The 288358-nt window shown below is 43.4% G+C and overlaps 2 protein-coding genes and 1 long non-coding RNA gene across 11 annotated transcripts; all 3 read left to right on the plus strand.

Annotated features, from left to right (window-relative positions):
- Positions 1-4573: 4573 nt before the first annotated feature.
- Positions 4574-8234, plus strand: LOC135522579 (uncharacterized). 2 transcript variants are annotated; one of them, XR_010452706.1, is made up of 3 exons: positions 4574-4783; positions 6548-6827; positions 6978-8234. It is a non-coding gene; the product is annotated as an uncharacterized LOC135522579 (long non-coding RNA). The 2 variants fall into 2 exon arrangements; XR_010452705.1 differs by having other exon boundaries at positions 4574-4779.
- A 3-nt stretch (positions 8235-8237) lies between these two features.
- LOC135522578 (zinc transporter ZIP12-like) lies at positions 8238-22552 on the plus strand. 2 transcript variants are annotated; one of them, XM_064948975.1, is made up of 7 exons: positions 8238-9011; positions 9194-9245; positions 18609-18704; positions 19605-19680; positions 19863-20022; positions 20224-20399; positions 20634-22552. In XM_064948975.1, exons 5-7 carry the CDS (start codon positions 19974-19976, stop codon positions 20646-20648), a joined length of 240 nt encoding a protein of 79 aa, XP_064805047.1. In that variant the 5' UTR covers positions 8238-9011; positions 9194-9245; positions 18609-18704; positions 19605-19680; positions 19863-19973; the 3' UTR covers positions 20649-22552. The 2 variants fall into 2 exon arrangements, 1 of the variants encoding a protein (XP_064805047.1); XR_010452704.1 differs by lacking the exon at positions 9194-9245.
- Positions 22553-44552: 22000 nt separating this feature from the next.
- On the plus strand, positions 44553-183779 carry LOC135522580 (voltage-dependent L-type calcium channel subunit beta-2-like). Of its 7 annotated transcripts, XM_064948978.1 has the most exons (14): positions 44553-45033; positions 47288-47380; positions 148940-149059; positions 158429-158551; positions 158806-158942; positions 161723-161799; positions 162349-162488; positions 167353-167433; positions 168671-168729; positions 169335-169444; positions 177031-177185; positions 178163-178258; positions 180011-180193; positions 181377-183779. In XM_064948978.1, exons 1-14 carry the CDS (start codon positions 44956-44958, stop codon positions 182133-182135), a joined length of 2211 nt encoding a protein of 736 aa, XP_064805050.1. In that variant the 5' UTR covers positions 44553-44955; the 3' UTR covers positions 182136-183779. The 7 variants fall into 7 exon arrangements, with proteins under 7 accessions (XP_064805050.1, XP_064805049.1, XP_064805052.1 ...); XM_064948977.1 differs by lacking the exon at positions 44553-45033 and having other exon boundaries at positions 45519-47380; positions 177034-177185; XM_064948980.1 differs by lacking the exons at positions 44553-45033; positions 162349-162488 and adding an exon at positions 162752-162771 and having other exon boundaries at positions 45519-47380; positions 177034-177185.
- The last annotated feature ends 104579 nt before the right edge of the window (positions 183780-288358 follow it).

Here is a 288358-nt window from a genome sequence, read left to right on the forward strand (position 1 = left end):
AACGGGAGAGTGTATGTTCCGCAACACCTTGTACTTCAACAACCCCACCCACCAAACAACCACAGTGGGCACAAAGGGCCTGGTGGCGAACGTCGAGCAGAACGAAACAGCCATGATAGAAGACCAAGAACCACCAACAGGTGAAAACATTGTTGAGACGAGCTTTGGTATGAAACAAACTGTGGAGCACAACAAGAACAACAAGCATAGGCCTACCAACTCTGACCAACTCTAACATAAAACTGAGAGACTGCAACTAAATCTGAAAGCATGCATGTCTTTGTTCAATTTCTTGTTCTGTAAATAATGGGTGAACACTCGTGCATATCAGCATCATTTGTCAAGCATACAGTCCAGATTTACAGCTAAAATTGCTCTGATGCAACCTCTGCACAAACTGTAGAATCGACGACATTACAATATAAAACAAACCCTTTCTGTAATTCAGTTTAGTTTAATTGAGTCCTGTACAGATCGGTTTGGTGTGTAAAACGGAAGATCAAAATACAATCAATGTAATTTGCTTTGTTTTTGCAAAATTATAGTGTTAATAGATGTCCAAAAAGAGAGAGAAATAAAGTTTTGAATCATACTCTTACTCATACTTCTGACTTACAGTGCATGCTAAATCAATACATACTGAATCAACAGGTTTTTAATGGGTTAATGGAAATAAAATGGTCAGGTAGGGTTTAATATGACACACAGTATTAAGAAGTATATAATTGGACCTCAACTATAATGAAACACAGTGTCACGCCCTGGTCTATATTTATTATGTTATCTTCATTTATTGAGTCAGGCCAGGGTGTGACAGGGGTTTATTTGTAGTGTGTTTCGTCTTGGGGTTGTGTGGGGTGTACAGATTGGTCTATGGCTGCCTGAGGCGGTTCTCAATCAGTCAGGTGATTATCGTTGTCTCTGATTGGGAACCATATTTAGGTAGCCTGGGTTTCACTGTGTGTTTGTGGGTGATTGTTCCTGTCTCTGTGTTTGTTGCACCAGTCAGGGCTGTTTCAGTTTTCAATGTTTGTTGTTTTGTATTGTTCGTGTTTTTTTCATCATTAAAGACGGATCGAACGAACCACGCTGCATTTTGGTCCGATCCTTGTTCCACCTCTTCGTCAGAGGAGGAGTTGGAAGAAACCCGTTACAGAATCACCCACCACAAACGGACCAAGCAACGTGTCAACAGGCAGGAGCCACAGGAGAAGCAACAAAGGCAGCAACAGCGATCACAGGACTTCTGGACTTGGGAGGAGATATTGGACGGAAAAGGACCCTGGGCACAGCCTGGAGAATATCGCCGTCCCAAGGAAGAACTGGAGGCGTGGAAAGCGGAGAGGCGCTGGTATGAAGAGGCAGCGCGGCGACGGGTTGGAAGCCCGAGAGTCAGCCCCAAACATTTCTTGGGGGGAGGCTAACAGGGAGAATGGCTACGTCAGGTAGGAGACCTGCGCAAACTCCCTGTGCTTACCGGGGAGCTAGAGAGACCGGGCAGGCACCGTGTTATGCTGTGGTGCGCACGTTGTCTCCAGTGCGGGTGGATAGCCCGGTGCATTCTATTCCAGCTCCGCGTATCGGCCGGGCAAGATTGAGCGTCGAGCCAAATGCCATGAAGCCGGCTCTACGCATCTGGTCCCCAGTGCGTCTCCTTGGGCCAGCTTACATGGCACCAGCCTTACGCTCGGTATCCCCGTTTCGCCTGCATAACCCAGTGCGGGCTATTCCACCATGCCGCACTGGCAGAGCGACCGGGAGTATTCAACCAGGTAAGGTTGGGCAGGCTCGGTGCTCAAGAGCTCCAGTGCGCCTGCACGGTCCGGTCTACCCAGTACCACCTCCACACCCCAGCCCTCCGGTGGCAGCTCCCCGCACCAGGCTTCCTGTGCGTGTCCTCGGCCCAGTACCACCAGGTCCAGCACCACGATTCAGACCTACTGTGCGCCTCGCCTCTCCAGCGCTGTCGGAGCCTTCCTCCTGTCCTGTGCTGCTGGAGCCTCCCGCCTGTTTAGCGCTGCCAGAGCCTTCCGCCTCTACAGCGTTGCCGGAGACTCCTGCCCGTTTAGCGCAGCCAGAGCTGCCAGTCTGCATGGAGCAGCCAGAGCTGTCAGTCTGCATAGAGCAGCCAGAGCTGTCAGTCTGCATGGAGCAGCCAGAGATGTCAGGCTGCTTGGAGCAGCCAGAGCTGTCAGTCTGCATGGAGCTGCCAGTCTGCATGGAGCTGCCAGTCTGCAAGGAGCTGCCAGTCTGCAAGGAGCTGTCAGTCTGCATGGAGCATCCAGAGCTGTCAGTCTGCTTGGAGCAGCCAGAGCTGTCAGTCTGCATGAAGCTGCCAGTCTGCAAGGAGCTGCCAGTCTGCAAGGAGCTGCCAGTCTGCAAGGAGCTGTCAGTCTGCAAGGAGCTACCAGAGCTGTTAGTCTGCATGGAGCAGCCAGAGCTGTCAGTCTGCAAGAAGCCGCCAGAGCTGTCAATCTGCATGGAGCAGCCAGAGCCGCCAGTCAGCATGGAGCAGCCAAAGCCGCCAGTCAGCATGAAGCAGCCAGAGCTGCCAGTCAGCGTGGAGCAGCCAGAGCCGTCAGTCTGCCAGGATCCGCCAGTCAGCCAGACTCTTCCAGATCTGCCGGTCAGCCAGACTCTTCCAGATCTGCCGGTCAGCCAGACTCTTCCAGATCTGCCAGTCAGCCAGACTCTTCCAGATCTGCCGGTCAGCCAGACTCTTCCAGATCTGCCAGTCAACCAGACTCTTCCAGATCTGCCAGTCAACCAGACTCTTCCAGATCTGCCGGTCAGCCAGACTCTTCCAGATCTGCCAGTCAACCAGACTCTTCCAGATCTGCCAGTCAACCAGACTCTTCCAGATCTGCTAGTCAACCAGACTCTTCCAGATCTGCTAGTCAACCAGACTCTTCCAGATCCGCCAGTCAGCCAGGATCTGCCAGAACTGCCAGCCAGCCAGGATCTGCTGAATTCAACAACCTGGCTGGGCTTCCTCTCAGTGCTGGACTTCCTCTCAGTGCTGGGCTTCCTCTGTCCCGAGCTGCCTCTCTGTCCCGAGCTGCCCCTCTGTCCCGAGCTGCCCCTCTGTCCCGAGCTGCCCCTCTGTCCCGAGCTGCCCCTCAGTCCAGTGGGGTTCTGGGTGAGGACTACTAGGCCATGGTCGGCGGCGAGGGTGGACAATTCTAGGTCGTGAGGAGGGGGGAATAAGACATTCATAGAGTGGGGTCCACGTCCCGAACCGGAGCCGCCACCATGGACAGACGCCCACCCGGACCCTCCCTATTGTTTTGATGTGCGTCCGGGAGTCCGCACCTTAGGGGTGGGGGGGGTTCTGTCACGCCCTGGTCTACATTTATTATGTTATCTTCATTTATTGAGTCAGGCCAGGGTGTGACATGGGTTTATTTGTAGTGTGTTTCGTCTTGGGGTTGTGTGGGGTGTACAGATTGGTCTATGGCTGCCTGAGGCGGTTCTCAATCAGTCAGGTGATTATCGTTGTCTCTGATTGGGAACCATATTTAGGTAGCCTGGGTTTCACTGTGTGTTTGTGGGTGATTGTTCCTGTCTCAGTGTTTGTTGCACCAGTCAGGGCTGTTTCAGTTTTCGATGTTTGTTGTTTTGTATTGTTCGTGTTTTTTTCATCATTAAAGATGTATCGAACGAACCACGCTGCATTTTGGTCCGATCCTTGTTCCACCTCTTCGTCAGAGGAGGAGTTGGAAGAAACCCGTTACACACAGCTCCATCACTCCACAAAAAAGGGTTCTACCTTGAACAAAAAAGGGTTCTCCTATGGGGACAGACCCTTTTTTCTAAGCGTGTATGAGGCAGATTAAAGAAGCTTCTACACATACTGTATTTACTAGAACAGGAAGAGATGGAGAATGGTCAAATGAATGTTACCATGTCCAGCACAAAGAGTCTCAGAAAGGAGAGCAGTGTGAAATTGAATGTGTGCCCTTTCGGCTGTCTAAGGAGTGCAGTGTGGAGCGCAAGCTGTCCACGCCTGTCAACCCTGTCCAACAACATAAAAGAAACATGGTGCCTCAAAACCCACTCAGTCATTACTGTCAGCAGGTCCTAAACTACACACACCAGTTATGGTAACATCCTCTGAAAATATGAACAAACTTTATATCAAACACAGTCAGTCAGTCTGTCATTCAATCAATCAGTCACTGGCTCACTTACTCAGTCAGTCTATCTGTCTGTCAGTCAATCAGTCAGTCGCTTAGTCAGTCACTCACTCAGTTACATTCAGTTACATACAAAGCAAGTTCATCTGCAAATAAAATGTTGTACTGCATTACATAACAGCAGACTGCGGTGTATTCAGAGTGTGCCTACTGATTGCTCTGTGGCTCATAGGGGGGCTCCGGCTTGCAGGAATGAGCAGTTCTCGGAACAGTGCTCTCTCAGGTGTCAATCATTCAACCAGATCACCTCCAACCCTCCACTCTCCTCTGTCTACCCCTCCTTCAACCCTCTCCCTCTCTCTCGCCCAACCCCAGCTTGTGGTGTGCTGCTCTCAGTGCCCTCATATTTGAAAGGAAGCAAGTATCTCCATGGCAACCGGAGCCATTTAAGGCAGTGGCACTGGCAGCTAATCCTCAAGATATTACACAATTCTTACTTCTTCTCAATAAGAGGATTTTATCAATGCCCAAGAATTCTCTCCCAAACAACATAAACCCTTCCTCTCTATCCACCGGAGGAGGAAAAACAAACAAACAGCAGGTCTAGATACTACAGCTGCTGAAAGTTGGAGAGGGAACAACGGTAGGTAGGTCTCTTCATGTTCCATTTATTTCCAATTGTAGTTTTGGACGGGTATACAGTTTTTATATCATTTGAGTTTTACAGAAGTGTGTATTTGTCTGACATGCATGGTACATGGTGTGTGGGAGGATGTTGGAAAGACATTGGAGTCTTGTGCAAGTGTTCAGAGGTAGCGTTGGCGTACATGCACTTGTGCGTTTCATCTGTGGTGACTCAGGGATCATACAGCATAAATACTTTGTATGTTGATGTCTGGGGAGCTGCTACAGGCCTCTGGGACTGTTACACAGCATGTGGCTTCCTGTATTAGAAATCCTCCTATGCTCATGTTGTGGAGCTGCGGACTGAGGCACTGCATCTCAGTGCTAGAGGCATCACTACAGACACCCTGGTTCAATTCCAGGCTGTATCACAACCAGCTGTTATTGGGAGTCCCATAGGCTGTAATTGTAAATAAGGATTTGTTCTTAACTGACTTTCCTAGTTAAATAATAATAAAAAAAGAGGTATAGCCTCTGTGTTCCTATTATATGGCTTAACTCTCGAATCTGCAACATTCTCTGTAGCCCTCTGAGGAATGTTGTTGCTCAGATGTGAAGCCAGAAGTTTCGAAAAATCTGTCTGTCTGATCCTTAGTTAATAGCTCACACAGAGGGACGCTTTCACCAAAATATTACACAAGTTACTGCTTTGGGTATTCACTCAGGCAAGTTTCTCCGGCCATTTTGCACTTGTAACATTACCAACATACTCAAGCAGGCTCTGTCTATATGGACCAATTACTATATTCAAGCTCAAAGCCCTTCCCTCCATTCTCTCCCCCTATCCCCCTCTTTTTCTCCCCCTCTCACCCCCTATCCCTGTCCCCAGTTCTCTCTAACTTGCTTGCATTAATTCCTTTGTTGTGGAGGACTGGGGGGCCAGAGCTCTAGGCTGACTGGTCACCCCTCTGTGGTGGTGGCTAATTTGGATGAAGGGTGTCCTACCAGCCCTCTTGCCGGCCATCCTGAACTAGCCATCCTCTTGCCGGCTATCCTCCCTCAGCTTGGACACATTCTCTCTCCTTGCTTCTGGCCTCGCTAGGAGCACTCATTTTTTTTGCTCTCTCTTTCTCTGTCTGTCTTTCTGGCTCCTATCACTGCCTGATAAAACATCTCTCTTCCTCTCTGTCTTTCTTGAACTCTTCGCTGCACTCTCTCCTTCACACTGCTTTCCTCTCCTCAGCTGGGGGGGCTCAGCTGGGGCCATACATTTCTGGGGCCATCACGTTGCTCCTTCTACACCTGTGTAATTGACAATTAACCTGTAAGTCTATGTAGTTGGTTTTTGTTTGAATTGTTTACGTGTTCGCTATGCGGGTGAAATGATAAGACAAGCGGAACTACGTGGCTAATAACTGTTGTAACGGGGCTCATTATCGTAGCAACACACCTTTGGAGTGAAGGCAATCCCGCGCTGTGTTAGCTAAGTTTTTATGTCATCGGGTGTAGTCCGTAAAGGCTGAAGTGTGTATGTTAGGATGGTAACTTTATAATAATTAAGGAAGAAGTGTGAATTCATGCCAGGAATAATAATTGTGAATATTGATGTCTTCCCTTCTGTAATAAGCAGCCAATGAGGTATTTTTCCTTTATTCACGTGTTTAATCTGATACTGTTATAGCTCCGGCTAAACTGTTCATGAATGTAAGCACTTCAGAGTTATATCAAGCTAAGAAGTCACTTGTAAGACAAGAAGGTTGTAAGAGTGTGCTTAACTGTATTTTCAGGAGGTGATAATTCTGACTAGAACTACAGAATAAATCTGGCAGTTAAAATAAAGGAACGGTTGTGCTCGTGGTTACTGGAGGGAGCTTCAACTTGTGTCTGCTGGGGAGGATTGTGGAGGGCCAGGCCCAGGAACAGAGCCAGGAGGGGGGCTACCTGCAGACGGACAAAATGAACCTATCCCAGCTCCAGAGGAACCAGACAAGGGTTCAACTCTCCACTATCCTCCATGCTGTGCACTGTGAAGAGTGGACTGGGGGATCGCAGGAGCTCTATGACAGGGTAAGGCCTGGACATTTTTTTGACCTCAAACTGTTACTCTCTATCTGTTAAGGGTTTATATGCATAACCTACTAATTAGTGAAACTATGTAATAAGTAACATCATAACTTCTCTAAATCTTTAAAATAACGGATTGATTTGCACTTTCAGGTGCAAAGCTTGGAAAAGAGACCCGTAAACCGAGAATTGGAACCACACACCCATTCCACTGAATAGTAGGCTAGTGATTGCTTTGCGATGCTTGCAGTTAGCCACTGATTCCTTCTAAACCACTCATTGTTGAATTTGAGAATTCCAACTTGTTGTGTAATGTTTATGTCCAATGGCTGATGAGCACCGATACGTATTATCTATTATTTCTCTTCATTATTTCTCTTCATATCACAAGGATTAAAAAGGATTTGCCAGTAGATTGTCAACTTGATTCTTGATGATGACTGTAGCTAAGATTTTGAAAATATGACGTTGACATGATCAATAACTCTATGGCAGCACCCAAGGGACTTAAGTTTTTGAGCTCTACCCTTAGATTTGGCAGTGATGTAGTGTTCCTATGAATGACGGAACACTGAGACAATCACGGCACAACTAAAGAACATTACCAACCCCTACACTCTGTATTTTCCGCTGGCTACCCCAGTACCACAGAAAGTACTGAGCTAGGCTGAAACACCTGCATTTAGGAGCTGCCTTACTCAAGAAAGCAAAAAAGAGATCATGTTTTTATGGAGGCTTTATTAACTCAATGATTTTTAATATATATTTTTTTACATTGTTTGCAAACTGATATGTGACACGTATTAATGACAAAATAACATGCAAAACAGGCAAAACAATTTATTTTATTTTGGGCGGGGGGATTGATAAAAAAAATTGGGGCTCAAAACAGGCTCTGCCCCACCTGCCCTGAATGATGGGTCGCCACTGGATTATTTATATGCCCATTTTTGCCAATGATGACTAGCTGTGATGACATTTGTTATCAAGTCTGCATATGGGTGCAGAGCACGCACATTTCACTCTGCAAATTGGAGTGAAAATAGGCTTCCATAAAGTTGTTGAGCAATCTTGAACAGATTGCCAGGATATGGATTTCATCTGACTAATTTCTACTTGGGCTGTGAACCGTCAAACCTGAAGCTGGTGTGTTGTTGTAAGTAGCTACATTTTGTTTGCTGCTAGCTAGCTAGCTACATGTCATTATTTGAAAGGCTACGTTGCTATGATACAAGGCTATGGAACGCCTTTTGGGTCTTTTACATGCCAAAACGATACACTTCAAATAACACTCTGATGCGTCAAATAACACAATTCTATTATAGAATGTTATGTGTGATGAATTTGCACGTGCAAGCCAAGTTCCACCACTACTATCAGTAGCACTGTCAAAGCTGTACAAAAAGTCTGGCCACGAACGATGTGTTTACAATACCGAGTTGGTAATAAGGCATTATTTGTTCGACCACAATTTCTGGGGTACCTAGCTAGCAACAATACAACCAGCCTGAAAACAATAACCAGTAGAAACTGCAGACTGAATTGAGCCACATTTATTGTCAATCTATGTGTATTGGGGTGACAGGTAGCCTAGTGGTTCGAGCGTTGGGCCAGTAATCGAAAGGTTGCTGGATCAAATCCCCTGAGCTGCCAATTGTAAGATCCCTGCTAAATAATCAAGCAAACTAGCTAACCCCAAAAAAGACATCAACAATATTATTGTGTACAGTATTTTCTGTGCCAATAAAAAGAAGACATATCACCAAATAAGGAGGCAGTGGTCAGACACCAGTCCTGTTTCAGAGTAATGGAGCACATAACCACCATTGGAAGTGTAATCCGTGCTGTCTTGTATGTTGTAAGGAGATTCCCCCCGTCTATGGACTACTTCTGGGCCAGGGTGAGTCATGCTATGCTGGAACATGTCCCGTGTGAATTAGCTGTGATTCATAATCTCTGATTGGCTATGTTGAATCATGTATTTTTGTTGGCCTACATGACTGTATGGTGACAGTCTCTCTCTCTCTCTCCCTCTCTTTTTCTGTGATTGGAGCTGGGTTGGAGCCGTATGTCAGGCTCCTTCATGACCAGTGTCTGTGAGGAGGGGGGCCTGGAGCTGATCTACCAGCGCTGGCGAACACCTGAGAAGGGACAAAAGGTGACAACTAATAAGACAGGACATCACAGGTGATATCAGAATATCGGAATCAAAATCCAATTTTTTTTGCATGTACAGGAATTTGACTTGTTGAAATAGTGCTGCCACAATAAACAGATTTTACAGACAGACAATAAACTGCGTATATGGACACGATAACATCATTCTTTCAATATGTGTCACTCATTAACTTGATCAAATTTTTCTACAGATGGAGGACAGGAGAGAGGCTTTGGTCATAGAGTCCTCTGACTGAAAGACAGGTTGATACTGATGTCTGAATTTGGAAAGACCTTGTACTGAGCATTATACAAGACACATAACTTTTTGTCTTTTGTTATTGTTGAATAGAATGGTACTATCAATGGGGGGGAGGAGTGTGTATGGGACACCATACAGGAAGGTATGACATTGGCAAGGTAGCCCCAGCACCACCAGAAAGAAAATGTTGATAGGTTGTGAATGAAAAGAAAATATTAAAGAGAGGTGAAATATTTGCATATTGTTATATTAGCAGAACACTGAGACAGTACTTTGTGAAATATGGTTTATTCTACATGGAACTGTTACACTTGAAAGTTATCAAAACACTTTCTTTAAAATATCTACATACGTTAAGCAATTACATTCTTCTCATATTACTCTATAGGTCAGGGGTCTCCAACAGGTAGATCAAATCAAATGTTACTTGTCACATACACATGGATAGCAGATGGTTAGCAGATGTTAATGCGAGTGTAGCGAAATGCTTGTGTTTCTAGTTCCAACCATGCGGTAATATCTCACAAGCAATCTAACCTAACAATTTTACAACAACTACCTTATACACACAAGTGTAAAGGAATGAATACGAATATGTATATAAAAATATATGAATGGCCGAACGGCATAGGCATGGCGAAAGGCATAGGCAAGATGCAGTAGATGGTATAGAGTACACTATATACATATGAGATGAGTAATGTAGGGTATATAAACATTATATAAAGTGGCATTGTTTAAAGTGGCTGGTGATACATATAATTACATCAAGATGGCAAGATGCAGTAGATGGTATAGAGTACAGTATGTGCATATGAGATGAGCAATGTAGGGTATGTAAACATTATATAAAGTGCATTGTTCAAAGTGGCTAGTGATAAATTTATTACATACATTTTTCCATTATTAAAGTGGCTGGAGTTGAGTCAGTATGTTGGCAGCAGCCACTTACAATGGCTGTTTAACAGTCTGATGGCCTTGAGATAGGAGCTGTCTTTGAGTCTCTCGGTCCCCGCTTTGATGCACCTGTACTGACCTCGCCTTCTGGATGATAGCGGGGTGAACAGGCAGTGGCTCGGGTGGTTGTTGTCCTTGATGATCTTTTTGGCCTTCCTGTCACATCGGGTGGTGTAGGTGTCCTGGAGGGCAGGTAGTTTGCAACCGGTGATGCGTTTTGCAGACCTCACTACCCTCTGGAGAGCATTACGGTTATGGGCGGAGCAGCTGCCGTACACAAATAACAAGCAGCTCTCAGCCCACCTATGAGTAGTTCTCAGCCCACCTATGAGTTGCTCGCCAAACTATTCTGAAAGAGCATACACTTTCCATGTGTTACATCGCAAACTGCCATAAACACATCTCACAAATATCAGCCACTGCAAGCTCCCTGCTGCTATCCAATCAAAGCCACATTGACTCAAACCTACCCCTGGTTAAAAAGCCAAACGCAACAATATATCTGTCAATAAATACATTTACAGCAATATCGCCCCTGACTGTCAGTGTTGTGTTAATGGCAACTGTCTTGTGGGTAGACAGAAAAGCTTTCCCTAGAATTTTCTACAGAGTAGGCCTACCTGACAGAATGATAGTATGCTTATTTGTATCAATCCAGTCCACATTTGTTTTGCAAACTCTGCCATGATGATGTGTAGTAGAGAAATATTGCAAAGGGCAGATTGAGTGCAGGCAGAGGTTCGTAATCCAAGGTAGAGTCAATCAGGGACAGAACGGCAGGCAGACTCAGGGTCAGGACAGGCAGAAAGGTCAGATCCAGGAATCTCGAAAACAAGAACTAGAGAACTGGGAAACACGCTGTTAAGACCTGACAAAACAAGACAAACAGAAAACGCAGGTATAAATACACAGGGGATAATGGGGGAAAATGGGAGACACCATGTGGGGGGAGGAGACAAGCACAAGACAGGTGAAACTGATCAGGTTGTGACAAATATAGTCATCTTTGACTAGGTCCGCAATTAATGGGGAATTACAGTCAAAAAGCTAGAAATATATATATATTTTTAAGCTAGAAATGTTTTGCCATATTAGTATACTGTAGACATGACATCAGTCAAAACAACGCAAAACAAGACTGTGTTTGAATATTCAAACTAACCACACTAACTGTACAATTTGTGACTAAATTGAATATGTAGTATGGTTATTGGTGATAGTATGGATATAGTTGGTATGCCAAAAGTTCCTGGATGTCATACTACATTTACCAAATTCCAAAGTATACAAGCAGTGGACATGATTTCCCTGCTTTTAGGGCCCATAATGCAATTCTTCATAAAATGGGCGTGGCTTCACAAGAAAATGGTGGAAAATATGCCGCAGTAGTCTGACGAGAGCAGATAAAAATTCATTGCTTTAACAAATTATGACAAATGTAAAGAAAATGTTGAGCAATGTAATATATTAATTACATTTCAAATAATTTACGTCACACGTTATGTTGGCTGATGGATTTGTTAACTATGCTAGCCTTACGAACCGTGTAGCATATCATTACAGCAGTTGCTTGTATGTACCATTAGTTGGCTACTAATACATCGAACTTGCCAGTATGTTAATTTCTTACGGCTGAAATCCCGTTAACCTCTCTGGGATATTCGGGACGGTAGCATCCCACCCCGCCAACAGCCAGTGAAAGTGCAGGGTGCCAAATTCAAAACAACAAAAATCTCATAATTAAAATTCTTCAAGCATACAAGTATTTTACACCATTTTAAAGATCCAATTCTCGTTAATCCAACCACAGTGTCTGATTTCAAAAAGGCTTTACAGCGAAAGCACCACAAACGATTATGTTAGGTCACCACCAAGTCACAGAAAAACAGCCATTTTTTTCAGCCAAAGAGAGGAGTCACAAAAAGCAGAAATATAGATAAAATGAATTACTAACCTTTGATGATTAAATGAAGGTAAAATAAAAAAAGATGACACTCATAGGACTTCATGTTACACAATACATGTATGTTTTGTTCGATAAAGTGCATATTTATATCCAAAAATCTCATTTTACATTGGCGTGTTATGTTCAGTAGTTCCAAAACATGCAGTGATTTTGCAGAGAGCCAAGTCAATTTACAGAAATGCTCATAATAAACATCGATAAAAGATACAACTATTATAGATGGAACTTTAAACTTCTCCTTAATGCAACTGCTGTGTGAGATTTCAAAAAAACTTTACGGAAAAAGCATATCATTCAATAATCTGAGTACTGCGCTCAGAGACCAAACAAGCCAAAAAGATATCCGCCATATTGTGCAGTCAACAAAAGTCAGAAATAACATTATAAATATTCACTTACCTTTGATGATCTTCATCCGAATGCACTCCCAGGAATCCCAGTTCCACAATAAATGTTTGTTTTGTTCGATAAAGTCCATAATTTATGTCCAAATATCTCCTTTTTGTTTGCGCGTTTAGTTCACAAATCCAAATTCACAAGGCACAGGCACGTAGTTCAGACGACAGTTCCATTACAGTTCGTAGAAACATGTCAAACGATGTATAGAATCCATCTTTAGGATGTTTTATCATAAATCTTCAATAATATTCCAACCGGACAATTCCTTTGTCTTTAGAAAGGAAAAGGAACAGAGCTTGTGCTCACGGCCGCGCGCAAGACTGAGCTCAAGGAATTCTGCCAGACACCTGACTCAAACAGCTCTTATTCGTTCCCCCTTCACAGTAAAAGCCTGCAACAAGGTTCTAGAGACTATTGGCATCTAGTGGAAGCCTTAGGAAGTGCAATCAGACCAAATTTGACACTTTATATTGGATAGGCAAAGACTTGAAAAACCTACAAACCTCAGATTTCCCACTTCCTGGCAGGTTTTTGGCAGGTTTTTACCTGCCATATGAGTTCTGTTATACTCACAGACATCATTCAAACAGTTTTAGAAACGTCAGAGTGTTTTCTGTCCTAAACTAATAATATGCATATCTTAGCTTCTGGGCCTGAGTAGCAGGCAGTTTACTCTGGGCACCTTATTCATCCAAGCTACTCAATACTGCCCCCCAGCCATAAGAAGTTAACTATATGCTATCTAACTAACTACCCAACGTTTATTGACTTGGTTACGCTTAGCTAAGTGGTACAGTCATTGTGCGTTCTCAATGGACATTGTTAATAAAGTCGTACGATGTCTAGCTAGTAATTTGTTAGCTATGCTAGCAAGAAGTTGCATAGCAACAGCATCAACTTCCAGTAGATGCGCTAGTACACTATAGTATTAGTGTATACTCATTAAGTATGTAGTATACAGTATGTTCGTATGGGTATTTCGAACACAGCTCTGGTGCCAAGCACAAGATCAAAACAAGGCGAGTCAGTCAGGAGGGGAGAAGTCCTCAGCTTCAAAACATGTTTCTCTCCTTAGCAAAGCTAGCTTAGCTTATCTCGCTGTACTCAATACTGCACTTGTTTGTTATGATTAAATGGCAAAGACACAGACATAAAACCACATCCCCAAGATAACTCTTTTTTTGCCATCAATCATTCAGCATTTTTTAATGAGAATTGATGAAAAACTAGGCCTAATCAGGAAGTGCAGTCACCCTTTAATTAAGGGCTTGATCCCTGTGCAGCACTCATGCTGAGTGGCTTTAGAGGTCAGTCACACTGTGTGTTTTTGTGTGTGTGTGTGTGTGTGTGTGTGGGAAGCACAGAATGGCGTTCTCAGCTGAACAGGGGATTTAGAAATTAGGAAAGCAACTAATTAATTGAAAACAGACTCTTGTGACCCTGAAACATTTAGGTTTTATTCACCATTGAATTGCATTGAAAATATTTGCAAGGGTTAGTGCTTCGCCCACTCTCGCCCCTGTGGACTTATGTATGTTTTTTGCATGTGTCTGGCCAGGGCTGTATTCACACTAACACAAAGCCCCTAAATGGGTAAAAGAGGCCTATTATCAGATGATGAAGGGACGGAAAGAGAAAAAAATATATGTGAATTTAATTGCATTTCACAGGGGGACAGCACATTAGAGTACCTCTTAATTGACATCACCTCACAACAGAACAAATAATGTGACAAAGAACATGCCTTGGATATTTAGAACAAACTATTTTTAGTCCTTTAAAAAATGTCACTAAATGTAAATGTACATAATCCCCAAAAGGGGGGGTTCTAAACTGACACATGGAATTGTTTTACAAATTTGAAGATGAAGATGGATCTGTCAGAAGATGAGTGTAGCTGGTGCAGGTAGTCAGACGCAGGAGAGCAAAATGAGTGAGCAACATACTTTACTCAAAAAAATGAAAGCACAATGTAAAACAAATACTCTTGACCAATAACCAACGGTAAATATTACGCACGGATGAACACAGCACCCGTCTCAAAACCAGCCATCATGAACCAAACTGAACATGTAATTGGATAATGAAAACCAGGTGTGTAGAAAATAAAGACAAAACCAATGGAAAATGAAAGATGGATCAGCGATGTCTAGAAGACCGGTGACGTCGAACGCCGCTCGAACAAGGAGAGGGACCGACCTCGGCGGAAGTCGTGACAGGATCATTTAGCTATCTGATTTTGCTTCAGATCTGCCACCTGCGAACATTGGTGGATGCAGTGTATTGAGACGCATCCAACGCAAAACCCCCCAGATATCTCATTTGATTTATTTGATGATATTACTTAGATTGATGCACCGGTGCATCAATCAACTAAATCTTTTATATTTTTATCTGACCTTTCTAGTTAAAATTGTTATAAATTGCTGAGGTGTAGTCACTTTTGAGGACACAAGCTCAAGTACACGGTAAGTATGATACAAATGAATATATTAAATATTTCCTATTCAACAAAACAAAACAGGGTTCCCCAACTGGTGGGTGATTTTATTGGCAAATAAATGTTTTATTGATTTATTCTTGGACATAAAAGACAAATCATCTCCAAGGGATTTGAATTTGGGAAATTTGATCCAAAGTATTCCTACACATAATAGTGATATACAGTGTGGAGAACAAGTATTTGATACACTGCCGATTTTCCTACTTACAAAGCATGTAGAGGTCTGTAATTTTTATCATAAGTACACTTCAACTGTGAGAGACGGAATCTAAAACAAAAATCCAGAAAAATCACATTGTATGATTTTTAAGTAATTAATTTGCATTTTATTGCATGACATAAGTATTTGATACATCATAAAAGCAAAACTTAATATTTGGTACAGAAACCTTTGTTTGCAATTACAGACATCATACGTTTCCTGTAGTTCTTGACCAGGTTTGCACACAGGTTTGCACACACTGCAGCAGGGATTTTGGCCCACTCCTCCATACAGACCTTCTCCAGAACCTTCAGGTTTCGGGGCTGTCGCTGGGCAATACGGACATTCAGCTACCTCCAAAGATATTATATTGGGTTCAGGTCTGGAGACTGGCTAAGCAACTCCAGGACCTTGAGATGCTTCTTACGGAGCCACTCCTTAGTTGCCCTGGCTGTGTGTTTTGGGTCGTTGTCATGCTGGAAGACCCAGCCACAACCCATCTTCAATGCTCTTACTGAGGGAAGGAGGTTGTTGGCCAACATCTCGCGATACATGGCCCCATCCATCCTCCCCTCAATACGGTGCAGTCGTCCTGTCCCCTTTGCAGAAAAGCATCCCCAAAGATTGATGTTTCCACCTCCATGCTTCACGGCTGGGATGGTGTTCTTGGGGTTGTACTCATCCTTCTTCTTCCTCCAAACACGGCGAGTGGAGTTTAGACCAAAAAGCCATCAGACCACATGACCTTCTCCCATTCCTCCTCTGGATCATCCAGATGGTCATTGGCAAACTTCAGACGGGCCTGGACATGCGCTGGCTTGAGCAGGGGGACCTTGCGTTCGCTGCAGGATTTTAATCCATGACGGCGTAGTGTGTTACTAATGGTTTTCTTTAAGACTGTGGTCCCAGCTTTCTTCAGGTCATTGACCAGGTCCGGCCGTGTAGTTGTGGGCTGATCCCTCACCTTCCTCATGATCATTGATGCCCCACAAGGTGAGATCTTGTATGGAGCCTCAGACCGAGGGTGATTGACCGTCATCTTAAACTTCTTCCATTTTCTAATAATTGCGCCAACAGTTGTTGCCTTCTCACCAAGCTGCTTACCTATTGTTCTGTAGCCCATGCCAGCCTTGTGCAGGTCTACAATTTTATCCCTGATGTCCTTACACAGCTCTCTGGTCTTGGCCATTGTGGAAAGGTTGGAGTCTGTTTGATTGAGTGTGTGGACAGGTGTCTTTTATACAGCTAACGAGTTCAAACAGGTGCGGTTAATACAGGTAATGAGTGGAGAACAGGGGGGCTTCTTAAAGAAAAACTAACAGGTCTGTGAGAGCCGGAATACTTACTGGTTGGTAGGTGATCAAATACTTATGTTATGCAATAAAATGCTAATTAATTACTTAAAAATCATACAATGTGATTTTCTGGATTTTAGATACATTTTAGATTTTTAGATTCTGTCTCTCACAGTTGAAGTGTACCTATGATAAAAATTACAGACCTCTACATTCTTTGTAAGTAGGAAAACCTGCAAAATCGGCAGTGTATCAAATACTTGTTCTCCCCACTGTATGTGATCGTATACAAGGTTAAAAATTATTATTAGGTTTTAGTCAAATATATCTGTTCGGGCTTGTTGCAGTCAATTTGCAATCTACAAATTATTTTAAATTATGTTCTGGCCCCCTGATGTTCCGCTCCAGAAAAAATTGGCCCGCTGCTGAATTCAGTTGATGATCCCTGACACATATGCTTCCGAATATAGCATAATCAAATTATAAAATGGCTAATTATAAGGTTTCACCTTCCTTATAACAGTAAAATACATATTTGTATGTTTCGTGTTCGAGAAAATGTGCATATGTTCTGTGAACATCCCACAGAGCTTCCTGAATTCGTTAGGAACTCGCCTTTCATCTCATATTAATATTGTCTGTCTATGACAGAGTTTTTTTCTTTAAAATCTATTAATTATTTTAGATTAATTGCTAGAAATTGATCTCTGAATGTGCTACCGCGATGATAGCACTCTCTCCTGCTGCACTATGATGTAATGATCGGGTATGTGCTTTGTCAGTGGCTGTGATGTAGGTTTCAGCCAGGAGTTGATGGACAGTCAGAAGAACTGGTAGGAGGGACATCCCTGCTTCAAGTGGTGTCAGATTCCACATCCTATGTCACACAGGCTCAGAAAAAATACTCCTGTGTACTTGGGCATCAGGGCTATTGCTCAATGCAAGCCATTTCAATCGACGGTATCCACAAATAGATTTATAATCGTAGATGTCTGTCTGAACCAGTACCAAAATGAAGTCACATTTACTGATTTCTTATTAATCACTCTATCCATTTTAACGTACGACTGATCAGTTTAATCTGAATTAAAATGAGTAAACAGTAAATCCACTTGAGAAAGTCAATTGTACTGTAGTCATATCTGCCTGACTCATTTCGCAAGTTTCCAGGTAGGTTTTACAGTGACAAGAAAAAGTATGTGAACCCTTTGGAATTACCTGGATTTCGGTATGAATTAGCCATAACATTTGATCTGATCTTCATCTTAGTCACAACAATGGACACACACAGTGTGCTTAAACTAATAACGCATAAATTCATGTATTTATCTTGTCTATATTGAATACATCATTTAAACATTCACAGTGTAGGTTGGGAAAAAGTATGCGAACCTCTAGGCTAATGACTTTTCCAAAAGCTAATAATAATCCAATCAATGAGACGAGATTGGAGATGTTGGTTAGAGCTGCCCTGCCTTATAAAAAACACTCACAAAATTTGAGTTTGCTATTCACAAGAAGCATTGCCTGATGTGAACCATTCCTCGAACAAAAGAGATCTCAGAAACCTACGATTAAGAATTGTTGACTTGCGTAAAGCTAGAAAGGGTTACAAAAGTCTCTAAATGCCTTGATGTTCATCAGTCCACGGTAAGACAAATTCCACATCCTGTGGTAACTCAACAAAACACAAGAGGTAATAACTCCTTATAACAATAACTGTTTCACTCTTCAGCATGTCTATGTATGAACGTTTGCTTTGGAAATCCATCTAAGTCATTCATTACAGTTTGTCATGATGGTGCTTATCTGTGGGTTCCCATTGGCTCTGGCTGAGCACGGACTAAAGATGCATCACAAATGGCACCCTATTCCGTACTTAGTGCACTACTTTTGAGCCGATCCCAATGGGCCCCGATCAAACGTAGTGCACTATATAGGGAATAGGTTACCATTTGGGACACAGGCTGAGCTGACTGTGCAGGTGGCTGATGGCTCATTGCCACAGAGTGACTGGAGACTGAGTCTCTTTTTCTCCGGCAGGGTCACGGGGGCCTGGGCCATTCCCATGACCTTCCCCTGGAGCACAACTGCAATGGCCACTCACAAAGGGGCAAGTCCATCTCCACCATGCAGCTGGTGAGTCTGTTTGTCTCTATCTGGCACCCATACTCTACTCCAAATGTGCAATTGGCAGCTCTTAAAAGAAATGATGTTCAGTGACTGCATCAATGGAGGGCAGAATTATATGGTATTAACCCTATTTCACTTCCTCAAATGAAAGCAGAAATAGATAACTCAATTAAAGGTGCATCCTCACGCAAATGACTCTTTTTGGATTTGTTTGGAATTGTGAAAGGGAGGGTTTTTTAAAAAGCTTTTGAGGTTTGTGCTTTGAAGATGGCAGACTGCAGTGGTATGACTGTGTTCCTCTTCACATGATCACAATTAGAGATTATAAAAAAAATAACTATATATATATATATATATACTTACCTGGTTAAACACAATTGTTGTTACGACATGTGTCATATATACCAGCCCTCATTGTCACAGACAAGACAATCCTGGAGGAGGTTTGGAGTGGGAGTAGCAGTCTTGATCTGACAATGTGCTGTCCTCACTCTGCGGGGGTGCAAGGCTAATATAAAAGCACAGGAATTCAAAAGAGGTAGGCCTACAGGAGTCACAATTATTTTGGCAATACCTTTGAACAGTTTGAGCTTTGATGTAGACATCTACAGAGTGTTGCATTGCAGGGAAAGTGAAGAGTGGTGTGGGTGGGAGTAAATGTGAAACAGACTATTGTGCAGGAGACCTTGATGCTGCTGCTGAATCATTCAGGCCTTATGCAGATCGTGTAGGAGGAGATAGAGAAACTGAACAGTTTTGGTGAACTTCCCCTCGACTGTTTTTAATATAGGCAGGGGGAACTGTGGTCACTGATTTGCTGATTTTGGTATGGATGGGAGTAATTACGTGTAATTGTAATGATGTGTATTGAAAGGAAACACCCTATTAGTTGTCGCTCCCCCACAGGGAACGGTGGAGGACTTAGAATGCACAGAAATCCCATTAGAGGAGCCTGAACCAAGAACCCTTACACATCAGACAAGTAAGTTAGATAGATCCTCATCCTCCTTTTTCATTCATCTTCACTCATTGTCCCACAGTTCTCTCCCTGTTTAATTTGATCCTGTTCTGTTTAGTTCTGTCCATTGTGCTGTGTGTAATTACTGGACTAGGAAGCGTAGAGGATGAGCCGCCACACAAACAGGCTTTTTTTTGTGTTCCCAGGACAGGGTTTTCCTTTCCTGGCTGTGATGGTTATCGTGGGAGACAGCCTCCATAACTTTGCTGATGGCCTAGTGGTGGGGGGCGGCCTTCTCCTCATCCGCCGAGACGGGCATGGCGACCACCATAGCCATCCTCTACCATGAAATCCCTCATGAAATTGGTGAGGTCACAAGTAACAGAGCAACGGCTCAAAGGTCAAAGGTTGTTGGTATGGGGTGGCAGTGTTGTTGTTCTTATCTGGGTCCCTTTGTCAAACCAAACCAGACATGACATGAGTAATTTGTGTCCCAGTTGCGAAGAACTGAAAATGCTGGTCCCAAATGACCTTAAATAGCATATTCTTCTTCTTTCTCTATCCCAGGTGACTTTGCTGTGTTGCTCAGCTCAGGTCTCTCTGTGAGGAATGCAGTGATGATGAACTTACTTCGTGCTCTGACGGCCTTCGTCGGCCTCTTCGTCTCCTCAGAACCAGAGATCCAGCAGTGGATCTTTACGGTTACCACAGGGATCTTCCTCTATCTGCCACTGGTAGAGATGGTGAGACTGGGCCACTGCTGTTCTTAGTAAAAACACAGTGATAGGTAGGGACTGGAGTTTGACCAGACCGTGTGTCCCCCTGATCAGTCAGCTCACAGTCAAGAACATTTTCTGGCCCTATTGATAGGTAATATATTGTTACAATTCACAGGTTACTTGGGATAGAGAGATGTGCCCACTACTCGAACTCCCAAACACTAATTTCTCTCTCTTCCTCCCCTTTCTCTCTTTCAGCACTCTTTCGTGTGAAGACCAACAGGCCCTGTCTCATGTTCCTTCTGCAGAACCTTGGCCTATGGTATCTGCCATACAATATGTGTAATTGATGGCAATGTTGACGGTACTTTCTGGTCTTGCTTTTTATCATTATCTTGTTGATTACTATATTGTTTACTGCTACTTGTCATAATTGTGTAAGTATTACACTAGATGAAGGCATTGCACTGCCTATATGAAACGCCACAAGGCATTTTATGCAAGCGATAGCGATATTAAAGTAAGGTGAATAATAGCAGTGACAATCAAATGTAATTTTTGATCCAGTGGTTCGGCACGTGTGTTAGAGCTGGATGAATCCACGTTTGTTTAAATCAGATGCCTGCATGTGAGCTTCTGGACATGCACACATTTTCTATGTGATGATTTATTTTGTTTGACATACTGTGTATCATAGGGCACATAGCTAGCTTACAGTATGTCTGGCACACCTACAGTCAGGTCCATAAGTATCATCCTTGATTTTTCTTTTTAAATGAGCAGAAAATACTGTATAATATAAATTATAAAAAATACTGAGATATATTGTATTAAAAAATAAAGGAAATTATGTTATTTTAAACTAATACAATTGCTCCGAGAAAGGGAGTTTGTTTAACAAGTAATTTAAAAAAAAAACGTTAAAGAAAAGAAAAACATTTCAGTCACCAGATCTCAACTCAATTGAACATTTATGGGAGATTCTGGAGTGGCACCTGAGACAGCGTTTACCAACACCATCAACAAAACACCAAATGATGGAATCCCTCCAATAGAGTTCGAGGCACTCTCACGGTGCATTGAATCTGTTCTGGCTTGTGGTGGCCCAAGGCCCTATTAATATGCTTTATGTTGGTGTTTCCTTTATTTTAGCAGGTAGTGCAATCGGAAAGAATTCAGACCCCTTGACTTTTTCGTTTTTTCCCCCCCTAATCAATTTACACACAATACCCCATAAAGACAAAGCAAAAACCGAATTTTAGAAATGTTTGCTAATTGTTTTTGGGAAATATCACATTTACGTAAGCACTTCGTTAAAGCACCTTCGGCAGCGATTCCAGTCCTGAGTCTTCTTGGGTATGACGCTACAAGCTTGGCACACCTGTATTTGGGGAGTTTCTCCCATTCTTCATTGCAGATCCTCTCAAGCTCTGCCAGGTGGGATGGGGAGCGTTGCTGCACAGCTATTTTAAGGTCTCTCCAGAGATGTTAGATCGGGTTCAAGTCCGGGATCTGGCTGGGCCACTCAAGGACATTCAGAGACTTGTCCCGAAGCCACTCCTGCATTGTCTTGGCTATGTGCTTAGGGTCGTTGTCCTGTTGGAAGGTGAACCTTCGCCCCATTCTGAGATCCTGAGCAATCTGGAGCAGGTTTTCATCAAGGACCTCTCTGTTTTGCTCTGTTCATATTTGGTCTGGGCTGATAAATCCACACTCAACAAGTTGGAGACTCCATAGGGATCCTGGCCACATACTGCTGTACTGCACTCCCTCTTTCTAAGGCCAGAGTGGGTCTAGAGAAAGAGGTGGAGGAAGAGGTATAAGAGGGGCATATGAGGGACAAAGAAAGAATAAGATAAACCTACTGTATACAAAATAGTAACTTATACTATATTAATGAGACAATTGATGCATTTGTGATCCTGAATCTACTGTACTGTATGATGCCACAACTATGATTCAATTTTATACAAGATCAAGTTTATATACAATTCTGATGAGATGGTCTCTGGAATTCTTAGTTCTACATCATCCATTTTTGGATTTATAAATTATTCATATATACCCATTGATTCTTGAAGAATAATGTCTTACAAATGCCTCATGAGCTTAGTTAAACTCCATCAGAACCCAAAATAAAAACTTGTTTTACTCCAATGTCTGTAAACGCTATTAATGTAAACAACCACCGTATAGCTTCACAGCATGGTTAAACTATAATCATGGATGGTCAGTCCTTGCATCCATGTCCTTACATCCAAGGACATTTCTAAGTGACCCCAAACGTTTGAACGGTAGTGTATGTCTATGAATTTGAGAGTGGTTACATTTCTTAAGGCGCATCCCTTGGCTTTTTACCAAAACACAGGCTGGGTGACGGCTTTGTTGTTGTTTCAATTAAGGATTCTAGCTTTAAAGAGCGACTACTTTAAAAAGCAACAAATCCCTTTGAAAATGGCCTATGTGTCATCGATATGAGTCAGTAACAGATATTCTAGTGCCAAAATTGACTACAAAGTGTAAATAGGATAATTATAGTCATAAAGTTGAACTGTAACTTGAACTGCTTATCGTTAAACCGTCTTTGGTGTGCTTATCAATGCACAAGGACTTTTTTCCCACTCGTATCAATATTATTTTGATTATTAAGTCACACAGAAGTGTTATATTGAGTGAAGTTTAAAATGCATTATGTCATTACTAAATGTGTAATGTGAAATATTCCCAGCTAGCACAGTGGATCTGGGCCGATTCCGGCTGAGAGTTTGGGCACTCGGCTGTGCCAAACTCGGCTGACGTCATGTGGCTCGAGTCTAGGACGCCTTCGGCAGTGTTACCTATGGCTAGGATGCGGGGGATTGAGCTCAGGCCGATTCCGGTGTGAGTTATCTGGGCCAAATGTATTTCTTGTGGATTGGGACGATTCTGGTGAGAGTTATCTGTCCCAAATGTATTACTATGGGCTCAGGCTGATTGGGGCTACTCTCTGGCAGATGATTACACGGGCTGCTTTATATAATTAACATTTCATTATTTATTTTTACATATTTTCTCATTGTTTCTGTGACCAAAAAATACAATTAACATTTAAATTAAATTCTGCGTAGTATTTTTAGTATTTTCATACTTTGTGCAATGTAATTGATAAGCATTAAAAACTTTGTGGCTGGAGCCTCCTGAGTGGCACAGCAGTCTAACATGCTGACCAGATTGGACACGTCACGTGCGCGAGCACCCACACTGCTCGCTTGCGCCAACGAGCGTCTGTGATGCGAAGGGCTAAAATAGAAGTCATTCCTATTTCTGACGCAGATCGCGCTGCAAGTCCTGCCTCTCCCATCGGTTTATAGAAGCAGGTACCCACATGCCATCTCCTCAATGGTTATACCCACGTGGGTGATTGAAAGATGAAATGTTTTGCCGGTTGTCGTGGTAATAGTATAAAAGTGTAGATGCCAATCACCATATAAGTTCAAAGATGAAAAAGCCTGGAAGGAGGAGAGATGACTAGAAACGATTCGGTTGGCCGTTTTATGTGTGGATTAATTGTCGGAGTAGAAGACCTTGTGCATTTCAGGTAAAATAACAACTCAACGCTTATATTCCAGGACAAATTATCTAGCAACAGCAAGCTAGATAAATAGGACAAATTAGCTAGTAAGTGCAAGCTAACTAGCTAAATTGCCATACATGTTTAATGCGTAGCGACTTGTCCCGAAATTAATGTAATTGGTTCAGAGTTTGTTTTGATAACTTAACCTGCGTATCATGATTACGTTTGGTGTAGTGGGACAAAATACATTTATGCACAATGTCGTACAATGGCACACGCGCGCAGCCGGTTTGGCTTCCGAGTAAGACACTGCGTCGCAGTGCAAACTGTGCTGCTACAGATGCTGGTTCGAGACCCGTGCCAGCCGTGACCGTGAGACCCATGAGGTGATGCACAATTGGCCCAGCGTCGTCCGAATTAGGGGAGGGTTTGGCCGGCCGGGATGTCCCATCGCACTGTAGCAACTCCTGTGGCAGGCCAAGTGCATGCACACTGACAAGGTCACCAGGTGTATGGCGTTTCCTCCGACACAAAATGTTTTTTTTTTTTTTTTTTTTGTGGATGGGTACAATTTGTATGTATAAAATAGTAATATTTGAAATGACTAAATCAGGTAATTTTGTATACATATATTTAAATTTGCATCGGGCCACTTCTGGGGGGATTCTGGTAAGATGCCGGCAAAGCTAAATTCCAGGTAGAAGGAAACGGCCTGATGTACTTGGGCCGATTCTGGGCAGTCATTCATTTTGATTCCGGGCCGAATCCGACACCCGATTCCGGGCTGATTCAATCAGTTCTGGCCCCCCGGAAGAGGAGCGCTTCTGGGCCGATTCCTCATTGCTAGCTGGGTTAACATTTAAAAAATGTACACAAAAAACAGTTTTGATTAATACATTATTTAATCAATCTTTGCAAGAGGGAGGGAATCTGACATAATTGGTCCTCAACTTGCGGCTCAGTAATTTCATTCAGGGTAAGTGGAGTTAGCCGTGAGTTAGCCTGCCACGGAGCAGGTTAGTTCTGAAGGATTCTTTGCCATAGAAATGTACCTGGCTAAAGGGTGAGACACTTTCGTATGGCCGTTTATCCCGAGTTCAACTCAACTGACCAAAGTTACCTCGCTATCTCCTCAAACCTGCTTCGTAGGATACCCCTCTGGTTTATGTTGAGTACTCGAAACAGTACAGTAACATCATTTCACAAAAGCCTGGTCCACAAGCTGGAGATCATCTGCCAGTCACTTTACAAGTCTGAAAATATGTTTATTCATAATAACCACAGCATAACCTCAGATCTGCAAATAGAGAGTGCTGAGATGGCTTGGCTTAGGGTTGGTGTCAAAGCTGTGAATATTCTGTCAGGATTTGACCAGGGTTGTTCCGGGTTTTGGTCAGTAGATGTCCCCATTGTGCTTTTTGTCCCTATGTTTTTCCCTTGATCCCCATTATTATTTGCACCTGTGTCTCGTTTCCCCTGATTGTATTTAAACCCTTTGTTTCCCTCAGTTCTGTGCTCTGTGTTTGTATGTTAGCACCCTGCCCTAGTGTTCTGTGTACTCTTGTCGATTCCGGGTGAAGTTCTTGTGGTATTCTGTTTTTTGTTTTTGTTTATTTTTTGGTGAGTTTCTTTTGAGGTCTTTTTGTGTTTTTCCTACCACCTTTTGGATTTGCCATTTTTTGCATTTTAGGATTTTTTCTTTATTAAATACACCGTCTTAAGTACTGCTGTGTCTGCCTCATCTTCTGGGTTCTGCTGTCTATTCGTGGCTCAGTTGGTTAAGTGACTGTTTCTCACTCCGGAGACCCAGGTTCGAAACCGGGTCCTGACAGAAACACAGAGCCAAAAATGAACCCAGAGGCAGCCAGTTCCCAGGACCTTTTTGCCACGCTGTCCCACCACCAGGAGACTGTCCAACGCCACGAAGCCGCCCTGGTTCAGCAAGAGGCCTTAATGGCTAGACATTCTCATCTTCTGTCGGAGATGCTGACTTCCATTAAGCAAATATCTGATCGACTTACCCCGGCAACAGTTTCCGTCCCAGTACCTCAGGTTCACGTACCCATGGCAGTTAACCCCTGGCTGAACCTCGTCTTCCACCTCCCCAACGGTTCTCAGGTGATCCAAGTGCTTGTAAAGGCTTTCTCACTCAATGTTCTCTCTCCTTTGAGCTGCAACCCTCGTCGTTTCCCACCGACCGGTCTAAGATCGCATATATCATCACCCTGCTGTCGGAAAAAGCCCTGGCCTGGGCTACTGCTGTGTGGGATGCCCATAGTTCCTGCGGTGCCAGCTACTCTGCCTTTGCTGAGGAATTCAAACGAGTGTTTCAAGGCCCAAGCAGTGGTTCTGACTCAGCCAAACAGCTCCTGACTCTCCATCAAGGTTGGCGCAGCGTGACGGACTATGCCATCCAGTTCCGCACGGTGGCAGCAGCGAGTGGCTGGAACAACGAGGCGCTCACGGTGTGCTTTCTGAAAGGCCTTTCCGACACTATCCAAGATGAACTGGCCACTCGGGAACCACCGGACAATCTCGAGTCCCTGATCAAGTTGGCCTCACGCATTGACCAGCGTCTGAGAGAGAGAGAACTCAACCGTAGACCTCTAGCCCCTATCAGTCCCAGCTCCGAGTCCCCACCTTTATCATCGCTGGCTCCACCGGAACCCATGCAGATTGGACGCATCTCCCAGGCTGAGAGAGACCGCCGGATGAGGGAGCGACGCTGTCTATATTGCGGCAAACCGGGCCATTTCCGTTCCACGTGTCCCGGGCTCCAGGGAAACGCTCTGTCCCGTACAGACCGGGGGAACTGTAACGGGAAACATAACCTCCTCCCATCCGTCCAACTCCCGTCTGCTCATTCCAGTCACCCTCTCCTGGGACAACCACAAGCTTCACCTTCAAGCCTTGGTAGACTCTGGAGCCGCAGGTAACTTCATGGATGGTGTCTGGGCGAAGGAGAATGGTGTTCCCTCTGAACCTCTAAGTGACCCCATGAGGGTTACTACATTGGATGGAAGCCCTTTGGGATCTGGACTTGTCACTCATGTCACTACCTCCTTGAGACTTTCAGTTTCACAACACCAGGAATTGATGAACTTTCATTTGATCTCCTGTTCCGAGTTCCCTCTCGTCCTTGGATACCCCTGGCTTCACAGCCATAACCCTCACATCGACTGGTCTGTGGGCACTATCAAGCAGTGGGGTCCTACGTGCCAAGCTACTTGTATTTTCCAGAATTCCCCGAGTTCTACTCCCGAGTCTTTAGAATCCATCGACCTGACCCGAGTTCCCGAGTGTTACCATGACCTCAAACTGGTGTTTAGCAAACAGAGGGCCACCATGCTACCACCCCATAGATCTTACGATTGCCCCATCGACCTGTTTCCGGGCACTTGCCCCCCCAGGGGTCGGATCTTTTCCCTATCTCCACCCGAACGAGCTGCTATGGATACCTACATCAAGGACTCTCTGGAAGCAGGCCTCATGTGTCCATCAACCTCCCCGGCGGGAGCAGGGTTTTTCTTTGTGGCCAAGAAAGATGGTGGATTACGTCCTTGCATCGACTACCGGGGACTCAATGACATAACCGTCCGTAACCGTTACCCGCTACCCCTTATGGCCACAGCCTTCGAGCTGCTCCAGGAAGCAGTTGTTTTCACTAAGCTTGACCTGCGGAACGCATACCATCTTGTGCGGATCAGACCTGGTGACGAGTGGAAGACCGCTTTCAACACGCCTACTGGTCACTATGAATACTTGGTGATGCCCTTCGGCCTGACCAACGCCCCAGCGGTGTTCCAAGCGCTCATAAACGATGTGCTTAGGGATATGCTTAACATATTTGTGTTCGTTTACTTGGATGACATCCTCATCTTTTCGAGCTCCCTTCAAGAACACACTAAGCATGTCAGACAAGTACTCAAACGCCTCCTGGACAGCCATCTGTACGTTAAGCCGGAAAAATGTGAATTCCATTCATCCCGAGTACAATTCCTGGGATTTGTAGTGGAACCCGGTCGAGTTCAAATGGACCCTAGGAAGGTAGGGGCGGTAGCGGATTGGCCCACCCCCAAATCCGTTAAGGATGTTCAGCGTTTCCTGGGCTTCACAAACTTTTACCGCAAGTTCATCAAGAACTTCAGTTTGGTGGCAGCTCCTCTCTCAGCTTTAACCAAAGGTGGCAATGCAAGGTTTTTGTGGGGAAGAGAAGCTGAGACGGCCTTCCAAGGACTCAAGCAGCGCGTCCTCTCTGCTCCCATCCTGATACTACCGACTACGGATGAACCATTTGTGGTGGAGGTAGACGCATCAGAGGTTGGTGTTGGAGCTGTCCTGTCTCAGAGGGGTGAAGACAAGAAGCTTCATCCGTGCGCTTTCTTCTCACACCGGCTTACCCCGACTGAGAGGAACTACGATGTGGGGGATCGTGAACTCCTAGCGGTTAAGATGGCATTGAAGGAATGGAGACACTGGCTCGAGGGGGCTTCTCACCCGTTTCAAGTGCTTACGGACCACAAAAATCTGGAGTATATCCAGCAGGCGAAGCGATTGAACTCTAGACAAGCTAGATGGTCTCTTTTCTTCAATCGATTCCAGTTTATCCTCACCTATCGGCCCGGGTCGAAGAATCTCAAACCGGATGCCCTGTCCCGAGTCTACGCTCCTGCCATTCGAGATGACACGGACATGCCTGTCCTTCCTGCTGCTAAGATTGTGGCTCCGATCTCGTGGCAAGTTGAGGATACCGTGAGACGTGCTCAAGCTAGCGAACCGGACCCTAAAGGAGGCCCTGCCAATCGGTTGTTTGTCCCCAAGGCAGTGAGGACTCAGGTCCTTCTGTGGGGGCACTCCTCTCGCCTCACGTGTCATCCGGGCGTAGGTCGCACCTTGGAGTTCATCCAGCGTAAGTTCTGGTGGCCTACCATAAGAGAAGACGTTGCCACTTTCGTCAATGCCTGCCCCGTGTGCTGCCAGGGCAAATCTTCTCACCTCCGCCCTCAAGGACTCCTTCACCCTTTACCTGTTCCCCACAGACCCTGGTCCCATATCTCATTGGACTTTATTACTGGACTTCCTCCATCCCATGGCAATACTACTATCCTAGTCATAATCGACAGGTTTTCAAAGGCGGCCAGGTTCGTCCCTCTGACTAAGTTACCTTCTGCAAAGGAAACGGCTGAGTTGGTAATTAATCATGTGTTCCGAGTCTTCGGCATTCCTCAAGATGTGGTTTCTGACAGAGGTCCCCAGTTCGCCTCAAGGTTTTGGAAGGCCTTCTGCCAACTCATGGGGGCTTCTGCCAGTCTATCTTCAGGGTACCATCCGGAGTCCAACGGCCAAACAGAGAGGATGAATCAAGAGCTGGAAACCACCCTCCGATGTATGACTCGTGACAACCCGTCCACATGGTCATCCTTTATTGTTTGGGCCGAATACGCGCACAACACCTTGCGCTCCTCCTCCACTGGTATGTCCCCGCACGAGTGTCAGTTTGGCTATGCTCCTCCATTGTTCCCGGACCAGGAGGCAGAAGTCAGAGTGCCTTCAGCCTTGAGGTTCGTCAGACGCTGTCGGCTTATGTGGAGGAAGACCCGTCTTAATCTGATGCGTTCCTCACAGAGGTATCAACAACAAGCCAACAGACGTCGCCGTCCCGGGCCTACCCTGCGCCCCGGCCAGAGAGTCTGGCTTTCCACAAGAGACTTACCTCTACGGGTGGAGTCTCGCAAGCTGTCCCAAAAATACATCGGTCCCTTCAAGGTTGCCAGGAGAGTTAACCCAGTTTCTTATCGCCTACACTTACCCAGATCCCTTAAGATTAATCCCACATTTCATGTGTCATTGTTAAAACCTGTTGTTTTTTCTCCCCTTGACCCGGCAGACAGACCTCCCCCTCCGCCTCGTGTCATTGGAGGCCAGCCGGCTTATACCGTCCACCGGATACTGGATTCCCGCCGGGTGCAGCGGTCCTGGCAGTATCTGGTGGACTGGGAAGGCTACGGTCCTGAGGAGCGCTCCTGGGTTCCTGCCAAAGACATCCTGGACCCTGACCTCATTCGTCAGTTCAGGGCCCTCCACCCTGAGAGAGCTGGTAGGAACGTCAGGAGCCGTTCCTAGGGGGGATTCTGTCAGGATTTGACCAGGGTTGTTCCGGGTTTTGGTCAGTAGATGTCCCCATTGTGCTTTTTGTCCCTATGTTTTTCCCTTGATCCCCATTATTATTTGCACCTGTGTCTCGTTTCCCCTGATTGTATTTAAACCCTTTGTTTCCCTCAGTTCTGTGCTCTGTGTTTGTATGTTAGCACCCTGCCCTAGTGTTCTGTGTACTCTTGTCGATTCCGGGTGAAGTTCTTGTGGTATTCTGTTTTTTGTTTTTGTTTATTTTTTGGTGAGTTTCTTTTGAGGTCTTTTTGTGTTTTTCCTACCACCTTTTGGATTTGCCATTTTTTGCATTTTAGGATTTTTTCTTTATTAAATACACCGTCTTAAGTACTGCTGTGTCTGCCTCATCTTCTGGGTTCTGCTGTCTATTCGTGGCTCAGTTGGTTAAGTGACTGTTTCTCACTCCGGAGACCCAGGTTCGAAACCGGGTCCTGACATATTCTATTCATTCTACAACAGTTCTGTGCACATGCGAGTATGTCTGTGTGTCTATGTGCGCATGTCTTTTTCTTAAAGATACTCGTTGACATGCTTGTGTGTGTGTTTTGAAAGGCATCTGCTGCCAGGATAGAGAAAGGAAGGGCTTTTTATCTGGGCTGTAAATGTGAGTGCACTTCTGTATCTGCAGCCATCCTCACTCGCTCGGCAAAGAGTCCCCAAAGCAGAGCATAGGTCAGGGGTCAGGAGGACACAGTGAGCATAGACATGAGGGGAAAAGCTAAGACAGACATAAAATGGGATATGCAAGCGATGTACTCAGATGTTTTCCTGTTGGATTTTAAACCGGGTTGCTGCTCTGACGCAATACATGTACAGTAAATGTGCCAACCGTACATGCCAACTGCCTTGTAGATGTTGACGTTAGCGTCTTGTGTGTGAGGTTAGAGTCAGGTTTTGATGTGTCAAGAGTTATAGTACTGAATCAAGAGAGAGGCTGGACTGAGGGCTTGTAGGCCTGTTGTAAAGCAGGTCCTCACCAGACATCACCGACAACAACGTCCCCTGTGGGCACAAACCCATACGCAACGTTGTTGCCGGTGAAGTCTGGACCTGACGGGACTGGCAAAAAGTGCTCTTGATGGTCGGATTCGCGTTCATCGTCGAAGAAATGAATGTTACACCGAGGCCTGGACTCTGGAGCAGGATCGATTTGGAGGTGGAGGGTCGGTCATGGTCTTATCATTGCAGGCAATCTCAATGCTGTGCATTACAGGGAAGACATCCTCCTCCTTTATGTGGTACCCTTCCTGCAGGCTCATCCTGACATGACCCTCCAGCATGACAATTCCACCAGCCAAACTGCTCTTTCTGTGCGTGATTTCCTGCAAGACAGCAATGTCAGTGTTTTGCCATGGCCAGCGAAGAGCCCGGATCTCAATCCCATTGAGCACTTCTGAGACCTGTTGGATCGGAGGGTGAGGGCTAGGGCCATTCCCCTCAGAAATGTCTGGGAACTTGCAGGTGCCTTGGTGGAGGAGTGGTTTAACATCTCACAGCAAAAACGGGCAAATCTGGTGCAGTCCATGAGGAGATGCACTGCAGTACTTAATGCAGCTGATGGACACACCAGATACTGGTGTGTCCCTTTGTTCAGGGACACAATATTCCATTTCTGTTGGCCACATGTCTGTGGAACTTGTTCAGTTTATGTCTCAGTTGTTGAATCTTGATATGTCCATACAAGTATTTACACATGTTAAGTTTGCTGAAAAAAACGCAGTTGACAGTGAGAGGACGTTTCTTTTCTTGTTGAATTTAGCTTCTTACCAAAAAGCAATTTCTCATGCAAAGAATTTTGCTCAGAATGTCTGGGAGTTGTCTGAGTGGGGAGGGCAAAACAGAAAACTTGCTCTTATTGACAGAGGTTTGGAACTCTTTCTTATTGGTCAATTAAAGGCCCAGTACTGTCAAAATTCAGTTTGTCCTGTGTTTTATACTGAACGAAAATTTAAACACAACATGCAACAATTTCAAGGATTTGACTGAGTTACAATTCATATGAGTAAATCAGTCAATTTAAATCAATTCATTAAGCCCTAATATATGGATTTCACGACTGGGCAGGGGCGCAACGATATGTGGACCTGGGAGGGCGTAGGCCCACCCATTTGGGAGCCAGGCCCACCGACTGGAGAGCCAGGCCCAGCCAATCAGAATCAGTTTTTCCCCACAAAAGGGCTTTAATACAGACATAAGTACTCCTCAGTTTCATCAGCTGTCCAGTTGGTTGTTCTCAGACAATCCGGAAGGGGAAGAAGCTGGATATGGAGGTCCTGGGCTAGCGTGGTTACTGGTTACTGGCTGGATGGATGTACTGTCAGATTCTATAAAACAACATTACATTGTCTGGCAACATCTCTGGTGGGCATTCCTGCAGTCAGGATGCAAATTGCACACTCCCTGAAAACTTGAGTTATCTGTCGCATGGTGTTGTGTGACAAAACTTCACATTTTAGAGTGGCCTTTAATGATCACCAGCACATGGTGCACCTGTGTAATGATCATGCTGTTCAATCAGCTCCTTGATATGCCACACCTGTCAGTTGAATGGATTATCTTGGCAAAGGAGAGATGAAGTAAACAAATTTATGCCCCAAAGATTTTAGAAATAAGCTTTTTGTGTGTATGGAACATTTCTGGGATCTTTTATTTCAGCTCATTAAACATGGGACCAACACTTTACATGTTTTTCATGTAACCTTTCTTTAACTAGTCAAGTCAATGACGGCCTACCAAAACGCAAAAAGCCTCCTACGGGGACGGGGGCTGGGATTAAAAATCATAATAAATAAAATACAAATATAGGACAAAACACACATCACAACAAGACAGACAACTCAACTCTACATAAAGAGAGTCCTAAGACAACAACATAGCATGGCAGCAACACATGACAACACAGCATGGTAGCAACACAACATGACAACAACTTGGTAGCAACACAACATGACAGCAGCACAACATGGCAGCAGCACAAAACAGGGCACAAACATTGTTGGGCACAGACAACAGCACAAAGGGCAAGAAGGTAGAGATAACAATACATCACGCAAATCAGCCTCAACTGATTATTTGTGAGGATAATATCGAGGAGAGTAGCCTTTTCTGTGTGTTTGGGAGTCATACCTTGTGGAATTGGTAATAATTTGAGAAAGATTTGGGGAGTCCCATTGCTTTAGGACTTGGTCAGGTGGTTTAAGCATGTCCCAGTTTAGGTCACCTAGCATGGCAAATTCAGACTTAGTGTAAGGGGCCATGAGAGAGTTTATTGCAGGTAGGATACAGGCCGGTGTTGATGGAGGACAATAAGACCCAGCAACAGTCAACGAAGAGCAATTTGAAAGTGTAATGCTGAAAACCAGCAAATCAAATTGTTTGGGGATAGACTTGATGGAGACAACCGAGCACTGAAGGTGATCCTTGGTAAAGATTGCCACTCCCTCACCTTTGGAAGATCTGTCTTGCTGAAAAGGGTTATAACAATAAAGGTTAACATCAGTTTTCAGAACACTCTTTCTTAACCACGTCTTAGTAATGATCAACACATTTGTATTGGAGCTGTTTGATCCATTTTAGGTAATACGTTTCTAGTGTTAACGTGCAGAAAACCCATGCTTTTACGAGAGCAGAAATCAGTGAAACAGATATCAGAGTACAAGTTAGAATTGGGGCTAGCAACTGTAGATGGGCCAGGGTGTACACGCACATTTCCAGTAATCATGAACAGTAATACAATCAAGGCACGGCAGAGGACAGGGGGAGCTCTGCAGTGTTGTATATTTTTGTTCAGTATATAATTCCTCTTTTCTATTGTTTTTTCAGTGTCCATGTATCTCATTGGCATCGGCTAATTCGATCTTTACTTCATAGAGAAGAACAGTTACTTAGGGACAATAGAGTCTACATTGTATTGTGGGGGAAGGAGTATTGTCTAAATTTACAATAAGCTGGACTTGAGCATCTGCCTCTCCTCGGGGCACTGGGCTCTGTTTCAACTGGAAATGTCTGCTGCTACTCTTTTTTTAAATATTTGTATTTATAAAAAAATATATATTTTATACCCCTTTGTCTCCCCAATTTTGTGGTATCCTATTGATAGTTACAGTCTTGTCCCATCACTGCAACTCCCGTACGGATTCGGGAGAGGAGAAGGTCGTGAGCCGCGCATCCTCCAAAATACAACCCAGCCAAGCCACACTGCTTCTTGACACAATGCCCTCTTAACACGGAAGCCAACAGCAATAATGTGTCGGAGGAAACACCGTACACCTGGCGACCGTGTCAGGGTGCACTGCGATCAGCGGTCAAACCCTCCCCTAACCCGGCCAATTGTGCGCCGCCCCAAGGGTCTCCCGGTTGCGGGAGATTGTAACATTTTGTTTGTTGTGGTGAGCATTGAGAGAATTTTAGCTATGTATTCCTGGATGTCCTTTGACTGTTTGTTGCTCTCATTTACATCTGGAAGTTTTTTTTGTCTTTTCCTATTAGGGAAGCCATGGAGTGTTGGGTTCTAGTCTCAGCATTGCTTTACTCACAGATTCGTTTGCTGTTGTGTATAACCGACCGCTCACTCTCTCCTGGTTACTTGTGGATATAATGATCTATCGATTTTTAAAGACTTAATTTAAACTATGTTGTCTGGCTGGTACATATTATCAGTTTTGACAGTAAAAAACAGAGCTACTATCTCGCTATGTTTCCCATCGGTATGCGCTTGCGCCTGTCATAGCTTTCTCATGTTGCTTTTAGATGTTTTAGATGTATCACATTAACTTCAAATAAGATCACATGAGAGCATTTGAAATTCATATGTTTTTCTATAAGGGTTAAACGTTTTTATGGATGGATATTTACCCATGTTCATTTGATCTGTTTCGAAGCCGTTGTTTATATACACTATATGACCAAAAGTATTTAGACACCTGCTTGTCGAGCATCTCATTCCAAAATCATGGGCATTAGTATGGACTTGGTCCCCCCATTGCTGCTATAACAGCCTCCACTCTTCTACGAAGGCTTTCCACTACATGTTGTAACATTGCTGCGGGGACTTGCTTCCATTCAGCCACAAGAACATTAGTGTGGTTGTGCACTAATGTTGGACAATTAGGCCTGGCTCGCTGTCGGCGTTCCAATTAATCCCAAAGGTGTTCGATGGAGTTGAGGTCTTGGCTCTGTGCAGGCCAGTCAAGTTCGTCCACACCGATCTCGACAAACCATTTCTGTATGGACCTCGCATTGTGCAAGGGGACATTGCCAAGCTGAAACGGGAAAGGGCCTTCCGCAAACAGTTGCCACTAATTAGGAATAACAGAATTGTCTAGAATGTCATTGTATGCTGTCGCGTTAAGATTTCCTTCAGTACGGCCCATTCTACTGCCGATGTTTTTCTATAGAGATTGCATTGCCGTGTGCTCTATTTTATACACCTGTCAGCAACTGGTTTGGCTGAAATAGCAAATCCACTCATTTGAAGGGGTGTCCACATTAGAGGTCGACCGATTAATCGGAATGGCCGATTAATTAGGGCCGATTTCACGTTTTCATAACAATCGGAAATCTGTATTTTTGGACACCGATTTGGCAGATTTGTTTAAAGAAAAATTATACACCTTTATTTAACTAGGCAAGTCAGTTAAGAACACATTCTTATGTTCAATGATGGCCTAGGAACAGTGGGTTAACTGCCTGTTCAGGGGCAGAACTACAGATTTTTACCTTGTCAGCTCCGGGATTCAATCTTGCAACCTTACAGTTAACGAGTCCAACGCTCTAACCACCTGCCTCTCATTGCACTCCACGATGAGCCTGCCTGTTACGCGAATGCAGTAAGAAACCAAGGTAAGTTGCTAGCTAGCATTAAACTTATCTTATAAAAAACAATCAATCATAATCATTAGTTAACTACACATGGTTGATGACATTACTAGTTTATCTAGCGTGTCCTGCGTTGCATATAATCAATGCAACGCAGGGGGATGATTTAACAAAAGCGCATTTGCGTAAAAAGCACAATCGTTGCAGGACTGTACCTAATCATAAACACCTATGCCTTTCTTAAAATCAATACACAGAAGTATATATTTTTAAACCTGCATATTTAGCTAAAAGAAATCCAGGTTAGCAGGCAATATTAGCCAGGTGAAATTGTGTCACTTCTCTTGCGTTCATTGCACGCAGAGTCAGGGTATATGCAACAGTTTGGGCAGCCTGGCTCATTGCGAACTAATTTGCCAGAATTTTACATAATTATGACTTAACATTGAAGGTTGTGCAATGCAACAGGAATATTTATACTTATGGATGCCACCCGTTAGAAAGAATACCGGACAGTTCCGTATTTCACTGAAATAATAAATGTTTTGTCTTCGAAATGATAGTTTCCGTATTTGACCATATTAATGACCAAAGTCTCGTATTTCTGTGTGTTATTATGTTATAATTAAGTCAATGATTTGATATTTGATAGAGCAGTCTGACTGAGCGGTGGTAGGCAGCAGCAGGCGTTCATTCAAACAACACTTTTGTGCGTTTTGCCAGCAGCTCTTCGCAATGCTTCAAGCATTGCACTGTTTATGACTTCAAGCCTATCAACTCTCAAGATTAGGCTGGTGTAACCAATGTGAAATGGCTAGCTAGTTAATGGCTAGCTAGTTAACGCGCTAATAGCGTTTTAAACGTCACTCGCTCTGAGACTTGGAGTGGTTGTTCCCCTTGCTCTGCAAGGGACGCAGCTTTTGTGGAGCGATGGGTAACGCTGCTTCGAGGGTGGCTGTTGTCGATGTGTTCCTGTATTGAGCCCAGGAGCGGCGAGGAGAGGGATGGAAGCTATACTGTTACACTGGCAATACTAAAGTGCCTATAAGAACATCCAATAGTCAAAGGTTAATGACATACAAATGGTAAAGAGAGAAATGGTTCTATAATTCCTATAATAACTACAACCTAAAACGTCTTACCTGGGAATATTTAAGAGTCATGTTAAAAGGAACCACCAGCTTTCATATGTTCTCATGTTCTTAACAAGGAACTTAAACGTTAGCTTTCTGACATGGCACATATTGCACTTTTACTTTCTTCTCCAACACTTTGTTTTTGCATTATTTAAACCAAATTGAACATGATGCATTATTTATTTGAGGCTAAAATGATTTTATTGATGTATTATATTAATGTAGCGACCCGCACAGACAGCTGTGTGTTATGTGTTAGGCTAGGAGGTGGTTGTGTTGTACTGACCAGTACCCGGTGTTCGCGGGGTCCGACATGTCAATCAACCTGCTATCTGCCAATCACGGGAATGCCTGGAATGTTCTGATGCCGGGCATCCTGGTGGTTGGCGGAGTGGCGTGGAGGGGGGTTGGGCAGGGGGGTGGAGCATTGGAAGTTAAGACCAGGTTCAGCCTTTGTTCTCTCTCTCTTACCTCTGGGCTTCCCAAGAGAAGGTCACGATTGGCTTGTGGGTTATCTGTCATCTTTTTGGCGTGTGCTACGGCCCAAACAGTAGCCTGTGTAACGTTGGTTTAATAAACCGTCAATTCGCAAACTCAAGCCTCTGTCTGGACAATTGTTCATTTATGATCTAGTCAGGTCATTACATTGGTGTCAGAAGTAAAAACGTTGATACAAGTTAGCCAGCTAGCTAGCTGACTTATGTGGCTAGCTACCGTAGGTGAGAACGGGGATTGAAAATGCGTCGAGGGAATCCGAAAGTGAAGGTGGAGGTAGGGGACGATTATGGCCAAGGAGGTGCGTGTGAATGGACGTCGGGGTTCTGTCTGAGGAGATCGCCAGGGCGTCGGAGCGCAGAGGCCGCTTGAGGGAGGACGTTAGAGCGATGGCGGCTGAAGCGGGCATGAGTGCTTCGTCGACTGTATTTCGCGCGGATTCTGGTGGGCGGACCGAAGTGGCGACGTCGACGCGGCGTGACGAGGAATCTGGGGCTCAGGATGTAAACAAACATGGCGGCGCCCAGTTCCCGGCTGCGTCCGTATCTGTTAAGACCCCGAAGTATTCCGGTAAGGCGGATTGGGAAGCTTTTCATGCTCAGTTTGAACTGTTAGCTCATTTTAGGGGTGGTCGGATGAAGAAAGGGCACTGCAGTTGGCTTTATGCCTCACGGATGAAGCTCTGGCCTGTTTGATATTGATTAGCCCCGAGGACAGGCATGATTATGGTGCTTTAGTGGGAGCACTGAGGAGGCGCTATGGACAGTGTGTACAGCCCGGGCTACTGCGCTCCGAACTGAGTAATAGACGCAGGCAGCCTGGAGAGCCTCTACGGGTGCTAGCTAATGACATTGAGAGCCTCTCTCGGCGGGCATATGCTCACATGCCCCCCTCCGTGCAGAGCGAGCTAGCACGGGACCAGTTCATACAGGCGCTCTCTCCTACGGAGCTGCGCATACAGACCCAGCTGGCTCATCCTGAGTCATTGCAGACAGCCTTGGAGATGGCTTTGGAGAGGGAGCTGGTGTGGGCTGGGGCTTCAGCTGGGGCTTTGGTGGGGGTGCAGGGAGACACACCCTCTGTGCGAGCTGGGGGGCAGAGCAGCCCGGAGCCGGAAAAGCCTGCTTGGGTGGCCGAAATGACAAAACTCATTCGGGCTGTGTCGCTACAGGCGGCACGAAACACAAGCCCTGGTCCCAGGGTCTGCTGGGGTTGTGGCCAGCCAGGCCATCTGCGCCGAGATTGCCCCATGTCCCCCAGATCTCAGGGAAACGGCTCGGGGTCCGCATAGACCGGGTAGTGCGGACCCCTGGCTTTCTATCCCAACCACCATCATCTTCAGGAGGAGCCCACCGGCACAGACGGGGAAGCAAGGCTCCACTTCCCCCAGAAGCAGACGAGGGCAAGCGGATGGAGCCTGTTGTTGTGGTGGGCCGGACCTGTGTTGGGGACTTTTGTCATGTCCCTGTCACTGTGGAGGGGGTGCCCTGCTCCGCCCTGGTGGACACTGGGTCCACAGTAACCCTGGTGAGGCCAGATATTGTGCCAGGTTGGACTCAGTGTGAGCCTACAACTGTGCAGCTCCGCACAGTCACAGGTGAGCTGGCACCCATGAAAGGGAAGGGAATAATGACTCTGACAGTAGGGGGCAGGACTGTGCGTCATCCTGTGTGGGTGGCGGCTGTGCAGGACCCTTGTATCCTGGGGTTGGACTTTCTTAGGAGCACAGGCTGCCAGTTAGACCTAAATAGGGGCACACTGAGCTTCCAGGGAGGGACGGAAGTCACCATGGCCCCCTCTAATGTCACATTCACTCAACCCAACAAACCCTTTACTCCAACAGTTAAAGCAGCAGAGACTCATGGCTGCGCCCCCTCCCCCACAGCTGTGTGTGACTTTTCCCCAGGCCTCCTGTCACCTACGGCGGTGTGTTACATTCCCCCAGCTACCTCCATGACACAGCCCTCTGTGAGCCCGGGCAGCAACCCCCCAGCCCAGCTACCCCAGATGGGAGAGGAGAGGACACTGTCTGCAGTGAGGGAGATATGGGGGAGGAACTGTGTTGGTCTTGACCCCGAGCAGCAGGAACAGTTGTGGCAGTTGCTGTTTGAATTCAGAGACAGCTTTGCGTTGAGTGAGGAAGAGGTGGGTCAGACTCATCTGGTGCAGCATGAGATCGACACAGGTGATGCTCAAGATGCGTCCCCGCCGTATCCCGCTGGCACGCCAGGAGGCGGCAGACAAGGCTGTGTTGGAGATGCAGCGGGCAGACTTCATTGAGCCCTCAGACAGCCCCTGGGCGGCGCCAGTCGTCATGGTTCCGAAGAAGGGGGGCAAGCTGAGGTTCTGTGCGGACTACAGGCGGCTGAATGAGGTAACCAGGAAGGACTCATACCCCATACCACGTATCGATGAGTCGCTGGACCTGGTTAGGGGGTCCTCCTGGTTCTCCTCACTAGACCTCCGCAGTGGCTACTGGCAGGTGCCCCTCTCCCCAGAGGCCAGAGCCAAAACTGCGTTCTCCACTAACAGAGGACACTGGCAGTTCAAGGTCCTGTGCTTTGGCCTGTGCAACGCTCCAGCTACTTTTGAGCGTTTGATGGACAGGGTGCTGGATGGCATCCCCCGACAGCAGTGTCTGGTATACCTCGATGACATCCTGGCCCATGGCAGCTCCTTCCAGTCAGCCCTGGGGGCGCTACGGCGTGTGCTGGAGAGGGTGGCTGCCGCAGGTCTGAAGCTCCACCCCGAGAAGTGCCACTTCATGAGGAGAGAGGTGTCCTTCTTGGGCCACCGAGTGGGGAAGGAGGGGATCAGCACCATGGAGGACAAGGTAGGGGCTGTCAGAGACTGGCCCACCCCCACCGACCAGCGTCAGCTGAAGAGCTTCCTGGGCCTGGCCTCGTACTACAGGAGGTTTGTACGGGGCTTCTCAAGCGTTGCTGCTCCACTGAACCGCCTGCTGCCGAAGGACAAGGCTTTCACTTGGACAGTGGAGTGTGAGGAGGCGTTCAACACCCTCAAACGTGCACTGATCGAGGCCCCGTGCTCGCCCCCTGACCTCACCTTGCCCTTTATCCTGGACACAAACGCGAGCAATGTGGGCATGGGTGGGGTGCTGGCCCAGGTGGGGCCAGAGGGGAGAGAGTGGTGGCGTACTTCAGCAAAACATTTGACAAACATGAGCGCCGCTACTGTGTCACCCGGCGGGAGCTCTTGGCTGTTGTGGCTTCCGTCAAACACTTCAAGTACTACCTGGGTGGTCTTCCCTTTACTGTAAGGACTGACCACTCTGCTCTCCAGTGGCTCATGTCTTTCAGAGAGCCAGAGGGGCAGGTGGCACGCTGGTTGGAGGAGCTTCAGCCGTATGACTTCACGGTGGTGCACAGGGCAGGGGCACGCCACTCCAACGCCGACGCCATGTCCCGTCGGCCCTGTACTGCAGACGGCTGCCGCCACTGTGAACGGAGAGAGGGACGGGAGAGAGAGCTGCGGGCAGAGGAGGGTGTCTGTGCCACAGTGTGTCGGGCGAGCGGGCCTGTCTGCTGCGAGCTGCAGACTGTCGACGTGGCTGAATGGCGGCAGCAGCAGGGACGGGACACAGACCTACAGCCAGTGCTACAGTGGGTAGAGGCGCAGGTGAGGCCACCATGGGAAGAGGTGACAGCGCTCTCACTTGCGACCAAAGGTTTGTGGTCGAAGTTTGAGAGACTGCGGCTGGCTGATGGCGTGCTACAGCGGGCATGGAAGGAGTCAGCTACGGGAGAGGAGAGGTGGCAGGTGGTGGTCCCAAAAGCATTGCGGGAGGCTGTGCTCCAGAGTACTCATGGGGGTGGGGACTGGACACTTTGGGGTCACAAAAACACTGCGACGTCTCCGTCAGGGCTTCTACTGGGGGCAGCACAAGAGGGATGTGGAGGACTTTTGTCGCCGCTGTGACAACTGCACAGCGAGAAAGGGCCCCCCAGGCCGCTCTCATGCTCAGCTCCAACAGTTCCCAGTGGGGGCTCCCATGGAGAGGGTGGGAGTGGATGTAGTTGGGCCGTTCCCCACCACAGACGGTGGAAACCGCTGGGTGCTCACGGCCATGGACTATTTCACAAAATGGCCCGAGGCCTATGCTCTGCCTGACCAGGAGGCAGAGACCATCGTCGACGCCCTGACAGCGGGGATGTTCAGCAGGTTTGGAGCTGCAGAGTCCATCCACAGTGACCAAGGCAGAAACTTTGAGTCCCGTGTGTTCGCCACCATGTGTGAGAGGCTGGGTATGCACAAGACCCGCACTACTCCTCTCCATCCTCAAAGTGATGGCCTTGTGGAGCGCTTCAACAAAACGCTTGGACAGCAGCTGGCCATCGTCTCTTCCAAACACCAGCGTGACTGGGACAAGCACCTGCCAATGGTCCTCATGGCATGCCGCTCCGCTGTCCAAGACTCCACCTCCTGCACGCCTGCCCTCCTCATGCTGGGGAGAGAGATCTGCACCCCTGCGGAGATGGCGTTTGGTCGGCCCCTGGATAGCCCTCATGTTCCTCCGGGGCCGGAGTATGCCCGGAGACTCCAGGACCGCCTGGAGACAGCCCACACCTTCGCCAGAGAGCAGCTGGTGAATGCAGGTGTGAGGCAGAAAAGGAACTATGACGTGCACACCCGGGGATGGCACTTTGTGGCTGGGGAGCTGGTCTGGGTCTACAGCCCCCTAAGGAAAAAAGGCAGATGCCCCAAGTTGGACAGTCACTGGGTGGGACCCTGCAGTGTCCTGGAGAGGGTAGGGGAGGTTGTGTACCGGGTGCAGCTTCCTCCCAGGGGGAGAAAGGTGGCACTGCACCGGGACAGGTTAGCCCCATACAGAGGGGCCTCTTTTCCCCAAACCCCAGGAACCCCCACAATTCCCCTCTCTGGCAATGACATTCTCCAGGCACCCACCCTCAGGTGCCGCAGACAAGGCTCCAGACAGCCCACTCCCCCTGTCTCCCCCCCTGTGTCACCGCGTGGTTCCCCAGAGCCACGGACTGTATTACCCGTTCCCGCTTCCTTGTCCCCCATATCCCTGCCTTCATCCCCTGGTTCCCAGAGGGGCACTCTGTGACCATCACGGCCACGCAGGCAAAGGAGACCTCCGGGTCGCTTCAGAGACTTTGTTTGTTCCCTCGGGGACGAGGGACTTTGTGGTAGGGGCTGTGTAGCGACCCGCACAGACAGCTGTGTGTTATGTGTTAGGCTAGGAGGTGGTTGTGTTGTACTGACCAGTACCCGGTGTTCGCGGGATCCGACATGTCAATCAACCTGCTATCTGCCAATCACGGGAATGCCTGGAATGTTCTGATGCCGGGCATCCTGGTGGTTGGCGGAGTGGCGTGGAGGGGGGTTGGGCAGGGGGGTGGAGCATTGGAAGTTAAGACCAGGTTCAGCCTTTGTTCTCTCTCTCTTACGTCTGGGCTTCCCAAGAGAAGGTCACGATTGGCTTGTGGGTTATCTGTCATCTTTTTGGCGTGTGCTACGGCCCAAACAGTAGCCTGTGTAACGTTGGTTTAATAAACCGTCAATTCGCAAACTCAAGCCTCTGTCTGGACAATTGTTCATTTATGATCTAGTCAGGTCATTACATTAAGTTAAAATAAGTGTTCATTCAGTATTGTTGTAATTGCCATTATTACAAATAACGGAAAGAAAATGGACGATTAATCAGTATCGGCCATTTTTTGGTCCTTCAATAATTGGTATCGGTATTGAAAAATCATAATCGGTCGACCTCTAGTCCACATACCTATGTATATATAGTGTAGATATAAAACACCAAGTATTCAGTAATATGCTGTAATATGCAAATGCCTACAACCACCCTGGTTGCTCTAATCCCTTGTAATTACAATAAAATACTGTAGAAAAAAAGAATATTATAGTTTAATAGTAACAGACTGGGATAGGGATTGATTGAATATCTCCGTAAACACACCAGCCAGCTGGTCTGCGCATGCTCTGAGGGCGCGGCTGGGGATGCCGTCTGGGCCTGCAGCCTTGCGAGGGTTAACACGTTTAAATGTCTTCCTCACGTCGGCTGCAGTGAAGAAGAGTCTGCATGTTTTGGTTGCGGGCCGTGTCAGTGGCACTGTATTGTCCTCAAAGCGGGCAAAAAAGTTATTTAGTCTGCCTGGGAGCAAGACATCCTGGTCCGTGACGGGGCTGGTTTTCTTTTTGGAATCTGTGATTGACTGTAGACCCTGCCACATACCTCTTGTGTCTGAGCCGTTGAATTGAGATTCTACTTTGTCTCTATACTGACGCTTAGCTTGTTTGATTGCCTTGCGGAGGGAATAGCTACACTGTTAGTATTCGGTCATTTTTCCGGGCACATTGCCCTGATTAAAAGCAGTGGTTCGCGCTTTCAGTCTCACGCGAATGCTGCCATCAATCTCCCTCAAAACTTGAGACATCTGTGACATTGTGTTGTGTGACAAAAACTGCACATATTTGAGTGGCCTTTCATTGTCCCCAGCACAAGGTGCATCTGTGTAATGATCATGCTGTTTAATCAACTTCTTGATATGCCACACCTGTTAGGAGGATGGATTATCTTGGCAATGAGAAATGCTCACTAACATGAAAACACATTTGTGCACAATATTTGAAAGAAATAAGCTTTTTGTGCATATGGAACATTTCTGGTATATTTTATTTCAGCTCATGAAACATGGGATCAATCCTTTACATGTTTCATTTACATTTTTGGTCAGTGTAATTGTCCATTGGCGGAAGTGTCTGGTCAACGAGATGAATTAGGCTACAAACACACCTATCAACCCCTTTTGGTTTCAACCCCATCATAAAACTCCACCTTTGGTTTCAACCCCATCATAAAACGAACTATTGTTATACTAAAAAGTCCAGCAGCTATGATTAGTCATACTTACCGTAGCCCGAGACAACGCATAGGCTGTGCCTTTGCTGGATATGCGCGAGTGTGTGTACCTGCTTCCAGCAGCTATTATCAGTTGGTGGGAAAAACTGCCTGTGAGATAACGTGGGAGTGAGGGGCAGATACTCGGCAAATGAACTGCGCGTTTGAATGACATGCAGTCATATTTTATTTGTGCACCAAAGCGGAGGAAACACATCCTTTAGGAAAAAGATTTTTGCGCAAACTGCTCCTCCTTCCCAAGCCTTCCCGATGGTGGTCCGACTCAAACTTAAGACTGCAAAGCAGAGGCTGAGAAAAATAGGAGCGAATCACTTCACTTCTGCGCCATCAAAGTCTCTTTCACACAACTATTTATATTAATTTGAACGTTACTTCGTGTCAAACAAAAAAATCGGCTCTACATTTTGAAGAGATCCCGGAGTCACGCATGACAACCGACCCTTGAAAAAGTGTATTTTCTATCTCAACGATAGACCGACGGTTGGATGTCAAATGGTCCATAATAACTTGCAAAATACGCACTCACTTTTGGACAGACACATGGATTCGCTCGAAAACCCTGGACTACAAGTATTCACAGTTGTTGTATTTTGTGATTTTTTTATGCCTATATCGCATGTGTATGGTAATAAATAGCAGCAAATGCCAAATTTCCATTTCGCTCGTTTTGGCGACAAATGTAACGCCATAAAGTAAACTCCAACCGGAAGTTGGTGGAGTCTGCGTTATGTCAGGTGGTATAACTTGCTAATAAGGACGAATGTTTTTCTGTGATGTGAAACAGCTAGGTTACAGTTGTTTCAGGCGTGTTACACAGTTATAACTGTAATTTGGACAAGTCGTATTTCGTTTTTTGCTGAAACCCATACTTTTTCAAGAAATATTATTCATAGACAACCACCGACTGTTTGCTTACTGCTGTTGCACTAAGGTGGCATCTCATTGAATCTCAACAAGGAAACCGTCAGTGGTGGTATTGAATTGATGTTTATTGAAAATGTATGTCTTTCGGCAAACAAAGAAAGGCACTGCGTCTACAGAGGACAAATATAGTTACAAGGTGGCTGTTTTCATAATTGACATTTTAATGGGGGCTATCGATGTAGTCGGAGCTTGATTCCACAAAGCCTGGTTTCGGCTCCATGTCGTTGGTGGAGTTCATCAGAAACTTCCTTCACTATTGAGTGCCATTTAGTCCGCTATAGTAGCCTAGGGGTTGGTGTTGATCCACAGCTAAGCTGAGGTTTGTCTCCCAGCCATGCTTTGATTAAGTAAATATATGGTCTTGACGTGTTATTGTATTACATTGCAGTACACGGTATAATAGCCTTGGTTTTGATCTACTGAAAGAGCAAATTGCTGGAAGTAGCCTACAGGAAGCTGCACTATTTCCACTTGCCTGTCTCTTTATGAATGTAGTGAATTCAATTCAGAATTTTCAAATGACTACTACTCTTATAAAAAAGGTAGCAAATATATGCACTATAAAATGGCATTCAGCATTGCCTAACTTCGCTGCATATTGAGTGCCTACGCCAAAATGGGTATTTTCGAGTAAATAGACATACATACCCGGTTTCTAAGTAACCAACAGAATAGCTTTATTTTTATATTCATCCTTTACATGGCCTGTGGGAATTTAAAAAAAGCATATTTGGGATGGTTGGGTGTTTTTCAGTTGCTACTAGCAACATGAGCACCTCATCCCTGTAATACAGCACTGTATATTCCCGATAAGTCAAATCAAATTGTATTTGTGAGATGTGCCGAATACAACAGTGAAATGCTTACTTACAAGCCCTTAACCAACAATGCAGTTTTAAGAAAGATAAATGTTATGTAAAAAATAGTAAAAATAAGCATAACAAATAATTAAAGAGCAACGGTAAAATAACAGTAGCGAGGCTATATACAGGGGGTACCGGTACAGAGTCATTGTGCAGGGGCACAGGTTAGTCGAGGTAAATGAGGTAATATGTAAACTACTGTTCAAACATTTGGGGTCACTTAGAAATGTCCTTGTTTTTGTAAGAAAAGCAATTTTTTTGTCCATTAAAATAACATCAAATTGATCAGAAATACAGTGTAGACATTGTTAATGTTGTAAATGACTATTGTAGCTGGAAACGACAGATTTTTTTAAATGGAATATAGGCGTACAGAGGCCCATTTTCAGTAACCATCACTCCTGTGTTCCAATGGCACGTTGTGTTAGCTAATCCAAGTTTATAATTTTAAAAGGCTAATTGACCATTAGAAAAACCCTTTGCAATTATGTTAGCACAGCTGAAAACTGTTGTTCTGATTAAAGAAGCAGTAAAACTGGCCTTCTTTAGACTAGTTGAGTATCTGGAGCATCAGCATTTGTGGGTTCGATTACAGGCACAAAATGGCCAGAAACAAAGAACATTCTTCTGAAACTTGTCAGTCTATTCTTGTTCTGAGAAATGAAGGCTATTCCATGCGAGAAATTGCCAAGAAACTGAAGATCTCTTACAATGCTGTGTACTACTCCCTTCACAGAACAGCGCAAACTGGCTCTAACCAGAATAGAAAGAGGAGTGGGAGGCCCCGGTGCACAACTGGGCAATAGGACAAGTCCATTAGAGTGTCTAGTTTGAGAAACAGACGCCTCACAAGTCCTCAACTGGCTGCTTCATTAAATAGTACCCGCAAAACACCAGTCTCAACGTCACCAGAATCTTTGCTCATAGCACTCTATTAACAATGAATTCCCAATATGTCTTGTTTTTCAGGTTCTACTGTGTTACCTGCTGATAATGGTCCTTTCATGTTATTCTTCTGTTTTCTCCTTCTGCTAAAGTCACATGGAAAAGGAGCACGGAGAAAAGGCAGATTCAAAGGATCAGACGGCAGCACCTCTTCAGATACAACAACCAACAGCTTTGTGCGACAGGTAAGGGAAGCAGTAGCACATTGTGTTCAGTTTATCTAAAGGGAAGACACATGCCATTTACAAGGCGTTTACCACCTGGGTATCTTGGAGGTCTCTACTGTTCTGTAAAGGCAGTGATTTCAATTGTTAGCAGTGTGAATCTGAGCTGAAGTGAGAGTGTGTGGTGTGAGAGTGATCTGACTGTGAATATGTTAGAGATGGGCCATGAGTGTAACCTTAATGGAATGAATGTGATGATATCTCAAGGCATATATGATTCAATAACCGTTCATCGGACACTTATGACATTGTGTCTGCACTGGATGTTTACAGCATATACTGTAATTAGAACATTCTATTTCTATGGTTTACAGTACATAGCCGGTATGTTCAGACTGGCTTAAGAGCAAAAAATTCAAAGTCATTGATATAAATCAATGCATGTTGCAATGAAAGCCCCCGTTATAAACATAGCTTGGGTTCAGGATGTTAACTGTCTCTGTGAACTGCAGGCGGCTCTTTAGCTTTGCAGTCAAAGTGCTTGAGAGTGGCTGCAGACACTGTGGCCTGTTATAAAGCAGACTCTCTGTGTTACACAGTGTGTATTTGAAGCACTCACGGTGTCTGGTCTTTGTTGAGCAGCAGACCTGCAGGGACAGAGTGGGAGAGACCGGGTTAAGGATAGGCGCCTCTGCCGAAATATTTCTGCCTTTTTTGGAGGAGATAAAGATCGCCTCCTCTTTGTTGCCAATCAAAGTGTATCGGACCAATATGGCACGCTGTGGAATTGCCACCTCCTTTCTCTCAGACAGAAAAGATGTATGAATTGAGGCTATGAGATGTTCGCATTTGCTTTGTCCATGTGTTTATATTGCACTGACAGCTGATCAGCGAGGACCTGCTGGGTAGATTAGGGAGTGGTGATGAAGGTCTTCTCGGCAGTGATATGTCGTGCCCTTCCCCCTCGACCCCCGAGGGAAGACTGGTCCTGTGAAGCTGTCACGTCCATTCCCACAATCCCCCTGGGTATTCCAACAGGCTCATTAGGCCCACCCCCTTTAATGTCTCTGGGTCATTGTGGCTAAACTCAATTAAACTGAGAGTAACTTACATCTGAGACACAACACTGCAGGAGATACCTGGATTTAAGTGGAAATTAGGATAGGGATGAGGATAGAAAAGTAGGAGAGAGAAGAAAAAAAAGAGAGAGGCAGGAATGTTGTTCAGTACGAGGGTCAGACAAGCAACTACAGTACATTTGAGACACAACCCTACTGAGAGAGATACCCAGACATGATGTAGGAAGTAGGATGGGGAGTGAGAGAAAAGTAGAGAGAGATATAAAAAAACAGAGAGGGGGGAAAGGTTCTAACAAGATCAGACGGGCAAAGCGAAGAGCAGACATAGTATCCCCTTTTAGATGTTTGCTGGAAGAGGACCCCAGGAATAGCAGCCATTCCAGGAACTCTGTTAGGAACTAACATAAATACACAGTTGTGAATTGTTTTATCATAACAGTGGTTAAGCTGACCTTCTTTACCTCCTCCTCACTCTCTCCATCTTGTTGGACATGATTATTTTCACTTCTCACACAAGTATGAGGCTGCAGTGTTTAAAACTTTAAACTAACACCATACTGCGAACTGGGTTTCAAATATGAGGAGGAAAATGTGTTGTTTCACTAGCCTATTCATCAAGCTGTCAAGTTCTTTTTAATCTTCTCTGACATTTTTTTTTATTGTCTAAACATCTTCCCTCTTTGTTATCAGGACTCTCACCATGTTCAGCCCCAAATGTGTACATATTGAAATTAGATATCTTTTTTAAAACTATAATAATAGTTTGAGGTACATTTTGTGATTTATGCCATATAAATATGATATCTGAGTGAGAATGACTCTCAAAATCATGGGGGGCCACCTGGAGGTCAAGGCGCCAGGGCACGTGCCCTGCGTGCCCGGTCGGTATTCGGCCATGATTACTACAAGTTTAGAAAGCTGGCTAGACTAACTACCAATCGAAAAATTGTTAGCTGACATGGCTAATTGAGGGACTGTCAGTGACGGACATAACAAGAGAAAAACTGCTGAAAACTGCTGATTCTCAACCAAACTTCTATTTAAGGAAATCAGTCAATTGAAATAAATTCATTAGGCTCTAATCTATGGATTTCACATGACTGGGCAGGGGCGCAGCCTTTGGTGGGCCTGGGAGGGAATAGGCCCACCCACTTGGGAGCCAGGCCCAGCCAATCAGAATGAGTTTTTCCCCACAAAAGGTCTCTATTACAGACAGAAATACTCCTCAGTTTCATCAGCTGTCCGAGTGGCTGGTCCCACAGATGAATAAGCTGGATGTGGTGGTCCTGGGCAGGCGTGGTTACACGTGGTCTGCGGTTGTGAGGCCGCTTGGACATACTGCCAAATTCTCTAAAACGATGTTGGAGGCAGCTTATGGTAGATAAATTATCATTCAGTTTGCTGGCAACAGCTCTGTTGGACATTCTTGCAGTCAGCATGCCAATTGCATGCTCCCTCAAAACTTGATACATCTGTGGCATAGTGTTGTGTGACAAAACTGCACATTTTAGAGTGGCCATTTATTATCCACAGCACAAGGTGCACCTGTTTAATTAGCTTCTTGATATGCCACACCTTTCAGGTGGATGTATTATCTTGGCAAAGGAGAAATGCTCACTATCAGAGATCTAAATACATTTGTGCATAACATTTTTGAGAAATAAACATTTTGTGCGTATGGAAAATTTCATTGTAGCTTATTTCCCATCTCAGTTGTAATTACTTGGCACTAAAGAAAATATGTGTCTATAGCCAAAAACATTGGTCAATTTATTGAGATATCGCCCAGCTCATTGGTCAATGTTATCCATATCGCCCAGCTCTAAAACAACGTTGATTCAACCATTGTGTGCCAAGTGTTGGAGTCTCTCCTATTCCTTCCAAATGCTCATATTATTTTGGGTTGCGACTTGTCTGACGTTGGTTGAGTGCCTTCTACTCTTCTCCCGTCTCCCTCAACACCTCACCTGTTGCAATGGTGACTCAATCCCAGCATTCATGTGGGCGAGTGTTCAGAGTGTTCAGTACATCGGAGGCTCTTCAGAATAAATGGAATTCTACAGTATTTCAATTAAACGTTTCAAGAACAAAATTACACGTATTACAGTTTTTTGTTGTTGTAGTGGGGACAGTAACATTAGTACTCTTAAAAAATATACCTTAAGGATTTTTACATGAACAAATGTTATGTTTAGCTCACATATAATTTGAACATATGCATTAAGGTGTCTGTAATAGAATATACCTGGCAAAAACGAATGTAGACATGAATAAATGCATTTCTATAGCTTCAAAAATATATTTTACAAAGGAGGAGGAGTACCAACATGGAGGCGTGTTGGCTTCAAAACAGTGCCCCTCTCAGTCATCTAGTGTATATATCATTGGTAAACATATGTTTGTCATGCCAATAAAGCCCCTTTTGAATTTAATTAATTGACAGTGTGAGAGAGAAGAGCGAGAGGGCAAAGAAAGAAAGAAAGAGGTGCCCTGTGACTCTTCCTGCCCATGGGGTTAACAGTATAGGATGGAGGAAGTTGAGAGCAGTGGCGGTCTGGATCACTCAGTCAGCAGTGGGAGTAGTGGTGGTGTGGTCACTATCTGCTTTAACTCACATCCCATTTCTGGGGGAAGAAGGAGTAGTTTCTATAGGACTAAACTGCGTGATGGATTCCATAAATAAAGTGGAACCAAGCTGAAGGTCATTGAGGGGATGGTAACTGATACTGTATAATCGCAGGGATAAAAGATTGAAGGGCATCGCAGTCTGATTTGTTTGAGATTTTAGGCCCTTTGTGCGTACAAAATAGAATGATTCTCAAGATGCGTCCCAAATGTAATCCTATAACCTACAAAGTGCCCTATATAGTGCACTATGATGCACCCTATGGGCCCTGGTAATACTTTGTGCACTATGTAAGTAGGGAATAGGATGCCATTTGGGATGCTGATCCTCTATCCATACGGATAGGAGTGGAGCTAGTGGTGGTGGGGTGTCTAAAAGGCAGGGTGTGGTGTGGTTGCAGGAAACCCCTTTTTCGTTATCTTGATTACAGACTTTTTTTATTTTCTTTTCATCCGCCAGATTATGTTTTCTCCCATTAATGGGGGGAAGGGGTTACGTAAGCATCCTATTGGCTATTTTCCTTATCAGATCTGGCAACCCCAGGGGGTTTTATGTAATGGATACAAGGGACACAGACAGGGCATGGAGTAACCTAGTCGCCTCTGTTCAGACCGCTGACAACCTTATAGATCTGAGCCCTGCTGACAATGTTTAGAGATACACCAAATGTGGAGAGAATGTACCAAAGTCTCCAACTGTACTTCTTTTTTGTGATCTATGAGCCAAAGACAACTGACTCGAGCATGATGCTTCTTGTTGGTTACATATGCAGTGCTTATGTTTTATCATAATAACAGAATAACCATTTATTTTAAATGCACATGAATACTAAATAAATGGCTTAGGAGAAGGACGGATGGCCTGGCTGCTATAAGCCGGTTTATGGTAGCACATCATTTCACAGTTTAAGCTACCGGCACAGAACAGCAAGACTGCCATCAGGTGGTAAGAAATAAAGAGAGTGATATATCCATCATGACTATGAGATAATGACTGTCAGTCAGGGTTTGCATGCATGTTTGACCTATCCTTAGAGTTGAAGTTATATGAATAGGCAGTGGCCATTTCAGCATTTATGTCTTGGTGAGGCAAACAAGCAAAACCCTAAACAATACATTAATTGCACTATAATGATGACAAAAGGTGCCCACAAACTGTTAAGGTCTACATAAAGCTGTCCCAACAGCAGAGTCCCAACAGCAGTCCCAACACCTTACCACTGCTACATCAGCGGAGGCATGTCTGCGAACAGTTCATTCAGCCTAATTTACTGCCTTTAAAAAAAACATAGCTGATATGGCTGACTTGCTTAATCATATGTGGTTTCTACTGACAATTGAGATGTACAAACTATGGCATAAGGAGACGACAAGCGGATAAGAGGCAATCCGTAATTTTGATTAAGACATTAGTGAGCGAGCGACGACGGACGTAGTCAATATAACGTTTTGTTCAGCACTTTTGAAATGTACAGCGACAGAATTCAGAACATGGGCCATTCTTACAGTATACTCGCTGTACACCAAGTCAAAACTGTAGGATAAATAAAGGGTGCATATAATCAGACAATGAAAGATCTTACAATATTCAATGATTACATTTCTCTAAAAAAGGTTATAGGCTACATGTGCACCACCAAGTTATAACAGGAGGCGAAATTAAGAGGTAAAAATAGACCAAATTATTAGGGTGAGGCACATTGAAGGCCATTTGGGTCGTTGCGTGTCAAAAAAGATACGTGAAAGAAAACACTATTTGACCCATTAAATACGCTTTTAATTTGACACGTTTAATAACACAATTCTATTATAGAATCTTATGTATGCTGAATTTGCATGTGCAAGCCAAGCGCCACCACTACTTTCAGTAGCACTGTCAAAGCTGTGCAAAAAAGTCTGCAAAAAGCACACCCTGGCAACGAACAATGTGTTTACAATACCGAGTTGGTTAAAATAGACCAAATTATTAGGGTGAGGCACATGGGCTTCTAACAGCTTACTACACAACATGAACTCGCTCACCGAATCAGCGTATTCCTCAATGTTGTTGTTTGACGCAATGAGGAACATATCCCAATCCACGTGATCGAAGCAATTTTGAAGAGTGGAATCAGATTGGTCGGACCAGCGCTGAACAGACCTGAGAGCGGGAGCTTCCTGTTTTAGTTTCTGTCTATAGGCTGAAAGCAAGAAAATGGAATCGTGGTCAGCTTTTCCGAAAGGTGGGCGGGGGAGGGCCTTATATGCGTCGCGGAAGTTACAATAACAATAACAATGATCCAGGGTTTTACCAGCCCTGGTAGCACAATCTGCTGATTGAATTTAGGGAGTCTTGTTTTCACATTAGCCTTGTTAAAATTCACAGCTACAATGGTTTCCAGTTTACATCGAGTTAAATAAAGTTTGTTCAGGGCCATCGATGTGTCTGCTTGGGGGGAATATATGCATCTGTGATTATAATCGAAGAGAATTCTCTTGGTAGATAATGCGGTCAACATTTGATTGTGAGGAATTCTAAGTCAGGTGAACAGAAGGACTTGAGTTCCTGTATGTTGTTATGATCACACCACGTTTCGTTAATCATAAGGCACACCCCCCCGCCACCCTTTTCATACCAGAAGGATGTTTGTTACTGTCGGCGCGATGCCTGAAGAGACCAGCTGGCTGTACCCACTCCGATAGCGTGTCTTGAGTGAGCCATGTTTCCGTGAAGCAAAGAACATTACAGTCTCTGATGTCTCTCTGGAATGCTACCCTTGCACGGATTTCATCAACCTTGTTTTCAAGAGACTGGACATTGGCGAGTAGTATGCTCGGGAGCGGTGCGCGGTGTGCCCGTCTCCGGGGGCCTGACCCTTTTACAGCATCGTTGTATTGGTTCGCCGGCTGGGATCCGATCCATTGTCCCGGGTAGTGGGCAAAACACAGGATCCGCTTCGGGAAAGTCGTATTCCTTGTCGTAATGATGATGAGTTGACGTTGCTCTTATATCCAGTAGTTCCTCCCGACTGTATGTAATAAAACATAAGATTACCTGGGGTACCAATGTAATAAATAACACGGAAAAAAACTAAATACTGCGTAGTTTCCTAGGAATGCGAAGCGAGGCGGCCATCTCTGTCGGCACCAGAGCAAACTGGCTCTAACCAGAAGAGGAGTGGGAGGCCCCGGTGCACAACTGTGCAAGAGGACAAGTACATTAGAGTGTCTAGTTTGAGAAACAGATACCTCACAAGTCCTCAACTGGCAGTTTCATTAAATAGTACCCTCAAAACACCAGTCTCAACGTCAACAGTGAAGAGGCGACTCCGGGATGCTGGCCTTTTAGGCAGTGTTGCAAAGAAAAAGCCATATCTCAGACTGGACAATAAAAATAAAAGATAAAGATGGGCAAAAGAACACAGACACAGTACAGAGGAACTCTGCCTAGAAGGCCAGCATTCCGGAGTCGCCCCTTGAGACTGGTGTTTTGCGGTTACTATTTAATGAAGCTGCCAGTTGAGGACTTGTGAGGTGTCTGTTTCTCAAACTAGACAGCTTCCTTTGTGGGCAAATTTTGTTATTTGTCATCAAAGTCTGGCATTCTCTGGATTTATAGTGGGAACTCAGAAACAAAACACACATAGACACTCCAATGAATAGCAGGCAAGTGGTTGCATTGCAATGCTTGCAGTTAGACACTGATTCCTTCCAAACCACTCATTGTTGAATTTGCTATTTCCAACTTGTTTATGCCCAATGGCCGATGAGCACCGATTTGTTGTATCTATCATTTATCTTCATTATTTCTCTTCATATGAAAATAATTAAAAAGGATTTGCCAGGAGATTGTTGACTTGATTCATGATGATGACTGCTAGCTAAGATTTTGAAAGTAAGATGTTGACATGATCAGTCATTTTATCTGTGGCCAATGACCTTGAGCCTTCTTGGAAGGGCTCTTCTAATGTAACTCTATGGCAGGACTCAAAGGGCTTAAATGTTCAACGTCTACTCTTACTAAGGACTTAGACTTGGCCTGTGATGTAGTGTCCCCATGAGTGGCCGAACACTGAGCCAATCACGGCGCAATGCTCCTATTTTCTGCTGGCTCGCCCCACCACCACAGAAAGCATTGAGCTAGGCTGAAACACCTGCATTTTGGAGCTGCCTTTCTCTAGAAAACAAAAAAGAGACCATGTTTGTATGCAGTTTTATTAACTCAATGATATATATAATTTTTTACGTTGTTTGCAAACTGATATGTGATAACAGGCAAAACAGGCAAGCCCCCCCAAAAAAATATATATTTTAATAATTTTATTTTACATTTTTTTGCTAAAAATGAAAAAATGTGGGTCTCAAAACAGGCTCTGCCCCACCTGCCCTGAATGATGGGTCGCCACTGTGAATAGGTACTAAACTATCTAGGAGACAAAATTAAAATTGAAAATGTTTTGTTTCTGTTGCAATATTAGAGTAGATTGTTTCTATGTTAATTGTATGGTCATTCAGGCCCATGAATGGCATAGAATCAGTGTAATATATCCAGGAGTAACCTTGTTTTGTTTATCTGAGTGCAAGATGTAAGATGGATGCCTGCATATTCTCCTTCCTTCCTCTTTCCTGTCAGGAGAGGAAGCATTAGAGAACAGTGCCCTCTGTTACAACAGGGCAGTTTTTATCTTCAGGCACCTGCTGTTTCAGGATGGGTGCGTCCCAAATGTCACCCTATTCCCGATATAGTGCAACAATTTTGACCAGAGCCCTATGGGATCATGTCAAAAGTAGTGTACTGTACATGGAAGAGGGTGCCATCTGGGATGCATTATCAGTGATTGATTGAGAATTTCTGCAGGACAGACATTGACTGAGACCTGCCAAGTCGCGTCGTACTTTCCTCAGAATAATAGACAATGACATCCTTGTATCTGAATCCTCTGTGTCCTTGTATTTTTTTATCACTGTGAATCATTACTTTGTATTTCTAATAAATAGTGGTGTGCTGGTATTTTCATGAAACCTGTGGCAGCTTGTAGTATTGATACATACAGCTCATGTCGGAAGTTTACGTTCACTTAGGTTGGAGTCATTAAAACTTGTTTTTCAACCAGTCCACAAATGTCTTGTCAAAACGTCTTGGTGACAGCGGGCAGTATTTTCACGTCCGGATGAAATGCATGCCCAAATTCAACTGCCTGCTACTCATCCCCAGAAGATAAGATATGCATGTTTGTAGATTTGGATAGGAAACACTCTGAAGTTTCTAAAACTATTTGAATCATGTCTGTGAGTATAACAGAACTTATTTAGCAAGCAAAACCCGAGGACAAACCATTCAGATTTTTCTTTTTTTGAGGTCACTCTCTTGTCAACGGGTTTCATTGGGAATCCAGGGACCTTCTTGCAGTTCCTATCACTTCCACTGGATGTCAACAGTATTTAGAAATTGGTTGAGGTTATTTCTTTGTGCAATGAAGAAGTACGGCCATCTTGAACAGGCTGGGCTAAATGGGCTAAAATTCACCCAACTTTATTGTGGGAGGCTTGTGGTAGGCTTCCCGAAACGTTTGACCCAAGCTAAACAATTTAAAGGCATTGCTACCAAATGCTAATTGACTGTATGTATACTTCTGACCCACTGAGAATGTGATGAAAGAAATAAAAGTTTAAATAAATCATTCTCTCTACTATTACTCTGACATTTCACATTCTTAAAATAAAGTTGTGATCCTAACTGACCTAAGACAGGGAATTTTTACTAGGATTACGTTTCAGGAAATGTGAAAAACTGAGTTTAAATGTATTTGGCTAAGGTGTATGTAAACTTCCAACTTCAACTGTAACTGGTGGCCTCGAGTGGTATAGTATAGTACCTGTTAGGTCCATGTCCCTGAAAGATACTCTGCAACTCTACTCATTTCCATGTGTTCTTATTCAGATAGCACATATTGTGTTGCAGAGCGGTGTATCACGACCCTCAGCTATTTGTCATGGTCACTGTGTCACCAGAGAGTGAGTGATGATCACTTCTCTGATAGATTGTGAAAGTACCCCCCTCTTCCTCCCCCCTCCTCTACCCTCCTCCCATTGCCTCTGAAAGGTGGAGAGGTCTCTGCCTGCATTGATGCTCCTTCATCAAAACAGTGACACCTGCTATACCTGCCACAGAATGAAGCATTGACGTGATTTATCAACGCATCGAGGAAAGAATGTGCCGTGTTTAATTCTGACGAGTGAGCTCTAAAAAGGTTTACCCAGTCCAGATAGGGAATTAATATATATTGATTGATTACAGTAGGTGTGAAAGCATCACTGGAGGTTATCCATATGTACTATTACAGTGCATTCAGAAAGTATTCAGACCCCTTTCCTTTCGCACATTTTTTTACGTTACAGCCGTATTCTAAAATCGATTAAATAAAAAAATACAGCATATTGACAAAGTGAAAACAGGTTTTTAGAAATTGTAGCACATTTATTACAAATAAAAAATTGAAATACATTACTTATATAACTATTCAGACCCTTTGCTATGAGACTGAGCTCAGGTGCATCCTGTTTCCATGGATAATCCTTGAGATGTTTCTACAACTTGATTTGGAGTCCACCTGTGGTAAATTCAATTGATTGGACATGATTTGGAAAGGCACACACCTGTCTATATAAGGTCCCACAGTTGACCGTACATGTCAGAGCAAAAACCAAGCCATGTGGTATTGTCCGTAGAGCTCTGAGACAGGATTGTGTTGAGGCACAGATCTGGGGAAGGGTACCAAAACATTCCTGCAGCGTTGAAGTTCCCCAAGAACACAGTGGCCTCCATTATCCTTACATGGAAGAAGTTTGGAACCACCAAGACTCTTCCTAGAGCTGGCCGTCCAGCCAAACTAAGCAATTGGGGGAGAAGGGCCTTGGTCAGGGAGGTGACCAAGAACCCGACGGTCACTCTAACAGAGCTCCAGTGTTCCTCTGTGGAGATGGGAGAACCTTCCAGAAGGGCAACCATCTCTGCAGCACTATACCAATCAGGCCTATATGGTAGAGTGGTCAGAGGGAAGCCACTCCTCAGTAAAAGACACATGACAGCCCCCTTGGAGTTCGCCAAAAGGCACCTAAAGGACTCTCAGACCGTGGGAAACAAGATTATCTGGTTTGATGAAACCAAGATTGAACTCTTTGGCCTGAATGCCAAGGTTCACTTCTAGAGGAAACCAGGCACCGCTCATCACATGGCCAATACCATCCCTACGGGGAAGCATGGTGGTGGCAGCATCATGCTGTCAGGATCAAGGGAAAGATGAACGGAGCAAAGTACAGAGAGATCCTTGATGAAAACCTGCTCCAAAGCCATCAGTAACTCAGACTGGGGCAAAGATTCACCTTCCAACAGGACAACGACCCTAAGCACACTGCCAAGACAATGCAGGAGTGGCTTCGGGACAAGTCTTTGAATGTCCTTGAGTGGCCCAGCCAGAGCTCAGACTTGAACTCGATCGAACATCTCTGGAGAGACCTGAAAATATCTGGACAGCGATGCTCCCCATCCAACCTGACAGAGCTTGAGAGGGTATGCAATTAAGAATGGGAGAAACTCCCCAAATACAGGTGTTTCAAGCTTGTAGCGTCATACCGAAGAAGACTCTGTAATCGCTGCCAAAGGTGCTTCAGCAAAGTGCTAAGTAAAGTGGCTGAATACTTATGTAAATGTGAAATTTCAGTTTTATATTTTTAATACTTAATATTAATCTACAAAAATAATTCTAAAAATCTGTTTTTACTTTGTCATTATGGGGTACTGTGTGTAGATTGATGAGTGAAAAAAACCAATGTAATCCATTTTAGAATAAGGAATTGTAACAAAATGTGGGAAAAGTCAAGGGGTCTGAATACTTTCCGAATGCACTGTATTGGGAATACGGTACCATTTGGGACGCAGACCGTTCTTTTGTCAAACTGGCATGGCCTATAGAGAACTGTGTTTGCCCCTTGTCCCAGAGCAGCTCTCTAGCCTTCGATTTGACAGTAGAAGTCACATTGCGATTGTCCTCGTGACAAATGTCTCTTTGGAACCTGTGGAGCGTACTGGATCAGAGAGAGTAGCAGCATGAACAAAGAGAGGGGCGCGTCACAGAGAGATTATGGCTGCGTCTCAACTGGCACCATATATCCTATAGTGCTCTGGTCAAATGTAGTGCTCTATAGCGTCCTGATTGGTGCAGTGGTCTAAGGTACTGCATCGCAGTGCTAGCTGTGCCACTAGTGATCCTGATTCGAGTCCGGGGCTGTCGTAGCTGGCCCAGCATCATCCGGGATCGGGCAGGGTTTTCCGGCAGGGATGTCCTTGTTCCATTGTGCTCTAGCAACTCCTGTGGCGGGACAGGTGCATGCATGCTGATACGGTTGACCAGGTGTATGGTGTTTCCTTCCGACACATTGGTGAGGTTGGCTTCTGGGTTAAGCGGGCATTGTGTCAAGAAGCAATGTGGCTTGGTTGGTTGTGTTTCAGGTGGATGGACGGCTCTCGACCTTCGCCTCTCCTGAGTCCGTATGGGAGTACAGGCGATGAGACAAGACTGTAACTACCAATTGGATACCATTAAATTGGGGAGAAAAAGGGTAAACAAAAAATAAAAATAAATAAAAATAAAATAGTAGTGCACTATATTGAGAATAGGGTCCCATTGGATAATGGCGCCAGAGGGGATAGCTGTTGTTTTGTGAGCCCCTAACCAACTGTGCTATTTTGTTTGTTTTACTCACCTCGAACTGGACAAAGATTTTTTCTTTAATGAGCCTGACGCAAAGGATATACTGCTTCCTCAAGACCAGGCCTAAATCCCTGTCATTCACGCGAAGTAAAGATGGAAATATAGGGGGCGAAGATCGAGGTGCCTTGTGAGAATTTGTCAGTGAGTGGGTAACCCACCTCCACTATCCATTCTATTGGCCAACGTGCAATCACTGGAAAATAAACTGGATGATCTCTCTTTCTCGATTATCCTACCAATGGGACATTAAAAACAGTAATACTTTATGTTTCACCGAGTCGTGGCTGAATCGACAGCACGGATAATATAGAACTGTCTGGGTATTCCATGCATCAGCAGGACAGAACAGCTACGTCTAATAAGATGAGGGGTGGGGGTGTGAGTCTATTAGTCAATAACAGCTGGTGCGCGATGTCTAATAGTAAAGTCTTGAGGTATTGCTCGCCGGAGGTAGAGTAACTCATGATAAACGGTAGACAACACTATCTACCAAGAGTGTTTTCATCTATATTATTTGTAGCCGTCTATTTACCACCACAAACCGATACTGGCAGTAAGACCGCACTCAACGAGCTGTGTAAGGCCATAACCAAACAAGAAAATTCTCATCCAGAAGTTGTGCTCCTAGTGGCCGGGAACTTTAATGCAGGCAAACTTAGCTCATTTCTACCAGCATGTCACTTCCAGACAGAGGGAGAAAAACTATAGACCACCTTTACTCCACACACAGAGATGCATACAAAGCTCTCCCTCGCCATCCATTTGGCAAATATAACCATAATTCTATCCTTCTGATTCCTGGTTACAAGAAGAAACCAAAGCAGGAAGTACCAGTGACTCGCTCTATACGGAAGTGGTAATGACGCAGATGCTATGCTATGCTACAGGACTGTTTTGTAGCACAGACTGGAATATGTTCCCGGATTCATCCAATGGTATTGAGGAGTATAGCACCTCAGTCACCGGCTAAATCAATAAGTGCATCAACGACGTTGTCCCCACAGTGACCGTGTGTACATATCCCAACCAGAAGCCATGGAATACAGGCAACATCCACACCGAGCTAAAGGCTAGAGCTGCCGCTTTCAAGGAGCGGGACACTGATCCAGATGCTTATAAGAAATCCCGCTATGCCCTCAGATGAACCATCAAACAGGCAAAGCAACAATATAGGACTAAGATTGAATCCAAGTACACCGGCTCTGACACTGGTCAGATAAGGCAGGGCTTGAAAAATATTACGGACAAAGGGAAAGCCAGCCGCGAGCTTCCCAGTGACACAAGTTTACCAGATGAGCTAAATGCCTTTAATGCTAGCATCAAGGCAAGCAACACTGAAGTGTGCATGAGAGCACCAACTGTTCCGGACAACTGTGTTGCTCTCCGTAGCCTATGTGAGCAAGACCTTTAAACAGGTCAACATTCACAAGGCCGCTGGGCCAAACGGATTACCAGGACGTGTACTCAGAGCATGCGCTGGCCAACTGGCAAGTGTCTTCACTGACAATTTTAACCTCTCCCTGACCGAGTTTGTAATGCCCAAGAAAGTGACGTTAACCTGCCTAAATAACTACTGCCCCATAGCACTCACGTTGGAGGCCCCAACAAATCCAGAGATGATGCAATCTCAATCGCACGCTACACTGCCCTTTCCCACCTGGACAAAAGGAACACCTATGTGAGAATGCTGTTCATTGACTGCAGCTCAGCGTTCGACACCATAGTGCCCATAAAGCTCATCACTAAGCTAAGGACCCTGGGACTAAACAACTCCCTCTTCAACTGGATGCTGGACTTCCTGATGGGCCGCCCCCAGATGGTAAGGGTAGGCATTGTCCCCTCCTGGACTCCCTATTCACCCACGACTGCATAGCCAAGCATGACTCCAACGCCATCATTAGGTTTGCTGACGACACTCTATAGGGAGGAGGTCAGAGACCTGGCCGTGTGGTGCCAGGATAACAGCCTCTCCCTCAATGTAGGCACGACAAAGGAGCTGATTGTGAACAGGAAAAGGAGGGCCGAACAGACCACCATTAACATCAATGGGGCTGTAGTGGAGTGGGTCGAGAGTTTCAAGTTCCTTGGTGTCCACATCACCAACAAACTATCATGGTCCAAACACACCAAGACAGTCGTGAAGAAAAGATTTGTTGTGGGTCCCCAGATCCTCAAGAAGTTCTACAGCTGCACCATCTAGAGCATCCTGACCAGTTACATCCCCACTTGGTATGGTAACTTCTCGGCATCTGACAATAAGCCACTACATAGGGTAGTGTGTACAGCCCAGTACATAACTGGGGCCAAGCTTCCTGCCATCCAGGACATATATACTATCTGGTGTCAAAGAAAATTGTCAAAGACTGCTGTCACCCAAGTCATAGACTGTTCTCTATGCTAGCTGTACCGGAGCGCCAAGTCTAGGTGCAAAAGGCTCCTTAACAGCTTCTTCGCCCAAGCAAAAATACTGCTGAACAATTTATCAAATGGTCACCCGGACTATTTACATTGACTCCAAGCAGGCTGTCATGTGCCTTTTATTGAGGAGTGGCTTCCGTCATAGTACTCTACCATAAAGGCCTGATTGGTGGAGTGCTTCAGAGATGGTTGTCCTCCAGGAAGATTCTTTAGGAACTCTTTAGGAACACTCTGTCAGTGACCATTGGGTTCTTGGTCACCTCCTTGACCAAGTCCCTTCTCCCCCGATTGCTCAGTTTCACCAGATAGCCAGCTCTTGGAAGCGTCTTGGTGGTTCCAAACTTCTTTCTTAGGGAAACTTAGGGACCTTTAATGCTGCAGAAATGTTTTGGTACCCTTTGCCAGATCTGTGCTCGACACAGTCTTGTCTCGGAGCTCTGCGGACAATTCCTTCGAACTCATGGCTTTTGCTCTGACATGCACTGTCAACTGTGAAACCTTATGTAGACAGGTGTGTGCCTTTCCAAATCATGTCCAATCAATTGAGTTTATCACAGGTGGACTCCAATCAAGTTATAGAAACATCTCAAGGATGACCAATGAAAACAGATGCACTTATGTAATTAATGTATTTCTGTTTTTTGTATTATTATACTTTTTCAAAACTGTTTTTCTTCGCCATTTTGGGGTGTTTTGTGTAGATTGCTTAGGAATGTATTTTATTTCATCCCTTTTTAGAATGATGTGGTAACTTAACAAAATGTGGAAAAAGTAAAGGGGTCTGAATACTTTCCGAAGTCACTGTATATTAGCAGCAGCAGTGGAGGAGAGGAGAAAGAGACACCATCAGTGGCTGCCCTTGCCCCGTGGAGCGGTGTAGGGGACACCCGTGTTTACCACTGTCTGTTGTAGTCACAGCACAGCAGATGCCACTTTATCAGTGTCATCTCTGCATAATATTAATACATTAGCCCATGTTAGCCAGAATCAAACAAAGAGCAACATTATCCTATAAGGACGGCAGACACTGAAGACACTTGTTGACATTTTGCTGCATTGTTCGGCGCTAGTGACATAAGCATGTTGCTGCACCCGCTATAACATCTGCTAAACTGTGTACACAGCCAGTAAACTTTGATTTGATTTGGATTTGAAGTGACTCCCTGGCAGGAGGAATAAAAACACTGCGGTTCCTGTAGAATGAAGAGAGTCTGAAGAAATGCTGCTGCTTACTGAAAGTGTATGATGCTAACAGCACAGCTCTCCCCTGGAGAGGAAAAGGCAGAGTGAATGTACTCATAAGCACTGGCCTTTGAGACACTGAAAGGGAGAGCATTCCCATCAATGGGAGAGAGAGAGGGAGAGAAAGTAGAAGAGATGGTGAGCGGTAGAGAGAGAGAGGGAACAAGAATGAGGGAGAGACGGATAGTAGAGGGAGTGAGAAATAAAGAAATAAAGTTGGGGTGTGTCGTCAGGGTTGATGGAGGCAGAGGGAGAGAACGTGAGGGTAAAGCTAATGTTATAAGCTGGTAGTGCCGGTGGCCAATTGAAATTCATTCTGTGTGTGTCTTCAATGCAGGGAGGCGACAATGGTAAAGATAGGGGAAACGCACAGCAACAGTCTCTCTCTCTCTCCTTCCCTATCCCTCTGTTATGCCCCTTTCCACTCTAAGCTTTTCTCTCCATCTCCTTCGCTATCATACTGTTATGCCCCTCTCCTCTTCGGGGAAGGGTAGGTTGAGCGAGTGTGTGTGTGTGTGTGGGGGGGGGGGGTAAGGAGATGGAAGGCTTGATCACAGCAGAGACACAGCAGTGAGTATATAAGGTCTGGACTTAATCATCTGTTAGGCGGAGTGCACTGGGCAGGGTAAGGAAAGAGGAGAGGGGGGGGGCGGCGATGAAGCCAGCGTTCCACTCAGTGCTCAGACATGACTGAGCCAGAGAATCTGTGACTGCTCTCTGCACCAGAGGGAGAGAGAGAGAGAGTCCTGCTACTGCTGCTGCTCTCTGCACCAGACAAACAGACACAACAAGACACACAGTCTCTGTTCTCCCCAGCCAGCCCAGCAGCCAGCTCTCTGTCTGAGCCTCTGCCCTGACCACTGCCCTGTAGAAGTCTCCCTGCCAGCAAAACACGTTCTACAGAAGAGAGAGAAAGAGGAAGAAGAAAGAAAAGCCCTGTTGACTCTTTCCTGTCCACCCATCTGACTGAACCCAAGGTGGCAGAGAGGGAGAAGTGGCGAAGGCGGCGCCCCCCATCAGGAAGAACAGCGGTCAATAAAGGACACCGGTAGCTCCACCTCCGCGTCTGAGTAAGAACCCATGTCTGCACCGCGTGTCCCCCAGGAGCCTCTACAGGACATTGTCACAGCACACACACCAGAACCAAGGGAGCCAGCCAGCCACAGCAGGGAGCTGAAAAGCAGCAGCACTGCAGAGGATTTGGTTAAAGCTAGATAGAGGAGCAACCCTGGGGTGCTGAAGAGAATAAGGATTTAAGGTGGGGTAACTGACAGTGCTGCAACAGACCTGTGCCTCACTCAGAGGCACTCTAGTCTCTTTGCCTCTCTGCTGTGCTGTGGGACATGTGGGCGGGCTGGAGGGCTAAGGAGGCACAGGGTCGAATTCACCGTGGAAACTGCCCTGCCGAGAGTTAGATAGTGATTGGGTCTCCCTGTGAGGATCTAAGTGCACGTGTGGAAGGGGAGGAGGGGGGCTCGGCGTGGATACGACAGTCTCCTCTGCTCTCTATTGCTACTCTGTCCCTCTGTCTCCTTCCTTCATCCCCTCCCTTTCTCTCTCTCTCTCTCTCTCTCTCTCTCTCTCTCTCTCTCTCTTTCTTTCTCTCCACCTCTGCCCCCACTCTCCTCTCCTGCTCCCTCCTGCGGGCAGAGTGTAAAGCCATGGACCGAGGCTGAGTGGATGCTGCTGCCTGACACAGTGTTTGTGAGGCGGCTGCCGTCCATTCCTGAACCCCCCTGGTTCCCTTCATGCCGTGCTGTGGGCTGGGCCATCGCCGGAGAGCACAGCTTCCATACGTGAGTCTGCTGCCTAATTCTCTCAATTTAGGACAGAGACAGAGAGGGAACACCGGAGGCATACTGCGTACTGCATGAGTCTTAGTCATGCTCTGCTGTTGTCAACAACAAATACACTGAGGAAACGGTTCATGTAATGACGCTTTCTAGGAATACCTGTAGCTCGTTCAAAAGACATGTGTATGTGCGCATGCGTATGTGTACATGCAGGCACATGCACATGTTTTCGGAGTGTATGTATGTACATGTTTGCCTGAAAGAGTAAACACACACACGCACACATACACACACACACACACACACACACACACACACACACACACACACACACACACACACACACACACACACACACACACACACACACACACACACACACACACACACACACACACACACACACACACCTGTTTATCTGCAACCTTGCAGATTTCTCTGCACCCTGTCTAACTGAGACTACACACGGTCTTACTGAGACCATTTGTTTTCTCTATCGACTCTCAGCAGACCGGCAGCTCTCTCTACAGAACTCCGCCGTTTGGCATCATGTGCACCCAACCACCCACCACACTTAAGAGGCAGTCGATTGATCTTTTATCCCATGTTTATATGGGGACGGACGGACGGACGGACGGAGATTAGGATGCAGTCAGTGGGTGGCAGAGAGCGATGTCCACATGGCTCATGCTTGGCTGACGGCAGAGTTTTTAATGGGCTTTACTCCGTGTATTTCATCTCTCTTCTTTGTGTGTGAGCATCTGGGCTGTAATGCTGTCTAACAGATAGAATGAGTTTAAGGGGGGACAGGCTTTTCATTTGTACATCAGCCTAATGGAGCACAGTGGGAGAAAAATTCAAGGGTTCCTCCTCCCTGGCATTTAAGGGGGGGAATGGCAGGGCAGCGGCAGACTTGGTCAACATGAGACGAGGTGCTTCCGAAAATTTGAAATATCTGCCATTTGTGTTGCTTTTTCCCCAAAATTTGTCTTTGTGCTGGTTCAGGTCTCTAACAGTGTCTGATTGTCTTGGTATGAGTGTTTGGGTGGACTCATGCCCAGTTATAGACCGAATAAATAGAAGGATCTTGGCTCTGCACAGTATACTCTGACACAGTAGCAACTGTTTTTGCCACACACACACACACACACACACACACACACACACACACACACACACACACACACACACACACACACACACACACACACACACACACACACACACACACACACACACACACAATTTATAACAAAAGGACTGCATAGACAGGAAATAATTGTTTTATTGCATGACTACTGTCACCACTAGATGCCCCTATAGCACCTTTCAGATTAGATGATTTATACACACACACACACACACCCACACAAATTTTACACATGCACCTAGTACCGTGGCTTTTATGTTACTATAATCAACTCATGATGCAATAGTGCAGTAGTGACGTTTCATTGGGTTCACCTTTGTATGAATTATGATGTCACTCCAGATCTCAGACAGAGCTTGGTTGTTAATGTGAATAGAATGCTCTTAGAATTGGTCTATAGTATGTCATTCCATTATGATGATTTCACTTGTCCAAATCAGAGCCAACCAGTGCTTACAGTAGGCTACATACATACAGTGTTTGTCCCAAATTACACCCTATTCCCTATTTAGTATAGTTTAGTCACTTTATGGGGAATAGGGTATAATTTAGGACAAAGCCATAGAGGTTCTACATTAATTTATATGGACAAATTACTCCAGTCCAATCAGCATACAACACATGCAATGTGCTCCCAGTACAGCTGTTATATCAGACAATTGAAGTATTTTTGCTGACATAATGGTTGTATATTATCCACTGCAACGACAACAACAAAATCCTCATTACCGCTCTTCCTCAGAGGTCTCTGTCTAAGTCAATTTAACCATGTCTGAGCGGCATGCACACTCATGCTGCTGTGGTCTGGATTAACATTTACAAAAGAGTGGATTTTAATCTGAGTGATGAGTGGATTAGTGCAGGGCTGCAGGCAGGATTTAGGCTTACTGCTCCTGTACAGCTGGAGAGATGGCTGTTGTCCTACTCCGTACTTTGCAGGATGCTCTGAGCAGAGGCCAAGAACTCTCTCTGTGTGTGGGATGCTTTTAAAAATGCAAAAGGCATTCCTTGTGGAAGGGTGAAACTAATAAAGAATGTAACGATTTCATGTGTGTATACACCGAGTGTACAAAACATTAAATCAAATGAAATCAAATCAGTGAAGGAGAATCTGCAGGTTTTGGTAGCGGGCCGTGTCAGTGGCACTGTATTGTCCTCAAAGCAAGCAAAGAAGTTGTTTAGTTTGTCTGGGAGCAAGACATCGTGGTCCGCGACGGGGCTGGTTTTTCTTTTGTAGTCCGTGATTGACTGTAGACCCTGCCACATAGAGCCGTTGAATTGTGACTCTACTTTGTCTCTATACTGATGCTTAGCTTGTTTGCCTTCTGGAGGGAATAGCTACACTATTTGTATTCGGTCATGTTTCCGGTCACCTTGCCCCGATTAAAAGCAGTGGTTCGCGCTTTCAGCTTTGCATGAATGCTGCCATCAATCCATCAAAGTTTCTGGTTGCAGAAAGTTTTAATAGACGCTGTGGGTACAACATCGCCGAAGCACTTGCTAATAAACTCACTCACCGAATCAGCGTATTCATCAATGTTGTTGTTCGACGCTATGCGGAACATATCCCAGTCCACGTGATCGAAGCAATCTTGAAGCGTGGAATCCAATTGTTTGGACCAGCGTTGAACAGACCTGAGCACGGGTGTTTCCTGTTTTAGTGGTCAGCTTTTCCGAAAGGAGGGCGGGGGAGGGCCTTATATGCGTCGCTGAAGTTAGAATAACAATGATCCAGGGTATTGCCAGCCCGGGTCACGCAATTGATATGCTGATAAAATTTAGAGAACCTTGTTTTCAGATTAGCCTTGTTAAAATCCCCAGCTACAATGAAAGCAGCCTCAGGATATGTGGTTTCCAGTTTACATAGAGTCCAATGAAGTTCGTTCAGGGCCGCCGATGTGTCTGCTTGGGGCGGAATATACACAACTGGGATTATGATCGAATAGAATAATCACAGTCGTGTATATTCTCCCCCAAGAAGACCAGGAGCCATACCCCATTCAAAGGCACTTACATCTTTTGTCTTGCCAGTTCCCCCTCTGAATGGCACACAAACACAATCCATGTCTCAATTGTCTCAAGGCTTAAACATCCACTGATTTGAAGTGGATTTAACAAGTAACATCAATAAGGGATCATAGCGTTCACCTGGATTTACCAGATCAGTCTATGTCATGGAAAGAGCTGGTGTTGCTAATGTTTTGTACATTCTGTGTACACTATGGCCAAAAGTATGAAGTATATGGTGCATATGGTGTGGTGATTCTATCTGCTTTTGAACTCCGAGACTGCTTCCTTACGTGACACACCACTCTTTCTATGACACTCCTCTCACATGTTTCCAGTATGGAGGCCCAAACCGCTGTTTTACGTCGGAAATGGGGCGGAACACAATTCCGCTCGCGATGGAATTTAGAGCACGGAGGGAGACCTTGCTGAATGGGACTCGTTCTGACTCTGACACGCAGCAGACTAAAGGGCCATGGCAGTCTCAGACACTGCACGGAAACTGGGCTAATTGAAGACAGCAGGCCCAGCCTAACTGTTTTGTTCGCTCTTACTGGTTCCCATCGTGCAACGGGACTGGAGAGTAGTACATTTGTAGCCTGTATAAGAGCAGCACATTCAGTGTAGCAGTAGTCTTGGTTCCGGTCTTTTTTTAGCTAGAATTAAACTCCTTGCCACTCCTGTCGTTTGCCAAAGACATTGGCCTTTTGTCAATCTCCACGTTCAATATGCAGGCAGATTCACGGACGCAGTTGCACCGTAAATCAACGTCATGGAACGTAAATGGAACATGAGGTGTGTGCAAATCTGTCGCAATCTAGAATGATCATTTTAAGAACAACAATAAGCAATACCGTTACGACCTGCTGCGGCCATTCCCTTGTGAGAAGGCAGTGTCAATGTAAGATCATGTTGATCAAAGTGGCAAGAGAGGACTGTAGATGAGAGAAAGACAAATAATGACACGGAAGGTATTAGGCTACGAGATTCAATAGAGATAGGTTTGCTTCACTTACATACCGTTAATGAGTTGCTTACATTTCTGAAATGTTGTTATGCTCATTTCAGTTATATTATTTGTCCATCGTCCATCATAATCATTATTTTTCAATCCATAGTTGACGCCTCTCCTAATGAAAAGGCCATCATGCTGTGAGCTGCTGGACAGTTGACGCCCCTCCTAATGAAAAGGCCACCCTGCTGTGAGCTGCTGGACAGCACACTTGCATTTTATATGTGTTTATGGATGAGAACGTGAAGTAGCTGTTTCCAAAAAGGAGCTCAGAGGGGAATCGTTGATTGCCTGCTTTGCAATCTGTTCCCTATGTCAATAGCCAGGGTTTCATTAAATAGGCCAAGACAGTAGTCACTATACTTTTTTGTATTTAATTTATTTTATTAAATTGACACATTTAGCCATGTTCAACTTCAATTCATTGGCACAAAACATTCATTTAGACATGTTGTTTTATTTCTGGCTTGCATAGCAAAGGTAGAGTCGGTCACCTAAATTCACTGTAGTAGGCTGGGCCTAATATATTGGCTAGCATATACAAATTGTGAATTAATAGCCCAACCGAATGAATGAATTAACTTCTAACTTACACATATGTCTTCTCTGTTTCCTTCTTGTGCAATTCATCCATCTCCCCTGGCACCTCCACTGGCCTCTCTCTCTTCCATCCACTGTGTATTCCCTTTTATAGCTCTTGAACCAGTAGCCTAACCCAATGCGTGTCCCAGAAGAAGCAATAAGCTATCATTTGGTCACTTATTTTGAACAATCCAAAATATATATATTTGTGATCAAATTGGCTGGTGGTAAAAATGCAATAAACGGGAATCCTATTTTCTCCTTGCGTCTAATGTTTATGTTTACAATGGCATGTATTATGTCAGAATGCCCAGTGTTTCCTGACAGTCTAATTTGCATAAACATTGTCATTGGACTATAGCGCTGAGGGATATTGAATCAGGAATCAAATCTCCTCGAGCTCATTCATGATAGAATGTTCATATTTGAAAATTGCCGATAGGCCAGCCTCTTTGGCAAATGACAGGAGTGGCAAGGAGTGGAATGTAATAGCTGAACAGAGACGGCAACCAAGCCAGCGTAGCAGCAACAGAGTAGAAACTGTTTCCTGGACACAGGTTAAGCCTAGTCCTGGACTAAGGGAGCATTTCAAATCAAATCAAATTTTATTGGTCACATACATATGGTTAGCAGATGTTTTTACGAGTGCAGTGAAATGCTTGTGCTTCTAGTTCCGACAGTGCTGCAGTATCTGACATGTAATAGAACAATTCCACAACAACTACCTAATACACACAAATCTAAGTAAAGGAATGGAATGAGAATATATACATATAAATAAATGGATGAGCATTGACAGAGCAGCGTAGGCAAGATGCAATGGATGGTATAAAATACAGTATATAGATATGAGATGAGTAATGCAAATAATATAAATATAAAGTAACTAGTGATCCATTTATTAAAGTGGCCAATGATTTCAATTCTGTATGTAGGTAGCAGACTCTCTGTGTTAGTGATGGCTGTTTAACAGTCTGATGGCCTTGACATAGAAGCTGTTTTTCAGTCTCTCGGTCCCAGATTTGATGCACCTATACTGACCTCACCTTCTGGATGATAGCGGGGTGAACAGGCAGTGCCTCGGGTGGTTGTTGTCCTTGATGATCTTTTTGGCCTTCCTGTGCCATCGGGTGCTGTAGGTGTCCTGGAGGGCAGGTAGTTTGCCCCCGGTAATGCGTTGTGCAGACCGCACTACCCTCTGGAGAGCCTTGCGTTTGTGGGCGGTGCAGTTACCGTACCAGGTGGTGATACAGCCCGACAGGATTCTCTCAATTGTGCATCTGTAAAAGTTTGGGAGGGTTTTAGGGGACATTCCATTGAAAGTGTTTATTTCAGGGGCTTAATCTGTGTCTAGGAAACCTCCCCTTACTTTCTAATGGGAAGTGTGGGATTTTGATACTGTAGGTTGTTAGATGTGTGTGCTTGTGCTTTTAAAGGGTGGCTGAACGTCCTGATTTGCCTCGTTTTTGGATTTGGTTCATTAAGAAATGCTGGCGGCCATGACTGAATTTTAACGTGAGTTGGTTGTGTGTGTTTGTTTCTTAAGAGTTAGCCAAATTCTTTCGCCAATTAGCCTCAACTGGCTGATGTGCTACCATAGCAAAATTGGTCTGACTTTGGATAGCCTTTTTCCGGGGCTAGTTAGGGACCGTCAATAAATTACACAGTGTAAATGAGACAGAGCATTTAAAAAAATAATTTATTTTTACCTGAAACTGTAGTTAAATTCATGAATGCTAGCGGTGAGCTAATCTCCCCTGGTGAGTGTGTGGCAAGGAATTCCCATTTTTTTCAGGCTATGGGATCAGAACCGGAATGTTGGGCACTTTGTCTGGAGCTGTGGACACTTTGTCTGGAGCTGGGCTTCCTTGGCAGTGGATGTGCGTTCCTCTACTTTTCCAGAGTGTAGTAGGGAAACATCCAGTAAAACAGGACTCTAACGGAATGTCTTAGATTATGTAAAAAACCTGTAAAAACTGTGAAACTATCATCTCACCCTCGGACTAGTGGAAACTGTGATAGTAGTGGAAACTGTGATATATATGTCTGTGGAGGCCTTGTGTGTGTAACATACCTCACAGAGTGGGTGTGAGTGTGATGTGTACAAATCCTGGATCAGTGGATCTGTCTCTCCATTTTGGCTTGCTTCTGTTTGGTTCCTAATTAATACAACCCTGGAAACAGTGAAGTAATGATGATGGCTTTTACGAGACTGATGCTGAACAGGGAAACCGTAATAGCATACTGGTGGTGTCTGGTTAGGCTCTTCTCAAAATACAGCTTCCCTCTCTTTCCTATATCTGTCACGCCCTGATCTGTTTCACCTGTCCTTGTGATTGTTTCCACCCCCTCCAGGTGTCGCTTATTTTCCCCAGTGTAATTACCCCCGTGTTTCCTGTCTCTCTGTGCCAGTTTGTTTCGTATGTTTCTCTTTTCTCTAGTCCTCCCGGTTTTGACCCTTCCCTGTTTCTGGTCTTTGTACCTGCCTGCCTGACCGTTCTGCCTGCCTTGACCACGAGCCTATCTGCCACTCTGTACCTCCTGGACTCTGATCTGGTTTTGACCTTTTCCACGACCATTCTCTTGCGTACCATTGGAAGACATCAGGAGTTGCTACAGGGTACTGTGGAGGGGCAGGAGATTTTATAGCTATTTTATAGCTACCTGCCCTATTAGGAAGCACTTGTCTCTAGTGGGTACAAGTACTATGGTGAGTCAGACTAGGAGTTCCTTAATTCCCATCCCCTGCACAACAATCTTAGTCTCTCCGAGTGCTCATTGTCTCTGGGGCTGATGAATGTCTTATGGATGCCACGATAGCTTCGGAGTTTGGTGTTCCCGCTCAGCCTCTCTCTGTGCCCGTTGATGCTAGGGCACTGGACAGCTGCTCCTATAGTACGGTGCCTGTTCAATTACTGGTTTCTGGTAACCAGTGAGACCAGTTACTCCTCATTGCGTCTCCCCATGTTGTGTTGGGATTTTCCTGGCTCCAAAAACACAACCCTGTTATTGACTGGACCACAAGCGCCATCCTAGGTTGGAGTCCTTTTTGCCATTCAAACTTCCTTTAAGCATCACAGCCTTCCCCAAGTCGTCGTCCTCAGGATGTTAGCAAGACTGCTGATGTCTCTGCTATTCCTACTGAATACTATGAACTCCTGGCAGTGTTCAGTAAGGCACGTGCTACTTCCCTTCCCCCGCACCCTTATGATTGTGTCATTGACCTTCTCCCAGACACTACACCACCTCGGGGTTGGTTGTATTATCTGTCTGGACCAGAGACCAAAGCTATGGAGGAGTCTCTGGCCACTGGGGCCGTCAATCCTTCTGCATCTCTTGCCGGTGCAGGGTCCTTTCATAGTGAAGGACAATACCCTGTGCATTGACTACCAGGGACTTAACAATATCACTGTCAAAAATAGTTACCCTCCCTACCTCTCCTCTGCATTTGAACCTCTCCAAGTTGGACCTTCGGAATGCCTACCACCTGGTTCGGGATATGCGAGGGATGAGTGGAAGACAGCCAACACAACTAGTGGACATTGTGTACCAGGTCATGCCATTTGAACTCAGGCTTTGGTCAATGATGGGCTTCAGGACATGCTAAACCGGTTTGTGTTCGTCTACCTGGACGACATCCTGTTTTTTCCCGATCTGCCCAAGAACATATACTCCATGTCAGACAGGTCCTTCAGCACCTCCTGGAGAACCAATTGTTTGTGAAAGCCGAGAAGTGAGGTCCACCGCTCTTCTATCACCTTTCTGGGATATGTCATTGCTGAGGGCAATGTTTAGATGGATCCTGGAAAGGCCAATCTACCACTGATGTCACATCAACCAACGTGCAGTTGCAACGGTTTCTTGGCTTTGCACCCTGGGGGCCCCCCTCTCGTTCTAAAAATGTGAAGCCTGATGCTCTCTCCCGCCTATACAGTTCCTCTGCCACACCCTCGACTTCCGAAACCATTCACCCTAACTCATGCCTTGCTGCCACTTTGGATTGGGGTATTGAGAACCTGGCACAATGCTCCCAACCTGGACCTGAAGGGGGCCCGGCTAACTGGCTGTTTGTCCCTAACCCAGTCCGGTCCTGGAACAGGACACACTAGCCTTCCTTGTTTCTGGTGGCCCACAACGGTGCCTTACGTCTCTGCCTTCATCACCGCATGCACTGTGTGTGCTCAACAAGACTCCACGGCATGCTCCTTCTGGACTTCTGCAGCCACTACCGGTTCCTCATCGTCCCTGGTCTCATAGGTCTCTGGATTTTGTCACTGGGCTCCCTCCGTCTGATTGCAACACTGTCATTCTAATGGTAGTCAACCAGTTCTCCAAGGCCGCCCATTTCATCCCTCTCCCAAACTACCTCCTGCCCAGGAGATGGCCCAGCTTATGGTGCAGCATGTCTTCCGGATCCATGGACTCCCGGTAGACATGGTCTCCATTCAACGTTCTCATCTAAGTTCTGGAAGGCATTCTGCACCCTTATTGGGTCATCCGGATTCCATCCACAAACTAACGGTCAGTCGGAGTGAGCCAACCAAGACCTGGAGACCGCCTTAAGGTGCCTGGTCTCAACTAACCCCACTACCTGGAGCCGTCAACTGGTCTGGGTGGAGTATGCCCTGAACACTCCTTCCTGTTCTGCCACGAGTGCTCCATGGGGTATCAGCCTCCACTCTTCCCTGAACAAGAGGTCAATGTACCCTTGGCCCAGATGTTTGTCCACCGCTGTCGACATACCTGGGCGTCCAGGTATCGTCGACAGGCTGACCGTCGCAAGACCCCAGCTCCCCATTGGGCAGAGGGTATGGCTTTCCACTCGATCTGCCTCTTCGGTCCCACATTTGACGCAAGCTGTCTCCCCGGTTCATTGGCCCTTTTCCCATCTCAAGAGACCTGAGTTCCACTGCTGTCCATCTTGTGTTTCCCCATACCCTCCGTTTTCACCCTACTTTCCATGTGTCTAGGATTAAGCCTGTCTCACTGTCCTTGTCTCCAGTCCTTGTCTTCCCCTGTGTATTTATCTGTTTCCTGTCTCTCTGTGCCAGTTCGTCTTGTATGTTTCCAAGTCAAACAGCATTTTTTTCCCCCGTTCTCCGGCTTTTTGCGTTCTCCTTTTTCTAGTCCTCCCAGTTTTGACCCTTGCCTGTTCGGGACTTTGTACCCACCTGCCTGACAACGGGCCTGTCAGCCGCTCTATCTCCTGGACTCTGATCTGGTTTTGACCTTTTTGCCTGTCCACGATCATTCTCTTGCCTACTCCTTTGGATTAATAAACATTGTAAGACTCCAACCATCTGCCTCCTGTGTCTGCATTTGGGTCTCATCTTGTGCCTTGGTAATATCATCAACTTATCCTTAAGTTGCTTTTTCTTAGAATTTACTCACTAGTGATTGAGTGCTCGTGTCATTTATTAATAAATGATGTTGTCATTTCTACGTTTTGCAGTAGGGTTGTAAAACTCCAGTTATTCCTAAAATGCCCAGGTATTTCAGAAATCCCGAATGGAAGATTCCTGGAATCAGGAGGGAATAAACATGGGAATTCTGAGAAATGTTGCAACTTTGCATGCATCATTGGAGTGGGCATGAGCGGTCGGCAAACACTTATTTTCGATTAAAGAACTCAGTTCCAGATTAAATTTACTCTTGAAAGTTGTAATAGTCGAATTTGTGTAGTGCATCATCAGTTCTACTTGTCATGTTAGTCATTGCCTACCTTAGAGCTATTTATAGATGTTCCCCAATGCTGGAAGGGGGGCCCTGATTGCAAAAGTTTGGGAACCCCTGACACGCATGACATGTTTGGTTAACCTATTTTTACCCCCCCCCCCCCAGAGATTGGCTCACTGCTGTCAGTAGAAAGCATCTGTTTGGAAAAAGAATGCAGCCACTTTTTTGTTGTATAGTTTGCACTTTCTGACATTTGATTGATCGTAGGCTATTTACCAGAATCGTAATCAGTGTTGGTAGTAACTAATTTAACTACATTTTTCAGTAGCTTGGTGGTAGTTTAACTAAATTCAAATCTTGGAACTGCACACTGCTTTATTTGCACACACAAATAAATATGGGTGAATCAAGCACACCTTATTTTTCCGGCTCCGACCTGCCTGATTCTCACTGGAAACCATTGTTTTTGTGTTTAGGCAAAATTGCATATGACCCAAAAGTGATCTGTCTTGCAATTTGTAGTCTATGGCATTTCAGATTTACATATGATCATTTTCCCTATTAGTAGTTTGGATGTAGTAAACTACTTTTTCAAGTTAACTTTAGTTAAGTAAATTATAATTTTTCTTGATGCTATGCTTAACTTCTTCCAGTGTGAAGTCATTGGTAGCTTTGTATGCTATATTTTCAGAGTAGCTTCCCCAACACTGATCATAATGACATCCAATGTGGGCTGATAAGCTGTAGAAGTAAGTCATTGCCAGCTTGGGTTGTGCTACTACCAGCGTTTCATAAATGAATACAGTAGGCTAGGTGGGATGAAAGTGCAGACAATATACACGGTGTACAAAACATTAGGAACACCTTCCTAATGCGTTGCGCACCCTTTTGCCCTCCGAACAGCCTTAATTCATCAGGGCATGGACTCTACAAGATGTCGAAAGCATTCCACACAGATGCTGGCCCATGTTGACTCCAATGCTTCCCACAGTGGTGTCAAGTTGGCTGGATATCCTTTGGTTGGTGGACCATTCTTGATGCACCTGTGAAAAACACAGCAGCCTTGCAGTTCTTGGGCACGGCTCATGCTCATTTAATAAGGGACACCTCAGACCGATTGAGCATCCACAGTAAGTCAAGCGTCACATAAAAAGGGAACAGATGTTTCTTAGCATCCAATTAAAGGTGGGGATGTGGAGGACTCCCTCTCCTCTCCTCCATGCACTGGGAGAGGGTCATTAACCCATATGGATACTTGAGCACAATTAATTAGTGACAGACGTTAGAAATGTATTAGGGCAACATAAAACGTTACATAAAGGCTACCATTAAACCTGAACTCATACGTTTATGGGATGGGGTTTTAAGTGTTTGCTCATGATTATGTACAGTAGGTCTAGGTTCTTTAGAAGGCATTATGGATGGTGTGTGCGTGTGAGAGCGTGCACCTCCACGCGTGCCACTATAGTGGGTAACTTAAGACCCTACACTATCCAATCTAAATGACCTAATGCAAATCAGCAGTGATAGCTGCAAAACTCTGCGACAATCTCCTCAGTTAATCTGGATTGACATGTTGTATAAACAAATAGACAGACTGCAAAGGGAAAGGGGAAAGAGAGAGGCGGGAGGTTGAGTGAGAGAAATTGTGAGCGTGAAAGAGAAGAGAGGTTTATTGAGTAAGAGAAGGACTGAAAGTGGGATAGAGTCAATAGAAATTGAGATACCAGATTGTGGTCAGATAGCGGGAGGGAGTGAGCGTAATTGTGTGGATAGAGGATAAGAAAAGGGAAAGACTGAAGTGTTGGGAATGAAAAGAGAAGAGGGAAGACAAAATAACATTTAATTCCCAGTGGTTTACCCCCTCCCCATTAGCTTGTCAGAGTACCTGTCTCTATGTTGGGGTGCCGTAACAACAGGTGCCAGCCTGGCGAGAGCACATCCAATACCCTAGAGAGATGTGGGAGGAGTGAGGAAGAGAAAGATTGAGAAAGGAGGAGGGAGAAAATGAGAGAGAGAAGAGATGTGATCGAGGAGCTTCAGCAACACAAGGTAGGATGAGGATCTACTTGAAAGAGAATGAGCGATTACTTCAGAAAGAGAGAAGAAAAAAGAATAAAGATGTAGAGACAGAGAATTGTCAATAGATTTCCATAGTGAGTCAGCAGATCAGGTGTCTCATCCCCAGCAGACGCTCTCTTGACTATCTCACCCTCTCAGAACTCTGGGAGTAGGGTTGCAAAAATCCAGTAATTTCCCCCAAATTCCCAGGTTTTCCAGAAATTCTGGTTTTAGGATCCCAGATTTCCTGGTTTATTCCGGAGTTTGGAAAACCTGGGAATTTTGGGAAAGGAATTTTGCAACCCTATCTGGGAGTGTTGCTGATCTCTGATCTGCCTATCTGAGGAAAACTCCATAAAACCGTCTCCGTTACCAGCAGAATCAGTGTTTTCCTCATAATACTTCCATAAGCCTATCCGCGGAGCCACCAGCAAAGACCTGATCAGCGATTGGACGTTTGCTCCGGCACAGCAGGAGGGCGGGTTTTAAACCTGCATTGCATATTCATAGCCAGTGTAAATACATAATCAGTCCAGGAGGTTACTCAGAACTACCAGAAGGAGTAAGAAGAAGAAAAAGAAGAAGAAAAAGTATAACTTTTTGAAGGAATTATCTACATTTTCTCAGGTCTTGATAATGGCAACAATCGTACCACTTGGAGAGTCAGGAAGGTGTTGACGCCTTGTTTTCTACCTGTACTTCTTAATTTTTTCCTGTGTGTGTGTTTGTGGTACTGAGATTGGATGTGTCCGCCACTCCTAACGGATGTTGGAGTCGTCTAGAACGGACAAGGATTTGGATTTGACATTTTGCAGAAAACCCATGGCTGAGTTCCACCGTGGCCCTTTGGCCCTTACCCCCGCCCCGCTCTCACCTGCCCACCGAACAGGCACCGACTGTGGGGCTAAGAGTTGCTGAGGAAAGGGTTCCCCTGTCCATCCATGCTGCCAGGCTGCTCCTGTTGCCATGCTCAAACCACCCAAGAATAAAAATGTATCCTGGGTAAGTGGGTTATGTGCAGGAGGTGCTCTGGGATGTAGGGAGTTGCGGAGGGGGAGGGGAGGGGAGGGGAGGGGGGGCACCTTACCCATTACTCGTCTCTGTGCTTTGTCTAGGCACTCTTAAAACACAACACATATACAATCACTTGTTCTACATTTGCTCTGTCAGGAAATCACATTTAATCATAGCAATAGGTACAAATGTATATTTAAAAAGTATTTCAATCTAGATTGCGAGAAAACAAATTGTTCATTTAGTGTTCATTCTAAAAGCGGTGCTTGCGAGTTTGTTACGGAACCTCTACGTCTAAGCAGAAGTCAGGTGTGTTTAAAGGTGTTGTAAAAAATATCATAAAGCAGACCATTCAGTTATAAGGAACTGCAAGTTGTATGCATTTATTTTCCTACCTAACCTATTCGAAAAGCACTATTGCTGAAATCACAGTATTTGTATGTAGTCCAGTACATCTATCGCCAGCTGTTATCTAAGCATGTAATACTAATGAAAAAAGCATTCCACAGTTGACATAGTTATTATTGAAGTCTTCGAGCCCAGATTATGGTTATGACAAGTAACAAGCAACAATAACATTTGTGTTTGGGATTTGTCAAGCATTTCTATAATCTTTGGACTTGACTTGATCTGAAGAAGAATGTTGAGATTCCCACTGGTTCCCTGGAGGCAGCTGATAGTGGCAGTACTAAAGCCTGGGATAGATAGCTGTGGTTTTGGTTTGCTCCTGAGCCCATCCAATGGCTATTTTAGGGGAGGCTTAGAGATTTTGGAATTATATAACTGCCACATACCCACTTTATCAGTCCACTACTTTGTCTTTTCATGACGGCGATGCTTGTGAAAGAGTATAACGTCAACTTGAAAGTCAGTGACATTGTAGATGCTTGTGTGTTTTTGTGGGAAAAGCGTTGGCTCCATTAGTTAATGAGTTTACTCAGTAGGGAGGTGGAAAGTTTGCCATGAGCCTCATGATGATCAAGTCATGTGATTCATGGGAATTCTGAGAAATGTTGCAACTTTGTATACATCAATTGTTCCCAAACTGTGGAGGGGTCGTGAGTGGTCGGCAAACTTTTTTAAAATTTGTATTTATTTTCAAAGAACTCAGCCCGGCATGAAATTTCATATAGACAAATTCATGTGATTTAGTTTGATGCTATATGATAAGATACGATGCACAAACATTTGCTGCATTCACGCGATCATTTTCAATTCTAAATGGAGTTCTCGAGCTGGGCCTCTGAGCTGACTTACTTCCTAGCTTTGTGTGTGTGTGTGTGTGTGTGTGTGTGGGTGTGTATGTCTGCGCATACGTGCCTATGTCAATGCTGTATCTAGGCACCTGAGCTGAGCTATAAGGGAAACTTGGCATCTACCACCCCTCTATCACATAAGGGGGGGCAATGTTTGCTCTTTGTCCCTCCACTTTTGGTCTGAAATCATCATCACCCACTAATTAGTTCCAGCTATTAATGTATCAATATTTATCTTTAAGAAATGTATCTTTAGATGATACAGCACAACTTTGGATTCCACTGAGTGAAATTTCCCTGCTGCTTCCACCTTGCAGTACGGGTAGAAAAAGTGATTGATTGCTGCCCTCGTTATGAAATGATCATCTTTAGCCTGTATATATAAAAATGACCATATACACTGTTTAGAGCAAAATGACCAAAACTATTTCTGATGGTGAAACTGAACAATCAAAATCAAATCTTATTTAGCCTACTGACAGATCAACATATAGCCAAAGGGGAGTCATGTCGCAGGCGGTTGCTTAGGCAACTTCATTCCAGTAAAGTACCTAGCAAATTACATTGGTTGTCACTCAACTAATAAAGCCTAATATTGCGCATTTGAACACTGAAGGTGACAGCGCACAGTTTGATTAGGCTACTGATATTGCCTGGGTTGTTCTGATGTTGCCTGGGTTGTTCGGGCATGCAAAATGACTTGTTGACCAATGACAGTCAACGGTTACATGTTTAGTTTAACACTAAATAAGAGGATGCATCAGTTGTCACAAAAGATGAAAGGTATTTTCGGGAAGGTGGAAAGAAAGTAATATGAGCAAAAACAATTTGTGAACCGTCGATTCGTAAAGAATCGATTTTCTGATGATGCATGCTACATTTGGATCGGCTTGGGGTCTCACGGACAGATGCACTCCCATCTTACACATCTTAAACATTTGAACCCGAGGACCGATGCGTATCGGTGAATCGTCACATACGTGTTAGCTTGTTATTAGCATACATTTAAATTGATTTACCTTAGGGATTGTCTTGCACAGTATTTGTGTGGGTACAATTGTTATCTGAATTTGCATTTACAAAAATGTGTCTCTGTATTATGTTGGTGTGTGTGGGAGTGTCATTTCTGACTCTGGGCCAGTGCAGATGGATCAGGGGAGATTAGAGAGAGGTTTTACTCAGATGAAATCAACGAGTTGGGGAGGGGAGAGTGGCTTAGTCTGGTGCCCATTTACCCACAGGCCTCTGCTTCCTCAGACTTTTTTTCTTTCTCACTCACTTTCTTCTCTCTCTCTCTCTCTCTCTCTCTCTCTCTCTCTCTCTCAATTCAATTAAATTCAATTAAATTCAAAGGGCTTTATTGGCATGTGAAACATATGTTTACATTGCCAAAGTAAATGGAATAGACGATAAACAAAAGGAAGATAAAAAAGGGAAACATTAGTAAACATTACACTCACAATTATTTTTTTTAAAGAATATAGACATTTCAAATGTTATATTATTGGCTATGTACAGTGTTGTAACGATGTGCAAGTAGTTGAAGTATGTAAAGGGAATAGAAATAAGCAGATAGATGTAGGTTGTATTTACAATGTTGTTTGTGCTCCACGGGTGGCCCTTTTCCCATGGCAACGGGCCACAAATCTTGCTGCTGCGATTGCACACTGCGGTGTTTTGCGTAAGAGGTACGGGAGTTTATCAATGTTTGTTTTCACATTCGTTGTTGGTCTGTGTGATCTGTGGAAATATGTGTCTTTAATGTGGTCATACATTTGGCCTCTCTCAATAGCAAGGCTATGCTCATTAAGTCTGTACATAGTCAAGGATTTTCTTAATTTGTGGTCAGTCATGGTCATCAGGTATTCTGCCACTGTGTACTCTCTGTTTAGGGCCAGATAGAAATTAAATTTGCTCTGTTGTTAAGGTTGATTCTTTCTGTTATGTCAAATAATTATCTTTTGGCTTTCTCATACTTTGGTTGGGTCTAAATGTGTTTCTGTCCTGGGGCTTTGTGGGGTCTGTTTGTGTTTGTGAACAGATCCAGCTGGCTGATGGGACTCTTCTCTAGGTTCATCTCTCTGTAGGCGAGGGCTTTGTGGTGGAATGTGTGGGCATTGCTTCATTTTGAATGGTTGTAGAATTTAACAGCTCTTTTCTGGATTTTGATAACTAGCGGGTATAGTCCTAATTATTCTCTGCATGAATTGTTTGTGATTTTGTATATTTTTGCAGAATTCTGCATGCAGAGTCTCAATTAGGTGTTTGTCCCATTTTGTGAATTATTGGTTGGCGAGTGGACCCCAGACACAACCACAACCATAGAGGGCAATGGGTTCAATAACTGATTGAAGTATTTATAGCCAAATCCTAATTGAGATGTTGAGTTTTATGTTAATTTTGATGGCATAGAAGACCCTTCTTGCCTTGTCTCTTAGATCACTCACAGCTTTGTGGAAGTTACCTGTGGTGTTGATGTTTAGGCGGAGGTAGGTATAATTATTTGTGTGCTCTAGAGCAATGTATTTGTTGTCTTGGTTACTAGACTTTTTTTGGAACATCATTATTTTAGTCTCACTGAGATTCACTGTCAGGGCCCAAGTCTGACAGAATCTGGGCAGAAGATCTAGGTGCTACTGTAGGCTCTCCTTGGTTGGGGACAGAAGCACCAGATAATTGGTAAACAGTACACATTTGATTTCAGTGAGTCCAGTATGGTGAGGCCGGGTGCTGTAGACTGTTCTAGTGCCCTCGCCAATTCATTGATATATATATTGAAGAGTGTGGGGCTAAAGCTGCATCCTTGTCTCACAAAAAGACTCCACTATGCAACTGTCTGGCTATCTACTCCAATTTCAGACCACGGGTAAGATAGGCTAGCTAGCTACATTTTCAGATATTACACGTTTCTAATTTTGACATAAAGTATTTTCATTTCAAGTTACTGTTAGCTAGCTAGCTAACTTTATGTGTATGATCTTATTATTCATATCTCAGAGCCATTTGCTTTGCTTGTTATAGCCTAATGTTTGCTAGCTAACATTGAACCTGGTCGGTTAGCTACCTGCAGATTCGTGCAGGGCAGTAACATCATTACGGTTCATTGTTTAGCTAGCTAGCTACATGTCGTAACAAAATACTGCACTATGCAAGTGTCTGTTTTAATAGAATGTCACTACACCAACTGTTAGCCAGTTAGCTTGGGAGCTTGACTGCTGTTGTTAGGACAGAATGCTTGGATCAACCCTTAAAGAAATTGGTGGAGCTAATGTTTATGAGGGTGTGAATGATGCCAAATGGGTGTAGACAAAAAAGAGCTCTCTAGTAGGTACCAAAACAAACAGGGCCATTTTCTCAAAAGTGAGGTTACAAGTTTATCAACTTTCAAAGCAGAATTACTTTCCCATTGTTCCTCAAATGCAGTGTATGATATACCATTATGTAGCTCTGTGTCTCTGCTTTTATCCAATGTAAAAAACACACAATTTCAAATTTTGCTACCCAAGACTGAATCAAGGCGGTCGGTCACAATTATCATGTATATGTTTTTAAATGGCCGAAAAGTTTGGAGAAGTGGTCTATCCATATATCTCAATTTTAGATAGATAGCGCTTCGTGTTGTTGTTGTTTGTTTAGTGTGTTTCAATTTCCCAGAAATGATTTGAATCTATGGATTCTTCAATCACAATGAGCTGTTTTTTTGTCATGCTGTTCTTTATTTTTTCTTAGTATATTTCTTTATTGCTTCACCAGAGTGAAGGCGTAAGCTAAGGTTTTCTGGTTCTCTGTGTTATTGGTTGGATAAGTTTCTCTCTCTCTCTGCAGTAGCCCAATGATGAGGCAGAGATGGCTATGATACCACTACCTCTAAACTCAAAAACCTAAACCTCACTCATTAGGGGAAAGCCTATTCAGTTGTCCAACTGAATGTATCTTCTGCATTTAACCCAACCCCTCTGAATCAGAGAGGTGGGGGGGCTGCCTTAATCACCATCAACGGCACCCGGGGAACAGTGCCTTGCTCAGGAGCAGACAGATTTTTACCTTGTCAGCTCGGGGATTCGATCAAGCAACCTTCCAGTTACTGGCACAATGCTCTAACCACTTGGCTACTAAGCCATTTAATGATGTAATTTATTATAATTAATTGTAACCTTTGGATAAAATGATGTTGAGCAATTGGATGTGGTGAACTTGAGGCTATTATAGCATATGCTTTAAGAAATGCACTCTTGTTTTGTGGTACGTAATGCTGTGAGTTCACACTCTTGTGTGTGCTTTTCCACTTAAAAGCGTGTGTGCATGTGTGCATAAACATGGATGTATTTTGTCTTTTTTCCTCCAGAGGGAAAACACTGCTCCACTTTTCTTCTGCCCACCCATATGGTGCGTACATGCTGCTTTCTACATTCTACCCTCATGCTGGACCGGAAGGATATGGAACAGTGCAGTAACATTTGTGACTGACCAAGTTGACTTTTGAGAAATTGGCCCTTGAATGTTTTGGTACCTACTGGAGAACTCTTCTTTGTCTACATCCATTCAGCATCGTTCACACCCTCCTAATAAATCCTCTTGGGGATAGTGAGTGGCCGATAGCCTCGGGAAATGCATAGCGCCAAATTCAAATAGAACGCGATAAAACTCAAACTTTCATTAAATCACACATGCAGGGTACTCAATTAAAGCTACACTCATTGTGAATCCAGCCAACATGTCAGATTTTAAAAATGCTTTTCGGCGAAAGCATGAGAAGCTATTATCTGATAGCATGCACCCACTTGAACCAGTTGTAAACAAAAGAACTAGCATAGCAGGCGCTACACAAAACGCTGAAATAAAATATAAAACATGCATTACCTTTGACAAGCTTCTTTGTTGGCACTGCAATATGTCCAATAAACATCACAATTTGTCCTTTTTTTCTGATTAATTCCGTCCATGTATACCCAATATGTCCATTTATAAAGCAGGTTTGATCCGGAAAAAAACAGCTTTCCAAAACACAACGTCACTATAAAACATTTCAAAAGTTGCCTATAAACTTTGCCAAAATATTTCAAACTACTTTTGTAATGCAACTTACAGGTTGTAGGTATTTTAAACGTTAATAATTGATCAAATTGTAGACTGGGCAATCTGTATTCAATAGAGCAAGTAAACAAAACATGCCCCATTTTCCCTCTTGCATAACTATCAACAGTGTAACATTCTTCCAGGATGTGCCTCTTCTTCGTTGCACCAATGATTAACTCCAACCCAATTCCAAAAACTGGTGACATCCTGTGGAAGTCGTAGGAACTGTACAATGGTCACTATCAAATTTCCCTTGGGAAAGACAACTGAGGGAACAGTCAGAGGAAAAAAAGAAAGAATCTGAACAGTTTTTCCTCAGGGTTTTGCCAAGTCTGAAGGCTGGTTTATCCTATGTCTATTGACAGTGGTCGCAGTGACATCATGAACATTCTATTGTCGTCCGACATCAAACTTGTCGTTGTCGTTATGAAAAAGTATGAACACAAAAACTGCAGGCTGCGTGACATCAGCAGCCTGGTGGTCCAAAATAACATAACTAGAGCATTTTAACACCAATAAACTCACCCGTTTAAAAATGAATTTTGTATATGGCAATCTAGCAAACCAGACAACTAAAAACAACTTTCTAAACAATGTTTTGCTTCCTTTATGGCGTGTTATCTTAATGTTAGCTAGCTAGCTATCTGGCTAGCCAGTTCAATACTGACCATATCCTATAGCAGACAACATTTTCACTTTAGCTCATTTGTCTTCATCATTACAGGAAAATAAACTCACACCAAGATCATTATTTACAAGTTAATGGCGAGCCAATTACAGAAAATAGCTTACCGTTGTGATTGTGACAAAATAAAGGCAGGGCATTTTACAGGAGAATTGTAAAACTTGGACACTGTCTCATTGTCCTAACATTATCCTAATTTAACTTTGGTGCAGGTCATGATATGCACATTACCGTCTCTGGTAAATACATAGTATATCAAATAAAATCAAAGTTTATTTGTCACATGCACAGGATACAGAATGTGTAGTGAAATGGTTACTTGCATAGTGGAGTCTTGCATTTAGACCTGTAGCTAGCTAGCTAAACAATGAACCATAATCCGAACTCATAACATTACTTTCCTTCTTGAATCTGCAGGAAGCTAACCATCCAGGTTCAATGTTAGCTAGCTAGCTAACATTAGGGTTTAACTAGCAATGCAAATGTCTCTGTGAAACAAATAATTTTACTACGCAGATCATACATGTAACATTAGCAAGCGAGCCAGCCAGCTAACTTTAGTTAGCTTGGTAACTGTACACTTTAACTTGAAATGAAAACAATTCTCTGACAAAATCAGAAACATATAATATCTGAAAATGTAGCTAGCTAGACATCTTACCAGTATACATGGATGGACACTTTTCCATCTCTGTCACGAATGCCATTGCTGCCCTTAGCTTGAAAATTAAATATGGAGAAGTGTTTGTTTGTTTCAAAAAAGTGGCATTAGAAATGATCGCTGACACATAATGATCAACTCATGTTATAGACAGAAGCGTTCTACATGGTAGACCAATCCGAATGTCAAGCTGGTATGAAGGAATCGGGAGACAGGCGCAGGAATGCGTAATAGGGGTTTTCATTGACCCAAATTACATAAAGAAGGCACGGGAACGAAGACCAAACAAACATGTATACAAAGCACAGGGTTGACACCCAAACAAAAGAGCGAGGAGTACCTCGAATCAATACACCGGGGCGAGACCCGTAACATACACGCACTCAATGAATCCACACGGGACAAAACCCATAATCATCTGCACACAACAAGAGGCACGAAAGCCAAAACAACACAGCACAGGGACGACCAACGGACATTGTAACAATAAGCAACAAGACCATGGTGAACAAAGGGCACACTTATACAATCATTAATCAAGGAATTGGGGACCAGGTGTGCGTAATGACAGTTCCGGAGGGATCCATGACATCGAACTCATCTCTCGGCATGTCCAGCCCTTCCATTATCTCAGCCAATCATGGCTAGCGGGAAGGTCTCTGTCTTTTTCTGTGTCTAAACCAACTGGGCTTGTAATTTTATTTGTATTTACAGATGGCATACAAGTTTATGCAGAAGGCATTTCTGTCAAAAAAGTTTACGTTCAAATGCATCTCCTGTGAACTAGTGACGCCTGACATATTCTTGGTTTTCTGAAACGAGTCATTTAATCTAGTATTGGGTGGAGTCTGGTCAAGTTAGCAGGGAATTCTGAAGGTGATAGAAAATAGTAGACAATCTGGACAAATCTACAATCGAATCAGGTAGTCTTCAATAGAGTTGGGCCATCATCAAATCCGCCATCTTGCCAGATACTACAGGTGGGCTTTCACAGATGAAATGACAGCAAATGAACGAGCCATCAACTATTTCTCAACCCTTTCTCTGACTTTCCTGACCTTCAAACCCTACCACCATTAAACTGCATTATTACATCATGACAAAAGTCACTTGGTGTCAGTTACCCTGACCTTCATGGACAGATATGACGCAACACAATAAATAGTGAGTTATAGGATCTCTATGTGATGCAATCTGAATAATAGTTACAATACAGATGCAGTGATGTTTTTGGTACCTAACACTAATGGCCAGCCACATCAATAGCTCACATCAAGTTGTAGGTGTGTCAAGGCTTGACCCCTCACTGGCCAAACAGAACATGTCCAAGGCTAAATACCTTATTGCTTCAAGTTGTGTATTTACGGTCTTTATTTATTGCGTTGTCATTAACTCCAATGTGAGTGTTAGTCCATTATAAGCTAGTTTGTTAAATAACCTACAGAAACAAAATAACAAAATATATGTATGCCTGTCCCATATATGGTAAAAATGTTGAACATGTTTGCAGTCTACATTGTAAGAACCGTAAATGCATGGCTTCAATATGGAAATATATTGTTCAAAATCGCATTCACACTGATATAGGTGCTAGGCCTACTGTAAATTGCATTATGTCTGACATGTCTGAGCCATGGACATGCCAAACAATGTCAATAAGTAAGATTACATCTACTATTGATGAGGCTTAAACAAATGGTGAATAATTCTAATCAAAATTAAACAACTTGTTTTAAATAGGCTAAATACAGTTACAGGCACCATAATTGCTCCTTATAGGCATATACAGTGCCTTCAAAAGTTTTCACACCCCTTGACTTTTTCCACATTTCTTTATGTTGAAGACTGCATTTAAAATTGATTACATTTAAAAGTTGTGTCACTGGCCTACACACAATACCCCATAATGTCAAAGTGGAATTATGTTTTTAGAAATGTTTACAAATTAATAAAAAATGAAAAGCTGAAATGTCTTTAGTCAATAGGGTATTCAATCCCTTTGTTATGGCAAGCCTAAATACATTCAGGAGTAAACATATGCTAAACAAGTCACATAATAAGTTGAATGGACTCTCTCTGTGTTCAATAATAGTGTTTAACCTGAATGACTACCTCATCTCTGTACCCAACACATACAATGATCTGTCAGGTCCCTCAGCAGTGAATTTCAAACACAGATTCAACCACAAAGTCCAGGGAAGTTTTCCAATGCCTCGCAAAGAAGAGCACCTATTGGTAGATGAGTACAAAAAAATAAGACATTAAATATCCCTTTGAGCATGGTGAAGTTATTCATTAGACTTTGGATGGTGGATCAATACACCCCGTCTCTACAAAGATACAGGCGTATCCAGTTGCCAGAGAGGAAGAAAACCACTCAGGGATTTCACCATGAGGCCAATGGTGACTTTAAAACAGTACCAGTTTAATGGCTGTGATAGTAGAAAACTATCACAGGATCAAATCAAATTTTATTTGATTTGTCACATGCGCCAAGTACAGCAGGTGTAGACCTTACAGTGAAATGCTTACTTACAATCCACAATACTTAAAAATGCAGTTAAAATAAAAAAATAAAAGTAACAAATAATTAAAAAGCATAAGTAAAATATCAATAGCGAGGCTATATACAGGGGGAATTGGTACAAAGTCAATGTTCGGGGGCACTGGTTAGTCAAGGTAATAGAGGTAATATTACATGTAGGTAGAGTTATTAAAGTGACTGTACATAGATAATAACAGAGAGTAGCAGCAGTCTAAAAGAGGGTGGGGAGTAGCCATTGGACTAGATGTTTAGGAGTCATATGGCTTGGGGGTAGAAGCTGTTTAGAAGCCTCTTGAGCCTGGACTTTGCGCTCCGGCACCGCTTGCCATGCAGTAGCAGAGAGAACAGTCTATGACTAGGGTGGCTGGAGTCTGACATTTTTTAGGGCCTTCCTCTGACACCGCCTGGTATAGAGGTCTTGGATGGCAGGAAGCTTGGCCTCAGTGATGTACTGGGCCGTTCGCACTACCCTCTGTAGTGCCTTGTGGTCGAAGGCCGAGCAGTTACCATACCAGGCAGTGATGCAACCAGTCAGGATGCTCTCGATGGTGCAGCTGTAGAATCTTTTGAAGATCTGAGGACCCATGCCAAATCTTTTCAGTCTCCTGAGGGGGAATAGGTTTTGTCATGCCCTCTTCTCGACTGTCTTGGTGTGCATGGACCATGTTAGTTTGTTGGTCATGTGGCCACCAAGGAACTTGAAGCTCTCAACCTGCTCCACTACAAATGAGAATGGGGACGTACTCTGTCCTCCTTTTCCTGTAGTCCACAATCATCTCCTTTGTCTTGATCATGTTGAGGGAGATGTTGTTGTCCAAGCACCACACGACCAGGTCTCTGTCCTCCTCCCTACAGGCTATCTCGTCGTTGTTGGTGGTCAGGCCTAACATTGTTCTGTCATCGGCAAACTTAACTTCTCTAGGGTAGGGGGCAGCATTGGGAATTTTGGATGAAAAGTGTGCCCAAATTAAACTGTCTGCTACTCAGCCATAAAAACTAGAATATGCATATAATTAGTAGATTTGGATATAAAACACTCTGAAGTTTGTTTCTAAAACTGTTTGAATGTTGTCTGTGAGTATAACAGAACTCATATGGCAGGCAAAAACCTGAGAAAAAAAATCAACCAGGAATTGGGAAATCGGAGATTTGTAGTTTTTCAACTCTTGGCCTATCGAATACACAGTGTCTATGGGGTCACACGGCTTCCACTAGATGTCAACAGTCTCTAGAACCTTGTTTGATGCTTCTACTGTGAAGTGGGGGCGAATGAAAGGGGAATGAGTCAGAGGTCTGCCAGAGAGGCACTAGCTAGCTTGCGAGTTAGCTTGCATTCCATTGCAATTCTGAAGACAAAGGAATTTTCCGGTTGGAACATTATTGAATATTTATGTTAAAAACATCCTAAAGATTTATTCTATACATCTTTTGACATGTTTCTACGGACTGCAACGGAACTGTTTGACTTTGTCTGCTCCTAGTGATCACACGTCATGAAGTTGGAATACTGGGCTAAACGTGCAAACAAAAAGGAGATATTTGGACATAAATGATGGACGTTATCGAACAAAACAAACATTTATTGTGGAACTGGGATTCCTGGTAGTGCATTCTGATGAAGATCATCAAAGATAAGTGAATATTTATAATGAAATTTCTGATTTGTTGACTGTTGACTCCAACATGGCGGATATCTGTTTGGCTTGATTTGTTGTCTGAGCACTGTACTCAGATTATTGCATGGTTTGCTTTTTCCGTTAAGTTTTTTTGAAATCTGACACAGCAGTTGCATTAAGGAGAAGTGGATCTAAAATTCCATGCACAACAGTTGTATCTTTTTGCAATGTTTATTATGAGTATTTCTGTAAATTGATGTGGCTCTCTGCAAAATCACCAAATGTTTTGGAACTACTGAACATAACGCGCCAATGTAAACTCAGATTTTGGGACATAAATATGAACTTTACCAAACAAAACATCCATGTATTGTGTAACATGAAGTCCTATGAGTGTCATCATCAAAGGTTAGTGATTCATTTGATCTCTATTTCTGCTTTTTGTGACTCCTCGCTTTGGCTGGAAAAATGGCTGTGATTTTCTGTGACTTGGCTCTGACCTAACATAATCATAATAATGGTGTGCTTTCGTCGTAAAGCCTTTTTGAAATCGGACACTGTGGCTGGATTTACAACAAGTGTATCTTTAAAATGGTGTAAAATACTATTTTAATTATGGGATTTCTGTTGTTTGGCGCCCTGCAGTTTCACTGGCTGTTGACGAGGTGGGACGAGCGTACCCTATTTAGGTTAATGATGGTGTTGGAGTTGTGCCTGGCCGTGCAGTCGTGAGTGAACAGGGAGTACAGGAGGGGACTGAGCACGCACCCCTGAGGGGCCCCCGTGTTGAGGATCAGTGTGGCGGATGTGTTGTTACCTACTCTAACCACCTGGGGGGGGGCGGCCCATCAGGAAGTCCAGGATCCAGAGGGAGGTGTTTAGTCCTTTAGCTTTGTGATGAGCTTTGAGGGCGTGTGGTGTTGAACGCTGATCTGTAGTCAATGAATAGCATTCTCACATAGGTGTTCCTTTTGTCCAGGTGGGAAAGGCCAGTGTGGAGTGCAATAGAGATTGTATCATCTGTGAATCTGTTCGGGCAGTATGCAAATTGGAGTGGGTCTAGGGTTTCTGGAATAATGGTGTTGATGTGAGCCATTACCAGCCTTTCAAAGCACTTCATGGCTACAGACGTGAGTGCTACGGGTCGGTAGGCATTTAGGCAGGTTACCTTAGTGTTCTTGGACACAGGGACTATGGTGGTCTGCTTAAAATGTGTTGGTATTACAGACTCAGACAGGTTGAAAATGTCAGTGAAGACACTTGCCAGTTGGTCAGCGCATGCTCGGAGTACACGTCCTGGTAATCCGTCTGGCCCTGCAGCCTTGTGAATGTTGACCTGTTTAAAGAGCTTACTCACATCGGCTGCCGAGAGCGTGATCACACAGTCGTCCGGAACAGCTGATGCTCTCAAGTATGTTTCAGTGTTACTTGCCTCGAAGCGATTGTTACTCCACAATAGTAACCTAAATGACAGAGTGAAAAGAAGGAAGCCTGTACAGAATAAAAATATTCCAAAACATGTATCCTGCTTGCAATAAGGCACTAAAGTAAAACTGCAAAACATTTAGCAAAGAAATGAACTTCATGTCCTGAATACAAACCATTATGTTTGGGGGCAAATCCAACACATCACTGTAGCACTCATATTTTCAAGCATGGTGGTGGCTGCATCATGTTATGGGAATCTTGTCATCAGCAGGGATTTGGGAGTTTTGTAGGATAAAAAAAACAGAATAGAGCTAAGCCCAGGCAGTATCCTAGAGAAAACCCTGGTTTAGTCTGCTTTCCAACAGACACTGGGAAACACTTTCACCTTCCAGCAGGACAATAACCTAAACACAATGCCAAATGTACACTGAAAAATAAACATTTAATCCATTTAGAATTGAGGCTGTAACACAACAAATTGTTGAATAAGTCAAGGGGTAGGAATACTTTCCGAAGACACTGTAATATTAAGGTCGACCTTTGAGGCGTTTTTCACAGGAGCTGGACAAAGATCCTGTCACGACTTCTACCGAAGGTAGTTCTCCCTGTTCGGGCGATGCTCGGTGGTCAGCGTCGCCGGTCTACTAGCCATCACCAATCCCTTTGTCCTTTTCTGTTTCTTTTGTCTTTGGTTCTTTTTCACACCTGGTTTCATTTGCTTTCATTTCTGTGTGTATATATTTACCCTATTGCCTGCCTAGGTTTGTGCGGGATTATTCTTTCATTGTGATGTGCTCGGTGAGATTATGCCATTCTTTGTTTTCACGGATTCATAAGAGTGTTATTGTCTGAACTTTGTTTGTTCCTCCGTGTGTTTGTACGGGTTCTCAGTTGTCGAGGGCATTGTACTTTTTTGATTGTGCCATACCTGTGTTGGTGGACTTGCCAATTAAAGTACGCTTCTCAGACATCTCTGCTCTCCAGCGCCTGACTCCTTCACCTACCTCCTAAACGCAACATTATCACAGATCCAATATAAAGAGACTGCTCCCAAATATAATGCAGGTATGTGAATTATGAATCATGAAAAAGCATTAGTGGAAAAAACTCATATTTCAAGGCACTCTCAGGAGACCATTAAAACCCCTTTATTCATGGGTTAATTTTGCTAATGCATGACCAGGATAAAAAGATGCCACTATGCGAAGCTGCTAAACCATAATTGATTAAGGGGTGGGTCGGCTATGCTTGGTTTTTATTCAAATTTAACAAAATTGAAGGAAACCAATAGTTTTTTATGTTTCTAAATACGAGATTCACCAGCACAAAAGGCACATCTCTCGTTCCATGGGCATTGTGTGTCACGGCTGGATAGGGTGCGCTTCCTCTCTCAAAATCCATACCATTACCAACTGCGTTACTATTAAGACCTGCTTTTGGTGGGTATTAAAGGGTGTACAGTGCAGTCAGAAAGTATTCAGACCCCTTGACTTTTTCTACATTTTGTTGCATACAGTTTTTTCCTCGTCAATCTAAACACAATATCCCATAATAACAAAGAGAAAACTTTTTTTAAATATTTTTTTGCACTGACTGGCCTGCACAGAGCCCTGACCTCAAACATATTGAACACCTTTGGGATGAATTGGAACGCCGACAGCGAGCCCGGCCTAATCGCCAAACATCAGTACCCGACCTCACTAATGCTTATGTGGCTGAATAGAAGCAAGTCCCCGCAGCAATGTTCCAACATGTAGTGGAAAGCCTTCCTAGAGGAGTGGAGGCTGTTATAGCAGCAAAGGGGGGACAACTCCATATTAATGCCCATGATTTTGGATTGAGATGTTCAACGAGCAGCAGTATATATACACCTGCTCTGAAAGGCCACAGAGTCTGTAACACAACCAAACAAGCGGCACCATGAAGACCAAGGAGCTCTCCAAACAGGTCAGGTACAAGGTTGTGGAGAAGTACAGTTCAGGGTTGGGTAAAAAAAAAAAAATTGAACATCCGAAAGAGCAACATCAAATCCATTATTATAAAATGGAAAGAATATGGCACCACAACAAACCTGCCAAGAGAGGGCCGCCCACCAAAACTCACGGACCAGGCAAGGAGGGTATTAATCAGAGAGACAACAAAGAGACCAAAGATAACCCTGAAGGAGCGGCAAAGCTCCACAGTGGAGATTGGAGTATCTGTCCATAGGACCACTTTCAACCGTACACTCCACAGAGCTGGGCTTTACGGAAGAGTGGACAGAAAAAGAAAAAAGTAAAAGACAAAAATAAGCAAACATGTTTGGTGTTTTCCAAAAGGTATGTGGGAGACTCCCCAAACATATAGCAGAAGGTACTCTGGTCAGATGAGACTAAAATCGAGCTTTTTGGACATCAAGGAAAATGCTATGTCTGGCGCAAACCCAACACCTCTCATCACCCAGAGAACACCATCATCACATTGAAGCATGGTGGTGGCAGCATCATGCTGTGGGGATGTTTTTCATCAGCAGGGCCTGTGAAACTGGTCAGAATTGAAGGAATGAGGGAAACCTGTTTCTGTTTCTTGAGGGAAACCTGTTTCAGTCGTCCAGAGATTTGAGACTGGGATGGAGGTTCACCTTCCAGCAGGATAATGACCCAAAGCATACTGCAAAAGCAACACTCGAGTGGTTTAAGGGAAAACATTTAAATGTCTTGGAATAGCCTACTCAAAGACCAGACCTTAATCCAATTGAGAATCTGTGGTATGACTTAAAGATTTATGTACACCAGCAGAACCCATCCTACTTGAAGGAGCTGGAGCAGTTTTGCCTTGAAGAATGGGCAAAAATCCCAGTGGCTAGATGTGCCAAGCTTATAGAGACATACCCCAAGAGACGTGTATCTGTAATTGCTGCAAAAGGTGGCTCTATAAAATTTTGACTTTGGAGGGGTGAATAGGTATGCGCACTCAGGCTTTCTGTTTTTTGTCACTTCTTGTTTGTTTCACAATAAAAAAAATATGTTGCATCTTCAAAGTGGTAGGGGTGATTTGTCAATCAAATGATACACCCCCCCCAAATCTATTTCAATTCCAGGTTGTAAGAAAACAAAATAGAAAAGATGCCAAGAGGGGTGAATACAAGGCACTGTAGCTTCATCTCTTATTGCTTATTTCTTGTGTTTATTTAAATGTTTTATCAGTTATACTGTACTGAACAAAAAATATAAAAGCAACATGCAACCATTTCATATAAGTAAGGAAATCAGTCAATTAAAATAAGTGTATTAGGTCCTACTCTAAGGATTTCACATTACTGGGAATGCAGATATGCATCTGTTGGTTACAGATACCTTAAAAAAAGGTAGGGATATGGATCAGAAAAGCAGTCAGCCTCTGGTGTGACCACCATCTGCCTCATGCAGCGCCGACACATCTCCTTCGCATAGAGTCGATCAGGCTGTTGACTGTGGCCTGTGGAATGTTTTCCCACTCCTTTTCAATGGGTGTGTGAAGTTGCTGGATATTGGTGGGAACTGGAACACGCTGTGGTACACGTCGATCGACTGCATCATGTGATTTTCCACATTTATTTTTTTGCTGCCATACTGTTTATTATTATTATTTATCCTGCTGCCAGTCACTTTCTCCAAATCCAACGTACAAATACTCTTGCATATACAGCGCCTTGCAAAAGTATTCCTCCCCTTGGCGTTTTTACTATTTTGTTGCGTTACAACCTGTCATTTTAATGGATTTTTATAGTGAAAACGCTGGTGAGTATGCAGGCCAAGGAATAACTTTTCAGCTTCCAGGAATTGTGTACAGATCCTTGTGGGATTGGGCCATGTGTTACCATGCTGAAACATGAGGTGATGGTGGAGAATGAATGGCACGACAATGGGCCACAGGATCTCATCATGATATCTCTGTGCATTCAAATTGACATAGATAAAATGCAATGGTGTTCGTTGTCTGTAGCTCATGCCTGCCCATACCGTAACCCCATCGCCACCATGGAGCAGTCTGTTCACAAGGCTGACATCAGTAAATCGCTTGCCCCCACTACGCTATACACTTAGTCTGCGGTTGTGAGGCCGGTTGGACGTACTTCCAAATTCTCTAAAACATCATTGGAGGTGGCTTTTGGTAGATATTTTTCTAAAAATTACAATAAATTCACGTCAATGTTTTCTGTAGGTGAAAGAGAGTCGGACCAAAATGCGGCATGTCTATTACGATCCATGTTTAATAAAACTGAAGTAAACACGAATTAATATGAAAAAAACAATAAACAATACACGAAAACCGAAACAGCCTAATACTGGTGCAAACTAGCACACGACAGACCTAAGGACAAAAGGACAATCACCCACAAAACCCAACACCAAACAGGCTACCTAAATATGGTTCCCAATCAGAGACTGACTAACACCTGCCTCTGATTGAGAACCATATCAGGCCAAACACAGAAACAGACAAACTAGACACACAACATAGAATGCCCACTCAGATCACACCCTGACCAAACAAAACATATAAACATACAAAGCAAACTAAACTATGGTTAGGGTGTGACATCACAACATATTTCACAACATATTAAGTGTGTGTGTGTGTGTGAAGTAAGTCAGTTCAGTGCAGGCCGGCGGTCAGCCTGAGGTCATAGTGTATCCGTCCAGCCCAGGCGACAGATGTCACAATATCAAATTAAAGCCTAATGCCCAGCGAGCTGAAGAAAAACACTCTGGAGCAAACCATTACACCGCTGATCCTCCCTCCCTCCACACACTCTCTTTCTCTCTGTCCCGTCTGCCCAGCTCTGTGTGTGTGTGTTTGTGTGTATGGGTGTGTGCACGCACACTGAACAGAGGCGCCTGCCCTGCGGTGTGTGTGTGCATCTGCCCCAGAGATCCTCAGATGGGCTCCGTCAACATGAGGCATGTCATTTCCAGTTGGAGACGCTCCTGAGAAGGGACCTTACCGTGGCTGACCCCATCCCCGTCTCATCCCCTCTGGTACTATGGAAGCTAACTGCCCAGACAGCAGAGCATCCATAGTTTTGGAATTGGTCGATTGTTATAATGGAGAACCACTTGTCAGCAGAACGTTACATTTTGAGCGTTTAATTCCGATTTGACTGAGGGTAAATAGGTTGGGTATTTTTTATGTAAGGCGTCAGCTGCTTTTACCCATGGGTCATGGTACTCTGAACAAATCCAGGGGATTTGCATAATTCATTGCAGCCGCGCTGGAACAGAGAGGGGACACAGGTGTCTCTGGCAGTCTGGGACAACGAGCATGTCAAAGAAGCCTAAGGTAAAAAACAACAGCTATTTGGAATTATATGCATCTATCTATGTTGGTGGGATGATTCATGTCTAACCGAGATAAGTAATTATTTTCTCTGTTGTTCGGTGTACATTACTACATTACTTTACTTTCGTACACACTTCTTTGTTTCATATGTCTGTGTTCCAGTACCTAGCTTTTGTTTAGTTTGGCCTGGATGTATTCATGTGTGTGTGTGTGTGTGTGTGTGTGTGTGTGTGTGTTTGTGTGTGTGTGTGTGTGTGGTGCTAGAATGTGTGTAAACTCTAACTTTTAAATGCAATTGAAAACATTTTTGCAACAGAAAAGGGAAATTAGCATTTCTTATTGGACAAATACATGTTGTCCCTCCTTGTGTCAGTGCGTTTTTCGTCCGTTTGGTGCCTAATGAATATGACCCAGGTATGAATGAGACCTCTCTTTGGCTGAAAGATGAGCTGTAGGCTCATCTTTCCATTTCTATCTAGCTCGAAGAACTGGGTATTGCCTTATAGCTAAACCAAAGCCTTTTCGTGGGTATTTCCATAACATCACCATTGGACTTGATATTATATTTGATATAATCCTCTATTATACTTTTTTATGGAAAATATATCAAAAGTGTCTTTGCCAACCAAAACACAGACAAACACATTTGTCCTTCAAGAAGAAGGATGGCAATGGATTCTTTCTCTGTAAATCCTGGATTGGTGCAAGCTGCTTTTAATCTCCTTACCGAGAAGCAATCATTACAAAGTGAGAAGGGGATCAGATAGACATGGAGCAATTGCGCTCGTGGGTGTTGTGTATTATGTGGGGTGTTCCTCTTCTATAGAGGCTAGAGTTTCACACTGCCATGTATCATCTTCTGTGTCATTTATTTTTGCTTGATACTTCCCATCCCCAACTAGGTTTGCTCGGCAGTTGCCCCTCAGACACCCCACCCCCTTCTGGCTACCAGAGAAAATACCACTCCCAATACCACCCCTTCCCCGTGGTACTGAAAGCACAGAAAGTAAAAAATATTAAAATAGGTAAATATACTGAACCAAAATATAAACGCAACATGTAAAGTGTTGGTCCCATGTATCATGAGCTGAAATAAAAAATACCAGAAATCTTCCATACGCACAAAAAGTGTATTTCTCTCAAATTTTGTACACCAATTTGTTTATATCCCTGTTAAAACTTCTTTGGGATAGGTGGGATGGTAGCGTCCCACCTGGCCAACATCCGGTGAAATGGCAGAGCGCCAAATTCAAATTAAATTACAATAAATATTAAACTTTCATGAAATCACAAGTGCAATACATCAAAATAAATCTCAACTTCTTGTTAATCCAGCCAAGGTGTCAGATTTCAAAAAGGCTTTACGGCAAAAGCAAACCATGCGATTATCTGAGGACAGCGTCCAGCACACAAATGCATAGCAAATCATTTTCAACCAGGGAGTTGCGACACGAATGTCAGAAATAGCGATATTATATATGCCTTACCTTTGAATATCTTCTTTTGGCACTCCAAAATGTCTCAGTTACATTACAAATGGTCCTTTTGTTCAATAAATTCCTTCTTTATATCCATAAAAACTCAGTTTAAGCTGGCGCGCTTCAGTCAATAATCCACTCAGTTTCCCTCCGTCAAAATGCATAAAAAATGAATCCCAAACGCTACCAATAAACTTATCCAAACAAGTCAATCAACATTTATAATCAATCCTTAGGTACCCTAATACGCAAATAAATACAATTTAAGACGGAGAATCGTTATTGTCTTTACCGGAGATAAACAAAAGGAACGCGCTCTCTCAGCCATGCGCTTGGTAACACTACAGCCATATAGGGAGCCACTTAGAAAAACTACAACCTTTCCCTAATTTTTCCAAAAACCATTCTGAAACTCTTTCTGAAGACTGTTGACATCCAGTGGAAGCGCTAGGAACTGCAATCGGGGACGATTTCGCCCTATTATAAAAGTGCCAGGCATTGAAATCAGTGGTAAAATTGTAAAACTGCCTTAATTTTGACAGACCCCAGGAAGAGTAGCTGCTGCCTTGGCAGATAAGTATTCACTAAAGATGTAAAGGTTATGAACGAGTCTGCGTCTCTCACATGAATCAACAGACCATTCCATAAAAATGTAGTTATATAGGAGAAGGCTCTGCTTCCAGCTGTTTGCTTAGAAATTCTAGGAACAATAAGGAGGGCCGTGTCTTGTGGCCGTAGTGTACGTGTAGGTATGTATGGCAGGACCAAATAGGAGAGATTTGTAGGTTAACAGTAAAACCTTGAAATGAGCCCTAGCCTTAACAAAAGCTAGCGCTGGAGTTATATGATCCAATTTTGGGGTTCTAGTCAAGATTATAGCAGCCTTATTTAGCACTAGTTGAAGTTTATTCAGTGCCTTATCCAGGTAGTTGAAGAGTAGAAGCATTGCAGTAGTCTAATATTGACATGACAAAAGCATGGATTTGATTTTCTGCGTAATTTTTGGACCAAAATTGTCACATTTTTTTATAAAAAGGGTTCATGATCCAGAGTAAGCCTGAGGCGTTCAAAATGTTATTTGAGACGACTGTACAACCATAGAGATTCATTGTCAGATCAGACAGCAGATCTCTTTGTTTCTTGGGACCTAAAACTAGCATCTCTGTTTTCTCCGAGTTTAAAAGTAAAATATTTGCCAATGGCCACTTTCTTATTTCTGAAACACAGGCTTCCAGGGTAGCAATTTTGGGGCTTCACCATGTTTCATTGAAATGGAAAGCTGTGTATTGTCTGCATAGCAGTGAAAGTTGAAATTGTGTTTCCGAATGGCATCACCAAGAGGTAGCATATATAGTGAAAAAAATAGTGGTCCTATAACAGAACATTTGAGGAACACCAAAACTTACCATTGATTTGTCAGAGGACAAACCATCCACAGAGACTAACTGATATCTTTCCGACAGATAAAATATAAACCAGGCAAGAACGTGTCCGCGTTCCAATCTCTCCAAAATAATGCATTTTTTTATTTAACTAGGCAAGTCAGTTAAGAACAACTTCTTATTTACAATGACGGCTTAGGAACAATGGTTTAACTTTCTTGTTCAGGGGCAGAACAACAGAGGTTTACCTAGTCACCTCTGGGATTCGATCTAGCAACCTTCCGGTTATTGGCCTGACACTCTAACCACTAGGCTGCCGCCCAATGTAGTGATCGATGGTGTCGAAAGTGGCACTAAGGTAAAGGAGCACAGGGAGGTAATTTACCACCTTCATGAGTGCGGCCTCAGGACTATGATGGGTTCTAAAAGCAGACTAGAGTTTTTCGTATGCATTATTTGTCTTCAGGAAGGCAGTGAGTTGCTGAGCAACAGCTTTTCCCCAAAAAATATTTGAGGAATAGGAGATTCGATATAGGCCGATTAGTTTTTTTGATTTTCCTTGTCAAGTTTCAGCTTTTTCAGGAGAGACTTTATTACTGCTACTTTTAGTGAGTTTGATGCACATCCAGAGGATGGGGAGCCCATTATTATGTTCAACATAGGAGGGCCAAGCATATTGTATCCTTGAAACTTACCTCTTCAGCTAATCTTTTTTCAAAGAACACAATTATAATTGTGAGTGTGTTAGTGATGCGTGTGTTTACTCATTAACCGGGTCCCTGCGGTTATATTTGGTGGACGGTTTTAGGGTCATTAAATATTATCTTATATTACTGCATAAGCCTAAACTTTAGGGCTTAACTGTACACGCGCCAAATTGCCTAGCAAGCCAATTGCCAAATAATGCTTTTGGAAACAAGTTAACGTCAATCCACCGAGGCAAAAATGACATTGTCGAAGTTTAATTCAATAAGACAAAAGCTGCGAAAGGAGAGTTGAAAGTAAAGAGAAGGGAAAGCCAGAAAAGTAATATTTAGAAAATATTTGGTGAAGTGTTAAAAGAGAATGATAGCAGTGCCGGCTATGTTATGTGTGATGATTGTGTGAGGCTCTATACAATTTCAAAAGTCACAAGACGGGACTTCAAATAGGCCTATGGCATGTCAAGGGAACTGTAGCCTTCTGTTTAGATGGGTTAAATGGAAACTGAAATCTGGACATTGACTCGGCAGAATAAATAACCTACTGTTTTTTGCCAAACACTAATAATACTAGTCCCGTGCCAATCAACATCAACATGTTTGAAAGGTGTTGTTCGCGGTTTGAGCAAGAAAACAATACATGATTCGATAAATTGAACAAATGGCTGTGCATAACCTATATATGAAGGGCCTACATGTATCCACAGTGAATGCTTGTGTTTTTACGTTTTGTGCGAATGAATTGAACATCGCCAAATGAATCATTATCATCTGGAATAAAGGACCTTCTGAAGTAATAAATACATAACCTACGTTCTCTAGTAGTACTAGTCCGGTGGGAAATGTCTATGTAGCCTTAATAAAAACTCATGCGGAATTAAGCATTTCTTGCAGTAAAATGATACACGATAAAATGTAGGCACAATTTGGATTTGGGAACAGGAGTGGAGAAATATGATATCTTTCTTTCTGCATCTTGAGAGAATGCAATGCTCAGTTAGATACCATCTATAGAGGTGCTGTCTTCATCATAAAAGCATCACTGAACCTGACAGTATTTCAACCAAATAAAATATGCATCGAAGCTGAACTCAAATCTTATCAGACACATGTTGGGTCGTTTTCACAGATTTATATTTCCTTACAACCGGTCAAACTGGACATTTTGGACATTTTGCATAGAAAATAATTTTTGCTTCAAAATTTAAATTGTTTTTTCTCTCCTGACCCTAAATGTCTTTGCTCCGCGAAAGATGACATATAAAACTTCACCGATGTCAACTAGATTGAAGCATTCATTTGATCGATCTATTACATGATTCTGTTGAGCAAGGGTTTATCTGGTTTTCTAGCGCAACATACTGTATAATGACAAAAGAGAAGCTACATGTATCTAATTATAGACAAGTTGACTAACAAATAGCCTTCCAAAATGTTGGAAATTATAAGCAGAAGAAACACATCTAAATCAGGCAACAACAAAAAATCCTGCACCCCCTGTCAAAAGAAAATAATTATGCAGTTATTGACTGTGTCATATCTCGCATTTTCTATATTTGCGTGTTAAGGTTGGGTGCAGCCTCAGATTTTCATTTTATCACATATAGTCGGGCGGTTGCAGATGGGTTATTAGCAATTGCGGGCAGCTGCGGGTGAACAAACAGCTGACCCACTCACCACTGGTGTGTGTGCGTGTGTGGGTGCACAGGTGTGTGTGTGTGCGCTTACATTTTTGAGTGAGAGTGTGTGTGTTTCACGTCATAGCAGCATAACAGAGACAGTCCTCCCACTCATCCAGCTAATTAATGATGGCAGTGTCATGGCAACCTGCCCTCAAACTACAAGGAGCATAGGAGTGTGTCTGTCTTTCTGTCTGATGGTAGCATCTGTGTGTGTGTTTGTGTGTGTTTGTGTGTGTTTGTGTGTGTGTGTGTGTGTGTGTGTGTGTGTGTGTGTGTGTGTGTGTGTGTGTGTGTGTGTGTGTGTGTGTGTGTGTGTGTGTGTGTGTGTGTGTGTGTGTGTGTGTGTGTGTGTGTGTGTGTGTGTGTGTTTGTTTGTTTGTGTGCCTACCCATGTCTGATTATATCGGGACAGCAGTCCCAACTAATTTACTGGCTGAAGAGTTTTTCCTACGAGTCCATGTGGGACAGCCAATGTGTTGATGTGTTCAGTAAGCGTAAAGTGACTCTGTGTTCAGTTCAGCACAGAGTCACTGCCACACTGGTGCAGTGATCTGCATAGCAGTCTATCGACTGGGCTAGTCTGTGCTTGTGCTTAGGCAGTGTAAGTAGCCTAGTCTCTAGTCATTTAAGCATTGGGGAACTCTCCTATCCGTGCTCATGATTCTGATTTCCCTTGGGATGCTGGACAAGCCTCCAGTAGAACCAAAGCCTTCAAGAACCAAACACCTGGTTGTCAGGGTAAGCTTTGCTTTCTGATTGTTGGAGATTTCTGAGACCTCATAATGGACCTAGGTATTGAGCTTTGTATGGCTTTTCTGGTTAGGGTCTATTCCATATTTAAATTCAGTCAATTGCAAAAGTAAACTTAAATACCAATTTCATTGAAATGTATTGAGGATAATTGGAATTGGACCCAACCCAGTTTATGTATGTGGTTTACACAGTCTGCCAGGCGTGTTGAGTTCAAATGTTCTTGCAGGAGGAGTGATCTCCATGTTTCTCTTCCTCTCCTCCCCTTCATTGTGTTTGTTCGAGAGGTAACACAGATCTTTTTTCGGAAGGCCTAATAAAGGGAATAGATTTGATTTGACAGCCCTTGCTGAATGCACAGTGCATCAATACACAAAAGTGATTTGGAAAATATTACGTGTAATGTAAATGTAATATGACATTTTAAACTTTTTCCCGCTCTATTTGGTAAGAATGGACAGATGATGAGCTTTGGCATGCTACATGTGATATTTGTTACCAAGTTGAGTGTGATGAATGTATTTTGTCCCCCCACACCTAACGCGATCACGACACACAGGTTAAAATATCAAAACAAACTCTGAACCAATATATTAATTTGGGGACAGGTCGAAAAGCATTAAACATTTATGGCAATTTAACTAGCTAGCTTGCACTTGCTAGCTAATTTGTCCTTTTTAGCTGGCTTGCTGTTGCTAGCTAATTTGTCCTGAGATATAAACATTGAGTTGTTATTTTACCTGAAATGCACAAAATCCACCAATTAATCCACACATAAAACAGTCAACCGAATCGTTTCTAGTCAATTGGCAACTTTTGATTGGCAACTTTCATAAATTAGATGCATTAAAGCCACTGACCTCGTTCGTCTTCAGTCACCCACGTGGGTATAACCAATGAGGAGATGGCATGTGGCTACCTGCTTCTATAAACCAATGAGGAGATGGGAGAGGCAGGACTTGCAGCGCGATCTGCGTCAGAAATAGAACTGATTTCTATTTTAGCCCTTGGTAATGCAGACGCTCATTGGCGCGCACGAGCAGTGTGGGTGAATTGAATAACATAGATTTCTAAATTTATTTTGCAACTCTCGTGCACGCGACGCGAGCCGTGTAGTCAGCCTGTAATTCCATATTATGGCAAGAACAGCTCAAATAAGCAAAGAGAAATGACAGTCCATCGTTACTTTAAGACATGAAGGTCAGTCAATACGGAAAATTTCAAGAACTTTTAAAGTTTCTTCAAGATCAATCGCAAAAACCTTAAAGCACTATGATGAAACTAGCTCTCATGATGACCGCCACAGGAAAGGAAGACCCAGAGTTACCTATGCTGCAGAGGATAAGTTCACTAGAGTTAACTGCACCTCAGATTGTAGCCCAAATAAATGCTTCACAGAGTTTAAGTAACAGACACATCTCAACATCAACTGTTCAGAGGAGACTGCGTGAATCAGGCCTTCATGGTCAAATTGTTGCAAATAAACCACTACTGAAGGACTCCAATAAGAATAAGAGACTTCCTTGGGCCAAGAAACATGAGCAATGGACAATGGACCTGTGGGAATCTGTCCTTTGGTCTGATGAAACAAAATTTGAGATGTTTGGTTCCAACCAGTAGGTGAACGGATGATCTCCGCATGTGTGGTTCCCACCATAAAGAAAGGAGGAGGAGGTGTATTGGTGAGGGGATGCTTTTCTGGTGACACTGTCCATTATTTATTTAGAATTCAAGGCACACTTAACCAGCATGGCTACCAGAGCATTCTGCAGCAATACGCCATCCCATATTGATTTGCGCTTAGTGGGACTATCATTTGTTTTTCAAAAGGACAATGACCCAACACATCTCCAACCCAATTGAGCTCAACCCAATTGAGATGGTTTGGGATGAGTTAGACCGCAGAGTGAAGGAAAAGCAGCCAACAAGTGCTCAGCATATGTGGGAACTCCTTCAAGACTGTTGGAAAAGCATTCCAGGTGAAGCTGGTTGAGAGAATGCAAAGAGTGTGGAAAGCTGTCATCAAGACAAAGGGTGGCTGATTTGAATAATCTAAAATATATTTGATTTGTTTAAAACGTTTTTGGTTACCACATTTATGCGATATGTGTTTTTTCATAGTTTTGATGTCTTCATTTTATTCGACAATGTAGAAAATAGTAAAAATAAAGAAAACCCTTGAATGAGTAGGCGTGTCCAAACTTTTGACTGGTACTGTGTGTGACTCATTTCATGAATCTTGGTGTATGTCGCGTGTCACTACTTCACAGGAGAGCCATTTGAATGTACTTTTTCTTTCATCAAAATGTCAAATTTTTTTGTCCAGAAATGCCTTCTGGAACATGTGAACATGTGCCTTATTAACGAACTTGTATGCCATCTGTAAATACGAATAAAATAGGGAACCTGGTTGAGATAATGGATGGGCTAGACATGCCGAGTTCGGATTGGTCTGCCATGTAGCACGCTTCTGTCTATAACATGAGCTGGTCAGTATATGTTCATGATGTCATTGCGGCAACTGTCAATATTATTTGTGATCATTGTTAAGTGGTCCCTTCAGCGTACCATCGCAAGTATATTTTTCAGATCAAATTAATAATCAAATTAAATCTAAATCTAATCAAATTGTATTTGTCACATGTGCCAAACAAACACAACAGGTGTAGACCTTACAGTGAAATGCTTACTTACAAGCCCTTAACTTCTTGTGTCGAGCAATCCCGGATCCAGGATCCTATTTATAGCCTCAAGCTCATTAGCATAACGCAACGTTAACTATTCATGAAAATCGCAAATTAAATGAAATAAATATATTTGCTCTCAAGCTTAGACTTTTGTTAACAACACTGTCATCTCAGATTTTCAAAATATGCTTTTCAACTATAGCTAAACAAGCATTTGTGTAAGCTTATTGATAGCTAGCATAGCTATAAGCCTAGAATTCAGCCAGCAACATTTTCACAAAAACAAGAAAATCATTAAAATAAAATCATTTACCTTTGAAGAACTTCAGATGTTTTCAATGAGGAGACTCTCAGTTAGATAGCAAATGTTCAGTTTTTCAAAAAAATATTATTTGTGTAGGACAAATCGCTCCGTTTTCTTCACGTTTGGCTATGAAAAAAACCTGTATCCAGTTATAGCCTCAACAAGCTCATTAGCATAACGTAACGTTAACTATTTATGAAAATCGCAAATGAAATTAAATGAATGTGCTAGCTCTCAAGCTTAGCCTTTTCTTAACAACACTGTCATCTCAGATTTTCAAAATATGCTTTTGAACCATAGCAAAACAAGCATTTGTGTAAGAGTATTGATAGCTAGCGTAGCATTTAGCGTAGCATTTAGCGGGCAACATTTGCACAAAAACCAGAAAAGGATTAAAATAAAATCATTTACCTTTGAAGAACTTCGGATGTTTTCAATGAGGAGACTCTCAGTTACATAGCAAATGTTCAGTTTTTCCTGAAAGATTCTTTGTGTAGGAGAAATTGCTCCGTTTTGTACATCACGTTTGGGTACCAAAAACAAAAACGAAAATTCAGTCATCAAAACGGCAAACTGTTTTCCAAATTAACTCCATAATATCGACGGAAACACGGCAAACGCTGTTTAGAATCAATCCTCAATGTGTTTTTCACATATCTCTTCATTGATATATATTGTTTGTGGTAGTCTACTTTCTCCGGTGCATCGCTTGGAAAAAGACGTGCAGTTGAAGATGACCAACTGAAGCACCAATTTTGACGCAGGACACCGGGCGGACACCTGGCAAATGTAGTCTCTTATGGTCAATCTTCCAATGATATGCCTACAAATACGTCACAATGCTGCAGACACCTTGGGGAAACGATAGATCGGGCAGGTTCATTCCTTGCGCATTCACAGCCATATAAGGAGACAATGAAAAACAGAGCCTCAAAAATCCTGCTAATTTCCTGGTTGAAGTTTCATCTTGGTTTCGCCTGTAGCATCAGTTCTGGGGCACTCACAGACAATATCTTTGCAGTTTTGGAAACATCAGAGTGTCCTCTTTCCAAAGCTGTCAATTATATGCATAGTCGAGCATCTTTTTGTGACAAAATATTGCGCTTAAAACGGGCACGTTTTTTTATCCAATAATGAAATAGCGCCCCCATAGATGTAACAGGTTAACCAACAATGCAGTTTTATGAACAATAAGTGTTAGGAAAGTATTTACGGAAAATAAAATATATGTGATAATATATGGGATTGGAACAGTAGCAACAGAACATAGGATGCAACAAACGCATCTAAACAGCATTGTTGTTAATGTTTTGTACAGATGGGAAATAAAGGTCTTCACAACTTTATTCCTCAATTTCAACTTTTATTGTAGAAGATAAATATGAACTTCATCGTCCAAGCATCACACGGAACACATCCCAGACAAATCCATTCCATTAACCAGACTAAATTACAGGTGCGCTGACAAAAAAAAAACCTAAGTTAGCGACCTGACAACTAAACTTCTTTACAATGTACCACATCTCTGGTGAGCACAAAGGAGAAATGTAATATTTTTTAGAAAAGAGATAGATGTCAGTTAACAGCAGCTAAATTTGTTATGATGGCAGCCATGCTTGTTTATGTTTGATAAGTGAAAACTCCTTAACCTGTAGAGACACCCCATCCCGTGAACGGGATCATTGTCATCATCTGACACTAATTAGCATAATGCAACGGACATAAATCTTCCCAGAAAATATTCCTATTCAAGAAAATCACAAGTGAAATATTTTGGAACACAGCTTAGCCTTTTGTTAATCACCCTGTCTTCTCAGATTTTCAAAATATGCTTTACAGCCAACGCTAGACAAGCATTTGTGTAAGTTTATCATAGCCTAGCATAGCATTATGCCTTGCTAGCACCAGGCAACCTTGTCACGGAAAAATCAGAAAAGCAATCAAATTAAATAATTTACCTTTGATGAACTTCGGATGTTTTCACTCACGAGACTCCCAGGTAGACAACCAAAGTTAATTTTTTTCCCCAAAATATTATTTTTGTAGACGAAATAGCTCCGTTTGTTCTTCACGTTTGGCTGAGAAATTGCCCGGAAATTGAGGTCACCACAACGCAGAAAAATATTCCAAATTAGTTCCATAATATCGACAGAAACATGGCAAACGTTGTTTAGAATCCATCCTCAAGGTGTTTTTCTAATATCTATTCGATAATATATCCGTCGGGACAATTTGTTTTTCACTAGGACCGATTGGAGTAATGGCTACCTCTGTATTTTACGCGATTATCTCTCTCAGAGCCACCATTTAAAAAAACCACGCAAGTCAATAAAGAACAAATTCTTATTTTCAATGTCGGCCTGGGAACAGTGGGTTAACTGCCTGTTCAGGTGCAGAACGACAGATTTGTACCTTGTCAGCTCGGGGGTTTGAACTTACAACCTTCCGGTTACCAGTCCAATGCTCTAACCACTAACCACGGCTATTCTTCAATAGAAATGCGTAAAACTACGTCACAATGCTGTAGACACCTTGGGGAATACGTAGAAAGCGTAAGCTTGTTGATGGTACATTCACAGCTGAATAGGGAGTCATTGGTAACGCAGCACTTTCAAAACCTGGGGCACTTCCGGATTGAATTTTTCTCGGGCTTTCGCCTGCAACATCAGTTCTGTTATACTCACAGACAATATCTTTACAGTTTTGGAAACGTTAGAGTGTTTTCTATCCAAAGCTGTCAATTATATGCATATTCTAGCATCTTTTCCTGACAAAATATCCTGTTTAAAACGGGAACGTTTTTTTCCCAAAAATGAAAATACTGCCCCCTAACACCAAGAGGTTTTAATCCCAGAATGCCATTCACTGTAAGACGCAATTGAACAAAGTCAAAGATTGCTGCGCCATTTGCCTGAAGAATATGAACTTAGTTTGGCCACTTTTTAGCATATTACAAATCTTCGATGTACTTGTTACAGTGTATACCAGAACTGGAGCGCCAATCACAAAGCAAATAAAATGTTATCACCTCACAGATCATCACCCCAAATACAAGCCTACTGCCTAGCCTAACCATAGCGTGAAAGCTAAACAGGGAGGAAACCATTTTAGGGGGGTTTATGGGAGGAAGTTCATTTCATTTGTGGGGGGTTTTCAAGTCCATGGGGGGTAGAAATGGGGGAAGGTATCGTGGGAGGATATATTACTATGATGGGGGATTTATCAATAAATGGGGTGCAAATACAGGAGAAGTGTATAAGCTAAATAAAACCCCTGAGAAGGGAGGGTCTGAGCTAGCAACCCTGCGATAACATAGTAATCTGATGCCGCGTTCAAAACAACTTGGGAAAAATAGTTTTGAGAGGTCATCCAACTCGGAATTCCAACTCCGGAACTCGGGCCTCTTTCTAGAGCTCAGACTTTCCGACCTGAAGATCACTGATCACAAGATAATTTTTCAGAGTTCCCAGTTGTCTTGAAAGCACCATAAATCAGTCGAGTGAACGATCACAGCACCTCTTTTTTGTAATAACATCCTTGGTCTGACAGACACTTACGTGACAACCAGATTGCATTGTATGAAGTCCACAAACATGGCGCCACTCATAGATGGCAAATAGCTTAGAATTTGCTCATCATAATCAGTACAACCTTTAAAAAAGTGTCTTACACACATCATATGTGTCCATTACAATCTATGCAAGAATCTCCCTGCATGATTTGTCACCAGTACTTGAAAACGTAAATAAAACGCTAAATACTTTATGCTCCATACATGCATATGGTATGCTACAATAGAAATGACAACATGAAATAGAGAAAATGAAGCTCTTACTTTGACAGGAAGTAGGTACACAGTTATTATTTGTTAGGAAAACAATGCCAGGGGGAAAATATTGTGCAAGGCCTGTTCTGCCTAGAGATGTGCAATGTATTCATACTTGATCTGGGGAAACATTGGGGAAGTGTTTGGGCTCGTGTTAAAGATATAAGTTTCTCCAGCTCAGTAAAGTCTCAAACATAAATTGTCCGTAACAGTGAAATGGGCTACTTCTTATATGAATTAATGAGGAGGCGGAACACACCTCAATTCAAACCTTTGTTGGAAAATAAAACGTATTACTGTAGAAAATAATTTGAAATTGACAAGTTTAAACATAGCCTATAGATAATTAGCAGGCAGCGTGCCTTGGTTTGATGGCAGCGCGGGTTAACAATTTCAAAAAGGCTTTATGGCAAAAGCCATAAAGCAGCACCCCATCAAACAAACACATGACAATCATATTTCAACCCACTAGGCGCGACACAAAACTCAGAAATAATGATATAATTCATGCCTTACCTTTGAAGATCTTCTTCTGTTGGCACTCCAAAATGTCCCATAAACATCACAAAAGGTCCTTTTGATCGATAATGTCCTTTTTATATCCATAGAAACTCAGTTTATCTGGCACGCATCAGGCAATAATCCACTCATTTTCCCTCTATCAAAATGCATACAAAATGAATCCCAAATGTTACTAATAAACTTTTCAAAACAAGTCAAACAACATTTATAATCATTCCTTAAATATTCCAATACGCAAATAAACGATAATATTTCAGACAGAGAATCGTTATTGTCTTTACCGGAGATTAACAAAGAACGCGCTTTCCTCCACGCGCTTGGAATTACTAAAGCCAAAATGGGAGCCACCTAGAAAAACTACAATTTCCGGGTCATTTTTCTAAAAACCAGCCTGAAACTCTTTCTAAAGACGATTGACATCTAGTGGAAGTCCTAGGAACTGCAATTTGGGAGGACTTGGGCTTATAATTAGAGTTCAAGCCATTGAAAACAGTGGTAAGCTGAAATTCTTTTTTGGGGGGGATCGTTTGTCCTTGGGGTTTCGCCTGCCATTTCAGTTCTGTTATACTCACAGACATAATTTTAACAGTTTTAGAAACTTTAGAGTAGTTCTATCTAGATCCACCAATTATATGCATATCCTAGCTTCTGGCCCTGAGAAACAGGCAGTTTACTTTGGGCACGCTTTTCATCCGTATGTTAAAATACTGCCCCCTATCCTAAAGAAGTTGAACAAAGCTTGGATCCTTTATGTTAAAAAAAATCTGTGTGTTGCGTGTAGAATATCCTAGCCTATTCATTGATGATAGGCCCTGATTTACTGAAGTTGCGAGACATTGCAAGCCAAGATATTGCGAGATACAGCATTCCATTGCAAGATACAGATAGTCATAGTGCACGGTTCTTACTATCTGCCTGGTGGCCGACCTGCCTGTACTGTGTCCCTCCCCTCTCTCTCCGTCCCTTGCTAGCTTTATTGCACAGAGTGTAATCTTGGAGCATTTAATTTGTATAATAAGAGTGTTGGCAAGATGAACCCACCTAGGAAGAAGTGCTAGAGATTAGCGCAAACTCTCCAATAATCTAATAGAGGCTCTTCTAGCCCATTAGTATGACACTATTGGTATTGTTGACGTTGTAAAAAGGCCCACTCTCATTTACTGGGAGTGTGCAGATTTACAATGGACGAAAACAAATAGTTCATTATGATTTATTACATCATTGTGCAATTGGTTAATTAGAGCTCTTTGAACTTGTTTGGGTGGTTAAACATGATAGATTTGATTTTGTATGTTCAGGGTCCGTATTCACAAATCGTCACAGAGTAGGAGTTCTGATCTAGGATCAGTTTAGCTTTTTAGATAATAATGAATAACATTACACGGACAGGGGTAGTTTATTTCTGAATGGAATGGCAGCCGTGTAGAGGAATGTCACAGGACACTGCCACCCGTCCACATTATTATTTTACCCAATGAGAGCAGCCGGAATCTGAGTGGGAATGAGTGTTTTCCACTTACCACACCTCCCAGTCAGTCACCTACTCTCTCAGGATCTGTCCCAAATGATACCCTATTCCCTATACCCTAATGCCCTGGTCAAAAGTAATGAACTGTAAAGGGAATAGGCTGCCATTTTGGACACAGCCTCGGTATTGATGCAGATGTAGGCTAACTGGGACCAGTCTCCATCTATTATTATGCCAGTTTGTTCATGAGAGTTCATATTTTGTAAATATTCACCATGAGCGGTGTGGGGCAACCCATACTATAATGTATGCACCCACTACTCACCTGGATAAAAGTGTCTGCCTTTTTCTTTCATGAGCTGTTGTGGAGAGACCTTGCTGTATGCATGTAATGCTTGTTTACATCACTGCATCAGTATGTGTGTGAATCAATAAGCCAAAGGTAACTAGGGCATTTGTTACCCGACACTGGCAGAGCGAGTGGGCAATTGATCTATTCAAAGTTTGGCTCCACCCACACAAATTATTGATATATGTCACGAACACACACACACACACACAGCCCACTAGTTAGTCAATTGCAGAGAGCTCACCCACATCCTCCTAATAGAAACCCAAGAATGACTCACATACATTTTTTTTAATAATAAAAGAGAATGTACAGAATGATCAGAGTTCTTTCTCCATCACATTAAAGGCACTAAGGCAAATGTAATCCTAAATAAACTACATGTTACAGACTCTCAGATGTTTAGGGTAGGGAAATTCTTCCTAGAATCTTCTAACCTGATTCTTCTGGAACACCTGGGAATTTGGGGTAAATTATCGGAGTGTTGCAACGCTACAGATGTTACATGAGATGAGTATGAGAATAAAGCAGTCATTCACTCCAACAACAGGAATTAGGTAGCCTAGTGGTCAGGGCGTTGGACTAGTAACCGGAAGGTTGCAAAATCGAATCCCCCGAGCTGACATGGTAAAAATCTGTCGTTCTGCCCCTGAACAAGGCAGTTAACCCACTGTTCCTAGGCCGTCATTGAAAATAAGAATTTGTTCTTAACTGACTTGCCTAGTTAAATAAAGGTAAAATAAATCAAATATGGCTAAGAGTGAGGACTCACCTCTCAGATCACACCTCCAATCTACTGTCTTCACACTATGTGTGAACAGACCTTTTACTGCATCCCAAATGGCACCCTATTGTCTTTATAGTGAGTGTACTACTTTTACCAGAGCCCATAAAGTAGTGCACTACATAGGGAATAGTGTGCCATTTTGGGGGACACACATCCTGGTCCACCTGAGGGCAGATGGAGCCTAATTAGCCATGGCCCTGCTCTCCTCTCCAGCAGCAGATTCACCCTCGCTCACCCCAGATTACTATTAGTTCTGCTTGTGGGCCTTTGACCATGAGATAACTAGGGCAATATGTTGAGGTATGGCACTGTTTTAAGATACAGTAGATGTTTTCGATACAGGGCCTAAGTCTAGGGAACAGTGTCTAGTCGATGTGAGCAGACCTTTGTGTTAGTGTGCACTAGCGATTGGAGACAATATCCAATGTCTTAGATCTGGTATAACAGAAAGTGTTATACCAGATATATAGCCAGGTTACCAGGTGTGTTCTGTAGAGTACCTCAGGGGTTTTCCTGGCTCAAAAAGGGGCTTAGGTGGTGGTCATGGATGACTGTCCTGACAAGGCAACAGTCTCTAACACTGATCCACGTGCCCAGCACCCACTCTGGATTAGAATCCTTGTAAAGAGGTTAAAGCAGACCAAACGGGGTCACATAATCTCGTAGGATTTACCCACCAAACACGTGGTTCTCTCCATGGCTTTCAAACATCTGGGCAAATCCAGGAGGCTGAGGAGGAGTGGTGTATCCTGGGATTTGTTCATCTGGTGTCACACTTTTATTGATTTTTTCTTTAGGTCTAGCTACACGGTCTGTAACCTGATTTGATCTGTGCATACATGTGAGAAGTAAGCATATGCGACCAGGTTTTGAATGTACATGTACCCAGGAGACAGCTACCTTACCGTAGGTCCAGGGCCAGCTCCTCCTTGACCTCTTGATCGGCCAGTCCAAGCAGATTAATAGTTGTTCAGATGGTGACAAAACATAAATAGGAAAAATACCAAAGGAATGCCCAAACTATAGACTGAAAACTAACTAAATGCTTCATGGCCACCAATGAAAATCATCAGCATGCCAGATGTTCTAGCTGGGACACTGACTGCCAATCACCTAATTTGACTGTCAGCTATTGACTGAATACAATATTGTTTACTGACTACAATATCACCCACTCTTGTGATTCTTGCTAAATATTTCATAGGTATTTGTGTACTAGTATTGTAATGTTAGACATTTACTGCATCGCTGGAGCTAGAAACAAGTATTTAACTTATTTCAGGGGCTCCCGAGTTGCACAGCGTTCTAAGTCACTGCATCTCAGTGCTAGAGGCATCACTACAGACCTTGGATTGATCCCAGGCTGTATCACAACCAGCCGTGACCAGGAGTCCTTTGGGCAGTGCACAATTGGCCCAGCATCGTCCGGGATAGAGGAGGGTTTGGCTGGGGTCATTGTAAAATAAGAATTTATGACTTGTTAAATCATATGTAAAAAAAAAGTTTTTCCTGCACCTGCTTTAATATCTGCAAATCTGTTTATAAAACAAATAAGCTTTAATTTGATAATTAAATATAAACTGAAATAGAACAATAATTAAATAGAACAATAGGATCTCTGCCTGGTTTAGGCTACATGTATGTTAGGAACATTTTGTACTCAATTGGTGGTTGTTAGAACTATGTTTTAACTATGTTTTAACTATGATGAAAGAAAGCAAGATAGGCTATATATTATACAAATATTTCCTCAAATTCTTTGAGAACCATCACACATTTCATTATCTTGATGATTGAAACATGTTCAAAGTACATTCGCCCCTTTTTGTGTCCTTTTCTAAATTGATCAAGCCTCTGGTAAATGGCATATTTTCAACATAGTAAAGATAATTATTTCCTGAAGTTTGGTTTCAGGAACATGTGTTGGGCCTCTACGTACAGTAGGTTAAGTCTTTACCCTTCCTCTCCTAAAAGTGTAAGCCCCCCGCCCCCTGAACCCCTCCCTCACACACACACACACACACACACACACACACACACACACACACACACACACACACACACACACACACACACACACACACACACACACACACACACACACACACACACACACACACACACACACACACACACACACACACACACACACACACACACACACACACACACACACATTAAAAGCTATTGCAGCTGCTTTTGTTGCATTCTGGAATTTTCAGGCCTGCCTTGTTGGCCAGAGTTCTTACTTCCTAGCTGTGTGTGTGTGTGTTTGTGTGTGTGTGTGTGTCTGTGTGTCTGTGTGTCTGTGTGTCTGTGTCTGTGTGTGTGTGGGAGGGAGGGGTTCAGGGGGCGGGGGGCTTGTTTTCGGGGACTGGAGAACGGTCACAGAGCACCGAAGGAGTGTTCTCCCAGAAAGACAGGACAGGACTGGGTCATACAAGGGCTGAAACTCCCAAATCTCTGTGGTTCACTTGACTGCAGTTTGAAAGACGAAGAGCAAGAGGCCTCTCCTCTATGTAGTTTCAGTGGGTTTTACTGAAAGGAGACAAGGAGTAGTAAGTAGGAGTTTGTCTGTCTGTGCCGGGACTGGGAGGAGATGGGCAGCAGTTGATGAGTTTTTCTTCCGAGCTGGGCAGAGGAGAGCAGAGAAACAGCAGAGCCGGTTAGGACAGATATGTATCTCTCTGGCAGTGAGGAGTCCGACGTGGTAAGTCCTTTAAAGTATTCCCAACACAGACACGTACTGTAAACATACTTAGCCTACATTTTCTGAATCGGTATGCTGTACAGATTCAGCAATAATTATCTTGTTCTTTCTCACTCTCCTCTCTGAACAATGGAGGAGAGTTCTGGAATCTTGGAGAGTTTTGTTTTTAGACCAAATTCCAAAAGGCGTAATGTTAGGCTTCCTATTTTGTTTCCTTAGAACTTTTCCTGGAAGTCAGTTTGTTGCGTGAGACTGTCGCGACTCTGGCTCTTATGTAGCGTGCAACGGAGGTCATTTTGCGGGTTGTGGATTGTTTGGGCATCTTGTCTGGATTTGCATCTCAACGTTGCTAGCCAAAGGTGGAAAGCCGCGTCAGTTTATTAATGGCTGGTGTGAAGTTAGGAAAATAAACACCAGGGACATGCCTGGTCCTCTGGTTACAGAGACTGTTTAGTTAGTGAACGTAAAGCCTTTCAAAAAGCCCCCTTTCTTTAACCGTGACTGTTCAGAACTCCTTGTATTTTGTTTCTCTGCCTCTGCTTCCTAGCGGTACAGTTTGTTCATCCAAGTCGGTCTCACTGTAAATATCTCCGTATCATATTAATTATAGTCTGACTGTATTTCTTTAATGGAGACTATTAAAGCAACACCCTACAGGAATTAGATGGGTTTTTTTTTAACACGAACGGACCATTTCGAGGTTTACTACATAGTTTTGATTCGATGAGACTTTACTGACATCCCTTAAGTGCATGCAAGACTTCTGTAGTGAATTATTTCTTACACTCTAGTTCATTAAGCGAACTGTTTTTGACCCCTTAACTTGAATGGACGTCAGTTAGTCAGCTACAGTGCATTCGGAAAGTATTCAGACCCCTTAACTTTTTCCACATTTTGTTACATTACAGCCTTATTCTAAAACTGATTAAAGAGTTTGTTTTAGGCATGGGGCGGCAGGGTAGCCTAGTGGTTAGAGCGTTGGACTAGTAACCGAAAGATTGCAGTTCAAACCCCCGAGCTGACAAGGTACAAATCTGTCCTTCTGCCCCTGAACAGGCAGTTAACCCACTGTTCCTAGGCCGTCATTGAAAATAAGAATTTGTTCTTAACTGACTTGCCTAGTAAAATAAAAAAATCAGTCTACACACAATACCCCATAATATCAAAGCAAAATGTTTTTAGAAATGTTTGCAAAATGTATTAAAAATGAAAACGGAAATATCACATTTACATATGTATTCAGACCCTTTACTCTGTAATTTGTTGAAGCACCTTTGGCAGCGATTACAGAGTTTTCTTCGGTATGACGCTACAAACTTGGCACACCTGTATTTGGGGAGTTTCTCCCATTGTTCTCTGCAGATCCTCTCAAGCTCTGTCAGGTTGGATGAGGAGCATCACTGCACAGCTAATTTCAGGTCTCTCCAGAGATGTTCGATCAGGTTCAAGTCTGGGCTCTGGCTGGGCCCCTTAAGGACATTCAGAGACTTGTCCCAAAGCCACTCCTACGTTGTCTTGGCTGTATGCTTAGGGTCGTTGTCCTGTTGGAAGGTGAACCTTTGCCCCAGTCTGAGGTCCTGACCGCTCTGGAGTAGGTTTTCATCAAGAAACTCTCTGTACTTTGCTCCGTTCATCTTTCCTTCGATCCTGACTAGTCTCCCAGTCCCCGCCGCTGAAAAACATGCTCCGTTTTCCCAGGCGGCCAACTCTAGGAAGAGTCTTGTTGGTTCCAAACTTCTTCCATTCAAGAATGATGAAGGACACTGTGTTCTTAGGGACCTTCAATGCAGCAGAAATGTAGTAGTACCCTTCCCCAGATCTGTGCCTTGAAACAATCCCGTACGTGTGTGTGTGCATGTTTGTGTGTTTTAGGAATGTCTGTACATGCGTGTGCGTTGTGTATATATTAAATGGTGTTTGATGTGACTGAGTATACAGTGCTGAAAGCTGGCAGAACCCTGTGTGTTGATGACAGTCAGAAATAGACACCAAGTCAAATTTGATTTGTCACAACAAGAGTAGACCGTAGCGTGAAATGCTTTCTTACGCGCCCTTAACCAATTTCTTCGAAAAATGTGTTTAATAAACTGAAGGATAAATAGTAATGCAGTAAAACAACAATAATGAGGCTATATACAGGGGTACCCGTTTTCGAGTCAATATTTAGGGGTACGGGTTAGTCGAGGTAGTTGACGTAATATGTACATGTATCTAGGGGTATAGTGACTATGCATAGGTAATAAACAGAGAGTAGCCGCAACGTATGTGAAGAGTGTGAAGGAATGTGAATGTGTGTGTGTGTGTGTGTGTGTGTGTGTGTGTGTGTGTGTGTGTGTGTGTGTGTGTGTGTGTGTGTGTGTGTGGGGGTCATGTCACATACACACACTGCCATCATGCTTTATCTTCTAATAACCCATCTTACTACAAAGAGTAGCCTCACATAAGATATATATGCATCCCAAATGTCTGCCTATTCCCTATTTAGTGCACTACATTTTACCAGAGCCCTATGGGCTCACTATATAGGGAATAGGGTGCCATTTGGGATGCTGTCATCAACTTCTGCACTCCTAATTAACACTGTCCATGTGAAAGGTTGGCGTTAAAGGGCATTAATGACACTGGATCATCACTAAAAATCTATTACCTTTCTGTGCTACTTTGTTTTGTGTCTGTGTCTGTGCCTCTGTCTCTGTCTGTCCTTATGAGTCCGGGAGTCTGTGTCTGTGGCAGATGCTGTTGTCTATCTTCCTGCTCCCTTGTTGACTCTTTGGGGTGTAAGAGAGAGCTGGAGACAGACAGGGGAGTACCTGAACAGCTGTCTCTTCCCAATCTGCTGCTGTTTGCTGTTCCACTCAAACTGGCTTGCAAACACCAATGACACACATATTTTAGAAATGTAGATGGGGGGGAGGGGACAGATGAGAGGGATATAGCAGAAAAAGTGAGTGGTGGAATGGGGATCGAACCGCTGTCTCCATGGGGTATATGTGTCCTGGGGACGTATCGCGTCAAATCAGCCATTAAAGTCCATTGCGCGCATGATACCACTGTCGAGCAAGATGAAGCGAACACATAGTCGAGAGCACAGAGGATGTGTCCCGCGATGAAACTTAGTCGAGATAGAAGAGCTTGTCCCGTGAGCAGAACATAAAAATGTCTGAATCAAAAAATATAGAACTGCAAGCCAAGAAACATGGTTCAAATGTGTAAGAAACTAAATGTGAAAGCATCAAATTTATACCAGCATGTCTCGCCATAGGATTTGTCTACTTTTCACTCTTAATTTCTTAAGTTGCTCTCTCTCTCAAGTCTCTTTTTTCTCGATTGGATTTCAGGTTGGTGGGGGGCGGGCTCAGAGGCAGGTGTGTGTCTAGAAACCTTACATTAGTCATTTTCACTGCAGTGATGGACGAACTAACAAATGCTTGCACATGGCCAGGGTGTGGACTAGATAGCATACTCTTTTGTTAGATTAGACTTTTCGTAACAGGTTAGGAGAACCTATGCAGCAGGTAAGGCTAATTAATGTTGCAGGTTAGGAGAATTAGGTTATTGTTAGGTAAAGGATTAGGGTTAGAATGAGCTAAAATGAAAAAAGGAACCTTTAGACGTTCATTTGACAAGCTGTATCCCTTCTAGCCATGACCAGTGTTGTATCGTGTGATTGGTTGAGTCTTCTTGGGTGCCTCTAGTAAGCTGGACACATCACATTTTTAACAATGCTTTTTTGGGATAAAAACTAGTTCATTGCATCCACTGTGGAGCCCAGTTTCATAATTTTACCATATGTCCCAGCTACTTGCTGTAGTTTTGACGTATTCACGAAAAAAGGGGCCTTATTTTAGGGCATTTTTCACCCTGCCAGCTCCTACTAGTTTTATTGAGCACCTACTCGCCTTCCAAACATTCTATTCCCAGCTTATTGTTCTACGTCACAATGCCTGCTTTCCTATTATTGGCAATGAGACCTGCCCACGTTGTTTGTAGATAAATTATAAACAACAAACAATTACTCATGGAACTCCTGAGGTTGTCCCGTTGTTCCCTTTAAGGAAATATAGGTATGTCTGTCTATTTCGGCAAATATCTTGCAATGTGTATATTTAGATTTTGTTTTAAATTGGACACCATTTTAAATCATGAGAATCTCCTCTTTCTAATTATGTAAGTCTGGGCAGTGTATTCCGTTCTCATCAAACACTAGCCACAAATTACCTTTTGCCCTTAGAACACTGAGCTCCACCCATTGTTTTCCCAAGGTGAGGCATGCTAGTATAAATCGCCAAATATCTCGCAATGTGTACATTTAAGATTTTTCCGAGTCGGACACCATTTTAATCATGAGAATCTCCTCTTTCTAATTATGTAAGCCTGGGCAGTGTATTAAACGCTAGACCAGAAATGGTCAGAAGTTGCCATTCCTACTTCCTCTTTATGCAGACATAAGCACACTTGGCACCATCGAGGTGCTGATATTGACTTTCTACATAAGTTGTTATTTTTCAGTTTCGTCCTAAGAACAGAATGTAGTGGTAAAATAAAAAGGGATACATTTTTAGTGCCATTTAGGCTAAATTGAATTCTAAGCTTCACTCCAGTCAAAACAGGCTTTAAAGGGTGCATGCTGGTGTCAGGGAAGTCAGGCGCAGGAGAGTGAACTTGGTATAAACGGAGCAGTTTATAGAATATATAAAAACTCAGAAAACCAAAATATACCAAATAAAATAAGAGAGTGCAAAACTTGTCGCACACCAGAACATAACTTGCACCAATACATACAACAAACAATCACCGACAAGGAAATGAGTGGAAACAGAGGGATAAATACACAACATGTAATTGATGGCATTGGAACCAGGTGTGATGGAAGACAAGACAATAACAATGGAAAATGAAAAATGGATCAGCGATGGCTAGAAGGTCGGTCCCCGAACACCGCCCGAACAAGGAGAGGGACCGACTTCGGCGGAAGTCGTGACACAGGCTCTGTGAATGTTTGACTCCATTCATATGCTATAGGCTTGCGCTAGTGTTCCAGCTAGCCAACGTTCTTTTGCTATTTTTCAACCTTGGGTGAATTCTGACTCGTTCTATTGTCCAGCCTACCTCTAGCTAAGTAACACCATAGTCCACCAGTAGCTAATTGTTTTTCTTTCACCTTTTCATAAAGTGCCTGATATGTATTTGCTTGATATGAGGAAGTTAACCCCAGGTTATTAAATAACAGATGGAGTATGGACATAATGTGGCTGTGATCTAACAAGTTAATTCATCCTGCTGTACACTAGCTACTGGACATCATTTTATATAGCTGGATATAATGACTCCATTGTTATGAATAACATGTGGGTACACAACAGTGTCTCCGCTGCAGTTATTTCCACCACGCCCAAAACAATATTTCTGCCAGGTGCGCTATGAAGCTGCAAGAACAGTCCACATTTACTTTTTCTCTGCAAGCAAAACTATTAATGACTAGAAAAACCAGACAACCCCATAGTAGAATAGTTGATCAATTTACCAAGTCGGCTTGTTGTTGTGCGTTCTAAGCGAGACAAATATTCCTCTTAAGGCGCATTCAAGTTGTGTGTCATACTAGGGAGGCAAACATGCATTCTGGACTGCCAGTGTTGCTAGCAGCATCACGTCTGTACAGTTTTTGGTTTTGGTTCATCAAAAACCTTCTTCAACCGTGTTTCTTCCTCAATTGGTGCAGGCACATTTTGTGCTTAGCTTGTTCCTGTCCCTGTTTTTAATTCGCAGGGGCTGCCATCTTTTTCTATGTGCAAATCTAAAGGATCTTCCCCAAACTTGAAACTCACGCACTGCGTATGTTTGCCAGTTAGGCTCTTACACCCCTTGTAAAGTGAATTAATGTGCTTAATTTTAAGACGTTATTTGATTTGAATACCCAAAATGCACATCTGTAAATGGTCTCAGTTCTCATGAATCATGGCAATGTGATTGCAAAGAGTACTGAGACCTCAACAGAGGTGAAATAAACCAGCAAGAGGTCTGAGTCCTCATTCAAAGGCAAGGGCAGTGTGAATGCAAAGAGAACTGAGTTCTTTCGCTTTTATTTACCCTAGAGTTCACTTTAAAGAGGACTGATATCGGTTATTTTAAAGAGGACTATACAGTGAGGGAAAAAACTATTTGATCCCCTGCTGATTTTGTACGTTTGCCCACTGACAAAGAAATGATCAGTCTATCATTTTAATGGTAGGTTTATTTGAACAGTGAGAGACAGAATAACAACAACAAAAATCCAGAAAAAGACATGTCAAAAATGTTATAAATTGATTTGCATTTTCATGAGGGAAATAAAAAAAATCAGTCTACACACAATACCCCATAATATCAAAGCAAAATGTTTTTAGAAATGTTTGCAAAATGTATTAAAAATGAAAACGGAAATATCACATTTACATATGTATTTAGACCCTTTACTCAGTAATTTGTTGAAGCACCTTTGGCAGCGATTACAGAGTCTTCTTCGGTATGACGCTACAAACTTGGCACACCTGTATTTGGGGAGTTTCTCCCATTGTTCTCTGCAGATCCTCTCAAGCTCTGTCAGGTTGGATGAGGAGCATCACTGCACAGCTAATTTCAGGTCTCTCCAGAGATGTTCGATCACGTTCAAGTCTGGGCTCTGGCTGGGCCCCTTAAGGACATTCAGAGACTTGTCCCAAAGCCACTCCTACGTTGTCTTGGCTGTATGCTTAGGGTCGTTGTCCTGTTGGAAGGTGAACCTTTGCCCCAGTCTGAGGTCCTGACCGCTCTGGAGTAGGTTTTCATCAAGAAACTCTCTGTACTTTGCTCCGTTCATCTTTCCTTCGATCCTGACTAGTCTCCCAGTCCCCGCCGCTGAAAAACATGCTCCGTTTTCCCAGGCGGCCAACTCTAGGAAGAGTCTTGTTGGTTCCAAACTTCTTCCATTCAAGAATGATGAAGGACACTGTGTTCTTAGGGACCTTCAATGCAGCAGAAATGTAGTAGTACCCTTCCCCAGATCTGTGCCTTGAAACAATCCCGTACGTGTGTGTGTGCATGTTTGTGTGTTTTAGGAATGTCTGTACATGCGTGTGCGTTGTGTATATATTAAATGGTGTTTGATGTGACTGAGTATACAGTGCTGAAAGCTGGCAGAACCCTGTGTGTTGATGACAGTCAGAAATAGACACCAAGTCAAATTTGATTTGTCACAACAAGAGTAGACCGTAGCGTGAAATGCTTTCTTACGCGCCCTTAACCAATTTCTTCGAAAAATGTGTTTAATAAACTGAAGGATAAATAGTAATGCAGTAAAACAACAATAATGAGGCTATATACAGGGGGTACCCGTTTCGAGTCAATATTTAGGGGTACGGGTTAGTCGAGGTAGTTGACGTAATATGTACATGTATCTAGGGGTATAGTGACTATGCATAGGTAATAAACAGAGAGTAGCCGCAACGTATGTGAAGAGTGTGAAGGAATGTGAATGTGTGTGTGTGTGTGTGTGTGTGTGTGTGTGTGTGTGTGTGTGTGTGTGTGTGTGTGTGTGTGTGTGTGTGTGTGGGGTCATGTCACATACACACACTGCCATCATGCTTTATCTTCTAATAACCCATCTTACTACAAAGAGTAGCCTCACATAAGATATATATGCATCCCAAATGTCTGCCTATTCCCTATTTAGTGCACTACATTTTACCAGAGCCCTATGGGCTCACTATATAGGGAATAGGGTGCCATTTGGGATGCTGTCATCAACTTCTGCACTCCTAATTAACACTGTCCATGTGAAAGGTTGGCGTTAAAGGGCATTAATGACACTGGATCATCACTAAAAATCTATTACCTTTCTGTGCTACTTTGTTTTGTGTCTGTGTCTGTGCCTCTGTCTCTGTCTGTCCTTATGAGTCCGGGAGTCTGTGTCTGTGGCAGATGCTGTTGTCTATCTTCCTGCTCCCTTGTTGACTCTTTGGGGTGTAAGAGAGAGCTGGAGACAGACAGGGGAGTACCTGAACAGCTGTCTCTTCCCAATCTGCTGCTGTTTGCTGTTCCACTCAAACTGGCTTGCAAACACCAATGACACACATATTTTAGAAATGTAGATGGGGGGGAGGGGACAGATGAGAGGGATATAGCAGAAAAAGTGAGTGGTGGAATGGGGATCGAACCGCTGTCTCCATGGGGTATATGTGTCCTGGGGACGTATCGCGTCAAATCAGCCATTAAAGTCCATTGCGCGCATGATACCACTGTCGAGCAAGATGAAGCGAACACATAGTCGAGAGCACAGAGGATGTGTCCCGCGATGAAACTTAGTCGAGATAGAAGAGCTTGTCCCGTGAGCAGAACATAAAAATGTCTGAATCAAAAAATATAGAACTGCAAGCCAAGAAACATGGTTCAAATGTGTAAGAAACTAAATGTGAAAGCATCAAATTTATACCAGCATGTCTCGCCATAGGATTTGTCTACTTTTCACTCTTAATTTCTTAAGTTGCTCTCTCTCTCAAGTCTCTTTTTTTCTCGATTGGATTTCAGGTTGGTGGGGGGCGGGCTCAGAGGCAGGTGTGTGTCTAGAAACCTTACATTAGTCATTTTCACTGCAGTGATGGACGAACTAACAAATGCTTGCACATGGCCAGGGTGTGGACTAGATAGCATACTCTTTTGTTAGATTAGACTTTTCGTAACAGGTTAGGAGAACCTATGCAGCAGGTAAGGCTAATTAATGTTGCAGGTTAGGAGAATTAGGTTATTGTTAGGTAAAGGATTAGGGTTAGAATGAGCTAAAATGAAAAAAGGAACCTTTAGACGTTCATTTGACAAGCTGTATCCCTTCTAGCCATGACCAGTGTTGTATCGTGTGATTGGTTGAGTCTTCTTGGGTGCCTCTAGTAAGCTGGACACATCACATTTTTAACAATGCTTTTTTTGGGATAAAAACTAGTTCATTGCATCCACTGTGGAGCCCAGTTTCATAATTTTACCATATGTCCCAGCTACTTGCTGTAGTTTTGACGTATTCACGAAAAAAGGGGCCTTATTTTAGGGCATTTTTCACCCTGCCAGCTCCTACTAGTTTTATTGAGCACCTACTCGCCTTCCAAACATTCTATTCCCAGCTTATTGTTCTACGTCACAATGCCTGCTTTCCTATTATTGGCAATGAGACCTGCCCACGTTGTTTGTAGATAAATTATAAACAACAAACAATTACTCATGGAACTCCTGAGGTTGTCCCGTTGTTCCCTTTAAGGAAATATAGGTATGTCTGTCTATTTCGGCAAATATCTTGCAATGTGTATATTTAGATTTTGTTTTAAATTGGACACCATTTTAAATCATGAGAATCTCCTCTTTCTAATTATGTAAGTCTGGGCAGTGTATTCCGTTCTCATCAAACACTAGCCACAAATTACCTTTTGCCCTTAGAACACTGAGCTCCACCCATTGTTTTCCCAAGGTGAGGCATGCTAGTATAAATCGCCAAATATCTCGCAATGTGTACATTTAAGATTTTTCCGAGTCGGACACCATTTTAATCATGAGAATCTCCTCTTTCTAATTATGTAAGCCTGGGCAGTGTATTAAACGCTAGACCAGAAATGGTCAGAAGTTGCCATTCCTACTTCCTCTTTATGCAGACATAAGCACACTTGGCACCATCGAGGTGCTGATATTGACTTTCTACATAAGTTGTTATTTTTCAGTTTCGTCCTAAGAACAGAATGTAGTGGTAAAATAAAAAGGGATACATTTTTAGTGCCATTTAGGCTAAATTGAATTCTAAGCTTCACTCCAGTCAAAACAGGCTTTAAAGGGTGCATGCTGGTGTCAGGGAAGTCAGGCGCAGGAGAGTGAACTTGGTATAAACGGAGCAGTTTATAGAATATATAAAAACTCAGAAAACCAAAATATACCAAATAAAATAAGAGAGTGCAAAACTTGTCGCACACCAGAACATAACTTGCACCAATACATACAACAAACAATCACCGACAAGGAAATGAGTGGAAACAGAGGGATAAATACACAACATGTAATTGATGGCATTGGAACCAGGTGTGATGGAAGACAAGACAATAACAATGGAAAATGAAAAATGGATCAGCGATGGCTAGAAGGTCGGTCCCCGAACACCGCCCGAACAAGGAGAGGGACCGACTTCGGCGGAAGTCGTGACACAGGCTCTGTGAATGTTTGACTCCATTCATATGCTATAGGCTTGCGCTAGTGTTCCAGCTAGCCAACGTTCTTTTGCTATTTTTCAACCTTGGGTGAATTCTGACTCGTTCTATTGTCCAGCCTACCTCTAGCTAAGTAACACCATAGTCCACCAGTAGCTAATTGTTTTTCTTTCACCTTTTCATAAAGTGCCTGATATGTATTTGCTTGATATGAGGAAGTTAACCCCAGGTTATTAAATAACAGATGGAGTATGGACATAATGTGGCTGTGATCTAACAAGTTAATTCATCCTGCTGTACACTAGCTACTGGACATCATTTTATATAGCTGGATATAATGACTCCATTGTTATGAATAACATGTGGGTACACAACAGTGTCTCCGCTGCAGTTATTTCCACCACGCCCAAAACAATATTTCTGCCAGGTGCGCTATGAAGCTGCAAGAACAGTCCACATTTACTTTTTCTCTGCAAGCAAAACTATTAATGACTAGAAAAACCAGACAACCCCATAGTAGAATAGTTGATCAATTTACCAAGTCGGCTTGTTGTTGTGCGTTCTAAGCGAGACAAATATTCCTCTTAAGGCGCATTCAAGTTGTGTGTCATACTAGGGAGGCAAACATGCATTCTGGACTGCCAGTGTTGCTAGCAGCATCACGTCTGTACAGTTTTTGGTTTTGGTTCATCAAAAACCTTCTTCAACCGTGTTTCTTCCTCAATTGGTGCAGGCACATTTTGTGCTTAGCTTGTTCCTGTCCCTGTTTTTAATTCGCAGGGGCTGCCATCTTTTTCTATGTGCAAATCTAAAGGATCTTCCCCAAACTTGAAACTCACGCACTGCGTATGTTTGCCAGTTAGGCTCTTACACCCCTTGTAAAGTGAATTAATGTGCTTAATTTTAAGACGTTATTTGATTTGAATACCCAAAATGCACATCTGTAAATGGTCTCAGTTCTCATGAATCATGGCAATGTGATTGCAAAGAGTACTGAGACCTCAACAGAGGTGAAATAAACCAGCAAGAGGTCTGAGTCCTCATTCAAAGGCAAGGGCAGTGTGAATGCAAAGAGAACTGAGTTCTTTCGCTTTTATTTACCCTAGAGTTCACTTTAAAGAGGACTGATATCGGTTATTTTAAAGAGGACTATACAGTGAGGGAAAAAACTATTTGATCCCCTGCTGATTTTGTACGTTTGCCCACTGACAAAGAAATGATCAGTCTATCATTTTAATGGTAGGTTTATTTGAACAGTGAGAGACAGAATAACAACAACAAAAATCCAGAAAAAGACATGTCAAAAATGTTATAAATTGATTTGCATTTTCATGAGGGAAATACGTATTAGACACCTTTACAAAACATGACTTAGTACTTGATGGAAAAACCCTTGTTGGCAATCACAGAGGTCAGACGTTTCTTGTAGTTGGCCCCCAGGTTAGCACACATCTCAGGAGGGATTTTGTCCCACTCCCCTTTGCAGATCTTCTCCAAGTCATTAAGATTTCGAGGCTGACGTTTGGCAACTCGAACCTTCAGCTCCCTCCACAGATTTTCTATGGGATTAAGGTCTGGAGACTGGCTCGGCCACTCCAGGACCTTAATGTGCTTCTTCTTGAGCGACTCCTTTGTTTCCTTGGCCGTGTGTTTTGGGTCATTGTCATGCTGGAATACCCATCCACAAATCATTTTCAATGTCCTGGCTGAGGGAAGGACGTTCTCACCCAAGATTTGACGGTACATGGCCCCGTCCATCCAAGTTTTCCTGTCCCCTTAGCTGAAAAACACCCCCAAAGCATAATGTTTCCACCTCCATGTTTGACGGTGGGGATGGTGTTCTTGGGGTCATAGGCAGCATTCCTCCTCCTCCAAACACGGCAGGTTGAGTTGATGCCAAAGAGCTCCATTTTGGTCTCATCTGTCCACAACACTTTCACCCAGTTGTCCTCTGAATCATTGAGGTTCATTGGCAAACTTCAGACGGACAACACACATGGCTGATATGGACACGTATTACATAACAGTGTTGTTACAACACACATGGCTGATATGGACAGGTATTACATGACAGTGTTGTTACAACACACATGGCTGATATGGACACGTATTACATGACAGTGTTGTTACAACACACATGGCTGATATGGACACGTATTACATGACAGTGTTGTTACAACACACATGGCTGATATGGACACGTATTACATGACAGTGTTGTTACAACACACATGGCTGATATGGACACGTATTACATGACAGTGTTGTTACAACACACATGGCTGATATGGACACGTATTACATGACAGTGTTGTTACAACACACATGGCTGATATGGACACGTATTACATGACAGTGTTGTTACAACACACATGGCTGATATGGACACGTATTACATGACAGTGTTGTTACAACACACATGGGTGATATGGACACGTATTACATGACAGTGTTGTTACAACACACATGGCTGATATGGACACCTATTACATGACAGTGTTGTTACAACACACATGGCTGATATGGACACGTATTACATGACAGTGTTGTTACAACACACATGGCTGATATGGACACGTATTACATGACAGTGTTTTTACAACACACATGGCTTATATGGACACGTATTACATGACAGTGTTGTTACAACACACATGGCTGCGTGGGAGCAGAATGGGCCTAAACAGCAGTAGTACAGAGTGTATTTCACACTGTGGGACTGCTAGGACAGACACTCACAGTACTGGCAGTCATTCTAATGGTCCTGGTGTTCTGGTGTTGTCTGCTACTCTAGTGAGGATGGACAGGGAAGGACTGGGACCAGAAAACAGCCCGGGCCCATATTTCTTACTCTCTCAGGGGGCGAGAGAGAGAGTAAAAATATGGGCCAGGGCTGTTTGCTAGTCCCAGTCCTTCCCTATCCATCCTTGCTAGAGATCATTTTTCACAAAGACACAAATTTAGACAGGCACACTGGGCTAAAGATGGAGCAGCCCATCCGACAGCCCATGCTGCACTATGCCCAATCCGTTTCTGAGGATGGAACTTGAGGTCTCAGCAGAGTGAGTCCTCTCATAACCAGCCCAGCACTCATCAATCATCCACAGGTACCGCTTGCACCCTAAAACCCAGCTCCTGCCACAATATTGATGATACAAGCACTGTGAACGAGTGCGACACACCCCCCATGGCCCTCCCGTCTCCCCCTAACCGTATTCCCTTCATCAAACAATATCCCTTCATCAGCTCCCTGCCTATTAAGGTTCGATTATTCCCTCTGTGCTTTCTGTAGTGCTGTGTTCCTGTATGGTCCAGTTTGCTTCGAAGCCATCCTGGGTTGTGACTGATATGGCAGAGTATATTCCCTACATAGTGCACTAGTTTTGACCAGGGGATGGCACCCTACTGCCTATATAGTGCAACACTTTTGACCAGGGGATAGCACCCTACTGCCTATATAGTGCAACACTTTTGACCAGGGGATGGCACCCTACTGCCTATATAGTGCACTACTTTTGACCAGGGGATGGGACCCTACTGCCTATATAGTGCAACACTTTTGACCAGGGGATGGCACCCTACTGCCTATATAGTGCACTGCTTTTGACCGAGCCCTATGCACCACATAGAGAATACGGTGCTATTTGAGACACAGTCCTGCTACCTGAGACAGTGTGGTTTTATCGAAAGCCGGAGATACCCAACACTTGGATGGGATGATGCACTTATTTAAGAGGAAATCGCTTGGCACGCGGAATGCTGGGTAAACACATTCCCCCGTTCCTCCCTGTTCCCTGAGTGTCACCTTGAGGTCCAAGCAGCCAATCCTGCTCCCACGCCAGAGAAGCTATTACTTCAGTACTGACCGATCTCTCCCTGCGCACTCACACTTCGACATACAGTGCCTTGCGAAAGTATTCGGCCCCCTTGAACTTTGCGAACTTTTGCCACATTTCAGGCTTCAAACATAAAGATATAAACTGTTTTTTTTTGTGAAGAATCAACAACAAGTGGGACACAATCATGAAGTGGAACGACATTTTTTGGATATTTCAAACTTTTTTAACAAATCAAAAAAAAGTTTGAAATATCCAATACATGTCATTCCACTTCATGATTGTGTCCCACTTGTTGTTGATTCTTCACAAAAAAATACAGTTTTATATCTTTATGTTTGAAGCCTGAAATGTGGCAAAAGGTCGCAAAGTTCAAGGGGGCCGAATACTTTTGCAAGGCACTGTACATATGGATTATGGCAACGCGCGCACATGCAGGAAGGCACGTACACGAGTAAACATATTCATTCACTCATTCTATCAATCTCTCAATTACCCGCTCACACTTTCTTTTTTTCTCTCCCTTTTGTCTCTCCTTTGCTCTCCCTATCTCACACACACACACCCTTTTTCTCTGCTTCCGTTCTTCATTGTCAGTTCGAGTGGGAAGCAGTGGCAGGAGTCAAACATGTTCTAACAGTGCATCCGTTGTCATGTCTTTTTTTGTGTGCCATTGTCTCTGTGCAGTAGAAGGAGAAAGTAGTCAGTGTGTCGGATGATGATTTGATAGACTTTCTGTTCCTGTCAGTGATGTGACATTTACAGGCAGATGGCTGTGAAGCAGCAACCTTTTGTTCCAGCTAAAGAATGAACACAGTTACAGGATGAGTCACAAACAACTATGTACGTCCCAAAATGGCACCCTATTCCTTGTAGTGTGCACTACTTTTGACCAGGATCTGGTCTAACGTAGTGCACTATGTAGGGAATATGGTTCCATTTGGGATGCTAACCTGTATTCCTGAATGTCAACACTGCAGTCTGTCACAGGAGACTAGAAAAACAATCCAAAATACGGAAATTTGATGGTCCAGGAAAAGATATGTTCCGAGATAAAGTTCTTGGAATAGGATTTTTATTTTTATTTTTTTACCCCTTTTTCTCCCCAATTTGTTGGTGTCCAATTGGGAGTTACAGTCTGGTGTCATCGCTGCAACCCCTGTACGGACTCGGGAGAGGCGACGGTCGAGAGCCATGCGTCCTCCGAAACACGACCCAGCCAAGCCACAATGCCCGCTTAACCCGGAAGCCAGCCGCACCAATGTGTCGGAGGAAACACCGTACAGCTGGCGACCGTGTCAGCGTGCACTGCACCCGGCCCGCCACTGGAGTCGCTAGAGCTTGATGGGACAAGGACATCCCTGCCGACACTGGGCCCATTGTGCGCCGCCCCATGGGTCTCCGGGTCACGGCCGGCTGCGGCAGAACCTGAATCTAAGGATTCATGGACAATTTTTTTAGAGGATATAAAATTGGCAGATAAAATTGAAATATTTAAAATACAATTACCTGCATCATTTCTAATCACCCTTTTAAAATATATTTGTACAGTTGAAGTCGGAAGTTTACATACACCTAGGTTGGAGTCATTAAAACTCGTTTTTCAACCACTCCACAAATTTCTTGTTTACAAACTATAGTTTTGGCAAGTTGGTTAGGACATCTACTATTTGCATGGCACAAGTCATTTTTCCAACAATTGTTTACAGACAGATTATTTCATTTATAATTCACTGTATCACAATTCCAGTGGGTCAGAAGTTTACATACACTAAATTGACTGTGCCTTTAAACAGCTTGGAAAATTCCATAATTTGAGTCAATTGGAGGTGTACCTGTGGGCAGAACTGAAAAAGCTTGTGCGAGCAAGGAGGCCTTCAAACCTGACTCAGTTACACCAGCTCTGTCAGGAGGAATGGGCCAAAATTCACTCAACGTATTGTGGGAAGCTTGTGGAAGGCTACACGAAATGTTTGACCCAAATTAAACAATTTATAGGCAATGGTACCAAATACTAATTGAGTGTATGTAAACTTCTGACTCACTTGGACTGTGATGAAAGAAATAAAAGCGGAAATAAATTATTCTTTCTACTATTACTCTGACATTTCACATTCTTAAAATAAATGTGGTGATCCCAAATGACCTAAAACAGTGTCATGTCTTATTATGTCTGTTCCTGTCCTTTCTCTTCACTCTGTCTCTCTCTGCTGGTCTTATTAGGTTACCTTCTCTTTCTCTCCTTCTCCAGCTGTTCCTCATCTCCCCTAACTAGCTCGTTCACCCTTTCCCCACCTGTTCCCTTTTTTCCCTCTGATTAGGTCTCTATTTCTCTCTCTGTTCCTGCTACTTTCGGTGTCAGATTCTCGTTTGTGTTTCTCATGCCAGAAGCAAGCTATCGTCTCGTTTGCTTCCTCCTAGTCCTATCCTGTCGGAGTCTGCCTGGCAGGTGCATCCTGTACTCTACTAACTATCTTTTGTTTGCACCGTGTCCAGTTCATCATATGCTACGTGTGATCAGCTACCACCGTTCCTCTGTGACCCGCACCGACCCAGAGCGACCTGCAGCCTGTCGCCGCTACCCAGCTATTCATCAGAGGGACTTTATGTTTCATTTGTCACCCTCTCTGCGGGTATTCTATTGTGCCATTGACAACGTCGGAAGAGGATCTATGCCATTCCTGTTTTTTCATTAAAAGAACTCTGTTTCTGTTAAACCGCTTTTGGGTCTTCACTCAAGTACATAACAGAAGAATCTGACCCAGAATGGACCCAGCGGCTCCGGACCCTTTTCACTCCGCCGTCGAGATCCAGGGAGCAATGCTAGGCAGACACGAGGAGGAATTGTCTGCTGCTCGACATGCCGTTGAGACCCTGGCCGCCCAAGTCTCCGACCTCACAAGACAGGTTCACCAACTCCACCTCGATCCACCGCCCACTTCCAGGGTTTCCGAGTCTCCGGAGCCCAGGATCAATAACCCGCCGTGTTACTCTGGGGAGCCCACTGAGTGCCGCTCATTCCTCACTCAGTGTGATGTGGTGTTCTCTCTCCAGCCCAACACTTACTCCAGGAGCACAGCCCGCATCGCCTACGTCATTTCTCTCCTTACCGGACGGGCGCGTGAGTGGGGCACGGCAATCTGGGAGGCGAGGGCTGAGTGTATTAACCAGTATCAGGACTTTAAGGAGGAGATGATACGGGTTTTTGACCGTTCTGTTTTTGGGGAAGAGGCTTCCAGGGCCCTGTCTTCCCTATGTCAGGGGAATCGATCCATAACGGATTATTCTATTGAGTTCGCACTCTCGCTGCCTCTAGTGACTGGAACGAGCCGGCTTTGCTCGCTCGTTTTCTGGAGGGTCTCCTCGCCGAGGTTAAGGATGAGATTCTCTCCCGGGAGGTTCCTTCCAGTCTGGACTCCTTAATAGCTCTCGCTATTCGCATAGAGCGACGGTTTGATCTTCGTCGCCGAGCTCGTGGAAAGGAGTTCGCGTTCTCCGTTGCCCCCTCTCCGCATCACTGCCACCTGCCGCATCACTGCCACCCTCCTCCGCCGGCTCGGATGCTGAGCCTATGCAGCTGGGGGTATCCGCATCTCGGCCAAAGAGAAGGAACGGAGAATCACCAACCGCCTCTGTCTCTACTGCGGCTCCGCTGGTCATTTTGTCACCTCATGCCCAGTAAAAGCCAGAGCTCATCAGTAAGAGGAGGGCTACTGGTGAGCGCAACTACTCAGGTCTCTCCTTCAAGATCCTGCACTACCTTTCCGGTCCATCTCCGCTGGACCGGTTCATCTGCTTCCTGCAGTGCCTTGATAGACTCTGGGGCGGAGGGCTGTTTTATGGACGAGACCTAGGCTCGGGAACATGACATTCCTCTCAGACAGTTAAGGGATCCCACGGCCTTGTTTGCTTTAGATGGTAGTTCTCTCCCCAAGATTCAGCGTGAGACGCTGCCTTTAACCCTCACTGTCTCTGGTAATCATAGCGAAACCATTTCTTTTTTAATTTTTCGTTCACCTTTTACACCTGTTGTTTTGGGTCATCCCTGGCTAGTTCGCCATAACCCTTCTATTAATTGGTCTAGTAATACTATCCTATCCTGGAATGTTTCTTGTCATGTGACCTGTTTAATGTCTGCTATCCCTCCTGTTTCCTCTGTCTCTTCTTCACAGGAGGAGCCTGGTGATTTGACAGGGGTGCCGGAGGAGTATCACGATCTGCGCACGGTGTTCAGTCGTTCCAAGGCCACTTCTCTCCCTCCACACCGGTCGTATGACTGTAGTATTGATCTCCTTCCGGGAACTACTCCCCCCGGGGTAGATTATACTCTCTGTCGGCTCCCGAACGTAAGGCTCTCGAGGATTATTTGTCTGTATCGCTCGACGCCGGTACCATAGTCTCCTCCTCCTCTCCCGCCGGAGCGGGGTTTTTTTTTGTTCAGAAGAAGGACGGGTCCCTGCGCCCATGCGTGGATTATCGAGGGCTGAATGACATAACAGTTAAGAATCGTTATCCGCTTCCTCTTATGTCTTCAGCCTTCGAGATCCTGCAGGGAGCCAGGTTTTTCACCAAATTGGACCTTCGTAACGCCTACCATCTCGTGCGCATCAGGGAGGGGGACGAGTGGAAGACGGCGTTTAACACTCCGTTAGGGCACTTTGAATACCGGGTTCTTCCTTTCGGCCTCGTTAACGCTCCAGCTGTCTTTCAGGCACTAGTTAACGACGTCCTGAGAGACATGCTGAACATTTTTGTTTTCGTTTACATGGACGATATCCTGATTTTTTCACCGTCTCTCCCGATTCATGTTCAGCACGTGCGATGCGTCCTCCAGCGCCTTTTGGAGAACTGTCTTTATGTGAAGGCTGAGAAGTGCACTTTTCATGCCTCCTCTGTCCCTTTTCTCGGTTCCGTTATTTCCGCTGAGGGCATTAAGATGGATCCCGCTAAGGTCCAGGCTGTCATTGATTGGCCCGTTCCTAAGTCACGCGTCGAGCTGCAGCGCTTTCTTGGCTTCGCGAATTTCTATCGTCGTTTCATCCGTAATTTCGGTCAGGTGGCAGCTCCCCTCACAGCCCTTACTTCTGTTAAGACGTGCTTTAAGTGGTCCGTTTCCGCCCAGGGAGCTTTTGATCTTCTCAAGAATCGTTTTACATCCGCACCTATTCTTGTTACACCTGACATCTCTAGTCAGTTTGTTGTTGAGGTTGACGCGTCAGAGGTGGGCGTGGGAGCCATTCTTTCTCAGCGCTCCCTCTCTGACGGCAAGGTCCATCCTTGCGCGTTTTTTTCTCATCGCTTATCGCCGTCAGAACGTAATTATGATGTTGGTAATCGCGAACTGCTCGCCATCCGCTTAGCCCTAGGCGAATGGCGACAGTGGTTGGAGGGGGCGACCGTTCCTTTTGTCGTTTGGACTGACCATAGGAACCTTGAGTACATCCGTTCAGCCAAACGACTTAATGCGCGTCAGGCTCGTTGGGCTCTGTTTTTCGCTCGTTTCGAGTTCGTTATTTCTTATCGTCCGGGCTCAAAAAACACCAAGCCTGATGCTTTATCTCGTCTCTTCAGTTCTTCTGAGGTCTCCACCGACCCCGAGGGATTCTCTCTGAGGGGCGTGTTGTCGGGTTGACTGTCTGGGGAATTGAGAGGCAGGTAAAGCAAGCACTCACTCACACTCCGTCGCCGCGAGCTTGTCCTAGGAACCTTCTGTTCGTTCCCGTTCCTACTCGTCTGGCCGTTCTTCAGTGGGCCCACTCTGCCAAGTTAGCCGGCCACCCCGGCATTCGGGGTACGCTCGCTTCCATTCGCCAGCGTTTCTGGTGGCCCACTCGGGAACGTGACGCGCGTCGATTTGTCGCTGCTTGTTCGGTCTGCGCGCAGACTAAATCTGGGAACTCTCCTCCTGCCGGCCGTCTCAGACCGCTTCCCATTCCCTCTCGACCGTGGTCTCACATCGCTTTAGATTTTATCACCGGACTGCCTTCATCAGCGGGGAAGACAGTTATTCTTACGGTTGTCGATAGATTCTCTAAGGCGGCTCATTTCATTCCTCTCGCTAAGCTCCCTTCTGCTAAGGAGACGGCTCAGATCATTATCGAGAATGTTTTCCGAATTCATGGCCTTCCGTCAGACGTCGTTTCGGACAGAGGCCCGCAGTTCACGTCTCAATTTTGGAGGGAGTTTTGCCGTTTGATTGGGGCTTCCGTCAGTCTCTCGTCCGGCTTCCATCCCCAGTCTAACGGTCAAGCCGAACGGGCCAATCAGACTGTTGGTCGCATCTTACGCAGTCTTTCTTTTCGTAACCCTGCGTCTTGGTCAGAACAGCTCCCCTGGGCAGAGTACGCCCACAACTCGCTTCCTTCGTCTGCTACCGGTCTATCTCCTTTTCAGAGTAGCCTCGGGTACCAACCTCCGCTGTTCTCATCTCAGCTCGCCGAGTCCTGCGTCCCCTCCGCTCAGGCTTTTGTCCAGCGTTGCGAGCGCACCTGGAAGGGGGTCAGGTCGGCACTTTGCCGTTATAGGGCGCAGACTGTGAGGGCCGCTAATAAGCGTAGAACCAAGAGTCCTAGATATTGTTGCGGTCAGAGAGTATGGCTCTCCACTCAGAACCTTCCCCTTAAGACAGCCTCTCGCAAGTTGACCCCGCGGTTCATTGGTCCGTTCCGTATTTCTCAAGTCATTAATCCTGTCGCAGTGCGACTTCTTCTCCCGCGATATCTTCGTCGCGTTCACCCGGTCTTCCATGTCTCCTGTGTTAAGCCCGTTCTTCGCGCCCCCGCTCGTCCCTCCCCCCCCCATCCTTGTCGAGGGCGCACCTATCTACAGGGTTCGTAAGATTTTGGACATGCGTCCTCGGGGCCGTGGTCATCAGTACCTAGTGGATTGGGAGGGGTACGGTCCTGAGGAGAGGAGTTGGGTTCCCTCTCGGGACGTGCTGGACCGTTCGCTGATCGATGATTTCCTCCGTTGCCGCCAGGTTTCCTCCTCGAGTGCGCCAGGAGGCGCTCGGTGAGTGGGGGGGGTACTGTCATGTCTTATTATGTCTGTTCCTGTCCTTTCTCTTCACTCTGTCTCTCTCTGCTGGTCTTATTAGGTTACCTTCTCTTTCTCTCCTTCTCCAGCTGTTCCTCATCTTCCCTAACTAGCTCGTTCACCCTTTCCCCACCTGTTCCCTTTTTTCCCTCTGATTAGGTCTCTATTTCTCTCTCTCTTCCTGCTACTTTCGGTGTCAGATTCTCGTTTGTGTTTCTCATGCCAGAAGCAAGCTATCGTCTCGTTTGCTTCCTCCTAGTCCTATCCTGTCGGAGTCTGCCTGGCAGGTGCATCCTGTACTCTACTAACTATCTTTTGTTTGCACCGTGTCCAGTTCATCATATGCTACGTGTGATCAGCTACCACCGTTCCTCTGTGACCCGCACCGACCCAGAGCGACCTGCAGCCTGTCGCCGCTACCCAGCTATTCATCAGAGGGACTTTATGTTTCATTTGTCACCCTCTCTGCGGGTATTCTATTGTGCCATTGACAACGTCGGAAGAGGATCTATGCCATTCCTGTTTTTTCATTAAAAGAACTCTGTTTCTGTTAAACCGCTTTTGGGTCTTCACTCAAGTACATAACAAACAGGGAATTTTAACTAGGATTGAATGTCAGGAATTGTGAAAAACTGAGTTTAAATGTATTTGGCGAAGGTGTATGTAAACTGCCAACTTCAACTGTATATATATATATAAACAGTATATATATATATATAAACAGTATATATGTATATATATATATATACACAGTATAGATATATACAGTATATATACCAGGTATACCAGGGCAGGTCTAGCATGGCAGAAATGTGACAAACGGTGGCATCATATGACGGTGGCACGTTGAAAGTCAATGAGCTCTTCAGTAAGGCCATTCTACTGCCAATGTTTTGTCTATGGAGATTGCATGGCTGTGTGCCCGATTTTATACACCTGTCAGCAACAGGTGTGTCTGAAATAGCCAAATCCACTAATTTGAAGGGGTGTCCACAGAGTATATATTTTGTTGGAGGAGGAATAATGGTCTCGGTGGTTGTTGTTCATGGTTCGGGCTAGTCCCCTTAGTTCCAGTAAAGGGAAATCTTAACACTACAGCACACAATGACATTCTAAACGATTCTTTGCTTCCAACTTTGTGGTAACAGTTTGGGTAGGCCCTTTCCTGTTTCAGCATGCCAATGCACAAAGCAAGGTCCATACAGAAATGGTTTGTCGAGATCGGTGTGAAAGAACTTGACTGGCCTGCACAGAGCCCTGACCTCAACACAATCGAACACCTTTGGGAAGAATTGGAATGCCGACTGCAAGCCAGGCCGAATCGCCCCAACATCAGTGCCCGACCTCACTAATGCTCGTGGCTGAATGAATGCAATTCCCTGCAGCAATGTTCCAACATCTAGTGGAAAACCTTCCCAGAAGAGTGGAGGCTGTTATAGCAGCAAAGGGGAACCAACTCCATTTCTCTTTGCTTATTAAACATGGCTGTCTTCTGTATAACAACCCTACCTTGTCACAACACAATTGACTGGGTCAAACGCATTTAGAAGGAAGAAATTCCACAAATTCACTTTTAACAACGCTTACCTGTTAATTTAAATGCATTCCATGTGACTACCTCGTGAAGCTGGTTGAGAGAATGCCAATAGTGTGCAAAGCTACTTTGAAGAATCTAAAATCAAAAATATTTTTTGATTTGTTTAACACTTTTTTGTTTACTATATGATTCCATATGTGTAATTTCATAGTTTTGATATCTTTACTATTATTCTACAGTGTAGACAATAGTAAAAATAAAGGAAAACCCATAAATAAGTAGGTGTGCCCAAACCTTTGACTGGTACTGTATATATTTGTTTATTTATTATTATGCCCCTACCCCCGTCTCCCCTGATTGGAGAACTTGGTGGAAAATATTACAATTCAATATACATAAAGTTTATTTCCTAATCGCACTGGACTCCAAGTGTATCGGTTAACCAATCAACCACTCCAATCTTAATTCCAACTCTCAGATGTCCATAGTTTAATCCATCTTTCCCAGTACACTACCATTTTACTATTTCCTTTTGCAATACATCTGTCTGTTTTGCGTACATCCAATCTAACCTTTGCAGATGATAAGTTGCAGCTTATCTCAGAGCATTCTTATATTCTTAACCTTTCAAGTCGGCTACAATAGTGATGCATGCTAAAAGTGAAACCCCATAAAAATCTGTGCATTGTTATGCATTTCTGCTGCCGTGACACATTATTCCGAGCGTATTAATGAGCAGAAAATGCCAGAAATGCACTTTTCCCTTCTGCTCTTCTCTTTCTAAGGAATAATGGGAGGGCTAGAAAGCCACCGACTGTCCCACAAGAGAGGAGAGGGGAGGGGAGGGCATTGCTGTGATGTGAAGGTGTTATAAGGTGGAGAGAGAGAGAGAGGGGAAAGTTGGGGGGAGAGAGAGGGAGAATGCGGGCAGCATAATGGGAAACTAGGGGAGGGGGAGACAAAGAGAGGAGAGAGAGGCCGTGGGATGGAGATGTGATGGAGATTGGAAGAAGAGTATAAGTGAGACAGAGAGACAGAGTGGAGAGAGTGTGCTAGCAGAGGGTCAGGGAAAGGGGAAGAGAGGGGGCTAAGGTGTGTGGAGAGGTGAACAAGGAGTGATGGACCATGATCAATCTGGCTTAGGAAGACTAAATCATTTTACATATTTTTTATTTCTCCTTTATTTAACAAAGCTTTATTTTCAATCATTTGATGTAACATGATGGTACCTCAATGCTATTTTTAAACTGCGTACACCTAGAATAACCCCTATTTTCCAGGTTATAGCTACCAATGCTTATAACATACAGAAAACAATTGCGATTCCCCAGTGATGTGTGTATGCCCTCTGCTGAAGGGAATGTTGACATTGCCCTGGGACTGAGGCTACTACCTACCTCTGTACAGCCCAATAGCCGTTCGATGTATGTAATTAGCCTTAGTGATTTGTGCTGTTCTAATGCGTTGACCGTCATGTGACCGCCATATGTAGCGATGGTTTGGGGTTTTGCAGGCAGAGCAGCCCAGAGGGATCAATAAGTCCATTACAGCAGACCACAGGAGCACCGCCGTCACACACACACACACACACACACACACACACACACACACACACACACACACACACACACACACACACTAAAGCAACATTGACTCCATTGCCATACACACGCACACACACACAAAATGGGACCCTAAAGCAACATTGACTCCATCACCATACACACACACACACACACACACACTCACGCACATACATACATACACACACAAGACACATGATGCACGTATGCGCACAAAAACAAACCCACCCTTCCTCCACCCCTCTCTCCCTCACCACCCTCTCTCTCTCCTCAGGATGGTTACAGTGAACTCTCTATGCTCTGTTCTCTAAATTCTCAGTGTGTGAGTAGGACCTTAGGGCAGCTGTGTCATGAAGCCAGAGGCTCTCTCTGTCAGACTGAGTCCATGTCAACCTCCCTCACTGGCCACTGTGCCCAGTGTTCACAGACTGACACAAGCCCAGTCTGAGGGCCCCTTACTCTGGGCAGTGGCCGTGGGCACCTAGCTCTACATGGAAAACATCTGTGCCGCGCTCTGGAGGCTAGCAACACTTCCCATCACACTAGCTCACCCGGATTAGACAATGTTCAAGCCATGTGTGACACACACAATGCCCTGGAAGGTCGCTTCACCTAAGACTATACACTCACCGTCAGCAATAGCATTGGTAGAGGCTTTCGCAATGCTACTGCCTGCTCTTATTTTCATGGGACCTGTTTCACTTGAGGTGCAGTGTAGTCTGGAAACTACATATATATTTTCTCATGAAATTGTATATTTTCTCAGCTGCTTTTACAAGTTCTATTAGGTCCATCTAAACTAGCCTGGTCCCAGATTTGTTTGTGCTCTTGCCATCGCCATTGTTCATTGTCAAGCCAAACATGATGACACAAGCAGTCTGGCACTCAGGCTACATTTGAAAGTATTCCATACAGTAGGCCAATTTGTAATGGATGTCGTAATAGTACATACAACTTGCTACTTGCATAGTCATTCCAATCTGTGTCTGTCCAAATCTGAATATGACTGTGGTAATTGTCTTTGTCGTTAGGCTAATTGGTCTTAACGAGCTAAAATGATATTATTTTCTCCGCCAGCCTTTCTTTTCTGTTAGGACACAGCTAAATCAGCACGTCATCTTCCACACTAGGCTTCGTCCCAGAAAGCACCCTATTCCCTATATACTGTGGTACACTACTTTTGACCAGAGCACGATGGGCCCTGGTTGAAAGTAGTGCACTTAGTAAGGAATAGGGTGCTTTTTGGGATGCAACCCAGAGCTGGTTGAGGTGACCCCTGGGCGGATGGAACTATGACATTGATTGGTTATGATAAGCAGGACTGATACGCGTGTCATATCCATTGCTGTGCGGTTGGCGGTTAGCCTCCCCTAGGGGAGTGACTGCTAGCCATTAGACAAACCGCTAAACCCATCCCAGTGCTGACGTGCGTGGTAGGGACCACTGACCTCTTCCTGCTCTCCTGACCTGTGCTGACCTCACTTAAGGTCACACAGTTTAACCCAGCTCTGGAATGGGGTTGCCAACCTATTAATCCTGGATCAGTTTTACTGCTCCAATCTCTGCCTCAACCAGTTACCATTAGAGAGTTCTCCTCCGTAATTATCACCACTGTCTACATCACGCCCCAAGCCAACACCACTCTAGCACTCAACAAACTGTATGGGGCCATAAACAAACAAGAAACCGCACACCCAGAGGCAGCGTTTCTGGTGGGCGGAGACTTTAACGCAGGGAGACCTAAAACCCTCCTACCTCACATCAACCAACACGTCTTCTGCGCCACTAGGGGCGCTAGAGCTCTAGACCACTTTAATTCTACCCACAGAAACGCATACAAGGCCCTCCCTCGTCCGCTCTTCGGCAAATCTGACTATGACTCCATTCTCCTGCTTCCTGTGTATAAACAACAGCTCAAACAGGATGTACCAGTGATGCGCTCAATACGGAAGGTTGGATGAAGCAGACGCAAGGCTGCAAGACTGTATTGCTATTACAGACTGGGATATGTTTTGGGATATCCGCGCTGGGCTAAAGGCTGGAGCTACTGTTTACAAGGAACGGGACACTGACATGGAAGCATACAAGAGGACAATATAGGAGGAAGGTGGCATCCTACTACACCTGCTCAGACACTCGTTGTATGTGACAGGGCTTGCAGAGGGAAACCCATCCGTGAGTTGCTCAGCGATGCTGAACTCCCAAACCAGCTAAATGCCTCCTATGCTCGATTCGAGGCATATAAATAACACTATGCCTTGAATGAAAGCCCTTGTTTTTCCGGATGACTGTGTGATCTCGCTCTCAGTGGCCGGTGTCAGCAAAATGTTTAAACAGGTTAATAATCACAAGGCCGCCGGGCCAGACGGAATACCAGGGCTCATTCTCAAAGCATGCGCCAAACTCCAAGGTAACCTGTCTAAATGACTATTAGCCTGTAGCACTCACATCTGCAATTATGAAGTGCTTTGAAAGGCTGGACATGACACACATCAACACCATCATCCCAGGCACCCTGGACCCACTCCAATTCGCATACCGCCCCAACAGATCCACAGATGACGCAATCTCAATTGCACTCTCCCACCTGGACAAGAGGGGAAATAGCTATGTGAGAATGCTGTTCATAGACTACAGCTATTCAACACTATAGTCCTCTCCAAACTCATCTCTAAGATAGGGACCCTGGGACTGAAACCCTCCCGCTGCAACTGTTTCCTGAATTTCCGGATGTGCCGGCCCCAGGTGGTGAGGGTAGTCAACAACACCTCCGCCACACTGACCCTCAACACGGAGGCATCTCAGGGGTGTGTGCTTAGTCCCCTCCTGTACTCCCTGTTCACCCACGACTGTGTGGCCACGCTCAACTCCAAACATCCTCATCAAGTTTGTTGATGATGCGACGTCAGCCTAGAAGAGGTCAGAGAGTGTGGTGCCAGGACAACAACATCTCCCTCAATGTCAGTAAGACCAAAGAGCACACACACACACAACACACACACACATGCAGACTGACACAACACAAACACACATATGTACACATTACACACACACACTGACTTTTACACTCATTTGCTGATGCTGCTCTGTTCTTTATTTTACTCTTATTATTATCTATCCTGATGCCTTCATGTGCTTATCTACTTCAAATACCTTGTACTTCTGCACATCGATCTGGTACTGGTACTCCCTGTATATAGTTCCAGATTGATCTGGTACTGGTACTCCCTGTATATAGCTCCAGATTGATTTGGTACTGGTACTCCCTGTATATAGCTCCCAGATTGATCTGGTACTGGTACTCCCTGTATATAGCTCCAGATTGATTTGGTACTGGTACTCCCTGTATATAGCTCCAGATTGATCTGGTACTGGTACTCCCTGTATATAGCTCCAGATTGATTTGGTACTGGTACTCCCTGTATATAGCTCCAGATTGATCTGGTACTGATACTCCCTGTATATAGCTCCAGATTGATTTGGTACTGGTACTCCCTGTATATAGCTCCACAGGGATATGGTACTGGTACTTCCTGTATATAGCTCCAGATTGATCTGGTACTGGTACTCCCTGTATATAGCTCCAGATTGATCTGGTACTGGTACTTCCTGTATATAGCTCCAGATTGATTTGGTACTGGTACTCCCTGTATATAGCTCCAGATTGATCTGGTACTGGTACTCCCTGTATATAGCTCCACATTGATCAGGTACTGGTACTCCCTGTATATAGCTCCACCTTGATCTGGCCTTCCACAAGATTCCCACTATAAGTTGGGTGAATTTTGGCCCATTCCTCCTGACAGAGTCAGGTTTGTAGGCCTCCTTGCTCGCACACACTTTTTCAGTTCTGCCCACAACTTTTCTATAGGATTGAGGTCAGGGCTTTGTGATGGCCACTCGAATATCTTGACTTTGTTGTCCTTAAGCCATTTTGCCACAACTTTGGAAGTATGCTTGGAGTCATTGTCCATTTGGAAGACCCATTTGTGACCAAGCTTTAACTTCCTAACTTGAGATGTTGCTTCAGTATATCCACATATTTTTTCTTCCTCATAATGCCATCTATTTTGTGAAGTGCACCTGTCCCTCTCGCAGCAAAGCATCCCCACAACATGATGCTGCCACCCCCGTGCTTCATGGTTGGGATGGTGTTCTTCGGCTTGCAAGCCTCCCCCTTTACCCTCCAAACATAACGATGGTCATTATGGCCAAACAGTTCTATTTTTGTTTCATCAGACCAGAGGACTTTTCTTCAAAAAGTACGATCTTTGTCCCCATGTGCAGTTGCAAACTGTAGTCTGACTTTTTTATGGCGGTTTTGGAGCAGTGGCTTCTTCCTTGCTGAGCGGTCTTTCAGGTTATGTCGATATAGGACTCGTTTTACTGTGGATATAGATACTTTTGTACCTGTTTCCTCCAGCATCTTCAAAAGGTCCTTTGCTGTTGTTCTGGGATTGATTTGCACTTTTCGCACCAAAGTATGTTCATCTTTAGAAGACAGAACACGTCTCTTTCCTGAGCGGTATGATGGATGCGTGTTCCCATGGTGTTTATACTTGCGTACTATTGTTTGTACAGAAGAACGTGGTACCTTCAAGCGTTTGGTAATTTCTCCCAAGGATGAACAAGACTTGTGGAGGTCTACAATTGTTTTTCTGAGGTCTTGGCTGATTTCTTTAGATTTCAAGCAAAGAAGCAGTGAATTTGAAGGTATGCCTTGAAATACATCCACAGGTACACCTCCAATTGACTCACATGATGTCAATTAGCCTATCAGAAGCTTCTAAAGCCATGACATCATTTTCTGGAATTTTCCAAGCTGTTTAAAGGCACAGTCAACTTAGTGTATGTACACTTCTGACCCACTGGAATTGTGATACAGTGAAATATAAGTGAAATAATCTGTCTGTGAACAATTGTTGGAAAAATGACTTGTGTCATGCACAAAGTAGATGTCCTACCCGACTTGCCAAAACTATAGTTTGTTAACAAGAAATGTGTGGAGTGGTTGAAAAACGCGTTTTAATGACTCCAACCTAAGTATATGTAAACCTCCGACTTCAACTGTATATAGCGCCATTCTTGTGTATTTTATTTGATTCCTCGTGTTACTATTTTACTTTCAAACTCTGTATTGTTGGGAAGGGCTCGTAAGTAAGCATTTCATGGTAAAGTCTACACCAGTTGTTTTCGGCACATGTGACAAATACAATTTGATTTGATTTGAAATATCTGTGCAACATTTAATGTTTGCATCGATTCATCGATCAATGCATAGTTTACAAACATGACACACGCACGCAAACGGGCCCTTTGTATTGGGCAGCGATAATCACAGCGGAGACACCCGGACAGATAGAGGAACTGTGAGGAGGAACATGGGAAAACGAGAGAACAAGCAAGGAGGAGGGGGAGCGATACGGAAGGGAGCCAGAGAGAGAGCGATAGAGAGAGGGGAAGAGAGTGAGAGACAGGCAGAACCACAGAGGTAGAAACAAAATGCAAGAAATCCGGTAAGATAAAGCGAGAGATAGTGTGAGATAGATATATTTACAGGCTAAGGAGAGCTGAGATTGCATGCAGCAGGCACCACCTAAGTAGCAGCAGTAGCAATAAAATTAGCATCCTCACACTGATCATCCAGGATCCAGGCAAGCGTGCTCTTATCTGTCCCCGAGGAAGGAGCATGGCAACCCAGCCTGTGGAGGTAGGACAACAGGGCTGGGTCTGGAGCTGGACTGAGGCATGAGGAAGCAGGGGAGAGAAGCAGCATCGCGGCCGCCCAGCTCACACAGGCCAGGCGGCTTCAGCACCAACGCCGGCAGATAGACTAGGCTTGAGGAGAGGCAGGCAGCTGCTGAGATTGGAGAGCTCACGTGGACAACGTAGCAGCACCATTAACGGTAGTTGGAGCATTACATGTATCAGTAGCTTTTGACCTAACAGTATCAACGGCAGTAGCAGGAGCAAAGGTAGCACATCTGTCTCTGCAGTATTGGCAGCCCCACCAAAGGTAACCCTAACAAAGGTAGCCATAGCTGTAGAGGTATTCGTAGCAATAGCAGTCCAGGTATCTTTAGACACAGTAGGGATACTTAACAGTGGCCCGGGACACTGAATGACAAGTGTGACTGATGAAGGCCACCTGGATTCGGCTGCTGAAAAGATCCAAGGGAGGTCGCGTCAAGAGCGCCGATGACAGTGTAAGCCGATTATTCAAACATGCTTCCTTCATCTCCTGTTTGTGTGCGTGTGCACGTTCGTGTGTGTGTGAACGTATACGTCCACTGGTGTGTGTACTGAATGTACATCATCGCATGCACCTGTGCGTGCCTGTATAGGGGTCAGGGGGTGGTATTGTCATGCTGCGTTAGGGATGATAAGGGTCAGTGGGGTTGTCCGTCATCACTGTCAGAGTCCTCATCATGTCATAATTATGTCGTAACTCTCTTGGTCAGACCCCTGCTTTACTCTGGACATAATGGAATGATGGTTTGAACAGTGTCAGTCACATGAGGATAACAGGATACATGAGGTTGGTGTGGTTGTATGTTATACTGTAGTGTTTGTGAGCGTGTGTGCGCAGGGTTGGGGAGTAACTTATTATCCAAAAAATGCTAACAGTAATCAGTTACATTACCAGCAAATATTTTGTAATCAGATTACAGATACTTTTGAAAAAACTAGATTACTTCTTGGATTACTTTTACATTCAGAAAGGATGTTTGCGAATCGAATGTATTGACACCTTTCTGTTTTCTCAATGAAATTCAATTCAGCTCTGAAAATAAGCACAACGTTCGTTCAGCCTGACCACAAGCCAGAGACCACTCTAATGACACACCACATGCGTTTGATGGATGCTTTTCTTGTCTTCTTCTAAGGGGAAAGTAATCCATAAGTAACTGAGAGTAATAATAGGTCACTTGTAACTGTAACGGATTACATTTGGAAAGTAACCTACTCTACCATGTGCAGTTGGCTCGTGCGTGCGTGCTTACGTGCGCGACTATGTGCACATGTGTGTGCATAGCTCCTGTGATGGTGAAGTGTGGGTACTAAAATTATTTTTAGGTAGGCTTTAACGAATGAGGTAAGACACCGATATCCAAAGCATGAAGCAAAATGCATGAAACATAAGCGGTGTTTCAGATAAAGAGTATTTATAGACGGTGTCTCAGGTACACCGTAGGAGAAGAAACATGGATAGTTAATGAGCAGTGTCTCATCTACAGATGTAGGATCTTAATGTGATGCAGTTTGCTACAGCATTACAATGATCCTGTAGCAACAGGAAATGTCAATTATTAAGTGGATTATAATTAATGGATATTTTTTGTAAGGGTTACGGGATGCTTGGGTAGTTTTAAATCAGCCGGGTAGAGTTTGAGGTTATTTATTTTTATTTTGAACCCAGACAGAGGAGAACAGAGAGCAGTGTAATGGTGCAGTGAGGAACTTGTGTGGCTGGCAGTGGCTTGCCTCTCTGTGCAGGTAAGAGAATGCATCACCCTTCCTTCTGTTCAAAAAGCCCCTCTGAGTCTGACAATAACAAAACAGGGCTATAAACATACTGGGCTGCCTGCCCGCATTGTAGCTTTTCAGAGTGTGTGTGTGTGTGTATGTCTGAGCGTGTGTGTGTGCGTGTGTTCCAGCTTGTCTGTTCCTGCCTGTGTGTATAAACTGTGTGGTTCTGACTGTGAAGCATGGAGGAGGAGGTGTTATGGTGTGGGTGTGCTTTGCTGGTGACACTGTCAGTGATTTATTTAGAATTCAAAGCACACTTAATCAGCATGGCTACCAGAGCATTCTGCAGCAATACCCCTTCTCATCTGGTTTGCGCTTAGTGGGACTATCATTTGTTTTTCATCAGGACAATGACCCAACACACTTCCAGGCTCAAGGAGAGTGACGGAGTGCTGCATCAGATGACCTGGCCTCCACAATCACCTGACCTCATCCCAATTGAGATGGTTTGTGATGAGTTGGACGCAGAGTGAAGGAAAAGCAGCCAACAAGTGCTCAGCATATGTGGGAACTCCTTCAAGACTGTTGGAAAAGCATTCCTCATACTCCTCATACCCTATAGTTACTGATGTGACCTTAGACAATGTGAGATAGTGGGTGTCCCGCTGCTTTATGAGAAGCAGGGGAATGTCCATTTGAAACATGCATCCAATTAGCTATTGTGATTTCTTTCTGCCTCTCCTCCCTCTGGGTTTGAATATTGTGTGATTTAGACGTTGTGCGCCTGTTCACGAAGTTCACTAACTAGGCTCAGATGCTCTCCGACGATGCATTGTACCTCTGGCGTTGAGTGTGGTCATTCATTTATTTGTGGTCTCATAGTGTTTTTTTTTACAACTTTTTTGTTTTTGACAGAACCCTTCTCCAAAAAATAGTGCTTCTGCTTGAGTTTCAGTGAGACACTATTAAACAAGGCAGCAATGTCCATTGCAAACTAGTTTACCAGCAATTGTCTTCAAATGTGGACCTTTCAACTGTGATGCCTCACTGACAGCAGGGGCATGGTGTATAGATTCTGTGACAGTGAGTGTTGGTGTGTCTGATGAGTGTGAGTCTGAAGAGTTAATCTCTTGTGTGATGTTGAGGTCTGAAGAGTAAGTCTGTTGTTTGATGTTGAGGGCTGAAGAGTAAGTCTGTTGTTTGAAGTTGAGGGCTGGAGAGTTAGTCTCTGTTGTGTGTTATTGAGGTCGGATGCATTAATCTATCATGTATCTTTCCTTAATGTGTGTTTTCCTCTACTCTGCAGGGTTCGGCGGACTCCTACACCAGCCGTCCATCAGACTCCGATGTTTCCCTGGAGGAGGATAAGGAGGCAGTGCGACGAGAGGCAGAGCGGCAGGCTCAGACACAGCTCGACAAGGCCAAGGTACTTCTCTCTCTCTCTCTCTCTCTCTCTCTCTCTCCCTCCCTCTCCCTCTCCAGTAGCCCCTCACATGCATTTGAGCCCCTCTGTCTGACTCCACAGCTCAAATCAGTTCTACAGGCTGTTCCCAAAACACACTCTGACAGCAAACCAACACTGTCTGTCTGCCCTCCTCCCCTCCATCACCTCAGAGCAACACCAAGGAGTCAGTGATACACTGGAGTCAGCAAAATGGAGAAAAACACAGAGGGAGAGTGACAGAGGGAGAGAGAGCGACATATATAGAGTGACAGAGGGAGAGAGAGTAACATATATAGAGTGAGAGAGAGAGTGACATAGGAAGAGAGAGCGACTGATATAGAGTGAAAGAGAAAGTGACAGAGGGAGAGAGAGCAACATATATAGAGTGACAGAGGGAGAGAGAGTAACATATATAGAGTGACAGAGAGAGTGACAGAGGGAGAGAGCAACATATATAGAGTGACAGAGAAATTGACAGGGGGAGAGAGAGCAACATATATTGAGTGAGAGAGAGTGACAGAGGGAGAGAAACATATATAGAGTGAAAGAGAGAGTGACAGAGGGAGAGAAAGCAACATATATAGAGTGACAGAGAGAGTGACAGAGGGAGCAACATATATAGAGGGACAGAGGGAGAGAGAGCAACATATATAGAGTGACAGAGAGAGAGAGAGCAACATATATAGAGTGACAGAGAGAGTGACAGAGGGAGCAACATATATAGAGTGACAGAGGGAGAGAGAGCAACATATATAGAGTGACAGAGAGAGAGAGAGAGAGAGAGAGAGAGAGCAATGTATATAGAGTGACAGAGTGACAGAGGGAGCAACATATATAGGGTGACAGAGAGAGTGACAGAGGGAGAGAGAAAATGATATTGTTAAAGAAAGAGGGCTGTGGTTAAAAGTAGTGCACTATAGAGAATGGGGCTCAGTTTCAGACCTAACCCCAGATTCAAACTAAGGCGGACCTCTCGTTTCCTCTGTAAAAATACCCCCAACAATCAATCAATGTCACCCAATTACGTACAATATGAATGTAAAATATTCAGTTGTCTGGACTTCTGAGATCTGTTCTCATTATCTATTGCATTATGCATAGGCAGTTCTGAAATGGCTATATGGCTCTGCCTATTTATGGAAAAAAATAAAATAAAAAATGCTGGATTGATGAAGGTTAAGGGGACCTTACCTCGGCACATTTTACGGGCTCCTACTTCACAGCTAGCACATTGTGCCCGCTCTGCGCGCAGTAAGGATTTACAATTGACTTCAGAACAATTTGAAACGTTTGCTCAAGGTGAAATGATACGAGAATCTTTATCTATGGTGCGAGATCCACCGTTGAGTGCTTATGCAATGACGGTGCCAGATTACAAGTTACAAGGCGGGCACAGCAACACACAGGACAGGTGTCTCATAACACTGTCAGTACGGGCACAGAGAAGGCTCCAGGTTATTAGCCAATGAAATATGCATAAAATAGAGTCATGTTGACAGAGAGAGAGAGAGAGAAAGACAAGGAAGAGAGAGAGAGAGAGAGAAAGAGAGTCTCTGTGGTGTTAATTGGCTGTCAACCACAGCGCAACCTACCAGTGTTCCCAGTTAAAGATCTGTCTCCTCTTCAACCTGCTATCTCGTTTTGTCTTTTCCGTCAGTCCACTCTTTATTCCATTCTCTTCCTCCCTTCTTTCTCTTTCCATATGCCCTCACTCGCTCTTCTCCAACCCCTCATTCTCTCACCGGCCTTTCCTCCCTCTATCCTATTCTCTCCCTCTTCATCCCTGTCTCTCTTTCTCTCCCTCTCCCCTCACTCACTCTCACCAGCCTTCTTTCTCTTCCCCTCGCTTTCTCCCACCCTCTCTCTGGCTGTGGTCAATACTGCATGCCTAATGAATGCATTTCTGTGTTGCATAAAGGAGAGGAACAGGGGGATGGACAGGGAGATGAGGAGAGGAGAGCAACAGGGGGATGGATGGGAGGGGAGAGATGAGGAGAGGAACAGGGGGATGGACAAGAGAGGCACAGGGTGATGGACAGGAGAGGAGCGATGAGGAGAGGAGAGTTACAGGGGGATATATAGGAGAGGAGATGAGGAGAGGAACAGGGGGATGGACAGGAGAAGAACAGGGGGATGGACAGGAGAGGAGCGATGAGGAGAGGAACAGAGGGATGGACAGGAGAGGAGCGATGAGGGGAGGAATAGGAGGATGGACAGGAGAAGAGGAGAGGAGAGCAACAGGGGGATGGATGGGAGGGGAGAGATGAGGAGAGGAACAGGGGGATGGACAGGAGAGGCACAGTGTGATGGACAGGAGAGGAGCGATGAGGAGAGGAGAGCAACAGGGGGATGGAGAGGAGATGAGGAACAGGGGGGTGACAGGAGAGGAACAGGGGGAGGACAGGAGAGGAACAGGGGGATGGACAGGAGAGGAACAGGAGGATGACAGGAGAGGAACAGGGGGATGTACTGGAGAGGAACAGGGGTATGGACAGGAGAGGAACAGGGGGATGACAGGAGAGGAGCAGGGGGATGGACAGGAGAGGAACAGGGGGATGGACAGGAGAGGAACAGCGGGATGACAGGAGTGGAACAGGGGGATGACAGGAGAGGAACAGGGGGATGGACAGGAGAGGAACAGGGGGATGACAGGAGAGGAACAGGGGGATGACAGGAGAGGAGAGGAACAGAGGGATGACATGAGAGGAGAGGAACAGTGAGATGACAGGAGAGGAGAGGAACAGAGGGATGACAGGAGAGGAGAGGAACAGGGGGATGGACAGGAGAGGAACAGGGGGATGGACAGGAGAGGAGAGGAACAGGGGGATGACAGGAGAGGAGAGGAACAGAGGGATGACAGGAGAGGAGAGGAACAGGGGGATGGACAGGAGAGGAACAGGGGGATGGACAGGAGAGGAGAGGAACAGAGGGATGACAGGAGAGGAGAGGAACAGGGGGATGGACAGGAGAGGAACAGGGGGATGGACAGGAGAGGAACAGGGGGATGACAGGAGAGGAGAGAAACAGTGGGATGACAGGAGAGGAACAGGGGGATGACAGGAGAGGAGAGGAACAGAGGGGTGACAGGATTGGAGATGAACAGGGGGGTGACAGGAGAGAAACAGGGGGATGACAGGAGAGGAACAGGGGGATGACAGGAGAGGAACAGGGGGATGACATGAGAGGAGAGGAACAGGGGGATGGACAGGAGAGGAACAGGGGGATGACAGGAGAGGAGAGGAACAGAGGGATGACATGAGAGGAGAGGAACAGTGAGATCACAGGAGAGGAGAGGAACAGGGGGATGACAGGAGAGGAGAGGAACAGAGGGATGACATGAGAGGAGAGGAACAGTGAGATGACAGGAGAGGAGAGGAACAGAGGGATGACAGGAGAGGAGAGGAACAGGGGGATGGACAGGAGAGGAACAGGGGGATGGACAGGAGAGGAACAGGGGGATGACAGGAGAGGAGAGAAACAGTGGGATGACAGGAGAGGAACCGGGGGATGACAGGAGAGGAGAGGAACAGAGGGGTGACAGGATTGGAGATGAACAGGGGGGTGACAGGAGAGAAACAGGGGGATGACAGGAGAGGAACAGGGGGATGACAGGAGAGGAACAGGGGGATGACATGAGAGGAGAGGAACAGGGGGATGACATGAGAGGAGAGAAACAGGGGGATGACATGAGAGGAGAGGAACAGGGGGATGGACAGAAGAGGAGAGGAACAGTGGGATGACAGGAGAGGAACAGGGGGGTGATAGTGTACACAGTGTACACAGGGTCCATACGAGGTCAGGAGAAGAGATACACAGATGCACACAGGTCCCTGAAATAGCATTAAAAGAAAGATTCACACATTTTGAATGCTATATCTTTTTTCTTATCTCTGAGCGATATTCTATCGATTTCCGGGGTCATTTCGCGTTTTCATGTGTATCTGAGCTATTGCTGCTCAAGCAGGCAGAAATACAGCTGGCAGAATGAGTTTTGCATCATATGATTGGGCTAGCATGGGCTACTGATGTCACAGACCGGGTAATTGATCCCTGAATAGCTAGAGAGAGAGAGAAGCGGAGGAGCATGAGTAAGGTAGTCCCAGTTCTCCAGACCACACAGGCACACACTACCTGACGGTGTTTTAAATGGTACTCCATTCCATTTGATAGTGTGCTACTTTCAAAAGTAGGCTCTGATCAAAAGTAGTACATATATAGGGAAGACGGTGCCATTTGCGGAAAAAAAACATGTTTTTTACAGTGGAAAAACCCATTTACAGATCAAGATAAAACTGGGCAATCAGTCGAATGGTGCACATTCATGGTTGATGGTCCCATCATGGACGTCACCAGGACCTGGTTTTCGGGGCTCTAACCCCTAATAAATTTGGAATCCCTGAATCTTTTGCACTGCTGCAATGGCGTTAAACAAAAGTGTAGTTACTGAATGCGCCACTTAGTTCATAGAGCTGTGGTTACGTGAAACTCCCGAAGTCATCCAACCGGTCTAATCACTGGTAAGGTGCTGCTGGTGCGCAGTAGAGCGATGCTCTGCCACTTCTCATAAGGGTCCTATGTCTCGCAAGATCACTTAATGACGAATGAGTATTCTACGTATGAAACCGAATACAATGGCATGATAATGTCAGGGTACTGTTATACCAAAAACACCATGTCATGACAATTTAGCATGATTGTGATTTTTTTTTTGTCATGAGGTGGTTGCTCTATAAATCTATTGGTTCGGCTGGTTAGCCACCCTCACTTACATCATTGAAGATAGGCCTAATGTATGATAAGGTAGGCCTAATGTATGATAAGGTAGGCCTAATGTATGATAAGGTAGGTCTAATTTGGTGTTTTAGGATGAACAAAATAGAACCTTTTCCTTTAGCCACTTACACTATGTGTCGGCACAGGCAATCATCCAATTTGGATGATGTATTGTCAGTATATACTAAAATGATTTCATACAATAGGCTTCGGTATCAACTTTCATTCAGAAATGATGGCTTAGTAATAATTTTTTTAAAAATGGTGCTCCGGCAGGATACCTAAAAATTGATTTTGAAGCAATTGCCATGTGCGGTCAACTGAAACTTCGAGCACCATTTTAATTGGGACAGCTTCAATGCCTTGCTTTGAGACAAGCATGGGAACTCATATTTTTGTTTTCACTGAATTTCCACGTGGATGTTTGGTCACAATTAGGCTGGGAAATGTTATCTAAATTGAGGTGAGTGCTCATGACCATTAGTCTTGCAATTGAAAGCAATACAGATTTTCTCTCTACACACACATTATGCCTATAGCTTACCTGATGAGCTCCCCTGTTGTTTTCCTGAACTTTCTAATCATTTTATGATGCATTTCAGTCATTTAGTCTACTTTTGCGAATACACATTTTGTGAGCTTTTCCCATAGGCTATTCAAGTCATTTGACACATTTGTTTCGTTGTTTAAAAAGTTCACAAGACCTACATCGTTTCAATAACAATATAGCTGAAACCACTATTGGCTTCATTGACTAACTGAATTTATTCTCATTGTATTTGTAGGCTAGGCTACTTGCGGATGGATTATTTAAAATAATTGTAACAGTAGGCCTACCTCATATGGTGTTTACTGGCCACAATCGATTGAATGAATATTAAGAAGTGTTGATTCATTTAGTTGGCCTTGGAACATGGAAGGAAACATAGCGCTGCAGGAGGTGCTGCAGATAAATTGAAGTACATTTGCCAATTTACGTAATTACTCCTTTCTCTATGAAAATAAATGAAATCATTGAAAACACTACAACAGCAGAATTTAGCCACAGAGGATCACTAGCTTATTATGACAAATTGCTGTAGATTGTGTTTTGTCACATTATGAGCACATAGGCCTAGTCCACAGTCGGGAATCACGCAATTGGACAACAAAATATAAAACAGCTGATTGTTGAGTTGTGGCTGTCAATGAACAGCAGGCAGCAGCTAGAAGGTATTTCGCAATATTTCAAAATACAAAGGCGGGAAAACCTGTTTGGATAAGTGAGTGCCACTGTAAGGTTGGTGGACGGAAATCTCTTCATATTCTAGGCCTAAAAGCTGTGTGTCCACTGTTTCCATTGGCCTATGCTATTGGTTCCGTTTAAGACATGGGTCTTTCGTTTTATTGACCTCAGTATATAAATGTCAGCTTGTCATCTGGATCATTTGTGTGTTAGAATTGCAGGAAATGACTTTAGATAAGGCACTTCATTTCTGGGACCCACAACCCCCCCCCCCCGACTGAGCCCCGAATGTCACCAAACCCTGGTGACGGCCGAGGGTCCCATAAGCTAGGCCGACGGCTGAAGGTGACTGGGAAGAATTATACTCCCTCCTCCGAGTGAGGATTCTTACCTAACAGTTGTTGCAACATCTCTGGGTTTTAATACAGGCTTAAGTGCTTTCCAGGGACATTTGTATGGCTTCTTCAACACAGGGAAGGACTGGGACCAGAAATGAGTCTGGGCATTACAGATGTAGGATCTTAATTGGATCGCCCTGTTGCAGGAGAACTATTTGTGTATTTGAGGCTTAAAACGGCTTCTGAAGTTTGTAATTTCCACTTTGGAAGTTCAGACTCTCCCCTTTCCCTTATGAAAAATGTATCCACCCTCGCAAAAATGTCCATTAATTATAATCCACATAATAATTCACATTTCCTGTTGATGCAGGATTATTTTCCTGCTTTTGCAAACTGGTTCAAATTATGATCCAACGTCTGTACACACCACGCAGGCCCCAATAATTAGCAAAATAATGATCATTCTATGCAAAAAACACAATTTAGTCAGTTGCACTGTGCTAAAGATTGACCAGCCCTTCTGGACTTTTCCCAAATTGCACAATGGCCAGTCAGATTTAGCTTTATCATTCCTTTGGTGTTTGCATAGCATTTTTCAAGGTTTCACATTGGGTTTATGCTGTATGACTCTCTGATATTATAATTTCTTTACTAGTGGTAGGCTAAGCCATCCATTTCCCACTCCAGCTCCCCTTCCCTCTCTCTTTCATCTTCAGGTAAACATTTAGCAAAAGGGCCAGTGGAGATGAATGTGGGTTGTAATCATTGTGCATTTGGCTTGGCTCTCCGTCGACCGCCAGTGGCCGAGGGGCTTGTCATGCTTTCACAGGCAGAGGAAATGTCATCCGGATAGGGCCATGTCCATGTTACCAACTGCCGCTACCGTTGCCACGGCCAGACTCAGCACAGATTACTATAATATCCCATAACATTTCATGTCTTTCTCGAAACAAGTTATAAAAAAGGATATTCTTTAAGGCCACGGTCAGGTTACGATTTGTTCCTCCGTCTCTATACTGTTGTCAGTGACCTATTTTTAAAAAATCCTTTATGTTCTAAATTCATTTTTGCAGAAAGTGTGATGCCTTACTACGGTGGGGGTGGATTTGCCTGACTTGTTGCTCCCTCCTGTCTGTTAGAACGTTGTTTTTTTTTGGGGGGGGGGGGGGGATTTGACCTCGTTGCATTCTCTTGCATCGGATCGATATCTCTGTCTTAAAGAGGTTATGTCAGGTCCTGGGAGGGAAAACATTTTATTCCGTTTGTTTTATTCAGATCCCAAATCTCGACCCTATTCTCTATACGTTTGGCCCTATGAGCCCTGATCAAAAGAAGTGCACTAAAAACGGGAATAGGGTGTCATTTGGGACACACCCTGGATGAATGGCTGTCCCAGAGGTGGAAAAGTCATAAATGATTTCATGTTGGGACACATTGATCCAGCCATTGTACCGATTATATTTACCGATCATTTGCACAAGTACAGATGGCTCATTGTTAGTCAGAAGGAAACACAAGACAAAAACAAAGCTTATTTATGAAACTGTCCAATCGCTCCAAGGCTCCAACCCTAGTTGATCTTTTTGCTCATACAGTATGTTGGTTATGCCACTAACTCATGTTGTGTTGCTTTCCTCCAATTGATTGTCATCCAGGCTGTGTAGCCTATAGCAGGGTGGTAGAGGATGGGGCAGAGAATCTATACATCCCAAATGGCACTCTATCTAGTGCACTACGTTTGACCAGACTCTCGTCAAAAGTAGCGCACTACATAGGGAATAGGGTGTCATTTGGAACGTAATCAAGCACATCAGCATGGTCATTGATAAAGAAAGAAGTGAGTGTGCCTGTGAGTCACAACCTGCCTGCCAGGCAGCATCTCTGACTGCAGTTATTTTTACACCTCACACAATGGGGGAGAAAATAGCCCCGCGAATAGCACAACTCTCTTCTCAGCTATAAAAAAACATCACGTATAATTACATTCAGGGAACGAATGCTGCTGTCTCCCGATTCAGTGGAGTTCAGCTTTGTCTCCTGATGAAGACTTATGTGAAGTGGGAATGTTGTGTACTAAAGCACTGCAGAGCAGCAAAATGATGTGTACAGTCCTCTAATTTCTAGTTTATATCTCAGTATAACTTTTTTGTCCAGCACTGGTATTCACAAGTTTAGGATCACCCTTCTTTTCTATAATTAATTCCTCAACTCCTTGCACATTGACTTCTGGTGTTGACTCCCATTTCCAATTGTTAAGATTGGATTCCGCTAGGAATCGACTCCTAAGATTCAGTCGTTTTTGGAACTGAGGAGACTGATTAGTTGTCGTACTTCTGAGAACGCAAACACTTGCAACTTTCATAGCAAGCTAGCGAGGGACGGAGAGCGAGCACAGTATAGGCAGGTCGGCCCACAGACAGGCAGTCTGAACCTGTGCACTATGCCTATCTGTATCTGAATGCTGTATCTTCTCATTTCTTTGCTTGCAATGTCTCGCAACCACAATTAGTAGGCTAGGATATTGACATGAGCGAGATGCAACACTTCTTTCTCACACAGTCACCTGTGACCAAGTCATCGCTCAATATTCAATGTACCGTAACTAACTTGCATAGGGTGCAATGATTGTATTTGTTGTTGGAGTCAGACACATTCTGAATAACTCAATCTGTAGTTGTTACATCCATTTAGTGACTTATAAAATAATGATATGTACCCCTTAATAATTGAAGAATATAATGTGCGCATGTGCACGGGTTCGCTTTAGCTTGGTAGCCAGGGCCCCAAACAGCAGAGAAGTGTAGCCTCGCACTTCAACGCTCTTAGTTGTTGAGGAACTCGACCCACTATTACCCACAAATTGACCCACTAACATCATTTTTCAGTTAGGGATTTTTCATAAAGTTAAGAATCCCAATTTACTTGAATCGTTTGAATGTTTAAAGATTCACACCCATAAGTATTATTTCTTGTAGAACAAAAACTTTTAACCCCTTCCTTTTCTTCCTTTGGCAGACTAAACCAGTTGCATTTGCTGTCCGCACAAATGTCAACTACTGCGCCACCAATGATGATGGCGTCCCCGTGCCGGGCATGGCCATCTCCTTTGAGGCTAAAGACTTCCTCCACGTCAAAGAGGTCAGGGGTCACAGTAATATCACATGATGATGTGGTGGAGAAGGATGATGATGATGATTATGATGATGGCGATAACAATGATGACGATGAGGAGGAGGGTGAGGTTAAATATGATTATGATAAAGGTGGTGATGATGATGATGATGATGATGACAACAATGATGAAGATAACCATGACGACAATAACAATGATGTTGGTGATGATGAGCAAAAGGAGAAGGCTGATCTGTCTTACATCTGTCCCACTGTTGTAGAAATTTAATAATGACTGGTGGATAGGTCGTCTGGTGAAGGAAGGCTGTGAAATCGGTTTCATCCCCAGTCCTGTGAAGATCGAGAACACTCGGGTACAACACGAGCAGAGAGCCAAACAGGGCAAGTTCCACTCCAGGTAGCTACCAGCCCCCTCGCTCATTGAAATCATCACCGAAACGAACATGCACCTCACCCAATCATGATGCTGCCATGGAGCCAACACTTGACAGGACTTGACATTAATGCTTGTCCGCTTGCCCGGGTAATAAAATACTTCACTTGTCAGTAATTGCCTGACAAGCAGGTTATCGATTCAATTGTCCGCATGAACAAGTGCAGAAGAATCATGCAAAAATCACAATATCAAACAAGCTACTTCTATGAGAATTGTATCAGAGATTGGGAGGTAAATTACACACTTACCTCCCAACCTCTGCAGAGCGCGTTGGGGTATAATTATTGTAGGCCTGCTCTGACAGGCCCGAGCGGTATTTCAATCATGCAGTCGCCAGATGCGGTTTTTTTTAGATAAAAGTGAGCCTAGCTGCATTTGCACATTTATTGATATTCATTGTTAGTTAGAGAGTTATTTGCACAGTTATAGCAAATTTTTGGTCAGCACTGAAGTCCTGGAAAAGTCATGGTGTGTGCATCACCTGTTTACCAGTGGGCCATTGCCGAATGAGAAGGAGAGTGAGAGACATTGCGCAGCAGGTAAAATAACAGACAAACTATTTCGCTACTGGAATGTATTTGTCATTGTCATGTCCAATGTCCTAAAATCTTGGCTATAACCGCAAATGGCCAACACGCAGTTGATAGACACTACATGGCCAAAAGCATGTGGACACCCCTTCAAATGAGTGGATTTGGCTATTTCAGCCACACCCGTTGCTGACAGGTGTATACAATGAGCACAACGCCATGCAATCTCCATAGACAAACATTGGCAGTAGAATGGCCAGTACTGAAGAGCTCAGTGACTTTCAACATGGCACCGACATAGGATGCCACCTTTCCAACAAGTCAGTTGGTCAAATTTATGCCCTGCTAGAGCTGCCCTGGTCAACTGTAAGTGCTGACATTGTGAAGTGGAAACATCTAGGAGCAACAATGGATCAGTCGCGAAGTGGTAGGCCACGCAAGCTCACTGAGTGGACTGCTGAGGCTGATGTGCGTAGTGCATGAAAATCGTCTCTTCTCGGTTGCAACACTCACTTCCGAGCTCCAAACGGCCTCTGGAAGCAACGTCAGCACAAGAACTGTTCGTCGGAAGCTTCATGAAATGGGTTTCCATGGCCGAGCATTCGCACACATGCCTAAAATCGACATGCTCAATGCCAAGCGTCGGTTGGAGTGGTGTAAAGCTTTCCGCCATTAGAAACACGTTCTCTGGAGTGATGAACCACGCTTCACCATCTGGCAGTCCAGTGGACGAATCTGGGTTTGGTGGATGCCAGGAGAACGCTACCTGTCGCAATGCATAGTGCCAACTGTAAAGTTTGGTGGAGGATAAATAATGGTCTGGGGCTGTTTTTCATGGTTCAGGCTAGGCCCCTTAGTTCCAGTGAAGGGAAATCTTAATGCTAAAGCATACAATTATATTTTACATGATTCTGTGCTTCCTACTTTGTGGCAACAGTTTGGGGAGGGCCCTTTCCTGTTTCAGCATGACAATGCCCCCGTGCACAAAGTGAGGTCCATACAGAAATGGTTTGTCAAGATCGATGTCGAAGAACTAGACTGGCCTGCACAGAGCCCTGACCTCAACCCCATCGGGATGAAGTGGAATGCCAACTGTGAACCAGGCCTAATCCCCCAACATCAGTGCCCGACCTCACTAATGCTCCTGTGGCTGAACGGAAGCAAGTCCCCGCAACAATGTTCCAACATCTGTGGACAGCCTGCCCAGAAGAGTGGAGGCTGTTATAGCAGCAAAGGGGGACCAACTCCATATTAATTCCCATAATTTTGGAATGAGATATTCGATGCACAAGTGTCCACATACTTTGTAGGTGTGCAGTTGATGAAACCAATGCTGCATACCCCAGTTGTAAAACAGTCTCTCAAGCGCTCAAAATTGTCTAGGATTCGCCTCTATTCAATACCAGCCATGTAATTCTGACAAAGTATTTTTTTTAAAGAACAGCCTAATTGACAAGTAGCCTAACTCCTGTGCTGTCAATATCTCCCTGGCCTGAACACTGAATATGTTAGCCTTACAAATAGAAAAACATCTTAGTTCGCTACCTCACCGACCTTAGCCATTTGATCCTTGGGTGAGTGAGTAGGAAGGATATATATATTTGGTTGATAATTGTAATGTTTCAGGGTGGCCAACCTTCCTCCTGGAAAGTCCAGGAGAGCTACTTTTGGCTTTTGCTCCAGCCCTGCATGAACACACCACATAGTCAAAAATCGGCTGCTCAACAGGACCTTGATAAGCTGACTCTGGTGTGTTTGAGCAGGGTTTGTTCAACAGTCAGCACACCCAGCAGCTCTCCAGATAACAGACCACATGTGTTTTTATACAGTAGCCTATCAGTGAAGTATTTTATTTTGTGGGGGGGTTAAGTGCCTTGCTCAAGGCCACAACGGCAGGAGATATAATACATGGGATCAGAAACCAGCAGCCATCCATTCCATACCAGTGACAATAACGCATGTATATTGTGAAGTGGTTCCTTGCATCATAGAACACCATTTTCAGTCACTGTTTGGCCCATGGTATTAAAGACCATACAAGTGACTTCAGCTTTCGGACAAGTCAAAAATCTGTCCTATTTGTCCCGAAAGACAAGTGGCTAAACAAAGTTAATGTCAAGCCCCGCTTGAGATATCCCACACTATCAACTAGCAACACCTCAAATATGCTGATATGAATGATATACTGATATGAATGATTTATCTTCGCAGTAAATCGGGAGCAAACTCCTCTACCAGTTTAGGTGAAGTGGTTCCTAACTCGCGGAAATCCACCCCCCCTTCATCTGGTGAGTAAAGGACATTGGAGCAGGGTTTTGGAGCAGGGTTTTGACAGTGGTCGACATGTGTTTCCCTAACACAAACTCTTTACTCACTCTTAACACTTAAGTATTATCAAACTTCCATCAACCTCTAAGAGGGCTTGAGTATGAAGGGGGACAGAAATAGAAGACGATGGTAAGTTTTATTAGTAAGGTCATTATTTTGACTTTACTGCTGACCTGTCATTAGTACACGTCAGGAAATTTGACCAATCAGTAGTTAAATCAACAGGATGTAGGCCCATTGTAAAAATGTTAGAATGGTATTTTTGTTTTACTGTGGCCTTAAATGTTTGCTTAACTTATGTGCTATTGGTTACTGTCAGTGCTCTTTTTCTGAATAGTCAAACCATAGTATGACCATAGTTGGCTATGGCGCGTTTATGGTTTGTATAGTTTTTATATGTGCTGGAATAACCTGTGTATCTGTTCAGTGTTAGGTGTTCATTGTTACCTCTGTAGCCTTTCGGTGTATTGCTTCTGTGTGACGGTGGCCTTGTATGTCTGTGTGCATAGCCGTTGACATAGACGCCACAGGCTTAGACCCCGAGGACAATGAGCTTCCAGTCCACCTTCGCTCCCCTAAAGTCAGTCAGCCAAACACTGTCATGTCACCCACCCTAGCCAAAGACAAACGAATGCCCTTCTTTAAGAAGGTAAACATGGCAGTACGCTGGTATTCCTTCTCGACCTGTATCTCCTCTCTCCGTCCATCCGTCCGGCTACCCATGACAACTTCCTGACTGTGGCTGCTCAGCATCACTCTGTCCAAAATCTGTTTGTCTGTCCGTTCTGTTTATCCTACGTGTCTTACTGCCGCAGTCCTTGTCTCCTCCCCCCCCCCGCTTGGCGTTTGAGCCATTAGCATGTTGCCTGTTTCTTAACGCTCTTTCTCTCTCCTCTTCCATCTGGGCTGTAGCTAAGCAGAAGCAGAAGTCGGTAAGTTAAGTTAGCATGCAGCACACACCAAACCCCCAGCAGGGCCTTGGGGGTCTGGGGGATGTGCCTCTGTGATTTCTCTGCAGTGGTTGTGGTCATTCTTGACTCCCCTCTTACTCACGGTCGTCGCTGTGGTCTCTGTGTGTGCGTGTGTACGTGTGTGATGCAGATTTAGTGGGAACTCAGCGTATCCAGCTCTTAAACCAGAAGTGTATATCCACAGTAACAGCGATTGCTGTCCTCTTGTTGGTTTGGTTGTGTTTATCATACAGCAGCATGAATCAAGTGTGACCTATTTTAGAACAAATACAGCAACTTTTCTTGTGTTTGTCTTATTATGAAACGACTTACGTAAATCTATTCTTATGTAAAGCACTGCTACGTTTAATACAGCATTCCAAAGGAGTTAGGAATATCCCGTCAGGGCTTTCTTGGCACATGATGGGATGTGTGTGTAGGCATACCTTATACACATAACAAAACACAAGCGTTCTCAGTCTAGGTGTGCACTCCGTGTCTTGACATGGAGCAAATCCTGTCAAAACCCAACGTCATCTCCATCCTTTCTTTAAAACATTTTTTTTTTCACAATAATCAGCATACCAAATGGATACAGAGGTACAGCCTAATGTCCTTTCTAAGACCATACAACAACTATGGCGACAATAGCCACCATTTTCAATCATCTAGCAGCATGCATTTTCTTTTGTAACAATAACCCTGTAGTCGAGGCCAAGAAAATATGGCCTAAAATCTCTGTGACTACAGTGACCGGTGGTTCTCCAGACGTGGTCAGCTTTAGCCCGCATCTAGGAGCACTTTCCCCACTCGGATGTAACAAGAGTTCCTCAGGGACCGCCAGTGACGGCAGCAGAGGAAAAATGAAAGTGAGAGAGACAGATAGTGGGAGAGAGAGAGAGAAAGAGATGGCGAGAGGAAAAGAGATGGAGAGAGGAAAAGAGATGGAGAGAGGGACTGAGATGGAGAGAGTAAAATAGGAAAGAGATCGAGAGAGGAAGAGGAAAAGAGATGGAGAGAGTAAAAGAGGAAAAGAGATGGAGAGGGGGAATGAGATGGAGAGAGGAACAGAGGGAAAGAGATGGAGAGAGGGAAAGCGATGGAGAGGAGCGGTTATCTGAGACCAACCACCCAGACAGCTGATGACGTACAAACAAAGAATTACTGCACAAACTGTCAGAATCCGTCTCAGGAAAGGGTCTTGACCTGACTGCAGTTCGGAGTTGTAACAGACTTCAGTGTGCAAATGCTCACCTTCCATGGCCACTGGAACTCTGGAGAATCGGATGAATCCCAGTTTCAACTGTACCGGGCAGATGGCGTCGTGTGGGCGAGTGATTTGCTGATGTCAACATTGTGAACAGAGTAGTGGCGCTGGGGTTATGGTATGGGCAGGCATGAGCTATGAACAACAAACACAATTGCATTTTATCAATGGCAATTTGAATGCACAGAGATACTGTGACGAGATCCTGAGGCCCATTGTCTGCCATTCATCCACCACCATCACCTCATGTTTCAGCACGATAATGCACTGCCCCATGTCGCAAGGATCTGTACACACAATTCCTGGAAGCTGAAAATATCCCAGTTCTTCAATGGCCTGCATACTCACCAGATATGTCACTCATTGAGCATGTTTGGGATGCTCTGGATTGACGTGTACGACAGCATGTTCCAATTCCAGACAATATCTAGCAACTTCACACAGCCATTGAAGAGGAGTGGGACACCATTCCACAGGCCACATTTAACAGCCTGATCAACTCTATATGAAGGAGATTTGTCACGCAGCATGAGGCAAATGGTGGTCACATCTGATACTGACTGGTTTGATCCACGCTCTACCTTTTTTAAAGGTTTCTGTGACCAACAGATGCATATCTGTATTAACAGTCATGTGAAATCAATAGATTAGGGCCTCATTAATTTATTTGAATTGACCGATTTCCTTGTATGAACTGTAACTATTTGAAATTGCGTATATATTTTTGTTCAGTGTTGTTCAGTGTAGCAGTAATACAGAGTCGTGAAAGAAGATTAGATTACATTTGAAAACGTTATTGTCCATTCATTTTGCACAGAAGAGGAGGTAGAAGTGTGACAAACCGACTCAGTGCAACGTCTGCCTCTCTCTCTCTCGCTTGCTCGCTCTGCTTTCATTTCCCTGCAAAGCAATGGCGTGTCTGTCTGTCAGTTTTTGTCGGAGTGTTCCTCACACTGCACTGTCACACCACTGTGACAGCACACGCAGATGTGGCATTAGAGGTCTACTGCCTCGCTGTCACACACACACACAGACGGTCCCTCTGAAGCTGTCACTGAGATACACTGAGCTCCTACTCTGTTGCTGTGTGACTGGGTGTTTTTTATTCTGCTAGTCTGCTCCTCTCCCGTTTGCATTTCTAGCCTTCTGTTGTGATTATCCCTGTTCTGTCTAACACGTTCCTCTACTGACATTCCCCTTTGAGTAGATAAGAATTGTGAAATTAGAGATTCTGCTGTCTCCACACTCAACACAAGTACAGTGCCTTGCAAAAGTATTCACCCCCCTTGGCGTTTTTCCAATTTTGTTGCATTAAAACCTGTAATTTAAATTGATTATATTTGGATTTCAAGTAATGGACACACACAAAATAGTCCAAATTGGTGAAGTGAAATGGAAAAAAATAAAAACAGAAGAGTGGTGCGTGCATATGTATTCACCCCTTTTTCTATGAAGCCCCTAAATAAGATCTGGTGCAACCAATTACCTTCAGAAGTGACATCTGTGTGCAATCTAAGTGTCACATGATCTGTCACATAATCTCAGTATATATACACCTGTTCTGAAAGACCCCAGAGTCTGCAACATCCCTAAGCAAGGGGTGGCACCATAAAGACCAAGGAGCTCACCAAACAGGAGCAGGGTTTTGGAGGTTGTGGAGAAGTACAGATCAGGGTTGGGTTATGAAAAAATATCAGAAACTTTGAACATCCCACGGAGCACCATTAAATCCATTATTAAAAAATAGAAAGAATATGGCACCACAACAAACCTGCCAAGAGAGGGCCGCCCACCAAAACTCATGGACCAGGCAAGGAGGGCATTAATCAGAGGCAACAAAGAGACCAAAGATAACCCTGAAGGAGCTGCACAGTGGAGATTGGAGTATCTGTCCATAGAACCACTTTAAACCGTACACTCCACAGAGCTGGGCTTTATGGAAGAGTGGCCAGAAAAAAAGCCATTGCTCAAAGAAAAAAATAAGCAAACATGTTTGGTGTTTGTCAGAAGGCATGTGGGAGACCCCCCAAACATATGGAAAACGGTACTCTGGTCAGATAAGACTAAAATTGAGCTTTTTGGCCATCAAAGAAAATGCTATGTCTGCCGCAAACCCAGCACCTTACATCACTCCAAGAACACCATCCTCACAGTGAAGCATGGTGGTGGCAGCATCATACGGGGATGTTTTTCATCGGCAGGGACTGGGAAATTGGTCAGATTTGAAGGAATTTAATTTCACCTTTATTTTAATTATGCAAGTCAGTTTAGACCAAGTTGTTATTTCCAATAACGGCCTAGGGACAGTGGGTTAACTGCCTGTTCAGGGGCAGAACACTCGAGCGGTTTAAGGGGAAACATTTAAACGTCTTGGAATGGCCTAGTCAAAGCCCAGACCTCAATCCAATTATGTACACTCACAAGTTTTGAGTTTTTTGCCTTTTTCTTGTTTGTTTTTTCACAATAAAACGTATTTTGCATCTTCAAAGTGGTAGGCATGTTGTGTAAATCAAATGATACAACCCCCCACCCAAATTGATTTTAATTCCAGGTAGTAAGGCAGCAAAGTAGGAAAAATACCAAGGGGGGGTGAATACTTTCGCAAGCCACTGTATACCTTGATTTCCACACATTGATTGATTGTTGTTCATGTGAAGCTTCTTGTCAATTCATTTAGGGGTTGGGTGAAGATAAGAATGTTGTATTCTAAGAGAAAATACTAACAGATTATCTTAATATTTGTTCAGTGTGTGATATAATTCGGTATCATTTGTTACTTTTGATAACAGAACACCCCTATCTCTATGGGTCCGAACATTCTAGCTGGCATCCTTGTGTGTTGAGTGTAAACTGGGACTCGCAATTAGGACAACTAATTTCATAGTTCATTTCAGTTCTATTAAATGGTCTAGTGCAGGGCTTCCCAAACTGGGTCCTGCCCCTCTCCCGGATGCACGTTTACTTATTTGCCCTAGCACTACACAGCTGATTCATATAATCAAAGCTTGATGATGAGTTAGTTTTGCTGGGCAAAACCAAAACTGGCTCCCAGGGGGGCCCCAGGACTGAGTTTGGGAAACCCTTGTCTAATGGGTTGTGCTTTGCTGTTCCCTGCTGGACGTAGTGTGTAATTCTGTGTATGCGTACCTTAATGCTACCCTATTCCCTATTGAGTGCACTACTTTTTTACCAGGGCCCTGCACTGTGTAGGGAATAGGTTGCCATTTGGGATGCATCCCATGTATAATAATCTCCCAGGATGTGAAGCTGATGGTTTATTTTCTCTCGTTGGGCAGACGGAACACATTCCTCCATACGACGTTGTGCCTTCCATGCGACCTGTGGTCCTGGTTGGACCGTCACTGAAGGGCTACGAGGTAACATAATTGTTATAAATTGCTGTAAAGTTTTTGTAAGGGATTATTACTGACACTACCACTACTACACTCACAAGGACATTCTATTTAGATCACAACGGTCGCATTCCACTACTTATGCTGCCAGATCTTACATCACCTGGATAGGCATATTACCTATCAGCTAACCACATCATATGTTATAGCAAGTCAATCAGTCAATGACACAGTTGATGACGAGGCACGAAACCATTGGTTGATGCATGCAATGTCTAAGCAGTGGAATGTGACCTACTTGTTAAAGGGATAGTTCACCCAAATGTTTAAATTATATATTGGTTTCCTTACCCTTTAAGCTATGACAGCTACCCTTCCTTACGCATTAACCCTTTATTACCCTTCCTTACCCTTTAAGGTATGACTGCAAACCAATGAGGTGGTTTAGTTTCCCGGGCACTGTTTCCAAATATTAACGTTTTAGCATTTGTGGAACAAATCCCATTCAAGTCATGGGACTGATATTATAATTTTTTTCACACATCATGTCCAAATCATTCGAAAGTAACTACAATTTATTGTGAAGCTCAACAAAGTCACTTATATATATATGATTTGGAAAATGCTAATATCGGTCCCATGACTTCAATGGGACTTGTGCAAGCAACTGCCAGGGAAATGAAACCAAACGATGGATTGCTGTCATACCTTGTCCATAGACTGTTTACAGAGTAAGGAAACCAATGTGTAACGTTCCCAAACTACCCAGGTTTTCCAGAAGTCCTGGTTGGAGGATTCTGGATGTCCTGCTAATTCCCTTCTGATTTCTGGAAAACCTAGACATTTTGGAAAAGTTACTGGAATTTTGCCACCCTTCTACTTGAACTAGCACCACTACTCAACTCACTCGTGCATACTGTTTACACTAACTACACTTCTACTACTAGTTTACATTGTAGATACAATGACAGAGTTGAGCTTTGTCTCTGTGTATTTGTGGGATGCAGACAGGGGCAGGGGTCTCTGGAACCTGGTGAGAACAGGACACACTAAGCTGAGGAGGATCACAGTTGTTTACAAGGGGAAGGCTGACGTACCCTCAGTCAATACTGAAACAGCAATCTGTGCTGTGGGGCTCCCTGTTTCAGCAACAAAGAGCTTGCTTTGATTCACCCACCCATGCACACACACATATTGTCTGTTTTCATGATGGTGATTTCTAAAATGTTCACTGTGTTTTTATTGCCCCATTTGGTTTCAGGTGACAGATATGATGCAAAAAGCACTGTTTGACTTTTTGAAACACAGATTTGAGGGAAGGTAAGTTGAGCTGTCCCTGCTTTCCTTTCTTCCCGCCCTCTTTCTCTCTCTCTCTGTATCCTTGTTCAGTATGCTCTGCCCGAGTCCTATAGGCTGGTATTTAGTCATCCCTGGAGGTTTCGCAGAGGGAGTGTGTAACAAGTTTGTTTGGCCTGGAGATGTGTGCTCGCTGCTACTTTAAATAGGCCCTCTCCATGTCCTTAATAGGCTATAGTGGGCCCTAGTGCAGTGCAGGGTTCTCCTCAGCTCCTCTCCTCTCCGGCTGCCTGGCCACTTTCCCATCCACAGTAGGGAAATTATTTGACAAAACATAGGATCATTAGCATATACTGTGCATTGTTTTATATCAACCCTTTTGATAACCAACAATGAGTTTTACAAAGCATACTCTCACCACTCTCTTCCCTCTTCTACCAAACCTTGCTTAGAATTCACAAAACTCTCCCCTCTTCCATAAGGATGGTGATTTTGCTGCTATGCCTTTTTGTTTCTAATTCTGTACTTTTTCCCAAGTGTTAAATATTTGATTGATAAGGCTGTTTCAGAAATCCGAGCACACTCTAGTCTCTCGGTGACCAGTTATTTTCTCTCTGCCTTCCTATCAGAATATCAATCACTCGAGTCACTGCAGACATCTCTCTTGCCAAACGCTCTGTCCTCAACAACCCTAGTAAACACGCCATCATCGAGCGATCCAACACACGCTCCAACCTTGGTAAGTTTGGAGGTATGAGGCTGGGAAACCTCTGTGTTCTTCTAGGGCCCATTGTATGTAGAGAGACTAATTCATTGCATAGAGAGAAGGGAAAGAGTAAAAGATGAAAGAATGTCTTCTGATGTTTCCCAAAAGGCACCCTATTCCCTATATAGTGGACCACTTTTGACCATGGCCCAAAGGGCTCTAGTCGAAAGTAGTGCATTATATAGGGAATAGGGTGCCATTTGGGCACGACCATGGAGATGGTTATAATGCAGACCAACAGATGTTGGAAGGCGAAGAATGACCTGGCCAGGCCTGTGATTAAAAATGTTTGCTTTTGGGACGAAAGAGAGAGAAAGAAAGGAGAGACTAGATACCTGCTGCCAGATAACAAGGTCAAGAACGCAGCTGTTTTTACCAGGCTTGAATAACAAGCTGCGATAACAATGAAACAGGACCTCACTGAGCCAACGAAACTACGGAAGCCATGTAGCTAATCTTTGTGTTGGATCGCCGTGGTGCTCTGTAACGTTACTCATGGGTTTTGTCCCAAATGGCACACTATTCACTTCATAGTGCACTACCTTTGACCAGAGTCGTATGGGCCCTGGTCAAAAGTAGTGCACTAAATAGGGAGTTCGGTGCCATTTGGGATGCATCCCTGGTGTGCCGGTTGCTCCATTACACTCTTAGAATAAAAGGTGCTATCTAGAAAACTAAAACGGTTCTTCGGCTGTCCCCATAGAATAAACCTTTTTGGTTAGGGGTGGAATCTTTTTTTCTAAGAGAGTAGTTATGGGATTAACCCGCCCATCTTTAAAGACACATTAGCACTGAGACACACTCAAGACACTGCACAAACATTACTCTTTGTGCTCCACTTTTGACTAAAAGCTTTAACTTGAAGCCAATGCAACTGGATAATTATTTTGTCACTTCGGGGACTGATGTTTTGACTGTACGCTGAACCCTGACTTGATGGTGATAGATATAGGGGTGAAAGTGGACTAAGTCAGTACGGTCCTGTACGGCGTCCTGGCAAAATAAATAGTAGGGGTAGGTCAATGCATGAAAACTTTAGGCAATTGCATAATTATTTAACATTACTGCATGTCAGCTGCATGACAATTCTTGACTTGAATTAACTTGGAAATGGGCAGTATACCCTCCAAATTGCGTTGTGGTTCACGAGAACACTAATATTTTTCCAAAGCGGAGATAAGTGGCCAAGACCAAGACGCACACATACAACAGTGTACACATCAATTCTGACTACAAGTTTAATGGGCCTAATGACAATCGCTGAGTTATAATTATCCGACACACATCTGGACTATCAGCGCAATTTCCGACCACAAACAAATAGGGCAAGAGGTGGGTGTATCTTAGTCACGGGCAGCTCTCGATTGGCAAACACAAGCTTTGTTTGAGCTGCTAATGAAATGTAATAAAAAGTGTTGCTAGGGAGATTTCCTGGACTGTTCATGATATATGTATTAGTTAATACTGGTTACTCCCAAGCGGCACAGCGGTCTAAGGCACAGCATCTCAGTGCAAGAGGCGACACTACAGTCTCTGGTTCGAATCCAGGCTAAATCACATCCGGCCGTGGCAGTCCCATAGGTTAGGCTGGGGTAGGCCGGCATTATAAATAAGAATTTTTTCTTAACTGACTCGCCTAGTCTGACTTGCCTTAACTGACTTGCCTAGACTTGCCTTGCCTAAATAAAGGTTCAATTTAAAAATAATTCTTCCAATTTCCACACAATCAATAGTATAGACGTGCCAATAGTTGCGCTTGTCAATATTCCATATCACAGAATGAAATTTGGCCCACCGGTTGAGGACTCAATTCCTTAAATGGTCAGCAGATGGCTTTTTCTTGCTAAAGAATCTATAAAATGTACCATTCTCCCGTCGGGATTCTCTAAGAAGACATTGAAGAAGTTCTACTAAGTTGTCAACAGTGACGCTCGAAAGACCAAGAAAGTTGACGGGAGTGCCTTCCATTTGATTAACCGAGAAATGTTGTAATTAAAAACAATATTTTCACTGCTCTTTTACAGCAACTCATGACGGAAAGCTAAGTAATTACATCGGGGGCTAGCAGGCTAATATTTAATTGTGGTTGAAGGAGAAACAGAAAAGATAAGACAGACAGAAGCAGGATCAGAAATCATACAGTCCCATGAAAGGTGAGAAATGCAGCAGGTCCTCATTGACGATATACAGTATCTGTTCTATGTACTGAGCCGTGACGTAAAACTGAAACCAAGCCACTCTTGTATCTTAGCAACATTAGCTAGCTAGTTACCTACACAAGTTATTAATTAACTAGCTAACATTATATCTTGACAACATTGATGTGCAATATATTTTTGTTCTCAGACATATCTAAGCCATATTCAAAATAGAATCCAAGCCAGATAGCCTACACTATTGATATTGTATGTTTAATTAGTTGACATCGGGTTCACATCTCGTCTGAGCAGCCCAACTATGGCACAAGTTGGCTAGCTTGTCAACGTAAACTCACCCCATACCGTACAAATGTGCGCAACTGCAACATTCAAACAAGGCTACAAAGAAAACTAATGGGATTGTAGTTACTGTGTTGACGTCAAAATTGGGGGTGTGAACTAGGTTTCTATTCAAGCGTTGATCGACATGGTAATGGCTCTATATTATTGGAGAAAAGTTGAAAAAAACTGACCCTCCGTTACATCTTGACGTGTCATGTCATAACGTACAGCACGCATAAAGCAACTATTTCTTACAATCTCTCTCCACCAGGTGTAGCACTTCTATCATCCTTTAAAAACAAGAAATGGACAGTGACGGGAGTAAGGGGGGATACCTAGTCATTTTTTTCGTCATCATTGCATGCGATCATCATTCTCAAAGCCGCTGTTTACTTCTAAGATCACTTTAGCACCACTCTAAAAACCCGATTCAAATTCGACACAAACCTTCAAATAGGTATGTAACAACACATTATATAAACTCTTTATAGTGTTTTATTTACATTTTAGAGGCGATATGGTGATAAGTTGGACAGATCGAGTGAAAAAAAGCAATTTTCCCACACGACATCTCTCCTTCTCACTATCACACATTAGTTTCGCTTCCCCACCCGCCATTTTTAAAAAGACCCGACAGGGCTCATTGCCTGCTTGAATTATGCAGAAGTTTAGGTCATGTAATTGATTTTGTTGGAAAGGGGAGAAATTGTGCTTTACAATGGTATTGACATTACAGTTGATCTGGAAGTATTACGTTTTTGGTGCGCTAAAATAAGGGCAATTGTACGGACCAAGGTGATGTACGAGTTTACGTGAGTTTATGTTAACTCGCTGTCACAACATTGACCCTCGGCATACTTCTTTTGTTCCCTCGTTGTGACAACATTGACCCTCAACATACTTCTTTTGTTAAATTAACTCAGCAATATTCACAGTATTATTCAAGGTAGATTAACTATCTAACATGCAGGCATGAGCTCAAATCGACTACAAACGTTCATTTTGTTGCATCAATTTAAACCAATGCTCAAATTACATAGCATAGTGCCGCAACAATTTAATCAAACAGAAATATAATTTTTTAGCTATGTATATTCTTACCTTGATCGTCAGTATAAGCTACTCTTTGGCCATATCTCCAATAGAGTCTCATCACAAGTGTTAAGGCAATGTTGTTCTGCACTACAATGGTTGTTGACTGATGAAGCAGCATCTTAGCCTGATTAATTCTCACTTTCTGGCAATTGTATAATTTAAATACAAATTACCTATTGAAATGCAAGCAGCAGGTGATGAGACCAGTTACAGAAAGTATTACAATATCTTACCAACATGATTGTAATACAGTCATCAGTACTATTCATATTAACCTACTGGATGTCCTTAGCACAAACAAACAAGAATATGAAACAAAGATTTACTTTATTTTACATGATGATTTAATGGCGAATGAATGACACATTGTTAAATGTCGTAGCGGCCGGCTGTCTGTGTTTACATCTCTCTCAGTCCAATCACTAAAGACAGCTATAGTAGAGGAAGAGAGGTCACAAGAGAAAAGGGTGGGGGGGACTAGGTGGAGGTTCAGATCTCATGGAGAGTTACCCTCCTGTAGCTTATCGATCAAATAGTTATTAGAATCAGGTGCACTAGATTAGGGTTAGAGAAACACCTACAAGACGCTAACTCTCCAGGGGAGCCCTGCATCAGATCATGCTGGATCTTGTGTCGAGTCTGTTGATTCCATCTCGATCTGGTACTCCAGCCCTCGGGGGTCTGATTGGTGTCACACTATTTCCCAGTCCCAGATGCAGTGCCTTCAAAGTATTCATACCCCTTGATTTATTCCACATTTTGTTTAGTTACAGTCTGAATTCAAAATGGATTAATATATGTTTGTTTTTTCACCCATCTACACACAATATCCCATAATGACAAAGTGAAAACATGTTTTTAGAAATGTTTGCAAATGTATTGAAAATGAAATAATCATTTTCAGCACTTTGTAGAAGTGCCTCTGGCGGCGATTACAGCTTTGAGTCGTCTTGGGTATGCCTGTATCAGCTTTGCACATTTGGATTTGGGGATTTTGTCCCATTCTTCCTTTCAGATTTTCTCAAGGTCTGTTAACTTGTTATGGCTGTGCAATCCCATTAACGGGATAATTGTCATCAACAACCGCTGAATTGCATAGCACCACATTCAATGAATATTACTAAAAATATTTATATTCATGAAATCATTAGTGCAATATAGGAAAACACAGCTTAGCCTTTTGTTAATCCACCTGTCGTGTCAGATTTTGAAAATATGCTTTACAGCGAAAGCAATCCAAGCATTTGTGTAAGTTTATCGATCGCACGACAAAACATTATGTATACTTAGCATCAAGTAGCTTGGTCACGAAAATCAGAAAAGCAATCAAATTAATTGTTTACCTTTGATGATCTTCTGATGTTTTCACTCACGAGACTCCCAGTTACACAATAAATGTTCCTTTTGTTCCATAAAGATTATTTTTATATCAGAAATCCACAGGAAAGAGCGGTCATGACAACGCAGACAAATTCCAAATAGTTTCCGTAATGTCCACAGACACATGTCAAACATTTTTTTTATAATCAATCCTCATGTTGTTTTTAAAATATATAATCGATAATATATCAACCGCAAATGTCTTTATCAGTAGGAGAGTGAAAGGCAATGGCAGCCAAAACTCTGTCGCGCGAGCAAAACTCATGCGACCACCTGACGCGATGTTATCTTTCTGGCTCATTTTTCAAAATAAAAGCCTGCAACTATGTCTGAAGACGGTTGACACCTTAGGGAAGCCAGAGAAAAAGGAATCTGGTTGATATCCCTTTAAATGTTGGATAGGCATGCAAAGGAACAGAAGGGTTTCAAAATAAGAGGCACTTCCTGATTTGATTTTCCTCAGGGTTTCGCCTGCAATATCAGTTCTGTTATACTCACAGACAATATTTTGACAGTTTTGGAAACTTTAGAGTGTTTTCTATCATAATCTGTCAATTATATGCCTATTCTAGCATCTGGTTCTGAGAAATAGGCAATTTCTTTGGGAACGTTATTTTTCCAAACATAAAAATAGTGCCCCCTCGCTTCAAGAGGTTAACCAGGTTGGCCAGTTGAGAACAAGTTCCCATTTACAACTGCAATCTGGCCAAGATAAAACAAAGCAGTTTGAAAAACAACAACAACACAAAGTTACAAGTGGGCTAACAAAAGCCGTCAATAACACAATAGAAACATCTATATACAGTGTGTGCAAACAGAGTGAGGAGGCAAGGCAATAAATAGGCCATAGCAGCGAAGTAATTACAATTTAGCAAATTAACACTGGAGTGATAGATGTGCAGATGACGATGTGCAAGTAGAAACACTGGTGTGCAAAAGAGCAAAAAAAAGTAAATAAAAGCAATGTGGGGATGAGGTAGGGAGTTACATGGGCTATTTACAGATTGGCTGTGTACAGCTGCAGCGATCGGTAAGCTGCTCAGATAGCTGATGCTTCAAGTTAGTGAGGGAGATATAAGTCTCCAACTTCAGCGATTTTGCAATTAATTCCAGTCATTGGCAGCAGAGAATTGGAAGGAAAGGCAGCCAAACCAGGTCTTGGCATTGGGGATGACCAGTGAGATATACCTGCTGGAGCGCGTGCTACGGGTGGGTGTTGCTATGGTGACCAGTGAGCTGAGGTAAGGCGGAGATTTACCTAGCAAAGACTCATAGATGACCTGGGGCCAGTGGGTTTGGCGACAAATATGTAGCGAGGGCCAGCCAACGAGCGCATTGAGGTCGCAGTGGTGGCTGGTATATGGGGCTTTGGTGACAAAACGGATGGCACTGTGATAGACTGCGTCCAGTTTGCTGAGTAGAGTGTTGGAGGCTATTTTGTAAATGACATCGCCGAAGTCGAAGATCGGTAGGATAGTTCGTTTTACGAGGGTAGTTTTGGCAACGTCGTTGAAGGAATCTTTGTTGAGAAATAGGAAGCAATTCCAGATTTAATTTGAGGATGCTTAATATGTGTCTGGAAGGAGAGTTTACAGTCTAGCCAGACACCTAGGTATTTGTAGTTGTCAATATATTCTAAATCAGAACCGTCCAGAGTAGTGATGCTAGTTGGGCGGGTGGGTGCGGGCAGCGATTCAGCTGATGAGCATGCATTTAGTTTTACTTGCATTTAAGAGCACTTGGAGGCCACAGAATCAGTGTTGTATCGCATTGAAGCTCGTTTGGAGGTTTGTTAACACAGGGTCCAAAGAAGGGCCAGATGTATACAGAATGGTGTCGTCTGCGTAGAGGTGTATCATGAAATCACTCACAGCAAGAGCGACATTGTTGACATTTTCAGAGAAAAGAGTCAGCCCGAGAATTGAACCCTGTGGTACCCCCATAGAGACTGCCTGAGGTCCGGACAACAGGCCATCCAATTTGACACACTGAACTCTATCTGAGAAGTAGTTGGTGAACCAGGCGAGGCAGTCATTTTAGAAACCAAGGCTGTTGAGTCTTCTGTTGAGTCTACGGTGATTGACAGAGTCAAAAGCCTTGGCCAGGTCGATGAAAACGGCTGCACAGTACTGTCTTTTATAGATGCCGGTTATGATATATAAATGAATAAAGACACAAACACATGCTTCACTGTTTCATCAACCATACACTCAATACACAAGCCGTCCACATGCTTGTGAACCAGATGTAATGAATTCAATGTACAGTGTCCTAGATGCAACCAAGCAAACACAACCTCTTCCTTCCTAATCTGACCAATGAATCTTGGAGTAGTCTAGCAGTAGTCAAGCTGCTTATGTTGAAAATCCTTGTTTGTACAAAGGTCAAATTAGCTTTAGAATTTCCTTTTTTTGAGGGAAAAGCTAATATTTCACTTTAAAAAAAAGTATAATCATTGTCTTGCTAATATCTCCTTCTCTCACCGCCGCCTAACTGAATGGCAGAATGGAAACGGATCTATGGTTTGACTTTCGTTCTCGCTTTTTCTCTCTCTCTGTCTGTGACTCGTCTGTCCCTCCCTCTGCCACTCTCGTTCTCTCTTAGTAGCTGAAGTGCAGAGTGAGATAGAGCGTATCTTTGAACTGGCCCGGACCTTACAGCTGGTGGTTCTGGACGCAGACACCATCAACCACCCGGCCCAACTGGGCAAGACATCCCTGGCTCCTATCATCGTCTACGTCAAGATCTCCTCTCCTAAGGTGAGGCCAAGCAATGCAAAAAAATGGCAACTTACATTTCCATTCCACAAAATGCACTTTGGTAGTTTAAACTTGACATGTCAAACTGAATGCAGTGTACTAGTGTACAGTGTGCCCTAGTGTATTACATGGTTCATATTCTAATACTAACCTTTATTTTCTAGTAATGTATTCAGCCAACCTTCCATATCACACACAGTAATATTATGTGTAATTGTGGAAAGGTAGATGCAGGCCAGGAGAACAAGTGTAAACGGTCCAGTGTGAGAGCAGTGAGTGACAGATTGATGAAGTAAACTGAGCTGAAGTGAAAGTCTCCTGAGTAGGGAAGTAGTCTTCTACTGGTTTATGGAGGTCTATGGATGTCCCTGATGCATTGGGGAGCAAGTGGTGTATGGATGTCTTGTCACTGCTCATATCGCATTTTTCTAACTGAACGGCGTCCTGTTTGGGTTATTAAACACTCCGCTCGTCTGAATGGGAGAGAGTGAAGTGGGGCCACTGATTCATCACGCTAACCTTCAGCCTTAGTGTAAATAACACCCATGATTCAAATATCCTTCAAAAAACGCTGGCATTTGAGTAAGATAGAAAGGGAAAGAAGGCATCGCTGAAGGAATGTGAATTACGGCTCTAAATCAAAGTGTCGGCAGTCTGAATTGCACCTCGATGGGATAAACCAAGTGTATTTGACTCCTCTTTTTATCAACATCTGCTGCTGTGAACCAGTAAAACCGCAGTTCTACTTTAGTGCTGATGTTAGGTTCAAGTTTCCACGTTGCTGCTACATCGGAGTTGACTTCCTCACAGTGCTGATGATGCTGTGATGTGTTGGAGTTGCCTTAGTTTCGGTGCTGATGACGCTTCCGTGTGATGGAATTGACTTTGCCAGGGTGTTGACAACGCTTTAATGGGATCGAGTTTACTCCGTTATGGCGCTGATGGCCTCTCATGCCCCTCGCTCATATGTCCCACAGGTTCTGCAGAGGCTCATCAAGTCCAGAGGGAAGTCCCAGGCTAAGCACCTCAATGTCCAGATGGTTGCCGCAGACAAACTGGCCCAGTGCCCTGCCGTGAGTATAGCCACACCACTGCCCGGAGATCACTGTTACCTGGATGACAACCCACCACATACCACATCTAACACATCCTGGACATTTCATAATACTGTTTCAGTGTGCCGTTTGAAGATTTGGGTTTCTGTGCATCAAGCCTCTGTTGATACTGTAAAGGAGACTATCGCCGGCTGAATCCTAACTTGCGGACTCACACTGAAAATACAAACTCGAGTTACTTGAAGTCTTATGTGTATTACCACTGATGTTGATCGCAGATTTGCGTGGAGGTTTTGAGTCGTGTGCGTATATCTCCCGGTAGGGTTCAACCCTTATATTAATAATACTGTTGTGGAATGCTTCAGAAAGACTCATATCTCCTGCCAATTCTATTTCCGTCCTTCTGTGATCTTCTTGGATATTCTTTTAGAATATGAGTGCAATCATTTCAGGCTTGTGGAAAATCTGCCCTGTTGTACATCCAAAAGCATCAAATCAAATTGTATTTGTCGAATACAACAGGTACAACCTTACCGAGAAATGCTTACTTACAAGCCCTTAACCAGCAGTACAGTTCAAGAAATAGAGTTAAGAAATTAGCTGAATAGACTAAAGTGAAAAAAATTAATATGGGGGGGAAAAAAGTAACAAGAAAATGACAATAACGAGGCTATATACAGGGGGTGGTGTTACCCAGTCAATGTACAGGTTAGTCGAGGTAATTTGTAAATTATGCATAGATAATAAACAACGAGTAGCAAGCGGTGTAAAAACAAAGGGGGGGGGGGGGGGTAAATGTCAATTGTCTGGGTGGCTTTTGATGAATTAGTCTTATGGCTTGGGGGTAGAAGCTGTTAAGGACCCTCTTGGTCCTAGACTTGGCGCTCCGGTACTGCTTGCCGTGCTGTAACAGAGAGAACAGTCTATGACTTGGGTGACTGGAGGCTGAAACATTTTTGGGCCTTCTTCATCGCCTAGTATATAGGCCGTGGATGTCAGGAAGCTAGACCCCAGTCATGTACTGGGCCGTACGCACTACCCTCTGTAGCGCCATTGCATCCCTAGTGGGATTTAGCTTTCAACAATCTCACTGATCAGAAAATTCTTGCCAAATTAATATTTAATGCTATTAATTATTTATTTATTTTTTACAGTTTTTGTCTAACTTTCTTCATCCGAGAAGCAGGTCAGTTTCTTGCTGAAGTGATTTGGAAGTTATTCCCAAAGAATCCCGAAGCCTGTCCTTTTTTATCACGAAGAAAAAGTACATCCGCTGTTTTAAAATTGTTATGATGCTATTCTTGGCCCATACATAGCACATACACATGCTGTTTTTCAGCCCTTAAAACACTACAATTGAGTTTTTTCCAATCCTCCTTTCTCTCTCTTTATTTCTCTGTTTTCAGCTCTTAAAACACTAACAATTGAGTTTCTTCCTATCCTCCTTACTTCCTCTCTTTATCTCTCTGTTTTGGGCACATCAAACACTAACAATACACAAAGGGCTCCAAAAGGGTTCTTTGGCTGTCCCATAGGAGAGCTATTTTTGGTTCCAGGTAGAATGCTTTTGGGTTCCATGTAGAACCTTCTTGGGAAAGGGTTCTATATGGAACCCAATAATGTTCTACCTGGAACCAAAAAGGGTTCTTCAAAGAGATGTCTTATGGGGACAGCAAAAGAACCCTTTTAGGTTCTAGGTTCTAGCATATTTATTTTTCTAAGAGTGTACCGTTTTCCCCTCCTCCCTCCCTCTGTTTATCTCTCATGTAGGAGATGTTTGACATCATCCTGGATGAGAACCAGCTGGAGGATGCGTGTGAGCACATGGCTGATTACCTGGAGGCCTACTGGAAGAGCACCCACCCCGCCAGCTGCAACCCCCCCAACCCGCTGCTGGCCAAGCTGGCGACAGACGCCCTGCCCTCCAGCCCCGCTCCCGTCTCCAGTATGCAGGTACAGGTGCTGACCAGGCTTTAGGCCAACATGGGCAGCCTGCTCCAGGGCCCAGACAGGGATAGCAGGGAGACCAGTAGCTCACTGGCCATGAGAAGCCTGTACCGCCACTGAGTCAGAGTCATACTGACCACAGTAGGAAAGAGCAGGGCAGAGAGAGTAATAGGAATAGAGAGACGAGGAACATGACCAGTGGTGGGCCTGCTAACCATAACTAGTCAAGATCATTAAGTCTGGAAAGTCCACTGACAACTCAGGAGCTTGTCATTTTAATTGGTTTAACACGGTGGGTTGCTATAATGAATTCCTTTGAAATAATTCATACTTACAGGAAAATGAATGAATAGGGTGATCATGATGTGTTTTGCATTATGCACCTCTGTCAGTTTGAAAATAATGATCTATTTGAAGGTTCTGTATTTAACGTTGAGCAGCGAACAATTCGTTTGGGTCATTTGATTGATTCGGGTCTGTTTCAGTTGTTTGTAAAATGTCCACGTCTTTTCCCCATCCCCATCCATTGCTCCCCCATTGGGAAATGTAAGACTGAAACTCCTGACAATGAGAGTCCTTTTGAAACTCTTGAAAATGCTGATGAAAATGCGTCTGATGAGTGAGGTTAACATGTCTGTGATAGTGGTGAGTGAGATACTCTGTCATAAGGGCTGTGTGGACTTCAGGGATGCATCTCAAATGGCACCCTATTCCCTATATGATGCACTACTATAGACCAGTGCCCATAGGACTCTGGTCGAAAGTAGTACACTAAATGGGAAATAGGGTGCCATTTGGGACTTGGACCAAGTGTTAGTATTCCATGGGGATTCGGCCTTGGTTCTGGAGACTTAAAATAATAAACCAGGCCAAATTAATCTGAAAGCAAACGGATATGAGGATTTTTAGGGAAACTGTATTCTCCAGGACCATAGTCAACCTTCAGTGGTTGGTTGATAACCTATATTCAACCTTTGAGTGTGCAGTGCACATGTGTGTATGTGTACAAGTGTGCTGTTTGAATTTCATGCATGCGGGTTTGCGTGTGTGAATTTGAAATATTGTCTGGAAATGGTTGAAATGTGTGTTTGATTTGCATGTGATTGAGGGTGTGTGTTTGTCTTTTTTACTCTGCATATGCGTGTTGGTGTGTCTAACTGTACTAACAGGCATGTGTTGCTAACCCCAGGGCAGCGGGGCAGAGGAGAAAGTAGGGGACAAGGCAGGACAAGGTGGGGAGAGGAAGGGCTCCAGAGAGGACCACCAGCACCACCATCACCACCACAGCCAGCATCAGAGCCAGGAGCAGCCAGATGGGGAGGGGGAGGAGGAGAGGGAGGAGGAGGAGAGGCCCCTAAGGACAGAGTCTTCCAGGAGACCCCAGCACGTCCACCACCGCTCCTCCTCCCAGCGAACTGAGCAGCACCACAACCACCACCACCATCATCGTGGTGGTGGTGGCCGGGCCAAGGGTCTCTCCCGGGGGGAGACACAGGACTCAGAGACCCCCGAGAGCCGGGAGAGCAGAGAAAGCAGAGACTCAGCGTACATAGAGCCCCTGTCTCAACTCCTACACCAGGAAGAGGAGGATGATTTTGGAGAGGAGTATGATGAGGATGGGCTTGAAGAGGGGGGGCACCCCCAGCAGCAGCAGGGGCGCTACGAGGCCCAGCCCCAACCCAGGGACCATCATCATCACCACCACCACCATCACCGCGCTGGCGAGGAGGCGGGCCATAGCACAATAGGACACCACCGTTCTAAGGAGCGTAACGAGCAGGACCACAACGAGCGCAACAAGCAGCGCAGTCACCACCATCAACGACCGGCCCGCGACCACCACCACCACCAGTACTATGACCGCGACCGGGACAGGGAGGGGGAGGTTGCCCCCAAAAAGAGGGGTGACACAGAGGACTGGGCCAGAGACCCCTATATTCACCAGTGACAGCCTAGCCCCGAGACTCCAACCCCTCACACACTGAGACAGTGGAAGGACTCCCATCTCTCTGAAACCGTTCTGTTGTCCCATCTTGCTGCTACACCCGTTTATGTATGCTTCCTTTGTAAAGGCCGTTGCATCCTTGGCAATGGCAGTATTTTTATTATATATAGTAAATAAATATATATATATATGTGTGTGTGTGTGTGTGTGTGTGTGTGTGTGTGTATCGATACATAGACATTTTCGTTTATGTGTGGATATGCATGGATCTTCTCAAATATGCATATTTTAAACCTGTGTTTGATGAAGCATGACACAACAGCAGAATTATCTTCTGTACTGTACTGCTTTCTGTGACTAGCATTTAAAAATATTTGTCAGGGTTTTTTTATTTATTTTTTGTATGCTGCCACTTAAAAGAAGAATTTGTTCATTCAGACTACTGTTAGCAATGACTGAGAAGTGGGAAACCATGTAACTGGGTTAAATGCTATATATTTGCAATTGTTTTTGTTTAATTTAATTGTTCCTGTTTTCTTGCTTGCGTTTAAAAAAAAATCTGCATTGTTCATTTTCGGTGTTTGGTCCTCTGATGTTGATGCTGCCTCTCCATTGGGGCACACCTTAGTCTGGCCTTACAAGACAAAAAGAATAGTGACATTACAGTACTGTTGTTCAATTTATAAAGGGTCCAGAAACATTTTGTAACATTGATACACACTCTGTTCAGCACTTTTAGTACAAAATACTGTAGACTGAATCACATTGTTGGTGTCAGGTGTACAACTATTTTATATTTTAGAGTAGAGTTATCGGGTCAAATCAATCCACTTTATTCCATGATGGTATGTCTTTTTAAGTGAAACCCTTTCTTATGGACAGTTCCATGCACTTAGTACAGTCCAATTAGCTATAAATGTGCGTTGTGAGATACCCCAAAAATATTTCCTTGAATTATATTTATTTTCGATGTCTAATTGAAAATCAATCACAACCACTGAGTGAAATCAACTGGATGCTAAAGGTTAGCCTTTCTGCTAGGCTATGGTGCTCAAGAACAGTTGTAATAACCTAGTTATAACATAGCTCCAGTCCAGGGCGTTACATGTGGCTTTCTAACGCTGAGCCTCAGTGCCAGCAAGCCCCACATAACGCACTGGACAAGAGCTAGTTATAAAGTTAGCATTGAAGATGAGGTTAGGGTCCTTACTTGAGGAAATGTGATGTAGGTGAATGTCTGAGTTATAAGAAGTAGATCCCTAGTGAGGTTTCTTAGTTCAGGCTGCCCTCTGTAAGGAGGTTAGGGGTATGTGCCCCAAATGTCACCCTGCTCCCTATATATAGTGCACTACTTTTGACCAGGGCCCATAGAGATCTACTCAAAAGTAGTGCACTATTTAGGGAATAGGGTACAATTTGAGATGCATCCGAGGTCACATACTCTGGCCCTCTGTTTACATTACCACCAACCAGCCAGTCCGCTAGAACAATTTTCAGTTTTTGGTTTTATTTTTGCCTAAAATATTATGATTATCCATTTATATGCTACTCTAGTAGCACTACACATTTTTAAGAGTGTACATATGTATGTACATATGTATAAATACAAAAAAATAAACTTGGCAACAAAGAATTGATGTACAAGAATATCTATTGGTATTGGATCTATTTGAAATATGTTTCCTGAAATGCTGTTTCTTACAAAGCTGTGCTGTCTGTCTTTACCGTCTGTGCGCGCAAGCCTGTGTGTGTGTGTGTGTGTGTGTGTGTGTGTGTGTGTGTGTGTGTGTGTGTGTGTGTGTGTGTGTGTGTGTGTGTGTGTGTGTGTGTGTGTGTGTGTGTGTGTAAAAGCAACTGCTCCCTCTGAGAATGACATTCGCAGGTGACGTTGACACTCTGACCAGGAATGTTTCATTTTTATAAATGTGTTATTCAACTTTTATTCAATCAAGGGAGCCCATTGACACCATAGTTTCATTTTCAATAGTGCCCCCGGGACAACAAATTCAACACGAACGTTCCAATAAAATGTATAAAAATTACAGGTTACAATTTGAAAAACTACAATTTCAACACAACAATACATTTTCACATGTAATCAAGACAAACGCAATTCTCATTTAACTAAATTAACATTTGACTACTAAACTGCCGTAGCGGCACCAGGGAGTCAAGATGCAGGGGGTTCTGCAGGTTATTCCAAAAATGGGGAGGATTTACTTATTAATTGGGTGGGGACCCGAGAAACCTCAAACCCCGTGAAAGGGTTTGGTAACCCATGTTCTTATACTTCAACAACGAAGTTAAGTCGGAAGCTTGTGTAATAGAGCTTTGTAAACAAAACAAAATGGAATAGTGAAATGATATACTGGACTTTAATGAGGACCAGACAAATTTTTGATACAGGATGCAGTGATCATTATTAAAACTGTCACCTGTGACAAAGGTTTAAGAGTAGTAGCTGCTGCATTCTGGTAAATGGTGTCACCATAGTTAAGGACTGTCAGGAAAGTTGACTGTACAATCGTCTTCCTGCTGTTGAGGGAGATGCAAGTTCTGTTAATAAAAAAGAAGCCCACTTCTAAAAAAAATGTAATAGCTCATCAGTATATTTTTGAAACAAATCCTTGTCAATACAAATACCCAGATATTTATAGGCGGGAATCCGATCGATGGGAGAACCATTCAATGAATAAATATGTAGTCAATCTGATTTGTTGTTGTTGATAATTCATTTTAAACCCACCAGGGCGATTTGTAAGTCAACAAAGTCAGATTGCAGCTCTGATCTACAGTTGGGACAATGGCATACACAATAGTATCATCTGCATACAGATGAATATTTCAAGTTAACAGATAGACCAATATTATTTATATAAATAGTAAAGACAGGTCCCAAAATATTATCCAGGACACTAGACAACACCATCAGAAGTTACACATTGTGTCCTGTCTGACAGATAATTCTCAAACCACTTGCGAGAAGCCTCATCCAAGCCTACTTCAGTCAACCTTTGAATGTGATGGCCAATAGTGTCGAAGGCTTTGGAAAGGTCTATAAATAAGGCAACACAATGACTTTTATGAGCTAAGCAATTTAATATATCTAAAACAAGCGTAGCAGCTGAACCGGCACTATGTCAAGGTCTAAAACTGTGTTGCTGCACATTAAGAATAGAGTGAGATGTTAAAGTTCTTAGCTGAGTTGGCCAGCGATTCTAAAACGTTTGAATGACAAGATCATTTGGAAATTGGACTGTAGTTATCTAAGTCAGGAGAATCTCCTCCTTTATGTAAGGGAAGGACATGTGCAGCTTTCCAGATTGTAGGGATAACACAACAGACAATTGTCAAGTAAAAAATATAGGTCACTGGTTCTGCAATAAGTGGGGCAGAGAGCTGCAGTAAGAAGTGATCAAGTGAATCAGCCCTTATGGCTTTTTTTAAACATCAATCTTTAGCAAACCACTTAGTAGATCGTTGAAATGAAAATAAAGTTAGTGAGTCTGAGTTTTGTTTAAAAGATTGGACCACTTTCCTATACACAATTCAAAAAATAAGTCTATTTTGCTTTTCTAACCAGTGTTAGGTTCTAATTCTCAAAGTAAAACACTCACTCATTATGAAAGCTTGACCAAGTTTTAATTCTTCCCAGAGGGTCAATACAGCTACATTCAGACAAAACATGTTTCCACCACTACAAGTATAGGCACACCCCCTTCTCTCCAATCCTTACATCTTTTTGCAACCTTTTGCCACATTTCAGGCTTCAAACATAAAGATATAAAACTGTATATTTTTGTGAAGAATCAACAACAAGTGGGACACAATCATGAAGTGGAACGACATTTATTGGATATTTCAAACTTTTTTAACAAAAGTTTCACAACAGTATCTCGGACCTGCCTGGTGTGTTCCTTGTTCCTTCATGATGCTCTCTGCACTTTTAACGGACCTCTGAGACTATCACAGTGCAGGTGCATTTATACGGAGACTTGATTACACACAGGTGGATTGTATTTATCATCATTAGTCATTTAGGTCAACATTGGATCTTTCAGAGATCCTCACTGAACTTCTGGAGAGAGTTTGCTGCACTGAAAGTAAAGGGGCTAAATAATTTTGCACGCCCAATTTTTCAGTTTTTGATTTGTTAAAAAAGTTTGAAATATCCAATAAATGTCGTTCCACTTCATGATTGTGTCCCACTTGTTGTTGATTCTTCACAAAAAAATAGTTTTATATCTTTATGTTTGAAGCCTGAAATGTGGCAAAAGGTCACAAAGTTCAAGGGGGCCGAATACTTTTGCAAGGCACTGTAACAGTCCCACGTTTTGAAAATTTTAACTCCATACTGTTCAACATTACGTACACTTGAAAATTACTTCTAAATGGACAAACATTAATAATAAATCATTAATAAAAAATAAAACATGATTAACATTCACAGTTAGGCTTACAGCCTCTGTTCTAAATGCACACTGCCGTGTCTTTGGCTATGCTGGATTAAGTGATATGACATGCTATTCTATAAAATAATTTCTCCGTAATTAATATTACCTGATCGAGCTAATCATGTAAATGTAATTAACTAAAGAGTCGGGGCACCACAAATAATATTTATAGAGCTGTTATCTTCCGAATAAACTCTTAAAGACATAGTAATATTTTACATTTCATCCCATCACGAATAATTTCATATTCAAACATTTAAATTGAACAACAATTCCATGTGAATCCGATAACTCTGATGTGTAGACTTTCCACTGTAGAGTTTATGTCATCTTATCATTGATGAGAATGTCTCAGATGACAACCGAACTGACATCATATTCATTAAGTACCACCGCATATGTTCAATTGGTCAGATTACCAGAATATAGTTCATTTCCCCCCACCTTCTGATGTTCCCAGAATCTCTTTGTTAATCAAAGGGGTTTGCAAATGTAACATCAGTAAGGAAGAGAGAGGAAAAAGAGGGGAAGAGGTATTTATGACTGTCATAAACCTACCCCCAGGCCAACGTCATGACAACACTCTTATTTCCATCTCTCATCATACAACAGAATGCCATTCCAGCTGAATCTGTTGGCTTCCTCCCCTCCAGCTGGAGCTGCTGTTAGTATCTCAACTTTCTCCTTCTGGTTCCCAAGGGAGTGATAGCATAACACTCGGAAAACAACAAAAAGACACACGAAACATAACAGCATTAGTAATGTGGTAAGCTATGCATAATTGTATATGCATGAAAACTAAAGTCTGAGACCATGACAATTCCCACTCTCTTCACCTGACTCTATGCTTCCAGGATACTTTTCTGTTGGATTCCACAAAAAGAAAGCCCTAAAAAGCCTCCTCGTGCTTTTTCCCAGTCTTCCCCTTTCCGGCCCCAGGTTCCCGAGAGGTGTTCCCAAGCCATGTAATTTTCACTTTGTTCCCCATCTCCTCCTTTGCCAGCTGATAGGCACGTCACCTGATAGGAAAGTGCGTATCACTAATCAACCCTACATCCTCTTGAGTTAACTCAGCACTGTATATGCTTTCACATCAATGCCGTCAACATTTTGTTTAGAGTATAATTACCCCAACATGTATCCTCTTTCATATGATGTATTAACCAATAAAGCAGCCAACTCCAACACAACTATGATGTTCAAAGTAGCTCCCAGACTCAACCCATCTGCATGTCTTACAGTGGAATCTAGTCTCTCTCTCTCTCTCTCTTTAGCTCCGCTTCCTCTGTCATCTGTTCTTCAAGCTCTCCCATTATGCAGCTGGAACCCACTTCACATGAGAACTATGCACCCACCGAGGAGAGACATGACGATATTTACCGCTGCAGGTGTTGTAAGGAGTACTGTGTGTGGACCAGACCAACACTGTCCCAACACCCCTGATATACACTCAATCTCCAGAATTCAGCCTGTGCCCTCAGTTATCTCTGCCTCCTCATGTGCTGCTTTCACCTGAGGATGTTCACACTGCAATACATGAGTCATTTCCTGACAACAAAGACTCTCCTCTTATGGCAAGATCACTAATTTGTGACATTTGATTAACAGCCCCCCCTGTACTCCCATCAGTCTCCCAGTAACCAGTTACCAAGCCATGTGGCATGAGTCTTCATAAACTGATATCCCAACAATGCTACTGAAGTAACCCCTGCTACTACTAACATGGCCCATGACTATAGCCTCCTTCAGTCCAGCATCACTACTCTAGACGGTTCTGACTTAGAATATGTGGACAACTACAAATACCTAGGTGTCTGGTTAACTGTAAACTGTCCTTCCAGACTCACATTCACTTTTTAGGGATAGGGGGCAGTATTCGGAAGTTTTGATGACTGAGGTGCCCAAAGTAAACTACCTGTTACTCAGGCCCAGAAGCTAGGATATGCATATATAGTCATAGTACTAGTATTGGATAGAAAACACTCTAAAGTTTCTAAAACTCTTAAAATAATGTCTGTGAGTATAACATAACTGATTTGGTTGGCGAAACCCTGAGGAAAATCTTTCCCATTAAATGTTTGTTTTAGGTCATTGGACTTTCCAATGCTTTTCTATGGGAAAGCCTAATTATTAGGACCCAGATTGCATTTCCTATGGCTTCCACTAGATGTCAACAGACTCTTTTTTTTAAATTTATTAAGAAGTATTCGTATTCTTTCTAAATGTCACTCAAAAGGACTGTAGTCTTTTGGTGCACGTAAATGAGTGCGCACTCCTCGTTGTTTTCTCCGGTATTGAAAACAATTTATTCCGTCTTAAATTTTATCAATTATTTACATATTAGGGTACCTGAGGTTGGATTAGAAACATAGTTTGAAATATTTGGGCCAAGTTTACAGGTTACCTTTGTAGGCATGTTGGGCGAGTTGGAATAGGTGTATTTCTGAATCAAACGTGCCAAATATATGGACATCTTTGGGATATAAAGAAGGACGTTATCGAAAAAAAGGACTATTCATTGTGAAACTGGGACCTTTGGGATTGCAAAAAGATGAAGATTTTCAAGGGTAAGCAATTTATTTAATCGCTATTTCTGACTTACGTGATGAATCTGCTTTGGTTGGAAAATGTTTGTGACTCTCTCCAGTGAAGGCGCACATTTGGTTACGTATCTCCGGTATTGAATATACTATTTTCCGTCTGAAATTTTATGGTTAATTTACATATTAGGGTATCTGAAGATGGATTAGGAACAGTGTTTGTCATGTTTGGGCCAAGTTTATTGGTAATGTTTACGATTCATTTTGAACGAGGGGAAACAAGTGGATTATTGAATGAAGCATGCCAAATAAACTTACATTTTTGGAATATAAAGAAGGACTTTATCGAATAAAAGGACTATTTGTTATGTAACAGGGACCCTTGTGATTGTAACCAGATGAAGGTCTTCAAAGGTAAGGGATTTATTTTATCGCTATTTCTGACTTTTGCGATGCATCTGCTTGGTTGGAAAATGTTTTTAATGCTTTTCCTTAGATAATCGCATGGTATGCTTTCGCTGTAAAGCCTTTTTGAAATTTGACACAGCGACTGGATCAACAAGAAGTTACGTTTATAAATGATGTAAGACACTTGTATCTTTATGAATGTTTAATATTTTGAATTTAGTATTTTTGAATTTCGTGCTCTGTAATTTCACCGGATGTTGTCGAGGTGGGTCGCTAGCGGCATGTCTATTCCTAAAATTAAGCATCTCCAATCCAAAATGTAATCTAAAATCGGCTTCCTATTTAGCAACAAAGCATCCTTCACTTATGCCTCCAAACATACCCTCGTAAAACTGACCATCCTACCGATCCTCGATTTCAGCGATGTCATTTACAAAATAGCCTCCAACACTCTACTTAACAAACTGGATGCAGTCTATCACAGTGCCATCCGTTTTCTTACCAAAGCCCCATATACGACCCACCACTGCGACCTGTACGGTCTCATTGGCTGGCCCTCACTTCATACTCGTCACCCAACCCACTGGCTCCAGGTCATCTACAAGTCTTTGCTAGGTAAAGCCCCACCTTACCTCAGCTCACTGGTCACCATAGCAGGACCCACCCGTAGCACGCGCTCCAGCAGGTATATTTCACTGGTCACCCCCAAAGCCAATTCCTTGTATGGCTGTCTTTCCTTCCAATTCTCTGCTGCCAATGACTGGAAGAAACTGCAAAGATCACTGAAGCTGGAGACTCATATCTCCCTCACTAACTTTAACCTCTCTGGGCAACCCGACACGCAAGCGTCCCACCTTGCCAACAATAAATGCAAATGCGGTACGCCAAATGCTAATAGCACTCGTTAAAACTCAAACATTTATTAAAACTCACATGCAGGGTACTCAATTCAAGCTACACTCATTGTGAATCGAGCCAACAAGTCATATTTTGAAAATGCTTTTCGGCGAAAGCATGAGAAGCTATTATCTGATAGCATGCAACACCCCGAAATACCAGAAGGGGACGTAAACAAAATAATTAGAGTAGCCGGCGCTACACAAAACGCAGAAATAAAATATAAAACATTCATTACCTTTGACGAGCTTCTTTGTTGGCACTCCTATATGTCCCATAAACATCACAATTGGGTCTTTTTTTTCGATTAAATCGGTCCTTGTATACCCAAAATGTCCATTTATGAAGACCGTCAGATCCAGGAAAAACACAGTTTTTAAACGCAACGTTATTTTTTTAATTAAAAAAGTTGCCTATAAACTTTGACAAAACACTTCAAACTACTTCTGTAATCCAACTTTAGGTATTAGTAAACGTTAATAAACGATCAAATTGATCACGGAGCGATCTGTATTCAAATCAAATCAAATTTATTTATATAGCCCTTCGTACATTAGCTGATATCTCAAAGTGCTGTACAGAAACCCAGCCTAAAACCCCAAACAGCAAGCAATGCAGGTGTAGAAGCACGGTGGTTAGGAAAAACTCCCTAGAAAGGCCAAAACCTAGGAAGAAACCTAGAGAGGAACCAGGCTATGTGGGGTGGCCAGTCCTCTTTCGGCTGTGCCGGGTGGAGATTATAACAGAACATGGCCAAGATGTTCAAATGTTCATAAATGACCAGCATGGTCGAATAATAATAAGGTAGAACAGTTGAAACTGGAGCAGCAGCACGGCCAGGTGGACTGGGGACAGCAAGGAGTCATCATGTCAGGTAGTCCTGGGGCATGGTCCTAGGGCTCAGGTCCTCCGAGAGAGAGAAGGAGAGAATTAGAGAACGCACACTTAGATTCACACAGGACACCGAATTGGACAGGAGAAGTACTCCAGATATAACAAACTGACCCCAGCCCCCGACACATAAACTACTGCAGCATAAATACTGGAGGCTGAGACAGGAGGGGTCAGGAGACACTGTGGCCCCACCCGAGGACACCCCCGGACAGGGCCAAACAGGAAGGATATAACCCCACCCACTTTGCCAAAGCACAGCCCCCACACCACTAGAGGGATATCTTCAACCACCAACTTACCATCCTGAGACAAAGCTGAGTATAGCCCGCAAAGATCTCCGCCATGGCACAACCCAAGGGGGGGTGCCAACCCAGACAGGATGACCACATCAGTGAATCAACCCACTCAAGTGACGCACCCCTTCCAGGGACGGCATGAGAGAGCCCCAGTAAGCCAGTGACCCAGCCCCTGTAATAGGGTTAGAGGCAGAGAATCCCAGTGGAAAGAGGGGAACCGGCCACGCAGAGACAGCAAGGGTGGTTCGTTGCTCCAGAGCCTTTCCGTTCACCCTCCCACTCCTCGGCCAGACTACACTCAATCATATGACCCACTGAAAAGATGAGTCTTCAGTAAAGACTTAAAGGTTGAGACCGAGTTTGCGTCTCTGACATGGGTAGGCAGACCGTTCCATAAAAATGGAGCTCTATAGGAGAAAGCCCTGCCTCCAGCTGTTTGCTTAGAAATTCTAGGGACAATTAGGAGGCCTACGTCTTGTGACCGTAGCGTACGTGTAGGTATGTATGGCAGGACCAAATCAAAGAGATAGGTAGGAGCAAGCCCATGTAATGCTTTGTAGGTTAGCAGTAAAACCTTGAAATCAGCCCTTGCTTTGACAGGAAGCCAGTGTAGGGAGGCTAGCACTGGAGTAATATGATCAAATATTTTGGTTCTAGTCAGGATTCTAGCAGCCGTATTTAGCACTAACTGAAGTTTATTTAGTGCTTTATCCGGGTAGCCGGAAAGTAGAGCATTGCAGTAGTCTAACCTAGAAGTGACAAAAGCATGGATTAATTTTTCTGCATCATTTTTTGACAGAAAGTTTCAGATTTTTGCAATGTTACGTAGATGGAAAAAAGCTGTCCTTGAAATGGTCTTGATATGTTCTTCAAAAGAGAGATCAGGGTCCAGAGTAACGCCGAGGTCCTTCACAGTTTTATTTGAGACGACTGTACAACCATTAAGATTAATTGTCAGATTCAACAGAAGATCTCTTTGTTTCTTGGGACCTAGAACAAGCATCTCTGTTTTGTCCGAGTTTAAAAGTAGAAAGTTTGCTGCCATCCACTTCCTTATGTCTGAAACACATGCTTCTAGCAACGGCAATTTTGGGGCTTCACCATGTTTCATTGAAATGTACAGCTGTGTGTCATCTGCATAGCAGTGAAAGTTAACATTATGTTTTCGAATAACATCCCCAAGAAGTAAAATATATAGTGAAAACAATAGTGGTCCTAAAACGGAACCTTGAGGTACACCGAAATTTACAGTTGATTTGTCAGAGGACAAACCATTCACAGAGACAAACTGATATCTTTCCGACAGATAAGATCAAAACCAGGCCAGAACTTGTCCGTGTAGACCAATTTGGGTTTCCAATCTCTCCAAAAGAATGTGGTGATCGATGGTATCAAAAGCAGCACTAAGGTCTAGGAGCACGAGGACAGATGCAGAGCCTCGGTCCGATGCCATTAAAATGTAATTTACCACCTTCACAAGTGCCGTCTCAGTGCTATGATGGGGTCTAAAACCAGACTGAAGCATTCAATAGCAACAAGTTTGGAAAACGTAGCCCACTTTTCCGGTTCCATTTTTTCCAGTTGTGGACCTGAAGACCAGATGCGCCTATTACTCAGATGACCAAGGATTTAGTTGCATCGAAATCACAACACTGGCAACATCGTATGGTAGCTGTAGGAACTGTAATCCCATCCTTAACTATTATTCCTTCCAATAGACAATACAAAGACTGGCGGATTGATTTTTTCTCCGTCGATTTTGTGATCAGGTTTCCTTGCGATTTTGACCACGGAACATGTACTTTTATAGTCACAGACATCATGGAACCAGTTTTAGAAACTTCAGAGTGTTTTCTATGCACACATACTAATCATATGCATATACTATATTCCTGGCATGAGTAGCAGGACGTTGAAATGTTGCGTGATTTTTAACAGAATGTTGAAAAAAGTAGCCTGATCTCTAACAGGTTTAACCTCTTGAAGCTAGAGGGCACTATTTTATGTAAACGGCCTATTTCTCAGGACCAGATGCTAGAATATGCATATAATTGACGGATTAGGATAGAAAACACTCTAAAGTTTCCAAAACTGTCAAAATATTGTCTGTGAGTATAACAGAACTGATAATGCACGCAAAACCATGAGGAAAATCAAACCAGGAAGTGGCTCTATTTTGAAAACTCCATGTTCCATAGCCTCCCATTGCTCCATTTAAAGGGATATCAACCAGATTCCTTTTCCTATCGCTTCCCCAGGGTGTCAACAGTCTTCAGACATAGTTTCAGGCTTTTATTTTGAAAAATGAGCCAGAACAATAACATTGTCATCAACAACCGTTGAATTGCATAGCGCCACATTCAAATAATAAAACAAAAAATATATATTTTCATGAAATCACAAGTGCCATATTGCAAAACACAGCTTAGTCTTTTGTTAATCCACCTGTCGTCTCAGATTTTGAAAATATGCTTTACAGCGAAAGCAATCCAAGCGTTTGTGTAAGTATATCGATCGCTTGACAAAACATTATGTACACTTAGCATCAAGTAGCTTGGTCCCGAAAATCAGAAAAGCAATCAAATGAATTGTTTACCTTTGATGATCTTCAGATGTTTTCACTCACGAGACTCACAGTTACACAACAAATGTTCCTTTTGTTCCATAAAGATTATTTTTATATCCAAAATACCTCCGTTTGTTTGGCGCGTTATGTTCAGAAATCCACAGGAAAGAGCGGTCACGACAACACAGACAAAAATTCCAAATAATATCCGTAATGTCCACAGAAACATGTCAAATGTTTTTTTATAATCAATCCTCAGGTTGTTTTTAAAATATATAACCGATAATATATGAACCGCAACTGTATTTTTCAGTAGGACAGGGAAAGGCAATGGCTGCTCAAACTCTGTCGCGCGAGCAAAACTCATGCGAACACTTGACGCGATGTTATCTTTCTGGCTCATTTTTCAAAATAAAAGCCTGAAACTATGTCTGAAGACTGTTGACACCTTGATTGTCCTCAGGTTTTCACGTGCAATATCAGTTCTGTTATACTCACAGACAATATTTTGACAGTTTTGGAAACTTTTCTATCCAATACTAATAATAATATGCATATATTAGCAACTGAGACTGAGGAGCTGGCCGTTTACTCTGGGCACCTTTTCATCCAAGCCACTAAATATTGCCCCTGCAGCCATAACATCATAACATCGCTTATGCAGGCAGGACAATGGTCACTGAACTCATTAGCAAATATCCCATTGGTTGTAAATTTATGAGGAGCTTTTGTTTGAATAATATCTAAAAGAGTAGATATTTTAGGGTGTTTAAAGTTGGGACTAGCTGGTTTAGTTATCAACTGAGTTAGATTTAGCTTAGTACAAATATCGTTCAGGCTATCAGATACGGGCATCAACCAATCCAAATTAAGATCACCCACTATTAATAATTCTGTTTAGCATAGTCAAGTGCAGCATCCAGATGTTGCACTTGATGAATTTATAAAATTGCTTATTTCAATTATTGATCAACATGCACCTGTTAAGAAACTTACTGTTAAAAATGTTAAGGCTGGGCCTGCGGAGTGGCTCAGCGGTCTAAGGCACTTTGGTCGCCAGTTGTATGGTGCTACCTCCAACATGTTGTTGCGGCTGGCTTCCAGGTTAAGCGAGCAGTATGTCAAGAAGAAGGGTTGTGTTTCGGAGGAGGCATGGCTCTTGACCTGTGCCTCTCCTGAGTCCGTACGGGAGTTTCAGCATTGGGACAAGACTGTAACTACCAATTGGAATCAAAAAAAGGGCTATTTTTTTAAAGGCTCCATGAATTGAGAAACTGTATGGTTGAAGTAGCCTTTAATATTATTGACCATAACCCGTTGAGAAAATGTAATTGCTTTTCAACTTTTGTCGTATCGTGGATTCAGAGCTATCTACATGTATCTAATAGATCATTTACATTTACATTTAAGTCATTTGGCAGACGCTCTTATCCAGAGCGACTTACAAATTGGTGAATTCACCTTATGACATCCAGTGGAACAGCCACTTTACAATAGTGCATCTAAATCATTTAAGGGGGGTGAGAAGGATTACTTTATCCTATCCTAGGTATTCCTTAAAGAGGTGGGGTTTCAGGTGTCTCCGGAAGGTGGTGATTGACTCCGCTGTCCTGGCGTCGTGAGGGAGTTTGTTCCACCATTGGGGGGCCAGAGCAGCGAACAGTTTTGACTGGGCTGAGCGGGAACTGTACTTCCTCAGTTGTAGGGAGGCGAGCAGGCCAGAGGTGGATGAACGCAGTGCCCTTGTTTGGGTGTAGGGCCTGATCAGAGCCTGGAGGTACTGCGGTGCCGTTCCCCTCACAGCTCCGTAGGCAAGCACCATGGTCTTGTAGCGGATGCGAGCTTCAACTGGAAGCCAGTGGAGAGAGCGGAGGAGCGGGGTGACGTGAGAGAACTTGGGAAGGTTGAACACCAGACGGGCTGCGGCGTTCTGGATGAGTTGTAGGGGTTTAATGGCACAGGCAGGGAGCCCAGCCAACAGCGAGTTGCAGTAATCCAGACGGGAGATGACAAGTGCCTGGATTAGGACCTGTGCCGCTTCCTGTGTGAGGCAGGGTTGTACTCTGCGGATGTTGTAGAGCATTTACCTACAGGAACGGGCCACCGCCTTGATGTTAGTTGAGAACGACAGGGTGTTGTCCAGGATCACGCCAAGGTTCTTAGCGCTCTGGGAGGAGGACACAATGGAGTTGTCAACCGTGATGGCGAGATCATGGAACGGGCAGTCCTTCCCGGGAGGAAGAGCAGCTCCGTCTTGCCGAGGTTCAGCTTGAGGTGGTGATCCGTCATCCACACTGATATGTCTGCCAGACATGCAGAGATGCGATTCGCCACCTGGTCATCAGAAGGGGGAAAGGAGAAGATTAATTGTGTGTCGTCTGCATAGCAATGATAGGAGAGACCATGTGAGGTTATGACAGAGCCAAGTGACTTGGTGTATAGCGAGAATAGGAGAGGGCCTAGAACAGAGCCCTGGGGGACACCAGTGGTGAGAGCGCGTGGTGAGGAGACAGATTCTCGCCACGCCACCTGGTAGGAGCGACCTGTCAGGTAGGACGCAATCCAAGCGTGGGCCACGCCGGAGATGCCCTACTCGGAGAGGGTGGAGAGGAGGATCTGATGGTTCACAGTATCGAAGGCAGCCGATAGGTCTAGAAGGATGAGAGCAGAGGAGAGAGAGTTAGCTTTAGCAGTGCAGAGCGCCTCCGTGATACAGAGAAGAGCAGTCTCAGTTGAATGACTAGTCTTGAAACCTGACTGATTTGGATCAAGAAGGTCATTCTGAGAGAGATATCGGGAGAGCTGGCCAAGGACGGCACGTTCAAGAGTTTTGGAGAGAAAAGACAGAAGGGATACTGGTCTGTAGTTGTTGACATCGGAGGGATCGAGTGTAGGTTTTTTCAGAAGGGGTGCAACTCTCGCTCTCTTGAAGACGGAAGGGACGTAGCCAGCGGTCAGGGATGAGTTGATGAGTGAGGTGAGGTAAGGGAGAAGGTCTCCGGAAATGGTCTGGAGAAGAGAGGATGGGATAGGGTCAAGCGGGCAGGTTGTTGGGCGGCCGGCCGTCACAAGAAGCGAGATTTCATCTGGAGAGAGAGGGGAGAAAGAGGTCAGAGCACATGTTAGGGCAGTGTGAGCAGAACCAGCGGTGTCGTTTGACTTAGCAAACGAGGATCGGATTTCGTCGACCTTCTTTTCAAAATGGTTGACGAAGTCATCTGCAGAGAGGGAGGGGGGGGAGGAGGATTCAGGAGTGAGGAGAAGGTGGCAAAGAGCTTCCTAGGGTTAGAGGCAGATGCTTGGAATTTAGAGTGGTAGAAAGTGGCTTTAGCAGCAGAGACAGAGGAGGAAAATGTAGAGAGGAGGAGGAGTGAAAGGATGCCAGGTCCGCAGGGAGGCGAGTTTTCCTCCATTTCCGCTCGGCTGCCCGGAGCACTGTTCTGTGAGCTCGCAATGAGTCGTCGAGCCACGGAGCGGGAGGGGAGGACCGAGCCGGCCTGGAGGATAGGGGACATAGAGAGTCAAAGGATGCAGAAAGGGAAGAGAGGAGGGTTGAGGAGGCAGAATCAGGAGATAGGTTGGAGAAGGTATGAGCAGAGGGAAGAGATGATAGGATGGAAGAGGAGAGAGTAGCGGGGAGAGAGAGCGAAGGTTGGGACGGCGTGATACCATCCGAGTAGGGGCAGTGTGGGAAGTGTTGGATGAGAGCGAGAGGGAAAAGGATACAAGGTAGTGGTCGGAGACTTGGAGGGGAGTTGCAATGAGGTTAGTGGAAGAACAGCATCTAGTAAAGATGAGGTCGAGCGTATTGTCTGCCTTGTGAGTAGGGGCGGAAGGTGAGAGGGTGAGGTCATAAGAGGAGAGGAGTGGAAAGAAGGAGGCAGAGAGGAATGAGTCAAAGGTAGACGTGGGGAGGTTAAAGTCGCCCAGGACTGTGAGAGGTGAGCCGTCCTCAGGAAAGGAGCTTATCAAGGCATCAAGCTCATTGATGAACTCTCCGAGGGAACCTGGAGGGCGATAAATGATAAGGATGTTAAGCTTGAAAGGGCTGGTAACTGTGACAGCATGGAATTCAAAGGAGGCGATAGACAGATGGGTAAGGGGAGAAAGAGAGAATGACCACTTGGGAGAGATGAGGATCCCGGTGCCACCACCCCGCTGACCAGAAGCTCTCGGGGTGTGCGACAACACGTGGGCGGACGAAGAGAGAGCAGTAGGAGTAGCAGTGTTATCTGTGGTGATCCATGTTTCCGTCAGTGCCAAGAAGTCGAGGGACCGGAGGGAGGCATAGGCTGAGATGAACTCTGCCTTGTTGGCCGCAGATCGGCAGTTCCAGAAGCTACCGGAGACCTGGAACTCCACGTGGGTCGTGCGCGCTGGGACCACCAGATTAGGGTGGCCGCGGCCACGCGGTGTGGAGCGTTTGTATGGTCTGTGCAGAGAGGAGAGAACAGGGATAGATAGACACATAGTTGACAGGCTACAGAAGAGGCTACGCTAATGCAAAGGAGATTGGAATGACAAGTGGACTACACGTCTCGAATGTTCAGAAAGTTAAGCTTACGTAGCAAGAATCTTATTGACTAAAATTATTGAAATGATACAGTACTGCTGGAGTAGGCTAGCTGGCAGTGGCTGCGTTGTTGACTTTGTAGGCTAGCTGGCAGTGGCTGCGTTGTTGACACTACACTAATCAAGTCGTTCCGTCGAGTGTAATAGTTTCTACAGTGCTGCTATTCGGGGGCTAGCTGGCTAGCTAGCAGTGTTGATTACGTTACGTTACGTTAAAAGAACGACAATAGCTGGCTAGCTAACCTAGAAAATCGCTCTAGACTACACAATTGTCTTAGATACAAAGACGGCTATGTAGCTAGCTAGCTACGATCAAACGAATCAAACCGTTGTACTGTAATGAAGTGAAATGAAAATGTGATACTACCTGTGGAGCGAAGCGGAATGTTGACCGGGTTGTTGAAGTTCAATTCGGTAGACGTTGGCTAGCTGTTGGCTAGCTAGCTAGCAGTATCTCCTACGTTAAGGACGACAAATAGCTGGCTAGCTAACCTCGGTAAATTAAGATAATCACTCTAAGTCTACACACTCTAAACTACACAATTATCTTGGATACGAAGACAGCAAAGACAACTATGTAGCTAGCTAACACTACACTAATCGAGTCGTTCAGTTGAGTGTAATAGTTACTACAGTGCTAGTAGACGGTGGACGTTAGCTAGCTGCTGGGCAGATAGCAGTGTAGACTACGTTAGGACGACGAAATACGATAATTACGCAATTATCTTTGATACAAAGACGGCTATGTAGCTAGCTAAGAAGAAATTGCTAAGATTAGACAAATCAGACCGTTGTACTATAATGAAATGTAATGAAAATGTAATGAAAAGTTATACTACCTGCGGACCGAAGTGTAGATGCGACCGCTCGCTCCAACCCGGAACCCGCAACAGAGGTGTTTCTTTAATGGAAGATTATCTAATGTTAAACATGTAAAGTTTGGTGTACTGCAGGGCAGCTCTCTTGGCCCTCTACTCTTTTCTATTTTTACCAATGACCTGCCACTGGTATTAAACAGAGCCTGTGTGTCCATGTATGCTGATGATTCAACCCTATATGCATCAGCAAGCACAGATAGAGAAGTTACTGAAACCCTAAACAAACAGTTGCAGTCAGTTTTAGAATGGGTGGCCAATAATAAACTGGTCCTGAACATAATAAAACTAAGAGCATTGTGTTTGGTATAAATCATTCCCTAAGTTATATACCTCCGCTGAATCTGGTAACGAATGGTGTGGCTGTTGAGCAAGTAGAGGAAACTAAATTACTTGGTGTTACCTTAGATTGTAAACTGTAATGGTGAAAACAGATACAGTTGAATTCAGGCATTTACATACACTTAGGTTGGAGTCATTAAAACTTGTTTTTCAACCAATCCACAAATTTCTTGTTAACAAACTATAGTTTTGGCAAGTCAGTTAGGACATGTACTTTGTGAATGACACAAGTAATTTTTCCAACAATTGTTTAGACTGGCTATTTCACTTATAATTCACTGTATCACAACTCCAGTGGGTCAGAAGTTACATACATTATGTTGAATATGCCTTTAAACAGCTTGGGAATATCCAGAAGATTATGTCATGGCTTTAGAAGCCTAATTGACATCATTTGAGTCAATTGGAGGTGAACCTATGGATGTATTTCAAGGCCTACCTTCAAACTCAGTGCCTCAGAAATCAGCCAAGAAAGAAAATGTAGACCTCCAGTCTGGTTCACCCTTGGGAGCAATTTCCAAACGCCTGAAGGTACCACATCCATCTTTATAAACAATAGTACACAAGTATAAACACCATGGGACCACGCATCCGTCATACCGCTCAGGAAGGTTACATGTTCTGTTTCCTAGAGATGAACATACTTTGGTGTGAAAAGTGCAAATAAATCCCAGAACAACAGCAAAGGATCTTGTGAAGATCCTGGAGGACACAGGCACAAAAGTATCTATTTCCACAGTAAAACGAGTCCTATATCGACATAACCTGAAAGACCACTCAGCAAGGAAGAAGCCACTGATCAAAAACCTCCATTAAAAACAGACTACGGTTTGCAACTGCACGTGGGGACAAAGACCATACTTTTTGGAGAAATGTCCTCTGGTCTGATGAAAAATATATAGAACAGTTTGGTCATAATGACCATTGTTATGTTTGGAGGAAAAAGGGGGAGGCTTGCAAGCCGAAGAACATCATCCCAACCGTGAAGCACGGGGATGGCAGCATCATGTTGTGGGGGTGCTTTGCTGCCGGAGGGGCTGGTGCACTTCACAAAATAGATAACTTCATGAGGCAGGCAAATGATGTGGATATATTGAAACAACATCTCAAGATATCAGTCAGGAAGTTAAAGCTTGGTCGTAAACGGGTCTTCCAAATGGACAATGACCCCAAGCATACCTCCAAAGTTGTGGCAGAATGGCTTAAGGACAACAAAGTCAAGGTATTGGAGTGGCCATCACAAAGCCCTGTCCTCAATCGTATAGAATATTTGTGAGCAGAACTGAAAAAGTGTGTGCGAGCAAGGAGGCCTACCAAACCTGACTCACTTACATCAGCTCTGTCAGGAGGAATGAGACAAAATTCACCCAACTTATTGTGGGAAGCTTGTGGAAGGCTACCCGATAGGTTAAACAATTTAAAGGCAATGCTACCAAATACTAATTGAGTGTATGTAAACTTCTGACCCACTGGGAATGTGATGAAATAAATAAAAGCTGAAATAAATCATTCTCTGTGCTATTATTCTGACATTTCACTTTCTTAAAATAAAGTGGTGATCCTAACTGACATAAGACTGGGAATTTTTAGGATGAAATGTCAGGAATTGTTATATTGTATTTGGCTAAGGTGTATGTAAACTTCCGACTTCAACTGTATATCCAATGGTTGTAAAGATGGGGGGGGAAGTCTGTCTGTGATAAAGAGATGCTCTGCTTTTTTGACCCAACACTGCAGGCTCTAGTTTGATCTTATCTTGATTATTGTAATGGCTAAGCTTCCATACACTAAAAGGTTACCTCTATAAACGGATCTAACAAATGCCTCTAACAATTATTGTCCCGTTATTTGTTCAAGTGCTGCAAAGAAGGACCTAGTAAAACTGCAGATAGCACAGAACAGAGCGGCCTGTTTGCTCTTCATTGTAAGCAGACTAATATCAATATTATGCATGCCAGTCTCTCTTGGCTAAGAGTTGAGGGAAGACTGACTGCATCACTTCTAGTTTTTATAAGAACATTCATGTGTTGGAAATTCCAAACTGTTTGCATAGTCAACTTACACAAAGCATTGACACACACACACACACACACACACACACACACACACACACACACACACACACACACACACACACACACACACACACACACACACACACACACACACACACACACACACACACACACCCTACCAGACATGCCACCAGGAGTCTTTTCACAGTCCCCTGGGTCAGAACAAATTCAAGGAAACACAGTATTATGCAGAGCCATGATAACATGGAAATCCCTTACATCTCTTATAGCGCAAGTGAACAGCAAACCTGCTTTAAAAAAAACAAAGCACCACCTCATGGCACAATATCTCTGCCCATGTGACCTACTTTTTGTATTTACTGACATGTATGTGTTACTGACAGATGTACACACATGACACATTCATGTTTGTAATGTCTTTTTCGTTATGTGTCGGACCCCAGTAAGACTAGCTGTCACCATTGGCATCGGCTAACAAAAAATTATTATACCTGTGCAAACAACACAGTCCAGGTGGCAGTGTGCACCCTTTGAGTTTTTTTGCCAACTCATATTAGTAGTAGAAGAAAATGTACTACTTCAAAATGGAGATGGCCTTAATGGCGCTGCCCATGCTTTCACCGATACCATAATGGGACAGATATAATGAAGCGGTGTCTATCTAAGTCTCTGCTTTGGCCACACCACATCCTTGTGTAAACAGAAAAGCTTCAAATCTGATGTTGAAGAGAGAGAGATCTCGCTAGACATATTTAACTCATGTAAATCCACCTTAAAAGGCAGTAAATTGTTAATACCGCTTGTGACCTCTTTCAGCACGCTACTTCCTGATCTCCACTTCCAGAGCCAGCAAATCCAATGTCACCATGGTAGCTGTGTCGTCACTGTTGTTATGGCAACGGCAGAACTGCATTCGCTGATACTCAGTCTCTCTGCATTTTCTCCCTTACTCCCCTCCTCTCTCCTCTCTGTTTATACAACATCCTTACATGGCCCAGTGTTTTAGTAGGCAGCCAGACAGGCACTAAGAGGTAGATGTTGTAAACGACACAGGGAGAGGTGTAATCACAATTCTTCCTCTCTGCAGGCTCCATGTGAAGGCAGGGAGAACATCTTTGTTCTGACCAGGTAGGGGAGAGTACCACTAGTCTAGTCCTGTCAGCTCTTCAGGAAATTGGCGATGAAGAAGCCGATAGTGTCCGTTTTGGCTTGGTGTGCAAGGGGGTTTGGGGTAGGGGACTCTGGTTGCTGTGTGGGGCCGTCCTTCGCTCTAGCCTCGGCCACGCTCCAGCCCAACTCTGGACTGAACCTCTAGAGGATGCCCTCTATTCCGATGTGGGGCTCCTGACAGAGAGGGTCGGTGTGCCTGTGTTAAACGAGGCTGCAGTTTGAGGCAGGGGAATGTGTTGAGGGGCCCAGGACACCTGCTCCTCGTTTTCTGCCAGAGTCACAGTGCAGCTGCTGTACACCAGGAACCCACCGCATTTCAGGAGCCGTACCACCTGCCAATTATATACACACACACACAACAGACACACACCAAGGTCACACTCACAGTAAAAACTCCTTAACAGGCCCTAATCTCTCAATAGATAGAAATTGCATTGTCCAAACGCTAGTACAGCACTGTACACACACAAACATACACACATGTTCACCTTACTGCAGTCTCTCCAGAGCCTAGATATTAAATGGCCTTCAGGAAACTCCAGTGGACACTGATGGAGCGCTTTGTGCCGCTGGGATAAGTGATGTGCTCACTATTGGACCCTAATCTCTCCACAGTAATCCATCTGCCGGCTGTACTTAAGCTTTCCATCAGAGTAGCGTAGCCCAGAGCTCTACAACAATCTTTGTTGCCAACACTGTCCTCTACTGGTCAGGACTGGTCACAGCCAATGTTATGTGAGGTAAGTATGCGTGCATGCATGTCACAGCCACTGTGTGCTTGTGTCTGTACTGGTAGGAACAGATCTCCTCCAGGCTCCAGGTGCAAGCCATGCTGGGGCTCTGTCCCAGACTGCTACAAGGAGCGTACAGCAGCACCCAGACAGACCTCTCTGGAGGGAAGGGAGGACCTGAAGATAGGATAAAATAAAAGTATGAATTAGTTAGTAATTATGCTAGGCAACTGTAGAGGTGAGAATAACATTGAGAGCATCAAAGTGGTGTCCATGTCTGTGTTCGAAATGGCACCCTATTACCTACATAGTGCACTACTTTTTAAAGGTTCTGGCCAAACGTAATGCACTACATAAGGAATTGGGTGCCATTTGTGATGCATACTAATACTCACATTCCATACTTTCAGAGTCCTTGGCCTTGTAAGTGCACACAGCCTTGGTGGGGTTGAATCAGTGGGCTTTGAGGCAGTCCAGATGCAGCGCCTTGGTGTTCTGATGGATGTGCCCTACCTTGCCTCTGATCTTATCCAGGCCCATACCTCTCCATGTGAGGGACAAACAAACTGAGCAAAAAAGGCAAAAACAACAAAACATGTAGCTGTTGGGAAAAGAGCCCAACATATCACAACAGCTCCACCTTGTGGACAAGTAGATCGGGACAAGTAGATGCCATGGACAAATGGAGAATACAGTGCCTTCAGAAAGTATTCACACCCTTTGACTTTTTCCAGATTTTGTTGTGTTACAGCCTGAATTTAACATGTATATGTTATGTCACTGGCCTACACACAATACCCCATAATGTCAAAGTGAATTATGTTTTCAGAAATGTTTACAAATTAATAAAACATTTGAAACTGAATTGTCTCAAGTTCATAAGTATTCAACCCCTTTGTCATGTCAAGCCTAAATAAGTAAATGAGTAAAAATGTGCTTAACAAGTCACATAAGAAGTTGCATGGACTCTCTGTGAGCAATAAAAGTGTTTAACATGATTTTTGAATGACTACCTCATCTCTGTACCCCCCACATACAATTATCTGTAAGGTCCCGCAGTTGAGCAGTGAATTTCAAACCAGAAGGACCAGGGAGGTTGTCCAATGCCTCACAAAGGGAACCTATTGGTAGATGGGGGGAGCAGACATTTAATATCCCTTTGAGCATGGGTGAAGTTATTATTTACACTTTGGATGGTGTATCAATGCACCCAGTCATGAGAAAGATACAGGTATCATTCCTAATTCAGATGCCAGAGACAAAGGAAACCACTCAGGGATTTCACCTTTAGGCCTTTAGGGCAAAGGTGACTTTAAAACAGTTACAGAGTTTAATGGCTGTGATAGGAGAACTGAAGATGGATTAACAACATTGTAGTTACTCCACAACACTAACCTAATTGACAGAGTGAAAAGAAGGAAGCTTGTAAAGAATACAAATATTAAAAAACATGCAAAAAAAATGTTTGCAATAAGGCTTTTAAGTAAAACTGCAAAAGATATGGCAAAGAAATGTACTTTATGTCTTAAGTTTGTAGCAAATCCAACACAACACTGAGTACCACTCTTCATATTTTCAAGCATGGTATTGGCTGCATCATGTTATGGGTATTCTTGTCATCGGCAAAGGATAAAAATAAACGGAATAGAGCTGAGCACATGCAAAATCCTATAGGAAAAACTAGTTCAGTCTGCTTTATCTAGCAGACTAGCAATTATCGACAACCAACTTGACAGAGCTTGAAGAATAAAAAATAAAAAAATCATACAAATATTTTACAATCCAGGTGTACAAAGCTCTTAGAGACTTACCCAGAAAGACTCACTGCTGTTAACGCTGCCAAAGGTGATTCTAACATCTATTAACACAGGGGTGTGAATACTTGTGTAAATGAGATATTTCTATATTTCCTTTTTAATACATTTGCAAACATTTATAAAGACATGTTTTCACTTTGTCATTTTGGGGTATATATTTTGTGTATACATGGGTGAGAAGCTACCCCCAATTTGTACATTTTGAATTCAGGCTGGAGCAAAACAAAATGTGGAACAAGTCAAGGGTATGAATACTTTCTGATGGCACTGTACATTTGTCACGACTCCGAACGAAGGTGGCTCCCCTTCCTGTTCGGGTGGCGCTCGGCGGCTGACGTCCGCCGGCCTACTAGCTGCCACCGATTCTTTCCTCCCCCTCCTTATGTGTTTATTGGTTACACCTGTTTTGAGTTTGTTGTAATTAGTTGGGCTTTATTAGTCAGCCAGCCTGCCCGTTTCTTTGTGCGGGATTAATTATTGTAACCTTTGTGTTTGGTGTAGACGAACGTGTTGGTTTATGTTTGTTGAGTTTGCTGGACAGTTTTCGTCCCTCTTGTCTGGGGCATTTGTTTTGAGCACCCAGTGTTTCGTGGGGTGGCCGTTGTTCACCGTGTGTGCATTAAAAGAGCACTATATTGAACTCTCTGTTTCCTGCGCCTGACTTCCCACTCACAACACCCAGAACGTTACAACATTTCTATTTGTGCGTCCTGAAGTGTATATTCTTTCGCTACTTTGCAAAAATCTGAAAGCATTTGGATTGGTGTTGGCATGGGCTAACACGTCAACATCCAACCCCAAAACACAATGGATCCCAGTACCACAATTACAATGGTAACCATTCCATTGTACTAATGTCTCTAGTGGATGCAGACCTCCAATGTACCTATGTGGATGGTAGAGTGAGCGATGGGGGGTAGCCGATGTCGTGGTAGCCGATGTGATCTACTAAAAATGTGTAGTTCATACTCACTATATACAGTATATTATATATACTCATTACTACATTTATTTCAGATTGTCCAGTGCTATACGTTGTGTGGTAGATGCATTTGAGTGTTTGCAAAGCGATGGCGTGTGTTCAGGACCACCATCAATTTGGATCCAGAGAAAGTTAGAGATCTTGTCCTTGCCATGACTGTGCTCCACAAAAACCACCATTCACAAGGGAACAAGGTAATTTACAACATTAACAATGTAATGTCTACACTGTAGTTCTGATCAATTTCAGGTTGATTTAACTTCTTGCGACTAGCAAACCCGTATCCGGGAGCGTAATCATAGCCTCAAACGCATTAGCATAACGCAACTTTTCCTATTCATGAAAATTGCAAATGAAATGAAATAAATATATTCAAACACAAGCTTAGCCTTTTGTTAACAACGCTGTCATCTCAGATTTTCAAAATATGCGTTACAGCCAACGCTAGACAAGCATTTGTGTAAGATTATCATGGCATAATGCTATGCTAGGCTCTGCTGGCAGCAGGCAACATTTTCACGAAAATAAGTAAAGCAACCAAATTAATCATTTGCCTTTGAAGAACTTCAGATGCTTTCACTCAGGAGACTCCCAGTTAGATAGCAAATGTTCCTTTTTTCCAAAAATAATATTTTTGTAGGCGAAATTGTTCATCATGCTTGGCTGAGAAATCGAACGAAAAATACTTAAACTATAACGCCAAACTTTTTTCAAAATTTGCTCCATAATATTGACAGAAACACGGCAAACGTTGTTTAGGATCCATCCTCAATGTGTTTTTAACATATGTATTCGATAATATATCCGTCGAGGCAATTGGTTTCTCATAAGAAACGATTGGAAAAATGGCTACCTCAGTATTTTACGCAAGATTTTCTCCGGGAGACACCATGTGACCACTCGCTATATATGGTCCCTTACAGCCATTCTCCAATGGAAATGCTTACAAAGTGCGTGGAAAATGCGTGGAAAACGTAAGCTCATTCGTAGCTCATTCACAGCCATATAAGGAGTCAATGGCATGAGGCGGTTAAAAGAAATGCGGCACTTCCTGATTGGATTTTTATCTGGGTTTCGCCTGTAACATCAGTTCTGTGGCACTCACAGACAATATCTTTGCAGTTTTGGAAACGTCAGAGTGATTCTTTCCAAAGCTGTCAATTATATGCATAGTCGAGCATCTTTTCGTGTCAAAATATCTTGTTTAAAACGGGAACGATTTTCATCCAAAAATTAAAATAGCACCCCCTATATCCAAGAGGATAAAAAAATGTGCCTTTCTTTCAAAAACAAATACATTTCTAAGTGACCCCAAAATTTGAATGGTAGTGGTTGAGAGAATGCCAAGAGTGTGCAAAGCTGTCATCAAGGGTAATGGTGGATATTTAAAGAATCTCAAATATAAAATATATTTTTATTTGTTTAACACTTTTTTGGTTACTACATATGTGTTATTTCATAGTTATTTTACAATGTAGAATATAGTAAACATAAAGTAAAACCGTTGAATGAGTTGGTGTTCTAAAACCTTTGACTGGTAGTGTATGTGTGTATATAAAGCAATCGCTTTACCTGCATTGCTTTTCCAACGGTCTTGAAGGGGTTCCCACATATGCTGAGCACTTGGCTGCTTTTCCTTCACTCTGCGGTCCAACTCATCCCAAACCATCTCAATTTGGTCAAGGTCGTGGGATTGTGGAGGCCAGGTCACCTGATGCAGCACTCCATTTCTCTCCTTCTTGGTAAAATAGTCCTTGAAGTGTGTTGGGTCACTGTCCTGTTGAAAAACAAATGATAGTCCCACTAAGCCCAAACCAGATGGGATGGCGTATTGCTGCAGAATGATGTGGTAGTCCTGCTGGTTAAGTGTGCCTTGAATTCTAAATAAATCACCACCAAAGCACCCCAATACCATAACACCTCCTCTGTGCTTTACGGTGGGAAATACTCATGAGATCATCTGTTCATCCACACTGCGTCAAACAATGACATTGCGGTTAGAACCAGAAATCTCCAATTCAGACTGCAGATCAAAGGACAAATTTCCAATGTTCTAATGTCCATTGCCCGTGTTTCTTTGCCCAAGCAGGTCTCTTCTTATTATTGGTGTCTCTTAGTAGTGGTTTCTTTGCAGCAATTTGACCATGAAGGACAGTTGACGTTGAGATGTGTCTCTTACTTGAACTCGGTGAAGCATTTATTTGGGCTGAAATTTCTCAGGCTGGTAACTCTAATGAACTGCAGCAGAGGTAACTCTGGGTCTCCCATTCCTGTGGCTGTCCTCATGAGAGCCAGTTTCATCATAGTGCTTGATGGTTATTGCGATTGTACTTGAAGAAACTTTCAAGGTTCTTGAATGTTCAGTGTTGACTGACCATGTATTAAAGTAATGTTGGACTGTTTCTCTTTGCTTATTTCAGCTATTCTTGCCATAATATGGACTTGGTCTTTTACCAAATAGGGCTATCTTCTGCATACCACCCCTAAAATTGATAATCTAGTAATATCCTCAACCATGTGTAGTTAACTAGTGATTATGTTAAGATTGATTGTTTTTTATAAGATAAGTTTAATGCTAGCTAGCACCTTACCTTGGCTCCTAGCTGCACTTGCATAACAGGTAGCCTGCCTGCCACACAGTCACTTGTGGAGTGCAATGTAATAGGCCATAATCGGTGTCCAAAAATTCAGATTACCGATTGTTGTGAAAACTTGAAATCGGCCCTAATTAATCGGCCATTCCGATTAATCGGAATCAAACTTAGATGCCTCAAACTTAGATGTCTGTCCATAACATCTTTTATTTTTATTGGCCAGTCTGCAATATGGCTATTTCTTTGCAACTCTGCCTAGAAGGCCAGCATCCTGGATTTGCCTCTCAATGTTGATGTTGAGACTGGTGTTTTGTGAGTACTATTTAATAAAGCTGACAGTTGAGGACTTGTGAGGAGTCTGTTTCTCAAACGAGACACACTAATGTACTTGTCCTCTTGCTCAGTTGTGCACCGGGGCCTTCCACTCTTCTTTCTATTCTGGTTAGAGCCAGTTTGCGCTGTTCTGTGAAGAGAGTAGTACACAATGTTGTACAAGATCTTCCGTTTCTTAGCAATTTCTCGCATGGAATAGCCTTCATTTCTCAGAACAAGAATAGACTGATTAGTTTCAGAAGAAAGTTCTGTTTCTGGCCATTTCAACACTTTACTCGAAGCCACAAATGCTGATGCTCCAGATCCTCAACTAGTCTAATGAAGGCCAATTTTATTGCATCTTTAATCAGAAAAACAGTGTTCAGACGTGCTAACATAATTGTAAAAGGGTTTTCTAATGATCAATTAGCCTTTTAAAATAATCAACTTGGATTAGCTAACACAACGTGTCATTGGAACACAGGAGTGATGGTTGCTGATAATGGGCCTCTGTACTCCTATGTAGATATTCCATAAAAATCTTCCGTTTCCAGCTGCAATAGTCATGTACAACATTAACACTGTATTTCTGATCCATTAGATGTTATTTTAATGGACAAAAAATGTGCTTGTCTTTAAAAAACAAGGACATTTCTGAGTAACCCCAAACTTTTGAACGGTAGTGTAAGTAGCGACGCATTTTAGTTGATCATGTTGTGATATATGGGAAGTTGTTTTCTGTTGGATGTGAGTAAATTCGTTCACCAAAAATATAGAATATATTTGTTGTCTAAAGGGGGAAGGTGTTACAGGCTTTGATTTGTTCATTTATATTTTGAGGTTGGACATTAGCACGTTGGGCATGCCGATTGGTGTCACCTCGTTAGTCAGTATGGGTTACACATGTGCTGGTTTGTCATCTCGGTCGTGGGAAGGCGTTTCACCTGTGCTGGCCCAGGTGATATTTAAGAGTGGCTGGCCCAGTGCTTCAGTTGTCTCGACAGATGTGGAGGGTTTACACCTTTAGTTGGCGGTCCGTATTTGAAAAGACACCCTTTATCTGGTCTTCCCTGTTTTTGTTTTCCTCCACTTTTTCTTTTGCTTCCTGTCTTTAAGTTTGGGGTGTTTTTTTGTTTTGTTTGCTGCCTCTTGGCCAATAATAGGAACTAACCTAAGACACCCACCATGAACACCCACGTGTCTAGTTATGCTTGTCAGTGACTTTTTGTTAGTTCCCCCTTCCTGCTGGGGAACGTATCCAGTGCCATTACGAGTTAGGCACTACTGATGCTGAGTGTCCTTTGCCAGCCCATTTTAATAGGAATTAATTCACCTTCATTTGACGACAATTTTAGACATGATTATCACGTGTCTATTCAGTCGCCACTTGAAAATGAAAATATGTATTGTCCACCAGGTGGTGACATTGCACTATCAGTCAGTTTTATAGGGCCACTGGTATTTAGGATGATAGGCTTCCTCCTTAGCAAAAAAATGCATACACCGAAATATTGACCTCCACTGTTAAAATGGTTCACTGATGAGACTTTCATAGACCCATGCATATTGCTTGTGTGTGCATGACTGAGCACTTCTGTCCCTATTAACAAGGAGCATTTAGCTTTATGGAGGCTTACGCCACATCTTGCTCAGGGATGCATCCCAAATGGCACCCTGTTTACTATATAGTGCACTACTTTTGACCAGGACCTATAGGGCTCCTGTACTACACCATATAGAGAATAGGGTGCCATTTGGGATGCAAACCCGAGTACGTAAGACAGAGTGTCTTGCAGAGGGAAATTAGTTCGCTGATCAATGGGGGCCACTTAGAGTATGTCTTACAGGCAGATCTTTAAAGGAAAATTCCACCATAACAACTGTAGGCTTTCCAATACAAATGATTTTCTTGCACAGCTAGTGACACAGCCAGTTTTCCAATTTGTTTGGGAAATAATCAGCAGCCCCCTGTTCAATGTGACTATTGCTGCAACCCTTTTGAATATCAGTAGGGAGGAAGGGTTTTATTTCATTCAGACAATTCAGCTTTTTTCAAGCACAATTAACTTGCGATGAATGCTTTTCTACCGCAGGCAAAATGTTTTTATTCTGGATCATTGTCCAGGCCCATAGATGCCATTAATCATGTTTCTGTGCCTTTGCCTGCTTTCTTTGGGGGTGTCCAAAATGTGTTAAAAGCAAGACCAATGCTATATTATGGGATATTACACACTTAATTGATTCCACTGATAGACTCCATGGAATGTGTCAGAGCCAAGGTTGTTTGACTTCCATTGGGGAACATTTAGTTTTAAAAGTATCTCATTAGGTTGCACTGCAATTAAAAGTGTCGCTACTTTTGCGCTGCCAAAAACAGGAAATCCTCAAATGCTTTGTGCATTGTTCATTCTTATTCCCAGTCGAGGGTGCACAATTCTTTAGAATGGCTTAGTACTTGCAGGATATTCGAAGTGGAATATTTTCCGCTAAGCACAAAGAGTTGTCAATGCGCCACACTGTCAGCAGCACTGATGCAATCGGACATCATGGGAGCTCAAGACCTAGATCTGTCAGATTTCCTAATAGTTGTTTTAGTAAATTGAACTGTGTATTTTGCAATAAAATGTATTTTATATAGGGAAGAAAATCAAGGAGTTGATGGAGTCCAGGTGAGTGTCATGAGGCGCTGGTGCACGTGACGATGGTGACAGATGTGCGCAATAATCAGCAGCATGGTGACCTAGAGGCCGGAGAGGGAACACACACTACAGTACCCCCTTCAGCAGCAGGACGCAGACGAAAATGACAATCCCGGGGATCAGGAGCAGACCAGTCACCTCTGCTGAGGCGCTGGAGCATGTTGACCTAGAGCGCCTGAGAGCATACGCGACACCAATATTTAGGCAGCTTCAAAACTAAAGCAAGAAGTACCAGTGACTCAATAAGGAAGTGGTCAGAGGATGCAGATGCTAAGCTATAGGAACTGTTTTGCTAGCACAGACTGGAATATGTTTCGGGATTCTTCCGATGGCATTGAGGAGTACACCACATTAGTCACTGGCTTCATCAATAAGTGCATCGACAACGTCCCCACAGTAACCGTACATACATAACAACCAGAAGCCATGGGGCATCCTCACTGAGCTAAAGGGTAGAGCTGCTCCTTTCAAGGAGCAGGAATCTAACCCAAACGCTTATAAGAAATTATCAATACAGGACTAAGATTGAATCGTACTATGCAAGCTCTGACGGATGTGGCAGGGCTTGCAAACTATTACGGACTACAAAGCGCAAGCTGCCCAGAGACACGAGCCTACCAGACGAGCTAAATAACGTCTATGCTTGCTTCGAGGCAAGAAACACTGAAGCATGCATCAGAGCATGTGTGATCACACTCTCCGAGTATGAGCTGACCAACTGGAAAGTGTCTTCACTGACATTTTCAAGCTGTCCCTGACCGAGTCTGTAATAACATGTTTCAAGCAGACCACCATAGTCCCTGAGCCCAAGAACACCAAGGTAACCTGCCTAAACGACTACCGACCTGTAGCACTCAAGTCTGTTGCCATGAAGGGCTTTGAAAGGCTGGTCATGAAACACATCAACACCATTATCACAGAAACCCAACACCATTATCCCAGAAACCCTAGACCCATTCCAATTTGCATACCGCCCAAAAAGATCCAGAGATGATGCGATCTCCATTGCAATCCACATTGCCCTTTCCCACCTGGACAAAAGGAACACCTACGTGAGAATGCTATTCATTGACTACAGCTCAGCGTTCAACACCATAGTGCCCCCAAAGCTCATCGCTAAGCTAAGGACCATGGGATTAAACACCTCCCTCTGCAACTGGATCCTGGAATTGCTGACGGGCCACCCCAATGTAGTAGGGGTACGTAACAACACAGCTGCCACGCTGATCCTCAACACAGGTACCCCTCAGGTGCGTGCTCAGTCCCCTCCTGTACTCCCTGTTCACCCATGACTGCATGGCCAAGCACGACTCCCAACACCATCAAGTTTGCCGAAGACACAACAGTGGTAGACCTGGTCACTGACAATTCCAGCCACCCTAGTCATAGACTTCTCTCATGGCAAGCGGTACCGGTGCACCAAGTCTAGGTCAAAAAAGGCTTCTTAACAGGTTCTAACCCAAGCCATAAGACTCTTGAACAGTTAATCAAAGGGCTATCCAGACTATTTGCTTTGTCCTCACCCCACCCCCCATTTTACGCTGCCGCTGCTTTGCACATGTGCAACATGTACATATTACCTCTGTACCGGAACCCCCTGTATATAGCCTTGCTACTGTTATTTTATTGTTGCTGTTGATATATTCTATTTTACTGCATTGTTGGTCAAGGGCTTGTAAAGTAAGCATTTTACTGTAAAGTCTACGCCGGTTGTGTTTGGCACATGTGACAAATACAAATGTACTTTATGAAACAAAATATACATATTAAATATAGGCAGTCACAAGCCCAACTTGAAATAGCGATAAATTGAAATAATAATAATTAAACTGCTAACCATGAACGCAAACTGTCAGATAAATCCTATACATAATGCATTGAAATAAATGGAATGCAATGAAAGGAATTAGTTACAATCAGTTAATTAGTTACATCAAAGACACATGGAAGTCAAACAAGCTTGACCAAAGATGGCAAAAATCATGTAGGCTACAAAATAAAAATTGACACATTTTAAAGGGCCGTGCCTTGTTTAGCACCTCGGACAGGTCTGCATCTGGAGTTGCAGTCTATGTGTAACTCTGGGCTATGCAAACTTTTTTTTGTAATAAATCATTTTATTAAATTAAATGGATGACTACCAATTAGTTTTACAACTGGACACAGCTCAAATACAAAAACAACTGGCTACCAATCTGTTTTTACAAACAAATACAAACTGGGCGATGATATGAAAACACACAACATAAGGTAACACGAGCAATAGGCCTTTTCAAAAGGAAAACATATAGGCCTACACATTAGGCTGCAACATTCATGACTCAAAGTCAAAATATGAACAGGCAGCTCACCTTTAATCAGATTCACTGCTTTTCTACAAAGTAGCGACTAACGCAGGAGGAGAAGTCTCTCAAAGCGTCTGTCAGAGAGCTGGCTCCTCTTTTGGAGTCAGGGTAAGACTCCTAAGGCTGAAAGGTCTCTCCGCATGCACACTGGTTATAAAACCATTCGGTGTGCTGGATTTGCTTGTATCACTTTATTGTGTTAATAAGGAAAAGTTCAAAGACTAAATTGATAATGGAAGAAACAAAAATGTACTTTGATAAAGAACAAAGAGGTGCGCTGAGGCACAATTATTATTGAGAAAGCCTAAATAACAAAAACCTGTGTACCTGGACTATGGCATCTGGGAGGCCAGCTATCATATGGGAGAGGTAGTCCTTCAATGCCACAGTTCTAGCCATCAGGACCTCAAGTGTTGGCTGTAGACTACCATGAAAGCACTTGTCTGGATATCCAAGGCCATCAAGAGTTTCTTCAGTATTAGGCAGTACTCTTTCAGCACATGGTATTCTCTGTTTTTCATGCACTTGATGTCCAGTGCATAGGTGACTCAAGTCTGCTATAGGCATGTCAGTGACCCTGCACAGGGCACTCCCAAGGGCTCCCGAAAGGCGCAGCTGTCTAAGGCACTGCATCTCAGCGTCGTCCGGGTCAGGCCGTCATTGTAAATAAGAATTTGTTCTTAACTGACTTGCCTAAATAAATAAAGGTTTAATTGAGAAATGAGTTCCACCTGGTTGTAGTGGCTACCAGAAGCTTTTCTCCTGCTATACTCCTCCAAGCTCTTTGTTGCCACCGTTGATCGACTAGCCTTGGTCCACAGGGCCGAGCACATTCCAATGGCGCTCCTGTACACAGCTTTTGAATCACCGTTTGCCAACAGCCATTTGTCCACGTCGTTACTTGATATAAGAATGAGGTTGTGGGTTGAGGACCTGTGTTGTGGCGTGAGAGCAATCTGTTTGTTGTGGTGGGAATCAATTTTGCCATCGCCGTTGAGCACTGCATCTAAATCCGCAAATGTAAAATCTTCACTGATCCTCAGAATCAGTCTTAAACATTTTAAATCCCTTCACAAAATTGGAGCCGTTGTCAGTGACGGTGGCAGTCACTTTTTGACTCAGGCCATATGATGAAGGTATCTGCTCCCTTTCACCGGCAATCGTGTCATATGTGTTTCTCCCCTGACCCTTCTGCATGCAATCGCAGCTTTCCCACGCTGCAAAGTAGAGGGATGGATTAAGTGGGCTGTCATTAGCATAAAACGTTTGTTGTATGCCCTCCACAAGTTAGCTGTGGTTGAGACGTATTCCATGCCATCAAAACTTGTTTGCAGCTCCATCTTTCAAAAGGCTTTGTCGAGGTAGCTACACTGACAAAATGGGACAAGGTGGGCTGTCAGATTTACAAATAAATATTATGAATGTTTTACTTCAACATGTTTTCTTTCTCCTCTCAACGCGATTTCCTTGCTTGCCATCAATGCAACACAAAGCAACATCAGATGTACTAGTTTGAGAGAAGAATCTTCCAGAAAGAACACTGGCGTGTTAGCAGAGAAGACTTCCCACACCCTCTTCTCAAAAATATTTTCTTGCATAACATCATTATTTGGAAACGGTATATTATTGACATTTTTGGTCTATGGAGGGGTGATGCAAAACAGCTCCAGGCGTTCCATGTTCTTAACTCCTGTTCTGAGCATCTGAGATTTACTATGCAATCTGATACACATAAAATCAGTTTTCTTGATCTTCTGATCTTGTGTGATCTTTACAGGAAACCTACTGATCTTAACAAGTTTGTTGAGGGCTGATAGTTGTCACCCACTTCCCTTGAAAAACAGTTTGCCCTACAGCCAATTCTGTCGAATCAAAATAATTTGTAAAAAAACAATCAGATTTCAACAGAAATCAAATAAATTCAAGGAGAGGGGGTACAAAAATGGTTAGATGAATACTGCCATTGAGAAAATTCAAAACAAAACGAGACATGACCTTTTCAAGGTCAGTTTCACAAAAATAAGCATTCTTTCATTCTAACTACCCGCTTTTCAAAGTGCTCTGAACTAATTAAGGGAATCGTTCAAACATTGGCACATTCTAACATCCGATGATAGTATCGGTAATGTGTTTTCACACCTTCCCTTGGTCGTATTCTCGCGGGGCAGAAACCTCAGAGATCAATTGGTAAACTCTGATTTACCACCCCAACATATCCCTGCACAACGTCTATTTGCGCTCCTACTGGATGTAAACTACTAATGTAACGGCACTTGTAAATGTAGAACCTTCAAACACCCCCAAACAGGGAAACAGATCCCAATCAAATGTGTTATCACATGCTCCACTAAGGCAGTTATTTCTCTTATAATTGTGTGGGTACATTCTTTTAATTCGCACTTTGTTTTTACCCACACAATTTTTGTCCTTGTGGTAAAAATTGTGTGGGTAAAACAAAGTGCGAATTAAAATAATGTATCTCAGAGCATCATAGCACCATTAGGTGCAAAAACGCGACTTAGCCAGTTGCGGCCCACTTTTTGGAAGAAAACCACTCGATTTCATCTCTAGTTTATATTGGCATCGAACATGCCATCCTCCCTAGGAGAGGGGGTGACCTCGACAATTTATTGGTAAAACGAGAGGCTGCCTGGATCTTCAATTTAAAGACCCTTGCTCCCCTCAGTCTCAATGTAGACTTTGATCTGAAGCCATTCTTGTGATTTTTGTGATTTTGCTATTGTAAATGTTTGTAGGCTTATGTAGCCAAATTGTATCTATGATCGTACGCTATCCATTTATGTAGTCCCGAGGCATGGTCCTAGTGCTCAGCTTCCTCTGACAGGAAAAAGAGAGCGAGAGTGAGAGAGAATTAGAGGGAGCATACTTAAAGGCTGAGTATAGCCCACGGAAGATTTAGCCCACGAACATCTACCCCACGGCACGAACCCAACTACACTCAATCGTAGGACCTACTGAAGAGATGAGTCTTCAATAAAGACTTAAAGGTCAAGACATAGTCTGCATCACTCATGGATAGGCAGACAATTCCATAAAAATGAAGCAAGCCCTGCCTCCAGCTGTTTGATTAGAAATTCTAGGGACATTAAAGAGGCCTGCGGCTTGTGACCGTAGAGTACGTGTAGGTATGTACGGCAGAACCAAATCGGAAAGATAGGTAGGAGCAAGCCCATGTAATGCTTTGTAGGTTAGCAGTAAAACTTTGAAATCAGCCCTAGCCTTAACAGAAAGCCAGTGGAGAGGATTGCACTGGAGTAATATGATCCAATTTTTTGGTTCTAGTCAAGATTCTACCAGTGTTAATCACTAACTGAAGTTTATTTAGTGCTTTATCTGGGTATCCAGGAAAGTAGAGCATTGCAGTAGTCTAATCTAGAAGTGACAAACGCATGGATTCATTTTTGCAATGTTAAGTAGATGGAAAAAAGCTGTCCTTGAAACAGTCTTGATATGTTCGTCAAAAGAGAGGACAAACCATCCACAGAGACAATCTGATATCTTTCCGACAGATAAGATCTATGCTATGCATTTTCAGCCATTCCGGAAACTGAGACCAGGCTACCTACCTGGTCTATTGATTCTGTATCCTCACAACAAAATCTACTGAGCTTCAATGATTTTATTCCCCAAATATTCAAATTGTTGTTGGTGGCAAGAATTCTATATAATAATTTTAGCTGAAAAGCACGAAGTCCTGAATCTTCCATTGTTTTATATATCAACTCATATACCCTTTACCATGGAGTCGGAAGATCAAAAATCTCTTCCCAACTATTTTGCAATCTTTATGGCAGTTGTCAACATCCTGGTCCTCAAATGAAACTGGTATACTTTCCTATTTTTGATATTTTTATTCCTCCAACAGTTTTGATCCTTTATATTGGGCAGACAGACCATTGCCACCTGCCTCCTCCATTTTTGGGGTAATGCTGTAATCAATTGGTTTTACTCTTGGATTGAGCAGACCTTCCCGTACAAATGCAGATAACCACATGAAGGACATAACTACCCTTCCAATTTACAAAATCATAAATCTTCTTATGGCTAGGGGTTCCGCTAGCGGCAACCCTTCGACAACATTCCGCTGAAAAGGCAGCGAGTGAAATTTTGTAACATTTTTTTTATATGTAACTTTCATATATCAACCAAATGAATACACCAAATGAAAGAAACTTCTTGTTAATCTACCCATCGTGTCCGATTTCAAAAAGGCTTTACAGCGAAAGCACAACATATGATTATGTTAGGTCAGAGCCAAGTCACAAAAACACACAGCCAGTCACAAAAAGCAGAAATATAGATAAAATGAATCACTAACCTTTTGATGATCTTCATCAGATGACACTCATAGGACATCATGTTACACAATACATGTGTTTTGTTCGATAAAGTGTATATTTATTTCCAAAAATCTCAGTTTACAATGGCGCGTTACGGTCATTAATGTTTTACTTCCAAAACATCTGGTGATTTTGCAGAGAGCCACATCAGTTTACAGAAATACTCATTGATAAAATATACAATTGTTATTCACAGAAATAAATATATATACTTCTCCTTAATGAAACCTGTTAGATTTCAAATTTTTTTTACGGAAAAGGCAAACCATGCAATAATATGAGTACGGCGCTCAGACAACAAATAAAGCAAAACAGATATCCGCCATGTTGGAGTCAACAAGAAGTCAGAAATAGCATTTTATAAATATTCACTTACCTTTGATCTTCATCGGAATGCACTCCCAGGAATCTCAGTTCCACAATAAATGTTTGTTTTGTTCGATAAAGTCCATCATTTATGTCCAAATACCTCCTTTTCGTTCACGCGTTTAGTCGAGCACGAAGTCCAGACGAAAAGTCAAAAAAGTTATATTACAGTTCGTAGAAATGTGTCAAATGATGTATAGAATCAATCTTTAGGATGTTTTTATCATAAATCTTCAATAATGTTTCAACCGGACAATTCCTTTGTCTTTAGAAATGAAAAGGAACAGAGCTTGTGCATGACTAAACTAAAGGCTTTCAACCAGACCATTGGTTCAAACAGTTCTTATTCGCTCCCCCTTCACAGTAGAAGCTTGAAACATTGTTCTAAAGACTGTTGACATCTAGTGGAAGCCTTAGGAAGTGCAATCAGACCAAATTTACACTGTATATTGGATAGGCAATCACTTGATTAACTACAAACCTCAGATTTCTCACTTCCTGGTTGGATTTTTCTCAGGTTTTCGGCTACCATAGGAGTTCTGTTATACTCACAGACATCATTCAAACAGTTTTAGAAACATCAGAGTGTTTTCTATCCAAATCTACTAATACTCTGCATATCTTAGCTTCTGTGCCTCAGTAGCAGGCACTTTACTCTGGGAACGCTTTTCATCCGAACGTGGAAACAGCTTCTCCCAGCCATAAGAAGTTAAAAACAAAAGCTGCCTCATGGGTCTCCCGGCACCTGTAGCTACCCATTTTCCATTGCAATGACTTAGACAGCTGTGCCACTGGGGAAGCCCCATCCACAAAGTATCAAAATACATAGGTGTTGGTAAAGGTATATTGTCCTGCTAATAGCCCATAATGGGCTATTATAATACTGTACATGGGGTCCAGGTCAGGAAACCAAAACATATCTTTATTAAAAGCTATGTTTGTCCTTATTCATTTTGATTCAAAGCCATGAATGAGTGAGTCACTCAGCTTTATGTAGGTGCCGCTACATGACTGTGCCATCAACTTGATAATATAACAATATTTCGGAAAAGGCCAAAATTATATTTGTAAAGGCCAAAACGTTTATTTCTGTTTTTAGAGGGAGAGGAACGCTGGGCCAATTGTGCGCCGCCCTATGGGACTCATAATCACGGTCGGATGTGATACATAATAGTGGATACAGCTGGAGAACTGCAAGGTAATCCCAGGAGATATGACCAATATACACTGCTCAATTAAAATAACACATCCTAGATCTGAATGAATGAAATATTTTTATTAAATACTTTTTTCTTTACACAGTTGAATGTGCTGACAACAAAATCACACAAAAATTATCAATGGAAATCAAATTTATCAACCCATGGAGGTCAGGATTTGGAGTCACACTCAAAATTAAAGTGGAAAACCACACTACACGCTGATCCAACTTTGAATTAAAAGATCTGGAAGGGTCTGGCTGACTGGCGGATCTGGAAGGGTCTGGCGGATCTGGAAGGGTCTGGCTGACTGGCGGATCTGGAGGGTTCTGGCTGACTGGCGGATCTGGAAGGGTCTGGCTGACTGGCGGATCTGGAGGGGTCTGGCTGACTGGCGGATCTGGAAGAGTCTGGCTGACTGGCGGATCTGGAAGAGTCTGGCTGACTGGCGGATCTGGAAGAGACTGGCTGACTGGCGCATCTGGAAGAGTCTGGCTGACTGGCGGATCTGGAAGAGACTGGCTGACTGGCGCATCTGGAAGCGTCTGGCTGACTGGCGGATCTGGAAGAGTCTGGCGGATCTGGAAGAGTCTGGCAGATCTGACATTCATGTCTTAAATTAATGATGGACAGTCGTTTCTCTTTGCTTATTTGAGTTGTTTTTGCTAACCTTAGCTAGCTAAGTTAGTAAATCAATAAATCCGATTCTGCAGAGAAATAGCAAACTGTAGCTAGGTAGTTATGTGTTTAGCGATCAAATTATTCAGGACTGCATATCTGAGAGAACAGGATTGTGTCGAGGCACAGATCTGAGGAAGGGTACCAAACATTTCTGCAGCATTGAAGGTCCCCAAGAACACAGTGGCCTCCATCATTCTTAAATGGAAGAAGTTTGGAACCACCGAGACTCTTCCTAGAGCTAGCCACCTGGCCAAACTAAGCAATCGGGGGAGAAGGGCCTTGGTCAGGGAGGTGACCAAGAAACCGATGGTCACTCAGACGATGCTCTAGAGTTCCTCTGTGGACATGGGAGAACCTTCTAGAAGGACAACCATCTCTGCAGCACTCCATCAATCAGGCCTTTATGGTAGAGTGGCCAGATGGAAGCCACTCCTCAGTAGAAGGCACATGACAGCCCACTTGGAGTTTGCCAAAAGGCACCTAAGGAACTCTCAGACCATGACAAACAAGATTCTCTGGTCTGATGAAATCAAGAATGCCAAGCGCCAAGCCTGAATGCCAAGCATCACGTCTGGAGGAAATTTGTCATCATCCCTAAGGTGAAGCATGGTGGTGGCAGCATGTTTCTCAGCGGCAGGGACTGGGAGACTAGTCAGGATCAAGGTAAAGATGAACAGAGCAAAGTACAAAGAGGTCCTTGATGAAAACCTGCTCAGAGCAATCACTCAGGACCTCAGACTGGGGCGAAGGTTCACCTTCCAACAGGACAACCCTAAGCATACAGCCAAGACAATGCAGGAGTGGCTTTGGGACAAGTCTCAGAATGTCCTTGAGTGGCCCAGCTAGAGCCCAGAATTGAGCCCGATCTAACATCTCTGGTAAGACCTGAAAATAGCTGTGCAGTGACGCTCCCCATCTAACCTGATAGAGTTTGAGTGGATCTCCAGAGAAGAATGAGAGAAACTCCACAAATACAGGTGTGCCAAGCTTGTAGCGTCATACCCAAGAAGACTCAAGGCTGTAATCGCTGCCAAAGGCGCTTCAACAAAGTACTGAATAAAGGGTCTGAATACTTACGTAAATGTGTTTAGTTCAGGATTTAAAAAAAACAACAAGTTTTTGCTTTGTCATTATGGTGTGTGTGTGTGTGTGTGTGTGTGTGTGTGTGTGTGTGTGTGTGTGTGTGTGTGTGTGTGTGTGTGTATGTGTGTGTATGTAGATTGCCGAGTGTTAAACTATTTAATACATTTTAGAATAAGGCTTTAACGTAACAATGTGGAACAGGTCAAGGGGTCTGAATACTTTCCAAATGCACTTTGGTTTTCATGTGTTTAATGCCATGCCATTTGCTCCGTTCCAGTCATTATCACGAGGCGTCCTCCCCTCAGCAGCCTCCTCTGGTCAAATAGTGTGTCTATCGGTCAGAATGGGAGTCCAAAGAGTACTGCATTACAGGAGTAATATAATCTTGGTTTCTACAAAGTGTGTCAGTAAGTGGGTCTTAGACTGGAAGTGCTTGAGGTTGAAGAAGCATGGCATATTTAAATCAACTTGCTTAAATTTCCATGTGTCAGTCCATCATATTGCTTCCCGAAGGAAGTCCAACTTGAAGCTGTTCTCGCCTGAGAGCCCTCCTTCATGGATTTCTTTCCCAGCAAGAGATGGAAGGAAAAAGCTTGTGTTGGTTTGATAATGATTTCTATGTACGATGTTTTCACCTGTGTAATACACCCTGTACTGATTGCATTTACATTTTATTGAACATACCCTCAGTTCAGAACGTCAAACAATTTGTTCATTTTTTCGAGGAAATTGGCTGTGCATTCCATCTCAGGCAGTTTGAGTAAATAAAGCATTCGTTAGTACTACTACATCATTTTTACGATGTTCCATCTTTCCATGCCAAAATCTATTTATACTTGAATAGTTATGTGGTAGTACAGGATTAGTAAATTATTGTATTTGTAGATATTATGACTGACTGTTAAACAGCATATGTTAATGTGCTTATTTACCTGCAGAGACAGTGTGGCATGTTTGTGAAAGGTGCTAGATGAATGTGTTTTTCCCTCAGCTTTGGCGTCATCCTGATTGGGTGCCTTTTGTCCAGGTTGTAAAACGACACCAGATGGTCCCAAAGGATTTCATCATCTCCAATTTGGTAAGTTAAAAGGAATGACAGCAGTCCATTTTATTGTTAAAAATGTATATTAAATTGTAAATATAATAATTTTGAATCTACCTTCATCCCATGACACTTGAAGTTGTTCTGCATGGATTTTAGCAAGTGCAGATATTCAAAGATGATGGGGATATTGTGGTCTTCAACTATGATGCAGTGTGCCACGTCAGTGTGGTCCTCAACATTTAGACTTGCTCCAAGGAGCTTTAAGGACTTCATATTACAGGGTCACTGGTCACACACCACATTGATGACCTGTCGCATTTAAAGTAATTACTGTATATTCCAAATGTATAGTAGTGATGAAATTGGAGTATTGTATATAGACATTGTTAGACAGTCAGTCCTATGCTTTTTAGTCTCTTTATTGCCTGAGCCACAATGTCAGTGGTCTCTTTGGCTGGCATTGCTAATTTAACCAAATGCCTGCGTGGGAGACGTAAACAAGACAGAGGTAAGTGAATTACAGTTTTTCCCAATTGCTAAAACACAATTTTGCAAACTCGGCTGGTTTTATCAAAATACTTAACACATTTCACAAAACCACACACCCAAACTGCAAAATACCTCTTATATCCTGCAAAAGGAAGCACTGCAAACAAAACTACATTATAGCATTATCAAAAGCAAACGTTTGCACGAAATGGCACACACTTCATTCATATTACGATATTTTTGTCTAACCAACTACACACTGTTGGGCATAATGAAAAGCACTCCCAACTTTAGTATGCTTTGCCATAATACTAAAATAGTTCAAATTGTAGAAAATTCTTCAGATGCACAGAAATATTTGCAGATACACACACATGCTGTTGAAACATTGTATTTTTCACCAAACAAGTCAGTGCAACATATGCACAGCAGATATATTTACATTGGACTGAACAAAAATATGCTCACAAAAAAACAGTAAACTGAAAAAGAAAATTGCAGAAAAAATATGTAGAAAAAAGAGGCAAGAAAAAGAATTAGGCAGCATCTTGCCGCACAGCTGGGTCTGGCCACAACGCCTCGTCCACGTCACAGGCAATATCTTCCTTTGTCAGACATCGAGGGAAGAAGTGCCTTGAGTGCCTTATCCATCCCTGAATCGCACCCACATCAATCTCATCACATGCCTAATCCATAGCCTGTGCACAAAGGGCTGCCGGTCGTATACCTTCCACCGCCATGCAGAAAATAATTATTCTATGGGGTTCAGAAATGGTGAGTATGGTGGGAGGGATTGTATGAGAAATGGTGGGTGGTCAGCAAACCAGTTTTGGACTGGGGCTGCACGATGAAAGCTTGCGTTGTCCCATACTACAAACGTACTGGGTTCTTTGATGGTCTGCATCATTCATACGCTCTGGTGGTATGAGAATGTTTTGGAGTCTGTCCAGAAATGTGAGAATATGGGCTGTGTTGTATGGTCCATTGTTGGCATGACGGTGGAGGACACCATGCGTATTGGAGATGGCAGCGCACATTGTGATGCTCCCACCACGTTGGCCAGGAACATCTATCATGGCTCTGTGGCCAATGACGTTTCTCCCCCTTCTTCTGGTCTTTGCTAGGTTGAACCCAGAATCATCTATAAAGATGAACTCATGTGGGATTGCATGAGCATCCATTTCCAGTACTCCCTGAAAACAAAGATCAAAAGCAGTCAGTCAATATGGTGTTGTCCAGTACAATGTTGCGTGTCGTGTACTGCAGTCAATATTGTACTTACATCCACATATGCTCGTCTGACCTCTTTGTTTCTTTGAGAGTTTCTCTCAAACGGCACCATATAAAGTTGTTTCATTCTGATTTGGTTTCGCTTGAGAATGCGAGCCAATGTGGACAGACTGACTCGTTGAACGTTGTTGAATATGGTGTTGTCTTGGATGATGTGGCTTTGAATTTCTCGTAATCTGATTTCATTATTTTCCAAAACCAAGTTTACAATGGCAGCTTCCTGTACCCCAGTGAACATTTATTTGGCCCCTTCCTCCACCATGGTTGTGTCTCTCAGTCCTTTAGAAAAACAAAAATATAGAAAAAAATATATAAATACATCAGCCATTCATGAAGTAAACAGGTGTCACTCAACCGATACACTATGACATGGGGTGTACTACATAGTGTGAAAGAAATGTTGGTTACATACCTGTACTTCAGTCTAAATGTCCGGATGACACAGGCAACAGTAAAACAGCTCAAGTTGGGCTGCGCTCTCTGTCCAGCCTCTCGCATTGTCAGCCCATGGTTGATGACATGATCAACTAAGGTTGTGCTGATTTCATTTGAAAGTTGTTGTCTTCTTTGGCCATGAACTCCTCTATCAGCTCAACCCCTACCTCTCACTCCTCCTCCCCCTCTCATTCTCACCTTCCCTCTTCCTCTTCCTCTCTCTGCAACGGCTTCCATTGTTGTTGTAAAACAAAAGGTGCTCACCTGTGGTCTTTTCATAGTGCTTGCTTCCTGATTGAAGAGGTAAGAATTAACCATTGAGGTGTGTGGCCAGGTGGCACATGTATTGTCCAATTAGCTCATGTAGTGTCATTTTGAATGGCAGTGTTTTGAAATGGCAAACATGTGACTTTATGTCAGATTGTTGTGTCTTATGCAGAGAACCGTGTACAGTGCATTTAAAAAGTGCCATTTTGAATTGCAAAATGTGTGTAAAGCAGAAAATGTGTTTAGACTTTTGGAGACTTGAGAAGAGGTTTTGCTCTGTGTGTGTCAGTTTAAATAATTGTGCTGTGCATGTCATTTTAGTGCGTTAGCAATTGGAAAAAACTAAGTGTCTTATTAGGGAACGGAATTTCAGGAAAGTTAAACCGTAGTCATGTAGTTGTCTGATAGCTCGGTCACATAAATACCTGTTTCCATTTTGATGTGACACTCCTAACCATAACAACGATTGCCTGATTGGCAACATCGGACTTGATGGTTAAGCCGTCGATGGCGTCCCTTTCGCGATTGTAATCTAGATATTTTATTGCCATTTCCTCAAAGTTGAGGGACACATTTCTTTGTGTTGTGCTCATATTTCTGACTCGGAGTTCCATCTTGTCGATGTCATGGAATCCGGGCATCAAAATAAAATAATGATGAATAACATCTTTTAGATAATTTCTGAAAGCATGCAGTCCAACAAATTAATCCTCTTGTAAGAACAACATGTAATATGTATTATTTCAGAAAATAAACCAATGGCAAGCGCAAGGTAGCGATGGAGGCTATTACGGGATGGCAGGGGGAAAAATCTGCAGAAATCTACGTGGAAGGACTGGTGGTACAGCTATATTTCAAGTTGTTTTTATCTCCACAGAGAACCTCTCTCTTATTTCTCTGCTCACTGCACTGAAGTTTGAAGTCATTTAGTTGTGGAGGTAGCAAGTCCATGGCCTCCAACATTGGATCTTGTTTTGTTCTACAAATTATAAAGAATATACTGTAGATGCATGATGATGAAATCACCATTTAATTGTGTAATCAATCCTAAGCTTGTCTATTTGAAGTCAACATACATGTTACTCCAATCTATAAGATGACGACTTAGTTGGTTTTGATAGCTTTTAGTCTTGAGGCATGCCTGCTTTTCATTTGCTGTCGTTTTTCAAGAACTGTATCCTCTGAGATTAACTTTGATATTTTTGTTTCAATGTGTTTGCAATCAATCGCTGCGGTATTATTATTATTATACTATAGACCTCCATCAATTGGATGATGGCCTCCTCCTGCATGACACCCGTGCTTCATGCTCCTTCCTATATGCTTGTGAGGATGCCTCCTGCCTCCTCTGTCTCCTTTTAGTCTATTACGCCATGCATCTGTTGCAGATTGGGGGATGGGATTCCTGCAATTTATTCTGGTAGGTGCTGCCTCGGAAGACAGTGTCTTCTGTAAACCATGTTGAAAGAGACACAATTTTACCAGAAAAGTATCATTTGACTGAAATAGCGGTACCTTAAATCCGAATAAAACACCATTCAAAGTGCTCCACGCACACAGCATAATCCCCTTTCTTCAGATCCTCAAAGGACTTCTGCCGACTGATGTCCCTACGTCAGCCACATCTTCCTTCTGAGTAATTGCGAGAGCAGCGTCTACCCTTTTCAGGAGCAAGAGAGGCCTTCTGCAGTTTCTGGGAATCAACAACATCAAGTTGTTTTTTAAACCTCTTCTCTGGTACTCCCAGCCATTGCTTATATAGGCTAGTGTTTAGTTTCATGTTTATGGTTGTGTTCTCGATCCATGTTTTCTCATTTCTCTCTACACCACACTGAAGTTTTAAGAAGCCCTTTAGATGACCTCCCCCTGTCACCCGAACCTCCTGCAGACCACCCGAACTACATTTGGCGTCATCTGCTGGTGTTGGGTCTATGCTCATGGTCTCCTTTTCTATTTTCTCCCCTCTACTCTAGTTTCTGTTGGGTCTATGCTTAAGGTCTTCTGTTTTGTAGTGGTTGTTATAACATCTGTGGTAGTATAGTGTAGTTTGTGGTTATATCCTCTATCCCTGTTATTCACCCTGATTGGTTGTTTTTAATAGTATTCTACACTTCATTTAAACAGCAGCCATGTTGTTTTTCTCTCTGTAAGAGGAGTGTGACGTAGACTCCAGAAGTCATCAGAAAGGCAGTCTTTCTTGCTACTCCTGTGACAGGTACCCAAATGAGGACCTTGCGTTCTTACTGACCGTGTCCTGCTATAGTTAGTAGTTTATATGGACTCCATCCCTGTAGTCACGCTCCTTCTCTTCAATCAAATCTGAAACTTTCCCCTCTGTGAGATATCACCATAACAACCGTTGCCTGATGAGCAACACACTATAGAAAAGAGACCCACGCTTTATCCTACCCTATGAAACATTTTCAGTTGCTGCCCTCTTAAACCGCCCAATTTATCTTTTGAAGCAATGCTCTTAATTCTACACATGGTGTATGTCTGGCTTCTTCCGAATTAGAGGGGATGCGTGCACAACGTGTTCTTCCAGGCTGTGATCAAATTCCCTTCATGTATGATTTAGGTATGTTCCATGTTGACATGCATTTAATATTGTTAAATGTACAACCTTTTGAGTGTTGTCTATTTTCTGAAGATGCATGTGATTATAGCAGACTATTTATGGTATTCTGACCTAATCTGATCGTAGGGCAACAGCACACATGTAGTTGCCTATAAAAATGTTTTGCAGACATCTACCGTAACATTTACAGACATCTACCTTAACTTAATGTATCCAATGGTGTTCTATGGCTTAATAAATTGCTTTGCAATGACCCATAATCACAAATAATGGCTTCTACTGGTTGTGCAGAATACCCTGAGATGGCCTTGGATGTCATATAGCTGGACACGTTGGGCAACTAACGTTAGCTAGCCATAGTTGTGTTTCATTACTGGTAGCTAGCATGTTTTATCTATCAGTGAACATTGCTTTAGTGATTGATTAGATGGGCCAGGTTTCCTCCAGACATGACCCTTGGCATTCAGGCCAAAGTGTTCAATATTGGTTTCATCAGACCAGAGAATCTTGTTTCTCATGTTCGTAGAGTCTTTAGGTGCCCTTTGGCAAACTCCAAGCAGACTGTCATGTGCCTTTTATTGAGGAAGTGGCTTCCGTCTGGCCACTCTACCATAAAGGCCTGATTGGTGGAGGGTTGCAGAGATGTTTGTCCTTCTGGAAGGTTCTCCCATCTCCACAGTGGAACTCTGGAGCTCTTTCAGAGTGACCATCGGGTTCTTGGTCACCTCCCTGATCAAGGCCCTTCTCCCCCGATTGCTCAGTTTGGCCAGGTGGCCAGCTCTAGGAAGAGTCTTGGTGGTTCCAAACTTCATCCATTTAAGAATGATGTTCTTGGGGACCTTCAATGCTTCATAAATGTGTTGGTACCCTTCCCCAGGGAGCTCTACGGACAATTCCTTCAACCTCGTGGATTGTTTTTTTTTCTCTGACATGCACTGCCAACTGTATATGGACAGGTGTGTGCCTTTCTAAATCATGTCCAATCAATTGACTCTACCAATCAAGTTGTAGAAACATCTCAAGGATGATCAATGGAAACAGGATGCACCTGAGCACAATTTTGAGTCTCATAGTAAAGGGTCAGAATACTTACTGTATGTAAATATGTTTTTTCTGCTTTTTATTTGTAATAAATTTGCACCAAAACATTTTTACAGGTTTTCACTTTGTCATTATGGGTTATTGTGTGTAGATTGATGGGAATTTTATTTAATCAGTTTTAGAATAAGGCTGTAACGTAACAAAATGTGGAAAAAGTCAAGGGGTTTGAATAATTTCCGAATGCACTGTATGTGCTAATATGAATCTCTTTAGGGACTGTTGTGATAGTCAAAATACCAAATTTGAAGTGACTCTGGCTTGTCCATGAGAAGAATGTTTATGATTATTTTAAGCATTAGCGTTACATAGTTCATTGTTAGTAGTTCCTTAATTTTAAAGTTACCAATGTCAAACTTAACATGGTTCATCATGTTAGGCCATTCTCTAGTGGATTTACAAAGGATTTAAAACAGACACCTAAAATCTGATTTCATGATTTATCAATAACTCAGCCATCTCTTAACCAATCCCTGAGCTTTTCTCAAACTTAGTTAGGGCCTAACAAACCGAAATTGGTGTTATTTGGACTTATTTGGAGGAAGTTTTTCCAAGATGGAGGAAAGTCTTTCCTGACAGACTTTACGGATCATTGAGCCAAATTTGTTCAGCATGAGGAATGACACCTACTGTACATACACCGTTTCAGGGGCCTCATCTGTGTGTGTCATTTCTGAAAAGACGCACGCACAACAATATTGAGATTTATAAACGTGGCGCATGTAATACATACACATTTCCCGTTATAAATCAGACTTGTCGTAAAACTGCCTGAACGAGCATTATAACGCCTGAAAAACTTACCCATCATTCACCTTTAACACTCTTATTTGCTGTATACTTTGGAAGCATTGGAATTCAGCCAAAACAGTAGCTAAAAGGAAAGAACAATGGTGAACTTGATCAAATGTCTTTGGCCGAATGTTTGGCCGAATGTTTTCTTTTGCAGTGACGTTTGCTGTATGACCGTTTATGAAAGAAAAACAGTTGCAGATTGTCGTGGACCAGTAAACAGATCGTTTGAATTCAATGTTTTGCATTTACTTCAACCCAAACCTAAATATGCTGCACTGCCAGCGAAGTCTGAAACTCGGTTTACTCTGAAAACATTTTAAACTACAGTAGCCTACAGTGGTAGACACACTTCATTGCAACAGATCAACTGTCAGTTCACCTGTAAAATACTACTGTTTAGGATGCATAGAGCCAAAACCTAAAATTATAATAGTCTATCTAATTGTCCCAATTACATTAGATATGGCAGTTTGTTATATGGCTACTTGGGGAATATGAACTCACCATTGCCAGAAAAGATTAGGAATTTATTCTGTAATGGTTATGATGTTTCAAATTAAATATTGTCGACCCAAAAAACGTGACATTGCAGTATTTAGCCGTAGCCTATAAACCGCAAAGAAAAAGGGGAACTTTGACTGTTCTACCGTTAAACTGCGCTTCGGATCGGATTGCATGGAGCAAAATACTTGAACTATACACTGAGTGTACAACACATTTGGAACACCTTCCTAATATTGTGTTGTATGCCCTTTTGCCCTCAGAACAGTCTCAATTTTTAAGGGGGATGGACTTTACAAGGTGTGCAAAGTGTTCCACAGGGATGTTGACTCCAGTGCTTCCCACAGTTGTCAAGTTGGCTGGTAGTGGATCTCTTCTTCGAATAGGTCTCTCCATCTCATCCCACAGATGCTCAATTGGATTGAGATCTGGTGACTGGGCAGACCACTGCAGTAAGCTGAATTCACTGTCGTGTTCGTGGAAATAACCCTGGAAAATCCTAGCCTTGTGACATTGGGCAATATCCTGCTGAAAAGAAAAGTATAATTTAGATAACACTTCTGTTATGAAAGGAAGCACCTGATTGGCAATGATGTTCAGATATCCTGTGACATTCAAACATTGCTCCACTTTTAGCAAGAGGCTCAATGTGTGCCATGAAAACACACCCCACAGCGTAACATCACCAGCCTGCAATGTTGACATGCGGCATGATGAATGCATCTCCATACCGTAGTCCAGTGTTTCCCAACCCTAGTCCTAGAGTACCCCTAACAGTACACATTTTCATTGTCGCCCTGGCCAAGCACGCGTGATTCAACTTGTCAACTAATCATCAAGCCCTCAATGAGTTGAATGAGGTGTGTTTGTACAGGGCTACAATGAACATGTGCACTGTAGGATTGGGAGAATAAATTGAAGAAGTTGGTCGTGTTGTCGTGAGTACGACGAGTTGTGCATTCTTTTATAGGTCTTTGGGCACCAATGTTGTACAGGACTGTCATTAGACTAACTGTAGACCGTCTGTTGCTCTGCACAATTCATCAGCCTCCTTTGTCCTCTTTCATCAATGACCCATTTTTTGACCACTGGCCTGCCATTGGGTGGTGGTCCATTCTTGATACACACAGAAAACTGTTGAGGTTAAAAACCCAGCAGCGCTGCAGTTCTTGACACACTCACTCACTACTACCAAACCCCGTTCAAATGCACTTCAATCTTTTGTCTTGCTCATTCTCTGAATGGCACACATGCACAATAAATGTCTCAAAGCTTAAATATCCCTCTTTAACCTGTCTCCTCCCCTTTGTCTACACTGAATGAAGTGGATATAATAGGTGATATCAATTAGGGATCATAGTTTTCAGCTGGTCAGTCTATGCCAATGAAAGAGGTTTTGTACACTCCGTGTATGTACAAAATTATCCTCTTTCCCAGAAGCATGATGGTCATGATTTTCTTACATTTTACTAGGCAAGTCAGTTAAGAACAAATTCTTATTTTCAATGACGGCATAGGAACAGTGGGTTAACCGCCTGTTCAGGGGCAGAACGATAGATTTGTACCTGGTCAGCTCAGGGATTTGAACTTGCAACCTTCCAGTTACTAGTCCAATGCTCAAACCTCTAGGCTACCCTGCCTCCCCACATGAAAGGGGAGGTTTACTTGTGTCCGAGTCGTGTGTATAGGTAATAATAATAATAATATATCCCATTTAGCAGACGCTTTTGTCCAAAGCGACTTACAAGTCGGCTGGGGCCACTACTTTTACATATGGGTGGCCCCAGTGGGGCAGGGAAGTCAGGTGAAGGAGAATCATACTGAATGTAATGGAGTTATTTAATAACAATAAACGAAACATACTCCAACACTAAATGTAACAATAAAACTAAATGGGTACGAGGACCCATCGCGCACCAATACAAACAACACTGAATAACGAACAATCTCTGACAAAGACATGAGCGGAAACAGAGGGTTAAATACACAACAGGTAATGAATGGGATTGAAACCAGGTGTGTAGGAAGACAAGACAAAACCAATGAAAAATGGATCAATGATGGCTAGAAGACCGGTGACGTCGACCGCTGAGCACCGCCCGAACAAGGAGAGGCTTCGACCTCGGCAAGAGTTGTGACAACTTGGCCCCAGACAAACAGTCTGATATCAAATTAAGTTTCAATTATGGGATTTGTTTTTGCTTTTACCCTATGTATCTAGCGGTCTTATTTGTATTTGTTCAATCACTCAATGTATTTCATAAACTATATTTGATATATGGCTTTAAAGATTCCTGGTTGAGATTCCAGCTGTTCTCAACCCCCATATTGCCCCTTTCTTCCAAAAGCCCACCTAGTTTATATGAAGACCTCTACTGAGGTAAGTACACGCACACGACACCAGCTTGAAATGTCCTTTGTCACCTGTCTTTTTACCCACAGAGTAACAGACCTGGTGCTCTCTGTCTCTCATACTATACTTTCTTTTTCTATGCTTGTCCAAAGGGGTGAGAAGAATCCACGGGGAGAGACAGGGTGAGGGGCGAGACACATCCAAACTGAGGGTTGTGCCGTTGTGTGTTTCAACACCTCTTAACACCTTTACCCTGGATATAGTTTGCTCCTGAAAAATAGATCTAGGATTGTAACCAAACCCAATTTTAACTTCACCCCCCTCTCTTACTTTGTCTCTCTCTACCACACACACGCACACAGGCGCTATCATTTTAAAATCAGTGTTGTAATGATGCTCTTCTTTGGTTAAGTGTTAACTGTTGTTACTTCTAATAACAATTCTGTTAACAATTTTAATACATCTATTCTATGTACAAATGCATTGTTTTTCATATTTCGATTTCAGGGAGAATTTCACTGTGAATGTACAACATTATACTGGCAGCATTACTGAAATTTTGCTTTACAGCAGAAATGCTGTAATATATTTCACAGCACTATTTTCCATACTGTAAAACATATTCCAGCTGGGCTGGAACAAAAGCCTGCACACACTGTCACACTTGTTGACCACACCTGGTGTGTTATCCCAGGGAGCTACTTGTCCATTGTTATAGAAGGCTACTGTGCGCAGAGCATATTTCTCCCTTTGCATTTTCGGTACTTATAATGACTAATGAATCAGATTTGCCTTGTAATGGTAACCTCACACAAAGGTTTCAATCATCAACAATTTTCTTTACAGATGTAATTGTTCCTTTCCATAATGATTTAATCATCAACCATGCAGATACAGAATAAAGCGTTCCCATTAATATTTATGTTCATTTTCTCACCCTTCTCTGCTCCAGGATGATCACACAGCCTGTACCCACGATTAATCCCCCCCCCCAAAATCAATTTGGTAAAATGTGTTGGAGTCGACGCCGGTCTGACATTTCCCTTGTTACAAAAGTGCCCATTTTTAGCCTTTTCTTATTCATTCTCTGATTTCATTAGCATTATTTAGGATGCCCACCTCCTCAGTGATTAGATTACCTTCCCAGAACAGACAAACCATCAGCACAGAGCACAGCCTAACCACCTGACCTGCTATCTCCTCCTTGTCATCACCTCTGCATGTGTCAGTGGATAAACCACACTGCTCCCCCGTTATACACTACATGACCAAACGTTTGTGGACACCTGCTCTTTGAACATCTCATTCGAAAATCATTGGCATTAATATTGAGTTTGTCCCTCCCTTTGCTGCTATAACAGTCTCCACTCTTCTGGGAAAAACGTTCCACTAGATGTTGGAACATTGCTGTGGTCAGCATTCCAATTAATTCCAAAGGTTTTCTTTGGAGTTGAGGTCATGGCTCTGTGCAGGCCAGTCAAGTTCTTCCACACCTATCTCAACAAACCATAGCGCTGAGATTTCCCTTCACTGGAACTAAGGGGCCGAGCCCGAACCATGAAAAACAGCCCCAAACCATTATTCCTCCATCACTAACCATTGGTGCAGGTAGCCTCTTCTGGTATCCGCCAAACCCAGATTTCTCTGTCGGACTGCCAGATGGTGAAGTGTGATTCATCACTAAAGAGAAAGCGTTTCCACTGCTGCAGAGTCCAATGGAGGAGAGCTTTACACCACTCCTACTGACGCTTGGCATTGCACATTAGGCTTGTGTGCGGCTGCTCAGCTATGGAAACTAATTTCGTGAAGCTCCCGACGAACAGTTATTGTGCTGATGTTGCTTCCAGAGGCAGTTTGGAACTCGATAGTGAGTGTTCCAACCGAGGACAGACAATTTTTATGCACTATGTGCTTCAGCATTCGTCTTTTCTTGTGTGGCCTACCACTTCACGGTTGAGCCGTTGTTGCTCCACTTCACAATAACTGTACTTACAGTTGACCGGGGCAGCTCTAATAGGGAAGAAATTTGACCAACTGACTTATTGGAAAGGTGGCAATGTATGATGGTGCTACGTTGAAAGTCACTGTGCTCTTCAGTAAGGTCATTCTACTGTCAATGTTTGTCTATGGAGATTGCATTGCTGTGTGCTCGATACACCTTTTAGCAACTGGTGTGGCTGAACCAGCCGGATCCACTCATTTGAAGGGGTGTCCACATACTGGTGTGTGTACAGTTGAAGTCGGAAGTTTACGTACACTTAGGTTGGAGTCATTAAAACATGTTTTTCAACCACTCACCTCATTTCTTGTTAACAAACTATAGTTTTGGCAAGTCAGTCAGGATATCTACCTTGTGCATGACACAAGTAATTTTTCCAACAATTGTTTACAGACTATTTCACTTATATTTCACTGTATCACAATTCCCGTGGGTCAGAAGTTTACATACACTAAATTGACGGTGCCTTTAAACAGCTTGGAAAATTCCAGAATTATGTCATGGCTTTAGAAGCTTCTGATAGGCTAATTGACATAATTTGAGTCAATTGGAGGTGTACCTGTGGATGTATTTCAAGGCCTACCTTCAAACTCAGTGCCTCTTTGCTTGACATCATGGGAAAATCAAAAGAAATCAGCCAAGACCTCAGAAAAAAATTGTAGACCTCCACAAGTCTGGTTCATCCTTGGGAGCAATTTTTAAACGCCTGTAGGTACCACATTCATCTGTACAAACAATAATACACAAGTATAAACACCATGGGACCACACAGCCGCTCAGGAAGGATATGCGTTCCGTCTCCTAGAGATGAACGTACTTTGGTGCGAAAAGTGCAAATCAATCCCAGAACAAAAGCAATGGACCTTGTGAAGATGCTGGAGGAAATAGGTACAAAAGTATCTATATCCACAGTAAAACAAGTCCTATATCGACATAACATGAAAGGCCGCTCAGCAAGGAAGAAGCCACTGCTCCAAAACCGCCATAAAAAAGCCAGACTACGGTTTGCAACTGCACATGGGGACAAAGATCGTACTTTTTGGAGAAATGTCCTCTGGTCTGATGAAACAAAAATAGAACTGTTTGGCCATAATGAACACTGTTATGTTTGGAGGAAAAAGGGGTAAGGCTTGCAACCTGAAGAACACCATCCCAACCGTGAAGCACAGGGGTGGCAGCATCATGTTGTGGGGGTGCTTTGCTGCAGGAGGGACTGGTGCACTCCACAAAATAGATTATGTGGATATATTCAAGCAACATCTCAAGACATCAGTCAGGAAGTTAAAGCTTGGGGGAAAATGGGTCTTCCAAATGGACAATGACCCCAAGCACATGTCCAAAGTTGTGGCAAAATGGCTTAAGAACATCAAGGTATTGGAGTGGCCATCACAAAGCACTGACCTCAATCCTATAGAAAATCTGTGGGCAGAACTGAAAAAGCGTGTGCGAGCAAGGAGGTCTACAAACCTGACTCAGTTACACCAGCTCTGTCAGGAGGACTGGGCCAGAATTTACCCAATTTATTGTGGGAAGCTTGTGGAAGGCTACCCTGAAACGTTTGACCCAAGTGAAACAATGTAAAGGCAATGCTACCAAATACTAATTGAGAGTATGTAAACTTTTTACCCACTGAAAATGTGATGAAAGAAATAAAAGCTGAAAAATCATTCAACTATTTTTCTGACATTTCACATTCTTTAAAAAAGGTGGTGATCCTAACTGACCTAATTTTTACTAGGATTAAATGTCAGGAATTGTGAACTGAGTTTAAATGTATTTGGCTAAGGTGTATGTAAACTTCCGACTTCAACTGTATAGTGTATTTCACCAGCTCAAACATGGTGACCTCGGCTGTCTCTGAGCTTGGAGTCACATGCCATTGACAAAATAACCACAAGTTAGCAGAACTCTTTAAAAGCTACAGTATTTTCACTAGGTGGGCCCTGTCTTAAACGAGTAAGTTTAACCTACTTACTAAAAAGTGGATAAGTAAATAGTATGGCTGTATCCATGGTAAGGTACAGTATATTCTATGCATTTATCATGGTTATTAACGTAAAACGCCAATTAAACACAATTTCAAATAGCCACCTGTACCTTTTTAACTTTTAAGCACATATTTCATTAAATATATATCATTAAATATAATATCAGATAAACGCCAGATCTAAATTTATTGTTTACCAGGTTACCGTGAATTGTTTGAGTTTTAAAGTGGAACAGATAGCGTTTTAACTACTTTGCAGATATGAAACAGACAGTCAAAAATATCCAATTCCCAGTTGATGCTACAAAACAAACTTTTTAAGAGGTTTTAAAATGAGGTTATATTTGACTGAACATTCCATGACGTACGCTAAGTTATTATTTGCAAAATAGATGGATGCAGTTTAATAATGCATGATTAATATAATTCACCAATATTTCTTGGTAGTCCCAAAAATATTTTTATCTGGTTTTAAATCACAGCTGGCCTGATACGTTGTTTGCTGCCTCCATTCGGGATGCACTGTTTCAGTATGAATGACTCAATATTTTGGACAAAAACACACTTATGTAACTAAGGCTGGGAATGTCAAAACAATCAAACTAGCAAGGGAAATGATCACAAGTCAGCCATAACTTGGCTAATAGTCTAGCGTATTTATACATTTTTGCGGTGGCCATACACAGCTACAGATGCAATTGTAATTTGGTTGTTATCCAGTTAGCATATCTCTTGCGTTTGCAAATTCACTCTGGCTATCTACTCTGATTTCAGACCACTCTCGTCTTGAGTGTGCCAGAGCACAAAATAACTGATAAATTTACGAATGGGCAACACCCGCTGAAATATGTCCGGTGTCAGTAAAGGTAGGCAAAAAAAAAGTAATAGTTGAACTCTCTAGATAACATGTAAACAGCCTAACACGACGGAACCCAAACCGGCATCGTGCATACATATATTTTGTCCCCCCACACCACACGCAATCATGACACACAGGTTAAAATATCAAATCAAACTCTAAACCAATGACATTAATTTGGGGACAGGTCGAAAAGCATTAAACATTTATGGCAATTTAGCTAGTTAGCTTGCACTTGCTAGCTAATTTGACCTATCCGACTCAACAAAGGGAAGCATCAAGGAGTGTTTTTTTGGGGGGGTTGGGGGTGATGTCGGGTCCGGGTGTCCGAACCGGAGCTTCCTGGGAGGCCTCAGAGGGTTTGTCAGGTTCCCCTGCCTCAGCTGGCCCGACGGATTTCCATACCTCAGTGGGATTGATAGGCTTCCATGTCTCAGCGGCCTCGATAGGCTTCCATGTCTCAGCGGCCTCGATAGGCTCCCATGTCTCAGCAGCCTCGATAGGCTTCCATGTCTCAGCGGCCTCGATAGGCTCCCATGTCTCAGCGGCCTCGATAGGCTCCCATGCCTCAGCTGGTGTACAGGTTCCCGTGTCTCGACCGAGGCAACCAGGGACGTCTCAGCAAAGCCATCAGGCTCTCATGCTTTAGCCGGTTCGTCAGGTTTCTACGCCCCCACGGAGGCGACCGGTCCGCTCCAGATCCCCGTGATCGACCCTTTGGTTGGCGTCCTGCGGCTGTAGCTCGAACGCGCCAGGGAGGGGGTACTGTCACGTATGTTCTCTCTCCGGCGCTCTAGGTCGTCATGGTCCCGCACCTCAGCAGGATCGACAGGTTCCTGCGCCTTGGCAGAGGTGACCGGTCCTCTCCTGACCCCCGGGATCGTCATCTTGGTCCTTGTCCTGCGGCTGAAGCTGCACGTCACGGAGGGGGTACCGTCATGTGTGCTCCCTCTCCGGCAGCACACCTGTCACCAGCGTTACGCGCGTAATGACAGTCACCTGGACTCAATCACCTCCTTGATTATCTGCCCTTTTTATGTCACTCTCTTTGGTTTCTTCACCAGTCGTCATTGTTCCTGTTTCACGTCGATGCACTGTTCGTGTTTCTTGTTTTGTTCATTTATTAATTAAATGTATTCACTCCCTGAACTTGCATCCTGACTCTCAGCGTACATCGTTACAGCTACCGTGGTACCGTGGTTTTTATATATATATATTTGCAGACATCCATTCAGGTGTATTTTGTGGCTTTTGGCAAATGCATTCTAATGATCTAAAGCAGGGGGGTTCTTAAACCTTTTTCAGCCTGGGACCCAAATGAGCAATTCTGTGTTTTCCTGGGACCCAAGCTTTGGAAAATATGCAACTATACGTAAATATCAATACATTTCATTGCCATGCCAAAAGAAAAGTCAATATAGACAAAAACAAATAATGAAATACCCATAAATCTTTTCATGTTCTGGCCTACTCTACATCTTACTGTATACATTATTGTTGATAAAAAGTCTAAGTTGGAACTGCTTCTGTTAAAATGCATTTTTTTTTTTATTCTGAACTGGAATAAACTGATCATATCACACAGATGTAGACTGTGATGGCTGGTTGAAGTTTTCAACAAGCATGGCACACCAGTCAGCGTAGACTCAGGTCCTGGGCAAAGACTGATGGTTTTATTTACTGCAGTGTCTATTAATTGTTCAAATGCACAGCCACTTCCCACTCTATATTGCTATAGATTTATCACAAATGATTTAGTATACGTAATTACCAAAAATGTATGAAAATGTGAAAATGACCATAACTAAGTGCTCATTTCTATGTTTAAAGAAAACTTGTCATATTGTTCCTGGGTGTGTGTATATGTAATATTTTACTGGCAATCAAGAATAGAAATTGCAAATCCACAGCAGTATAGTCCAACTGCTAAACCAATTGTTTTACCTGGTCTGTGCATAGATGGTAATGTAAGGGTTAAAATATTGGACCGTGATGTTTTCTTTGGATGCAATCATGTGTGCACTTTGAGAAGAGGGAGAGAGGGTTTAATCTTGTGATGGGAATGTATTTTCATTATCTTCTTTAATTGGCAATGAGTCTGATCTTTCACCATGGAAATTACACTCTAGATAAAATATATTTACAGAAGGATTTCCCCCTATGCAGTTTGCCATTTTGTTTGTATACTGCTCTCGTGTCAAGTTCTTTTGATGCTGACTGATATTATTCACATTAAATCTAAATCCTAAAATTGACACAAGACCGTGAAGCTCCCATTTTGCCTCTGCCCTATCCTAAACTGTAACTCAAGCAGGTGAGCACACTGAAAAATAGAGGCCTGAGATTTAATCTTCCAGCTTCAAAATGGAGCCTTTGTGCAAACAGATTAAATGCCCATAATCTGAATCTCAATCTCAAACAGAACCTTCAACTTGATATCCCAACAAAATACTGAAGAAAAGTGCAAACAGCAATTCAAAGGGGATTCAAGACAATCATATAACTGCTTTCTCACCTTAAAATAATTTTCTCCTGAAGAACCAGCATTTGACATAACAGTCAATACACAATTAATTGTGCAGAATTTAGAAATAATTTCGAAAAGAGCTTTTATGCAGTGTAACGTCCTCTCTTGAACCTCACTCAACGGGAAGCTTTGTAAAATGTGCCTCCTCTGATAATTTATCCTCCTCCTCCAGTTCCCTCTGCAGTTGCTTTGAAGTGGCAGACACCAGGCAATACTGATGATTGGAGGAGATAGCTGGGGTCAGAGGACATGGGCTGAGTGTGGTTAGGCAGAAGTCAGATCTTGAATAGAGAAAAGCAGACACTGGCAGTAGGTGTGAATAATACAGTTTGGCATGCACAGGCAGGCTGGAGCTGGGGGCACCTGGGCAGCTTGCAACAAAACGTGGCTGAAATCGTCAATGAGACTTCTTTATAACCCAGACCTGTCATGGGTGAATTCCCCTGAATTGCTCTGTGTTATCTCGAACTCTAGATAAAGGGGGGAAATAAATTGTGTTTTTAACAGAATGGGCTGTGGTAAAGAGTAGCTATGCTGCTGGTGCTGGAATGGGCTGCTCTGACCCTGCTCCCTGCCTCAAGATAAGAACAGGCTCACTGTACCCTTGTTGTATCATTTTCCACATACCCAGCCATCACCATGTCTTGAGACAATCTCGAGATATGTCTTAGAAAATGAAGACGTCTTTAAGACAGTCTATAGACACCAGTGACAGTCGGTGCTGTTTAAGATGAGGAGGACATTTTTTATGAGCATGGCCTTATTTCTATTAAAGACATCTTATTACAGTGAGCATCACTTACAGGAGTGGATGACTGTCATTCATTTTCCACCCAGACTAAAACCCCAGCAAGCAATGCAGATGTAGAAACGCGGTGGCTAGGACAAACTCCCTAGCAAGGCATGAACCTATGAAGAAACCTAGAGAGGAACCAGGCTCTGATGGGTGGCCAGTCTTCTTCTGGCTGTGCCGGGTGAAGAGTACAGTATATGGGCATTAAGGCCAGATTGTTCTTCAAAATGTTCAAAAGTTCATAGATTACCAGCAGGGTCAAATAATCACAGTGGTTGTAGAGGGTACAATTGTAAGTAGTAAATGTCAGTTGGCTTTTCATAGCCGAGTTTTCAGAGGTCGAGACAGCAGGTGGGGTAGAGACAGATGGAGAGTCGAAAACAGCAGGTCCGGGACAAGGTAGCACGTCCAGTGAACAGGACAGGGTTCCATAGCTGCAGGCAGAACAGTTAAATCTGGAGTTGCAGCACGACCAGTTGGACTGGGGACAGCCAGTATCATAATATGACCATATTTCCCAGCCGCTTGCTGTCGTTTTTAAGCAATCGCAAAAAAACAGGCCTAATTTTCGTGCATTTTTCACCCTGCCAGCTCCTATTAGTTTTATTGAGCACCGTGGCACCAACTCGCCTTCTGAATGTTCTATTCCCAGCATATTGTTCAACGTCACAATGCCAGCTTCGCTATTGTTGACAAAGAGACCTGCTCACATTGTTTTATAGTTCAAATGTAAACAACAACAAACAAGATATTGGAACTCTGCGGTCTTCCCATTGTTTCCTATGGGTGTCTATTTTGCCAAATATCTCACTGTGTATATTAAGTGTATATTAAGTCGGGCACCATTTTAATCAAGAGAATCTCCTCTTTGTAATTATGTAAGACCGGGCATCGATCGCTAGACCAGAAATAGTCCAAAGTTGTTGTTTTTTCTCTACCTTTTCATTATGCAGACATAAGCACAGTTGACACTGTTGATGTGTGAATGTTTACTTTCTACACAAGTCGTTTTTTTCCAGTTTTGCTCAACGAACAGCTTGTAGTGGTAAAATAAAAAGGGATACATTTTTTGTGCCATTTAGGCAAACGCCTGTAGGTAATAATACACAAGTATAAACACCATGGGTGTCACAATTGTCGTTGTAATCATACTCAGACCAAAGAGCAGCGTGGAATCGGTTTGCCATATTTGATTGATAGTCAAACGCACAAAAAACAATAAAGAATAAACAATATGTGAAGCTCAAGCAGTGCTCACAGGCAACTACACAGAAACAAGATCCCACAAAAACTAGTGGGGAAATGGCTGCCTAAATATGATCCCCAATCAGAGACAATGATAAACAGCTGCCTCTGATTGGGAACCATACCGGGCCAAAATAATAACAAGGCTCTCTATGGTCAGGGCGTGACAATGGGACCACGCAGCCATCATACCGCTCAGGAAGGAGACGTGTTCTATCTCCGAGAGATGAACGTACTTTGGTGCGAAAAGTACAAATTAGTCCCAGAACAAAAGCAATGGACCTTGTGAAGATGCTGGAGGAAACAGTTACAAAAGTATCTATATCCACAGTAAAACGAGTCCTATATCAACATAACCTGAAAGGCCGCTCAGCAAAGAAGAAGCCACTGCTCCAAAACCGCCATAAAAAAGCCAGACCTACGGTTTGCTGTTGCACATGGGACAAAGATCGTACTTTTGGAGAAATGTCCTCTGGTCGGATGAAACAAAAATAGAACTGTTTGGCCATAATTACCATCGTTATGTTTGGAGGGAAAAGGGGAACGCTTGCAAGCCGAAGAACACCATCCCAACCGTAAAGCACAGGGGTGGCAGCATCATCCTGTGGGGGTGCTTTGCTGCAGGAGGGTCTGGTGCACTTCACAAAATAGGTGGAATCATGAGGTAGGAACATTATGTGGATATATTGAAGCAACATCTTAAGACATCAGTCAGGAAGTTAAAGCTTGGTCGCAAATGGGTCTTCCAAATTAACAATGACACCAAGCAAAGTTGTGGCAAAATGGCTTAAGGACAACAAAGTCAAGGTATTGTAGTAGCCATCACAAAGCACTGACATCAATCATATAGAACATTTGTGGGCAGAACTGAAAAATGGGCCAAAATTCAACCAACTTATTGTGGGACGCTTGTGGAAGGCTACCCATAATGTTTGTCCCAAGTTAAACAATTTAAAGGCAATGCTACCAAATACTAATTGTGTGTATGTACACTTTTGACCCACTAGGAATGTGATAAATCATTCTCTCTACCATGATTCTGACATTGTACATTCTTAAAATAAGGTGGTGATCCTAATTGACCTAAAACAGAATTTTTACTAGGATTAAATGTCAGGAATTGCGAAAAACTGAGTTTAAATGTATTTGGTTAAGGTGTATGTAAACTTCCGACTTCAACTGTATTATGGATTTATAACACCTGGATAATGAACTTATTTCAAACTTTTTTAACAGATCAAAAACGGAAAAATTGGGCGTGCAAAATTATTCAGTCCCCTTAAGTTAATACTTTGTAGTGCCACCTTTTGCTGTGATTACAGCTGTAAGACGCTTGGGGTATGTCTCTATCAGTTTTGCACATCGAGACTGAAATTGTTTCCCATTCCTCCTTGCAAAACAGCTCGAGCTCAGTGAGGTTGGATGGAGAGCATTTGTGAACAGCAGTTTTCAGTTCTTCCCACAGATTCTCGATTGGATTCAGGTCTGGACTTTGACTTGGCCATTCTAACACCTGGATATGTTTATTTTTGAACCATTCCATTGTAGATTTTGCTTTATGTTTGGAACATTGTCTTGTTGGAAGACAAAATCTGCGTCCCAGTCTCAGGTCTTTTGCAGACTCCATCAGGTTCTTCCAGAATGGTCCTGTACTTGGCTCCATCCATCTTCCCATCAATTTTAACCATCTTCCCTGTCCCTGCTGAAGAAAAGCAGGCCCAAACCATGATGCTGCCACCACCATGTTTGACAGTGGGGATGGTATGGTCAGGGTGATGAGCTGTGTTGCTTTTATGCCAAACATAATGTTTTGCATTGTTGCCAAAAAGTTCAATTTTGGCTTCATCTGACCAGAGCACCTTCTTCCATATGTTTGGTGTGTCTCCCCGGTGGCTTGTGGCAAACTTTAAACGACACTTTTTATGGATATCTTTAAGAAATGGCTTTCTTCTTGCCACTCTTCCATAAAGGCCAGATTTGTGCAATATACGACTGATTGTTGTCCTATGGACAGAGTCTCCCACCTCAGCTGTAGATCTCTGCAGTTCATCCAGAGTGATCATGGGCCTCTTGGCTGCATCTCTGATCAGTCTTCTCCTTGTATGAGCTGAAAGTTTAGTGGGACGGCCAGGTCTTGGTAGATTTGCAGTGGTCTGATACTCCTTCCATTTCAATATTATCGCTTGCACAGTGCTCCTTGGGATGTTTAAAGCTTGGGAAATCTTTTTGTATCCAAATCCGGCTTTAAACTTCTTCACAACAGTATCTCGGACCTGCCTGGTGTGTTCCTTGTTCTTCATGATGCTCTCTGCGCTTTTAACAGACCTCTGAGACTATCACAGTGCAGGTGCATATATACGGAGACTTGATTACACACAGGTGGATTGTATTTATCATCATTAGTCATTTAGGTCAACATTGGATCATTCAGAGATCCTCACTGAACTTCTGGAGAGAGTTTGCTGCACTGAAAGTAAAGGGGCTGAATAATTTTGCACACCCTAATTTTTCAGTTTTTGATTTGTTAAAAAAGTTTGAAATATCCAATAACTGTCGTTCCACTTCATGATTGTGTCCCACTTGTTGTTGATTCTTCACGAAAAAATACAGTTTTATATCTTTATGTTTGAAGCCTGTAATGTGGCAAAAGGTCGCAAAGTTCAAGGGGGCCGAATACTTTCACAAGGCACTGTAGGTCGCCTGGGTTTCACTGTGTGTTTGTGGGTGATTGTTCCTGTCTCTGTGTCTTGCACCAGATAGGGCTGTTTTCAGTTTTCATACGTTTGTTATTTTGTTAGTTTATCGTGTATAGTTTCCTTATTAAATAAAATTAATCACAACTACTCTGCATTTTGGTCCGCTCCTCCTTCCCACAACGAAAGCCGTGACAGAATCACCCACCTCAACAGGACCAAGCAGCGTGGTAACGGGAAACAGCAAAGGCAGCAGCAGGAGCAGCGAAAAAAGGACTTTTGGACTTGGGAGGAAATCCTCGACAGGAGAGGACCCTGGGCTAAACCAGGGGAGAGTAGCCACCCCAAGGAGCAACTAAAGGAGGAATGGACATGGGAGGAGGAATTATTCGGAGAAGGACCCTGGGATCAGCCTGGAGAATATCGCCGCCCCAAAGAAGAACTAGAGGCGGCGAGAGCTGAGAGGCGATGGTATGAGGAGGCAGCGCGGCGACGCGGATGGAAGCCTGAGAGTCAGCCCCAAAAATTTCTTGGGGGGGACTCACAGGGAGTATGGCGACGCTAGGTAGGAGACCTGCGCCAACTTCCTGTGGTTACCGGGGGGCTAGAGAGACCGGGCAGGCACCGTGTTATGCTGTGGTGCGCATGGTGTCTCCAGTGCGGGTGCATAGCCCGGTGCGTTCTATTCCAGCTCCACGTATCGGCCGGGCTAGATTGAGCGTCGAGCCAAATGCCATGAAGCCGGCTCTACGCATCTGGTCCCCAGTGCGTCTCCTTGGGCCGGCTTACATGGCACCAGCCTTACGCTCGGTCTCCCCGGTTCGCCTGCATAGCCCAGTGCGGGCTATTCCACCTTGCCGCACTGGCAGAGTGACCGGGAGTATTCAACCAGGTAAGGTTGGGCAGGCTCGGTGTTCAAGAGCTCCAGTGCGCCTGCACGGTCCGGTCTACCCAGTACCACCTCCACACCCAAGCCTTCCGGTGGCAGCTCCCCGCACCAGGCTTCCTGTGTGTGTCCTCGGCCCAGTACCACCAGTGACAGCACCACGCATCAGGCCTACAGTGCGCCTCGCCTCTCCAGCGCTGCCTGAGTCTCCTGCCCGTTTAGCGCTGCCAGTCTGCATGGATCAGCCAGAGCTGTCAGTCTGCATGGAGCTGCCAGTCTGCATGGAGCAGCCAGAGCTGTCAGTCTTCATGGAACAGCCAGAGCTGTCAGTCTGCATGGAGCAGCCAGAGCTACCAGTCTGCAAGGAGCTGCCAGTCTGCAAGGAGCTGCCAGTCTGCAAGGAGCTGCCAGTCTGCAAGGAACTGTCAGTCTGCAAGGAGCTGTCAGTCTGCAAGGAGCTGTCAGTCTGCAAGGAGCTGCCAGTCTGCAAGGAGCTGCCAGTCTGCATGAAGCAGCCAGAGCTGCCTGAGTCTGCAAGAAGCCGCCAGAGCTGTCAGTTTGCAAGAAGCCGCCAGAGCTGTCAGTCTGCAAGAAGCAGCCAGGGCCACCAGTCAGCATGGAGCAGCCAGAGCCGCCAGTCAGCATGGAGCAGCCAGAGCCGCCAGTCAGCATGCAGCCAGAGCCGTCAGTCTGCCAAGATCCGCCAGTCAGCCAGACTCTTTCAGATTTGCCAGTCAACCAGACTCTTCCAGATCTGCCAGTCAATCAGACTCTTCCAGATCTGCCAGTCAACCAGACTCTTACAGATCCGCCAGTCAACCAGACTCTTCCAGATCCGCCAGTCAGCCAGACTCTTCCAGATCCGCCAGTCAGCCAGGATCTGCCAGAGCCTTCCTCCTCTCCTCTGCTGCCGGAGTCTCCCGCCTGTCCGGCGCTGCTGCCGGAGTCTCCCGCCTGTGCGGCGCTGCTGCCGTAGTCTGAGGAGCCCCTCTGTCCCGAGCTGCCCCTCTGTCCCGTGTTATTTAGTAGGGTTGCCGTGGCTAGGAGGTCACAGAAGCAGACAAGGTGGGGGAGGAATACGGTGAAGTGGGGGCCACGTCCAGCACCGGAGCCGCCACTGCGGACAGATGCCCATCCAGACCCTCCCCGATAGGGGGGGGAGTCCGCACTGTCACAACCTGACCATAGTTTATTTGTATATTTCTATGTTTTGGTTGGTCAGGGTGTGATCTGAGTGGGCATTCTATGTTGGATGTCTTGTTTGTCTATTTCTATGTCTGGCCTGATATGGTTCTCAATCAGAGGCAGGTGTTAGTCATTGTCTCTGATTGGGAACCATATTTAGGTAGCCTGGGTTTTTCTCTGTGTGTTTGTGGGTGATTGTTCCTGTCTCTGTGTTTTGCACCAGATAGGGCTGTTTTTGGTTTTCGTACGTTTGTTATTTTGTTAGTTTATCGTGTATGGTTTCCTTATTAAATAAAATTAATCACAACTACGCTGCATTTTGGTCCGTCCTCCTTCCCACAATGAAAGCCGTGACACATAATGAGTGCTCTCACTCCCCATTGTGGTGGACTGGAGCAATGAAGCCGTTACGCTGGTTATCTTTAAGTCCCGTGGTGCAAGCTTGAAATTTTTAAAGGAGGAACCACTGTAGAAGGGCCAATCACAGGAAGTAGCTCTTTCAGTAGTTTAGTTTTAGTAGGATCCAGTATGCAGCTTGAGGGTTAACTTCTTGGCGCACCCATCCCTTTAGCGGGATCATTTTCGTCAACATCCTCTGAATTGCAGAGCGCCAAATTCAAAATAAATTAGAACAAATATTTAATTTTCATGAAATCACAAGTGCAATATAGCAAAACACAGTTTAGTTTGAAGTTAATCCACCTGGCGTGTCAGATTTCAAAAAAGCTTTTTGGCGAAAGCAAACCAAGTGTTTATATAAGGACATCTCTCTCAGCAGACAAAACATTACAAACAGCTAGCAGCAAAGTAGATTGGTCACGAAAGTCAGAAAAGCAATGAAATGAATCGCTTACCTTTGACGATCTTCAGATGTTTGCACTCACGAGACTCCCAGTTACACAATAAATGTTCCTTTTGTTCCATAAAATTATTTTTATAACCAAAATACCTCCATTTGATTGGCGCATTATGTTCAGTAATCCACAAGCTCGAGTGGTCACGACGGGGCAGACGAAAATTCCAAATAGTGTCCTTAAAGAAACATGTCAAAATAAATGATAATTAATCCTCAGGTTATTTTTACAATAAACAATCAATAATATTTCAACCGGACCGTAGCTTTTTCAATAGGAGAGAGAAGATGTCTGCTCCAAGCTGTTGGTGCATGCAAAACTCTGCGGGCACCCAGCCATCCACTGATGCGAAGTGATCGTTCTAGCTAATTTTTCAGAATAAAAGGCTGAAACTATGTCTAAAGACTGGTCACACCATGTCGAAATCATAGGGAAAGGCATCTGGTTGATATCCCTTTAAATGGATGGAAGGCATACAATGGAACAGGGAGCTTTCAAAATAGAAGGCACGTCTTCAGGTTTTCGCCTGCAATATCAGTTCTGTAATACCCACATACAACATTTTGACAGTTTTGAAAACTGTAGAGTGTTTGCTATCCTCTTCTGACAATTATATGCATATTCTAGTTTCTGGGCCTGAGAAATAGGCAGTTTCATTTAGGTATGTTTTTCATCCAAACATCAAAATACTGCCCCCTACACTCAACAGGTTAAGAGACCATGACGGTTGTCATGAATGTGTCGAGATACAGGATTAAAAAACTTGAGTGTCTCCATTGATCCTAGGTGTTGTGGTAGTGTTGTGCGGACTCAGGACAACTGAGCTTTGGAGAAATACACAGGTTCAAAGAGGAGTCCGTAATTTGCTTTTCATCAAAGAAGTTCATGAATTCACCACTGCTGAAGTGAAAGCCATCCTCTCTTGTGGAATGCTGCTTTTTAGTTATCTTTGCAACAGTATCAAAAATACATTTTGTATTGTTCTTATTCCCCTCAATTAGGTGGAGCGCCAGTTCTGTTCCACTCCGACGTCTTTGGATAGGTGGAGGGAGTCTGGAAGGGCATCTAGGAATCTTTGTGTTCTCCCAGAATTTATAGCACAGCTTTTGATGATGCTTGGTTGGGGTCTGATCAGATTATTTGTTGCGATTGCAAACGTATTAAACTGGTGGTCCGATAGTTCAGGATTATGAGGAAAAACATTTCGATTCACAATATTTATTCCACGGGACAAAACTAGATCCAGGGTATGACGGTGGCAATGAGTAGGTCCGGAGACATGCTAGACAAAACCCACTGAGATGATGATGGCTCCAAAAGCCTTTTGGAGTGGGTCTGTGGACTTTTCCATGTGAATATTAAAGTCACCAAAAATGTGAATATTATCTGCTGACTACAAGGTCTGATAGGAATTCAGGGAACTCAGTGAGGAACGCTGTTAATGGCCCAGGAGGCCTGTAAACAGTAGCTATAGAAAGTGATTCAGTAGGCTGCATAGATTTCATGACTAGAAGCTCAAAAGACGAAAACAGTATTTTTTTATATACACTGCTCAAAAAAGTAAAGGGAACACTTAAACAACACAATGTAACTCCAAGTCAATCACACTACTGTGAAATCAAGCTGTCCAGCATGGCACATCAATGCGAGCTGTGGCAAGAAGGTTTGCTGTGTCTGTCAGCGTAGTGTCCAGAGCATGGAGGTGCTACCAGGAGACAGGCCAGTACATCGGGAGACGTGGAGGAGGCCATAGGAGGGCAACAACCCAGCAGCAGGACCGCTACCTCCGCCTTTGTGCAAGGAGGAGCAGGAGGAGCACTGCCAGAACCCTGCAAAATGACCTCCAGCAGGCCACAAATGTGTATGTGTCTGCTCAAACGGTCAGAAAAAGACTCCATGAGGGTGGTATGAGGGCCCGACGTCCACAGGTGGGGGTTGTGCTTACAGCCCAACACCGTGCAGAACGTTTGGCATTTGCCAGAGAACACCAAGATTGGCAAATTCGCCACTGGCGTCCTGTGCTCTTCACAGTTGAAAGCAGGTTCACACTGAGCACATGTGACAGATGTGACAGAGTCTGGAGATGCCGTGGAGAACGTTCTGCTGCCTGCAACATCCTCCAGCATGACCGGTTTGGCGGTAGGTCAGTCATGGTGTGGGGTGGCATTTCTTTTTGGGGGCCGCACAGCCCTCCATGTGCTTGCCAGAGGTTGCCTGATTGCCATTAGGTACCGAGATGAGATCCTCACACCCCTTGTGAGACCATATGCTGGTGTGGTTGGCCCTTTATTCCTCCTAATGCAAGACAATGCTAGACCTCATGTGGCTGGAGTGTGTCAGCAGTTCCTGCAAGAGGAAGGCATTGATGCTATGGACTGGCCCGCCCGTTCCCCAGACCTGAATCCAATTGAGCACATCTGGGACATCATGTCAAATCAAATCAAATCAAATCCAATCAAATTTATTTTTATATAGTCCTTCGTACATCAGCTGATATCTCAAAGTGCTGTACAGAAACCCAGCCTAAAACCCCAAACAGCAAGCAATGCAGGTGTAGAAGCACGGTGGCTAGGAAAAACTCCCTTGAAAGGCCAAAACCCTGGAAGAAACCTAGAGAGCAACCAGGCTATGTGGGGTGGCCAGTCCTCTTCTGGCTGTGCCGGGTGGAGATTATAACAGAACATGGCCAAGTTGTTCAAATGTTCATACATGACCAGCATGGTCCAATAAAAATAAGGCAGAACAGTTGAAACTGGAGCAGCAGCACGGCCAGGTGCACTGGGGACAGCAAGGAGTTATCATGTCAGGTAGTCCTGAGGCATGGTCCCAGGGCTCAGGTCCTCCGAGAGAGAGAGAGAGAAAGAGAAAATTAGAGAGAGCACACTTAAATTCACACAGGACACCGAATAGGACAGGAGAAGTACTCCAGATATAACAAACTGACCCTAGCCCCCTGACACATAAACTACTGCAGCATAAATACTGGAGGCTGAGACAGGAGGGGTCAGGAGACACTGTGGCCCCATCCGAGGACACCCCCAGACAGATGTCTCGCTCCAGATGTCTCGCTCCATCCACCAACGCCACGTTGCACCACAGACTGTCCAGGAGTTGGAGGATGCTTTTAGTCCAGGTCTGGGAGGAGATCCCTCAGGAGACCATCCGCCACCTCATCAGGAGCATGCCCAAGCATTACTACTACAGGCACGTGGATGCCACACACACTACTGAGCCTCATTTTTACTTCTTTTAAGGACATGACATCAAAGTTGGATCAGCCTGTAGTGTGGTTTTCCACTTTAATTTTGGGGGTGACTCCAAATCCAGACCTCCATGGGTTGATTTCCATTGATAATTTTTGTGTTATTTTGTTGTCAGCACATTCGACTATGTAAAGAAAAGTGTTAATTAAGAATATTTCATTCATTCAGATCTAGGATGTGTTATTTTAGCGTTCCCTTTATTTTTTTGAGCAGTGTATATATATAAATATATATATATATATAAATTAGCTGTCGTAAATATTAGCAACACCTCCACCTTTGCGGGATACGCGGGGGATATGGTCACTAATGTAACCAGGAGGAGAGGCCCCATTTAACACAGTAAGTTAATCAGGTTTGAGACAGGTTTCAGTCACACATCAATATTATGATCAGTGATTAATGACTATGTCCGCCTTGGAAGTGAGGGATCTAACATTAAGTAGCCCTATTTTGAGATGTGAGGTATCACAATCTCTTTCAATGTTGACAGGAATGGAGGAGGTCTTCATTCCAGTGAGAATGCTGAGGCTTCCGAGTGACGCAGCGGTCTAAGGAACTGCATCTCAGTGCTCGATGCGCCACTACAGAACCTAGTTCGATCCCGGGCTGGATTACAACCAGCCGTGATTGGGTGTCCCTTAGGGCGGCGCACAATTCGTCAAGTTTCGTCCAGGATTGGGGAGGCCTTCATTGTAAAATAAGAATTTGTTCTTAAATGACTAGTCTAGTTAAATTATTTAAAAAATAAGGCAAACACCGCCATGTTTTGTTTTGCTCAACCTAGAGGCACAGACACGATCTCAATGGGGATAGCTGAGCTGATACACTGACTGCGCTATTGGCAGACTCCACTGAGCTAGCTGGCCTGCACCCTATCTCAATAAGTGCTCTGTCTGTGTTGATAGATAAGATGAGAGCACCCCTCCAGCTAGGTTGGAGTACATCACTCCTCAGTAGGCCAGGCTTCATGGGTTTGTCCCAGAAAGAGGGAAAATTATCTCCAAATTCCATATTTTGGGAGAGGCAGGAAACAGTTTTCAACCATTGACTGAGTTGTGAGACTGCTGTAAAGCTCACCACACCCCCACACTGGGAGAGGGCCAGAGACAATTACTCAGTCCGGAAGTTGATCATCACTTTGTAGAAGCACCTTTGGCAGCAATTACAGCTGTGAATCTTTCTGGGTAAGTCTCTAAGAGCTTTGCACACTTGGATTGTGCAACATTTGCACATTATTTGTTGATTGTTGATCATGATGACATAAAGAGCCGTTGTGTTGAAACAAGCACTGTGCGATGTTCAACAGTGAGAATCACAGAATGGTGAACTTACTAAATTACAGAGTTTGACTATGTGATATTAGATTGCTTCTTGTGTAAATATTTTTTGTCTGGATTTTAATGATTTGTATGTATTGCTCGGTCACTTTGGAACATTCACTATCTTCTTGGTAAACAACTCCAGTGTAGATTTGGCCTTGTGTTTTAGGTTATTGTCCTTCTGAAAGGTGAATTAATCTCCCAGTGAGTGGTGGAAAGCAGACAACCAGGTTTCCCTCCAGGATTTTGCCTGTGCCATTCCATTTATGTTTTACCCTGAAAAACACCAAAGTCCTTAGTTTAACGATTACAAGCATGCCCAAAGCATTATGCAGCCACCATATGCTTAAAAATATGGAGTGGTACTAAGTATTGTGTTGAGTTTTGCCCTAAACATAACACTTTGTATTCAGGACAAAACATTTGTTTTGCAGTATTACTTTTGTATTACTTTGTTTTGGAATAGTTTTATACTCTACAGTCTTCCTTCTTTTTACAGCCATTAAACTCTGTAACTGTTAAAGTCACCATTGGCCTCATGGTGAAACCAATGAGTGGTTTCCTTCCTCTCTGGCAACTGATTAGGCTTGTGTGTCATTGTAGCAACTAGGTGTATTGATACACAATCCAAAGTGTAATAAATAACTTAGCCATGCTCAAAGAGATATTCAATGTCTGCATTTTTTAATCCATATTCCAATAGGTGCCCTTCTTTGTGAGGCATTGGAAAACCTCCTTGATCTTTGTGGTTGAATCTGTGTTTGAAATTTACATAGGGACCTTACAGATAATTGTACTGTATATGTGGGGTACAGAGATGAGGTAGTCATTCAAAAATCATGTAAAACACTATTATTCTACACAGAATGAGTTGTTGCAACTTATTTTGTGGAAATCTATTTATGCTTGTCATTTAACCTGTTTTTTAACTAGGCACGTCAATCAAGAATAAATTCTTATTTTACAATTTTACAATGTTCTAACCCAGACAACACTGGACAAATTGTGCGTCACGATCTAGCACATTCTCTGTAAATGTAATGAATAAATTGTTTATATGAAATGACCAGATGTTAAGGCCTATATCTTGTTACATTGTTACAAATAAAAGGTACTTACTCATTAAAGGAATTTGATTCCTATATGTTCTTCAACCAATTCAATGTATTATCGTGATATGTATCGTTATCGGGATATGAAATGACCTACAGTTGAAGTCGAAGTTTACATACACCTTAGCCAAATACATTTAAACTCAGTTTTTCACAATTCCTGACATTTAATCCTAGTAAAGATGCCCCGTTTTAGGTCAGTTGGGATCACCTCCTTTTTTAAAGAAAGTTACATTTCAGAATAATAGTAGAGAGAATTATTTATTTCAGCTTATTTATTTATTTCATCACATTCCCAGTGGGTCAGAAGTTTACATACACTCAATTAGTACGTGATGCTGCCACCCCCGTACTTCACGGTTGGGATGGTGTTCTTCGGCTTACAAGCCACTCCCTTTTCCACTCCCTTTTTCCTCCAAACATAACAATGGTCATTATGGCCAAACAGTTTTATTTTTGTTTCATCAGACCAGAGGACATTTCTTCAAAAAGTACGATCTTTATCCCCATGTGCAATTGCAAACCGTAGTCTGGCTTTTTTATGGTGGTTTTGGAGCAGTGGCTACTTCCTTGCTGAGTGGCCTTTCAGGTTACGTAAATATAGGACTCGTTTTACAGTGGATATAGATACTTTTGTACCAGCTTCCTCCAGCATCTTCACAAGGTCCTTTGCTGTTGATCTATGATTGATTTGCACTTTTCGCACCAAAGTACGTACATCTCTAGGAGACAGAACACATCTCCTTCCTGAGTGGTATGATGGCTGCGTGGTCCCATGGAGATTATACTTGCGTACTATTGTTTGTATAGATGAACGTGGTACCTTCAGGCATTTGGAAATTGCTCACAAGGATGAACCAGACCCGTGCAGGTCTACAACTTTCTTTCTGAGGTCTTGGCTGATTTCTTTTTATTTTCCTATCGTCAAGCAAAGAGGCACTGAGTTTGAAGGTAGGCCTTGAAATACATCCACAGGTACACCTCCAATTGACTCAATTAGCCTATCAGAAGCTTCTACAGACATTACAATTTTCTGAAATTTTCCAAGCTGTTTAAAGGCAAAGTCAACTTAGTGCATGCAAACTTCTGACCCACTGGATTTGTGATAATGTGAATTATAAGTGAAATAATCTGTCTGTAAACAATTGTTGGAAAAATGACTTGTGTCATGCACAAAGTAGATATCCTAACCATCTTACCAAAACTATAGTTTGTTAACAAGAAATTTGTGGAGTAGTTGAAAAACAAGTTTTATTGACTCCAACCAAAGTGTATGTAAACTTCCGACTTCAACTGTATATGTTTACACCACCTGTTCACCTGTGAGAAGAATACCATGTTTTCACCTCAAGTAGAAATTGCACATTGACATGAAAAAAACTAGACATTTTGCATCCCCATGTCACATTTATGTTCACATGTGTAGTTTCATGTTGTCACGTTATGACATTAAGTTCACATTAGGTCACGTGAGATCACATGTGAAACATTACTGTGAGGGATCTCAAGACAAAGGAGATCGCTGGGTATGCATCATGTTTATTACAGAGCTCATGGATGTCTGGCCTCAGATCTCTTTCCAGCTGAGAGCATTTGCAAATAGAGTTCATAGTGCTCAGACTGAGATTGCACTTAGACTTCTGCTGTGTTTCCGAGAAAGGTTTGTTGTCTGGTGGCTATAGCCTGTGACTTGGGGAAAGTATCTGTGGAGCAAAGAAATTCTATATCAAGATAATATATTCTGTTGACAGTAGTCACAGACTGTATCTGAGGCGTTCAGAGGTGCTGATCGTCAACACAGTGGGGGGGGAGTGCCCTTGGGGTTTTGCTGAGGTAAAAACTGATAAATCTGTTTTGACAGGTTGAAAACAGCTCCCCAGGGGTGGACCATGAGGGAAACTCGGGGGAGGAAACTTTATTTCTCTGAGAATCCTTCTGGACACGCTCCACGTAAGCCTGTCACAAAGTTTCCATGTCATGCTGACGGTGGGCACCTTTTGAACCTTTAATTCTGTGAATTTCCTTCACACGAGGAACCCATCCCAATAGAGGTTTGAGGAAACAGACATTTATCTAAACATCTCACAAAATAGGCTACACCTGTAGAAGTACAAGACAGAAGTCTATTGTACCTTCTCATTTGATGGCAATAACAGGAGGAGTTTAATGTCCAATTGGAGCAGAGGCGATTGTAAATTAATGGCAATCCATTAGCGCTTAGCTAACGGAAAACAATTTAATCACTTCAGATTAGCCGCCTGCCTTTACCTTCATTTTTCGCCGTTCTGTAATTGCTGTTAACATGAGAATGGAACTACGCCAGCCATATAATTCTCCTAGTGCGAAAGAGAGGGCTACAAGACATGGCTAATGAGACAAATGTGAAAAAGAATGTACACTGAACAAAAATATAAATGCAACATGTAAAGTATTGGTCCCATGATTCATGAGCTGAAATAAAAGATCCCATAAATGTTCTATATGCACAAAAAGCTTATTTGTTTACTTCCGTGGTAGTGAGCATTTCTCCTTTGCCAAAATAATCCATCCACCTGACAGGTGTGGCATGTCAAGAAGCTGATTAAACATCATGATCATTACAGAGGTGCAGCTTGTGCTGGGGACAATAAAAGGCCACTCTAAGATGTGCAGTTTTGTCACAACAATCCCACATATTTCTCAGGTTTTGAGGGCAGGAATGCAGGAATGTCCACCAAAGCGGTTGCCAGAGATGTGAATGTTCATTTCTCTACCATAAGCCACCTCCGCAGACCATGTGTAACCATGCCAGCCCAGGACCTCCACATCCGTTTCTTCACTTGCGGGATCGTCTGAGAACAACTACCCGAACAGCTGTTTAAATTGTGGGTTTGCACAACCAAAGAATTTCTGCACAAACTGTCATAAACCATCTCATGGAAGCTCATCTGCGTTGTCATCACAAGGGTCTTGATCTGACTGCAGTTTGTCATCGTAACTGACTTCAGCGGGCAAACAGAGGATAGTGCGTACGGCCCAGTACATCACCGGGGCCAAGCTTCCTGCCATCCAGGACCTTTATACCAGGGGGTGTCAGAGGAAGGCCCTGGAAATTGTCAAAGTTTCCAGCCACCTTAGTATAAGACTGTTCTCTCTGCTACCACATGGCAAGCAGTACCAGCGCACCAAGTCTAGGACCAAGAGGCTTCAAAACAGCTTCTACCTCCAAGACATAAGACTCATGAACAGCTAATCAAATGGCTACCCAGACTATTTGCATTGCCACCTACATCTATGTATTATCTCAATTATCTCCCCTGCACATTGACTCTGTACCGGTATCCCCAGTATATAGCCCCGCTATTGTTATTTACTGCTACTCTATAATTATGTTCTTATCTCTTACTGTTTTTTTTTGGGGGGGGGGTATTTTCTTAAAACTGCATTGTTGGTTAAGGGCTTGTAAGTTAGCATTTCACTGTAAGGTCTACAGATGATGTATTCGGCGCATGTGACAAATACAATTTGATTTGAAATGCTCACCTTCGATGGCCACTGGCATGCTGGAGAACTGTGCTCTTCACGGATGAATCCCGGTTTCAACCATACCGGGCAAACAGCATGGCAGTATGGCATTGTGTGAGCAAGCAGTTTGCTGATGTCAACGTACCCCATGGTGGCGGTGGGGTTATGGCATGGGCAGGCATAAGCTACAGACAACGGACACATTGCTTTTATACGTCAGCACCACAACTGTTCGTAGGGAGCTTCATGAAATGGGTTTCCATGGCCGAGCAGCCGCACACAAGCCTAAAATCACCACGCGCAATGCCAAGCATTGGCAGGAGTGGTGTAAGCTTACCGAGATTGGACGCTGGAACAGTGGAAATGCATTCTCTGAAGTGATGAATCACGCTTCAACATCTGGCAGTACGACGGACAAATCTAGGTTTGGCCGATGCCACTCTAGCTGCCCCAATGCATAGTAAGGTTTGGTGAAGGAGGAATAATGGGCTGTTTTTCATGGTTTGGTCTAGTTCCAGTGAAGGGAAAGTGAAGGGAAATCTTAACACTACAGCATACAATTACATTCTAGACGATTCTGTGCTTCCAACTTTGTGGCAGCAGTTTGGGAAGATCCTTTCCTGCTTCAGCATGACAATGCCCCATGCAGAAAGCAAGGTCCATACAGAAATAGTTTGTCGAGATCGGTGTGGATGAAATTGACTGCCCTGCACAGAGCTCTGACCTCATTCCCATCGAACAGCTTTGGGATGAATTGGAACGGCGACTGTGAGCCAGGCCTAATCGCCCAACATCAGCGCCCAACATCACTAACGCTCTTGTGGCTGAATGGGACTCCATATTAATGCCCGACAAACAGGTGTCAACATACTTTTGGTTTTGTAGTGTATCTTTGACCAACAGATGCATATCTGTATTCCCAGTAATGTGAAATCCATAGATTTTATTTATTTCAATTGACTGATTCCCTTATATGAACTGTACCACAGTAAAATCTTAGAAATTGTTGTATTTACATCTTTGTTCATATCCATATTGTATATCCAATTCTTCGACCCGTCTTACTGAAAGTTCTTCAAACACTTTCCCTGTACTTTATTGTGTTTTCCATTAACAAGTTAAGACATTTTTGCCAAACAAGCTCCCTTTTGGTGGCCTCTGGTACATTTTTTACAAAAGGATAGATGGAGTTAGATAAACTTGGACTTTTCGGCAGGTACAGTGCCTTGCGAAAGTATTCGGCCCCCTTGAACTTTGCGACCTTTTGCCACATTTCAGGCTTCAAACATAAAGATATAAAACTTTATCTTTTTGTGAAGAATCAACAACAAGTGGGACACAATCATGAAGTGGAACGACATTTATTGGATATTTCAAACTTTTTTAACAAATCAAAAACTGAAAAATTGGGAGTGCAAAATTATTCAGCCCCTTTACTTTCAATTTTGGTTTCAAAATAGCATCAGACCAAACACTACTCACTCAGTTCCAGGTTGGATGGTGTCCTCGGGTCTCTGCTGTTAGAAAATCTCTACAAATAAGGACATTGTGACCTTTGGTGGACAACCAGAGCCTTATATCAAGCCACTACCCATAGACAGATCTATTTTTTTCAACAGAGAGACAACAGAGAAAGACATCTACACGTGAATATATATTGCATTTCTAATCCGAATGAGTGGTGGTTAGGGTGCTAAGTATTCTGGTTACTATTAGCATAATTTCCAAATGTATGTATGATAAATTCACTCTTTGTCTCTCCCTCTCTTTATTTTACCCACCTCCTTTCCATTGTGTAACAAGCCGTCATATCGTGTCAGTCCACTAGGGACTTTTATCTCGTGTAAGTGTGTATGGTATTCTGTGTTATTATTTAGTTAGTTAATAAATAAATAATTAAATTATTTTGTGTAGTACTGAATATTCAAAAGGGCCAGGGTTCTTGCAGACCCACAGATTATGTGATGTTCAGAATGAGACTGATGAGGTAATAATTCATAATTGACTGTTAACTTCTCTAGGAAAGGAGGCAGCATTTGGAATTTTGGATGAAAAGCATGCCCAAATTCAACTGCATGCTACTCATGCCCAGAAGATAAGATATGCAAATTATTAGTCGATTTGGATAGAAAACACTGAAGTTTCTAAAACTGTTTGAATCATGTCTATGAGTATAACAGAACTTATGTAGCAGGCGAAACCCAGAGGACTAACCATTCAGATTCTTTTTGGGAATCCAGATTTCTAAGGGACTTGCTTGCAGTTCCTACCGATTCCACAGGATGTCACTAGTCTTTGGAAATTGGTTGAAGTTATTCCTTTGTGTAATTAAGAAGTACGGCCATCTTGAACGAGTACATGTGTACTGTTTGATAGAGAGGCGCATGACCAGAAAGCATGCTTCAGTTTGTTTTCTTCCTGTATTGAACACAGATCATCCCGTCTTCAATTTTAGCGATTATTTACTTTAAAAAATACCTAAAGTTGTATTACAAAAGTAGTTTGAAATGTTTTGGCAAAGTTTACAGGTAACTTTTGAGATATTTTGTAGTCACGTTGCGCAAGTTGGAACCAGTGTTTTTCAGACAAACCAGTGTTTTTCAGACAAACAAGCCAAATAAATGGACAATTTGGAATTAATCGAACAAAAGGATCATTTGTGATGTTTATGGGACATATTGGAGTGCCAACAGAAGAAGCTCGTCAAAGGTAAGGCTTATGATTTGTATTTTATTTCTGTGTTTTGTGTCACGCCTGTAGGGTTGAAATATGCTTTCTCTCTTCTGTTTATGGAGGTGCTCTCCTCAGATAATAGCATTGTTTGCTTTTGCCGAAAAGCCTTTTTGAAATCTGACATGTTGGCTGGATTCACAATACGTGTAGCTTTAATTTGCTATCTTGCATGTGTGATTTCATGAAAGTTAGATTTTTATAGGAATTTATTTGAATTTGGCGCTCTGCATTTTCTCTGGCTTTTGGCCAAGTGGGACACTACCGTCCAACATATCCCAGAGAGGTTAAGAGATATCTGTATATCTTTAGAGTTTAAGTTGGGAGATAGTAACTCATTAAACAACTTTTCCCGTGGTGCACCAAATTCCTAATTAGTTCATTGTTATATGATTTTTTTTAAATCGAGTAACAATTAAACAGTTTGATTCGATAAATAACAGTCATCAGATTAATGATAGTCACTTCACGACAGTGTGTCCAAACTTTTGACTGGTACTGTATATTGACAGTATCAGAGAAGAGAGCGTATGTCATTGAGGGGTGGGTTTTTATTTACTGTGGATAACAGTAATTAGAGGAATCAAACTTGAACCCCAAGGCGCATGTAGGTTAGTGTCTATGTTTAATCAAAAATCTTCTTGCTAATGATCAATTAGCCTCAAATTAGTCAGTTAATTCATTTTGAAACAGTTAATGAAATGGGAAGTTTGTGCTTGCTCCCTTGCCTTACTTCATCAGTATAGGAGTAGTGCTGATTTAGGAGGGGCGGATGTAATGTAACCCACATTTTTTACTTGCCTCGGAAAGGTTAATAGCACTAGGATGATATATTCTCAGATTCCTACTGAGGGTGCACTCACACAACATGTTCAGTTCTCCAGTTCTCTAATGTTCTCCCTTGGTTGCCTGGCGACTAACGAAGCTGTGTCATGGTGGAGCCGGAATGGAGTGTAGAGGGGTCGCAACTCATGTGTCTGTCCAATCAGCTGCTTCTCACAATTCATAAGCAGGTGCAGGTTTTAGACACATGAAGAAATGTGTCATGTGTCATTTGGGGCGGCAGGGTAGCCTAGTGGTTAGTGTTGGACTAATAACTGAAAGGTTGTAAATTCAAATCCCGAGCTGACAAGGTACAAATCTGTCGTTCTGCCCCTGAACAGACAGTTAACCCACTGTTCCTAGGCAGTCATTGAAAATAAGAATTTGTTCTTTTAACTGACTTGCCTAGTTAAATAAAGATAAAAAATAATGCTTCGTTATATAACATTTTATGGGTGTGTGTTGCACACTAATTCATTGCAAATTAGTGGAATTAGGATTATTAATATTTTGACAATTTCCCCAAGTCATGAACCGAGGGACATCATCCAAACACCTCTGACTGAAGTCCCTGAAAGACCGCATACACTATGCTCTGTCCCAAATGGCACCATATTCCCTATTTTTTTTGCACTACTTTTGAACAGAGCCCTATGGACTCTTGTCAAAAGTAATGCACTAGATGGAGAGTAAGGTGACATTTTGTACCTGTTCATTCTCACATCAGGGGAGAGTGACAGCTGTGAGATTATAATATTGACCACTGGCAGACATATGGAAATGATATAAGCATTTTTGTTCCAGGTAGAACTCTTTTAGGATCCATGTAGAACCCTCTGTGGAAAGGGTTATACATGGAACCCAATACGGTTCTACCTGGAACCAAAAGGGTTTTTTCAAAGGGTTCTCCTGTGGAGACAAATAACACTTTTTGGTTCTAGATAGCACCATTTTTTCTAAGAGGGTAAGGCTTAGTTGATTAATGGTGCAGCCAAGGTTTTTACCTCCCAGTAGATTCTACCTGCAGAGTTGGTGCTTGTTTGCACTTCTCTTATCTCTCCAGTTCAGATTTTTTCGATTTGCAGTATAAAAATCGGGGCATGAATGCTGCTGTGTATAGCAGTATACAATAAATTGAGCAGCGTTCCTTGATCAGAGAATAAAAGTGCCAAAGGAGAATGGTGGGCCACTCCTATAGCTATCGTCTGCAGGTGAGAAGATTAATCAACCCGCTCAAATGACGTGCTCACTCAGCCTGCCATGAATAACTGGTCTACATTTCAAAAGGCTCCCTATTCCCTTTCTAGTGCACTCCGTTTAAACTGGGCCCATAGGGCTTTGGTAAAAAGTTGTGCATTATCGTGTGCCATTTTGGGCTCATACCAGGAGTTAGTTGGGCAATGAATACCATCTCCGAAGAAAACGGAATGGAAGCGTAATGGGAACTCACTCTCTCTTCCATGTTTAATAGATTCAAATTAACAGGATGTCTAAAAGGAGCTGGATCTATTATGAAGACAAATGAAGAGTCAACAGGACTTACATTTGGTTTGTTTTCCCCTTCTCCTAGTGTGGTCTTCTTGGCGCCCCTACATATGCATTTTTTCTGTGATTTGTTGTGTAATTGGTGCACCAGACACAGTAATTGGTTTGCTTGCATCTGCTGAATGGAAATATTGTTTAACCCATGTGTTTGTCTGTACAGGTGTACGCATATGATATGAGTTCTCTCTTGTAGGTATGATTTGGACGTTGTGTGTATGTTGTAGCCAGTCCTAACTGTTTGCATGGATTTGACCTCACTTTTGTATGCCAGCTGTATACACTATTGTGCACTTGTATTCATGTGGTTATTGTCTATGGACTCCCCACTATCTAACTGGCAAGGCATTAGAGAGAATGTCAGCATGCCAAATGGCAGCCTATTCCCTATATAGTTTAGGGAATATGGTTCAAGATGTCAGGAACAGAGGTCAAAAGTGGCTGTCCTAACATCCTTACCAGACTGGTTGCAAATTATAACAAAATTCAATCATATCTAGGTTTTAATGTGAACCAGACACTGGGAAAAGCAGATTGGTGTCATGACAAATGGGTGCACTGGTTCCACCAGCCCTTGGGACCAACATTAGATGTATTTTTGATTTAAATCACTTACCATGGTGCAGCAGGTTGACCTCTCTCTTGCCTGTGAAGGGGAATTGATTCCCATTACAAATTCATAAACTGGAAAAGAGAGGGAGGAAGAGAGGGAGGAAGAGAGAGGAAGGGGAAATTCCAGAGGTTGGCCTAACGAGAGAGAATGTGGAGGAAACCTGTGTTGTGGCTTAATCCTCTGTTGATTTCATCAATTGCTTCACCTCAACGTTTTCTATTTTTAATCTACAGAAGAATACACTTGAAAGGACATTATGAATATTAAACTGTGTCATCAGATTAATCTCTGCAGTACAGATGCATTGGAGGAGAATGAAGGTAACCAACCCCCCAATCTATGCCAACCCTTCTGGACAGAATGCCTTGAAGTAAACAGCCATTATATGGTTTTGTATAGATGATCAAATAAATAACATTATATAGTTTCCATAAATGTGAACACTGAATGCTTGTAAGAAAATTAATCCATTGATATAGTCTAACTTACTTTGCATGTAAATTAGCTCTTTGCTTGTTAGTGGTGGCAGGTAATGACTCTCCCTGATGATGTCAACGAATCATACTTAGATGAGTCACTTCCGCTACACTATGTTGCCATTCTGAGTTTCTTTCCGCAAAAGAGACAAAGAAGTATGATGCCAAGCTGTTTTGCTCTCATTGGTATTCTCTGAAAATGGCCAGAGATTGATTTCATGCCGCAATTCCATTAGTTCCCACACTAATGGTTTTTATTCATAATTAGATAGATGTATGTTGCATGTCCAAGAATTCCTGACATTCAAATGTCATTGTCTGTCTTATAGTCTATATAATACTGATCCAGTCCATAAGAGGCTACCCCAAGTCTACAACCTATATTTTACCTCTTTAAAGGGTGAATATGGAATTCAAACAACAACAAAGTGCAAAAATGGTTGTGCCAATCCCAGATGGCCTCCTTAATTGGCTGACAATTAGGCTTCATCATGTCTGAGCGGGTATAGGCTAGTTAAGGATCTGTAATACAATGGGGGATGAGAGATTTCGACCAGACATGATGAGATAATGAAAGAACATTAACGGGTGGATGTTAAACTGGCCAGGGTATATTGCTACTAATACAGATCAATAGACCCATGATATCTCTCATGCTTCCCAAATAGCACCCTATTCCCTATATAGCGCACTACTTTTGCACAGAGCTCGAGTCAAAGGTAGTTCACTAAATAGTGGAATAAGAGACCATTTGGGATGCTGTCTTTGCCTTGATCCATTTCTCCCTGGGCTAAATTCTATCGAGCTGTTGATCGTCCCTCTTGTCCCCTCTTGTAGCGGCTTGCCACGTACACCTGAATGATATCCTTTAGTTATTGATTCATGTGAAATGAAATTATGTTTGAACATACATTTGTAAACTGCGAGTGGGCCTGTCAGACAGAACTAATGGTCCTCGTGTTTGTAGTTCATATTTCCATGCAGAGATCATCGCTATCCTGTGTTGTTACAAAGCCCTTTGAATTATAATTGGTTTGTGGTGAATTTCCTTATCTGGACCCCACAATGTAAATTGTACTCCCTTAATTATGATCAAGGCGCCAGCCGTCTTCAATTGCATACAAATACATTGTATGCAAATGACTAGAGCTTGTTAAACATGCTGTTGAATATGTTGAGAGGGAAATGTTTGATTGCTTACATTCTGTAATACTTTTATTACAGCCTCGGGGACAAAAAAGATTTATTCCCCAGACTCGGGTGCACACAGACACACACAAATACACACACACACACACACATGCCATTGAGTAACAGTACACTGTGATTCGTGAAGCATTACCTTTGTCGTGATTATGCTTTCTTCTTGTGTGATCGTGGACTAGCCTGAGTATCAGAATACCCTTCCTGACGACTGCGAAGGCCTCTGTGCCCGCTGGCCTGTTCTCTGCTGTCTCTGTGGGTGGCCAGAAGACTTTATGGATGTTATGTCCCCAAAGACTGGTTGTGTGACTTTGATGATGACTGTAGGGATGGCAGCGACAAGGGAGACTGTGTACACAGCCAGTGTATTCCCCTTACACGGAAAAAACTAATTCATTTCACGTGACATAAATGTGACAACATAGGGATGCAACATTTCTTAAATGTCATTCCATGACACCACACGTGACAACATTTGAAAGATTTCACATGGACTGCAAATTCAATTTGTACGTGAATGTTTTCACATGTGAAAATGCAATATAAATGCAATATTTTTTACGTGAAAGTGCAAATTACATTGTAGCATGGAAGTTTTTGCTATGTGAATATCCAATTCCACTTGAGGCTTAATTAAACAAAAAAAAAAGATTTTCACATGAGGAGAATAAAAATGTTGTTCTCCTCACGTGTGAAAAGGTGGTGTTAACTCTAAATTGAATACATGCGAACATTTATTTTCACATGTGAACATTTCAGCTCGAGTAAGGGAAATAATGAACTGCTATGGGCGTTTTAAGGAAAGTGGTACGCTGTTCAGCTAAAATAGTGTAAAAATCTTTAATGAATAACTATGATTTCATATTCTCATATTCCTTTCAATATGACCCCACCTGGGATTGGAACTCAACAACCTCTGTATTTGGGATACCCTGATCATTCAGCTGCGCTACAAAGTTAGTGGTATTTTCAGATGTCCCATACAGATTCCTTACCTCTAATACATCTCTGCACCCAGCAAAAGATTGCCATCTACACTGCTATTTTAGTTATCAGTTAAACTGACTATTCTCTCATCATTGATTTAATTGACATATTTCAGCAATTTGAGGGTTAGTGTAATATAGTGTAGTTGTCCAATGTTGGTGGGAATTGAGCTGTTGGGAATCCCGCTCATTGCTCATGGACCGGTGCTTGCGCTGTGCTCCATGTCCTTTCCAACTGCTCCGCTAAAAACCCCTCCACACTCTCAAGAAAAAAAAACTGCCACTCCATTAAAATTTAATTTAACCAACACCCATCTATTTTTGTGACTACCTGGCTATATTATTTATATTATTGCAAGGCTATAGCCTACAAAGAAATACATTGTGAAGCATATGTGAGTGCGACCCAATAGGCTGGTAGGTTCTAGCGTATACTCCCTCTCTGGCCTCTAGGTCACCAGGCTGCTTGTTATGGCGCACACCTGTCTCCGTCATTACGCGCACCAGCACGTCATCAAACTCACCTGGACTCCATCACCTCCCTGATTACCTTCCCTATATATGTCACTCCTTTTGGTTCCTTCCCCAGGCATTATTGTTTCTGTTTCAGTTTCCTGTCTATGCGTTGTATTATGTTTCATTTATTTATTAAATTATTCACTCCCTGAACTTGCTCCCCGACTCCCAGACGTTACAGACGCCTCACCTAAGAGAAGCATCAGGGAGTGTTTTTGTGTTGGAGGTGATGTCGGGTCCGGGTGGCAGTACTGGAGCTAACGGCCTCATCAGGCTCTCACGCTTCAGCCGGCTCGTCGGGCTCTCACGCTTCAGCCGGATCGTCGGGCTCTCACGCTTCAGCCGGCTCGTCGGGCTCTCACGCTTCAGCCGGCACGTCGGGCTCTCACGCTTCAGCCTTCTCGTCGGGCTCTCACGCTTCAGCCGGCTCGTCGGGCTCTCACTCTTCAGCCGGCTCGTCGGGCTCTCACTCTTCAGCCGGCTCGTCGGGCTCTCACGCTTCAGCCGGCTCGTCGGGCTCTCACTCTTCAGCCGGCTCGTCGGGCTCTCACTCTTCAGCCGGCTCGTCGGGCTCTCACTCTTCAGCCGGCTCGTCGGGCTCTCACTCTTCAGCCGGCTCGTCGGGCTCTCACGCTTCAGTCGGCTCGTCGGGCTCTCACGCTTCAGCCGGCTCGTCGGGCTCTCACTCTTCAGCCGGCTCGTCGGGCTCTCACTCTTCAGCCGGCTCGTCGGGCTCTCACGCTTCAGCCGGCTCGTCGGGCTCTCACGCTTCAGCCGGCTCGTCGGGCTCTCACGCTTCAGCCGGCTCGTCGGGCTCTCACTCTTCAGCCGGCTCGTCGGGCTCTCACTCTTCAGCCGGCTCGTCGGGCTCTCACTCTTCAGCCGGCTCGTCGGGCTCTCACTCTTCAGCCGGCTCGTCGGGCTCTCACTCTTCAGCCGGCTCGTCGGGCTCTCACTCTTCAGCCGGCTCGTCGGGCTCTCACTCTTCAGCCGGCACGTCGGGCTCTCACTCTTCAGCCGGCGTCCTGCGGCTGGAGGTGCGTGTTTTGTATTATGATTCATTTATTTATTAAATTATTCACTCCCTGAACTTGCTTCCCGACTCCCAGCACAGATGTTACATAAGGGACATAAAGGGCTCAGAATTTAAAGAATATTTTGTTGTATTAAAGTCTATAAATTGCACATACACTACCATTCAAAAGTGTAAAATGTCCCTTGTTTTCGAAAGAAAATCACATTTTGAAATACAGTATATACATTGTTAAAGAGGACAAGCAAGAGGACAAGTACATTAGTGTCTAGTTTGAGAAACGGACACCTCAAGTCCTCAACTGGCAATTCATTATAGTACCCCTAAAACACCATTCTCAACAGTGAAGAGGCGAATCTAGGATGCTCTGTCCAGTATCTTTGTTCTTTGCCCATCTTAATTGTTTCTTTTTATTGGTCAGTCTGAGATGGCTTTTTCTTTGCAACTCTGCCTGGAAGGCAAGCATCCCGGAGTCGCCTCTTCACTGTTGACGTTGAGACTGGTGGTTTCCGGGTACTATTTAATGATAGAACAAGGATATTTCTAAGTGACCACAAACTTTTGAACGGTAGTGTAGGCTGTGACTTACTTAGAATGAAATACAAATTAAACAAAAAATGACTTATTAGTAGCAGGGTAGCAGGGTAGCCTAGTGGCTAGAGCGTTGGGCTAGCAACCGGAAGGTTGCGAGTTCAAACCCCCAAGCTGACAAGGTACAAATCTGTCATTCTACCCCTGAACAGGCAGTTAATCCACTGGTCATTGAAAATAAGAATTTGTTCTTAACTGACTTGCCTGGTTAAATAAAATTTAAATTTCATTTTTAGAAACATGAGTTTGGTCAGTCTGTGGCTTCAGGCTCATGTAATGGTTCTTAGATAGCTGGCCAGAGGCGGAGAATACCCTCTCCACACTTGCAGAGCCACTGGGGATGCAAAACACCCTTTTGGCCACTATTGCCAGGTTGGGCAGAGATGCAGAGTTTTTTTATTTTAATATATAGGCCTAAAGGGTTTTTGTCAAAATAACCCAATCAAAACGGGAAGCTTCTTGAACGTGGAAATATGCCAGGCCTATTGTATAGATAATATAACAAAAATAAACAAAACATTTAAGAGATCAACTGTATAAAGCAAAAAGTCTGAAGTTTACATACACTTAGGTTGGAGTCAATAAAACTTGTTTTTCATCCACTCAACAAGAAATGTGTGAACAAACTATAGTTTTGGCAAGTCCAATAGCACCTCTACTTTGTGCATGACACGTAATTTTCCAACAATTGTTTACAGACAGACTATTTCACTTATAATTCACTGTATCACAATTCCAGTGGGTCAGAAGTTTACATACACTAAGTTGAATGTGCCTTTAAACAGCTTGGAAAATTCCAGAAAACGATGTCATGGCTTTAGAAGCTTCTGATAGTCTAATTGACATAATTTGAGTTAATCGGAGGTGTACCTGTGGATGTATTTCAAGGCCTACCTTCAAACTCCGTGCCTCTTTTCATGGGAAAATCAAAATAAATCAGCCAAGACCTCAGAAAAACAATTGTAGACCTTCACAAATCTGGTTCATCCTTGGGAGCAATTTCCAAATGCCTGAAGGTACCATGTTCATCTACACAAACAATGAAGGAAACAGTTACAAAAGTATCTATATCCACAGTAAAACGAGTCCTAAATCGACATAACTGAAGGCCGCTCAGCAAGGAAGAAGCCACTACTCCAAAACTGTCATAAAAAAGCCAGACTACGGTTTGCAAGTGCACATAGGACAAAGATTGTACTTTTTGGAGAAATGTTCTCTGGTCTGATGAAACAAAATTAGAACTTTTGGCCATAAAGACCATCGTTATGATTGGAGGATAAGGGGAGGCTTGCAAGCCGAAGACCACCATCCCAACCATGAAGCACGGGGGTGGCAGCATCATGTTGTGGGGGTACTTTGCTGCAGGAGGGACTGGTGCACTTCACAATATATATGGTATCATGACGAAAGAAAATTCTGTGGCTATATTGAAGCAACATCTCAAGACCTCAGTCAAGAAGTTAAAACTTGGTCGCAAATGGGTCTTCCAAATGGACAATGACCCCAAGCATACTTCCACTGTTGTGGAAAAATGGCTTGAGGACAACAAAGTCAAGATATTGGAGTGGCCGTCACAAAGCCCTGACCTCAATCCTATAGAAAATGTGTGGGCAGAACTGAAAAAGCGTGTGTGAGCAAGGAGGCCTACAATCCTGACTCAGTTACACCAGCTCTGCCAGAAGGAATGGGCCAAAAATCACCCAATTTATTGTGGGAAGCTTGTGGAAGGCTACCCAAAATGTTTTACCCAAGTAAAATAATTTAAAGGCAACGCTACCAAATAGTGTATGTTAAACTTCTGACCCACTGGGAATGTGATGAAAGAAATAAAAGTTGAAATATATCACTCTCTACTATTATTCTGACTTTTCAGTCTTAAAATAAAGTGGTGATCCTAACTGACCTCAGACAGCAAATTTTTACAAGGATTAAATGTCAGGAATTGTGTAATCAGTCCTTAACCCAAACATGGTGGTGAAGCTGGAAGCTCAGAATGCTGTCAAGCAAGAGGTTGTGAGTTCAAATCCCAGTTGAGGACATGTTGAATAATAAATATTTGATGAGTTGAAGATACTGGAACACCCAATTATTTTGCTGGGCGTCACCTGTGAATTGTCATGTGACATATCATCACATGAGAAGTGTTCAATTTTAGGTGTTTTTTCTGTAAGGGTTGATTACAGAATACTTTTGATGTATTAAAGATGAAGAATAATCTGTCTCGATTATTGACCTATGATGGGATGCCGCTATGTGAATTTTAAATAGTGTGAATAGATGAAAGTTAGATTTTAGCTTCAGTCATTTCTGGTTGTTTGTAGGCATTAATAACGTGCAGTATCCGCTCAAGTAGCCTTCACCTTTGAGTGTACATAAATAAGAGATACTGTCCTAGCGAAAGAACACACTTCAAACAACTAAGCATATTGAAAATCAGACTGCGTTCGGTTTGCCTCCTGCAATCCACCTCACCCAATGTGGTATGGATCTGCTATTTTCTTAACTTTTGAACCGGATCCCCCAACAGAAGCTAGCCAGCTAACTCTCTACTAGCTAGTAGTCAGCTAGCCACTGCTAGTGGTCATCAGCTACCTTTAGCCTGGACAACTCTCGCCAGTCTGTACAGCGTGACTCAAACCAGAGCAAATCTTATTTTTCTCGGGATTCCTACCGCAAGCTCTGAACCTTTTCACCTGGATCATCGCAGCTAACTAGCTGCTATCCAAGTGGCCAATCCTGGCTATGGTCTCTGTCCCGAAGCAAGAACCAATTAGCCTGGAACTAGCCTTTGCTAGGCCCATCTCCCGGCTAGCCGAAGAGGTCCATCAGCCACTATTTGGCCCCTTTTACTGCCGACACAGAGCCCCGCCGACCCATCACGACTGGACTACCGACGTAATTCGCCCAAGGGGTCTTTTCAATTGGCTCCTCCGACACGACGTCCCTGAAGGCCCATCTGCTAGCCTGCTAGACGAGGCCCGCTATCTGTCTAGATCATATCGGACTGTTAGCTGAAGAGACCATCGGACAAATTCATTGGCCACTATACCTATTTTGCTAGCCCAAGCCCACTAGCTGTCTGAATAGCCGTGTCTCCGGCCCGCCAAGCTACCCACTGGACCCCTATGATCACTCGGCTATGCATGCCTCTCCCTATTGTCAATATGCCTTGTCCATTGCTGTTCTGGTTAGTAATTATTGCCTTACTTCACTGTAGAGCCTCTAGCCCTGCTCAATATGCCTTACCCCTTTAGTTCCACCTCCCACAGGTGACCTCACCTGCTTTAAATTGTTTCTAGAGACAATATCTCTCTCATCGTCACTCAATGCATAGGTTTACTTCCACTGTACTCACATCCACCATACCGTTGTCTGTATATTATGCCTTGAACCTTTTCTACCATGCCCAGAAACTTGCTCCGTTAACTCTCTGTTCTGAACGTACTAGACGACCAGTTCTTATAGCCTTTAGCTTTACCCTTATCCTACTCCTCCTCGGTTCCTCTGGTGATTTAGAGATTAATCCAGGCCCTGCAGTGCCTAGCTTCACTCCCATTCCCCAGGCGCTCTCATTTGTTGACTTCTGTAACTGTAAAAGCGTTGGTTTCACACGTTAACATTAGAAGCCTCCTCAACCAAGTTTGTGTTAAAGCAGTGAATAAAACAACCTGGATGTCCTAGCCGTGTCTGATTCCTGGCTTAAGAAGACCACCAAAACCCTCACATTTCCATCCCTAACTATAACATTTTCCACCAAGATAGAACTGCCAAAGGGTGCGGAGTTAGCCTGCAGATTTCTGTCTTAGTATCCAGGTCTGTGCCCAAACAATTTGAGCTTCAACTTTTAAAAATCAACCTTTCCAGAAACAAGTCTCTCACCATTTGCCGCTTGCTGTAGACCTCCCCCTGCCCCAAGCTGTGCCCTGGACACCATATGAATTGATTGCCCCCCATCTAGAACATAATTAACACCCCGGCCATCCTACAATCTAAGCCCAATGCCCTCAATCTCACACAAATTATCATTGAACCTACCAGGTACAACCCCAAATCGGGCACCCTCATAGATATCATCCTAACCAACCAGCCCTCCAAATACACCTCTGCTGTCTTCAACCAGGATCTCGGCGATCACTTCGTCATTGCCTGTGTCCGTAATGGGTCTGCGTTCAAACGACCACCCCTCAACACTAAAACACTTCAGCGAGCAGGCCTTTCTAATCGACCTGGCCCGGGTATCCTGGAAGGATAATGACCTCATTTCGTAAGAGGATGCCTGGTTATTCTTTAAAAGTGCCATTCCTCACAAGCTTAAATACGCATGCCCCGTTCAAAAAATTGACTGCCCTTGACCAGCACAAAAACATCCTGTGGCGTACTGTTTAGCATTTGAATAGCCCCAGCGACATATAACTTTTCAGGGAAGTTAGGAACCAATATACACAGGCAGTTAGGAAAGCAAAGACTAGCTTTTTCAAACATAAATGTGCATCCTGTAGAACAAACTCCAAAAAGTTCTGGGACACTGTAAAGTCCATGGAGAATAAGAACACCTCCTCTAAGCTGCCCACTGTACTGAGGCTAGGAAACACGGTCACCACTGATAAATCCGTGATAATTGAGAATTTCAAAAAGCCTTTTTCTACGGCTGGCCATGCTTTCCACCTGGCTACCCCTACCCCAGTCAACAGCCCTGCACCCCCCACAGAAACTTGCTCAAGCCTCCCATATTTCTCCTTCATCCAGATAGCTGATGTTCTGAAAGAGCTGCAAAATCTGGACCCCTACAAATGCAAATCCTATTACCAGCCTGTTCAACCTCTCTTTCGTATTGTCTGGGATCTCCAAAGATTGGAAAGCTGCCGCGGTCAATACGAGACAATACTGTGCAGCTGTATTCATCGACCTGGCCAAGGCTTTCGACTGTCAATCACCATATTCTTATCGGCAGACTCAACAGCCTTGGTTTCTCAAATGACTGCCTCCCCTGGTTCACCAACTACTTCTCAGATAGAGTTCAGTGTGTCAAATCGGAGGGCCTGTTGCCCGGAACTCTGGCAGTCTCTATGGGGGTGCAACAGGGTTCAATTCTCGGGCCGACTCTTTTTTCCTGTATACATCAATGACGTTGCTCTTGCTGCTGGTGATTCTTGGATCCACCATTCTGTGTACTTCTGGCCCTTGTTTGGACACTGTGCTAACCTCCAGACAAATTTCTTCTTCCTTCTGTGGCCTCCAACTACTCTTAAATGCAAGTAAAACTGAATGCATGCTCTTCAACCAATCGCTGCCCACCTGACTTTGGCCTGGGGGTAGGTTTATGACAGTCATAAATCCCTCTTCCCCCCTTTTTCCTCTCTCTATTCTACTGATGTGACATTTGAAAATCCCTTGGTTAACATAGAGATTCTGGGAACATCAGAAGGTGGGGGGAAATTAACTTTATTTTGGTAATCCGACCAATTGAACATATGCAGTGGTACTTAATGAATATGATGTCTGTTCGGTTGTCATCTGAGACATTTTCATCGATGATATAAGCCCTTGACAACAATATAACCTCGTGTTCCAAGTACGTGAGGTCTGCAGCCTCTGCGTTAAAAGGACTAACATGTCAACTAAGCCAACCTCAGCGTGAGCTTTGGTTGCGAATGGTATGAATTCTTATTCGCTACAGAAGTGATACCTCCACGCCGTTGAGTTAGCCACAGCAGCTGCAAACGCGGGCTAGGAAAGAACAGACAGAGTAACCTGTCTACCACACAACGATGTTACTACAACGTATCCAATTGACCACCAGAGACATTCTTCAAAGGACAAATTACTCGGTTTGGCAACACGGCCTTTCATCTAGCACTAACCTACCGCAGCTCAGAGTAAATATTGCATTTTCCTTTTCCAAATGGCGGTCATTTAGACTGCATAAGATACTGTATTTACGATAGTACAGCTTCTCCCTTTGTCCCTCAGTCTTCCCGCTCTTTCACTCAAACCCAGCCCCTTTTCTTTTGTGTAACCAACTGTCATATCTGTTCTGCCCGCTAGGGATGTTTTCCTTTATGACGTAATTTGTAATCAAGGTATGATTCATTCTTCGTATATATAATTCTGTGTGATTAGTTCGGTATTTAGTAAATAAATAATTAAATCCAATGTTGTGTTGCTGATTCAACTTGTTAGCCAGGGTTTGTGCAGATAACCAAGAATTTACAACTTTCAGATGAGGATGAATTAATATTGACTGCTATTGATGTAAAATATTACTGGGTCTTGAAGAGTTTATTCGGAAGATAACAGCTCTATAAATATTCTTTCGTGGTGCCCCGACTCTCGTTAATTACATTTACATGATTAGCTCAATCAGGTAATATTAATTACGGAGAAAGGACTTTATAGAATAGCATATCCAAAGACACGACACCAGCATCCCTACTCTGGACGGTTCTGATTTAGAATATGTGGACAACTATAAATAACGAGGTGTTTGTGTAACCGATGTGAAATGGCTGGCTAGTTAGCGATGGTGCACGCTAATAGCGTTTCAGTCAGTGACGTCATTCGCTCTAAGACCTGAAGTAGTTGTTCCCCTTGCTTTGTAAGTGTCGTGGCTTTTGTGGAGTGATGGGTAACGATGCTTCGTGGGTATCAGTTGTCTATGTGTGCAAAGGGTCCCTGGTTCGAGCCCGGGTAGGGGCGAGCAGACGGACAAAAGTTAAACTGTTACATCTGGTTAGACTGTAAACTCTCCTTCCAGACTCACATTAAGCATCGCAAATCCAAAATTTTATCTAGAATCAGCTTCCTATTTCGCAACAAAGCATCCTTAACTCATGCTGCCAAACACCCTCCTAAAACTGACTCTCCTACCGATCTTTGGCTTTGGCGATGTCATTTACAATATAGCATCCAACATTCTACTCAGCAAATTGGATGCAGTCTATCACAGTGCCATCCGTTTTGTCACCAAAGCCCAATACACTACCCACCACTGCGACCTGTATGCTCTCGTTGGCTGGCCCTCGCTTCATATTCGTCGCCAAACCCAATGGTTTCAGGTCATCTATAAGCCTTTGCTAGGTAAATCCCTGCCTTATCTCAGCTCACTGGTCACCATAGCAGCACCCACCCGTAGCACGCACTCCAGCAGGTATATTTCACTGGTCACAACCAAAGCCATTTCCTCTTTCAGCCTTCTTTCCTTCCAGTTCTCTGCTGCCAATGACTGGAACGAACTGCAAAAATCACTGAAGCTGGAGACATATCTCCCTCACTAACTTTAAGCACCAACTGTCAGAGCATCTCACAGATCACTGTACCTGTACATAGCCCATTTGTAAATAGCCCATCCAACTACCTCATCCCCATACTGTTATTTATTTTGCTCCTTTGCACCCCAGTATCTATACTTGCTCTTCTGCAGATCCATCACTCCAGTATTTACTATGGCCTATTTATTGCCTTACCTCCCTTATCCTACCTCATTTGCACACATTGTACATAGGCTTTTTTAATGTTTATTTATTCCATGATTAACTCTGTGTCGCACTGCTTTGCTTCTTGGCCAGGTCGCAGTTGTTAATGAGAACTTGTTCTCGACTAGCCTACCTGGTTAAATAAAGTTAAAATAAACAGATTAGGTTTATAGCCAGTTTGTCCAACCATGTCACTGACATGCCATGTCTCCTCCCCTATATAGGTGACCTATTACTATATGTGGGCAGTGAGTGGTGTACAGGTCCTGAATAGAAAATACCCTGGGTGGAGCCTCCTATTGTGGAACAAGTCAGAACCACAGACACACACATGGCTACGGACAGTGATACCTTTCACCAGTGCTCACCATTTCCAGGTCAATATCAACCTGCAGTATTCACCTGGCATTCACAATCCCAAGCCATACGCTTAGTGACTGTACAGTTTGGTATGTTATACATGCAGTCTTCCAAGGTATTGCAGACATCACAGATCAACAGCTAACTATCTCATCTCTGTTTGTTTTTGGCATGCATGGTCAGTTTTGAGCCACGGGGCAGCAGGGTAGCCTAGTGGTTAGATCCTTGGACTAGTAGCCGGAAGGTTGCAAGTTCAAACCCCCGAGCTGACAAAGGTACAAATCTGTCATTCTGCCCCATTGAAAATAAGAATTTGTTCTTAACTGACTTGCCTAGTTAAATAAAGATAAAATAAAGCAGTCAGGTCTAGCATAGCAGAGATGCACACTTAATGGGCAAGATGACATCTCCTTCTGTGATGCCTGTCCCTTGTAATGTTTTCCTCCATACCACCTCACTGTACACACAGATGTCAGGCCATGGCAATGGTTAAAAATAATGAGAATCAGAGCTACACATTAAAGAAGAGGGGATAAAGTTGTCAATGAAATTCAAATATCACAAACAATACACCCACAATTCTGTTCTGTGTCTTGGTATTCTGACAGGCAGGTTGCCAGGGCTTGAGCAGTCACTCATAACTCAAAAGGGTAGCAATGTTTGGTTGTCTTTTCTCTTATATTTGCTGTGCTTGGCCCCACTCGGAGGCCCTCTTAATCATATGACAGTACATTCGCCCCAAAGTATGAGCACGCCATCTTTAATTTATGGCTGTTTGTGTGATGCAGTGAACAAGAGTGCCATGTGGCCATGTGAAGTCATAATTCAGTGCCATGATGTGTGTGTTTTATGTGCTGGACATGGATTTGTGAATGATAGCACTGAATGTGAGAGGCCCAAAAGCTGCACATGGTTAGCGTTGTTTCAAGTTTTAATGTCACATGCACAAGTTAAGTGAAATGCCTTTCCTGAAAACTCAAAATGTAATAATCAATTAAAATGTATTACTAGAAAAAAAGACACTAGAAAGAATGAAATACACAATTAAGTAAGTGAACATACTATATACAGAAAATATTTAAAAAGTAAAATTCAATACCATATTTAAATGTGCAGGGATACTGGAGTGATGGAGGTTCAGTTGAAGTCGGAAGTTTACATACACCTCAGCCAAGTACAATTAAACTCAGTTTTCCACAATTTCTGACATTTAATCCTAGTAAAAATTCCCGTCTTAGGTCAGTTAAGATTGCCACTTTATTTTAAGAATGTGAAATGTCAGAATAATAGTAGAGAATGATTGAAACTTTTTTATTTCTTTCATCACATTCCCAGTGGGTCAGAAGTTTACATACATTCAATTAGTATTTGGTAGCATTGCCTTTAAATTCTTTAACTTGGGTAAAACGTTTTGGGTAGCCTTCCACAAGACTCCCACAATAAGTTGGGTGAATGTTGGCTCATTACTCCTGACAGAGCTGGTGTACATGAGTCAGGTTTGTAGGCGTCCTTGCTCTCACACGCTTTTGCAGTTCTGCCCACAAATGTTCTATAGGATTGAGGTCAGTGCTTTGTGATGGCCACTCCAATACCTTGACTTTGTTTTCCTTAAGCCATTTTGCCACAACTTTGGAAGTATGCTTGGGGTCAGTGTTCATTTGGAAGACCCATTTGTGACCAAGCTTTAACTTCCTGACTGATGTCTTGATTTTGCTTCAATATATCCACAGAAATATTTCTGCGGAGGTCATGACGCCATCTATGTTGTGAAGTGCACCAGTCCCTCCTGCAGCAAAGCACCCCCACAACATGATGCTGCCACCCCGTGCTTCAAAGTTGGGATGTTTTTCTTCGGCTTGCAAGCCTCCCCCTTTTTTCTCCAAACATAACAATGGTCATTTTGGCCTAACAGTTCTATTTTTGTTTCATCAGACCAGAGGACATTTCTCCAAAAAGTACGATCTTTGTCCCCATGTGCAGTTGCAAACCCTAGTCTGGCTTTTCTATGGCGGTTTCTTTACTGGTTTCCTCCAGCATCTTCAGAAGGTCTTTTGCTTTTGTTCTGGGATTGATTTGCACTTTTCGCACCAAAGTAACTTAATCTCTAGGAGACAGAACACATATCCTTCCTGAGCAGTACCATGGCATTTATACTTCAAATCAAAGTTTATTTGCCACGTGCGCTGAATACAACATGTGTTGAACTTACAGTGAAATGCATAGATACAGGCTCTAACTTTTTAGTGCAAAAAAGGTATTAGGTGAACAATAGGTAGGTAAAGAAATGAACAACAGTAAGAAGACAGGCTATATACAGTAGTGAGGCTAGAGGAGTAGCGAGGCTACATACAGACACGGTTTGGTAAGGCAATAGTACTTCCGTACTATTGTTTGTACTGATGAACATGGTACCTACAGGACGAACCAGATTTGTCGAGGTCTACAATTCTTTTTCTGGAGTCTTGGCTGATTTCTTTTGATTTTCCCATGAAAAGAGGCACAGAGGTTGAAGGTAGGCGTTGAAATACATCCACAGGTACACCTCCAATTGACTCAAAGTATGTCAATGAGCCTATCAGAAGCTTCTTCTGTTTAAGCTGTTTAAGCTGTTTAAAGGCACAGTGAACTTAGTGTATGTAAACTGCTGACCCACTGGAATTGTGATACAGTGAAATAATCTGTCTGTTAACAATTGTTGGAAAAATTACTTGAGTCATTGTCACGTTCATCATATGGAGGAGACCAAGGCACAGCATCTTCTTTAATAAGACGAAGAACACTTAAAGGTCTTGCTCACATCGGCTACCGAGAGCGTTATCACACTGTCGTCCAGAACAGCTGGTGCTCTCAAGCATGCTTCAGTGTTTGCCTCAAAGCCAGCATAAAAGCTCGTCGGGTGGGCTCGCCTCACTGATCAGCTCTCGGCCCAGTTTTCTTTTATAGTTTGGAATAGTTTTCAAGCCCTGCCACATCCGACTAGCCGGTGTAGTAGGATTCAATCTTAATCCTGTAGGGACGCTTTGCTTGTTTGATGGTTCGTCTGAGGGCATGGCGGGATTTCTTATAAGCATCCTGATTAGTGTCCCGCTCCTTGAAAGCGGTAGCGCTAACCTTTAGCTCGATGCAGATGCTGCATGTAATCCATGGCTTCAGGTTGGGATATGTATGTACGGTCAATTTTGAGACGTCGTCGTCGATGCACTTATTGAGGAAGCCAATGACTGAGGTGGTATACTCCTCAATGCCATTTGATGAATCCCGGAATATATTCCAGTCTGTGCTAGCACAACAGTCCTGTAGCGTAGCATCCGCATCATCTGACCACTTCCATATTGAGTGAGTCACTGGTACTTTCTGCTTTAGTTTTTGCTTGTAAGACAGAATCAGGAGGATATAATTATGGTCAGATTTGCCAAATGGTAGGCGGGGGAGAGCTTTGTATGCATCTCTGTGTGTGGAGTAAAGGTGTTTTTTTCCTCTGGTTGCACATGTGACATGCTGGTAGAAATGAGGTAAAACCGATTTAAGTTTGCCTGCATTAAAGTCTCCGGCCACTAGGAACGGCACTTCTGGATGAGCATTTTCTTGTTTGCTTTTGGCCTTATACAGCTGGTTGAGTGCAGTCTTAGTAAATAGAAGGCTATGAATAATATAGATGAGAACTCTCTTGGTAGATAATGTGGTCTGCAGCTTATGATAAGGTACTCTACCTCAGGCAAGAAATACCTTGAGACTTCTTTAATATTAGACATCACGTACCAGCTTTTATTAACAAACATACACACCTCCCCCCCACCCCTCATCTTACCAGACGTAGCTTCTCTGTCCTGCCGGTGCATGGAAAATCCCGCAAGCTCTATATTATCCATGTTGTCGTTCAGCCATCACTCAGTGAAACATAAGATATTACAGTTTTTAATGTCCCGTTGGTAGTATAATCTTGATCGTAGGTCATCCATTTTGTTTTCCAATGATTATATGTTGGCCAATAGAACAGATGGCAGTGGGAGTTTACTCACTCGTCTATGAATTCTCAGAATGCAGCCCGACCACTTTTCTCCATGCAAATTATGCAGATTTTGGCCTGTTCCCGAGAAAGCAGTATATCCTTTGTGCACGCCCAATTTTTCAGTTTTCATTTGTTAAAAAAGTTTGAAATATCCAATAAATGTCGTTCCACTTCATGATTGTGTCCCACTTGTTGTTGATTCTTCCCAAAAAAATACAGTTTTATATCTTTATGTTTGAAGCCTGAAATATGGCAAAAGTTCGCAAAGTTCAAGGGGCCGAATACTTTCGCAAGGCACTGTAAAATGTCAGCTGTCATTCTACCAAGTTATGCATGTCCATACAGTCATTGGTGAACAGGGAGAGCAGAAGGGAACTAAGCACACACCCCTGTGGGGCCCATGTTAAGGGTCAGCGTGGCGGAGGTGATGTCTATTCTCACCACCTGGGGTCGGTCCGTCAGGAAGTCCAAGATCCAGAGTCCTAAGCTTCGTGACGAACTTGTAGGGGACAATGGTGTAGTCAATGAACAGCACTCTCACATATGTGCTCCTCTTATCTAGATGGGTGAGGGCAGTGTGGAGAGCAATTGAGATTGCGTCGTCTATAGATCTGTTGGGGCGCTATTGGAGTGGGTCTACGGTGGCTGTGATGGAAGAGTTGATGTGTGCCATAACCAGTCTCTCAAAGCACTTCATGATTACAGAAATGGTAGTCGTTGTGGACTGATTCCTAAGAGTTCTTAGGAACAGGAAAGATTGTGGTCATCTTAAAACATGACGGCATTACAGACAAAGAGAGGTTATAAATGACCGTGAATGTGCCTGTGTAACGGATGTGAAATGGCTAGCTAGTTACTGCTGTTTGCCCTAAATAGCGTTTCAATCGGTGACGTCACTTGCTCTGAGAACTTGAAGTAGTAGTTCCCCTTGCTCTGCAAGGGCCGTGGCTTTTGTGGAGCGATGGGAAACGATATTTCGAGGGTGACTTGTGGATGTGTGCAGAGGGTCCCTGGTTCGCGCCCGGGTATGGGCGAGAGGACGGTTTAAAGTTATACGGTTACATTGATGCTGTTGATCCGGATCACTGGTTGCTGCGGAAAAGGAGGAGGTCAAAAGGGGGGTGAGTGTAACGGATGTGAAATGGCTAGCTAGTTAGTGGTGTTCGCGCTAAATGCTTCGTGGGTGACTGTTGTTGATGTGTGCAGAGGTGCCTGGTTCACGCCCGGGAATGGGCAGGGGACGGTCCAGAGTTAGACTGTTTCACCTGCCAGCTGTCCTACACATGTTCTGAGAACACACCCTGGAATACCATCAGGGCCGCAGTCTTACAGGTGTTGACCTGATTAAAGATCCTTGTGGCCTCGGTGAGCGAGATCACCCAATCATTTAGGTCGGTGACGGCCCTCACATCCAGCTTGATGTTGTTGTGCTCAAAGTGTGTATAAAGTGCATTGAGTTTGTCTTGTAAAGAGGCATTGTTGGGCAGATCACAGTTGGTTCTTCCTTATATTGCGTAATGGACTGTAGCCCCTGCCAGATGCGGCCGGAGTCGGCGCCTGTGTATTATGATTCTGTGATTGTGGAGGTGTGTTGATCGAAGTTGGTTATCACGTATCTTAGTGATGCCAAATTAAAAATCACTGGCAACCAGAAAGGCAGCCACTGGGTGTAGGTTTTCCTGCTAGTTTATAACCTTGTATAGTTTGTTAAGTGCCAGCTTGTTATTTTAATTTTTCTGAGGTGGACTATATACAGCAGTCACGAATACAGCTAAAAACTACCTCGGAAGTTTGACCATCAGGTTTTCCAAGAGGTGCTGGAATTAGCATACCACTTGGAGTTGATGAATAGGCACCCTCGATTTCCCTGACTCCATTGTACTATCCTCCCGGTGAATGGAGAATCCATCACCTAATCTCTTGGGGTAAATAGCTGCCGATCTGATGTTCAAGAGTTCTTGTCAGTTGTAAGAAATAATAGTGGATACATTTTGTGAAAATAGAGTAAAAATAAACAACAAAATAATCACAAAATGGCAAAGTTGGGTTTGAGCTTGCAAAAGAACGGCCATCCAATACTGCGCCATCTTAAATCCATATTGCCATATACATTGAGCAAATTAAATTTTATACCCTCTAGAGAAAGATTTCCATAACCTCAGGCTCAAGGCTCTCCTTCAGTATTGTTCACAGATATTCAACTCCTTGGCACATGATCTCGAATAGTAGCCTACAGTCCTTGGATTTATCTGTGTGCATTGACTATGGAAGGTTAATCTGTACCCACAAGACATATTTTTATTTACGATATGGATTGTCCATTCTGTTGCACCTCCACCCTATAATAGCTGTGATTTATTTTGTATTTTACATTCTTCCCACAGCAATATTTCCCAGGGCACAAAAGCACACCATAGCGTCTTTTATATTGCTCTTTACAACCTCAATAATTGACCCGGTAGGATTATGTGCCTTCTCTCTCTGTCTATAAAACAGAGGTCGTAACTTCTCTATCGGTTTTCTCATTTTATCACCCGCCGGGTGCCTTTGGGCCCTAAAGTCCTTTGTCATGGTTTGAAGGGGGTAGAGACAGTCGCTATTTGTCAGTATTGGTGATTAACGGTAACACACCCACAGTGGTGCGTTGGAGCATGGCGCCCCTAGAGTTGGAAAATGTGTGATAGCAGTGCAGCAATGGTAGCTTTCTGTGTGTTATCACACTGTCTTTCACCCCTCCATCCCATTCATTATTGCTTGCGTATACCCTTTAATATATAATTGGAAAGTTTCGATTCACAGTTATCCATCAGACACATGTTCGGAAAGTTCAAGTCAACAGAACTTTGACCTTTGACCTCTAGGGTACATATAAGAATTACCTGTATAAATGGCTTCAAAACGGAACCCTGATACATTTTAAACTTTGTTTGACAAGTGGTTCTGAAAGGTCATGAAAGTACCTTTTCAAATGATATATAATTTAACCAACTTTGAACGCATCAGCTACAACTATTGTTTAAAAATTGCCCATATTGTGCAATTGACATTAGAATGTTAGAAGCTTAGCCATAGAATTCCATGTAATGGGGCAGGTATATTTTTAGATTGTAACATTGGTGATAGAGACACCAAATTGCGCACACACACAGCTATAACAGGTCACAGAATTCCAACATGAAGCCTTTTTCTAGTATGGCTGCTAAACAGCACAATGGGGTCTTGTTGGACAATTTCATATTGATCACACCTGTATGAAATATAATTGTAGTGTGCCCAAAAATCTCTTAAAATGTTGATAGTGATGTAGAATACACAACCACATTATCCAAGTGTGCCAGATATGTAAGGATGTTGAATTATTCACAGCATTGTGATAAGAATGTGCCCAAAAAGCTGACTGAATCACTTACAGTGCCTTGCGAAAGTATTCGGCCCCCTTGAACTTTGCGACCTTTTGCCACATTTCAGGCTTCAAACATAAAGATATAAAACTGTATTTTTTTTGTGGAGAATCAACAACAAGTGGGACACAATCATGAAGTGGAACGACATTTATTCGATATTTCAAACTTTTTTAACAAATCAAAAACTGAAAAATTGGGCGTGCAAAATTATTCAGCCCCTTTACTTTCAGTGCAGCAAACTCTCTCCAGAAGTTCAGTGAGGATCTCTGAATGATCCAATGTTGACCTAAATGACTAATGATGATAAATACAATCCACCTGTGTGTAATCAAGTCTCCGTATCAATGCACCTGCACTGTGATAGTCTCAGAGGTCCGTTAAAAGCGCAGAGAGCATCATGAAGACCAAGGAACACACCAGGCAGGTCCGAGACACTGCTGTGAAGAAGTTTAAAGCTGGATTTGGATACAAAACGATTTCCCAAGCTTTAAACATCCCAAGGAGCACTGTGCAAGCAATAATATTGAAATGGAAGGAGTATCAGACCACTGCAAATCTACCAAGACCTGGCCGTCCCTCTAAACTTTCAGCTCATACAAGGAGAAGACTGATCAGAGATGCAGCCAAGAGGCCCATGATCACTCTGGATGAACTGCAGAGATCTACAGCTGAGGTGGGAAACTCTGTCCATAGGACAACTATCAGTCGTATATTGCACAAATCTGGCCTTTATGGAAGAGTGGCAAGAAGAAAGCTATTTCTTAAAGATATCCATAAAAAGTGTCGTTTAAAGTTTGCCACAAGCCACCTGGGAGACACACCAAAAATGCGGAAGAAGGTGCTCTGGTCAGATGAAACCAAAATTGAACTTTTTGGCAACAATGCAAAATGTTATGTTTGGCGTAAAAGCAACACAGCTCATCACACTGAACACACCATCCCCACTGTCAAACATGGTGGTGGCAGCATCATGGTTTGGGCCTGCTTTTCTTCAGCAGGGACAGGGAAGATCGTTAAAATTGATGGGAAGATGGATGGAGCCAAATACAGGACCATTCTGGAAGAAAACCTGATGGAGTCTGCAAAAGACCTGAGACTGGGACGGAGATTTGTCTTCCAACAAGACAATGATCCAAAACATTAAGCAAAATCTACAATGGAATGGTTCAAAAATAAACATATCCAGGTGTTAGAATGGCCAAGTGAAAGTCCAGACCTGAATCCAATCGAGAATCTGTGGAAAGAACTGAAAACTGCTGTTCACAAATGCTCTCCATCCAACCTCACTCAGCTCCAGCTGTTTTGCAAGGAGGAATGGGAAAAAATTTCAGTCTCTCGATGTGCAAAACTGATAGAGACATACCTCAAGCGACTTACAGCTGTAATCGCAGCAAAAGGTGGCGCTACAAAGTATTAACTTAAGGGGGCTGAATAATTTTGTACGCCCAATTTTTCAGTTTTTGATTTGTTAAAAAAGTTTGAAATATCCAATAAATGTCGTTCCACTTCATGATTGTGTCCCACTTGTTGTTGATTCTTCACAAAAAAATACAGTTTTATATCTTTATGTTTGAAGCCTGAAATGTGGCAAAAGGTCGCAAAGTTCAAGGGGGCCGAATACTTTCGCAAGGCACTGTATTTCTGAAGAGCTACCATTGGTGCACTGTTTTCACTCATTTCAAAGTCTAGGGACATAGACCTTAAAAAAAAATCACAATGAGACATTGTCGGCTCCAAGTGAGCCCGACCGACCCTCCTGGCTCATGGACTATCTGGGGGGAGAAGCATATCTGGTTAAAGCTGGAAGTGTTAACATTACTTCTGAGTCATGTCAGCATGTTTTAATTAAAGGCCCAATGCAGCTGTTTTTATCTCAATATCAAATAAGCTTCTTAGCAAAGAGCAATAATGAGCAATTTCTCAAGCAAGACTTTTGCTAGGACTGTCAGAGTGGTCTGAGGAGGAGGTGAAAACTGAAAACATGATGTTCTTGGCAGAGAGGGTGGTGGAAAGAGACTCTTCCTAGAGCTGGCCAAACTCAGCAATCGGGGGAAAAGGGCCTTGGTCAGAGAGGTAACCAAGAATCCGATGGTCACTCTGACAGAGCTCCAGGGTTCTTCTGTGGAGATGGGAGAACCTTCCAGAAGGACAACCATCTCTGCAGCAATCAGCCCATTATGGTAGAGTGGCCAGACGGAAGCCACTCCTTCGTAAAAGGCACATGACAGCCCGCTTGGTGTTTGCCAAAAGGCACCTAAAGGACTTTCAGACCATGATAAACAAGATTCTCTGTTCTGATCAAATCAAGATTGAACTCTTGGCCTGAATGCCAAGCGTCATGTCTGGAGGAAACCTGGCACCATCCCTACGGTGAAGCATGGTGGTGGCAGCATCATGCTGTGGGGATGTTTTTCAATGGCAGGGACTGGGAGACTAGTCAGAATCGAGGGAAAGATGAAGGGAGCAAAGTACAGAAAGATCCTTGATGAAACCTGCTCCAGACCACTCGGGACCTCAGACTGGGGTGAAGGTTCACCTTCCAACAGGACGACAACCCTAAGCAGACAGCCAAGACAACACGGGAGTGGCTTCTGGACAAGTCTCTGAATGTCCTTGATTGTCCCAGCCAGACCCCGGACAGGAACCCGGGCGAACATCTCTGGAGAGACCTGAAAATAGTTGTGCAGTGATGCTGTCAGGTGGATGGATTATCTTGGTAAAGGTAACATGCTCACTAACAGGGATGTAAACACATTTGTGCACAAAATGTGAGAGAAATACGCTTTTTGTGCGTATGGAACATTTCTGGGATCTTTTGTTTCAGTTCATGAAACATGGGACCAACACTTCACATGTTGCGTTTTTATTTTTGTTCAGTATAGATCATGTTCATGTATACTGCATAGAGCCCTGAAGCGTCCCTCAGTTTCTATTAGCCTAATAGGAATAAACAACTGATTACAAACCAATAAAAAATGTATTCTGTAGATAGGCTGCAGTGCAATCGAGTTCATTGTGGGCCTGCTTTTGTTTTCTCACGTCTGCTATATCTAACGATGTGTCCTCAGTGGCTTCTTTATGTGCTATGGCTTTTATTTTTCATCTCACCTCCAATTCGGCTGCAAATTTGGAGCTGTGGAATATTGCTCCACAACCGGCATAAATTCCGAAAAAGTGCTTTGTCACAAACATGACAGTAACAGGTTATTGTAAATCATCCCCTGAAAATAATTGGTAATTAATATCACCTTGGTACAATGCAAATATATACAAAGGGACACATCCGAAGGCACACACGCAGGAATGTATGTACACACACACACCCACTTTGCATATGTACATGCCAGTGAATGTTTATGTACTTGTGGGTTTGTCTAAATGTCTTTTTGGATGATTGTGAGTGGGTGGGTGTATATGGTGTCTGTCTGGAACAAACTGCTCCAAATGAATCACTCTGACCCGATCCAGTGATATGCTTATTGGTTTTGTCTGGGGCTCTGGAGGTGTGACTGCCTCACACATTTCCCACTTGTCTGGCTGCTGGCTTCTCAGTCTGGATCTCTTTCAGTGATTACTAAAAGTAGTGCACCATGTAAGGAATAGGGTGCCATTTGGGACTCAGACTGGATCTCTCTGTCAGTCACAACTCATACTGCTGGACTCAGTCCATCAAGGAGATAGTCACTATAGTACTCACAGTCACTACAGTGTACACTCTTAGAAAAAGAATGGTTATATACAGTGCCTTCAGAAAGTATTCAGACCCATTGACTTTTTCCAAATGTTGTGTTACAGCTTGCATTTAAAATGTATTCAATTGAGATTTTGTGTCACTGGCCATACACTTAATACCCCATAATGTCAAAGTGGAATTAATTGAATTGCTGTGATAGGAGAAAAGTTAGGATGGAACAACAACATTGAAGTTACACCACAATACTAACCTAAATGACAGAGTGAAAACAAGGAAGCCTGTACAGAATATTAATGTTCTAAAACTTGCATCCTGTTTCAATAAGGCGCTAAAGTAAAACTGCAAAAAAATGTGGCAAGAAATTAACTTCATGTCCTGAATACAAAGTGTTATGTTTGGGGCAAATCCAATTCAACACATCACTGAGTACCACTCTTTATATTTTCAAGCATTGTGGTGGCTGTATCATGTTATGGATATGCTTGTAATCGAAAAGGACTAGGGAGGTTTTTAGGATAACATTTTATGGAATAGAGCTAAGCACAGGCAAAATCCAAGAGGAAAACCTGGTTCAGTCTGCTTTCCACCAGACACTGAGAGACAATTTCACCTTTCAGCAGGACAATAACCTAAATGATGTGCAATTACTGTACTATCAAGGTATGCAAAGCTCTTAGACTTACCCAGAAGGATTTACAGCTGTAATCTATGCCAAAGGTGATTCTAATATGTATTGACTAGAATTTTCCTTCCACTTTGACATCACAGAGTGTTTTTGTAGATCGTTGACACAAAAAAAGATCATTAAATGCATTTAATCCTACTTTGTAACACAACAAAATTTGAAAAAAGTCAAGGGGTGTGCGTACTTTCTGAAGGCACTTTATATAGAAGCTTTTGGTTCTTTGGATGAGATCAAAGACCCCTTTACTAAAAAAGGTTCTATATATACTGTAAGCCTAGTGAAGACCTTGCAACAGGTGCCGAGGTCAGAGTGGCAAACAGCCATGTTCATACAAACCTCTGCTGACTGCAGTTACAAACTAAATGCTAGCTAGAAGCAAGAGAAAATTATGTGTTTAACAAAAGCATACACTCTTAGATAAAAGAAAGGGGTTCTATATGGGACCTTTTGTTCAATTCAAATTTCAACTGCCATTCAATAAAATAAAATAAACAGCCATTCCAGCATTATGACGCAAGAGGACGGTGGTTGAACTTGTAAATAGCCAAACAATAAGAATGTTATTTTTCAGTGTATTAAGGTAAGCAAACTGTATTATTTAAATATTTGAAGCCAAAGTCATATGATAAGCTATACGCTACATAGATAAGGTTGTTTCAAGCTAGCTACCGATTGACAGGTAAAAGGTAGGCTACTTTAATGAGCCACTTTACAAGCTAGCTAACTCTTACAAATACATTTTTCTTATTGGATATACCAAATATAGCCACAGACCAAACCTGACATGGGC

The sequence above is a fragment of the Oncorhynchus masou genome, chromosome 30, assembly GCF_036934945.1.
Source record: "Oncorhynchus masou masou isolate Uvic2021 chromosome 30, UVic_Omas_1.1, whole genome shotgun sequence".
Classification (NCBI taxonomy): domain Eukaryota; kingdom Metazoa; phylum Chordata; class Actinopteri; order Salmoniformes; family Salmonidae; genus Oncorhynchus; species Oncorhynchus masou.

Excerpts from the sequence above, each read along its gene's own strand:
- LOC135522578 (XM_064948975.1), top strand. The coding sequence starts at position 19,974 with ATGGCGACCACCATAGCCATCCTCTACCATGAAATCCCTCATGAAATT. Across the intron at positions 20,023-20,223 it reads TGAAATCCCTCATGAAATTG|GTGACTTTGCTGTGTTGCTC; the intron begins GTGAGGTCACAA and ends TCTCTATCCCAG.
- LOC135522580 (XM_064948976.1), top strand. The coding sequence starts at position 47,204 with ATGTCTTGTTTTTCAGGTTCTACTGTGTTACCTGCTGATAATGGTCCT. Across the intron at positions 167,434-168,670 it reads CGTCACTGAAGGGCTACGAG|GTGACAGATATGATGCAAAA; the intron begins GTAACATAATTG and ends ATTTGGTTTCAG. Across the intron at positions 169,445-177,030 it reads CAACACACGCTCCAACCTTG|TAGCTGAAGTGCAGAGTGAG; the intron begins GTAAGTTTGGAG and ends GTTCTCTCTTAG.